Here is a 249,874-nt window from a genome sequence, read left to right as displayed (position 1 = left end):
TGACCCTGAACAAGCTACTGTGATCATTCTGTGCCTCAGAGGTGGTTGTGAGGATTACACACGATAGTTCCTGTTAGGCACATAACAGAGTACTCAGCAGTGCATCGTAAACAATGTTAGCTGCCACTAATAATTGTCGTTATTTCAGTTGGAGGTATAGAGGTTGGAAACTAGGCTAGGTCTGATATTTTTCCCATCTAATGATCTCCCTGGAAGGATAGGCGAGACCACAATAGCTGGGGTCCATCCTCTTTATCTGAAGCATTGAGATTTCCACCTGGGATTGGTGGGTACGGATCAGGTAGGCCAGATTTCTTACCTATGCTTTTACCTGGCACTTCCTCCAGTACTTTAAGATTAAATGCAAAGGGTCACATACTTAGTCACTAGGGAAGGGATTAAGTACCAACTGGAGAGCTCAGGTCATGAGGTCTGTTTCCCAGTCTATTTCAAGACTGTCATGGTGTAGAGGAGCATCCTTGTGCCCTCAATGGTGTCTCTTAAGGCTCTCAGGCCTCCTTACCTACCCAGCTTCAAAACTTCTCTCCCTGGGCAGATGAGCTGCTTCTCAATGTCTCCTCTCCCTCCCTGCTGCCACGCTAGTAGTTCCTACCAGGGTTCACAGATTTCCCTTAGGAGAGTTGAACCCCAGTGATTTGATAGAGGTAGCTTACTTAGAAGAGTAAGCTTAACATGAGCTCTCCCCTCTTAACAAATTTTAAGTGTTCTTAAACAAAAAAAAAGTACACACAAAAAAAGCACAAAGAAACTTTTGGAGGTGATGGATATGTTTATTACCTTGATTATGGTAATGATTTTATGGGCATATGCCTATGTCCAAACTCATTAAGTTGTATAAATTAAATAAGCTCAGTTTTATATATATGAATTATACCTTCATAAAGCTTTTTTTTTTAATTAGTAACCCTTCTAGTTTCAGGTGTCTAAGTGCCGAGACTGGGACCAGGATTAGCTCCTTCAGATGGGCTTCCAACCCAGGAAATGGTCAGTACCAGTCAGAAAAACTCCTACTGGTAAACACTTTCCAACCTTCATTCATTTTAACCAGCAGAGGGCACACAACAGACATGCAATTTCTCTACTGAATTAATCTGTGCCTTGCATCCAGCATGGTCCTCACAGCATAGAGGTGTTTATACTCCGGATTAGTTCTTCAGTTGTCTCTCAGGGTTAAAAGGCACTTGCCTAGTAATTTCAGACAAACAGTGCAAGGACATTTGATATGACTGAAACACTTTCATTTATCTTAAGAAAAGACACTAAAAGGATCCACCTTACCAGGCTGGGTTCCATGAAGCTCTGGCTTGGGAAAAGTAGTTTCTGATTTTAGAGTTCATCAGGAAGCCTGAGGATACCCACTTAGCCACAGAGAAGGAGAGAGAGCCAGAGAGAGGAGGCCTGGAGGCACATGAGAATCAACTATAGACATTTTAAAAATACAAATTCCAGGGTGCCTGGGTGGCTCAGTCAGTTTAGCGTCCAACTCTTGATTTAGGCTCAGATCATGATCTCACAATTCATGGGTTCAAGCCCCGTGTAGCATGGAGCCTACTTGGGATTCTCTCTCTCCCTCTCGGTCCCTGCCCCATGCTCTCTCTCTAAATAAATTAATTAAATAAAACTTTAAAGAAACAACAAATTCCTGAGCCCTGCTCCCAGATGTAGTAGATCAGAGTGGCGTTAGTGTCCCAGGAAATCTGTATTTTAACAGGTTGCCGACAGTTTTCATGCAGTTGTCTACGAGCCAGCATTTGGAAGCCTGTAATCTAGGGAAATTTCTGGGATCCTGGCTCAGTACTACTGCCCCACTGCCAGTCGTTAGGGTCGTGGACAAAACAAGATTTGAAGGCCCCCTGGGTGGCTCAGTCGGTTAAGCATCCAACTCCTGATTTTGGTTCAGGTCATGATCTTGCAGTTAATGAGCTTGAGCCCCATACCAGGCTCTGCACTGACAGTGTGGAGCCTGCTTGGGATTCTCTGTCTCTGCCCCCCCCCCCCCCCGGTCATGTTCACTTGCTCTCTCGCTCTCTCAAAATAAATAAATAAAACTTTAAAAAAAAAAAAAAAAAAAAAAGATTTGAAACCAGTGGAGCCTGGGCCAGCCCTCCAGAGAGCAAGGCCTCTCCCAGTGGGGGGATGAGGGATGGTGAGTGGAGAAGAGCCTCTAGAAGTTAAGGCAGCAACCCTGTCCCCTCAGGGGTTACAAGAGAATGATCGTTGACCTCTTTCTGCATCTGCCATTGTTGCTAGAGAAGCTGAGCCGTGCTATCCAGGGAGCTCTCGGCACACCTCCACGCCCTCCATCCCACCTCGTACTCAGGGTGGTCTGAAGTCAGCTTCACGTGGGGGGTAGGCTTCTCCAGCTCTTCTGGGCTAGGTGTCCCTCCCGGGCACTGCTCTCGGTGGTGTGCTCAGAGCAGGATCTGGTCCTGGGCTGATTGACCGAAGGATCCTGCTGAGAGAGTCCTCTGCCTCATGAACTTGGCCAGAGCCAGTCGTCAGGCTGAATGTGGGGGCCTGAGCAAATGCACAGATGCTGGGGGACGGGTAGTTCTGGGGGGCCCAGTGACAAATCCTGTAGCCCTAAAGCCTGAGCAGCAGAGTCCACCTGGCTGTGTGGTTCTCAGCTTATTGTCTAGGGCAAGGACATCTTAGGGGGTCCTTTGTCCCAGAGCTGACACTTCTGTCAGCCACTTGGGCTTCTTGGAAGAATCTGGCCAGGGACATACCATTCAAGGAGGAATGTCCCAGGCTGGCCACCTGGTTATTGAACGGCCTGCTTGCCAGACCCCTGTGGATCAGGGGGACCGGCTAGAGTGAACCTGAAATCCCTGCAAAGGTTCTGGAGCTTGGAACTACCTGGAATGACAGTATAATATCATAGAAAGAGCCCAGACTTGAAGTGAGACAGATCTTGCCTCACCACTTACTATATTGGACAAGTCACTAAATCAGTACATCTATATTCATATATGTAAAATGGAAATTGTTATCCGCACCTCACGGGGAAGGAGCACTAAATGAACTAGTGAAGGAATGTGGTGTGTTAGCACAGAGCCTGGCATATAATAGGCATTCAACTGTTGGTAGTTATTTCTCTTAGTCCTGTCTCTGTTACACAGGGGAAGACTCAAGGGTGTAGCTCTGAAAAGTGAAGACGATCTGTAGAGGAGACATACTGGCTATCATGGATCATTCCAGAGACATAGTGAGACTGCATGAGAGGCCTGGAAGCACCTCACTTCACTTGATTCTCCCTGCTCCTCACCACCCTCAACAGCAACAAGGATGTCATGATTCTCTGGTCTCCTTAGTCCCCTTCCTCTGGTGGCATTCTGGGATCAGCCCATTCCCAAATCCTTTTGCTCCTTCTGATGGAGGCTTGAGTGCCATTGTGCCACCCTGCTGATGCCAGCAGCAAGCTCTAGGGCTAGGAGACTGGGTGGAGCCTGGAGGTTCTCAGGATTCCCAAGGTCACAGTGGGAAGCCCCAGGACTTCTTGGCTGTTCCCAGGCACCTGAGGGAGAACAATGTCATTACTGCAGGAAAGGACAGGATCACGCAGGTGAGGCTCAGAGGACAGAGGCAGGTAGGATTGGTGAGCACCTTCTATTCAGAGCAAAATTACCAGAGCCTTGGCAGGACCAAAAGATGATAGTCTTGGGGAAGTTCAGAGTCTGATTTTTAAGGTGGGGGGCAGCCAGTATGGAAATGACAGTCCTAACGCCCACATTCAGGAGTCATCCAGGAAAGGTGTCTATTCCTCTCAGAAGAGCTAAGGAAAGTAGAGGCTTTTTGCTCTTGCTGGTCACCAAGCCTGCTGAATCTTACCAAAGGCTATTGAGTCTAGGTAATGATAAAACCTTCCACTCGCTTCCCACTGCACTTAAATAAAACTCCAACCCAACAGACCTGGCCTCACCTACTTCTCAACCTCATCGCCCACATGCTCTCCCTTGCTCCCACTAGCCTCCTTTCTGTTTCTCAAGCACACCAACCTCACTTCTGCCTCAGGGCCTTGGCATTTGCTGTTTCTTCAGCCTGGGGTTCTCGTTCTGACCTCATACCTGGTTGCTCCTCTCCATTCAGGTCTCAGCTCAAATGTTACCTCTTCAAAGATACCTGTTGTGATCACTGTATCTAATATGTTGCCCTTCCCTCACCTCCCTCACTTTCCATCCATTTACCCTGTTTTATGACCCTGAGAGTCCTTATTGCTCTCAAATTCTCTCATTATGTATCTCACTTCTTGTATAGTGTCTATCTCCTTTGTGAAAGCAGGATTTAAATTGTTCGCCTGCATTATCCCCAGGGCTTAGCACAGTGGCTCATAGTAGATGGTCAGTAAATATTTGTTGAATGACTGAAAGGTGTCAGAGGCAATTCCGGTCTAGAAGAGGCAATCCTGATTATAGGACTCAGAATGTTGTTATCTTGACCCTGTTACGGCAGAGAAGGACCCTGAACAAGACAAGCCAAGACCCAGACTGAAATGTAACCATCAGAATGGATAAGTGTACCTGCAGCGACTGAGAGATGGCCCAGCCCTGCAGCCAAGTCAAGAGCCAAAAGACACCACACAACAGCAGGTCGTGTCCTGGGTAAGGACTCAGCATCTGAAGTCTGAGACAAGGCCCAAGGCCCAAGTCAGTTAGGGAGAAGTATAGCAACAGGGGGTTCAGCAAGCAGTTCACCAACAGACAACAGGCTCCTAGCCCCTTGCGTGAGATTCAGGGACAGGGTGTTGGGTGGGGACAACTAGTAAAAAAAAAAAAAAAAAAAAAACCTAGCCCTAACTGGGGTACTAGGCAGGCTTCAAAGACGGATCAAGGCAGAAGCCAAGTAATGAAAACCAAACCGGTGACTGGGACTCAGCCTGAGGCCAGGTGGGGGTGGGATGGGGATAGGGTGGGGAGTTAGCCAGTTCTGGAGGAAGAGGGCTCTAAGGACAACTAGGCAGGACCAGACAGGCTATTTGTTTGGGTGGGAGGTGCTTCTGGAATATATGATCTTTTGCTGGGGTGGGGGTGGGGAGGAGGATAGGGGACAGACCTGGGTTCACCTACCAGAGGAAAGTGCTCAGGGGTTGTCTGCCTGGGACCCTCTCCCCATGGGCTTCTGACAAGAGAGCAGCCTTAAAGAGTACCCCTGAAACACCTGCTTCTGATTCTGTGTCTCCCTCTCTCTCTGCCCCTCCCCCACTCATGCTCTGTCTCTCTCTGTCCCAGAAATAAATAAACATTAAAAAAAAATTGGGGCTCCTGGGTGGCTCAGTCGGTTGAGTGACCGACTTTGGCTCAGGTCATGATCTCACAGTCCATAAGTTCAAGCCCCGCGTCGGGCTCTGTGCTGACAGCTCAGAGCCTGGAGCCTCCTTCTGATTCTGTGTCTCCCTCTCTCTCTCTGCCCCCCCCCCACTCATGGTCTGTCTCTCTCTGTCTCAGAAATAAACATTTAAAAAAAAAGAGTACCCCTGAAATAAATCTTTCTGAGGCTGTTATAGCTATGCCTTTATAGCCACTCTTAATTACTTTAACAATTGGACAAGGGACTTTCACATCCATAGGACCAGACATTTAACAAATACCTACAGGATTCCTGCTAGAAAACCACAAAAACTCCCACTGCCTCAAAGAGCAACAAACTGTCCTGCCTCTTTTTGTATGCCTCCCTATCCTCAGCTCCCCCACTAGGGCTGCTCAGCTTTTGTCTTTTCATTCAACCCCCAAGGTCATTCCTGCCTCCCTACTTTGGCCACTCCCCCCTGCCACCAAACCAGATGGAACACTTTATTCAACATACAAAATAAGTTATTTTTCAGTGGCTCCTCCCTATCATTGAGTACATAATGCTCTCAATTCCGATAGCACAGCCTCAAACTTGGTGATATTGTTTAATTTTTGTTCTCAAGTAGTTTCAGTATGGGCATTGTTTCCACAACCAGATCAGAGCGTCTTTGGAAACAGGGGACAAATCCTCCCCTTGTTATGTTTCCTCCATAGCACCTAGCAAGGATCTGGGGGCATAACAGATATTTGTTAGCTTGAGCCCTGCCCTCTTCAAGAAAGGGTAGGGGGAAAATACCACTCTGGCTGTCACAGACTGCTTGGTAAAAAAAAAAAAAATGGGAGGCAGGATTTAACTACTTTGGAAGCAACTGGGCCCCTTGGGCAACCTATACTTTTTATTTTTAAACTTTGGGAAATGAGGAGAGAGCAGCCTACTCTCAACATCCAGGAAACCTAGGAAATATTTATAAGTTAGCATCTCCTTTCAAGACTTCTCTATACTTCCACATATCTGGTCTATATCCCACCCTCTCTGGGTGTTTCTGCCCACTGATGACACTGAGTGACAGAATGAATTAGTCCTGAAGAAGTGACTCAAATGATTCAGGTGGCAAAGAAGTCTAGTAGGGCGTGTGCCTTGGCAAAGCATTATTGTTCTAGTAGGGCGAGCTGCTTCTTCTACTCCTCACAATCAGAAATGTCTTCTTGGCGGAAAGCAAGACATCAAGGCGTGTGATAATCTATACAAATTTTATTTTAATATCAATTTGTATGGAAACAAGCAGATGTCAGCATTTTTGCAGGCACAGGAAAAAAATGGGAAAGAAAAAACTCCAGTAATAATTGATCTTGTATTTACACCATTTGGTTTCAACAAGGACAGGAAGCTTTGCTGTTAGCTTCCTGTGGGGACTCCAGTTTCTGCACCTTCCCCTGCTGCCTCTCAGCATCACGATAGAGCAGGGATTTCTGAGCCTTTAATCGGCAAGCCAGGCACATGAAAATTGACTCCACGTTCTGGCTCTCTTTGGGGTCCTTGGCTGAAGTCTCAAACAAGAGCATGTTGTGGGCATCGGCAAATTTCAGGGCTAAGTTGGAGGGCACCTGGATCTGTTCCCTCAAGTCACACTTGTTGCCCACAAGCACTTTGGGGACTAGTGGGGGCACAGCATGCCCGTTGCATTCTTGGATCCACATTTTGAGGTTGGTGAAGGATGTCATCTTGGTGACGTCATAGACGAAGACCACTGCATGCACATTGCGGTAGTAATGCTCGACCATGCTTTTGCGGAAGCGTTCCTGACCTGCTGTGTCCCATACTTGAACCTGGAAGATACAAAAACCCATATCTGGAGTCAGAAAAGGAAACATGAATGGATAGGAGAAAATATGGTTCTGTGATCTTATAAAAATGAGGTGAAAAGCCCTGACACAGGAAGGGGTTCTTTGAAAGACTGGCAGAATGGACTTTTCGAAGTATACAGAAAAGTTTCTCTCCAGGTTTTAACATTTTTCTCAAAAATTTGAGTTGAAAATCTTGAGTTGAAAAATATTAAGGCTTTTAGTTGAAAAACTGGGATGTAAATTGGTCAGCTTTTCTGGAGGACTATTTGGCAATATTATCAAGAACCTTGAAAATGTTCAAAACTCTTCAAGCCTATAATATCACTTCCAGAAATCCATACAAAGTAGCAGAGATGCGGTCAAATTTCTGTACAAAGATATTTTTTTAAATTTTTTAAAAGCTTATTTATTTTGAGAGAGAGAGCGTGCACACCCACGAATGGAGTTGGGGCAGAGAGAGAGAGAGAGAGAAAGGGAGAATCTCAAGCAGGCTCTGCACTGTCAATGTGGAGACTGATATGGGGCTCAAACCCACAAACTGCAAGATCATGACCTGAGCTGAAATCAAGAGTTGGATGTTTAACTGACTGAGCCACCCAGGCTCCCCCTGTACAAGGATCTTAATAGCAGTGTTTATACTTTTTTAAAAACAGGAAACAACCTAAATGATCATTAAGAATAGCAGAAGTGTATGTACATATCTATACAGTGGGCTATTATGCAGCCATTAAAAATAATGTTTTCAAAGAATAAATGGTAGAGGAAATTCTCATAAAATATCAGGAAGTGAAAAAAGCAGTATACAAAATTTTTTATATGCTATGGCCTTAATATTTTTAATATTAAAAATAAACATATGCCGGGGTGCCTGGATGGCTCAGTCGGTCAAGGGTCCGACTCTTGATCTCGGTTCAGGTCATGATCTCATGGTTCATGAGTTCGAGCCCTGTGTCGGGCTCTGTGCTGACAGTGTGGGGCCTGTTTGGGATTCCCTCTCTCTCCCTTGCTGTCTGCCCCTCCCCCACTCATGTGCACACACGCGTCCTCCCTCCCTCTCTCTGTCTCTCAAAATAAATAAACTTAAAAAAATAGACATATACCTAGGAGAAACTGGAAGTGTACACACCAGGACATTAATGGTATTTATCTGCAGTGGGACTATAGGTGTTATTTATTTCCTTTTTTTTTTTTTTTTTTTTTGGTATATTCCAAATTTTCTAAACACTTTTTCTTGTATTTTTACCTGACTTTTTTTTTTTATTTTTTTAGACAAATCCTTTTTAAATGTTTGTTTATTATTTTTAAAAGAGAGGGGGACAGGGGATCTGAAGCAGGCTCCGCACTGACAGGAGCGAGCCCAATGCCTGGGTCAAACTCACGAACTGTGAGATCATAACCTGAGCCAAAGTCAGACACTCAACTGACTAAGCCATCCAGGTGCCCTTTGCATGACTTTTTAAATAAAACAAAGTGTTAAAATCTCACCTTTTAGGGGCACCTGGGTGGCTCAGTCGGTTGAGCGTCCAACTTCAGCTCGGGTCATGATCTCATAGATCTTGAGTTCGAGCCCCACATCCAGCTTGCTGCTGTCAGCAGGGGCCCACTTCAGATCCTCTGTCCCCCTCTCTCTCTGCCCCTCCCCTGCTCTCTAGCTCCCTCTCTCTCTCAAAAAAAAAAAAATCTCACCTTTTAGCTCCATTTATTCTAAGTTCACTTCTTTGATGTGAAAAAGGCAATTTAGCTCACTGGATTTTTCTTCTGCATCTCAGCTTTGGGGATAAAGGCCAAATTATGAAGGAAAAAATGCTGATTATCAGTAACACATACAAAGACACAATTCCCAAGGGATACTCTGGAGTAGAAGACACACAATCACCCCATCTATTTCCCTTTATACATCCAAAGTCTTGGACAAGAGAAATTTATTCTCAGAACGATGGCCCAAGGCCCTATGCAATTCTCAGTTATCAAAGAAAATTTGATTATGATCACTAATTGACTACTATGGCTCTTAAAACCAAGTATAGCCTTTATTTGCAGTTAGCAGTCAGTAAGTGTAATCTGGTAAATATAATTGAATCTCTTTGCTGAGTGAAGATCTTACAGGGCCCCAGAGTCATCATCATTCTGAACATCAATTTTCATTGTCTAGGCTCTCCTTCATCTCCTCTATTGACATGACTGCCACGTTCCTTTGGCACAACTGTCAGATTCACTCCTTCTGTTTTGATTTTCATGTCCCTAGGCCAGACCCTCCTTCCTCACTCCTGGACTACAGCAAAGTCTTTTGTATTCTTGATGTCTCCACCCCAGTGCTTCCTGCATGCTGCTTTCAAACTAGGCTTCCTAAATCCCTGCTTGTATCAGCGTGACACCCTCCTCTTTAGGAAATTATGACAGCCCTCTTCTGCATGTAGCCTCAAGTGGGAAAGTGTCTGACATCATTCGGCCCAGCCCAGCCTGGTTTCAAACTACTCAGCTATACCCGGTTCATTCCCTCCTCTGTACCTTTGGTCCTGCTAGTCCGTCCTTCCCCAGCAGAACAGGTCGCCCCCTTGTTGCCCTCTCCAAATCTCACCCATCCTTCAAGGTTCGGCTCATGCCCACATTCTTCCTAAAACTCCATTCTTCTCCACTTTCTCTTCAATTCTCTGTTCTTCTAACTTTCTATTGTACTTTGAGTCTGTACCACACCATTTAGAATATATTATTTGTTGTCTACTTGTTTCATCAGTGCTCTTGACGTTTCTCCAGCCAAACTTGTAAGCAGCCTTTTTCTGCATCAGATCACTTGTCACCATGGTCGTCGTCGTCGTCATCATCATCATCATCATCATCATCATCAAAAGGCAGTATTGAGCCACCAAAACTACAGCCTGGCATCCTACGTATCTCCCAATGCGATTTCAGAAAGAACATTCGACTTTGGTTACACAGAAAAATGTAAGTCCTTGAACACTGATTTGCTTCTGAAAGCAGAGAGAGAAAAGATTTTCACTTCTTCCACCTCTCCAGTGCTCTGAGCAGAAAGAAAGAGCAGGCCAGGAAAGGTATGGAGGTCAATGGGAAGAGAGCAGGTATAGCACAAGAATATCATTACCACTTGGCTCCTGATCCCCACCTCCACCCTCCAGTAGTCCTAACTCTTGCCTCTGAGTAAGGCTGAATCCCTACCAGCCCTCAGGCATGTGGCAGATGCTTTAACACCATGAGCTCAGAACTCTAAAAATACCTGCCACCAGCAGGAACACGGGTGGGAGTGTGTGAGGTGTTTGGGGCTGAGTGGGTTGGCTGTTTGGCTTTTCTTTGCCTTCAGAATTGTATACACCATCCAAACTGCCAGAGCTGCAGGGAGGATCCTTCCTGCTGTAGACCTCCTTGCCTTTCCAGTGCCACGAGGAGCCTTGAAGCTTTTATTTGGAGGCTCAGAATTTAAAGTGTAGCACTGCTCCCATTGCAGCTTTTTATAAACCCCACTCTAAGTTCTTTGCACCCCCGTCAATGGCAAGCGGTGAGTCCGGAAGCAGGCTGCTCATAGCACAAAGTCAGAATGGATGGTGTGGCCTCAGAGCCATCACAAAGGGAGAGCGCAGCAGTCAGTTCACTGCACACAAATGACCTCATTCTGTTTGGGAGTTTGGTGTCCCTGTTCTTAGCATCCTCACAAATCCCTGATCCCTGCCAGACAGCGAAAGCATCTCCTCCCGCTTTCCAGCTGGCACTCCTCTCATCCATTCTTCCCTTCCTGTGGGCACCGCATCCACATGGTAGCCAGGTGTGCTGCCTGCTCCCTAGCCACATACATGCTCCCCAGATCCTCTTTTCTCTCCCAGGGCTAGTGAGGGCATCGTGGAGTCAACCAGCCTGGGTGCAAACCTCAACAGGATCATGTACTAATCAGGTGCTCTTAGGTGAGTTACTTACTCTGTCTTAAGTGTCCTCCCCTGGAAGCTAAAGATAACCTCAGCCATCTCCGTGGGGATGCTGTGAGGATTAGCATTCCTCATGAGTACATGACACAGTGCCTAATACATACTCTCCCTTCCTCCCTGGCCCCAAACTTCCACCATCAAGTCTGGTCCAACAGCTAATTGAGCGGGTGCTATCAGAGATGCAGCAGCAGTAGGCATGGCATTGAGAGACCTGGGTTCCAGCTCCTCTACTTAGTAGCAGAGTAAATGATGAGGCAGATTAACACACGAGAAAGAGCTTTTGCAAAATAGAAGTACTCTGTAAGTGCTGGCTGTTGCCATTATTTCAGAGGGCCCATCGGCTGTCCTGGTAGCTCTGTTCCCTGGATGCACTGGTTCTCCTCCTGGAAAGCACAGAAAGCCTGGCTTCTTGATGATGGCATGGAGCCAAGGCCAAGGCAGTCAGTGGGGAGGGGGAAAGAAAGCAATGCCAGCAACGTGCCACAGGCAGCTGGGGGAAGGCCCAGAGAGACAGGGGTGTTGGAGGAGGCTCCAGGGGCACAGTGTGGAGAGCTGCCGAAGAGAAATCTAGGCTTTTAAACCATTATCCTGGGGCTGCCGCTGCCTGAGCAAGCTTCAGCAAGTCCCCGACCCCTGCACATGCTCCTAGCTCACACGGGTATTTCTTTTCCCTCTGGAACATATCTGGCATCTTTCTATAGATGAGGAGTGAATGTCCTTTTGTTGGAGGCCGGCGGGGGAGGGTAGAAGTAGAAAAAGGGAGACAGATACATCTGTAACCTTTGGAGGATGCCCAAGTGGATGATGGGAAAAGTCGAAAACAAATCTTTTTTCATTTAGCTGGACTGTCCCATCTGAACCTAAGATACACACACAGTCACACACAAGGCTGACACAGAGAATGGCAAAGGAGGACAGAGACAAAGAGAAACTCACACACAGAAAGAGAGGCAGCAAGGCAGGCAGAGAAACACACACTGATGGATAATTAGCCATTAAGTGAACTGGCATAAGATGGAAGTTCAGAAGCCCTAAGGAAGACATGATGTCATTCTGACTGCAGGCAGCTTCTGAGGGAACACTGAGCTCAGCCTCTGTCCCCTCAGTAATATAACACAGGAAGGTGTCTGTCCAAGTGCTCAGCAGAGGAAGAGAGTCCACAGTCCTGGGTGGCACCTGCCCACAGCCGCAGCTGACCTGCAGTTTGCCTGGTCGGGAGGGCTGGGGCAGAGGGGTACCAGCTGTTGGGGGAGCTAAACGAGACAGGAGCAGGGGTGCTTCCATGAGAATTTACAAAGAATGGCTCAAAAATTAGTTCTGAGCCTCTCCTCTCTTACCTCCCCCATCTCACCCCTCACACACTCCTATTTGGCACTTTCCAGTGCTTTTAGACTGAGGCAGGCTTAATATGATTTAGCTAAACCTGTAGGAGATGGACATATCGTGTCATTAAGGAAAGCTCCACCCTTCCTTTAGGATCAAGAAGGCCTCCACACTTCCTAGGCTGATGTCATGAAGGGCCGTCAGCTTTCCCATATGATGCCCCTCTGTATCCCTGTCACAGGTAACTGCGTGGGTTGGGCGCACCATGGGACCAGCCCAAATTGCTAGGGAAGAGCACCCACAAGGGAATTGGGAAACCTGAGTGGAAGGCCTGTCCCTGTGTGATCTTGTCACTTTCCCTCTCCAAGCCTCGGTTTCCTATCTGTTAAATGAGCACATTGGTTTAGAGATTCTTTAAGGTCTCTTCCATCTCTGAACATTCTCGGGTTCTCACATCCAAAGGGAGACAGTCAAGATGCAAAAAGTAAAACCTAGGTACTCAGCTCAGTGTCTGGGGTGCAGTTGAAGGAGACATCTTGCAGGCTCCTAAGTTCCAGGGCTCTAACCCTGGACCCTTGGCCTAGAAGAGACCATAAGGCCAGGTGTCCAGCCTGCCATCTCCCGCTGAGCACACTCCCCACACCCCAGGCTAGAAATTGCCCCCTAGAGCAGAGAGTGGTGTTAAACAGCTTGGGCTTTGAATCCACATTGAAGTTCTGACCCTGTCACAGAGAACGCAGGATAGTGAGAGAGACAAGTGCTTGGGCTCAAGGCTCAAAGACTGAAACTCAGATCCATGCGCCTCTGGGCAAGTTATTTAATCTCTCTAACTTTGGTCTCCTTATCTGTTGAATAGAAATGATAATAATAGTCCAAATTGCATAGGGCTGCTGTGAAGATCAGATAAGATAGTGCCTGTAAAGCACCTAACCCAGGCTCTTGGTCAATATGTAGAAGCTGTTGTTGTTGTTGTTGTTGTTGTTGTTGTTGTTGTTGTTGTTATTGTTGTTGTTATTGCCTACTCATTGGAAGCTTTTCTTGATGTTCATGTGAACCAGGAAACACTGGATTATAAATGTTGTGATGGAGAGGGGGTGGGACACATTGATTGGAAACACCAAATGGGGCTTCGAAGCCCTAGAGATGGCCCTTGTAATTAAGAGAGTAGCCCTAAATTTGAGAACTCAGTCACCCCCCTGCAGGGGTTGATGTATGTACTACCCTGGGACACAGGGAGGCTGCCCAGGAGAGGCCACACCCTACCCCTGGACTGAGAGAAGGGCTTGCAGAGACCTCTCTGCCATCCTCCTGTGAGGGCTGGCATTTGTAGCCTGATGGCCTTCTATTGATGGCTGTGGCCTAGGGCCACTTCAGCCTGTCACATTGGACTTCTCTCCCTCCCCCAAAGGGAGAAGCCTTTGGCAGTCACCTCCTAGCATGGATTTGGCATTTGCTCCTTGAAAAACTCCAGGCCAGCCGGAGTGTGGGGCAAAATCTCCTCCCATCTAGATCATGTGCTAGCTGCCTTGCTCTGCCATCTTCCCACAGACATGCTGGTCTCGCCTGCTGCCTTTGGCCCTGAAGTTGCAGCAGCTCTACAAGAGGCAGAGTCACTATCTCCCCACTCCCACACCCCACCCTGGGCTCCTTCGGAATCTGCACTCAGAGGGCTCCTCTATGAACAGTGTCACAAGGCTTTGCCCTCTCAAAAATATCATCTTCTCAAAAAAGCCTGTATTAAGCACTTATCGGCGCATGGTGTTGTGCTGAGCTCTGTTTCTAGTGAGTCACACTGTCACAGGCTCTGCCCTCTGGGAAAAAGTCTGGAATCTTTGGCAAAGACTGTAAACTCCAGTTTAGCTAAGTACTTGGTTGTTAGGAAGGAAGGAGTCTTTTAAAAATGTCCCCAAGGCCATTGGGCAGTGACCCTCTTCTACTTGTTTTCACCTCCCTTTTCCCACTTCTGGCTTTCTCCTCTCCTCTCCTCCTGTTCTCTCTCCTTCCTCTTGCCCCAAACTCCCAAACACTTTCTTTCTCCTCCATCTGAATTTCAGGTGGACTTATTCTCCCTCTTTTAAATCCAGAGAATTCTTTGGCTCAATGTGACACTTGATTTTAAGCAAGCAATAACATTAAATTTTAAGGTCTTTGAGGGTTTAAGAACACATCCATAAGTATATTTCTACTTTGGATATAAAAAGGCATGTTTCAGGGTGCGCCTGGGTGGCTCAGTCGGTTAAGTGCCTGACTTCAGCTCAGGTCATGATCTCATGGGTTCATGAATTTGAGCCCCACATTGGTATCTGCTGACGGTATGGAGCCTGCTTGGGATTTTCTCTCTCTGCCCCTCCCCCACTTCTCTCTCTCTCTCTCTCCCTCTCTCTCTCTGTATCTCAAAATAAATAAACTTTAAAAAAAATAGGGGTGCCTGTGTGGCTCAGTTGGTTGAGCATCCAACTTCGGCTCAAGTCATGATCTTGCGGTTTGTGGGTGGGTTCGAGCCCCACATCAGGCTCACTGTTGTCACCACATAGCCCACTTCGGATCCTCTGTCCCGCTCTCTCTCTGTCCCTCCCTCTCCCTCTCTCTCAAAAATAAATACACATTTTTTTAAAAAAATGAAAATAATAAATTAAAAAGCCATGTTTCAGAAATTCCAGAATCTTTTTTTTTTAGTTTTTTTAAATGTTTATTTATTTTTGAGAGAGAACTCAAGCAGGAGAGGGGCAAAGAGAGAGAGGGACACAGAATCTGAAGCAGGCTCCAGGCTCTGAGCTGTCAGCACAGAGCCTGACATGGGGCTCGAACCCACGAACTGCAAGATCATGACCTGAACCAAAGTCAGACACCCAACTGATTGAGCCACCCTGGCGCCCAGAAATTCCAGAATCTTACAACCTTACATTAAAGAAGTTAGACACACTAGAGAAAGTCCTAACCAAGCAAACGTCAACATACGAGCCCTAGAAAAAGATACAGACAGCTACTTTGACTTTAAAAAGGAAATGTAGCAATTCCCCCCAAAATGCAAGGGACAAACAAGGTCTCTATTTCAAAACAGTGCCCCATCTTCCTGACCCTGGGGCTCCGTTGCTCTCCAGAGCTCTCCCTTACCAGTACCTAGCTGCCCATCTTCCTGACATCCAGTGCCTCGGCCCAGTTTCCGAAGCCATTTTAAAACACATTCATTTTAATAATCAAGGAATCTGGAGTTGTGCACAGTTTAGTATTTCATCATTCTCCCCCGTTACTCAGCCCTTCTCTCCACATCACTCAGAAGAGGCACCTTGGGGTCATTTGGGCTCCTGACCAGCAAGAGGGAAATTGACCTCCACCCAACAGCCAGCGTCAGACCATAGGCTCAAGGAAAACCCAGCTGTGGATCCAGTAGAGTTGGTATTTAGTGCCCAGGGCCTTTTGAGGTGCATTCCTGCCCATAATCCTGCCCCCTCTGACCCCTGACACATGAAGCTGCCCTTGCCATGTCCTCCCTCTGCACCTAGAAATGTATCTGTCCTGTCGAGTTTCTACCTTTTCTGAACCAGCGTGAACACAAATGGTCAGATGAGAATATCTGTACTTAGCCAATTTGATAAATAAGCTAATGGGGGTGGGGATGGGGGTGGGGGTGGGAAGGAGCAAGACACTTTCCTTGGCCCTCAGATAAGTTGCTCTGCATTTTTACAAGGGCCTGCTGAAGACAATACCAACAGAATGAGTAATGAGGTAGTTCATTCATTAGGTATCCCAGACAAATAAACAAGATACCATTTGAGAGGAGACTGTTCCAAAAGAACAAGTTTGTTAGGAAGGGCTGGCGGGTGACCCTGCCTCAATTGCTTTAAAAGGGCTCATGGCTTTGTGCTGGAACCACCCCTCTTCACCCCTGTTCCACCTCACTCCTGATCCTAACCATAAACTGTAGTTTAAAATAAAGCGGTTTTCATTCACTGTGGATTTTCATGTTTTCCCCTTCTCTAATGCCTCAGGGCTTAGCCAAAGTGGGTTTTTGCAGCCCACCAGCACCCAAGAAGTAGAAGAGACCTCAGGATGTGCAAAGTGCTTTGGGATCCATCCCACAGACTGGGAGCAAGAGATGCCTTAGCCTTATACCTCCCTCTGCCCACAGGTGCCACTGCTCACGGCTCAGGGTCAAGGATGGGATCAAACATGCTTTTCCTATGGCAGGTGGCAGGCATGGGCAAAGGGCAGGAGTGTAACCACTCCCGCCAGCCCTAACAAAACGGGTGAGGTGGGGACCATGCCACTGAGAGAAACGAAAGGGAATGAGGAGGTGCCGAGGGTCTTCGGCTCGGCACGCGGCGACACGGCCACGCGCTGGACGTTTACAACCACTAGAGCGATGCCTCAAGCGAGGCCCCCTTCCAGATCCCTCCCTTCCCGGACCTGACCGTCTGGATCACCTTGATCTTCTCGCCCTCGATTTCCACGGTCTTCTCCCTGAAGTCCACGCCAATGGTGGCCTCAGTCTTGTCCGGGAAGGTCCCCCCGCAGAAGCGGAAGGTCAGGCAGGTCTTGCCCACGTTGGAGTCCCCAATCACGATGATTTTGAAGATGCGAATCTGCACGTACTGGTCCAGCGAAGAGTCGAGCTCCAGGGACGCCAGGCCCGCGGCCGAGGCGGGCTGCAGGCTCCCATGGCCCAGGATGGGCTGCGCCATCTCCCCCGGACCGGACCGGGGCCCCAACCCCGCTCGAGGGCTCCACACAAAGAGAGCGGGCACGTTAGTGCGCTCGAGGCGAGCGAGCTTTGTGCGTGTGTGTGCGTGTCTGTAAGTGTATGTCCGCGCGTGTGTGCGTGCGCCGGCGGCGTGTGCGCGCGCGCGTGAAGGGGGTGCCTCTCACCCCAGGCCCCCCTCCTCCGCCAGCGCACCCTCCTTGCAGCTCCGAGGCACCGGCACAAAAGCCGGCGAGTGCGCGAGAGACGGAAGGGGCCGGCCGCGAGCCTCCTCCTCCTGCCCGTGCCCCGGACCGGACGCTCGCGCGGGCGGCCCCACGGCGCTCCCCAGGCGGCCGCCGCCTAGGCCCTCCCCTGCCTGGACCCCTGGGACACACCGGAGGGCGGAAGCCTGAGGAAAGGGAGGGGATGTGGAGAGCGGCGCACGCCGACCGGGGAAGGTCTTCCGTTCTCCTCGCCCCCATTGATTTTATAGGTTGCGGGCTCCCCACCCCCGCGTTCTCAGAGCGCGCGGGGTCGGTGGGCAGGGGGCACAGCTGGGGAGGACAAAGACAGCTGCACCCTAAGGCTTCTCGGGAGCACTTCAGCCTCGGAGCAATAGTACCCGGAGGGGGGGCGGGGAGGGGCAGAGACACCTCTTTCACCTCCTGAGCACGCTTCCTCGGCTTCCTCCCAAGCCTGGGGATAAAGAGATGCTCTGTCTTTTTGAGTAAGCAGGTGCACTCGCGCGCCCAGAGGAGCCGGGGAGGGTGCTGCCAAGACACGCCTTGGGTTGTGGGGGCCGGCGCAGCTGACAGGAGGGAGCCGGGGGCGCGGGGTGTGCGTGCGTAGGGGGAGTTACTGTTTCTGTCACCGACTTGCCAGATGTGGGGGGGGGGGGGTGGCGCGTGCCAGGCGCCAACCTCCCTTCATCACACCATGAGTACCCATCCTCTGAATGTTCAGGAGAGCGGCTTCCATTGGCTGTCGCGGTCGGTTGTGTTTGGCTGGCCAATGGGGAAGGCCCGCCGCCGGAGAGGGCCATACAGGGTAGGAGAAGGGGGGAAGCTAGTGGTGGCAGCTCCAGCAAAAGGGAACCTTGTTTCTTGGACTAACACTTACAGACCTAGGAGGAGGGATCTTGGGACATAGCATAAACCTTACAGTGTCTTCCATCTGAAATAATGTCCATATAATCATAAGTCCTTCCAGAATGGTGCAGTTTCAAAAGGAATTGGAAACCCCAAGGAGGGTTCACCCCTCTGCAACTGAATGTAGAACAAAGTGGTTGGGTCTACTTTGCCCGAAGTCTAGATTATGCTTGGAAGATGATAAATGAACAGAACTTTCTTACGGTATTAGGGGGCAGCTTCCCAAAGCTTACTAAGCATCACACATCTTGGTGGAGACCTATATTCCGTCTCCCAAGAGTGATTTGCAGGTTCAGAGTTTGCTTGTTTGAAACCAATTTTACTGAGGTACAACTTACATACAATAAAATGCACCCATTTTGTTTGCTTTTAAAACTTTCTCCCTCCTCTCACACATTTCATAGGCTAAGGCAATTTTGACATATGTCGATTGCACCGACATATGAGTTATTCACTAATGCCTTCAAAGTCAGGGATACCAGCAGCACACAAGAGCTGCCATCTTATTTGTGTGTGAGGCTGAGCTGCAGAAGAGACAAACGTGACTAAATCCATTCCCACTATGAGAAGAACAATTCAGTGCATCAGTGATAGATCTATATGCAAATTGGAATGTGATTGCTCAGCCAAATTCAAGTTACTCAAAATGGCTGTGAAAACTTGGGTCTTCTAGTTAATAACCTTTCTTAGATGAGTTAGCAGATATATTTATAGCTAACTCTTCTCATACATATGAGTCACTCACTAAACCCTAGAGTCACTCTAAAATCCTAGATTATACTATTCAATATTAAAACCATTTCGAGAAGGATTTAATCTTAGTTGGCTAATCCAAGGTCATCATTATGAATACCAATTATTATTGTACAGTGTGAATAGCAATCTTCATGTGCAGTATTTTGTTTTTTTGATTGGCTGATATAGAAATAATAGTTTCCTGCATTATTCTCTTCTGCATTTGTAATGCTCTTGGTGAACATTATCTACAGAAGAGTAGCTATAAAACAGGGGGTTAGGGGAGTAAGTATTAATTAGTCATACCCCAGTAGGTAGAGTGGAAAGGAGCTCTGCCAACTCACAGCCAGAATCAGTGCTCACTTTCTGAGGGATATAAAAACGTTACATCCTCCTAAGACTATTTACATGTGTGCTTCCACCAAAAACTTGTCACTATGTCTGAGAGCTTATATATTTGTAAGGTAGAAACATTGATTTCTGGCATTATGGTATCTCAAAATGGGCTCCATACCCTAATAAAGAGCGTTTGTTACCTCTGTGGGGTGAGATTTGGGGGGAAATTCCACTTATGTTTTGGAAGTAAGGTTGTTGTGTGTGTATTGCTTTTGCAAAAAAAAATGATGAAATATAATTTTTCATTAAAGAGATTTTTAAAGTACCTCATTGCATCTATTGCAAAAATAAATGTGCTATACAGCACCTTTTCTTTGTGTTAGTTGTGCATTATTAAATGATTGACTTTCAAATACACCCAGCTGTTTTCATAGGTACCTGATCATCAGTTTGACACTGTTTTCCAAAGCCTCTGTCACCAACAGATATGATTTTGTATTCCATATTTATTATTGTTATTGGCTCTTAGAAATAGCAATAAATATCAATGTTAGGCATTTAATGTATTAAATAAATATAAACAATTTTAACGACCTATTGTGTAATTGGTATTTTCAATATTTATCCCCCAAAGCAGTCCTAGGTAAAAAGTCACCCATTGCCTGCACTTCTGAAAATTATTTTTAATGAATAAGGCAACCCTGGATTATTTTCCCCCAATTAAGCCTGCTTCCTTGGTTAAACTTCCAAAAACGAGGCCTTTGTAATTTCATTCTCTATCCCTATTCCACTAAAAACAATAGGGGCATCTCGATGGTTCAGTTGGTTGAGCATCTGACTCTTGATTTCAGTTCAGATCATGATCCCAGAGTTGTGGGATTGAGCCGTGCATCAGGCTCTGAGCTGAGTGTGGAACCTGCTTAAGATTCTCTCAGGGCGCCTGGATGGCTCAGTTGGTTAAGTGTCAGACTTTGGCTCAGGTCATCATCTCATGGTTTGTGAGTTCGAGCCCTGCACTGGGCTCTGTGCTGACAGCTCTGAGCCTGGAGCCTGCTTCAGATTCTGTGTCTCCCTCTCTCTCCCACTCCTCGCTCATGCTGTCTCTCAAAAATGAATACACATCTTTAAAAAAAAAAATACTCTCTCTCTCTCTCTCTAGGGGCGCCTGGGTGGCTCAGTTGGTTGAAGCATCAGACTCTTGCTTTCAGCTTAGGTCATGATCCTAAGGTTGTGGAATCAAGCGCCCATGTCGGGCTCCACACTGAGCGTGGAGCCTGGTTAAGATTCTCTCTCTTTCTCTCTCTCTCAAATACAAAATAATAATAATAACTTCATCACCTACAAGATTAGCGCCAAACTCTTGCCAGGTCACATCTGGTCCCACCATGTTAGCCTGTCCTTATCTACTTCCTAGTAGGTATTTGAGGCAGTTGTCCCCTGAAAATATGCTGGGGTTTGCTTGTTTTATACCTCTGAGCCTTTTAAACAGCATGGTGCTTCCTTTAAAATACTTTACAAATATTAGTTCATTTAATCTTCAAAACAACAACCCTATGAGATTGGTAGGTGAGGAAAGTGAGGCACAATTAAGTGATTTGCCCAAGTGGTAGAGGCAGGATTCAACCTTTAGGAAGACTGGATCCAAAGTCAAGGAGCGCTTAACCACTAAAATTATTACCTTTGGTCCCAATGTATTAACCCTTTGAAATATCATTCCTCCTCCTCCACTATTTGAATTTTACTACTTATCCTTCCAGACACACTTCAAGAACCACTTGCATTAAGTCCTTCCGTAGCTACTCCATCCCATACAGTTTCTCTTGCTCTGGCTCTGAATTAGTCATTCTTATTACCTAAGTGAGAATTAAATGATAGTATATGTCATCTCCCTAACTAGTGACCACTTTATACTTTTCCACATGCCCCAGAGCCCCTCTGGTAGTACAGTCCAAGTGGCAAGTATTCATTAAATCCTTGCTAAATGAGTAAGTAACCCCAAACCCCGGAAAAGGCACGTTTATATTTTGCATAAAGTCAAATATTATTTCTAATTCAGCTTACATTTGGGAGAGTCAAAACACCTATTTACACTCCACCCCTCACCCTACTATTCCTCCCACAACTCTAAAGTCCTGCTGAGGATTTCTCGGTGAAACACGAACTCTTTTTGCCAGCATCCTTGCTCTCAAGCACAGAAGTCCTAACAGGAAACTATCCGCAGTACCTGGTACAGCATCTAGGACATAAAATTCCACAATATAAAAAAACGATATGGGGAAAGAGAGCACGGAAAGATTACTTGCAGAAAAAGGGACTGGGTGGGAAAGTGCCAGCAATTTGTAAAAGACGGAAGTCCACTCCGAATCTGGGAAGCCAGGTGCTCTGGCTCAGACCTATGGAAAAACTGGAAGTGGAATACAGCCAGAGAATCCGGAAGGCTTAGTACCTAGTAGTTAGCAGCCTAAAACAGAACAAAATGCGGTGCTATGGCCACGGCAGCAGCACAGGCCACAACTGCCAGGCAAAGTGGCTCCACGGCTCCCTCCTTGGACAGTTTTCCAAACTCGATCAGCGGAACACTTTACCACCAACCCGTTGAAACTTGCAAAAACCTCCGGCTGGGGTCTTTGCAATAGTGCGGGCAGCAAGGCGCATGCGCAAATCTCTCACCGTGCGAGCCAATCGCAATGCGACGCTGAGTACTACGCCTGCGCAGTAGGCCGACAGTCGCTCTTTCCCCCCACCCCCCCCCTTCTGCTCTAGCTGGCCTGGGTAACCGTCCAATACTCTCCCGGAGCTGGGAGGAGGAGTCAGCGTGGAGTGCGTGTGAAGGGAGCTGGGGGTAGCGGGCCGGGGCCCACGGTGTTTGACCCGTCGGTCGGTCCGTGAGAAGAAAGGAAAGGAGGAGGTGCAAAGTAGAGGTTGCCGAAATGTTCCGGTGTGGAAGCCTGGCAGCGGGTGCCTTCAAGCAGAAGCTGGCGCCCTTGGTGCGGACAGTGTGCGTCCGAGGCCCGAGGCAGCGGAACCGGCTCCCAGGTGACTGACCCATCCCGGGCAACCCCGACCTCGCAGACCAAGGGCCAGGGTTCCATAAGCTCCCTGTGCCTCGCAGCCCTCCCCCTGCCTTCTCCCCGGGAAAAACTTAACCCACTCACAGCCGCGTGAATTCTGAATGGCGGGATCCAAACCCTGAGTTTCACAAGCCGTGCCGACCTGACCTTCAAGGGCTTTGAACCAAGTAGTCGGGTTGAGGCCTTTTCCTAGGAGGGTTTGCCATTCAGGGATGACAGAACAGCTAGCTGTCTCGTATTGTCCAGTGCCACCTCCCGGCCACCCCTAGTCCGCCTTTTTAGAGCAATGAGGTCAAGTAGACTTTGTCATTTACTGATTGTGAGACTTGAAACAAGACATTTAAGCCCGATGCCTTAGTTCCTTCTGTAAATGAGGATATTACCTGCTCTACTTTCCAAACTCCAGATGAGATCCATAGATTTGAGCGCCCTGTGAAACAGAAGCAGCGCAGTTCAAGTAAGGAGCCGTTCGGTTGTGCGCCAGACACCAGGAGAGTCCTCTCAGAATTAATTTGAGATGTCTGGTCCGTGTAATTTTTGGTGGTCTTTAATTCTTCAAAGAAACAGTTTGCAGGGCACATTGTGTTTGTCCTCCGTGAAGTTGTTTCCCCAAATTTTAGAGCTGGAAGGGATTTTGTGGTAAAGTTCAACCCACTCATTTTATAGATAATAAACCGAGACACAGAAAGGTGAAATTATTTTTCCAAGGTCACATACCTAATTAATAGGTAGAGCAAAGGATAGTTTGCTGGTCTCTAGGCCCCTAATCCACTTGCCACAACTCCACACTGCTTTCTAAATTTGACCTCAAAAGATTAAGAATTCATCTGATTCTCCTTTAGCCCACCTTGCATGAGATATCCATGTACTTATCTGGGCATGTCTTGAGCTTGCTCATTTTCAACCTGCACAACTTAGTGGGGGTAATTAATTATCCACCTGTAAGAGGTGCTGGGTTTTTTAAAATCTGTTTTTGAATGATCACCTGGTGACATTCACATTTGCAATGTAAGGAGTTATCCTCGAGGCCTTTCCAGTGCAGAACCACCTTCTGGGTGCTTTAAAAATAAGATGTGGAAAATATTTCCCTTAGATGGTTAGTCTTTGCAAATGTGCATTTGAAAAGTTTTTCCAGTTGCTATGCCTCAAGAAAACGTTTCCTAATGGGTGTATCTGAGGGCACATCCTAAAACATATTGCTCTTGGAACTTAAAAACCTCTGCTTTAGGTTTTAAACTAATATGCCATCTATGGTGTTATCTGTATGGGTTTTATGCATTGAAACGATAGTGCTCTATGTAAGCTGTACATAAATTTACACAGAAACTTAGGTAAGCTGAAGATTTTCATCCACACTAGCCTTTCAAACTCTGTGTACTTATTTTGTTTAAAACTCACAATTTTTACCAGTACTCTGAAGTCTGACCAAAAGTTCTCATTAAATAAATATGGATTTGTAATGTTAAATTGACTTATTAGATATTTGAAGGTGGTTGGTGATGTTAAAACTACTGAGAAATACAGACGTTTTTCCATTGCATGATTTTGTTTGAAAGCAGTGTGCTGTAGAATATGTTCTGACTTCTTGACATATCCATCCACGTCTTTGTATACACTTATTCTTTGTCCTTTGGCCAAGCACCAGAGTACAACATCATATGCCTTTACAAATGGGTGGGGTGGGGTTACAATTTCAAAAAGAAATCATATAATTTTAGGAATTAACCCTGTTTCGTTAGCTTTATTATTAATTGTTTATAATCTGGTTTCTTTTTCAAGTAGTAGCATCTGCCGTATGTTTTTGCATAGGTGGAGAAGAGGCGCTCTTTATTTATATGCCAATTTCCCTTAGTTTTTTCCTTTTCTCCTCCCACCCCCATTTCTTTGTCAAGATGTTACCAAACTTTAAACCCACCTTGAAAGATCTCATCCACATCTGTCGCCATTGTCAGATTCATTTTCATTATATGTTACCTTTTGCCTTAAAACCATAATTGCTGTTATTTATTTACTTTATTTGGATGCTCTGCCTCTTTCCAGAAATAATTGAAGGCAGTTAATGGTGACTACTTTATGTCTGCATTCAGCACTGAGGAGCAGATAGGTTAGGTAATGGATATTTTCTGTTCTGTAGTATTTTATTAGGTTACCAAACATTGTGTTGCCCATGTGATCAAACTGATCACCAACCCTTGACCTGAGGGTCAAATGTTTGAACCATTTTTCTCTAATCAGAAGAATTCTCACCTCCTTAAGAAGGAAACTGGACTCCTTGTGGGCAAGGATCTAGAATTACTGGGAACTGCCAAATGACACTTTTTTTTTTTTTTTTTTGAAGCCCAGAAGATGAGCCGTTCCCCACTCTTTTCTGCTGAGGCAAAGCTTTCCAGAAGAAAAATTTTGGCAAGTCAGCCTTTTCTGCATCCAGTTAATAAGTTATATTGTCTAGGCATTTTCTAACATTTTAAGGGAGTTACAGCATATTGTAACTTTTTTCTAGATCATGTTTCCAAAAGCTGCCTGGTCTTGTAAATCAAAGAGGGCTGACCCCACGCCTACTGAATGAGAATGTCCTGGAGAAACCCCTGGGGATTTATATTTTAACAGGCCCCTTGATGTAATTCTTACGATCAGGCAAATTTGGGAAATACTGTTTTAAGGTTTAAAGAAAACAGACTGAGCAACTTTGAGTCTCTTGTGATTTGTGTTAATCCCATTTTCTGATACTCAGAATAGTGGCAGCCATTGTCCCTCCTATACTACTGCACTACCTGAGGCCAGGGATTATGTCCTATTTATTTTTGTGTCCTCAGTGCTTTGTACAGTCTCTGGCACGTGGTAAATTCTCAGTGGCAGAGCCCTAGTACTGTGAAGGACTTAACTTTGTAGAACAGAGTTAGATTTCTTTTTTTTGTCCTCTAAATCATTTTTCCTCTGTTGCCTTTCTTCAGAGTGGTTCACACTGCACTGTAGTTATTATTACTATGATTCGTCTAAAATAACAGCAAGGGTTTATGCTAAAGAAAGGGGGGGAGTTGATAAAGGGAAATAGTTGTCGCATTCCTTATAAAGAGATACCTGGCTACAGTGGACAGACCGCGTAGCTTGTCCTGTCTTGTGTTTTATCCATGTCAGAAAAATCAGTTTAACATTCAGAAAATAAGACTCAAGAGCATATAGACCTCTTAATTATTTGAGATTCCAGGTGCCTCAATTATGTGGATGTGTTTCTAGAAAACACTTTCTGGGAGTATGGAAAACGAGATTATAAAATCTACAGAAATGAACTTGCCAATTTAGGTACTATTCTAATGCTAGTCTGTAGTTGTAGTTACTAAGAGCTTACTAATTTATTATTATTATTATTTATTTAAATTAAAGTCAGTAAACATACAGTGTAGTATTGGTTTCAGGAGTAGAACCCAGTTATTCATCACTTACATACAAGACCCAGGGCTCAGGGTCACCTGGGTGGCTCAGTTGGTTAAGCCTATGACTGGTGCATGTCATGATCTCATGGTTCGTGAGTTTGAGCCCCACAACTGGCTCTGTGCTGACAGCTCGGACCCTGGAACCTGCTTCACATTCTGTGTCTCCCTCTCTCTGACTCTTCTCCTCATGTTCGCTCTCTCACTCTCTCTCTCTCTCTCTCTCTCTCTCTCTCAAATAAATAAACATTAAAAAAATTAAAAATAATAAAAATAAAAATTGTTTAAAAAAAAAAGACCCAGTGTTCATCTCAACAAGTGCCCTCCTTAATGCCCATCACCCACTTAGCCAACCCCCCCCCCAGCCACTTCCCCTTCAGCAATCCTCAGTTTGTTCTCTGAATTAAAAGTCTCTCATGGTTTTCCTCCCTCTCTGTTTTTATCTGATTTTTCCTTCCCTTTCCCTATGTTCAGATCTGGCTAAAACTTATTTGCAAAGACTTCTTCAAATTGTTCAGTCATTACCATAGAATTGGAAAGAATTTGTGTTTCCTTCCTTCCTTCATTAATACAACAAATATTTATTGAGCAAACACCTACTATGTGTTAGGCACTAAATACAATTGTAACAACAATTCAAGAATTGGGTCCTTGTTTTTAATATTTATTTTTGAGAGAGAGAGAGAGAGAGAGAGAGAGAGAGAGAATGAGAGGGGGAGGGGCAGAGAGAGGGAGACATCGAATCTGAAGCAGGCTCCAGGCTCTGAGCTGTCAGCACAGAGCCCAACGTGAGACTCGAACTCAGGAACCATGAGATCATGACCTGAGCTGGAGTTGGATTCTTAACCAACTAAACTACCCAGGCGCCCCCAAGAATTGAATCCTTGAACAATATAGTGAATATAGACAACAATATTATAATCAGACTTGCTAAGAGACTAGATCTTAATTATTCCAACCACTAAAAAGAAATGATAATTATGTGATAGAGGTGCTAATTACTGCTACAATGGCAATCATAATATAAATGTATCAAGTAAAAAAATTGAATCCCAAGTATGAGGAAGGAAGTGCTACCTCTCTGTGTGGTCTGATTGCAGAAAATCTCAGACTGGTGTTGTAATGAAAAGGCAAGGAGTAAGTTGGCTTCCCACTTTGGCAGGACAAGTGAAAAGACATGTTTAGTCATGATGTAAAATTTCCTAAAATTTTGAAGCTATGGGGGAGAGGTGTGGGAGTGATTTTGTGGGTAAAAGAAGACTGGGGATGGGAGAATATAAACATCCATCCAATACTTAACACCTCTTACAAAATTAAAATCAGTTGGTAGGTATGTAAAAATGGTTTATTAATAATAGTATATTACATTTATTTTCAGGCAGTAGTTTAAATGTTAACCAATTGACTTTTTAAAAACTCAATTTACTTCTAAGTGTCTTTTTTTTTGGCAAATCAAGGCAAAAACTGCTGAACTTTACCAAATCTACACTCTTAGTTTTATCAGTTTGTGAAAAGCTAGCAAAAACAGAATAAACACTAGTATCATTACCTTAAAACAAACTTGTTATATCTGGATTTAGGATCTTCTAGAGGGATAATCGGAATTTTTTAAAAAGCCACTTATTTTCAATAAATAAACTTATGGTGGAAGTGGGGAACACAACTAAATTCATTGAACTAAACCGTGTGGAACTCTTTCTACCCAGTTTCATTTTCTAAGCTCTGAGAGTTGTCAGTTTCTGCTTCTGGTGCTTAATCATTCTATGGGTTTCTGAAATTCAAAAGCTTGCCCAGATTGAGATAAGCTTCTCCACCCCTGCATGTTTTTATTTTCATGATTTGTTATTTCCAAATATAAACCATTTTATTTCATGTGGCAATGAAGGATTCTAAAGCAGGTAAGAAATAAAAACAGTAAAGAAAAATACATTTTCACTTCTATGGGTGTGGATTTATAGTCTCTTATCTGTAATTCAGAAATCAAAATAGGACTCAAAAAATCAGATTTTTGTAACTCATTTGCCAGTGAAACCTGACCTGAACTGGAGAGAAAGGCTACTTATTAAATCTTTTGTTCATCCCACTCAGTCAGCTTTGTCAGGGAAACATTAATGTGTGTGACTGTGGGTTGCTGCCCCTCACTGTGCTGAGTGTTATTTACGGTATGGTATCTGTATTATATACTTAAAACCAAACAATTCTGAGCTCTGGAATACAGTTTCCCGAGGATTTCAGGTAAGAGACTACAGACTCTGTTTTTACTTTTCTGTGCCCTGAAATTGTGGTAGCAAGGAGGAAAGCTCCATATTTCTACTATGAAATGCTACAACCAATGCCCATTCTGTTTGTCTTTCAAAGCCTGGTCAGACCAGGAATAGATCTATCTGCCTCTAGACCATTGGCTCTCAAAGTGCAGGCCAGCAGCATAAGCATCACCTAAGAACCTGTTAGAAATGCAAATTCTTGAGTCCCCATTCCAGATCTCCAGACTCAGAAACTGGGGGTAGGTCTAGCCATCTGTGTTTTAACAATCCCTCCAATGGATTCTGATGCACGCTCAAGCTTTAGAACCACTGCCCTAGATCAGGATCAGCATCGGCAAATGGCAGCCCACAGGCCAAACCCACATGCTTTTGTAGGTATGCCCCTTGAGCTAAGATTGATTTTTGCATTTTTTAAATAGCTGAAAAAAATTAAAAATATACTATTTGGTGACATACAAAAATTATTTAAAATTCAGATTTTAGTGCCCATAAAGTTTTATTACAAAACAGCCATACCCATTCATTTATATCTTGCCTGTGGCTGCTTTTGTGCAACATCAGCAGAGACTGTATGGCCTGCAAGGCTGAAAATATTTGCTATCTGGTCCTTTACAGAAAAAGTTTCCAAACCCCTGCTCTAGGTCGGTAGTCAACATGAGGAGTATCAGAAGCAGAGAAGGTTCTGACACCTTCCTTCATTTCCGTGTATGAGAGTTGTTATATTCCTCAGGTAATTACATGGATATACAGAGTTTTACATCAACATAATATTTATATTATTTTGGAGGACTAACAGCCAAGTAGTTGATGGATATTTAAAATTTTGTCATTCTAGAAAATATTTTATAATCTGAAATTATTTAGTTCTTTGGAGAAGATAAATCCACTTAATTTTTTTTCTTATTTTGTGCTTTAGCATTTCCATCTTCCAGGACACATTACCTTTCATGAAAGACTGAACTGTGTCCAGGTTCGATTATGTTGTGGGGTTTTCTTATTTTGTGCAGGATTCGAGCCAGCCATTTAGATTATTCCTTAAGTGGTGGTTCCAATGAATGTCCCAGGTAGCCTGTAGTTCACTTTTTGTATCTATTCAGTCACCTCTCTGTGTTTACTTCATTTGTGATGAGGATGTGAAGAGAGTAGTAGTAGTGTTTGATGAACTGCCTGTTGGTTTTTCATTATCTTTTCTGTAAGCTGTAAATTTCTTCCCTGGGCAGCATTCAGTTATACTCCTAAAGTCTCCAATTTAAGTTTGAGGATTCAGTATCTATAGTATTCGTACAGTTTTAATTATTTTTTTCTTGGTCATTGAACAGTAACATCATGCAGCCCAGTGGGCAGTAAGTCTTGACTTCTACAGTGCATTGACCTGTAGTCATAAACGTGTATTAACTATTTTATTTTTGTATGTGTGTGTGTCTTAATGAATTGTGTTCCTCAGGCAACTTGTTCCAGCGATGGCATGTTCCTCTAGAACTCCAGATGACAAGACAAATGGCTAGCTCTGGTGCATCAGGGGGCAAAATCGATAATTCTGTGTTAGTCCTTATGGTGGGCTTATCAACAATAGGAGCTGGTGCATATGTAAGTAGAAAAGCAGCGTGTGTAAAGAAGCTGCCAGACAGCTCCCATTAGTAGACTCAGTACTCCCCTGCTTTAACACTTCTGCAACTAACTCCCCTTTCTCCTTTTGCAAAAATTTCCAAAAAGCCTTCTTTAAAGTGCCTACTATCTAACATCCTGTGAAAGCCAACATGGGAATGACTGAAATTTAATCTCATGTTGATTAGCTTTGCTCTTTTCACTTGTCTTTTTACTCATTACTTGAAAGCCACTGCGTTTTCTTAGATTTGACTAATCCACAAAATTGTACCTTTTCTCTTAGATATGACACACTAACCTGTGAATAGGTCAGAACTCATTGCAGCTCCTTAGCACAATATTTGATTTTGACTCATTTGTCAAATATTCAGTGTTGTCCTCAGCTTTGGATAGACATTAAAAAACAACAACAGCTTTCAATCCAAACTATTAAATGTTCCTAAAAGGAAAACTGTCCCTGAATCTCACCCAAAGACTCAATTATAGAAGTAGGCCTAGTATCTCCACTTTTAGAACGGAATTTGTGTGAGGTGAGAAATATGGTTTTAAATGCTATGTAGTATTAACACAATTCTATCTCCTTAAATGAACTCTGATCAGCTTTGTTGGTCACAGAGGAATTATTCCATAGGTGTTTTTTCTTTTTTTTAACTTGGCAGGGTTTACTGTGACTAAGCAGATCAGTCTAAAGTTGGATCACGTAAGGTTGAGTGAACCAACTTAGATAACACCTACTATCACCCTTGATTGAAGGAAGCTGTTTCACTCCCCAAGAGCAAATTTTGGATGCCATTACGGTGTATGGCACATACATACGGTGTATGGTTCTTTCCACACTGGTAAGACAGTGAAATTATCTTTGTTCCTTGGTCACTAGGTTATAAAAAAGGGGTGTGAAAATTACTTGAAGTTACCTAGATTGACTGACCTGACTCCCAAATGCACCAATAGACCAATAGACAGTTTTTGCAGTTGTGAATTGACTCAGAATAAGAAATAGGTGAACTCTGATAACAGACTTTGAGGAAGGACACATTCTTCTCCAGTCCTGGAGCAGCATGTTTTTTTTTTCTTTTTTAGCACAGGGTTACCAAAAATCCTTCCCTGCCTTTGTGTTGAATGCTTCTTCATTAATACTTAGTGCTTTTTCTATTTCCTTTTGTTTCTTTCTTGGCCCTATCTTTACCTACAGTTGTGCAGTGTCATCACCTAGGATCCCCTTCTAGATCACTAGCGTCTACAGGTGCTCCCGTGAAAGATGGCAGCAGCCTAGTATACTTCTTAATTGTAGGAGCGACAGTCACTGGGGCAGGAGTTTATTATGTAAGATGCTTACACTAAAATATATTTCGGGGTAGGGTGGGTGAGACCATGGCACTAATGAAAACTTGATCCATTAGAATACAGTGAAGTATTCACAGCATGTGCTTTCTAGGTATTCATCAAAGGGACATTGTCAGTCACTAGGGAGCCCTCAGATCTCATCTTTCAAACTGTTGAAGCCCTACCAGATGTATCTAAAGCTATCATACATTTAATTATTATAGATCCTTCTCATTAACCCTTTCTTTGAAACTTTTGCCAAGTTCATAATTCTTTTTTAAGATGCTAAATTATATTGTGCTTCAGTGCTGCAGACCTAACAAGATAGTCTCAAACAGTAAACATTGAATAAGCAAGCAAAAGGAACTTGAATACCATCCATTTTAGATCATTTTAGGTAAAACATAATTTTTGTGTTTTGTCAGAAATGATCAACCTGACTTTTATTGTGAAAAGGCATTTTATTGAATGCTTCTGAGGAGGTCCAGAAAAGCCACAGAATTACAGTATTTGCCCCACCCACCCCCAGCCTCTATTTCAAAGTAAATTCATTTGGCAGTGTCCCTTTTGTAATCTCTAATTTGGTCAAACTAGTGGCTGAAGTGGTACAAGCTAACACATTTGTGTAGACTGTTTTCATAAATGCCTCTCATTCATAATTGAGATACTACCCTCTGAGCCTTACCTTTTCCATTTCCTAGCTCTCAGCATTTGCCATCAGTTCCACCTCATTCATTCAAAACTGGATTTAAAGTGTTTGCATCTGATATGTTTGTAACAACTGAAACCTTATAAGCCTCTGGTTTATGTTGCTGTACCAGAGTTGGATGGCCTTCACAGAGCTGGCCAGGCAAACCTCTTGATGCCAGGCCACAAGACAGGGGCCATTCACTGTTGCTTTCTCTTGCCCTGGAAATATCTATGAAGCACAAGTTCCTCTTAAGCCATTCACTTAAATGCCTCATTGCCCTCTGTGTTTATCCAACACTGGTAATAGTAAAGCTAATTATAGTGCTTTCAGGTTAAATGATAAGCTTTTGTCTACCTGCAACTGTTATTGAACTATTCTGTAAGGTTTTTTTTTTATGTTTTTTTTTTAATTTTTTTTTCAACGTTTTTTATTTATTTTTGGGACAGAGAGAGACAGAGCATGAACGGGGGAGGGGCAGAGAGAGAGGGAGACACAGAATCGGAAACAGGCTCCAGGCTCCGAGCCATCAGCCCAGAGCCTGACGCGGGGCTCAAACTCACGGACCGTGAGATCGTGACCTGGCCGAAGTTGGACGCTTAACCGACTGCGCCACCCAGGCGCCCCTCTGTAAGGTTTTATATTAGGTTTTAAATAATTTAAAATGTGATCTCAGGCAGCTTAGATTTTTATCCTCTGAAACTGGTCTTAGTCTCACAAGAACTGTTAACTTAAAATCGGAATTCAGATTTGATGAGATATAGCTGTAAGTTATTTAGATTTGATGAGATATAGCTATAAGTTATTTAGTGTTTGTATGAGTCTGCTCTGGCTGCTGTAACAAAATAGCACAGAGAGAGAGAGAGAGAGAGAGAGAGCGCATGAGCTCTGGAGTCTCTTATTCTTATAAGGGTACTAGCCCTGTCGGATTAAGGCCCTACCCTTATTTCACCTTTATCACCTCCCAAATGTCTCCTCTCCAAATACCATCACATTGGGAGTTAGGGCTTCAACATAGGAATTTGAGAGGGACACAGACATTCAGTCCACAATGGCGTTCCTTCATAATTTTTTTTCTCGCACATGAGGAAATGTTCCTGATTTAGGTACAGATACTACTTTAGTGACTCCTGAGTTGGGAGCTCTTTCCCTTCCCCCGACTCCAGCCTCCAAAAGTAAGGGAGCAGAAACTTTTCTGAAATGTTTGTTTGGGGTCTGTACTTTAAACCAGTTGTTTTTACATTTTTTACCACGATCCACAGAAAGAAATGTATTTTATCTTGCAACCCATTATGTTACTATACATACATAAAATTCAAACAAAGTTCAAAATAATACCTAGTAGGTGTGATATACTCTGATAGTTTTATTCTCTTCTATTTGTTTCTGTAATGCTGATTAGAACCTTACCGAACTGATTGTACAGCCCACTAATGGGCTGCAACCTCAGTTTGAAAAGTACTGATTTGAACAGTGCTTCCTCGACTTAGATTGCAAATAGGAACTCCTAATGGGCGTGGATGTGGGCATTCCTCCTCCTGCTCTAGTGACTTTGTCTAGGATAACAGGCAGATCTCCTAATCTCAGTCCTGTTACTTATCAGTGAGCAGAGCTAACGTGGCCTTTAGAATATTTAATGAGATTTAGTATTGGGGCCCTTTGCCCAACTTGTTCAACTAGTAAAATCATATTGCCGTAGAAAATGATCTTTTTCCTTTCAAATTTCTTTAAGGAAAATAAACATATTAATCTGTTTAGAAAAGTTGTCTCCAGAGGCGCCTGGGTATTTCAGTCAGTTAAGCATCTGACTTAATTTCGACCCAGGTCATGATCTCGTGGTTTATGGGATCAAGCCCCAAGTTGAGCTCCATAATAACACCATAGAGCCTGCTTGGGATTCTCTCTCTCTCCCTTTATCTCTGCCCCTTCTCCACTCATGCTCGCTCTCTCTCTCTCAAAGTAAGTAAATAAACCTTAAAAAAAAAAAAGTTGTCTCCAGTGATATTTTTCACAAATCTGTAGTTTTTTAAAAATTTTTTAATGTTTATTTATTTTTGAGAGAGAGAGAGACAGAGTGAGTGGGGGAGGGCACAAAGAGAGGGAGACACAGAATCCAAAGCAGGCTCCAGGCTCTGAGCCCTCAGCACAGAGCCCGATGCGGGGCTCGAACTGATGAGCCACGAGATCATGACCTGAGTGGAAGTCGGATGCTCAACCAGCTGAGCCACCCAGGCACCCCAAATCTGTAGTTTTTCTTAACCTGACATGTATTCATGTCGATAATTGCAAATTTGTGCAAACTAGGAATACAGCAGTACTTGGGGGAAAAGTAAATTTTTATTTAGAATGTCTGTACACATTTTTGTATCAGGATATTAAAAGCTAGATCCATAAATATATGTGTACATAAATATATGACAAACCCCACTAAACCTCAAGATATTTCTTGGTCTGCTCTACCCCTCATGTGTGAAACCATTAGGAGGTGTAAGAGAGCCTAGGCTATTTTTGGATGTTCCTCTCTGTCTGAGCATGACGCATTTCTATTCACTCATGTTGACCAGCTTAAGCCATCTTTTTGGTAAAATTCCCTTTCTTAAAAGAAATAACTTTTTAGGTGCGGGTAAGGTAAAAACTTTCTTCCTGAAATTAATGTTAGTTGAATTCAGTGTATTAATTTGATGAATTTAGTGGTAAATTCAAGGACTAGCCATTTTCTTTTAACATACAGTACTTAATTTTCTAACCCATTCATATCATATGTTAGATGTTCCCAGGCTAATGAATGTTAAGCCCAGATCTCAGAGTATAGGTTCCTCATTACAGCCCATTGCCTAATGGGCTGCTCTGTAAAGGGGCTCATAGACATATTCTTAGGACATGTCTTATGACACTTCTTCTTATTGCCCTTACTTTCTCCTCCAATTAATTAATAACCTAGGATTTCAGTTGACATAAATCACTTAAATTTCTGTCTTGTTGAGCCTGTGGAGTACAAAAGAGCAAAAGTGTGTTGTAATTAAAATAAATCATTCTTGCCAATTTAAAAAAAACATCTCCAACAAACTCTGATGCTGTATTAAAAAAAAAATCTAGTCATAATGTTAAGGGACTCTTTTTCAAGTTGAACAGCTAGAAAAGATAGTATATTTGAAATAGGTGATTAAGCAGGGTGTTTCACCCTTGGTAAATATCTGAGTGTCAAAAAAAGGAGAGACCATTGAGGGAAAGATTAGTTACTCTAGAAGACTAGGATACAGGGAGTCATGTTTCAGGGCATTATCTGAGTACCCAGAAAAACTTGGGACATCTACCTGGAAAACTTAATGTCCCAACTTCGTACCCAAAACCGTATAGCTTGGTTTCACAACTAGTATCCAGCATGGTCCAAAACCCCTTTTATAAAGTTTAGCATTTTATTCTTCTAGTATAAAATGATTTTCTTTTTTTCTTTAGCTGTACCTTCAGACTTAAATATAAGGAAAATTCTTTACATAGAGCCTAAGGAAATTTTTTAAAGTTTATTTTGAGAGAGAGAGAGAAAGAATCCCAAGCAGGCTCAACACTGCCAGTGTAGAGCCTGATGTAGGGCTTGAACCCATGAACTGTGAGATCATGACCTGAGCTGAGGTCAAAAGCCAGATGCTCAACGAACTGAGCCACCCAGGCACCCCAGAGCCTAAGGAAATTTGAAAATGTAACATTTTCATCTGCTTACCTGTAGCCTTTCTAGGCCAGTGTGGCTCAGTATTTTTTTTTCTTGAGAAAGTCATTTTGCCTTAATGATTTTAACATAGAAGAACTTACTTCATGTAGACAAAAGCTTCTCATTTAATTGAAAAATACTGATATTACTTACGGTGTGAGCTGACTTTATGATAAAATAAATTTTCTCCATGTTTGGATCTGCAGGCCTACAAGACTATAAAAGATGACCAAAAAAGATATAATGAAAGAATGTCAGGGTTAGGGCTAACACCAGAAGAGAAACAGAAAATGGCCACGTCACCTGGTGAGTATCATTTGAGGCTCAGTATGTGAAGGGCAAGTTAAAAACAGTTTGGGTGTTGTGCTTTGCAGATGTCTTATAGACAGGACGATGCTATGAGTTGGTAAGATTCTAAAAACTATGGAATTACCCCAGACATGGGAGTAATTTATTAAAGTATTTGACTGGAATTTGGGTTTGAGAATAGTTATTAATGATGATTATGTTGGTTGGTTATTTTTCTTTATATTAGACTCTTAAAAGGCAAGCTTTAAATTACAAAGGCAAGCTTGGTGAGGAAAATTTTTGGAAAAGACATGAAAGCCTTTTTTTTTGATGACGAAATTCTTTTGGTCTGTTTTGTTCCCCGTTAGAGTCTTTGGAGTTTTCTATTTGTTAAAAGATACATTTGTTTCCCTATAACATATAGCCCTAGCAATCAGCTGCATCCCCATGACTGGTCTGAGTTTTCAGAGAGGAATGTTTTAATCCTTTAATAAGTCCTACAACTCTGGGTGGGCGATTTACATCACTTTCTTCAGCAACACCTCCTTATTTCTGAACACTGTATAATAATTCCCAACTGGCCTGCTGAGTTTCCCCCCCTTTATTGCTAACAAAAGCTGAAACTGAACTTGATATTTCTTCTTTTTTAAATTTTTTTTACATTTATTTATTTTTGAGAAACACAGACAAAGCGTGCGCGGGGGAGGGGCAGAGAGAGAAGGAGACACAGGATCTGAAGCAGGCTCCAGGCTCTGAGCAAGCGGTCAGCACAGAGCCTGATGAGGGGCTCGAACCCACGAACTGTGAGATCATGACCTGAGCCGAAGTCAGATGCTCAACTGACTGAGCCACCCAGGCGCCCCTGAACTTGATATTTCTTGTTGGTCAGTAGGAAGTGAATGGAAAGAGCAGAAGCTTTCTTTTTTTAAAAATGTTTTAAATGTATTGATTTTTGAGAGACAGAACACGAGCAGGGGCGGGGCAGAGAGAAAGGGAGACACAGAATCCGAAGCAGGCTGCAGGCACTGAGCTGTCAGCACAGCTGACAGTGTGGAGCTTGAACTCACGAGCCATGAGACCATGACCTGAGCCAAAGTCAGACACCCAACCAACGGAGCCATCCAGGTGCCCCAGAAGCTTTCTAACATATTTCCAATAGCTAGACATTAAGCTAGGTTCTAGTTCCGACAGACTTAATGAATGAACAACATTGGCCAAATCAGTCACCTCTTCAGGGGCTATTTTTCACTTATGAAATGAAAGAGATACTTGTTTTTCCTGTCCCATCAGGTGGCTGTGATGTTTGTCAAGATTAACGTAGGTACAGTATTTTGCTAGCCTCACGTAAAGGGTTGAGACAAGTGCAAGCTGATTTTCTTTTTTAATAGTGGCAAGGACTCATCTGAGATTTCCAGAAAATTAACCCTGTCTGGTCTGTTGCCTGCAGCTCCAGAAGGAGAACCAGTTCCTCAAGTCAGGGTACCAAGTCATGTTCCGTTCCTTCTCATCGGAGGAGGCACTGCTGCCTTTGCTGCGGCCAGATCCATCCGGGCTCGGGATCCAGGGGCCAGGGTGAGGCGCACAGTCTTGCTTGGCATGGAGGGTGTGGTCTGCAGGCCCTTAGCCCGTGTGAACACGTTGACATCTGCCTCTTAAATGACCTGGCTCTGATAAGTATTATTATTTTATACCTAAAGGTACTGATTGTGTCTGAAGATCCAGAGCTGCCATACATGCGACCTCCTCTTTCAAAAGAGCTGTGGTTTTCAGACGATCCAAATGTCACAAAGACGCTGCGATTCAGACAGTGGAATGGAAAAGAGAGAAGGTGTGTTCACTTATGTAAAATGGGCCTGACTAGCAACTTCAGCTAAGCATAAGGAATGGGCCAGGATTTTGCACAGAGCCTTGTGCAGCACATAGGAGAGACGACGTGGCTGCACAGCGGAGTCTGATGTGGTACACGCTTGGCACAGCTCAGAGGCAACAGGATACAGTGGCAGGAGGCCTGGATTCTGTCATGAGATCTGCCAACAAGTAAAGCTGTAGTGTTGGCCTCTGAAGTACTACTGCTCCTATCTCCGGGACCTTTCTGTTAGGCTTCTACAGTGAAGATCGGCCTGGCCACTGTTGTCCCTCCTTACATGACACTTCCCTAGGTGTCTCCCAGAAAAGTAAAAGAAAGCCACTGTTCTCTGGCATTTTCTTTGATGCCCTAGCAGGGTTTCAGAACTGTGGGAATGCCGTAAGGAAGAACCTCTTTATTAAAATGTTTGCATGAAAGACTTGGAAATACAGGTCCTGAAGCCTTTTCCTTCTAAGGGACTCCATGGACTTCTTGATTCCAGTACTGCTTTGGGGTTCCAATGTTTTTCTCATTAGTGTTTGTGTTGATACTAGACTAAATTTTACAAATCTACCTACCTCCCTCACCCTCATTATCATGTTCTGTTCTCAAGCAGGATGCGTGCTGTCAGTTATGTTAGCCACCCGTTAATTAATATCTCATAGCTAATGTCTGCTATTTGAGGCAAAATCCTCTCAGGAGCTAGATGTAGCTGTCCATTGACCAGCCGTTCTAGACAACTTATTTGCGTGGATGTGTGAATACCAGCTCCTTGGGTGGTCTTCCTGTTCTAATTTTGAAATGAGCCTAAATCCAGAGCGGGGTTTCTCAGCCTATTGGCTAAGGTCTGGATAATTGGCATTTAGGTCTGGATAATTCTTTGCTGTGGGGGCTGGTGCATTATAAGATGTTTAATAGTATCCCTGGCATCTCCCACTAGATACCAAAAGCATCCCTCCCCCTAAGCTGTTCCAGCCAAAAATGCCTCTAGACATTGCCAAGTGTCCTTGAGGGGGCAGAATTGCACCCAGTTGAGAACTGCTGTCCTAAAATACATCTGTGTACTGGGCGCTTGGGTGGCTCAGTTGGTTAAGCGTCTGACTCTTGATTTTGGCTCAGGTTGTAATCTCATGGTTTGTGAGTTCGAGTCCCGTGTCCAGCTCTGTGCTGACAGCGCAGAGCCTGTTTGGGATTCTCTCTCCCTCTCTCTCTGCTCCTTCCCCGCTCGTGCTGTCTAAATAAATAAACACACAAACAAACTTAAAAAATAAAATATCTCTGTATAAGACACAACTAAGATTTAGTGGTCTTGGAAACTTACTCTGGAAAATGTTCCTGAAAGTTTTTCATGATGAGAACAATTTTACTAAGGCTATGGGGGAAGTTGATAGCGGTTCCGGATGCTTATAACATTTTCTCCCTTCCTCTTTGTACAGCATTTATTTCCAGCCACCTTCTTTCTATGTCTCTGCTCAGGACCTGCCTCACATTGAGAATGGTGGTGTGGCTGTCCTCACTGGGAAGAAGGTGAGCTAACACGCTACTTCCCTTGTCAAGTTCCATGTGGGCGGCAAGTATGGTAACCTGTATTCCCACGACCATTTACGTCTCTCCTGCCATTGTAGTTCATCAAAAAATGATCAAGTCATTTTAGGTTTAATATTGCCAGTCTTCACTGCTTAGTGTTTCTTCCTGGGGAAAACACTAATCTCAAAGCCTAGAGTAGCATCCCAACTAAACATAGAAACTAAACATAGTTTTTCCACACTAACATTTCCTTGGGATTACTGATGACAAGAGACTGACAAATGTATATTATTCAAGATAGTAAGATAATTTAGAGATTACATCCACATGGGAAATATTGTTAGACTTTACAAAGGTGAGTGCCTAAGTAATAGGAGCAGTTATTGGAGGGCATTTGTGGGGTCCAGGGAGGGTTTGGGGGGTTTTTTGTGCTATGTTTCATATTTGTTAATGTGGGGGTACTAGGGTATGTTTGTAAACTAATGACAGTGTTACAGTAGAGAGGAAACGGTTATCAGAAGGAGCAAAGCCCAGAGTAGATGGGATCCAGAGCACAGGTGGTGGCATTGACCTTTGATAGGGATAAGCCCACTTTTCTATAAGGAGCCATAGGCAGCGGAGGTGGAAATAGGTTTATGGATAAGCTATTAACGAGATGTAATGTATGTATTAAGTACCCTGTGTGTGTAAATAACACACAGGCCCTGACCTCCAGGGGCTAACAGTATTTAGGCAGAAACATGAACAGATGATTGTAACACATAGATGTGGACTAAGAAAGATAGGCATAATGTGTTTTGGGAATTACTAGGAAGCATGCCCTGTATAGTGATGGTTTCAGGGAAGGCTTCCTGGAGGAGGAGCTCTTATAGAATGGGAGATTTTATGGAATGAAGAGGGATACACTAGATTAGTGGTAAGTGAAGAGAATTCAAGTAAAACACAGCATAAGCAAAGACACAAGGGTATGAAACAGCACGTTTGGTGCAGTGAAACAAGCAGCCAGCTACTGATAGAGCAGAAAGTATAAGTTAAAGAACAGCAGGAGATGACACTGAGAAGTCACACAGGGGCCCAATCATGGACGGCTCTGTTGTATAAAAACTTGAGCTTTTTCCCGTGGGCATTGGGGGGCTGTTAAGTTTTAGACAAGGGCATAAAACAGATTGAATTTTAAGTAATCACTGTATTGGCTATGAGAAGGATGGATTTCAGAGGGACAAGACTAGAAGTAGAGCATTTTGAAGACTATTGCAATAATCCAGGCAAGAGATGATAGGAACCCAAATTAAGGCAGTAATGGTAGTGATGGTGTAGTGGTGATGATGAAGAAGCAGCAGCAGCAGCAGTAAGCACAATTTTAAAATGCTTTACAGGTATTGTCTCATTTTGTCATAATAATCTTCTCAGGTAGGTAGTATTGTTGGCCATTTTATAGAGAAAGAAATTGAGATTAAAAAGAGGTCAACCAACTTGCCCAAGATCATACAGCTAATAAGTAGTGGATTACAGAATTTGAACCCAGATCAGTCTGACTACAGAGCCCATGCTCTTAATAATACCATTTTAGAGCTTGCCTTTTTTTTTTTTTTTGCTATAGCTTCCTGATAGAGAGGTGATAGGGAGTGGGAGGCAGACTGAGACCTGCTTAGAAGGCAGCCTTGATAGGGCGTGGCGATAGACTGAAGGTGGGCCATGAGGGAGAGGGAAGAGGCAGAGATGACTTTCTGATTTCCAGCTTGTGTGGTAGGTGGTGGTTACCCCCAGCTGAGAGAGATGTTACAAAAGGAAGACCTAGTTTAAGGGGGAAGGAAAATTTAGTTTTGGACTGTTACGGATGAAATGGCGTATAAGTGTAGAGATGTCCATGGGCAGTTGGATATGTGACTGTGACACTCAGAAGAGGGGTCTGGGCTTGGATAGGGATTCGGGTATCATCCACTTATGTGTAGGGGTTGAAACCATGAGAGTGGGTGAGGCCTCCTGTGGAGAACTTTGCAGTCAGAAGGGGAATGCGGCAGGGATGGAACCCTGGGGAATCCAGCTTTGAGGAGGCAGACTGAAGAAGAGCCCCCAAAGGAAAGTAGGAAAGAAGTTAAAGGAGGAGAGCCCAGGACAGGTGCTAAGTGAGACTGGAGAGAGTTTCAAGAAGGAGGATGTGGGGGTGCCTGGGTGGGTCATTCAGTTAAGCATCCAACTCTTTGGATTTTGGCTCAGGTTGTAATCTCACATTTTGTGGGTTCAGGCCCAATATCAGGCTCTTCACTGACAGCATGGAGCCTGCTTGGGATCCTCTCTCTCCGCCCCTCCCCAGCAGGTGCTCTCTAGCTCTCAAATAAATAAACTTTAAAAAAAAGGAGGAGGATGTTATTGACCTTCCTCCTTACAGCAGAGGGATCTGGTAGGAAAAGAACTGTAAGATGAGCCACAGACTCAGTGGTTCAGATGTCATCGTGAAGTTCGAAAAGAGGATACAGTACTCCTTCAAAATGTAAATGAGAAAATGGAGACTGCAGTTGGACAGGCCCTGGAGAAGGACATAGAGTCAGAGGTGGGGCTCTGAGGATGGGACAGACCTAAGCATGTGAATGGGCCAAAGGCCTAAGATGTCAGCAGAGAAGGACAGGAGTACGTGGTAACTAACAGGGGATGGGGGTCAGGCACAGAAACATCTCAGAAAGGACACCTCATCCCAGAAGCTAGAAGGAAGGAAGTAAAGTTTTTATTTGGGGGTTGGGAGGTGAGAAGCCTTATGGGAACCTGAGCAAGATCATATCCTATAGCTTCACTTGTTTTTGCAGTAAACTAGGATACCAGGTGGTTGGTTATCTGAGACTGAGCAGTGTGCCAGTTGAGTCACTGACTTACTGGGGCTGTATTGAAGAGAGAGCTTACCCAAGGACAAACTGGAAGTGTCTAAAGCAGCTACTCACCCAACCAGTCACAGTTTATATCATTGCCTCCAGAAAGCTCGACTGAGGGCATGTGTCACATGTCTCTAGAGCTACCTGTACAACCTTTATCAGAGCATTTCTCACTCTTGAATGTAGTGTTTGTTAAATTGTCTGCCTTGGCTACTGGACTCTGGAGGCAGGGAAGGTAACTTTTTCTCACCATTGTGTCCTGAACACTTAGCATGGTCCCTGACATAGTAGGTGCTTAGTAAATGTGTCTTGAATGAATGGCCTCACAGCTAGTAAGGAGGGGAGCAGAGACTGGGTCTCTAGTCTCTCTGACTACAGATCTCAAGCTCTTCACCATAAGGATTAGGGTGCAAGGAACTTAGACGTGGTAGCAAGAGAACAGTTTGGGTGATCTACCATGAGCCCAGATTAGTTGGAATGGATTAGCCCACTGGGTAAGCAGAGAAAATTAAAAGCATATATAGATGACAGTGGGCCTGAGAAAAAGCTGGAAGAATGGAAATTTGTGACCAAAAAGTAGGATATTCGAGGTAGAAGTAGAGCTTTAAGATATACGATTCTGGATGTGGCTCACAGGAAAAGTATGAGCCAGATTCCAACAACTTCAGTGAATGAGGAGTGACCGGGAGGTGGCTGGATAGCAGTGATTGGTAGGATACAGGCTGGTGCTTCTCAGAGCAGCATGAGGGTACAAGAATCTGGAAGCAGTTGCAGCAGCAGCAGCAGCAGCCAATACCTGCCCTGGGTGTGATGAGGAGTGTGGGTGAATAAGCAGTCTCTACGTGTGAGGTGTCCTTGGTGGGAGAGCTGAGTTTTAGTGAAGGATAGAAGTTAGACAGAGAACCTTGTAAAAATGTTGAGAATGTAGGAGCATTGTTAACGAAGAAGGTTTCCAAAAAGCCAAATAGAAAAGTCTGTCTCTGTTCTCCATTTCCACAAATTGTGCAGGGACTGTGGGGACTGTAAGGATTTGTTTTAATGTTAGTTGCTTAAGACTATGACCACTCGGGGCGCCTGGGTGGTTCAGTCAGTTAAGCATCTGACTTCGATGCAAGTCATGATCTCATGGTCCGTGGGTTCAAGCCCCCGCATTGGGCCCTCTGTTATCAGTGTGTAGCCCACTTTGGATTCTCTCACCCTTTTTCCTCTTTCTCTCTCCCCCAACCCCCGCGTGCACACACACACACAGACACACACTTTCTCTCTCTTAAAAATAAACAGTAAATTAAAAAATCTTAAAAAAAAAAAAAAAGCAACTGTGACCACTTGAAGAGGCTGGGTACCAGAAACCGTGGTGCCAGTGATTACTTAGAAATGGTTTCTTGGGGCACCTGGATGGCTCAGTCGGTTGAGTGTCTGACTTCGGCCCAGGTCATGATCCTGCGCTTTGTGGGTTCGAGTCCCGTGTCGGGCTCTGTGCTTACAGCTCAGAGCCTGGAGCCTGCTTCAGATTCTGTGTCTGTCTCTCTCTATGCCCCTCTCCTGCTCTATCTCCCAAAAATAAATAAACATAAAAAAATTATAAAAATATATAAATGGTTTCTTAAGTATCACCTTAGAACTAATTCTTCTCACTAGACTGATGGCTAAAAGGTACAGGGTTCCTTTTTGGGGTAATGGAAATGAGCTATAATTATAGTGGTGATGGCTGCACAACCTTGTGAATATACTAAAAACCACCGAATTGTACACTTTAAAGTGGTAAATTTTATGTTGTGTGAATTATGTCTCAATAAAAAACTGTTTTAAGCTAATGCATTTCTCTCTCTTTCTGTGTATGTACCAGGTAGTGCAGCTGGATGTGAGAGGCAACATGGTGAAACTTAATGATGGCTCTCAAATAACCTATGAAAAGTGCTTGCTTGCAACAGGTGAGTGTTTCTGGACAGGGAGTTTGTCCCTGGTACAGCTCATTCGCGTTTTAGTCTAGAAGACATGACTTAATCCTAAGAAAACCAAACCCAGTATCTCTGAAGTGGTCCTCTTCTCTTGGTGCAAAGCCCAGCTAACTACAGGCATCTGATCAATAGCCCTTCCAAATTATCCTTGCTGTCACTTCCAGTAAGGGCACAGATGGGTATTTAAGAGAGTGGCCTTTTTTTTCCCCGCTCTCCCTGTTAACCCTTGCCCTCTGCTCTCTGCCCTGTGCCCTGAAAATGATACAGCCTCATGGCCACTACCAATCAGAAATCAAAAGGGGAGATCAAAGCTGTCCCTTAAACAAAGCATGCTTTCTGGTGAACCCCCTAGAAGGGATTGGAGAAGCAAAAACTGAGGCCTTGTGGCCATCACTGGAGAGGGCAGGCCCTTTGTAGAGAGACTCTCAAATTCAAATGGCTTGTCGAAGAAAATTGACAGAAGCCTGCCGGGAGAGAGGTGAGGTGAAGGGAAACAGCCTTCATGCCCTGTGAATGCTGAGGTGGCCCTGGCAGAGAACACCACAGCGCCACCTTTGTGAGGGGATTTTCTGGGCTAGCTCCAGCTTGTTGGGCTAAAGGGTTTTCCTTCTTCTATTTCTAGGAGGCACTCCAAGAAGTCTGTCTGCTATTGATAGGGCTGGAGCAGAGGTGAAGAGTAGAACAACACTTTTCAGAAAGGTAATTGCTGTAGTGCTTTGGTTGTGTTGGTTTTTGAAGAGGTAGCATAAGGTTGTGGTCCCCAAGCAACCATCCAGGAATCAGGGGACGTGAGTTCTATTTATCGCTCTTCTACAGACTTGTTATCTGGCCTTGAACAAGTCACTGCCTCTCTCTGCACCTCAAATACCTCACTCAAGGGTTTTCTACTCCTAGGTGAAGAATACATTTACTGTTTTTGATTACTTGCTATGGTTCCTTCTGATTGCCCTTCCATAGTTTTTTTTTTCCTGATGCACTGGAACTCCTTATAGCCTCTTGGCATTTTGCATTATAAATGCTACCGTGGAGACTTTGAGGAGAAAACTTAAGAATACCTAAGTGAAGGGGCGCCTGGGTGGCTCTGTCGGTTAGGCGTCTGACTTCGGCTCAGGTCATGATCTCATTGTTTGAGAGTTCGAGCCCCGCATCGGGCTCTGTGCTGATAGCTTGGAGCCTGGAGCCTACCTCAGATTCTGTGACTTACTAACTCTCTCTCTCTTTCTGTCTCTCTCTCTCTCTGCCCCTCCCCCGCTCGCACTCTGTCTCTGTCTCTCTCAAAAATAAACAAAACGTTTAAAAAAAAAGAATACCTAAGTGAAAAAGGAAGTGGGGGCTTTTCTTCTTAACACTGCTTTATTCATGAAAACAGCTGAAATTTTCCAGCCACTCTTACGGGTATTTGAAAAGATTTGTATCATCCTTTAAATTCTTGATAGAATAAGGTTAATCAGTCTTTGGCACTATGGACATTTGGGGCTGGATAATTGTTTGTTGTGAGGGGCTGGCCTGTGCCTGTAGGATATGTAGCAGCATCCCTGGCCTCTCCCCACTAGCTGCAAGTAGCACCTCCTCACACCAAGTTTTGACACCCAAAAATGTCTCCAGAAATTTCCAAATGTCCACAGAGGGGGAGAGGGCAAGACTGCCCCCAGTTGAAAACCACTGACACTAGAAGGAATGTTACAATGGAGAAAGAAATTTACATCAATATCAGAGGCTTGGGCCACCTGAGTGGCTCAGTTGGTTAAGAGACTAACTCTTGGGTTTCGGCTCAGGTAATAATCTCACAGTTCGTGTGTTCACGCCCTATGTGGGGCTCAGTGCTGATGGCAAAGAGCCTGCTTGGGATTTTCTCTCTCCTCTGTCTCTGCTCCTCCCCTGCTAATGTGCGTGCATTCTCTAAATAGATAGATAGATAGATAGATAGATAGATAGATAGATAGATAGATAGATAGATAGGGGAAAGAAAGAAATAGATAGATAGGCAAAAGCCTGCTTGGGATTTTCTCTCTCCTCTCTCTCTGCTCCTCCCCCGCTAGCGTGCGTGCGTTCTCTAAATAAACAAACAAACAAAACAAACAAACAAACAAATAACAGAGGTGGGGTGCCTGGGTGGCTCAGTCAGTTAACCATCCAACTTTGGCTCAGATCATGATCTAATGGTTTGTGGGTTCGAGCCTTGCGTCAGGCTCTGTACTGACAGCTCAGAGCCTGGAGCCTGCTTTGGTTTCTGTGTCTCCCTCTCTCTCTGCCCCTCCCCTGCTCGTGTTCTGTCTCTCTCTGTCTCTCAAAAATAAAATAAAACAGTAAAAAAATAAAAATAACAGAGGCTATAATTGAGCCACTTTATACAAGAAGATTTTATATGCAAATTACTATTGTCAAAGATTTAGCAGAAAAATTCTTATCAGTATTATCATCCTATACATCTTTGGAAAATCAGTGGACTAAACTGGTATGATCCTGCAGATTGGAGACTTTAGAACTTTAGAGAAGATTTCCCGGGAAGTCAACTCAATAACAATAATCGGTGGAGGCTTCCTTGGTAGCGAACTAGCCTGCGCTCTTGGCAGAAAGGGTGAGTATTAGGCAGTGACCTCGATTTTCTCTCTCTGGTCTTATATCCTATGATTTTTGGGGCTCTCACACATTCCAGGGATGCATTTGCCAGGATCAGTAGAAAGAGTTTGATTAAGATTTATATGGTAAGGGGCACCTGGCTGCCTTAGTCAGTAGAACATGCACCTCTTGATCTTGGGGTATGAGTTCAAGCCCCATGTTGGGGGTAAGGTTTACTTAAAAAAATGATTTATATGGTGTAAAGCTAAGCACTGAGCTTAGTTCTCATGAGGAATCCCTTAGTGAACAAAAAGCTGTCATTTGAGCAACTGAGCAGAACTGCTTTCCTTCCCTTCCTCTAGCCTCTAAGCCAGGACTCCTTTGAAACAAAATATTAAGGAAAGTGAGTTATTAAGATGGTAAGTGCAATGTAGACTACAGAATCGTATGTATATTTGAACTGCTATTCCCTGTAAAAGTCAGTCTTCAGACACACAATGGTTCCCAGTTGGATAGATCTGTGTGTTCCAGTTTGAATGTTTCATTGCAGCCGTTTTTCTTAATGTTAGTTTTCAGCTCTGTGAAATCAGGGCATCTTCTCAGGAGGGTGCTTACTGTTGAAAGGTCGTAAGGCACCTATGTAAGTCTGAGGTGATGCCTGGGTGTAAGTGCACTTAATTCGCTTATAGATGAATCCAGGGATGGCAGTTCTGGCGCCTGTTATATTTGCCTTGTCAGTGCCCTCGTGCCCCAGTGACCCACAGATAGGAGCTCTGGCCTGGGTCGCAGCATCGCCCGGCATATAGTGAATGGCTACCTGCTGCTCCTTTACTTCTCTTCCAGTCTTTCCAGGATTGGCTTTCACCTCCCACTGTACACTCTGTTTCTTCTTCCCAGCTCGAGCTTTGGGTACAGAAGTAATTCAACTCTTCCCTGAGAAAGGAAACATGGGAAAGATCCTCCCTGAATACCTCAGCAACTGGACCATGGAAAAAGTCAGACGAGGTAGGGAGACTCCTTCCATATGCTGCTACTCTTTCCTTTGAGTTAGGCCTAAAGCAAAGTTCGCTTCTTTGGGAACCCCCTTGACATACGCCATATCACCTGACAGATGAAGTATTTCCACCATTCTCCAGTCATCCAAGTTCACATAGGTGTTCTGAATCTGATGCACCAAATTTCTGGAAGTACTGAAAGTGAACTGTGGGTGTGGGGTCTCCAAGGCTGCCTGCATACTGATGATTACCGGTTTTATGATAGCAGATGCTTTAGTCATCTTCTCTACTTGTCGTGAAGGTGGTACGCTCACAGACTCAGCCTCAGGTCTCATTTGCCTTCACAGAGGGGGTTAAGGTGCTTCCCAATGCTATTGTGCAGTCAGTTGGAGTCAGCGGTGGCAAGTTACTCATCAAGTTGAAAGACGGCAGGAAGGTAAGGAGGGGAAGATGGGCTGCCAGATCTTCCAGCTCTGCCCCCTGCCTTGCCTTATTCTTACTCCTTCATTTGATAGCAGTAGTTTTCGGGGCAGCCACCATTCACCTGTCATAGTTTTCTGAATGAACTTTCCATCCATTAACATAAGAATGATGAGGGATGCCTGGGTGGCTCAGTTCCTTAAGCCTCCCAACTCTTGATCATGGCTCTGCTCATGATGACATACTTTGTGAGTTCAAATCCCATGTTGAGCTCTGTACTGACAATGTGGAGCCTGCTTGGGATTCTGTCTCTCCCTCTCTCTGCCCCTCCCCTGCTTGCATGCACACACAATCTCTCTCAAAATAAATAAATAAACTTTAAAAAAGAGGCCTTTTTAAAAATAAAAAAAGAAATAGGGCGCCTGGGTGGCTCAGTCGGTTAAGCGTCCGACTTCGGCTCAGGTCACGATCTCACGGTCCGTGAGTTGGAGCCCCGCGTCGGGCTCTGTGCTGACTGCTCAGAGCCTGGAGCCTGTTTCAGATTCTGTGTCTCCCTCTCTCTCTGACCCTCCCCAGTTCATGCTCTGTCTCTCTCTGTCTCAAAAATAAATAAATGTTTAAAAAAAATATTTTTAATAAAAAAAATAAAAAATAAATAAGAATGATGAGAGCCAGAGTAGACACCTGTGAGCCATTTTCCTATAGCCCCCTCCTGTCTGTAACAGATTTTTGAGACCTCACAAGGGTGGCAGATTTCTGTTCTGATAATGTGGGGTTTATTTGTGTTTGAGGGAACTTTATGAAGTAGAAGTTTAAATCTATTTACCAGAGTTACCTAAGTTAACCAGTGATTTTTTTTTTAAGTCTCCAGTTCTGAGTAGAACAATGTGCAGTTGCTATGTCCATAGGCATACATGGAAACCGTGGTAATTGGCTGAAGTATTTCTTTTTTTCCTCAGGTAGAAACTGACCACATAGTGGCAGCTGTGGGCCTGGAGCCCAATGTTGAGTTGGCCAAGACTGGTGGACTAGAGATAGACTCTGATTTTGGTGGCTTCCGGGTAAATGCAGAGCTCCAAGCACGCTCTAACATCTGGGTGGTAAGTGTGCTACAGCACGAGCAGGCATGGTTCCTTGTCCCCAGCCTGTGAGCAGGTCTGCCTGGCAGTGTGCAGAAGCTCACCGAACTTCCTTACCTCAACAGAGCCGGGGTGTAAAGCCCAGGGTAAAGAACAGGAATGTAACTACTTGACTTAGGAGATCAGGTATGACCTCACGCCACAAGCCGGTAGAAAAAGAAATGAACAGTGTACATGCCTGCAGAAAGACAGTTCTTCCCATTCTCCAGTTGGCTGCAGCCTCCGGCATTACCCGGATGTGCTCATGCCCAGCTTTCACATTGATCTTCTGTTCCCTTTGCCCCAACGTGAGTCCAGGGAATGGAGGATGAGGCAGTTTTAAAACATTCTGGAAAGGAAAATTACTCCATTTTCATTATCCTTGAGCACTATTTTTAGCTGTCTTAAAAAAATCTGTTATGACACAAACAAGACTATAGTGTGTAGGAACCATGAGGTAATTTCCCCATTGTTAGATCATTACGAGTGTATTGTGTTTGATTATGGACTCTGCAACTAAGGCCATAGGAACTTTGAAGGGTGTTTTTCCCTTAAAGCTTTTTTTTTCTTAAAGATAAAGTGTACTGGATTTTTAAAAACTTGTTATAAAAGCAATCTGCACTCAATATGGAAGACACAGACAAGAAGGGGGAAGGTGGGAAAATCACCTATAGCAAGCACCAGTATTTTGGTGTATTTCCTTCCCTTCGTTTTCTTGTGCATCAGATTTTTTTCCTTTGTTGTAGATGGTCATGGTGAGTGTGCTTTATATGAACACTTGTATTCTCCTCTTTTTCACTTTCCCTTCTAACGTATTTTCCACGTTGCTTCAGAATCTGCAGTCTAATGACTATATAATAGTCCACCAAGTAGATTTCATCATCCACTTCACCATTGCTCACATGTTGGATTTTTAGGTTGCTTTGGGGGAGTCTGAATAGCCACAAAGATGAACAAAGGGTTAGAGCACTCACGTGCCACATGTTGAGTGAAGGTGGCCTTGTTCACTTCCAGCCAGAGGCCCTCTCTCTGCTTGGAACACTGAGCTCACTCAGTCTGTACCTCTCACCTGGCACCACACTCATTTGCACCGTGCTGTGGTGAGGGGTGATGCTGCATCTTCCTCAACTAGGTGACACCCTCCTTGTGAGCAAAGTGTGGCTCGGGTCTGTCTCAGCCACCCAGACAGGATAATGCTTTGTACAGGAATAAGTTCTCCGGAAACATTGGGTGAATGAAGGAACTGAGGCCGCATGACCAAAATAAAATCTTACCTTGGAAAAGATTTCTAGGTAAGAGGCAGTCACACCTAAAAACTGGTTTCCAGGCATAGGAAAGCATATTCTGCAAACCATGGCTATTAAATATTTGGTCTCTGCTAAGGGCAGAATAAGAAAAGAAATCAGTGTGAGCTGGAGCATAGAAGATTTAGGTTAGCTTTGTGGAAGCACAGATTCGTTTTTTGATTCGGTTTTTTTTTGTTTTTTTTTTTAGCCTAGAATACTTTTTTAAAAATGGAATCTCAACTGTTTTTTTTAATAGTGTAGGTGTGATTCTGGCCTATAAATGGAAAACATTAGGTAACAGCACAAGGTTTTATTGAGCCCCCAAAAGTATGTTCTGTCTTCAATTTGCTTTTTTATCGTGTCCTCATGTAATGTATTTGTCTCCAAAGGCAGGAGATGCCGCATGCTTCTACGATATAAAGTTGGGTAGGAGGCGGGTAGAGCACCATGATCATGCTGTTGTGAGTGGAAGATTGGCCGGAGAAAATATGACTGGAGCTGCTAAGCCATACTGGCATCAGTCAATGTTCTGGTAATAGTTTTTTGTACCTTGTGGATTCAACTTATTAGAACACAGAATTACTGAAACCACAGTTACAGTTTGGTTTCCATGTGGGCCAGTTAGCTTAATACAGAGGGGGAAAAATTTCCATCTCATTTCCGTGTATTTTACACCCAAGCAGTGTTCCAGTAAAAGGCCCCACCTGGCATAAGTTAGACTAGGAGAATGAGTGGAGATGGCATCAGCACTTCCGGTAAAATAGGTCAGAGTTTGAGCTCTTAGCTATAGATGGCAGTATATTTTTATTTGTTCTTTGCTGAGCCCAGTGTACTGACAAAAAAGGCAGCCCAGGGGCACCTGGCTGGCTCAGTCAGTGGAACATGCGACTCTTGATCTCGGGGCTGTGAGTTGGAGCCCTACACTGGGTGTAGAGATTACTTTAAGCAAAAAAAAAAAAAAAAGGCAGCCCACTCATATGTAACCCTTAAGATCAGCAATTCAAAGTCAGACATAGGTAGGCAGTTCTCTGGATAGCAAAAAGTTAGCAGTGGACATTCCTGAGTACTGGGACTGGCCTTACTTGGCACAGTCTCATCTTGTTCCTTTGTGAAAGATGGAATACATAAAAAACTTCAAGGTTTCCAGAACCTCTAAACAATTTCTGTTGGGGAAATTCTCAGCTGGTGAGAGTACATTTTAGGACAATCACACACAGTTTTGTGAGTGGGCAGTGAAAACATAACAGATGGATTTCAGGGTCAACACATGTAAGATAATGCAGTTAAGAAAAAAAATAGTCCATAGCTATACAAGTATCAGTTAGGTCTCAGGAACAGAATCCAGGAGGTCATTGTGGACCAATCCCCGAAGACACCAGTTCATTGAGCTTCTATGGTCAGGAAGATGACAACATGGGAATAAAAAGCAGAACAAAGGGAATATAGTCAATGATATTCTAATAGTGTTGTGTGGGGACAGGTATAGCTCTGCTTGTGGTGAGCGTGGCATAATCACTAAGTTGTACACCTGAAACTAACATAACATGGGTGTCAGCTATACTCAAACATTAATTAATTAAATGATGGCAAACTGTAGAGCACCAGAAACAAAACCATGAGTAGCCTCCATGATTTACAAAACCATGGTGTGTCTGTGCCTTAAACACTCTCTGAAGTTCCTGACATACTAAGAGCAGGGTATGATAATGATAGGAAAAGTTTCCAAGAGGAACAATTAAAATGACCCAAGTGGAGGGAGGCATTGCAGCCTTGATAAAATGAAGGCTCAGAGGAAATACTGTGAGTTGATGAAGCTGTAAAATATCTCAGATTCTGAATTCTAGAAATATGGAGTACTCCTTAAAGCTTCAAAAAGGCAGTTTTAGGATGAGTTAAAGGAAGGTAGTGAATAGTAAACTCAAAGAACCCATCACTCGTCAAGTATGGTAAGGGGTAAAAGCATAGATAAATTTAGCAAAGTGTAGATCATTGTATGGATATGTGATATGTATAATGGCTTCCTAAGGGAAATAAAAACTGCTTTGGGATAACCCCAGATGCTCTAGCAAGTGGACAGATCAGTTTGGCGTTTCTCTTGTTGCACCTACCAAGTTCTCTGGTTGGCATGAACCAAAGTGCGGTGTCTTAGAAAAAATACGCCGTTGTGTCATTCTTTGCAGCCCCTTGACAAAATACCCTCTTGTCTCTCTTTCCTTAGGAGTGATTTGGGCCCCGATGTTGGCTACGAAGCTATTGGTCTTGTGGACAGTAGTTTGCCCACAGTTGGTGTGTTTGCAAAAGCAACTGCACAAGACAACCCAAAATCTGCCACAGAGCAGTCAGGTAAGGAAGCCCAACTACTTCTCTTGCAAGAGTGTTGAGCAGCAGTGGTCCAAATTCTACTGAATAAGGGGTTTCTGTATTGACCAGAGGGAACTGTCAGTGGAAGCCTTTCTTCATGTTGTGCTTTAAAATAAACCATACCCATCTCGCGGTCCGTGAGTTCGAGCCCCGCGTTGGGCTCTGGGCTGATGGCTCGGAGCCTGGAGCCTGTTTCCGATTCTGTGTCTCCCTCTCTCTCTGCCCCTCCCCCGTTCATGCTCTGTCGCTCTCTGTCCCAAAAATAAATAAACGTTGATAAAATAAACCACACCCGAAGTTCTCACACTTCTGTGGTCTGAGAGCTGGCAAAATCAGGTCTCCGGGTCAAAGCGTAGACTCATGTTGTGGGTGTCTGTCCTGGACTCTGGACAGTGGCTGGCTCAGCAACTCTTGTTTAGTTTGCCTCTAGGGGATAGGAAGCCCTGTGTGATGAAGAAAACCTGAACTTTTTAAAGATATTATTATTAGTAGTATTATTAGTATTATTATTAGCTTCCTACTAATCCAAAGAACCTTAATTTAGGCCTGAGAACCGTAGTTTAGGACCTACTATCCTCCACGGACCCTGGGTGGTGAAGAACTGGGCTGAGTAATTCTTGAGCTGCCTGTAATTCCATCCGTCAGGACTTACTGCCAGGTTTTCTTTAGATGGGAGGCATCTCTCGTGGAATGAACTTCTCTCCCACACACAACTCTCATTAACTCTTAGACCTATTCTCTCTGCCTTCCATGACCCTGGCTTAAGTTATTTAACCTTTGTGTCCTCTTGTTAGAGGCATTTCAAAAACAGGTTGCTCTTTAAGGAGAGAGCAAGACATCATAGGGACACGTAGGTCCTTTTTCTGTACAATCCAAGTGATAATATCCACCCGCTCCTTCATTCAGCCCTCCAGGGAAGTGAATCCAGGAGAGGGACTCAGGGACTTATAAACTTCAGATCACCACTCTGTGCACTGGGCAGTATTATTTGGAAACTGGTTGTTCTCAGAGGACAACACACCTCCTCCCCAGAAGGAAACACCTCCACTGTGGTTTTTCCATATTAAAGTGTCCTTTCCTGCTTTGGCCAGAGTGCCTCTAGCAGTACTGCCCAATAGACCTTTCTGCTATAATGGCAGTGTTCTATTTCTGCTGTGTCCAGTACATTAGGCACTAGCTGCATGTGGCTATTTAGCACTTGAAATTTGACTAGTGCAAATGAGGAACTCAATTTCACATTTTATTTCATTTTGGTTAGGGGCACCTGGGTGGCTCAGTTGGTTCAGTGTGTGACTTTGGCTCAGGTCATGATCTCCCGGTTCGTGAGTTTGAGCCCCACATTGGGCTCTGTGCTGACAGCTCAGAGCCTGGAGCCTGCTTCAGATTCTGTGTCTCTCCCCCCCCCACCTCGCTCGCTCTCTCTCTCTCAAAAGTAAATAAACATCAAAAAAATAAAATTAATTTTGGTTAAAATAAATTAAGCTTTAATTAACTTTTATTTATTTAATTAATTTTATCTAATTAATTTTAATTAGAATAGCTGTTTGTGGCTAGTGGCTACAATACTGGACCGTGCAGCTCTAGAATGTTTCTCAGAGGACAAGGGCAAGTCTTCTGCAGTGTGAAGAAATCTAGATACCAGGAAATATCCATAGCATAAATTTAAAATGAGATAGTAAGGGATGGAAGTTTGGGGTTAGACTGACCCAGTGCCCTGGAGCTGGCAAGGAAGACCTTTTGTTAGCTTTGTCAATGGAGAGGATCTGGAGAAGTCAGTGTTCACTAAGGGGGCATAGAAAAACAAATCATCTAGAAGCAGCTTGAATGAAGCAGGTATCAAAAGATGCTTGCCTTCTAGAATTTCCTAAGTTCATAACTGACTTTGTTTTATTTTGATTTTGTCTGTCGTGTGGGTTGGCCACAGGGACTGGTATCCGATCGGAGAGTGAGACAGAGTCTGAGGCCTCAGAAATCGCTGTTCCTGCCGGCAGTCCCACAGTCCCCCAGGCCCCAGCTGAAGGGGAGGACTACGGCAAAGGTGTCATCTTCTACCTCAGGGACAAAGTAGTGGTGGGGATCGTGCTGTGGAACATCTTCAACCGAATGCCAATAGCAAGGAAGGTAGGTACCTGTCAGAGCTCCTAGAGGAAGATGGGCAGTGTGGACCAGAAAACGCACTTGGGACTTCATCAAGGTGCCTTGCTGTGCATTGTCCACCTGGGTCAGACTGAGCCTGAGCAGAACAAAGGTGTAGCCTTGCCTCAGGAGCGTTTCTTTTTCACTCAGGACTTGGCTGGGTGGCCTGGGAGCTGTTACCCGCTCATTTGGGGTTAACAGAAAGCTGTTCCCACAGCCCTCTCCCAGTGTGATGTGGGGGCTGGCCTGGGCTGTCCCCATTGTGCGGGCCCACCTGAATGCACATGAAGTGAGTTAGTGACCCATTGTTACTCTCTCCCTCAGATCATTAAGGACGGTGAGCAACACGAAGATCTCAATGAAGTAGCCAAACTGTTCAACATTCATGAAGACTGAAGCCCCCCACAGTGGAATAGGCAAGCAGTTTGCTGTCCCTGACAGCAGTTTGGATGAGCATTTTTTATTCAGCAGACTTCCTCTGTGTGTATGAGTGTGAATGGTAAAATCTTTTGTGAATATTTCAGCCATGTAGACAAATTCTTAATGTTCACATCACTAAATAAAACCTGATTCTTCTAAATTCAATTCTTTTCTCTCTGAAAGGGAGCAGGTGGGTGAGGGGAGGAAAGCTGTGCATATTAGCGAGCAAGCACACTGGAGCTACGACCAAGTGCGTGATTTTCCTCAGCCTCCTGTTCCCTGCTCCACGCTCTCAGCTTTTTTCAGTTCCCTGAATGTCTCTCTTGCCCCATCCATTGTTGAGTGAGCGAACACATAAACATATGGAATAGACTCTGATTTACCCAGAATGATTCCTGTTATCCTGCTCAGAATTGGATTGGTCCTGCAAGGGGCCAGCAAGGTCACTTACTGCAAAAGAAACGGGTTCAGAGACCTGGCGCTTCATGGCTAAACCTGGAGACTGACTCCTTGAGGGATCGTGATCTCTGAACTCCATCTCTCAACTCCTCCGTGCACTGTCCCCCAAACTAGAACTCTGCTCTCTCCTAACCCTTTTTACCTAAAACAGGCTTATAGACAACACCTCACTTTCCTGGGGACATAAGTCAGAGTTTCATAAATCAACTCATTTTTTTACATTTCAAATTAGTTAACTTTTAAAAATCAAATCTTGGGGTGCCTGGCTGGCTCAGTGGGTGAAGCATGTGACTCCTGACCTCGGGATCATGAGTTCAAGCCCTATGTTGGGCATAGAGGTTACTTATAAAAAAAAAAAAAACAAATCTTGGGACGCCTGGGTGGCTCAGTCGGTTGAGCAACCGACTTCAGCTCAGGTCATGATCTCGCAGTTTGTGAGTTCAAGCCCCACGTTGGGCTCTGTGCTGACAGCTCAGAGCCTGGAGCCTGCTTCAGATTCTGTGTCTCCCCCTCTCTCTGCCCCTCCCCTGCTCATGCTCTGTGTCTTTCTCTCAATAATAAATAAACATTAAAAAAAATTTTTTTAATCAAATCTTATTTTTTTTTAATGTTTATTTATTTTTGTAGGAGAGGGAGACAGAGCGTGAGCAAGGGAGGAGCAGAGAGAAAGGGAGACAGAATCCGAAGCAGGCTCAAGGCTCTGAGCTGTCAGCACAGAGCCTGATGCGGGGCTTAAACTCACGAGCCATGAGATCATGACCTGAGCCGAACTCGGACGGCTGAGCCACCCAGGTGCCCCAAATATTATTTTAATTAAGAAGAAATTTTTACTACTTATAAGAGTCCTGTTATGAATATTTTTGTAAAGAGAAAATTATTACCAGCCTGGATTTTTTTCAATATTGGGTTTGCTTAAAGAGATTTGCAGCTACAACAAATTCCTTTCCAAACACTAGAACAGGATGAATGTCCACTTTAAGAATTAGCTGCACTACTGGGGCACCTGGCTGGCTCATTTGGTGGAGTGTGCAACTCTTGATCTCAGGGCTGTGAGTTCGAGCCCCACGTTGGGTGTAGAGATGACTTAAAATCTTTAAAAAAAAATAATTAGCTGCACTAAGACAGGTTCTTACCATATGTATACAGGTTTAGTGAAATACTATCTGATTGATGCATAGCATATCCAAATCCATATGTAGGAAACTTATCTAGCATCCTATGAAATAGGACTTACTATACAGTAATAATTGCTACTACAAAGATGGTGGTAGTTCTAAGATCCTAAAGCATTTCACAAATCATTTTTAAAAGGATCAAATTGTGGGGCTCCTGGGTGGCTCAGTCGGTTGGGCGTCCGACTTCAGCTCAGGTCATGATCTCACAGTCTGTGAGTTCGAGCCCCGCGTCGGGCTCTGTGCTGACAGCTCAGAGCCTAGAGCCTGCTTCAGATTCTGTATCTCCCTGTCTCTTTGCTCCTCCCCTGCTCATGCTCTGTCTCTCTCTGTCTCAAAAATAAATAAAAACATTAAAAAATATTTTTTTAAGATCAAATTGTGATGTATCTTTTTTTAGTGTTCTGTGCGATTTAGTCTTAATTTTTTTTGACAGTTGTTATCCTTATATGGAATGTCATTGTAATTCAGTTAAGTAAAATGAAATGATTTATTCATCTAGCCAGGCAGTAGTTGAGTGCCTACTGTGAGTCAGGTACATGTCAGAATAGGAAGATGGAAAAAACCTGGCTGCTTCAGGAACTCCTGGTGTCAGTGAGGAAGGCAGGCACATGAGCACAGAAGTATAATACGGGGAGATGTGTCCATAGAAAGACACAAAATTATATGGACACACCAAGAAGGGAGGTCACTCAGAGCAACCATCCTTAGTCAACTACTGCTGCTAGATCACTTCCTAAAGCATAACTTGGTCCTCCTAGCCCCACCTCCACCCCCCAGTTGAAGAATAAAATGACTCCTTGTCACTAATCGGATCAAGTCCAAAGTCTTCCATAGTGTTCCTGAAGCTCAGCCCACAGTGCCCCATCCAGCCTCCTCTCCTGCGGCATACACATGTATGCGGGCACACGTACACGTCTGGTTTCTTGCGACCTTTAAACTTTTTTTCATGCTTTTCACATCTGGAATGTCATCCCCATTCCCTTTTACTTATCCAATCCTGCTCACCTCTCAAGGCCCAAATGAAATCGCACCTTGGTAATGTGGTACAAGTTGGATTAGTGCCCATGCATGATTTCATCTCTGAACTCCAATTGCACCTTCTACCTTTGAACTTGATTGTTAAGTCATTCTCTGCATTATTAGTTCATTCCCTGAATTGATAGTAAGCTGTCCCAGAACAGAGACTTTTTTTTTTTTCTCAAAATGAGGACAGCGTGCCCCATCCCTCAAAACCCTGGCAGAGTCTTGAACAAGTTTTTGGTTGCTTAGTTGGATGACACTAGATAACAGGGCTTCCTGCAAAAATGACCCTCTGCCTTGTAACCCCTGTTCTCTGTGATCCAGGTTATCAGACACCCATCACTTCACCTGCTGCCGAGACTTGCCACATAACCCGGGATGCATTTGATCTGTTCAGGCCCCCAAGGATTGAAGAGATCTATTTCTAACCATATAGATGAGCAGTACCAGTGGAGTTCTGGCCCTGGACAGCTGGCCTGTGAGTCGCTGGGCCACAACACCATTTGGTACAGGGCTAGTCATGCCCCACAAAGAAGGGTTGGGGCTCTGCCACAACCCTGGACATTTGGAGCCCATCCTCTTGGCTTCAGTTTCACTTTGCCATTTTGCAATGCTATCTGATGGCACCTCGGCATCACATAGTGGTGGCACTGGCCTTTGCCTGGCCACCTGTAAGGCCCTCAGGAGGTGTCCTCATACTTCAGGTGGAGAGATGGACCTGAGTGAAGGAAGAGCGTCTAACTGGAAAGGGGTCAGAGTAGGCCTCTTGGTGGAGGATGAGGTCAGCATATGTGACTTTTTTGTCGTTCTAATCAGTGGGGTCCGTTTTGGAGACAAGAGGCTTAAAGCAGAAAGGGATGGGTGTGGGAATCCACAGTGACCTACTGCAGGCTGCTTCCTCGAAGGAAAATCAGCAGCTTCTCTAGAGACCCATTTATACAAAAGAACTCTCCCCTCCCTTCCACCACTACCCCCGCTCCTCTAAAGTTTGGCTGCTGCATTATCCCCTCTGTCCCTCCCTGACCCTACCTAAAGCTGGGCACCCTCACTTCCCTGGAGATTGTTGAGACTCAATCCCAGCAACTCGCTCCCTGGGCAGAGGGGAAGTCCTGCTGGGCCCAGAGGTGAAGTAGAACCGCCTCTGGCCTCTTTCCCAACTTATCAGGGAATTTCTGGCGGGCACAGACACATGTACACAAAACCACACACATCGACACACAGCCCAAGCCAGTGATGACGTTCTCTTGCCTGGCTGGTTCTACAGATGGGTGTGACTGGGTCAGAGTACAGGGAGGGTCTAAATATTTAGATACCGGACTGCCAAGCTCTTGTTGGAAAACAGGGATCATCTCAAAATGGACATTTTGAGAAAGAGAAATGCAGCCCCTGACAATCCGGGGCCAGCCTGGGACTGTGCGCTGGGCGGTGTTGTTACAACCTGTTACAACCGGCCTGGCTCTCACCATGAGGCCTCTGTATTCTGTTAAATGTAAATAGATTCACAAGACGTTAGCATCGTACAAGGCCACTCTGAGCATGGTGGATGGAGACAAAACAAGAGCACTTCATAATCATGTGTGAATTCAGACAAAAACATGAACGTTGCCCAAACCACAGAAATGACCAACACCCACCCACCCCCACACTGGCTAATGCGAGTGATTGCTGCTTCCTTGCCAATTACAGCTTTAGCCTCACTCTAGTCTGCCCTCCTATAGGATAAAATTTATTTAGGAGGCGCCTGGGTGGCTCAGTCGGTTAAGTGTCCAACTCTCGATCTCGACTCAGGTCACAATCTCACAGTTGTGAGTTTGAGTCTCACATCAGGCTCTGTGCTGATGGTGCGAAGTCTGCTTGGGATTGTCTGTCCTCCTCTCTGCCCCTTCACCACTTGTGCTCTTTCTCTCTCTCTCTCTCAAAATAAATAAACTTTAAAAAAAAGTATTTGTTGGGGCACATGAGTGGCTCAGTTGAGTGTTTAACTTCGGCTGAGGTCATGATCTCACGGTTTGTGAGTTCGAGCCCCACATCGGGCTCACTGCTGTCAGCGCAAAGCCTGCTTCAGATCCTGTCCCCCTCTCTCTCTGCCCCCCCACTTGTACTTCCTCTCAAAAATAAAAATAAACATTAAAAACATTTTTAAGTATTTGTTTAGGATAAAATTTATTTAGTAAGTTACCTGATCCTCGGGTTAGCCATGCTTCTTGACAGCATCCAATCCAGAGTAAAGCCCTGCTTCTTTCAACCCTCCCCCAAATCACCCAGCCTGGCCCACGTCCTCTAATAAATCCTTTCTAGTACATTTTTCCTGAGATACCCCATGGTTCCCCATGGTATGCATTCCCTGTCACTATAGTGAGCAGTATAAACCCAACTTGCCCAACCACAGGAATGTCTTGGTGGTCTCTGGCTGGTGGGCGTTAGCAATTTGGAGACAAAAAGCCAAAATACGTGCCAGAAGCCCACTACCAGGCAGAGACCCTCATGGATTCTGCCTCATATTGTACCTTCCCCAAGATGTCTCAGTGAAGCCTCCCAAGGTCTCCGTCTCACAGGGGAAAAGCCCACAAGTTGTACCTGATGTCTGTGGACAGAGGTGCCTGGTTCCCACATACTGCAATGCCTTGGCATTTGCCGTGCAGCACAGAGATGCTTCTGGAGGAGCACCGAACATGGGCACTGAATTTATAAATACATAGACTCATAAATGTATTTACTGGTCGGCTAGCAAACTTGTGCTACACAGTTACTGCAGGCCATGGTACGGGTACAATAGGCCCTGGAGATAAGACGATGAGTAATAGTCCCTGCCCTCAATGGCCATATAACCTAGTGGTGGACACAGGTCAACAGGAACGATCTGTGCAACACAAGTGCTGGGAGTACCATGTGGGAGTTCAGATCAGAACTTCATGATTCCTCACGTCGCTTTATTGCTCTGCTTCTATCTTGGTTAAGCCTTTCTTTCACTGACCAAATTATGGTTCTGCCTCCATCCTATGGTTGTATCTTCTCTGTCATGAAACATGAATATGGGGGCACCTGGTTGGTTCAGTCGGTTGAGCATCTGACTTCGGCTCAGGTCATGATCTCACGGTTCATGGGTTCGAGCCCCGCATTGGGCTCTGTGCTGTCAGGATGGAGCCTGCTTTGGATCCTCTGTCCCCCTCTGTCTCTCTGCACCTACCCCCCTCGCACGCTCTCTCTCTCTCCCTCTCTCAAAAATAAATAATAAAACATTTTTAAAAGGATGAATATATTTACTGTGCTTAAATGAATATGTGTAATATACTTCATGCAGAGGACAGAGCTGATGTTCTTCTTGCCCAAAGAGATTACACCTCTTTGTCTCCACTTTCCCTCGGCCCCATCATTTTCCTTCCTTCCTCTCAGAATCTCTGCAGTCTCCCCTGCTTGTTTTCCTTCTCTGTTTCTTCCTCAGCTTCCAGTAAGTGCTCCCTGCCCATGTGTTTTTCTCCCAAAGCAGTGGAGCACAGTGTAAAGAGCACTCCTGGATTTGAGTCTCAGCTCTGCTGTTCACTCCTGGATGACCCAGAGCAGCTACTTACCTAGGTCTCAGTAGGTTCATCTGTAAAGTGGGGAGAACAGACTAGATTATACCTCCACCCTCAGTTCTAACCTCCTGTGTATGGAAAAGTCTCTCAGGTGCTTACACAGGACTTTGTTCACCTTGCCATGGACTCAGTTGCCTTTCGTCTCTAAGATGTAGAGCAGATGCTAATGGGACTCAAATCTCTTGGTAAATGTCTCTCCACATTGCCTCTGCTGTCCCTTTGACTCAACTAGATTTACAGGTTTGGGGGTGGGGTTTTTTCTGGTGGTTTTTTTGTTTATTTTGCTTTATAGTTAATGGCTTGTGATTCTTCTTTGACCTAGCAAGTTACAGCCAGAACCCCCTAGGACCCCTAAAAATTGCAACTTGCCTTATTTACTCTCCATGGAGAGGTTGACAGCCTCAAAACTGGGATCCATGAAAGGTGGCATCCTTCAGCCCCTAAAAAATGTTGACTTCAAGCCCAGAATTTCCCCAGGAAGGCTTTATGGTGAGACTATTCTTAGCTATGCTCCTAGCAGGTACATCCCTACCCAACCATTTAATGGCTCCCAGTCCCCAACAAACACACCCTGCAGAGCTAGCAGGTGGATAGCCACCATAACCCAGGGCGGTCAACTTGATGCTGACATGAGAGCTCACAACACTACCCCCCCCCCATGCAATATAAGAACTGAGCCCCAAGATCAGCCTGTACACCCACTTTGTTCTTGGTCCATGGCCATCTTCACATTGGTTATGGCCTTGGCAAAGCCCTGTCCTGAAGTGCAGTATCAAGTGAGCCAGGAAGCTTGCAAGCTTTACCACCCAGCTTTTACCATAGAGACAGCTGGAAACTACACAGGGAAAGAAAGAAAATCCAGTACCATGATTTGCTGGGTGAACAAGAATGCTTAAGGATCACTGCTCCTCCAGAGGGGAAGTGGAGCTTCAGGTGTTTCAAAGGAGGCCAGCAGAGCCCCTCCAGCTTGAAGCCTACTCCCACCAGGCCCTGAGGCCCTCAGCCACCTTGTTGAGACTAATATCCCAAGCAACAGGTGTAGAATTCTGGTCTTCTACTCCAGTGGGAGACCTAAAACTAGCAGTACAGTGGGGGTAGGGAGAGGAGGGGAGTGCTGCAAACAGGGAATCCTTGGCCTCAAGTCACCCCCTCAACCTGGACTTGGGCCAATACCAAGTCCTAGGAAGAAGGGCCACAGCAACCTTTCAGGTGATCAGCTCAACTTCATGCAGGGGTGGAGGGCAGCTCAAGGTTCAGAGCACTCTACATCTGTCACCTTTGGTGGCGCAAGCCCTGGTGCCGGTCTGTTCATCCGAACAGGATGTCCCAAAGAGACCTCAGCTACTAGGTGAACTCCCGGCCCGACCCCCGACCCGAGGAGGCAAGGAGGTCCCCAGACGCCCTCCTCTCCGCAGGCACGCACTGTATGAGGTGGATAATTGCAAAAGAATACTTCAGTGGGAGTTTTGCCCAAGGTAACAAGCACGCAACTCCCCGAGGGCATTCCATGTGCGCCCCAGAAAAGCGCCGAGTGGCCGGTCTGGGATAGCAGCGCAGAGGCCTCCCGGGGACTCTCGCCCGCCACCCTTTCACAGCTGACCCACTGAGTGCTCCCCGGGAGTCCTCCCGGAGCCGCCCTCGCTCGCCTGACGGGACGGGAGGAAGGGGGGGGGCGGGGAGGGAACAGGAAAGAAGAGATTGAGGGGGAAGTTTCAAGGGGTGTGCCCGGGAGCGGGGAGGATTCTCGTGAGTCAGCCGAGCTGCTCGAGTGTGACTTCATTGCTTCCCGAGAAGAGGCGCCCGGGGCAGGAGGCCGCTCAGAGTGCAACAGCAGGAGTAGAAGGTCGGAGTCCCTGGCCCCCTGCGCGGGGCAGGACACGGGACAGAGCTCGGGGCTGGCCAGGTTGCTTGGGGCTGGGGCGGCGAGGGAGGCCGCGCGCGGGCCAGGAAAGCTCAGGGCAGAGGAGCCGACCTCTCCTCTTTTCTTCCTCCCGCTGGGACGCCAGTTCCCGCCGCCCGAGACGCCGCGCGGCGCGCGTTCCGCCTGCAGGTGGCGCTGCAGAGGCGCCCTGGGCGCACTGCTGGGGGTTGGGGGTGGAGCTCTGCCCCAGCGGAGAATCTGGGGTTTGGAAGGCGCGCGTGCCCAGAAGGGGCGGGGGCGGGGGGAGGTAGCGAGGGAAAGGCGGGAGGGGCCGCCAGAACCTCCGCGCCGCTTCCCGCCCTGCTCTCCCACCCGAGTGGCGGGAGAGGCAGATTTGACCTGCTGCGGTAGCGCCACAGCGTGGGGCTGGCTACTGCGTGCTTCTTAATAATCCCTTGGGCCACTTCCCGGGCCCCGCAGAGCTTCGGGCGGCTCACCTTCAGCAAAGGGATTGTGGTTTACGGGCCGGCTTTCCTCTCCGGGGATGGCGCTCTTGACCCGCGGGCAGTAGAATGGAAACTTTGAGTCGCGTCTCGCGCGTTGGGGGTGGGTTTCCCTGAACAGCCACTCTCTGGCTTGGCTCCCCTGAGACCCAGAATGCTTCGCCTGCACAGGGATAGACCCGGGCTAGGGTTGGGGCACAATCTGGGACCTGGGCTCAGCCTAGGTGAGGGGCAGGAGCTGAGCTTTGGGCTGGATGTAGGGCGACGGTTAGGGATTCTGCGCTCCACAATCCGGTTTTTGGCAGCTGTATAAGAAACAAACAAACAAACAAAAAACTAAGAGGCCCATCTGGGGCTCAAACTTGCAACCTTATTTTCAGGAGATAAAGCCTTGTATTCTACTTTCTTGCAAGGCCCTGAGCTCTAGAAGTCATGATGCTGCTAACCTTCCCATGTTGGTTCATGGTTATGTGGTGGCTCTTTAGTTAACATATTGAGAGTATCAAAGCACAAAAATAACCTGTGGCCAGACACCTTTAGGCTGACAAAAAAAAAAAAAAAAAAAAAAAAAGCTGTTGGGGGATCCAGCCTCATCCTTTCCAGAGGCTCCAGTGGCTATTCCCATGATACAACTTTACATATAACTATATGGCTACATTGTGTCTCCCGTGCGTGAGCATAAAAGCTATGCTCTGGGGGGCTAGTGTTTTGGGGGGGCCTCTTCTCCTCTATCAGTCAGTCCAGCTCCCCTGCTTTCAGGATGTCCAAAGCCATCTGAGAAAGTTATCCTTAGGATTTTCCATAAAGAAGAGGAAAGGGGTTTAAAAGAAAAAAAAAACAAAAACAAAAAACGAAGGATCCTAAACGTTTCACTGTGTTTCACTGTGTGCCAGGAGAAATACCGTCTGTCTCCCGCCCAGACCTCAGAGCCCGGGCCTCCTTCCTACAGGGCGGTGCCCAGCTATTCCTGGAAACCCCCTCCTTTCTACTAACCCCTTCCCCAAGGTGTCTCCTCCCAGAGCACGACCTAGGAAAAGTATCCTACTGTCAAACCTGATGTCTCCGTCCTCTTTCTGTCCCTAACCTGACCTGCCACAGTCCTCAGCCTCCCCTTTTTCCCTTGATGCCCTCGTGATGGCTTCTCCTCCCAGAACAGGGCCCGAGCTGTGACCTCTCCCTCAAGCCTGGCTCTGCGCCCCACTAGGTGACTGGGAGAGGATCTGATATACTAATTAGTGTTAATGTGATAATGGGAGTTAATGGGGTCACGTGGTAACCACAGGCCAATTTCTAGCCCGGCCTCACTGCCTCAACCCCAAGTCGAGGCAGTGGGGATGGGAATTTCAGGCTGACTAATCTCCACAGCCCGCTGGAGGGGGCGGGGGAATGGGAGGAACCGAAGCCCCAGGACGATCCCAGAGTGCTGGTGCCTCGGTTTCAGTTTCATCCTTGGCTGACACTTTCCTCCGACGAGTGGAATTGCTTTGGTTTTCCTCCAGCCCCTCTCCCCTCCCTGGCTACCCCCCTTTTGGATTGCTAGCTTCCCTCGGCCAGCCCTTCACTTCATGAGGGGAGAGATGGGAAGATAATTTGGCAGTGACGAAGAAAAAAATGTACACGTAGACACCCTCAGACGCACAGGCTCACATACCATGCTGCCTTGCAGACACACACACATGCGCGCGCATGCCCTCCACAAACACACTCGCACGCATGAGGGGACTCGCTACTCACATCTGGGAGTCAAGCTCACACGCATGCACACACAAACACACATACACACACACAACCCTCCTCCCCGCCATGGTTACACCCTCACTCACATCTGAGACACCCTCACGGACACACACAAGGCCCTACACAGAGGCCCATCCCACACACAGACCCACACACACACTCTCACACACAAACCAGCAGCAGCAGCCGAGCTGGATGCCTTCCTCAAAAGAGGGCTGGAAAGTTTGTTTGCTGCCAGCAAAGGGGCCTAGACATTCCGTGAAATGACTCATACTGCACCTTTACAGACATTAAATGTTGTATTTTTCTGGATGAAACAACAACCCTCGACCCCTGTTGTGATGGCAGAGTGGGGAAACTGAGTGGCTGCACTCCTTTTGGGTCTCTGTCTAGTGCACATCTCTGGCTTGTCCTTGCCTCCCTGTGGGATGGGGCAATCCTGAAAGAGCAGAATCATCTACCTCCTGACACAGACCTCAGCCCAGCACTGCGCCTTGGCAGGATGTGAAGTGGGTGAAAGTCAGGCTAACAAGCCCCCCTCACAGTCTTTCCCCACTACTCCATCCCCAGACTCGAGGATCTGGAGTCAGGCCTGGTACCCCCAAGCTGGTGACCCAGCCTGAGCCCTTCCTGATCTCTCCTTTCATTCCAGCACCCCTCCGCACCTCTCCTGGGTCTGTCCTTACTGCCACCTCTGAACACAACTCCAGGGTGTGCCATTCACCGTGTAGGTACGTAGCACCCCATGCAATGTGACTGGAGCCTCCTCCACTGCCCTGAGCCTCCTCTCCACCTCTCCACCTGAGAAGGGAACACCTAGCTTGGTGGCTTCATGCTCCCTGTCCCCCAGCACATTCAAGGGGGGCCCCAGAAATCACTTGGCACCTCCTCCAGGAAGACCTCTATATGTTGACATCTCTCTGCCCCCCCATCCCAATCTCTGCCCCCAAACAGCAGCCCCTTGGGCCAAGGCCCCCTTAGACCCACTCGTTTTTTCCTGCAGGCCATGAGGGGAGGTGCCTTTGGGGTGTTGTTGGGCATCTGCGCAGGGCCGCAGGGCACAGCGAGGCTGCCAGCCACACAAGATGACACATCAGAGGTTGAGGAGTTAACTCTAGTTCCACTGGATCGTGGCCTCAACACTCTGCATGCTGCGCTGCCTCTGATAGGTGCCCCAGAGTAGGCGCCTGCCCTTGGCCCTGGTCCCAGGGACTTTTCCATGGCTCCAAGATAGGGGCTAAGGGCCAGTAGGATTAGACTTCAGTGGACTTGCTTTCATTTGCTGAACTCTGCTTGAAGCCACTTCTTCCTTCTTTTTGGCAAATGAACCAAAGGATTGAGTCTCTCCTCCTCCTCCCACCTCAGAAAGCTCCCACCAACCCAGAGGCCTGGCCTGAAGGGCACTAAATCTGTTTCCCAAACACTAGGCCCACTCCCGGCAGTGTATATGGTGGGGACAGCGCCTCCCAGGAGCCACTGCACTGAGTATGGACATAAGGAGCAGTGACTCAAGGCTGTAGCACTTGCTATGTGAGGCTGTCATCTCACTCCACCGGACCCTTGAACTGCTCACCAGCCCTCCAAGAGGTGAAGCCCAGAGGTCCTCTGAAGTTTTGTAGGAGATATTCTGGTGCCCGAGCCTGTCACAGCAAAGGCCTAGAGTGGAACTGTGTAACTCTCCATTTTAATGAGAGCAACTTGGGGTGGGGGGACCAAGTGGCTTTCCAAGATCCCCAGCCAAGGAAGGTGGCTGGCCAGATGAAAGTCATGATCTGAGAAGTTGTTCCCAATGAAATCTTCCCATCTGCATGCCTTTTCTTTGGCCTGGGCACACCCCCCCCCCCCACCCGTAGTCCCCAGTATGGACATGGCCAAGAGACCACCATCTGGGTAAGGAGCACTTTGGTATATAACCTACCTCAAGGAATTCTTATATTGCAGCTACCCAACAATCTTTTTTGAAGTTTATTTATTTATTTTGAGAGACAGACAGACAGAGAGAGAAGGGAGGGAGGGGCAGAGAGAGAGGGAGAGAGAATTCCAAGCAGGTTCCACACTGTCAACGGAGGCTGGATCGCACAAACTGAACTGTGAGACCATGACCTGAGCTGAAACCAAGAGTCAGGTGCTCAACCAACTGAGCCTCTCAGGCGTCCCCTGAATAATCTTTTTATTTAAAATTTTGTTTAAATGTTAGCTTCCTTCTGTTTTTTTTTTTAAAGTTTATTTATTTATTTTGAGAGAGAGAGAATGAGCATGAGTGAGGGGAGGGGCAGAGAGAGAGGGAGAAAGAGAATCCCAAGCAGACTCCACTTGGTCAGCACAGAGCCCAACGTAGGGCTCAATCTGACAAACCTTGGGATCGTGACCTGAGTCAAAACCAGCAGTTGGACACTTAATGGATGGAGCCACCCAAGACCCCCCTCCCACAATCTTTTTAGAATACTCATTATGATGGCCAGCCACAACCTGGGATGTAGAAATTGCTGTCTGTCATTTGGAGCTCTCTAGGGCCTCATCACATAAACCCAATGGAGGCAAATCTGGTGTTATTGAACATATCAACAGAGGAATGATTGCTGGCTGTTCAGAAAGGATTATAGGGGGCTTCTCAGCTTTACAGGTGGGAGGATTTCTTTTAAACTATAACTTCTCTCCTGGCTTTTGAGTATGCTTCTTATTCTGAAAGTCCGATTGATGGGTGACTTTTCTAGCTTGTATCTGTGGTGGAAAGTAAGGGCCATGGATGGCTACAGTAAGTGTGGCACTGTGGTATTTTGTTCTAGCCACAGGTTTGAATAGAATTTGTTGAGGCCAAGGGGTTAAGAGGCGGGGAAGCAACCAGTCACTTTGTCTCTAAAGAACCTGGGCTATTTGCAGGAGAACATAGGCACTGCTTGAAAGAGGGGAGAAAGAGAACCTGAGAAAGTTGCCAAGGTGGGAAGGCAAGTTGAATACTGGAATGGCAAGCTGGCCCTGCACAGGCTGTGGGCAGCCAGAAGGCCCCCCACTCTTGGAAGGATCCATGTTCTGAGGCTCAAGAGGACTGAATTGGAGTTGGAGGGGTGGGGGGGGGGACGGGCTGGAAGGAGAAAGACTGAGAGTGCACACTGGATGGTGCAGTCTGGGCATCCATGGGCAACTCGAGAAGGGGAATTCCTGCCAAGTCAGGGAATGAGCCACTGGCAGAGACAGCATGGCTGTCATCAGGAGTAGTGATCTCAGTCGGCTGGTCCCTCCTGGCTGGGGCTCACCCAATGGGTAAATGGAAGAGTGGGGAGCCAGGTGGGGAAGGGCTGGCAGTCTGGGGAGCAGCAAAGTCATTGGGAAGGGCAGCCTGGTTGACCTGGAGCCATGGAGCCAGGAAAGTCACTCGTGTGGCCCATGGCTTCCCAAGGCGAGGTCAGCACAAGATATTCATCAAGGGGGGGGGTGGGGTTTGCTTTGGCTGCAACTCCCAGATTACGGTGCTGTGGTTAGTTCCGAGTGGCTGAGGAAGGTGGGAACTTACGGGATTCCCACAAATGGGCTCCAGGTCACTGGCAGGTATTAGGACCAGTCACTGTTAGTTGGTTGGCACAGTGCTTGACCTCTTTCCCAGCCCTTCCCAAGAGGAAGACCTCTCCTCTGGCTTTGCCATGCCTTGAAGCTTCAGATTTGGTTTAAACCACAAACATTTATAGGAGGGATCTCACCATTCGTCCTCAGCAGCTTCTGGCCTGGACCGATCAGTCTCTCCTGAGAGCTGGGTTAGAAAAGTGCAGTGAGGATGAGGATGATGCTGAAGGTAGCTAACATTTATTGAGGGGTTACTAGACACCAGGCACTGCCATAGACGTGGGTTATGTTATTCAGTCGTCACTACAGCCTTTTGACGTAGGTTCTTATTATTCCCAACTTAAAAATAAGGAAAGTGAAGCTCAGAGAGTTTAAGTGACTTGCCCAAAGACACATAGCTGATAAATGGTGCAGTTGGAATAGGAACTCAGGACTGTCTGATGTTAGAGACCACTGAACTCTTAGCAAAATGGAAAGGTATGTGTGTTTGTGTCCACTGGTGAGTTTCAAAGTCAAGATAAAGGGGGTTTAGGGATAGGTGGGACCTACCACGACTTTGACCTCGAGAAGGGAGCCTCACAGACCAGAGACCAGCAGACAATGATGTGGTTCCAGGATCCGGAATCCCCCCGGGGAAAGCATGCCCACTTAGAAAAGAAAAAAAGTGGGAATCTGCTCTTGGTGCTTATTTCAGGGACTTGGCTATATAGGTAGCCAAGAGATCTCGAGGGCCAGTGCCCCAGTCCAGTCCCTAGGTTTTTCCCTGGAAACCTGTAATCTGCAGCTGCCTTCACCACCATCATCCACCACCACTCATGTCCCCAAGTCCTGTGCCAGGGACCATCCTTTCCCAAGGCTGGGGAAGCAGGCAGATGCTGGTGGTTGAGCAGGTCCCTGAACTTCAGGCCCTTTGGCCACCCCTGCCCCACAGAAAGCCGTCGTCCTCTGGGGCCCCTTCAGCTTTCCTGCTTTCTGTCAAGGAACTTCAAAGGCTGAGGCTTGTCCTCCAGACCATGTAGAGCCATAAGAAGTGACAATTTCCAGCCATTTCCCTCCTAGAGCCTCTTAGTTGTGGGACCAGATGGGGGGGTGGGGGCTTTTATGGTTGCTGAGGCAGGTCAGAGGAGAGGGTAAGGGGGAGATAGAATGGGAGCCTGGGGTACAAGTGGATGCCTCAAACAGGGCAGCTTGGCTTTGGAGAGAAGGGGAGCCTGAACTTTTCCCCAGCACCCCAGCACTGCCTGCCTTTGCACCTGCTGTGTCAGCCCTACTCTCCCTACTCAGCCCTTCCCCTGATTCATGTCTGCCTGGTCTCCCCCACCAGGAGCCCTAGGCTCGACTTCCTTAAGAAGTCCCCCAAACTCTCCAGTCACCCCAAGCGCACGATGATGCATTTGGCCCGGGATCCTGCGGTGTTTGGCATATAGCTCTCAAATTGTATCCTCTGGGCATCTCCTTGTCTCACCCACGCGCTCCTCCCGCCCTCCCGCCAGGTCCGCACACAGCAGGCGCTCAATAATCTGGAGTGCAAGCGTATGGGCCAAAGGCGTCAAGCGAGCGGTGTGTGCAGGCCGCGAGGGGCCTGAACATAAACACCCGGGGTCCCCTGAGAATAGATTTCTCTCCCGGGCATTGTGTGGGGGCCTCTCACCGGGAAGGGCCCCGACAGGGATAGGAGAGCCCCGCACCCGCCACGCGCTAGCCGACTTAGGGGCACTGGCCAAGGCAGGGGCGGGCAATACGGGCTCTGCAGGGGCCCTGCTCTCGCGGTCCCCGGGGGCGAGCGAGCGAGCCGCTAGGGGAAGGAGAGGCCGAGCGGGCCCCTGGCACGGCTCCCCCTGCCGTGCTGGCGACCGCGGCGGGCCGGGGGTGGAGGGGCGCTGTTTCCACCAAGACGCCTCGTCCCTCCCTCGCTCCCTCACCCACCCCGCCCGCCCGCGGTCCCTCCCGTCGGTCCCTCCCTCCGGCTCTTCCCTCCCTCCCGCCCTGCCTCCTCCGCGCCCGCCCCAGCCGCCGCCTGCGGGGACGTGTGTGTTTCTAGTGCAATTTCCCCTTTCGCTCGGGTGTCTCAGTGCAGGTCTCCGCCGGCTCGCGCCCCCTCCCCGGGCGCCCCCGCTGCCCCCTCCCTTGGCCTGGCCCTCCCGGGCGGCCACCCAGCTACCCCCCGCACTCCACCCCGCCCCCCGGAGTCGTTTTATCAGGGGCGCCGGCGTCTCACCTGGTATTTGCATCTCGCCCTCCAACTTGCCATTGGCGGCGCGACGTGTGGGAGAGCCCTGTGCCTCGCCCGCCCGGACCAGCCTGCCCCGGCGCCGAGGTGAGTCACGGGCGCGGGGCCGCGGGGGCAGGCGGGCAGGGAGGAAAGAGGGAGGGAAGGAGGGAGGGGGACGGTGGCCCCGGCGGCCGCGGGGACCGACCGGGCGCCGCGCTCAACTTCCACTTCTCCTTTCGCCGGCGCCGAAGTCCCGGCGCCACCGGCCCGGCTGGCTTCTGAGAGGAGAAGGCGAGCTGGCGGGGGTGGGGACCCTCCTCTGGGCCCCCGGAGCGGGGAGGGGACCATAGCGACCGATCCCAGCCCGGCGACCGAGCCCACTCGGCCTCAGGTACGTCGATGGCGCCAGTTCTTCGAGCCATCGGGAACCTGGAAAAGTTTGCCCGAGGGGGCGGGATCGGGGGCGCTGGGGCCCCTGCGTGTAGAGTTGGGGGCCCAGGGAATGGTGGGAGAGCCCTGGCGTGTTGAGTCCCGCCCTTGCCTCGCCCCACCGCGTGTGTGTTGGGGAACCCGGGCTTCCGAGCCGGGGTTAGAAACGGAATCGAATTCCCCAGTCAGGGCGGGGGGCCAGTTTTCCCGCGACCCGGGCAGCCCGGGTTCCCTGACAAGGCCGATCGAGACAGAAGCCCCCCAAAAACTCGAGGCTCGAGGGCGGGAGGTCAGACCGCACAGTGGCTAGGCTGCCAGATTGATCGGCAGCCGGCCCCTGGGGCCTCTGGGGCCAGGCGCCTTAGAGTAACACACACACACACACACACACACACACACACACACACACACACACACACACACCTATGACTTGGATAATTGGATCGCCAAAATAGGGACCTCTTGGCAGAGACCAGAGTTTCCGTGTGAGCAAGCCGCCAGCCCTCCCGCTCCCGCGTTCCCGCTCTCCCGGTTTCTCCCGCCTCTCTGTTCCTTCCTCTTCTGCCGGCAAGGGGATTGAGCAGATACACAGCGCGGGGTGCCATACCGGCAAGCGCCTTGCTTTGGGGAACTAATGAGGCGGTAGCCGCTTTATGAATTTCTGGTCCCTCCACCGCACCATAACTCTGCTGCCCTTTCCTCATGACTGCGTGTAGGGACATGGCCTTTCTCACCAGAGTCACCTTCTGACCCCTTGGTACCTCAGCTCAGCCAGGTTCTCCCTGGCTCCCCCCACCCAACACCCCAGCCATGGGATTTGATGGCAATTTGAGTCCTGCCCCTCATCCCTGTACCCCAGATAGAGGCCTGTCTGGTCCTGCAGCTTCTTCTGGTTAATGTTTGACAGTTCATTGTAGCTAATCATTTTAATTAGCTCTTAAAGTGGGGAGGAACAGTTAACCTTGGACTTCTTGATTTTGGCCTGGTGGGGCCTCAAATGGGAGGAGTGCTAGGGAGGTGGGGAGGTAGGAGCGGAAGTGAGGTCACCACCCCAGGGCCTGAGCCACCACTGCTTGGCCCCAGCAGCTGGTGGGCCCGCCCATCGGGCACTCACCCCCTGCAAGCTGACCCCTAGCCTGAGTGCCAGGTTGGACAGGGTTGAAGGGAACAGATCTAGGTCTCCCCTTTGGGGAGACAGGACACTTTGGCACTAAAAAATGCCTAGGGAACACGTATGCCCGGCAAGAATGCAAATCCCTCCACACAGTTACATGGTTATAGCAGTTAGTTACATGGTTATAAGGTGCTTTCTCAACCATTGATTCAGTGGACCCAGAGCAGGAACAGCCTAGTGGGGGAGCTGTCTTGAGTTAAGTGAAGGACTTAACTATCTTGGAGGACTTGTGTGGGGAAGAGGCTGCCTTGCATGTGGGTTGTTTCTGGGGCTGGGTTCAATTCAAAACCTGAGATGTTTGGGGGGGGGGTGGTGTTGAGCAGGCTCCATGTTGCCACCCTCACCCAGCCTCTAGCTGTGAGCCGAAGGAGTGGCTTGTTTGCAACTATGTCTGGCATTCCTCCCACTGCTACACTGTTTGCTCGGTGGTTGCTCAGGAACTGGCGCGCACCCCTGGACAAGCTAGGGGCCTGAAATCCACTCTCCCCCTGCCTAGTGCTAAGTGGTGGCTCAGTGGCTTCTGTCTTCTCTAAATTGGGATCTAAACATGAGGGTGCTGTGGTCTGTCATTCATAGGCCTGATTGATAGAATATCCAATATGTCCCAAGCCTGCAAAATTCAGGGCTTTTGTCTCTGAAGAGGCCCAGCCAGCCAGGCACAGGCTGATGGGATTGCTTTCCCAGGGAAATCCCTGCTCCTAAGCTTGGCCTTGGGCCTTGCCACTCCCCACCCCGCAGCCCCCAACTTTCTCATTTTATCTTCCATCCCTAGAGCCAGACTGTCTGGGTCTAAAACCCAGCTTTGGGGGCGCCTGGGTGGCTCTGTTGGTTAAGTGTCTGACTTTAGCTCAGGTCATGATCTCGTGGTTTTCATGAGTTAAAGCCCTTGTGTTGGGCTCTATTCTGCACTGGTGGTGCGGAGCCTGCTTGGGACTCTCTTTCTCTCTGTCCCTTCCACACTTGCTCTCTCTCTCTCTCTCAAAATAAGTAAATAAATTTAAAATAAATAAATAAATAAATAAATAAATAAATAAATAAATAAAACCAGCTTTGTTATTTACTAGCTACGCAATCCCAATCAATTGTATGCCTCTGTTTCCTCATCTTTCAAATGAGCCCTACTTCATAAGGATGCTCTGAAGATCAAGTACATCAATACACATAAGCTGCTTATTAGAACAGCATATGGCACATAGTGAGCATGAATTAGCATTATGGTGTTTTCTAATACAGTGCCTAAAACTGAGACTCCACTCAGCAAACATTTGCGGAGAGCCAGTCATGGTAGCAGGCATCAATGAAGTGGCAGTGAGGAAAATAATGGAGGTGAAGAAGACACCACCTGCCTTCCAGGATTGTGTATACCTTCTGTTGCAGGCCAGAGTTGGGATGTAGGGTGTGGGGTGTGAGAGGGAGCCAGGGAGAGTGGCTACTCATCTATATAAATACGCATAATCCAAAGCCAGCCTCGAATATCTGAGCTAGTGTGAGGAGCCAGGCGCCCCAGACTTGGAGGCTTCTCCTTGCCAGGGAACCCTGGCTGGGTTCTGGTCTGGATGCATCACCTGAATTGCCTTGGGATTTGGATGAATGATGGGGAAGGGAGACCTGCTTCCTTCATGGGCTGCAGGTGGTGAGCATTCAGTGGCCTGATTTGTTGGGTTCCAGGGCAGGATGGCATTACTTAGGGCCACCCCCAAACACCCCTCTAGCCCCCTGCCATGCACCCCCCAGAGATCTCCTGCTGAACTGGGAAGGGCCTCCGGCAGCCTTCTGTCCTCAAGCTTGGGCCTGACCCCAACCTGGGCTTGGTTATCTCTCCAGGATTTCTAAGCTGCAAAGAGGTTTCTGGCTTCGCTGCCAATTTATTTCCTTTGTGGTTCTCAGACTGAAAACTAGTTCTGCAGGGGAGAAAGGAAACTCATCCGAGGTACCCAGAATCCTATGGGCGCTTTCCTAGAGGTCAGAGGCTTTTCTCATCAACACCAACCCGCCTGCAAATCTCTGGCCGCTGAGCCTCACATGGTCTGTAATAGTGGCCACACCAGTAATGCCCTATAGCTCAGGCCCCGGCGCTGGTTGCCAAGGAACTGCTGGTCGGGGTGCTCGTGAGGGTTCTGACCTCATAGGGGCTGCCGAGTTTCAATTCAACAGCCATTTATTAACACGTACTGTGTGCCCAACCTGTGCTAGGCACTGTGGAGGAGACAGCAGAGGAGGTGGTGGTGTAAAGATGACTAAGACCCTGAAATGATCAGAGGCGAGGACAAGTAGCCTGGACCGCGACTGGTCAGGTGCTAATTGTGCTCCTCAGAGCAGGGGCCAGAGGCGGGCCAGAGCTCTGAGGTCGGCAGTTGGAGGAGGGAGGCAAGGCTTTGTGAGGTCCGAGGCTCAAATCTAGCTAGACCTTGAAGCGGGAGGGGTCGGCGTGGGGGAGATTTGGCTGGGCAGACAAGGGAGAAAAGACGCCTTTCTCTGTCTCCCCTGGCTGCAGGCTGACCTTCGAAGTCTGGATAATTGTTTGGCAAATGCATGTCACATAAAAGACCAGGTCAGGGGGTGTGGGTGGCTCGGAGCAAACCCCTGATCTCCCCTCCAAGGAGAGATAGAAAGTGGCCGACCCAGACTGGGAGCCCAGCGTGTACTGATAAGACACAAAGGGTAGGCAGGCTTCCTCGCCACCCAACCTGAAGGGATTTTGTTTTGAGCTACCCCACCCCCACCAACACACACATACACACACACACACTCACACACACACACACACACACACACACACACACACACACACACACCCTGGGGAAAAGAGGGGAAGAGAGGTAGAAGGCACCAAATGCACGGGAAGATTGACACACCAGTAGTGTTCACAGCAGGCTTGGCCTGGTTGGGTCCCACCTTTCCCAGGAGTTCTGGGATTTCTCTGGAAGCCTGGAGGTTCAGGTGGAAGACAGAGATTTTCATTTCCTCAGCCAGCTTGGGAACCGAAGAGTCTAGAGAGTCCCACAGGTTTCTGCCCAGACCATGCAGACAAGGGCAAGGACTAGCCATATATTTGTTCTGCTGCTTCTGTGTCTCCCATTGCTGAGTGTAGAGAGGAACTTGGCTCTTGTTGGGTTTAACTGGAGAAAAACACCCAGACACACACATCCCCCCTCCCCCGCATCATTTTTTTCTCTCTCACTGCCCTCTTTCCCTGCCCCCTCCCCAGCACATGGCAACACCACAGGGACACACCAGAGTGCCCTGACTTCTTGGCTGGGAAATCATGTTCTAAGGTGAGTTTCTTGGCAGAGACTCCAACCTTCTATCAGAGGAGAAGGAGGCTCAGGGAAAGGTGTTTCATGCAGGAGGGTCTGTAAGGGAAAGTACTGGAACGTTTCTTGAACCAACAAGAAGAAAGAGGCTAAGCAGCCTGCCTGGGTTGAGCAAGCTTTGCCTTAGGTTCCCACCTTCTTGATGGACCATTTTATTGTCCCAGTGCTGGTACTTCCTGCTTCTCAGTTCACCTGCCCTTCCAGAAGCTTCCTTTCTTCTTCCAGGCTAACCCAATATACTTCCAGTGAAGTGTGTTGTCTAGAAGGGGGAAGAGCACAGGCTCTCTGTGTCCATATTCCAGACCTGCCACTTACTGACTGTGTGAGTTTGAGCTAGTCACTTAACCACTCTGGGTCCCGGTTCCCACCTGCCAGGGTTAGAATGTGGATTAAATGAGATAAGGCATGTGAAGCGCTCAGCATGGTGTCTGGCCCATAGTTCCTGCCCAATAGGATAGGTGTTAGCTGCTATTATTCCTGTGGCTGATGCTGTGCTTGTTGTCACTTACCCCTTCACACCCTTGACTCTGCCAACTCCAGGGATCCATCGCTTCTCTGGCAGTACTGGCAGGGCCTGCCATACCCATTCCTAAAACTGAGATGGAGATTTCCCGTATCTTTCTGCTAACCTTTTGTTAGCTCTGCCATCACACTGGAGAAGGAGGGGATACGGAAGAAGACGTGTGTGTGCAACATACAGTCTTTCCATGTGGCAGGCGGTGGTGCTGTGAAGAGCAAAAAGCAAGTCTTTAGTGTCTTTATTCACATTGCCATCTTTATCTCTTTGCCACTTTCATCTTGAGTATCATTGGCTGTGGGAATAAGAGTTAAGTTAGTTCCTCTGAGAGAAGGCCTCATGTTCCATCCCTGGCAAGTATTTAGCAACCATCAGTTTGTTATTATTACCCTGCTGAGTGTTGAATTCTGGGAGCCAACTGGCCAACCGCTGCTCACTTTCTCCCTCCTTTTACTAGAATTAGATTATGCATCCATTCGGGGCTAATGCCCAGAGGCCTTGGGTTGGAGCTGGGGCACTGCCTTTGCCCAGAAGAATTCCCAGGGTGCTGAGTGCCATCTCCATTCCAGAGGCCTCCCAGAAAGTACCTTGGAGGTTCCATCTGCTATTAAGTGCATCGTGTTTGCCCAGGATAAATTAGACCACCCATGGACCACTCCTGAGCCACTTACTCAGCGCCTTTGTCTCCACCCCTCAGGTTTAGAACTGCTAGGCCTTGGGGGATGGGAGAGTGGGCAATTAGTCTTAACCTCCCCAAATTCCTGATGACCTGATAGCAAGGAGGTACTTAGACATAGATTTAGGAGATAATCAGTCTTTTTTCCCATGTTGCCCCCAGAGGATAAAACAGGCTAGTTCAGCTGTGTTGATTCTGTGAGAATCCATGCCCAGAAAACACCTGTCTGTTACATTAGGTGACCAGTTTCTTGGTGCCACTCTGATCCTAAAAAAAAAAAAAACAAACAAACAAAACAAAACAAAAAAACAAAAAACAAACCCGGGGCGCCTGGGTGGCTCAGTGGGTTAAGCGTCTGACTTCAGCTCAGGTCATGATCTCACGGTCGGGCTCTGTGCTGACAGCTCAGAGCCTGGAGCCTGCTTTGGATTCTGTGTCTCCCTCTCTCTCTCTCTCTCTCTCTCTCTCTCTGCCCCTACCCCTGCTCATGCTCTGTCTCTTTCTCTCTCAAAAATAAATAAATGTTAAAAAAAAAATAACCCAACCACAGCAGACCCAGCCCCCTGCTCTGAAGGATCTAAACCCAATTCTAGAACTTTAGTAATACACATGCACTTAGCCCCATAGTGGGCTATTTGCATATTGTAATATGGTTGCCATTGTAATGATAATTAGCACTTCTATCGTTACATCATTACCCTTTTTTTTTTTTTTTTAGTGATTAAAGAGCAATTCAAGACTGTTTAGGAGTAAGAGACTTTAGTCTCCCAGCAAGTTTGATAATTACAATACAATATTGTTACCTATATTCACTATACTGTGCATTAGAGCTCCAGGGCTTATTTATGACTCATTGTAACAGTTTGCATCTTCTAGAGTTCTATATAAATGGAATCATGTAGCATGTTCTCTCCTTTTGTATGGCTTCTTTCAGTCAGCATGTCCATACATAAGTATTTCATTCCTTTTTATTGCTAAATAACGTCACATTGTATGGACATATGATACATCGTTTATCTATTCATTGGTCAACAGACATTTGGTGGCTTCCCTCCCTCCCCACTCCTCGTGTTGGGCTATTACAAACAAAGCTGCTATGAACATCTGTGTACAAATCTTTGTATAGCTATATATATGTCCTTTTCTCTTGGTTGAATACCTAGGACTGGAATGGCTAGATCATGCAATAGTTGTAGGTTCAACTTCTTAAGAAACTAACTGTTTTCCAAAGTGGTTGCACCATTTTATACGCCCACCAGCAGTGTATGAGTTCTGGTTGCTCCGCACCCTCACCAACACTTGGCGAGTCTTTTTAATTGTAGCCATTCTAATAGATGTGCAGTGGTATCTCATTGTGGTTTTAATTTGTATTTCCCTAATGATGGATGAGGTTGAACATCTTTTTATATACTTATGTGTCACCAATATATCTTCTTTGGTGACGTATCTGTTTGAATCTTTTGCCCATTTGAAAATTGATTTGTTTTTCGTGTTAGAGTTTTGACAGTTCTTTATACATTCTAGATACAAGACCTTTATCAGATGATGCATGCTTAGTAAAGATTCCCACCCCACCCCACCCCCCCAGTCCCTGGCTTGCCTTTTCATTCTCTTCACAGCATCTTTTGAAGAGCAGAAGTTTTTTCTTTTTAATTTTTATAAAATCTTTTTAATGTTTATTTACTTTTGAAGGAGAGAGATACAGAGTGTGAGCAGGGAGGGGCAGAGAGAGAGAGAGAGAAGGAGGCACAGAATCCAAAGCAGGCTCCAGGCTCCAAGCTATCAGCACAGAGCCCGACATGGGTCTTGAACTCACAAACTGCAAGATCATGACCTGAGCCGAAGTCGGACGCTTAACCGACTGAGCCACCCACACTCCCCAAGAGCAGAAGGTTTTAATATCGATGAAGTCCTACTAATCAATTTTTATTTTTATGGATCATGCTATTGGTGTTTTATCTAAGAACTCTTCACCTAGCTGTAGGTCACATATTTTGTCTTATGTTTTCTTCTATAAGTTTTAGAGTTTTAGGTTTTACATTTTGGTCTTTCGATCCATTTTGAGTGAATTTTTCTATGTGGCAAGAGGTTTGAATCCAAATTTATTTTTTCTCTTTTTACATATAGATATCCAATCACTCTAGTACCATTTGTTGAAAAAGCTATTGTTAGGCTACTGCAGCTGTCATTATATATGTAGGCTTATTTCTGGACTCTGTATTCTGTTCCACTGATTGATCTATTTATTTATCTTTACACCAATGCCAATTTTTTTATTAATTTAACTTTGTAATCATTTTTGACATCACGTAGTGTTAGCCTTCCAACTTTGTTCTTTTTCAAAGTTGTGTTTGCTTATTTTAATTATTTTGCAATTCCACATGAAGTTTAGAATGAGATTGTCAATATCGTTTTCTTTTAACACTTGAATTTACCCTATTTGCAGTAATTGTTATAACAGATATGTTTGGTTGTGCTTTTGTGATCTTGTTTTATAACCATGGATGACCCTGATGTAACTGTCATTTAGAAGATGCTTAGGGGTGCCTGGGTGGCTCAGTTGGTTAAGTGTACAACTCTTGATTTCGGCTCAGGTCATGATCTCGTGGCTTGTGAGTTCGAGGCCCATGTTGGGCCCTGCACTGACAGTGCAGAGCCTGCTTGGGATTGTCTCTCTCTGCCCCTCCCTCTCTCTCTCCCTGTCTCCCTCTCAAAATAAGTACATAAATTTTAAAAAAAGAAGGTGCTTGATCTTTTCATTGATATTCTTCAACTAAAGAGTTCCAAAGTTCACAAACTTATGTATTTGCAAAATAGGACTATTTATTATTTGCCCTTCATTTACAAACCATTTTTGGTGACTGGGCCCATGATTATCTGCTCCATACATCATTTTGTAAATACCAATCATATCCCTTCTCAACCTTTTCTGTCTGGACAACATAAGGCCTCTTTTAAAAAAAAAACTTGTCTTCGGGGCATGTGGATGGCTCAGTTGGTTAAGCGTCCAACTTCAGCTTAGGTCATGATCTCACAGTTCGTGAGTTCAAGCCCCACATTGGGCTTGCTGCTGTCAGCAAGAGCCTGCTTCAGATCCTCTGTCCCCTTCTCTCTCTGCCCCTCACCACCCTCTCTCTCAAAAATAAATAAACATTTTTTAAGAAAAGCTTGTCTTGGGGCGCCTGGGTGGCTCAGTCAGTTGAGCATCCGACTTTGGCTCCAGTCATGATCTCATGGTTTGTGAGTTTGAGCCCCGCGTCGGGCTGTGTGCTGACAGCTCAGAGCCTGGAGCCTGCTTCGGATTTTGCGTCTCCATCTTTCTCTGCCCCTCCCCTGCTCGCACTCTGTTTCTCTTTCTCTCTCAAAAATAAATAAGCATTAAAAAAATTACAAAAAAAAACCCCTGTTTAAAAAAAACAACACAGAAAAGCTTGTCTTCATATAGTTATCCTCACTCCCTGTTCTTCTGAATCATTTTAGGTCTTAGACCTGATCCAGAATCATGAAATCTTTCCAGAGGGTCCAGTGATCAGATCAGCACCCAATATGCCCAGGGTGGAAACACTGTGGTTTTGTACAAAGAGAGAATGCTTTGGTGATCATCTGATTGATCACCAACCGCCTTCTTGATGAAGCTTGGAATAAATGACTCTAGCTAGCGTGTGTTTCCCTAAACAGACTCATGGAGCAAGAGGGGACAAGTAATGTTTGAGACTGGAGACCTTTGTCCCCCAACTCTGTTCCTAATGCCACCCATAGATCGTGGCTCTCAGATCAGTCAGGACCCGGGATCTCTATTTTAGAGATCTCACTTGAAGAGACTTCACATGAACTTAATTCACGAATGCCCAGGCCTGTGCTAGAATCAGGAGAAGATGAGCTAGGCCTTGGTTCCATGGATTTGACTGCCTATTGGGGAAACAAGATACACACATGAAATAATTAAAGAGTAGTTCAAGCCTATGTGGCGTTAAGAGCTCCTGTGGTCGAATTTGGGCTAGCATCTAGAAAAGGGGGCTCCATAGGTGTGCAGTCTAGTTATCAGGGTATCAACAGCTCCATGTGTTTGGGGAGCTTGGATGGGACCTTGCTGGATGGGCATTATTTGATTAACCAAAACAGAGCAGCAAGGGCATGGCAAGCCTGAGAAACTCCGTGAATGAGCCTGGAATGTTCCCTCAGGGGACCATGAGGAGACCACTGGGCTTGAAGCCCAGGCTTGAGTTGGGAAATCATGGGAAACAAGGCTGAGTAGGTAGGGTGGAGTCAGACTGTGAAGGACCTTTGGAAACCAAGCAGATGAGTTTGGATTGTAAAGCTTTGTGGAGTACAACTGGTATGGCCACAGCCATTGATCTAAATGTGTGCCCTGGAGTAGGAGTTGGTGCTGGCTCAAAGGCTGAGGGAGGAGCTAGGCAGAGGCAGAGCCGTGACTAGGACTTACTCTTCCTCAGTCCCAGTCAAGTGGGCTTTCTGTTGCACCAGGCCTGGTTGTTAGTCTTTCTAAGGCTTTCGCATCCACTCTATAACAGCTTCCTCACATGGACCACAGGTGGGGGGAGTAGATGGTGAAGGCCGGATTGCTCCACGGCTAATGGTGTGAGAGGAGGCAGCACCATCAAGAAATACCTGCCTGGCTCCCCTGCCCCCACTATTGCCCCAGAGCCACTCTTTAGGTTAGGGTAGGGTAACTCCAGATGGCCTTTTAAAGGGAAATGTGTTAAGGAGAGAGGTGACACATTAACCTAATGTCACCCATTAACACATTGACACGAAATAGTTTGTGATTTTTCAGAGTGGTGGGGAAGTCATTCCTGGGGAGATGGGATGGTGGTTTATGGAGTCTTGACTGCTACCATGGTCAGTCAGAAGAGTTCTGGGCAGCATGAGATCTATAGTGCAGAGCAGGGTAGGAGGCCCAAGTCTGTGAGAGCCACATGACTTGACATGCCTGTGGTTACATAGTCCATTAATGGCAAAATTGCCTTAGCAGAGTCTTTCCAAACTTTCCCACCCAAGCGCCCCAAACTATTGAATTCTATCCCAGGGGCCTAGAAGGACACAGTCGCATAAATCTCTTTGAAGTATGGCATTTTATCTTAAGTGAGAATGTTGCAATCTACTGCCTAAATCTATTTTTTTTACTGTTTATTTATTTACTTTTGAGAGAGAGAGAGAGAGAGAGAGCAAATGAGGGAGAGGCAGAGAGAGAGGTAGAGAGAAAATCCCAAGCAGGCTCTGCGCTTAGTGCAGAGCCAGACACGGGGTTCGAACTGATGAACTGTGAGATCATGACCTGAGCCGAAACCAGGAGTCAGACGCTTAACCCACTGAACCACCCAGGTGCCCCTGCCTAAGTATATTTTAATAGATTTATCAGCAAACAACATGAAACTCCTGAAAGATGAGCTGGGTTTGGACTGTTGCTTTGATTCTTACTGTGGGGCTTGGTCAGCTTTACCAAGCAGGCTGTGTCCCTGTGAGACCTGCTTATGGACAGGTCAGAACTTGAACTTTCAGGATCTTAGCCCAAAGTTCTGGAAGGCATATCCATCACCTGCAGCTTGTTCATTTGCCTGCTGTCCCCATCCCTGTCCCCCTCCTTGGTTCAAACTTATTTGATGGAAGAATCTAAGCCCTTATGTTCCCAGGGAAAGCTGTTGGGCTTACTCAGTGCTTAGTTAGCCCTGGCCTTATCTTAGCCTTTAGTGGGTGAGCAGATCCCAGGGTAGGATGGAGACAGTGTGGGCCTTATGAAACTCTGATGTCAGCATGGATTGGCTAAGGCCATACCTACAGATTCCCCAGCCTTCCTTCCTCCACCGGGTTCAGCCTATGACCCCTCATTCTGTCCCACCTTTAGCTTGGAGTGTTTACAGTTCTCCTCAGTTAGAAAAAAGAAAACATGCGGGTACTCTCAGAGCCTGGTGTTGCCCGTGCTCATCTCTTCTTGGTGGAGAACAGAAGAGCCGTCAAGGCCTCCAGGCCAAAGTTGTCCTTCTCAGTGACCCAAGCACCTCATTCCTGTCCCCATAGCCTGCAGATAGAGATGATGACAATATACAAAGAATGCTTGCCCTCCCCCAGCTTGGGCAAGGTGGATAAAGCACTATGAATATTCAGGTTTCACTCTGGCAGGCAGCAAGACTTCATCCACACCCCCTGCCTGCCAGGGATGTAAGGGGGTTCCAGACTCGTGTGCCTGCAATGGCGAAACCACGGGCAGGTAGGGCCCTGGGCAGACTGTCTGGGCTGGGCGGGGCGGGGCAGCCGACTGGGTGAGGCACAGATTCCCCAGGCTGATAAGACAGCCTGTAAACACCCAGCAAGGGGAGGGGGCAGAGGGCAGGCGACCAGATGGCAGGAGAAGGGGGGAACCGGAGCCCAGGCCTAGCTGCAGGAAGTGGGGTTTGATGTGGAAACATCCTGTCCAGCAGGGGCTAGACCATCAGCAATCACTCCCTCCACCAAGGAGGCAAGCTCAGCACAAGGTGGGGCTGCCTGGGCACCAGGCCAAGAACCTGGTGCCTGATATCTCCAAAGGACATGATCATTGGGTCTCTAGGATGGCTTATTCTCCCACCTAACACTGCTGGTGGGGGGGAAATCAGGACCAAGCTACCCACCTCCCATGCAGAAACTCAGCAGTGGAATTGTCTGAGACAATCTGACTCTCACAGGAATGTCTTGGTCATCACTATCAGTGAAGGGCATCACTTGGAACACCTAATTGTGTCCAAGACCTACTGCAGCTCTTGGAGAAGAAGCACATATCTGACACGCCATTCTGTTGCATCTTGCAGTACTTTATAATTAGAACCTCGGAGGGTAACGGGCGCCTGGGTGGCTCAGTCAGTTAAGCGTCCGACTTCAGCTCAGGTCATGATCTCGCGGTCTGTGAGTTCGAGCCCCGCATTGGGCTCTGTGCTGACAGCTCGGAGCCTGGAGCCTGCTTCAGATTCTGTGTCTCCCTCTTCCTGTCCCTCCCCACTTGCACTCTGTCTCCCTCTCTCTCTCTCTCAAAAATAAATAAACATTAAAAAGTTAAATAAAAAAAAAAAGAACCTGAGAGGGTCAGAGCTGGTATAGCCTTTTGCAAGGGACCACCAAACTCATTCACTTCACTTCACAGATGGGGACAGTGGGGTCCAGAGAGCGGCAGGCACTTGGTGATGCTCATGGCAGACCTAAATGAAAGTCCCTGGCCTACAGCATTTTATACTGCCTACCTTATTGCTTAAGGTCCAGCCACCAGCCCTCCTGCATGAGGCTGGCCCAGCTTTGCACAATCACTGAACCTCAGCATTTATCCTTGCTTAGGGTTGTGAGGACTCTGATAGAAGGCAAGAGCCTCAAAATCAGAAATCAGAAGACCTGGAGTCTGGCCTGAGCTGCTCTGGCAACTTGCACATGGTCTTGAGTGAACTGCTGCCACTCTCTGGGCCTCATTTTTGTTTGCTTGTTTGTTTTAAATAACAGTTTAATTTGATTTAGTTCAATGCCATACAGTTCACTCAATTATACACTCAAAGTATATAGTTCGGTGGCTTTTGGTATACTCACAGGGTTGTATCCATCACCACAATCCATTATAGAAGATTTTCATCATAAAGAGACTCTATACCCATTAGCAATCACTTCCCATTTCCTGCCAACCTCTGGGCCTCAGTTATGGAGAGATATTTGTTATAGATGTATTTTTTTTTAATTTTTTTAACGTTTATTTATTTTTGAGACAGAGAGAGACAGAGCATGAACAGGGGAGGGTCAGAGAGAGGGAGACACAGAATCCGAAACCGGCTCCAGGCTCTGAGCTGTCAGCACAGAGCCCGATGCGGGGCTCGAACCCACTGACCGCGAGATCATGACCTGAGCCGAAGTCGGCCGCCCAACCGACTGAGCCACCCAGGCGCCCCTGTTATAGATGTATTTTGGGGAGAAAAACCCAGCAATATTATTTAGGCATATGGGCTAACCCAGCTTACTGGGAACTTAGAGATGAAGAGACGGTACCAGGTGCACCTGGGTGGCTCAGTTGGTGGAGCATCTGACTCTTGATTTCGGCTCAGGGTATGATCCCAGGGTTATGGGATTGAGCCCTGCATCGGGCTCAAGGCTGACGGCCCAGAGCCTGCTTGGGAGTCTCTGTTTCCCTCTCTTTCTCTGCCCCTCCCCTGCTCATGTGTGTGTGTGTGCGCACACACACACACACACACATACACACACAACACACATACTCTCTCTCTCTTTTTCTCTTTCTCTCTCTGTCTCTCTCTCTCTCTCTCAAATAAAATTTAAAAAAATGAACAGACCCTACCATAGAAAAGAATAGGGTGGGCCTGGTGTTAAGTCCCTGGCCATGGGCCTGCCGTCTATGAGGTACTCAGGATTGACTTCCCATAAATGTTTGAATAAACATGTGAATGAATCAACACCCTGAGATAGGAACCCAGACTTACATTATGTGTAAGCTGAGAGCAAGTGTATATTTATGAGGCAGGGACCATGACATGATCACTACAGGTCTGGATCCAGGAACTCTCTGACAACAGTAGGCCCTTTGAGGTACAGGAATAGAGACGGCCTCCTTCATCAACAGAGCTGGAAGCCTCCTATTCCATGTACCCTTCCTCCATATCTGGCCACAGGAGCTCAAGTTGTAACTATTTTGGTGCAGACTTGGCCCAGAAAGTTAGAATTCACTTATTAGATGGAGCTTTGCTTCAGACTGAGACCCTGAGGGGGATGGGTCACAGACCTGGGAAGCTTTTGTTGAAGGGGCATCACAGAGGTTCTGAGCATTCAAAGTTGGGTGTTGTGAGCAAACCTTGGGCTAGGGATCTAAGCAAATGATCACCAGCATGGGACAGTGGGAAAGGCGCAGGCTTTGAGATCAAGGGCACACAGGCCTGGGTTTGAGTTCTGCCTCTCTTCTTCTTTTTTCTTTTTTATTTTTTTTTAACATTTATTCATTTTTGAGAGAGAGAGAGAGACAGAGCATGAGCGGGGGAGGGGCAGAGAGAGAGGGAGACACAGAATCCGAGGCAGGCTCCAGGCTCTGAGCTGTCAGCACAGAGCCCGACGCAGGGCTTGAACTCACGGACTGTGAGATCATGACCTGAGCCGAAGTCAGACGCTTAACCGACTGAGCCACCCAGGCGCCCCTTCTTTTCTTTTCTTTTTTTAATCTGCTTAGGAAAGTCACTTTATTTTGTTTAGAGGTATGAGCAGATATCTAGTCTCAGAATTTCTGGAGTTGCTTTTTGCTGGCAGCCTTGCTGACCTTAAGCATTTGAAGTGCTCAGTCTTACTCAAGGGCTGGCAGCCACCCACTGTGACACTGTTACCAATCTGGAGGTCCCTGAAATGGGATAGGTGTACAGACATGTTCTTGTGGCATTTCTCGAAGCAGTTGTATTTTCAGATGTAGTGGAAGTAGTCTTGGTGGATGACAGTGGTCTTCTGCGTCTTCATCTTGGCCACCACACCAGATACAATCTGCCCTCAGAGACATTACCAGTGAAGGGTAACTTCTTGTCCGTATAGGTGCCCTTAAAGGCCTTGAGCGTCTTGAAACCCAGACCAGTGTGTTTGTCATATTGTGGGAGCTTCTTTTTTCCAGAGTCTCCAAGCAGGACCCTCTTCCTATTTTGAAAGATGGTCAGCTGCTTTTTTGATAGGCACTCTCTGTCTGAATGTCCGCCATCATCCCTGCTGCCTGAAAAAAGGTCTGCCTCCATTTTTGATGGGAAGTGTGACCTTGGTCATGTTACCTAGTCCTTTCTGAGCCTCACTTTTGCTGTTTTTAAAACTGAACTATTAAGGGACACTGGGGTGGCTCAGTGGGTTAAGCGTCTGACTTTGGCTCAGGTCATGGTTCTGCGGTTGGTGAGTTCAGCCCTGTGCTGGGCTCAGAACTGACAATGTGGAGTCTGCTTGGGATTCTCTCTCCCCTGCCCCCACCCCTCTCGCAGCTCCTCCCCCACTTGCACACATGCTCACGCTTTCTCTCTCAAAATAAATTTAAAAAAATAAAATAAAATAAAACTATTAAAATACTATTATTACCAAAAAAGAGTTCACTGAAAACAATGTTAAGAGAGTGTAGTAGTTGGAAGTCAACCTAGGTTCAAACCCCAGCTCTGCCACTGACTAGCTACATTGTAAGGATGTTGTTAAGAATGAAAGGAGATAGGCTATGTAAAGTGCCTGGCACAACACCAACCCTACAGCTCGTACCCAATAAATGTAAATCCCTGCCACCTTCCCTACGCTCCACCCTGTCACCCTGTAAGTTTTACTGTTTGGCCCCTTTCCCCAGATGCAGACGAACAACTTCAAGTGATATCAGAGGGCAAAAAAGAAAATCTTACCCACGTTTAAACAAGTACCACACCCCTCTGCTCCTCCCGCAACGGGCCCATGGTGAGACCACAGTGGCCACACCTGCCATCCCAGCCGGCGATAGTTCAGATCTGTGCCAGCCCCGCAAGCATTTGCCCTGAGTTGGCATTGCTCTCAAGTGCTTCCACCCCCTCCTTCCAGTCTAGATGTGCTTTCCAAACACGTGCCACCAGCTTTGAGTTGGGCTTGTAACCAAGCCCTGGCCCTGGGTTTGCACTGCAGACGTAGGGAGGGGCTGGCAGAAGCCCAGGTGCTCATCCAGATGTTGTCTCCAAGGCTTCCTTAGCGTCCCCCATACCAGCTGTGCAGCTGGGGGTGGAGAAGCAAGTTTGTGTGGGGCCCTATCACTGGGGCACTGGGGCCTATTTGCCCTGGGGTGTGTGGAGGGAGAGGGAAAAGAGAGACTTTGTTCTCTTGACAGGCAGCCTGGCTGGGCAGGGATCTTGGCCAAAGTCGCAAGAGCTGAGAAAAAAATCTCAGAACTGAGAGAGGTGTCAAGACCATCTTCCCATCCATTTTTTGTCAGCTCACCCAGTACCATCACGTGTAGGAGTCCCCTTAACTTCTCTCACCTCGGACCTCATGGGACAATATTAATATGGGGGGACCAAAGTGATTGTATCTATCCACTATGAGCCCCCCATCCCAGGCGTCAAGGCTTCTAGAACCATCATCACGTACTTCTAACCTGTCCCCAGGAGCACTGGCAACTGGGCAGAGGTCCAGGGCCTCAGGCTTCCACTGCTTCTCTGACCCACTGCTTTGGAAGGGCCTGGCAGAGCTGGTCACATGCCTGCAGGATACCTCACAGGCACATCACCCCAGTTCTGGAAGCCCCACCTTGCAAGGGCAACTGGGAGGTATTTACAAGTGGAAGTCACCGCAGCAAATCAGTAGCAGGTATGGGGCGCCTGGGTGGCTCAGTTGGTTTAGCATCCAACTCTTAATTCAGCTCAGGTCATGATCTCACAGATCATGAGATCAAGCCCTGCATCAGGCTCTGTGCTGACAATGCAGAGCCTGCTTGGAATTCTGTCTCTCCCTCTCTCAGCCTCTCTCTCTCTCTCAAAATAAATAAACTTAAAAAAAAGAAAAAAACCAAGTCAGTAGCAGGTATGGAATGTGATAGCTTCCTGTTCTATCACCCAGAAAATGCTGCTACCCTTGGCCCACATGTTACTGTACTTTGCTCTCCATTGTTGTCTCTGTCCACTGGTGCTAGGGACAAAATTATGCAAAGTTGTGAAGTGGCATTGATTTCCCTGTCACCTGCTCCTCCCAATTAACCCCTGTTGTCGGCCTGTTTTCCCCAGGCTCTTGCTTCAGCCCATAGCTCCATCCCAAGCCACCTGGGGCTGAGGATCAGCTCCAGGTGGACATTGACCTGAGCATACAGTCGAGTCTTTTATCCAATCCTCCAAGGCCTGGCTCATTCTGCACCCGCCCCCTCAAGGTGATAGCTAGGTAAAGTGATAAACTCACTTCTACTCATCCACTAACCAGAGAGGGTGTGCAGAGACAGCTCCTACTCCCTCCCAGTCCCCATGCCCCCAGCTCTAGCAGGCTGGCAGTGGAGCTGCTGGGGTGTCCCCTTGTGTAGACAGCTGTCTCCTCAGCCTTCCTGTGAGGGATCCTCCCCCCTCACCCGCAGGGCCCCTCCCTTCTCTGCACTTTCTGACCTGTGTGGGGCAGGGGCGGGGCCGGGAGGGCCCCACAGGCCCTGAAGGGGAAACTGCTCAAACCCCTGGGACAGGAAGTGGCAGAGAGGGGCTGTTTCCTCTGGCAGAGTAAGGGTGCGGTGAGAGCTGGCCCTATCCCCTGCTTCACTGCCTGTCTGCTGTGGGCCCTGAGAGGCTGGGGAGAGCTGAGAGCCCTTCTTTCCCTGCCTCTCCCCCCACAAAAAATGGATACTCCTGGCCCACCGGATTGGAGGGGTGGGGGGCTCTCAGAGGAAGCCATTTCTATTTTGATGGGAGAGGAATTCAGGGAGAAGGGCAGTCAGGTCAGCTAGAAGGGAAGGGTGGGGCGGGGCAGGTGAATATGGGGTGAGGGGGGCCCACAGTGGCAGCGGAAAACCACAGCTGGGCAGGGGAACCTTCTGTAAGCTCTTATTCTGAGAGAAAATGATCAAGACTGCCTGCACAAAACTGCATGAGTTGGAAATGCAACAGATTGCTGACTCTAAATCATAGGGCTAGAAAGGGCTTTGACTTTCCAGTCCAACCCCCTCATTGTGCAGCTGAGGAAACAGTCCCACAAAGCAGAAGTGACTTGCCCAAGGTCACACCATGGGCAGAGACAGGGCCAGGATTTTCTTTCTGATGACAACCTGCCGAGTTTGTATTTGGTGTTCCACACCTCCCTCCTGGTGCCTTCTGAGTGCTCTGTGACATTCTTCTCAGAAATGAACTTAACCTCTTCACACTGAAGGTGAGTGAAGCCTTTAGTCCAGGAGCCAGTAAACTTTTCCTGCAAAGGATAGATAGTAAATATTTTAGGCTTTGTGGCCTATATGAACTCTTGTCACAACTCAACTTACAATGCAAAAGCAGCCACAGACAACACGTAAACGAGTGAGCATAGCTGCATTCCAATAAACCTTTATTTGTGGACACTGAAATTTGACCTTTGTGTAATTCTCACATGGCATGAAATATTATTCTTCTGTTTATTTTTGTCCAAATCATTAAAACATGTAAAAGCCATTCTTAGCTCATGGGCCATACCAAACAGATGATAGGCTGGACTTGGCACATGGGCCATAGTTTGCCAACCCATACTGTGGTCTAAGAAGTCAAGCTCAGGTGTTGAGAGGAGGAAGAGGAGGAGGAGGAGGAGGAGGAGAGAATGTACTTGGTGGGGAGGAAGCAGGTGAGGCTATGAAAAGGAGGTGACATTTGCTTCAGATCTTGAATACTATGTGGGAATTAGGGCTGCAGAAATTGGGGAAGGGCCTATCAAACCCAGGGCACAGTGTGAGCAAAGGCCTGAAGGTGGGGAAGTTGCTGCAAAAGTTAAATGTGTTCTGCACACGTGTGGCCTCATTGTTATTTGCCAGCCCTGGGGCTCTGGCCGCTGTCTGGTCTCACCAGAGGAAAGGGTTGGCTTTACTGAGGATGCTGAGAGACAATGAGGAGGAGAGGAAGAAAGGTCACCTGGGAGTCATAATGACTGGCTGTGTGACCTTGAGCAAGTCATTTCTCTTCCCTCGGGAACTTGTTGTCTCTAGTTGGATGACACGAGGGATAGATGCCATGATCTTTCAGGCCCCTTTTTACTTTGATATCGTGGGACTCTGAGTCATGAAGAGGTTTTGAGTAGTGTAGGTGAGGGGGAAGGAGGAACCCCAGGGTTTCACGGTGACATCAGAACTGAAGCTGCCCTCCCTATTTGCCTGCACCCCAATAGGCTGTCTTTCTACCTCAGCCTTGCACCCTCCCCTCTGTGCAGGCAACACCGGACTTCCCTTTGCTTTTGCTGGCCTGGGAAGTGGCCTGTGGGGGAATGGGGCACTTGAAAGGGACCCCCTCCCCCCGCCAAACAGGCAGCGAACCCAGCCCAGCCCCTCCTGCCTGGGGTAGTCCCAGATCTGAGCAAGGAGCCTCCACTTTAGTTTCTAGGGCACGCGCTGGCAGGGGCTTTGAGAAAGAACATTGTCCCTTCAATAAAAGTTATCTGACTTAATATCCTGTTGGTGCCGAGCCACAGATTGCCCCAGCTTCTAGAAAACCCACTAATAAATTTAATTAGTCTCTGGTCAGTGTTTCTGTTACCCCACCTATGGAAATAAGCAGGCCTTCCTAGGCAGAGGTGGGGTGTGTGCCGTTTGAAGCTGCCTTTCATTCATCGCAGGCCACTTTCTGCAATGGGACTGTGTCTGGCTTGCCAGCCTCACCAGGCCAGGCCTGCTCCTTTGGCCACTGAAGGCCTGTAGCGGTCCCTCCTGCTGATGCTGTGTGTGTGTGTGTGTGTGTGTGTGTGTGTGTGTGCACGCGCGCGCGCAAAATGTCCACGTCCTCTTTTTTTCCATCTGGGTTTTTTTTCAAGATGATCCCAATTTCAAACTGCCCAAGTTGAGTTCATTCTCCTGCCATCTTTCCTGTCCCAATCACTTCATATCTTTTAACATTCTTTACCGCAGGCTCCACATCTTGGGGTCCCCACAACTACTGTCTTACCCCACAATCTGTCATTTTATTCCCTTGGAGTGGCCTTGGGCTTCGCCTCCTGGGTTCCAGCTGCCCCACCAGATCTCCTTCCATCCACTCCACTCCTACACTCATACCAAAGGGACCTACCTAAAGAACTGCTTGCTTTATGCCCTGCCTTGCTCAAGAATCTCCAGGAACTCCCAGTCGCTGTGTATATCAAGTTCAAATCCCAATCCCACCACCTGGTGGATCTTGGGCCTATGCCCTTATCCAACTGATATCCCTGATCCCCCAGCCAACCCCCCTCCCGCACAGTCAAGCTGGTTTCCTCCCTTTCCCATGAGTTTCATGGCTGTGGTTATGTCCTCCCTTGCCTTCATCTCATCCCACCACCTCCATGTCCTGTCTTCCTGTCCATCCAGGCAAAGATATGCCAAATGTTTGATGAGTGACTGTAGCCAAAAAGACACCAATCACACCAGGAAATTGAAAAACACGTTTGGGACATAACAAAGTTTTCACCCACATGAACTCACTGGCCTTGCATAACAACTCTTTGAGCTAGGGACGGTGCCCCCATTTCACAGAGGAGGAAGATCACCTGACTAAACCCCAAGGCAAAGCTGGATCTTCTCCCTTATGATCTGCAGGGACTTCTGGGGTCCCCTCCTAGGCTGTGGCTGGCAGCCCACCGAACTGGGGTTCATTCAGTAGCTGCTCTGGACTCGACTTTGCCTTCTTTCCTGTTGTGTGTTCTCCTTGTCATTGGCCTGTCCCTCATTTCCCAGAAGAGCTTAGTGACTCTCTTGGTGAGGCCCCTGGAGTGGTAGAGATGAGGGTGTGGTGGCCGCAGGCACCTCCAGGGGGTGCTCTTTTGGCTTTCTCAGGCAAGGCCCCTGGGAGTCAGCGCTGCTGGGGAAATAGGTTCCGTCAGTAACCCTTCCCCCTGACCCTGCTCCCCTACTGGGGCTTCTGTAGAGCCTTTCTTGCCACATAACCACAACCGAAAGTGTTGGGGTGGGGTGAAGGCAGCTAGGACAGGGGCCTGGGAGCACTGCTTCAACCAGAGCAACCTGCCCCTGCCTGCGGGGACCCCCAACCCCAGTGAGGGGCCTGCCCCTTCAAGCCAACAACTGGAAGTCTCCAGTTGTCTATGTTCTTGAGCCAATGGGGGACTTCTGGGGCCTTAATGGGGCCCCAAGCCCCATTTGCTCTCTGGGGTTCACCTGAAACTCATCATCTGGATGAGTGTTTTTTAATTTCCAAAGTGCTTTCCCACCACCATCTTCATTCACCCAAGACTCCCTAGTGAGCATCTGCTAAACCTGGATTACCCTTAGCCCTCACCCTCAATAAGGATGACAGAAGCCACAGCCCAGAAAGATGGCTGCCTTTTCTGGGGTCTCAGGTCGGGTTGGGATACAGCCAGATGAGGGCTTCCCTCCTCCTCGGAACCTGGGCGGCACACACCATGGGTGAGCTTATGGGTCTTCTGGAGAAAGAGGGGACCTACCATCTCCTGCAGCCCTAATCGCCCCTCCACTGGGACAGCTCAGGGCCTGGGAAGGTAGAATCAAAAGTAGAGCAGATAAAGGATAAGGGCAGTTGGAGATGAGCTCTGGGCCTCCCTCACCATCGGAGTTGTGGCAAGCCCTATGCTGGAAGCAAGCAGTGACCGTGGGCCAAGGAAGGAAACTGGGTTTCTTGTAAATAAGCAAAGAGAAACCCCAACCAACAGAGCTTGCAAAACCTTTATGTTTTTCCTCCTCTTCCTGATTTCATCTCATAAGGGGTGGTGAAAAGAAAGGAATGGAGGAGAAGGAGCTGACAAAATAGTTGTGGCTGGGGCCCCTTCACTGCGCATTTGCTCAAGGAGGAGGATTTGGCTTGAAGATCAGGGTCAAGGTTGTAGGGGGTATCCCACAGACCGGTTACTTCGGCTCTGTCCAAGGCTACAGACTGGACCCCTGGTTCTGGCCCTCTGTCTCTTAAGTACACACCATTGGTCACATGGTGCAGCATGCAAATTTGCTTCTGGATGACTATTAGCCAGAGGAGGGGCTGTTTTTAAGTAGAGGGTACAGCTGTTCCTGGGTAGTTTCCATTTTGTTTGTGGTTGTGGGGGAGGGGCGCTGAGGGAGTGGGAAATGGCATGAAGGAAATTGTCACTTCCTTTCCAGAGAATTCCAGAAAGGTTTCATGGAGGGCTGGGTATTTCAGGAGTGAGGGCTGGCTCCGAGAGGATGAGGAACTGGAGAAGGAGAACTCTGCTTTGTGGCCTGGCTGACCATCTGGCCCCCATGTTTCCTGGCCTGCGTGAAAATGCCACGGGTGTTACTAGCGATTTTGTGAGAGCCAGTGGCTGAACCGGTGTAGATTTAAACTCACTCCACAGAGACTGTGGATGTGGCTTTTACATAGGGGCTGCTTCCTGTATGCAGAGGAGGCCCAGATGGGTGGGTGCTGGACACTGCTTGACTGCGCTCCAGTGACAGCCCCAGAAAGGGTCTGTACTTCTGAAGGGGGCCCAGCTGTGATGACGCAGGAGCAGCCCAAACCACTTCTATTTTGCTATTTTGGTTTTGAAATGCAGTCAGAACCACAGTGAGCCAGAGGTGTGCATTTGCAGGCTGGGGATGTAGGCGCCCTCGCTTGCTTGCTCCCTCCTGTGGCACAGGCTCACTCACTTCCTCACACACGGTGTCCGGAGCCATATGCTCTCCAGACGCTTTGCTTTCAGTGCAAGTAGGACAAGGTCCTGGGAGCCAAGGATCCTGCAGTGGCCTCCAGGGGAGTGAAGGGAGTGGAGCTCTTGCCACCCTGGGAGCAGACTCTGACTGGAGCCAGCTGTGATCTGTATGATGACAGGGCGGGTGGAAAACTTCCCAGGCCCATCTCTTACTCAAGCTGGGTGTCTGTGCTGCATACCCACCTAGCGCCCCACTCACCCACTCACCGTAAAGGCAGCGTCCAGGGCTCTAGGCCCTGGAAGAGCTGAAAGGACACCAGGGAGGAGAGCCCCCTGGTGTGGGCCTGTCAGGCCTCCCTGGCCTCCAGCCGGGCGGGCCTTCTGTGGTGGTGGTTTTTTTTTTTTTTTTTTTTTGGTTTCAGGTTCCTGGGAGAGGGAGGTTATTTTGAGGGACTGGGGGGGGGGGGTCACTCCTCTGCTGGGGAGAGTGAGTGAGCATGCAAATGAGCTTCTCCCCACCTCTCACTTTCAAATCCTCAAACATCTGATGGGGGAGGGGCAAAGGGCAAAACTTTATGGTGGAGAAGGTTCCATGGTGGGGCTGGGAAGGGAGTTTTCTTAGCCTTGACCAAAAAAGTAGGACAGCTACTTCCTCCCTCCACCCCGCCCACACTCCTTCACCTTACTAGCTTTAGGCTGGAGCTTGGGCAGAACAAGACACCAGGATCAGCCTTGGGTGCTGGGTCCTGCAGCCTTGAAATTCTCACAGTCCTGGGTCAGCAGAACCTGCACCAACCCAGTCCTGAATTTAGATCCTTAGACGTGTGGACACTTAAAGAGTGCACTTACATTAGCCTCTTCTTTCAAACCTCTCTTTGCACAGATGGCTAAGGATCCCATCCAGTACAGTGCGGTGCTGTCTTCCCTCTCCCGCCACCTCCTTAGCACAGTGGACCTTGGTGGACTCACCCCAAGAACCCATGAGCCACATACATATTCTGCTGCTAGCTCTCTTCCTGGGAAGCGGCAGGAGGGAGCAGCGGCGGTGGCCATAGCTCGGTCTGTCATTGTCATTCTGCGAAGGCGGGACTGGAGGAGGAGGGACCCACCACTGAGTTTGTGGCTCTGCCGGTCCACAGAGCGTCTCATGCACACATCCCCATGCTTGGGACATGTGCGCACACCCTGCACACAAGTAAGTCCATGGTGTGCGTGCACACCCACAGTGAGAACTCCCATTGTAAATTACAGTGCACAAACACCCAGATGTAACACAGACCAGAGCACACATCTCTCTCTTACCCCAAAAACAATGGACACACGGATATACTTCTTGCCCAGAAAACACACCTCACTGGTACTGACTGACCAGTATCATTCATTCGTTCGTTGGTTCGTTAATTCATTCATGTGTTTGTTCTGCAAACATAAATTGAGTGTCTGCCACATGCCAAGCACAGTGCAGCTTGGTAACGTTTCACTGATGACCAACACAGTTGCCCCTGCCCTCAAGGAAGCCACTGCCTAATGGGGGAGGTGAGAAAGGTACAGGGAAGGTCTGCAGGCAGCGAGCAACAGTGAACTCGCAAACAAGAAGTGCTGATCTGTCAACAGAGGCCAAAGCAATGAGCAAACCTGAAGGGAAGGGCTGCCGCGGAATGACCTTGTTGCGGGGAGAGGGAGCAGACACCAGAGTTTCGTGTTTAGACAAAGTGGGATTAGGTGAAAGTGATCCCTTTCATTTGATTAGTATGAGAATGCTTCCTGGGGGCAGACAGCCGGCCTGAGGGAGGGCGGGGAGCTGCGGAATGCGAGCCTTGGGGCGCTTTGGCTACAGGAGACAGACCTTCCAAGCATAAATGGCCCTGGGAGGCTTCTCGGGCAGGCCACTGGAGACAGGGTCACAGGCAGGGCCCGGTGGGGGTAGGGTGAGGGCGGGAGGGGTGGAACTGTGTTTTCCCCAGGGCCTCCTCTTCGTCCTCGCAGGGCTGTCTCCTTAGCCAAAGGGAAACTCAGACCTGCCAGGTTGAGTTGAGTGACTTCTGGAAGTTTTTTGTTAAGGGTGGGTGGAAAGGTGCGGGGGTGGGGGGTGGGGTGAGGGCTGGGGTGGAGAGTGGGCGGAGCCAACCCTGTGGGCTAACGGAAAGGAAGTGGGAGAGGCCTGGGTGTCTTCTGTGGGGGAGAGCGGTCATCAGAGAGGTCACCCATGGTCCTCCTCCCTTTCCTCCCCTTTGCCCCTCTCCGAAGTTCCTCATTTCTTTCTGGGCCAGGAGAAGGTTCTGCCACCCCGACACTACCAAAGGTGTGTCCAGGAGGTAGGAGTCAAATGTGTCTCTCGGACTATGGTGCATGGACCCAGTTCTTCAGGCGCTGGTGGTTGAACCGGGCTGTTTGTACACCCATCGCGCGCACGCACACGCAAGGGTACCATTAAAATCAACCCTAAGGGTCAAAGATGTGGTACCTGGAGGTGTAAAAGCCCACGTGCTCGAGAGCAGAGGAGCAGAGCAGGCTGGCAGGAGGGCCATGGCAGCAGGAGCTAGGCTTTGGGAGGTAAGCCTGGGTGCCGCCGCAGACCACACGTAGAAGAGCAGCAAGCATGGCCCTGGGTGGCGTGTGTGCGCCTGAGGTTGCATACTGTGAGCTCCAGAGGCACCGGGCACCCGGGAGAGGAGAGACATGCGGGCTGCAGCAGACAGGTTTCCTGGAAAAGGGGGGGAGGTCCTGAGCCGGCCCTGCAGGATGGGGAAGGTTCTGTGGGCCCCTCCGCAAGCTGGGGCTCTCCTCACAAGTTCCCAGGGTGAGAGTTCAGTCTTGAAACTGAAAGCAAAGCTGAAGCAAGAGCAGGGACACCCCCCACCCCTCCCCGAGGCTCAGAAGCCATCCTCTCCAGTGGGCGGCAGCGGTGTCAGGGCAGCGATAAGTGCACAGGGCATGTGCCCCGCCTGTCTCGGGCCGTCGGGGTGTGGCTGAGACCAAGACTCCCCTCCTGGAGAGCTGCTGGCTCTCACAACACAACCCCCACTGAGAGACATTTCTTCCTCTCTAGACTCTGCCCTTCAGAGCTAAGTGCCCCCACTTTTGAGGTAGACCGAACCAGGCAGAGTCTGAAAGAGCACCTGGTACAGCCATGTGTCGCTTCCCACACCCCTGAACACACGATTCTTTCCAAGTCAAGGGGCTTTTAAGGATTCTTCATGCTGCTGCGCCATCTATAAGGCCAGATGGGGTGCCCTGATTTCCCTTGTGGCCACACCCTGGGGATTAATCTTTGGGGTGGAGAGAGCCCAAAGTCCCTCTATCTGTCACCTTCTCCAGAGGAGGCAGGAGAGAAGGGAGGGAGGCTGTGTGTCTTTAGGGCCAGCTCAGGTGCAGATGCTGGTGACCTAGACTGACACTGAGGCTCAGCCACTTCCCACTGGAGGTAACTCAGTTAACTTCATCTTTTTCCTTCATTTTTTACTTGCCTCCTTTCTTCTTCCCCTTTCTTCTCCCATTGTCCTCCCCTTTTGGCAAGCCTCCTTGGTCCCTCTGGTTCGACTGGCTGTCGGCTGTCCTGTCGTGGGGACAAAGCTCAAGGAAGGTGACCGATTCACTGACCCTGTGATTCCCTTCTCCACAGGTCACTCCTGCGGTTGGCCCAACCCAGCATGCAGCCTTGAACCTGGCTTAGGCCACCACCTACTCCAGCTCTCTACACCCCCTATCTCCCTGTGGTTTGGGCTGTAGGCTCTAAGCTCCAAAGTACCTGAACAGCATCTGTTCGTCAAGAAACCCCCACAGCTCCAGAGGGCCCAGTGAACCCTGCTTTCGGCTCTCTGAGAAGACAGCATGGCTATTACCCTGCAGCCCAGTGACCTGATCTTTGAGTTTGCAAGCAACGGGATGGATGATATTCACCAGGTATGGCCCCAGAGAACAGAGCCTGGTCACCCAGGCGGACGATCAGAGAGACACACACTGGCAGGCAGACGGCAAGTCAGGTAGCCATCCGGCTAGCCAGTCAGCAAATGTTGATCAAGCACCTACTAGGTCCAGGCGACTGGCCCTGCATACCAGCCAGACTGTGCACCAGCTTGTCACTCATACGGCCGTCAGTAGTCATTGGGTGGTCATTTCGTGAGCCAGGTGCCCGTGTGCAGTTCTGGGGCACGTGCAGTCACCAAGTCAGCCATGCGGTCAGCATGGTGTCAGCCAGTCAGCAATGTGGCCTGAATGCACAGGTATACCTGGGCCCTCACGTGCATTCCTGTCCCCTTCCCTTCTCCCGCAGTGTCACAATGAGAAAGCTGCTGGGACAGACACATAGCGAGGGTGAGCACTGCCAGCTGGACCCATGGGCAAAGACCAGCCCCCCACCCCCTTCAGACACCTGTCTCTAGTATAGCCGATGGGCCCTTCCATAATCATCTTTTCAGCCTTAGTCTGAGGATTCAGCTCTGGAAATGGGGCTTTCTGGTGGGGGAAAGTTGAAAACTAGGACAGAATTCTGGCACTTAGGTCCCCACTGCTCCATATCTTGCTCTGTACTGGGGCCAAGGGAGCACTTTTTCCGTGCACTTAGCTGTACTCATTGGAGGGTGTCCTGGCACACCCATTGCTACCTACTCCTCTCCTTCCAGAAACTGGAGAAGAGGCAGCCAGGTACAGTAGAAGGAACAGAAGATTAAGTCAGGGGTCCTGGGTTCCAATCCCAGTTTGGCCACAGTTACACGTGGGCAAGTCCTGTCTTCTACCCTATCTGGCTGCCCTCTCCCCATCTTCACCAAGAGGAGATCCAGTTGGATTATCTCTAAGGGCACCGCAGCCTAATACTGATGCTCTACGCTAAATCCTTGTGAGGACAGAAAACTTTGTCGGACTTCTGGCGGCTTACCAAAGGCTGCCCCCTAGTGGACTTTGAGCACATTGTCCTTTCTGTCCCGCTGGGTCTTAACCTAAAGTTGCTCAGTTTTATGCAACACCTGTGGTGTGCCTAGCCTTGTGGAAGGCATCATGGGAAGAGAAGGGAAGAAAAATCTAACCAAACATGAGTTCTCAATACTACTGGTCATTTTTTTCTTGTTTCTGATCTGCTCAGCAACTGTTACTGTTCTTTTTTAAAATGTTTATTTATTTATTTTGAGAGAGAGAGAGAGCGCGCATGAGCTGGGGAGGGACAGAGAGAGAGAGAGAGAGAGAGAGAGAGAGAGAGAATCCCAAGCAGGCTCCGAACTGTTAGTGCAGAACCTGATGGGGGGCTCGAACTCACGAACTATGAGATCATGACCTGAGCCGAAATGAAGAGCTGGACGCTTAACCAACTGAGTCACCCAATCCAAATCCCACACCTGCACCCTCAGCAGACAGCTTCTCCTCCAATCTACAGAGAAGCTCAAAACCAAGGACACCCTCAGTTTCCCTCCTTTCCCCCTTTTATTAGTAACATCACCATTCTTGTTTCCTTCCTGCTGGCCCAGGAGAAAGAAGTGTCCCTCTTCTTTCCAGGACTATCTCGTACCCATCCTTCATCTCTTCTCTCCTGCCTTCAAGACCTCAAACCATTGGCCACCCTTCTTAGCTCCTTTCTGCTCATTAGTATAGTCTCCACCCTCTGTGCTTTGGTTCTCACCTCCTTTCTTTCCCTCTTGTTAGGAAACAATTTTTATTAAAAATGTATCATTAATACAAAAGAGTACATAAATCATATATATATATATATACACACACACATATATATATGGAATAACTATAAAAAGAACACTCATGAACTCACCACCCATGTGAAGAAATAAAGCATTACTAGTCTCCTAGAAGTCCCTGATACCTAAAACATTTAATGAGAGCCTACTCTACACCAGGCCCTGATGTACATGCTTTATGCACATTGATCTGCTTAAACCACCCAGTGGGGTTGTTTAATATGACCACCCCAATTTTATAAAGTAAGGAAGCTGATGTACAGCAAGATTAGGTACCTTGCCCTAGGTCCCACTGTTACTAAGTAGCTGAGCTTGGTTTCAAACCCAGGAAGTCTGGCTCTAGATCAGGACAATCCAATGGAATTTTTAAAATTTATTTATTTTTGAGAGAGAGACAGAGAGAGCGAGTCAGGGAGGGGCAGAGAGAGAGGGAGAGAGAGAATCCCAAGCAGGCTCCGCACTGTCAGCACAGAGCCTGATGTGGGGCTCGAACTCACAAACCGTGAGATCGTGACCTGAGCCAAAACCAAGAGTCAGACGCTTAACCCACTGAGCCACCCAGGTGCCCCTCCAATGGAATTTTTTGAGGTACTAGAAGTGTTCTGTATTTGCCCTGTCCAGTATGGGGCCACTAATCACATATGGTTATGGAGCACTTGAGCTATGACTAATGCAACTAATGGACTGAACTTTTTTTCAAGGTGATATTCTTTTTTTCTAATGTTTATTTCTTTTTTTGAGAAAGAGACAGAGACAGAGATAGAGACAGAGTGCACACAGGAGAGGAGCAGAGGAAGACAGAGGATTCGAACCGAAGTAGGCTCAGTGCTGACAGCAGAGGGTCCAATGCAGGGCTCAAACTCACGAACCCTGTGAGAGCATGACCTGAGCCAAAGTTGAAGTCGGACACTTAACCAACTGAGCCACCCAGGCGCCCCTGAACTTTTACTTTTGAACACATTTTACATTTACATTTAAATAGTCACCCATGGCTAGTGAGTACCATTATTGGACAGACGGCTCTCAACTCATGGCCTTCATCCTGACACCCAACTGCCTGCCTCAGTCCGTCTTCTCTGAGATCTGTTGTAATGTGCCTTGGGGCCCCAGCACCCCCCTGAGAGTGCTCTAGCCACGGTGACTGCCCAGTGGTGAAACCCAAAGTCGTTTTATCAATTTTTATTTTTCTGGATCCTTCAGGAACATTAGGCATAACTGAGCATTCTCATTCTCTTTTCATGAAGAAAGAATTAAGTCCCATGAAAATTTGGAAAATACAGAAAATTTGAAAGAAAAGGAAAAGAGTCACCCAAAGTCCTACAATAAAAACATAATTATTATAATTATTCTGGTATAATTCCTTCTATACGTAAGTTTTAATGTTTATTTATTTTTGAGACAGAGACAGAGTGTGAGCAGGAAAGGGGCAGAGAGAGAGGGAGACACAGAATCTGAAGCAGGCTCCAGGTTCTGAGCTATCAGCAAAGAGCCTGACGTGGGGCTCGAACTCACAAACTATGAGATCATGACCTAAGCTGAGGTTGGACACTTAATGACTGAGCCACCCAGGCGCCCCTATACATAAATTTTAAAAAGACAGTTGCAATCACACTCCTTTTTCATTTAGCTTTGTTTGATTTTAGAACAACTATGTCCTCCAGTGGTCAAATTCTCATCCTGATGATTATAGCCACTCTAAGGGATTTAGCGACCACTCTTTTGAACCCTTGGTCACATATTTTTCACTCCCTGATAGGTATCTCCATGTTAAATATTTCAAAGTACCATATCCAGACACTATTCCCCTATCTTTCTCCAAAAAACTGTTTCTCCTCCTTCTGGGTCCCCCTTTCAATGAACAGTGTCCTCATGCACCCAACAAATCAAGCTGGAAATTGGAACCTTCTCTCCCACCCTAACAGGGACTGGGCCCTAACCTCCTACCTATATAATGCCTCTGTTCTTCTGTCTTCATTGCCAGAGACTGAGCCCTAAGATGTCCACAGTCTGAGCCACTAATCCTGGATACCCAACCCTATGGGCTGAGTCCCTCACCCTTGCCATTGACTAATGCTTTCCCACTGGCCTGAGAATGAGCCTAACCCTTCTCACAGACCAAGCATAACCCTGGCCAAGGATTAACCCAGAACTACAACCAATTAAAATTGCGTGATCTTGGGGGCTCCTGGGTGGCTCAGTCGGTTGAGTGTCCAACTCTTGATTTCAGCTTAAGTCATGATCTCACAGTTTATGGGATCGAGCCCCGTGTTGGGCTCTACACTGGAAGTGCAGAGCCTGCTTGAGATTCTCTCTCTCTGCTCCTCCCCAGCTCTGTCTCTCTCAAAATAAACATTTAAAAAAATTAAAAAAAAAAACTGTTTGCCCTTGATTGAGTGCAGGTGGTACAGAGCTAACCCATCTCTGTTAATCAAGAATCCACTCAAAGCATCACCTAGTGAGGTTGGACCCAGAACAATGTCATCCTACAAAGGACAGCCCTGAGGGGTCCAAGAATTAGGAATTGCAAGACGGGCCAGATTCTGTTGGCAGGGCTTCCTGGTAGAGGCAGGTGAGCCTTAAACCAGATTCCTATCTTGTCCATAGCTGGAAGACCCCTCGGTGTTCCCAGCTGTGATCGTGGAACAGGTACCCTACCCTGAATTACTGCATCTGTACTCAGGACTGGAACTGGACGACGTTCACAATGGTATCATAACAGACGGGACGTTGTGCATGGCACAGGATCAGATCCTGGAGGGCAGTATTTTGCTGGCAGGTTTGTTTCCTTCCTGGGCAGGGAAGATGTGGAAGAGAAAGTGGTTCTGTCTTCAGGGAATCGTAGCCTACAATGGCTCCTAGTGACCTTACGCAGCAAGGGCAAGGCCCGCAAGAGTTGGAAATTAGATGGGGCGGTTAGGACAAGCAAAAGGTAGTACCACTTCATAGAGGAGGAAACCACCTAAATGGATCCGTGATCTCTCAAGATGGAATGGGACGAGGAAGAGTGGAGACCAGCTGAGGTGAGTGTAGAGAAAAGGTGGAGAGTTACAGTAGGTGGCACACCATCCCCTTCCCGCTATCCCTTGGCCTCTTAGCACCATTCTCTGGGCTGGCCCTGATGACTGCTGTATCCCTGCCCTGTGCCCTGAGGGAACTTTTTTTCTGCCCCATGCCCTCTGTCAACCCCACACCATGGAACCTGGAACCAGATGACAATGAAGCAACCTCACAAACCATGTCAACCACTGAAGTCTTACTCAACGTCGAGTCTCCCAATGACATCCTGGATGAGAAGCAGATCTGTAAGTTTGAACCCTGGTGCCTTAACCCAAGGCGACGAAAAATGCCATCGAAAACTACCACATCCACATACTGGATTGCCAGGCACATGTGCATGCCAGCACACATACCCACAGCCACTGCCACACGTGTAAATGTGCTCTTGAATTGTGGCTGGAACAGAGGGTGCCAGAGGGCACCGTAGGCAAGGAAAAGTTGGCCAAGGTGACTTCCTTTCTCCAATGTTTAAATCATGCTAAAATACTCATAACGTAAAATTGACCACCTTAACCATTTCTCAGCATACAGGTCAGTGGTATGAAGTACATTTGTATTTTGCATTCTCACCACCATCATCTCCAGAACCTCCATCCTGCAAACCTGAAACTCTGTGCCCATTAAACAGTAACTCCTCATTGCCCCTCTCCCCTCAGCCCCTGGCAACCAGTGCTCTACTTTCTGTCACTATGAATTGCATGACTCTAGGGACCTCACATGAGTGTAGTCACACAGTCGTGGTCTTTGAGGACTGGCTTATTTCACTTAACATAATGACCTCAAGGTCTGTCCATGTTATGGCATATGTCAGAATTTCCTTCCTTTTTAAGGGTGACTCTTCGGTCCCCTCTGCTCTCTTGCCCGGCTCCCAGGAAGACTGTGCAGGGTGTGGCTTATTTAGAAATGCGCCAGGCTTGAAATCCCCTCCTCTCTTCCCTGTTCTTGGAGGCTGGCCCCTACCTCCCCAGAAGGCCCCCAAGGTAGGCTCCTCCCCCAGCTCCCCCTCAGGCCTTTGCCTGACTCCTGGACAGGAGGACTCCCAGCCCTAACTGCCCCTTCCCAAGGGGATGCTGAGATCCAGTGGGGGAAAGAATGCCTGAAGGTGTAAGTTAAGAGTACTAGTATTTCTGTTGACCACCCTGTCACTAATATACACTCAGGCTTCAGCAGATAATTACCGAATGCCCACATGTACCAGGCACCAGCTTGCTGTGTGACCTTGGACACATGCCCTGCCATCTCTAGATCTCAGTTTCCTTACCAGGAAAGCAGAGGAGTTGGGCTAATTGATACTTTCCAGTTGTAAAACAAGTGAATGACTAAATCAAGGTGGCCCTTTACCCTGGGTGTTGCCTGGAACTTCCCCACCACCAGCAGTGGCTGCAAATGTGGCAGCCGTGATTGGGACCAGCTCATGCCCACAGCCCTGCAGGTGTTTCCTCTCCTCATGGTGCAAGACACATGAGGCATTTTCAGGTGTATCCTGAATCTGGGGCTGTGGGGAACAGCTCCCACCGCCCTCCCCGGGAGCCCACCATTCTTTTCAGTGCCCTCCCTGCCCCAGGCCACTGGAACTTCAGGCCTCTCTCCTTGCAGTCAGCACCTCCGAAATGCTTCCCGACTCAGACCCTGCTCCAGCTGCCACTCTGCCCAACTACCTGTTTCCTGTCTCTGAGCCTGATGCCCTGAATGGGGCAGGTGACACTGATGACCAGGAGGGACACTGTCTGGAGGAGAAGGTCCCCAGAGAGGAAAGTGCCAAGAAGACTGGAAAATCAAAGAAGAGAAGTAAGAGAGACGGAGGTGGGGGATGGGGAGAAGAAGTGTGTGTGTGTGTTCAAGGGGGCGCAGTAGGCAGGGGGCAGGTCAGGGACACCATAAGGGGTGAGTGGGTCGAGGCTCTTAGACATATTAAGAGGACAGCTCTCATGACAGGGGTGGATGAAACGTCCTCCCTTCTGTAAAACCTGGCCTCATCAGTTGGCCTGACATCTCCCATGCCATTGCTGTCGGCCCAGCATATATGTAAACTCTTCCAGAAATGCCAATGATCCCAGATGGGTTGAACCCTCGTCTTCGTGTTTGGACACCATCCTTGGCCTCCTGGCAAGTCCCTGGCCCTCTGGGGGCCTCTGCCTATAAAAGAGGCCTCATCCAGGGGTGCCTGGGTAGCTCCGTCGGTTGGGCGTCCGACTTCGGCCCAGGTCATGATCTCACAGTTTGTGAGTTCGAGCCCCCGCGTCAGGCTCTGTACTGACAGCTTGGAGCCTGGAGCCTGGTTCGGATTCTGTGTCTCCCTCTCTCTCTCTGCACCTCCCCAGCTCATGCTTGCACTCTGTCTCTGTCAAAAATAAATAAACTTAAAAAAATTTTTTTTTAAATAAATTAAAAAAAAAAAAAAGAGGCCTCATCCTGTGTGCTTATCTTCCTTCTCCAAGCTTGTGGTGCTTGGGCCATATGTGGGAGAGGACTTTGGGCTTTCCCAAGCCCCGGTGTTATTGATTTCCTTAGGTAATGACTGGTTGCCACTGCCTTGTCAGCGAGGGAACCAAAGCCTCAGTGTCACACTTACCTGCACAACAGCTGCCCCATTAGGCTGCCTTCTCTCTCTCTCTCTCTTTTAATGTTTATTTATTTTCAGAGAGAGAGAGAGAGAGAGAGAGAGAGAGAGAGCATGAGCAGGGGAGGGGCAGAGAGAGAGAGAATTACAAGTGCAGATGAGATCATGACCTGATCCGAAAATCAAGAGTCCGACGCTGAACCAACTGAGCCACCCAGGTGCCCCGAGGCTACCTTTCCATTTCAAACATTAGGCTAGGTGGATTGTGTTCTTCTAAAGGGGACTCATTTGTAACCACTACCGCATTGCAGTCGTGTTCTGGTGTACCTTTGGGGCCTGAAAATGAGGGCGGGCCATTGGGCAAGTGCAGGAACCTGAGGGCTGTGGTTGTGGAGGGTGATCGTGGGCCTCTGGTCTTGTTGACCCGGCTCTTCCTTGTCTGCCTTGGCACCCTACTCGAGGAGCTCCGGGGTCCTCCCTCTCGGGAGTCCACCCTGGAGCACTCACTGCTGTCTCGTCTCTGCCTCATCCTCCTCCCTGCTTCCCCTCACAGTCCGGAAGACCAAGGGCAACCGCAGTACCTCACCAGTCACTGACCCCAGCATCCCCATTCGGAAGAAATCTAAGGATGGCAAAGGTGCGGCTGGGAGTCAGGTGAGATGGGAGGGGGACTGGAGGGCCTAGGCAGCCCCTCATCACGTGCCCTTCTGCAGGCAGCACCATCTATCTGTGGGAGTTCCTCCTCGCACTGCTGCAAGACAGGAACACCTGCCCCAAGTACATCAAGTGGACCCAGCGAGAGAAAGGCATCTTCAAGCTGGTGGACTCCAAAGCCGTGTCCAAGCTGTGGGGGAAGCAGAAAAATAAGCCCGACATGAACTATGAGACAATGGGGCGGGCGCTAAGGTAGGAGCTGCTGGGGCACCGAGTCCCTGCCCGGGGGTGGGGGTGGGGGGTTACCGAACTCTTCTCCTTGTCCAAGACGTCCCTCCTGCCTTAGGATCTCCCAGCTCTCCCACGTGCTTGCCCTAAGCCTGTTCCCGGACCCCTGGGAGGAACAGCCCCCTCCCTCGTGTATCTCTGTCCTGGCTTTTTCTCTTTTTATAACAGAAGAGCCCTTAAGGACCCCGCATCCCCAGGAAGGGCCTTCTGCCAGCCAGAGACCCAGGGAGACAGGCCCAAGTTACCCACCATTGACCTTTCAGGCCGGGGGACAGCTGAGCTTCCCAACGTCCATCCCCTCCCATCCTTTACTCACCCCTTGTCCTTAGCCCCAAAGCAGGGCAGGGCTAACATTTAGAACCCCTTTTCGTGGCCCTTTGTGTCCTCAGGGGGAGATCTCAGGAATTTCATAAAAGCCTTCCAAGTCCAAGAGTTGGCCTTGGCTGGGCTCCCTTGCCCTGGGCTCCCATCTGGCTGCCTGGCTGCCACCCTCCTCCTGCCGGACCTGCCCTGGAGGGTGGCGTGTCCCGGCCTAACTCCCCACATCCCTGGCCCTCGTCCCCCAGATACTACTACCAAAGAGGCATCCTTGCCAAAGTGGAAGGGCAGAGGCTGGTGTACCAGTTTAAGGAGATGCCCAAGGACCTGGTGGTGATCGAAGATGAGGATGAGAGAAGTGAAGTCACGGCGGCCTCCCCTCGGGCCTCCACTCCCTGCACCTCCTCCGCCAGCACCACCAGGCGAGCCAGCTCCAGGGTCTCGGCCAGAGCTGCTCCCCAGGGCAAGGCAGGCCCTTCCTGGGAAAAGCCAAAGGTTCAGAGCTTTGGCTTACAGCCGTCTGCAAATCTGGAAGTGGGACTGTGTGCAGATGAGGAGATCCCCACTACCTCCGCCGTGCTCATCCCTCCCCCGGAGAGCCAGGCCAAATTCCCCAAAGCCATGAGGTAAGGGCCCCGGAGTCATTACAGGTCTTCTACTAGGACCGTGTTTGGGGAGAGTGTTCAACTTCTTGTGGAGTTCTGCTGTGTCTCCAGTCTCACGGGACACTCCCAGAATCCCTGGGAAGCCAGTAGGGCACCTGTTGGTCAAGAGGGGAAAAGTGACTTGCCCAAGGTCGCACGCTAAAATAATGGCAATGCCAGCACTTGACCTGGGCAGCTTCTGTCACCAGCTGGGGCTGTTCTGGTTATTTCAGAGTGCTCCCCAAGTAGCCACCAGGTACCTCCACATCTGGGCCCATCTCCCCAAGCCTCCTCCATTCCAGAAAAGAGACAATGGAGGATGGTACAGAGACACCCATTCTGCTTCCCTTAGGCCCTCCAGGGCCACCTGGAAAGCTCTTGCTACTTCTTGTCCATGCTCAGTGCCTCCAAATTTTCCCTGAGAAGGTTGGGCTTTGAGTTATGTGTATGTTACTCTCACTACACTGGCGTGGATAAGGTACTCTCCTGAGGAGGGAAGGCAATAGAGCGGAGTGGTGAGCAACATGAGCTTGGGGGTCAGAAAGCCTAGATGTGGGTCCCTGTGACTGGCTGTGTGGTCTAAGGCAAGTTACATAACCTCTCCGTGCTTCCGTTTCCTCAAGCTGTAAAATCACATTATTAATCTTATTCAATTTGTGGGTTGTTTGGGAGATTGAGTGAAATACCACACGCCAGGCATGTAGAACGGTTCCTGACCTATACTAAGTACTCAGTAGGTGTTGGCTGGTACAACAGCAAAGAAACCACACCTTCAGCTCTGTTCCTCCTGTGCCCTGCTCCCTAGCCAGTTGGGAGATGCCTTCTGCCTTAACCAAATCTGTTTTCTGTTTCTTCTCAGTACTTCTTCAGTGCCCAGCAACATCCACCTAGGAGTGGCCCCTGTGGGGTCAGGCTCGGCCCTGACCCTGCAGACAATCCCACTGACCACAGTGCTGACCAACGGGCCTCCTGCCAGTACTACTGCTTCAACCCAGCTTGTTCTCCAGAGTGTTCCGCCTGCTTCGACCTTCAAGGACACCTTCACTTTGCAGGCCTCCTTCCCCCTGAACACCAGTTTCCAAGAAAGTCAGGTGGCAGCACCAGGGGCTCCGCTGATTCTTAGTGGTCTCCCACAACTTCTGGCTGGGGCCAACCGTCCGACCAATCCAGCGCCATCCTCCGTCACAGGGGCTGGAGCAGCAGGGCCCAGCTCTCAGGCCCCTGGGACTGTCATCGCTGCCTTCATCAGGACTTCGGGTGCCACAGCAGCCCCTGGGGTCAAGGAGGGGCCACTGAGGCCCTCCTCATATGTGCAGGGCATGGTGACTGGGGCCCCCATGGAGGGGCTGCTGGTTCCTGAAGAGACCCTGAGGGAGCTCCTGAGGGATCGGGCTCACCTTCAGCCACTTCCAACCCAGGTGGTTTCAAGGGGTTCCCTTCCGGGGAACCAGACTTTCTCTTCTCCCAGCTGCCCCACTGTTGGGCTGACCCCAGTGGCTGAACTTGAGCTCTCCTCAGGCTCAGGGTCCCTGTTTATGGCTGAGCCTAATGTGACCACATCTGGGAGCCTGCTTGCCAGATCCCCAACCCCAGCCCCCTTCTCCCCATTCAATCCCACTTCGCTTATAAAGATGGAGCCCCATGACATATAAATGAAGGGGGTCGGGGGAGGTGTGTCCCAACAGGTAAAGTTGAACAGCATTTTTATATGGACTTCCTGTAGCAGAGACTGACTGAAACAGCACACCTGCCCTTTTCAGTGGGATGTCAATACACCAGATCCCCTGTCCCCGACCCCTGCCCGGTGTCACCACGGCCAAACCATGCCCAGTTTGAGCATCCGTGGCGTCAGACCGTGGCCTTCAAGAGCACTAGGGGATATGCTCTTGTCAGGGTAATGGGCTGACTTGGTGATGGAGCGAAAACCTCCTGAGAAGTTTGTGGCCAGGGCTGAGGCAGGGGCTCTGGGGGAAAAGTCCTGTCGTGGGGCTATATTTCACCATCTACGTTCCCTCCACAGGGAATTTCCTATCCCATATGTGAATATCTCTGTATGTATTTGTGTGTACTCGTGGGTCTGTATCTCTGTTTCTTTGCGGAGGATGGGCGTGTAGCTGTGAGGTCTTCAAGGGTGTGTGTGTCTTTGCGGGTCAGCTGCAGATGGGGAGTGTTTTTTAAAAGAAAGCATTCTCTAGTGCCCTCTGTACAAACCGAGATTCAGTTGCTCTGAGGCTGTGGGGTACATGCTGGATCCCCCAAATTAAGAGAGATGTCACAGAGCTGGAGCAGGTCCAGGGTACGAGGATTTCAGTGGGCACATGTGCTGGGGAAGATGCGGTTAGAAGGGCCAAGGTGAGACCCAGATAGAAAGTCCCCAGGCAGGGGCTGAAATTGATTGAATGTTTGTGCCGAGGGTGTGGACTCCCTCTTGATGAGTGTCATCCCGATACCTCCCTGCTGTCAGGCATTGCTGGGACAGCTGTGTCGCCGTGCATGCTGGCTCTGCCTCCGTCCTCACCCGTGTGTGCCTGCTGCTCAGCGTGCCTTCTACTCACCTTGTAGGCTTGCCAACCCACTCACCCCCACAATGGCTATCACAGTCCTCGAGTGGACTGTTGACACTCATCGCCAACTTTCAGTTGCACCTGGCCCTGATTCCTCCTGCAGCAAGAAGACAGGAGCCAGCAGATGTGAGCCCCCATCGCACTTCTCCCATCTCTACATGGTTCCTTGCTTCCCTCTTTCTTCTTTCTGAGGAAGTTTCAACTGATCCTCTATTAGGTCAAACCCTTGGCCTAACTCCTCCTTCCCCTTTGAATTAGCTTGCCTCTCTCCTGCGAAAATTGGGGGGCAAGGCTAAGAGTTAAAACACGTTGACAGCCTCAGAAACAATGATATGATCTGGTGAATTTGGTTAATGTGAATCAGTGCCTCAGGACCTTTTCTGTGTCCGCAGTATAAAACCATCCATTAGACCTAACTACCTCCCCAGGTTGTTCTCTCTTTCCTTCTGGTCACTGCCAAGCCTCCTATCATTCTCTCCCACTCTCTTCTTGTGCTTCCCCCTTCTCTCCCTGGAAAGGAAACATATATGGATGTGCAGATGTATTTATTACACATCTCCAACACTCGGCATTAAAATGCCTTTTTCTAATATGATCAGTTTATTATGACAAATTCCCAATGATGGAAAGTGAAACATCCCAAGAAAGAGTCACCTTTCAAACAAAATTTGCACAAAGTCGCTGCATGGATTAGGGGTGGCCCTGCCCCCGCCCCAAATCCATAGAACTCATCATCTGAAGGTCACTGATACCCTCATGGTGACATGAAGTGTCTTCTTCACAGTTCTCAGTCCCTGTGAGCCCTCATGGCTCGTGACACTACTTTCTTCCCCTTCCTGCAGTAGCCGGGTTCTTGGGCTACCCTCTGTACCTGTGCTGGCCCCACATCTGCCACTTTAAATGTGGGTGCCCACCAAGGGTCTCAGCCGCTCTCCTGGCTCTGCCTTGGCTCTTTGGGGATGGGGCTGAAATTGAGAGAGTCAGCCCCCACTTTTCTCCTCAGCTCCTGCTTGCATTTCCAGAAGGCTGCTGGACATTTCCATCCAGATGCCTGTCATGCCTCAAACACAGCCCTTCTATCAAAAATGGATTTGAAAGTCTTCACACACACACACACATACACACACACAACCTTTCCCTCCCCCAAAACAAAAAGCTGTCATGACTTGCCTATTTCTGTGAAAGGTGCCACCATTTTCCTGACCTTCTAAGCTTGACATTTCAGAGCCATCTGACGGCTGCCTTCATTTGACCCTAACCCTCCCCCATCTCTTGAAGTCCAGGCCGTTTGCCATGTCTCCGAAATCTAGCCTTTCTTCCACATTCTCAGAGCCTCCAGCCTAGCTCAGACTTACTCGACTATATCCCTTTCCCGACACACCAACACACCGCAGTGTGACCCGTCCCCCTCTCTGATCTGCCTGCTGGGGCACCAGTCCTGTTCTTTCTCTGCTAAAAAGCCTTCAATGGCTCTTCATTGCCTATAGGTAGGGGTGATACTCAAAATACTTTAGCCTCCCATCTGTTCTGGCAGCCGGGCATTAACTCTTAATTTGCTGAACCACAAAGCAGTCCAGGGGTCCTGGAGGAGAGGGGAGGGAATATTTGAGGAGTCAGGGCAGTAATTCCAAAAGGAAGGTACCAAGTCCTTGGACCTTCTGGCAAAGGCCCTTCACCATCAAGCCCCAACCGACTTCCCTAGTCATCTCTCACATTGCTTCCCTGACCCCCGGGGTCCTGCTCCAAACAGGGATCCCCTGGCCTTTGAGTTTGCCTCTGTTTGAAGTCTCCCACCTCTGCGATTTTGCTTTACTTGGTTCTGCTCAACCAGGATGCTCCTCCCACCCTGTTAGTACCAATTAAATCGTATCCATCCTTTAAGACTCTGTTCATGGAAGCTGCCTCCCTAGACCAGACTACCCCTGAGTTCTTCATTTGAAATTCGCACCAATTGCCACTCTTTTGGCAACTGCTCATGAATAGTGACATCTCCTCTGTTATAATCACAAACTGTTACTTAAATCTTCAATGACCTGGGCCTATTTAGTCTCCCCACTTAGTGTGCCACCTTTCGAGGGGCGGGGGACTGTACCACCCACAGAGCGGGGCAAGCTATGAACCATCTAGTGAGCATCAGTGAACCCATTGAGCTGCTGAGAGATGGGGATGAAAGTCTGAGGCTGGTGACCTCTGACCTCCCCTCTGCACAGGCACTCACCCTAGGTGCTCCACTGCCCAGGGCCGGACCTCTCTGGCTCAGTGCCCTCATGATGCCCCCACTCCCACCCCCAGCCTTATCACCCAAGAGTTGTTACTACTTTGAACACCCCTGCCCCTAAAGAAACTTCCCTGTCCAGTTTCTTTCCTAATTCAAAGTATTAAAGTAGCTAATCTGGTCAACTAACCTGTGCTGATCTAGTTATGGGAGAGGGCCGGAGGAGACCCTCAGGAGACTGGTTCATTTTTGCCAGGGTCATGTGGCAACAACATCCTTGCCTTTGCGAAGACGGCGTAATGGGGTCAGGAGACCCGCTCCTCACCCCCTAGCAGCTGATGTATCCCTCCTTCCTCTGGGCTCCCGCAGCACTTTGTGTATACCTCTTACTGTAGCACTTAGCACATGGTAGCTCCTTAGCTATGTGTTTATGTATGTTGCCCCTCTAATAGACTGTGAGCTCCTCAAGGACAGGGACTGTGTGTTAGTCACTGATGTATCCCCAGCGCCTAGCACAGTGCCTGGCACACAGTAGGTGCTCAATAAATGTTTATTGAAAGAAACAATGAGTCATGTTTCTAATCATGGGGATTTCAGCCATATACTGTAGCAGGCAAAAGGGGGAGGGGAAGGACAACCCATACTTGGGGGCTCTCACAGCTTTTTGGCCCCTCATATGACTGCAGGCAGCTGCTTCCTTGCCCAGGTCTACCTGCCCCCCTCCTAACAGGGTACAGAGGAGCCTGAGGCTGCTTCTAGCTGTGCCTTACTGTCACCAGGAGCCACTGGGGACTCCTGAACTCCCCACCCCTTTGCCCTGCCCTTTTCAACTTCAGCACTGGTTCCTCACCTCTGGCTGGAAAGGAGTGGCAGAAAGGTCAGGACCCATGGAAAGGGCGAGGCAAGAAGTTATTCTTACCATCATAGGTTTTTCTGACTCCATATTTGTTTTTATTTCAGAGAGAAAGAGATACAGAGAGCAGGGGAGGGGCGGGGGGGGGGGAGAGACAGAGAGACAGAGAGAGAGAGAGAGAATCTTAAGAATCCATGCTGAGCATGAAGCCTGGAGCCGGGCTAGATCCCACACCCTGGGATCACGACCTGCCCCAAAATCAAGACTCAGATGCTCAACGGACTGAGCCCCCAGGCGTCCTCAGTAATGTATTTTTATTATTTTATTTTATTTTTAAAGTTTTAAAAATGTTTTTAAATTTATTTTTGACAGAGAGAGAGGGACAGAGACAGAGACAGAGCATGAGCAGGGGAGGGGCAGATAGAGACGGAAACACAGAAGCCGAAGCAGGCTCCAGGCTCTGGACAGTCAGCACAGAGCCCCACGGGGCGGGGCTCGAACTCAGAACCGGGAGATCATGACCTGAGCCGAAGTCGGCCGCTTAACTGAGCCATCCAGGCGCCCCTGTTTTTATTTTTAAAGTTTATTTTGAGAGAGAGAGAAAAAGAGAGAAAAAAGTGCGGGAGGGGCAAGGGGAGAGATAATCACAAGCAGGCTCTGCACTGTCAGTACGGAGCCTGAGGCGGGGCTCGAACCCACGCACCACGAGAGCATGACCTGAGCCACCCAGGCGTTCCCCCCATAACGTATTTTTAAAGAGGTCTCTGCTTCCAAAGCTGCTGGATCCGAGGTGAGTGAGCTCATCTCCCTCCCACCGCTCGCTCCCAGGGCTGAGAAGCCAAGACGATCTCAGCCTTCGAGAGTCTCAGCCCCTGGCGTGCCGGATGTGGGGACCAACGTCCAGTAGGTGGAGCTCTCGAGCTGGCGATGGCGGGCTGAGGACCCGGGAGAGCCCGGGAAGGGGGAGGCGGCCAGGGTGGGGCCGGCGCCCTCCCGTCCCTCTGTCCTGACTCTGAGCCCCCAACTGTCCCTGAGCGGCTCCGGGCCCCACCAAGGCCTTCCATTGCTCAGGAACTTAGAATTCCCCCCTGCACTCCACCCCTCTACTTTCCGGGGAGAATTTAGCGGTGGCCTGAATGCCCTCTCCCCATTGGCCTGTCGCGCCCTGGCCCCGCCCCCCTCGGCCCCCCTCACCCAGCCTCCCGGACCAGCAGGTGAGCATGCGGCGGACCCGGCCCGGCGCGCGGGCCGCCGCTCTTCCCCGGCTTAGGGAGGGAGCCTCCGCCTCCGCTCTTCGCCGCGGGGGCGTCCGGCCTGGCCCGCCTCCCCACCGCGGCCTGCCTATAGCTGCACGTCCACGAGGCGCCGCTTTCCACCTTGAAATGGGAGAGCGATCTAGGCGCCCGCGGCATCCGTTTGCCTGCGGAGGGCCCCGGACCGTCCGCTGTGGTGTGAGCCTGGGCTCCCTCAGGCCGGTGCCGGGCCGGGGAGGCGTCCGCACCCAGCTGCCCGACGCTGCGGTGCGCTCGCTCCCCTCGCGGTGTAAACCCGGAATCTAGGGGAACACGTGGAGTCCTGGGCTGCCCATTGCGGGGTCCAGGAGGCCCGAGCTCGGCACCTCCCCATGGCAGCTAAGCAGGCTGCCCTTGGGGCAGACCCCATTCTCCCTAAAACACACACACACACACACACACACACACACACACACACACACACGTCTTGGCAGGCTGGACACAATAAAACACTCAACAAGCTTCCCTGTTAAAGATTAGAATGTGGAAGGGGCAGTTTACTGCCCAAGTGGCCCCCCTCCGACCCAAATAGGGATGCGCGGATAGCGGATGGCCCTTTCTCTGGAAATACGGAGACTTGAACAGGGCCTCCCTTTAACCCTGCACCCCAAAGAGGAACATTCTGGTAAAACCATCATTAACTGTTGGCCCACGACACATAGGAGGAACTAACTTCAGCTAAACAGCCGTGTTTACTCAGTATGATTCTCTTCCTTCATGGGTAAATTGAGCCCTATTTGGCAGACGGAGCAATGAAGAGTCAGAAAGATTAGGTTCTCACCCAAGGTCAGCCTAGGTGGCAAGTGGTGGAGCTGGCTCCTTCCCCTAGGCAGCACTAGAAGGATTAGATCACCCCAATCTGGAGCAGGGATGCAGGCTTCATATCACAACCCATACCTCCTGCCTTGGTCTTCCCACTCTGGCTGAAGGGCAGTGAGCCCTATCTGGGAAAGGTGTGTGGAAAGGAGCCCAAAGGCAAGAGAACAAGGAACTTTTTGGTTTTGCTTTTAACTTGCCTCCTTTCTGCAGGGAAATAAAGGGGTGTGTGCACCCACACACCCAAACCCAGAAGCGCAGGGATGTCCATGGCTCCCCAAAGGACCCTCACCTATTTATTTGGGGTCATTCTTTTTTTTTTTTTTAATAAAGTTTACTTATTTTGAGAGAGAGAGTGTGTGGCAGGGACAGAGAAAGAGGGAGAGAGACAGAATCCCAAGCAGGTTCTGCACTGTGAGTGCAGAGCCCCCATGTGAGGCTCCAACTCACCAACCATGAGATCATGACCTGAGCTGAAGTCAGACACCATCAGAGCCACCCAGGCACCCTCTCTTTGGAGTCATTCTGACTCTACCCATGGCATCTCCCTCCTGCCTTCAATAGAAATTCTTATAGTACCCTCACCACTCTCCCTTCCTGCTTTCACCTGAATCTCAAGCGATTACCTTTCTTTCTCTGTGGCCCACCTCCAACACATTTTTACCATTAATACGAAAAAAAAAAAACCCTCTATCACTACCCAGTTTAAAGTTTTCCCGTGGTTCCCATCATCTAGGGCGAAAGTCCAAGCCGTGCCCGTTGGCATGCCTGGCAGGGCTCCTGCCCCCTCCTTCCCCATCTGTCCCTTCCAACTGCAGTGACACTGAAGTGGCTTATAGTTTCCTGCACATACTACTCTCATTTGTCTCCAAGCCTTTGCTCGGATTGTCCCCTCAGTTCAGAGATGCTTCCCTGACACCCCTAACTCCTATTTTTCTACTTAAGTGTCAATTGGGCACCCTCTCTCCCAGTAAGTCCTTCCAACCACCCCAGTGCCCTTGCCCTTTGAGCTGAATCCTTGCACTCACCACATAGCTTTTGTGACCTATTGACTTGTCTGATTTCTTCACTCCAAGTTCCAAACAGAGGATTGACCTAAATTCAGTACTGCTATGGGGTTGTTTAGGAACCTGAGAAAGCAAGTAGTCTACAGGCCTCGAGATCAGAAAGTGGGTAAGCAAAGGCCAATGAGGAAGATTAATGCTGTGGCTCCAAGGGATGGATGTTCCTCCACCTGGGCAGAAAGACCCGAGTTGAAGCACGCTCCTGGGGCTGGAGCAAAGAGCAGCTCATAGTTCGCTCCTGGGGGTGGCTAGACTCCAGTTGGCCAGATCCACAGATACCCTCACTTGTACACTGACAGGGTTCTCCAGAGACTTACACAGGGAGACCTCCCAGGCCTGTCAAACATCCACTTCCCCTCAAACAGTAACAGGTACGTTCTGAAGCCAGCAGGCAAAAGGAACTAGGAGCTTCTACCACTGTTTTTCAGAAGTGGGAAGAAAAGGTGTAAAATACAGGACGGGCATCTTGCCTCCATAGTAGCTGGGTCTTAGGAAACCGGAAGTGTGGACTGCCTGCACCATGTGGGCAGCCCAGGGGTGGGAGGCCAGGGGCACAACAGTGAGGGCAGTGATAAGACTGTGCAGTCAGATGTGGATGTGGGTGGCCCAGGGCAAGAGAGCCAGCAGGCAGGTGGTTTCCTTGAGCCGCCTAAGAGAGGGCTCTCCTTCCAGCTCTGCTACTCCTATAGCAAACAAGGTGCACGCACACGCGCGTGCCCACACCCACACCCACACACACCTAAACTGATGCAGATATTCCATTCTCCCCACAGCTCCTGCAGCCCAGGATGTGCCCCTGCCTTGCCTTTTCTTTCCAGATCTTGCCCCAGTGACCCAAATGTTCTCTAGCCCCTCCACCTTGTCCTCACTTGTACCCAAACTGCAAGGCAGGATCAGGGGTTTCCCATTGACTTCATCAGGACACCCATCTGCTTTAACCACAGAAAAACCAATATGGGGAGAAGAGTAAAGACAGGAGACAGAAGCCCTGACGCAGGTTTTCAGTATGCAAGTGTTTTTGACTCCACAGCCAGTTGCTTAAAATGAAACATAAAGGGCAGCCAGAATACACACCCAAATGCAAAAAGGTAAAGGCAAACATAAAATAAACCACACAATACCATGAACCCCCACAAAACCAAAAAATTAAAACCCCAAACCCCTCAACTTTATATATATATATATATATATATATATATATATATATATATATATATATTTTTTTTTTTTTTTTTTTTTTTAAGGGAGAACAACTGTTCAAAACCAACTGGGCAGTATGGTGGGGGTGGGGAGCAGTCCTACAGAAGGGGGCCTTGAACTTCCCCCTGGGAACAAAGAACAAACACAATACAAAGAAAATAACCACCAATCTCCCACATGGGTCAGGAGTCTCCAGAGAACAGATTGTCCCATCCTCAAACTGGCTTTTTTTTTTTTTTTGCCGTTTTTTTTTGTCTTTTTTTTTTTCCATTTTCTTCTTTTGTTGTTGTTGTTTTAGCACCTGTACAATAAAACTGTACCATCTCCAATCAGCTGGCCATAGCCAGGCCCTCCTGCCTTTAGATGGTACATACTCTCTACAAGGATTGTTTGGAAAAAATAGCAATTGGTAGAAAAATAAGAACAAGAGTAGGAAAGACAATGCCACAGAGGGGGGAAGGGACAGGGAAACAGCCCAAGCTCCTCCCCTCTCTCCCTCTCTCTCCTTCAACAAACCCAGTGCTGGAGGCCAGGAGGGAGGCCTGGCAGGGGCCCCACACTCAGCCCCAGGTCCTGAGGCGAGGTGGGAGTGGAGCCCAGCTGGAGCCCAGCCTCCTGCCCTCACCTAGGAAACAGCTGAGGCCTGGATCTCACATCTGGCCATCAATCCCAGAGCCCTCTGCAGATTCCAAAGGAGAATGGGGGGCAGAGGGAGAAGCAGGGAGGAGAGAGAAAGTGGGTGCTGAATCTGGGAAGGGGAGAGGTGATAGGCAAGGGCTGGGAGCTGAGAGGCTCAGCATCCAGAAGGGGCAAAGGCAGAAAGGGGTGGGGTGGATGGAGGTGCGGGGGTGGGCGGAGGAGACGTGGGAACAAGCCCATGCTGTGCACTCTGAGGGGAGCAGTGAAGGAAGTGTGAGGAGGGGTGACCTTAGCTTTCACTCCCATTCTTGACTCTCCCCAAGTAGAGTGACTCACTAGCCCCTTGCCCTCACAATCCACCCCTCCCCAGAAACCTCCCTAATCTCGAGACAGGGCTGCTGTGAAGGGCAGGTGGTAAAACAATTAAAAAATGGGGGGGGGAGCACCAAAGCCTCAGGATTATCCTCAATCCCCCCAGCCCCAGGCCAGCACCAGCCACCTTCATCAGTCACGGGTCCTCGGCCCCCTGCCCCACCTGCCCCCTCCCCAGTGGGGTGAAAACAAACCTGGGAGTAACTGTCAGAGGGAGGGGGCAGCTCCAGAGCTTATCAAGAAAGACAAAGAAAGGAGGTGAAGAAAGTCCCTCAATACAACAAGTTGTCTCAAATCGTCACAGTGATACAGACTTATCAGAAACCAATGAAACAATACAAATTAAATACTAATAAAATAAATACTATGGAAGACAGAAGAACACAGGGGAACGGAGGGGGCGCTCAGAGATTTGGCCTTTTCTCATTTCTCCTCCGGACAGGCTGAGGCCACCCCAAGGGACCCTGGCACCACCTCCCACCATCCCCAGGACCTCTTGCCCTCAGATGTGGAATTCAACTTTCCACCCCCATCACCAACCACAACAACAATGACGATGACAGGGAGATGAGAACTAATTATAACCAGAAAAAAAAAAAATCCAGTCACTAATGCTGGCATTGATAAGGCGGCTTCTTGTTGGTCCGTATTATTGCCTCATTCTGCAGTCTGGTGCTCGGTGGGGGAAAGACATGGGAAGTGGGGAAGGGTGAACTTGGGAGGAGAAAGAAGAAAAGGGAGGGGCTGTTTTCCCGGTCAACTGTTCCACGGCTGGAACTCCACCTCAGACCCCAGGAGCCGAAGTAGCTCTGGCTCATACCGCACCAGCTCCACAGTCTCAGAGGAGCCTGGGGCAGATCTGTCGTCCATGCCTCCGGGCCTCTCGGCTGGGGTCAGAAGCTGACTGGAGGCCACCTGCCGGTAGAACTCGGCCTTGGGCAAGGTGGCAATTTCAAAGTGCGGGAACCGAGCCTGAAAGATCCTGGAGGAAAGCTTCAGCCTCTTCAGGACATCGGTAAAGAGGAACCAGTTGCAGGGCCTGGAAGAGGCAAGAGTAGGAGTTATGGAAGAGGCCTGGGGGGAACCAGTGGGGTGCCAGGAACACTCTGGAAGGCCCAGGAAGGCTGCCAGTTTGGCTACCTGTCCCCCACCCCCAAACTAAACCATGGGCTCCCTGGGTGTCACTGAGGCAAAAATCTCCTGTGCTAGCCTACACTGGCTGAACCAGCTTTCAGCTCAGTTGTGAGCATTCAACCCGTGACTACCTCTTCCTTTTAAAATAGTGGGAGCAGGAAGGAAAGGGACCTTCCAGAACCCAAAACTCTTAGCAGGCATCCCCAGGCCTTCCCCACACCCCGTGACCTGGAATTTACCATCTGCTGGGACCAGTTCTTTCCTCTACTACCCCGTCTGGTTTCCCTTTCCTGTTCTCACTCCTGTTTCCCGTGCCTCTTCGTTCTCCAAGACCTTCCCCAACAGACGGGGAGCCGTGGAGAAAGGCCTAAACTGTGGGTAATCTAAAAGGCATTTCTCTTTGGCTCTGGAATGCATTAGACAAGTTTTTTCTCCAGCGGCAGCACCATCGTTTCTGCAGGGCCAGAGCTCACATTACAGCCAGTCTGACTCTGCTGAGCACACCCGAATGGCCTGGGCGGCAGCCTGGGGACAGCTGGGAGGGGTGCCGGGGAGGCCGATCATGGGCCATGCGCTTGCTTTGACTAAACCAGGAAGAGACACTGCATTCCCCTGATGATGGTCCCGTCTCCAAGGCTGTCCATCCTGGCCATTGCCCTGTCCTACCAGCAGCATTTGTGTCAGCCTCCTAACTGGTCTCCCCCTGGCTAAGAGTCTCCCTGCTGCACCCCCACCTACCCTCACTGCATCCGTTACTACCCCTTTTCTAAAAAAGAAAATCTGGCCTTCTCACTCCCTAAACTGCTTTCCATGGATCCCCAGTACCTCCAGCAAAGAAACCTCCACATTCATTACCATGATATTATGGCAAGACCTTTCAAACATGACCCCATTCAACTCTTCAGCCCAACCTCTCCTAATAACACACACACACTCACACACACAGTGTACCCCCCACCCCACCAAATGCCAGACATTTGCTGAAGGACAAGCCCCACTTTCTGAACTTGTCTGTCTCGTGCCTCTGCTTGTGCCTCGCCCTCCATCTTCCCCTCCTCTCAGGCCCAGCTCAGGCACCATCTCACCTGTGAAATGGGTTGTTCCCATTTCACAAAACTGCCTGTTCATCCCATCTTCCACAGTGGCATGGTGCTTGGTTCATACCCCTTTTATAATACTTAGAACATGACCCATTTCAGAAAGGATACAAAAGAAATGTAAACTGTGGTTTTCTCTGTGACACAGGAATGGGAGCTCAGGGTGGACTAGAACTTTTATTATTCACTTGACACCTTTCTGAACTGCATTAAATTTTTATAATAATAAATCCACTTTAGACATATTGTCTTTTATTAGAACTAATTGTATACTTGTCTGCCTCCTCCTCTAGACTGGAGATTCTTTGAAGGCTGTATTCTGGCCCTCAGGGTTTGACTGGTGTGCCTGCTGAAGACACGTTTATAGAATTGAGTGTTTTCTTTTGGGGCACCTGGGTGGCTTGGTTGGTTGGGTGACTGGCACTTGGTTTTGGCTTTGGTCATGGTCTTGTGGTTCGTGGGTTCAAGCACTGCATCTGGCTCTGTGCTGAGGGTACGGAGCCTGCGTGGGATTCTCTCTCTCTGCCCCTCGCCTGCTCGCTCACACTTTCTCTCTCAAAATAAACTTTAATAAAAAGAACTGAGTGTTCTGCACAACACCTACCACTTCTACCCAGACCCACAGTCCTTCTCCCTAAAATGCAACACTCTTCCCTGTGACACTAACCCCTTTTCTCACACCATCAGGAAATGGAATGCTCTAGGTTCAGAGGAAGGGACTACAGACACCATTCCCTTGAACCATCACTTTCAAAGAATGGAAAAGACCCCTCAGAACATTAACACTTGGTGGTCAGAATTCAGCTTTGCTTTGATGACTCGAAGGCACTTGGGTGGGTCATCATTCTACACCCTTCCTACTTCTTGAAGAACATTCATTTCACAGTGTGCTGCAGTGGTGGGCAAGGGCAGATTCAGAAGAGGCACAGAAGGATGTAATGTCAGGAAAACCAGCTTTGCCCATACCAAGTTCTCAACTGAAAACCTGCCTGCTGCTCGGGTGGCTGAGTGGCACGTGGCTCTCAGTTGCCCTGTGTTCTGTCTACACCTGATGCACACTAGCCTGGTCCTTCTACTGCCTGGAGCCCAAGATCCTGTTTCAGAGAAGGAGGTGCTGAATACTCTGGAGGAATTAATTAACTGTGCAATACTATATCTCAGAGGCCTGGCCCCACCCTCTGGGATCAGCTGATGCCCAGAAGAATAAGGACCAAAAGCCCCTGAAACTTGATCCCAACCAGTGTCATCATATAGGCTATTTTTATTCTTATCAGCCCCTGGGGGAAGGGATGCAAAGAAACCATGGCCGGATGGTGAATGGTTAGAGTAGTCAACTTGAGGGACTCACTTGAAGGGCTCCTAATCCATTGTGCACCCCTCTCTCGACCATGTGCACTTCATGTGCCTTCACTTTTTTAGAAAGACAGGGTCTAATGTTTCCAAAATAGGTATCAAAGAACAAGCACCCTTAAAAGTATCTGCAAACATATTGGAAAAGAGAAAGAAAACACCTAATGGTGGAGGCTGATAATAAAAAGACAATTCATTCTGCATCCTCCTGAGCAGCACTGCCACACACTGCCATCCGTAAGAGCCGAAAAGGACCATGGCCTCCAGGCTGTCCCTTCTGAACCCTCAAATCAAGATTTAACTGGGTTCGGTCTAATGGTAAGCATCAAGTATATTCTAGTCTCCAAAAACAGGTGATGCCTGCTAACAATACACACAGTGATCTGAGATGACAGCACTGAGGCCATCATCTCGCCAACATTAAGGCTACAAGAAAGCAGCCTGCGGATTACTTAAGGACCCCAGCAGCCCCTTAGCTATGGCAAACATATGTCTCTGCTTTTCCAAGAATCTCAATTTCAAATATTCTGTCTGGCTGTTCCCAGAAACCACAGAAATGTTGCAGAGATTCTAATAGTTCATCAGCTCAAACATCTCCCAGATCATCTCTCACACCCAGGAACAGCAGAGCAATTCTTTAGAGAGTGAATCTAGATTCTTTGAATCTAGATTTTGGGTTTGGGAAATACATATAGTCAATATACCTAGAGCTTACAGCCTCTGTTCTGAATGTAACTAATCAGGGCTGGAAAGTCAGGCTGGCCTTGGTCATATGTCAGGTTTCCTAAGCTCCAGCATGTGCTCTTCAGGTCTCTGCTTCCTTCTGGAGAACTCCCCCATTCCCAGGGAGGGAGACTAGGGGTTGCCAGGATCCTGGCACTCAGTCCCTGTAGCTCTTAGACACTTACCCGCGGGACACTGACACTTGGAGGTTGTAGCAAGGGAGAAGAGGCTTGTCTGAGAGCTCAAACATAAAGTCATCCTCTTCCACATCATCTCCTTCTTGATCAGAGTTCCCAGGAGGATTATGGAGGAGGTCACAGGCAAAGCCATCTTTTTCTTCTGTAAGGATAGCACATGGGATATGAGGACTTAGCTACGTGCACAAAACTGAAGAAAAAAAAATGTTTCAACAAGATAAAGAGGCACAGAGGTGGGTGATTAGGACATAAGCAACAAGTTCACAGACCCCCAGTTGGGGCCAAGTTTTGCTGATCCCATGGCTCCCATCCTTGGGAGGGCATGTGAAAGTTCTGTCCCTGGAAGACAGTAGTTTCTGGCCAGAAATTCATTATACTCCACCTTTCAGCTGGAAAACAGCTGGATGCTGTAAAGGACCAGCCGCTCGGCCTTTGGAAATGGAGCCTGATGACACTACCAGCAGTCAAAGGCAAGGTAGAAACACCTGCCATGCAGGTGTTTAGCAACCGGGCTCTCAGGAGCCCGGAGGGGCCACTCAGTCAGTTCCCATCCCCGGCTACGTGTCTGGCTGTGGCATATTTCATTCCATCCCAACCTTCCCCAGCTCCAGCTTCCCCAAAGCTTAGGGGTGGACACCTCCCCCAACCTGCAGCCCCGGCCCCAGGAATGAGTGCTAGCTGACTGCCACAGAGAGAGAGACGCTTCCTAGAGAGAAAAGCTTGGGTTAGAGGCTACGGGCCTGGGAGGCAGCAGCTGTCTCTGAAACTGTGCGTGGTGGGAGTAGGGCAGGGAGAGAATGATCATGGCCAGGCGAGGGGCTGGGTCTCTCTTGAGTGTGAACAATGCTGGAAGAGATGACAGTGCAACACAGGGGCTTGTGGCAGGGTTAGGACGAAGCAAGGGAGGAGAAAGGCACTTGGAAGAGAGAGAATAAAAACAATAGCCAGGGCATAAGTGGTGGAGGGCAAATGAGGGGTGGCTTTGTGGCATCCCTGGTTTAGGCCAATGTATTCTGAGTCTAGGGGGAGCATGGGCTAGTGTTCGGGTTGAAAGGGTGTGTAAGGTTCTGTAAGTTACTAACAGGTGCAGAAAGGCAGCCTCCCTTCTCACCCCCGTCTTTGAGAAGAATCCGTGAAACCCAAAGCAATCCCCCATCTCTGGGCCACAGACAAGCATAGGAGGAACCCGACTCAAAGCTTACCCAACACAGAACTGCTGTAGAAGTCCCAGGACACACCAGGGTCACCCTCTGCCCGGCCCTGAAGATCTGAGAGGTGATCTGATGAAAGAAGAGAAGGCAGTGAGACAAGGAGGGTGGGCTGGAGGAGGGCCTAGAAACAAAGTACATCTATATGGGGCCAGGAGAATGGGAGAAGGGAAGGAAGGAACACAAGAGGGTCTGGGGGCTAACAGGGAGAGATATGTTTCCTGCTGTCAGTCAGAGGTTACCAACCAACATCCAGGACCCAAATCTAGCCCACTGACGACTTGGGGTTTGGCCCAGTGTTTTAAACCAAAAAAAAAAAAAAAAAAAAAAAAGTTGAACATTTTAAAATTTAGAGATTCTACCTAAAAATCTGGATTTCCAACTTTTCTTGAAAAAAAAATATCAGAAAATCTGGCAACACGGCATCCCACATTCCTGCATGTCAACAGTTGGCTGGAGGGAGAGGCGACATGTGCGTTCTCCTGTTCAACAGTCCCCACCCAGCCTGCTCTGCTCTCTTACATGATCAGCCTGAAGGCATTTAGGTCTGGGATCCCTGCTTTTAATGGTATAGGGAATGGACTCTCCCAGAACAATCTCAGACCTGTCCCAAGATTTCAATTCCCTGCAGGTCACGATGTTCATACAGCCAATCAGGATCTCTCCAGTTCAAAGTAAGATAAGGAAGCAGAATTCCTTCATCTTTGAAAAACATGGGGGAGAGGGCCACGTGTACCCTCATAAAAGCCTTTTGCTTCCACTCGTAGGTGTATACCCCCAAAGAATTGAAAACAGGTGTTCAAACAGAAACTTATACACAAAGGAATGTGCATAGCAGGTCTACTCACAATAGCCAAAAAAGTGGAAACAATCCAAATGCTGTTAAGCTGATGAAGGGATAAACAAAACGTGGTCCATCCATATAATGGAACATTATTCAGTTATAAAAAGAAACAAAGTACTGACGTATGCTACAACATGAATGAACCCTAAAGACATTATACTAAATGAAAGAAGCCAGACGCAGAAGGCCATATACTGTATAATTCCATGTATATAAGATATCCAGAACAGGCAAATCTACAGAGACAAAAAGCACATGGGTAGTTGGGAGGGAACAGGAAGTGACTGCCTAATGGGCGTAGCGTTTCCTTTCGGTGTGATGAAGAAGTTCCGAAACTCAGTAGTGGTGATGGTTGCACAACATTCTGAATGCACTCAATGTCACTTCACTGTACACTTTTTAAATGGTTGAAAGAGTAGGGGGCACCTGGGTGGCTCAGTCCGTTAAGCATCTGACTCTTGATTTCAGCTCAGGTCATGATCTCACAGTTTGTGAGATAGAGCCCCAGGTCAGGCTCTGTCCCAACAGTGTGGAGCCTGCTTGTATTCTCTCTCTCCCTCTCTCTCTGCCCCTCCCCCACTTGCTCTCTCGTTCTCAAAATAAAAAATTTTTAAATGGGTTAAGGGGCACCTGGGTGGCTCAGTTGGTTAAACGTCTGACTTCAACTCAGGTATGATCTCACAGTTTGGGAGTTCGAGCCCTGTGTCCAGCTCTGTGCTGACAGTGTGGAGCCTGGATCCTGCTTTCAGATTCTGTGTCTCCTTCTCTCTCTGCCCCTCCCTCACTCGCTGTCTCTCTCTCTCAAAAATAAATATTATAAAATAAAATAAAATAAAAACAAGACAATTAAAAGGTTAAAATAGTAAATTTTATGCTGTAAGTATTTTGCCACAATAAAAAAAAATTTAGGGGCACCTGGGTGGCTCAGTCGGTTAAGCAGCTGACTTAGGCTCAGGTCATGATCTCGCGGTCCATGAGTTCGAGCCCCGCATCAGACTCTGTGCTGACCGCTCAGAGCCTGGAGCCTGTTTCAGATTCTGTGTCTCCCTCTCTCTCTGACCCTCCCCCGTTCATGCTCTGTCTCTCTCTGTCTCAAAAATAAACGTTAAAAAAAAATTAAAAAAAAAATTTAAACCGCCTTTTGCTTATTTGATAGGAGGCTAGACATCAGGTCACCCCTCTCCCTCCTTGTCTCCTAGCTAAGCATCACCTAGTAGAACTGCTTCACCTCTTAGCCGCACATGTACAAAAGGAGATTTTCATGACAAATTCAACTGTGGCATCTGTGGGCACATGGCCCAGCACAGTTGGCAAGCTGATTTAGCTCTATAATGGTTGCTACCAGCGCTTAGGTGACACCCAGGCAAAAGTACAGGAGAGAGTCCAAAGGGCACAGGTGATGTGAGGGAGCCCTCTGGAAACCAAATCCCAGGAGGAAGCTAGCGGCCACTCCTAAAGGCACGAAGCCAATCCCCCCTGATGAAATGCACCACTGCACTCCAATATACTTTCCTTTTGGGTAGTACAGTCTATCAGCAAAAATGCCTATTAGCTGTTGTGAGCTACTGAAAGAAGTAACTTTTTAGCAACCTTCTACGAGATGAAGGGTTTCTTCTGGTAGGAAAAGGCAGCCAGAGAGAGCTTTCAAAATAATGGCTGAGCAGCTACAGTGGAAAACCTTTAGTCACGCACATTAGATCTTCTTTATGTACTCCACAAAAAAACTCTTGAGGTCATGACTGCCAGTTTCTGTGCTCTTCTGGGCCCCTGCCCCCTGAGAGTTGGAAGGAGTTTCTTCAGAAAGCATCTGTCAGTTAGGTAGGTGCCTATTCTGTGCCTGGCCTTGTGCTAGGTGTCCTGGGAGATGGAGGCATGAGATCATAAGTCTCCAAGAGGCAGGGAATATATATGTCTGTCTTGTTCATCATTGTCTCCCCATGGCCTGAGACCAGGTGCCTGGCACATAGTAAGAGCAAATAAATATATGGAGAAGACAGGGAGGGAAGGAGGAATTACTACAAGGCAAGACCTAAAGCCTGCTTAACTGGCATGCTGAAACACCTGTGCTCCAAGGACTGTCGTCTCCCCAGGAGATCACATGAGGATTCCATCAAAGCCCTAGTTCACCACATTCTTGGGGCTCCTCTCTAGGGACTGCCTTCAGAGCCCCCAGAACATTCCACTAATTCTCCTCACTGACAGCAAATCTTTGTCATTCTCAGGTGAATATGCCCTTCTGAGGCAGCCCAGTGTGCATTGGCACGAGCAAAGGTACAATCGTCTGGGCAGGCCCATGAGCTGCACGCCAGAAGAAGCTCCCACGGTTGCTTGATGGTGTGCCTTCTGGTCATGTTTCCTCATAGGCCTTAACGTACAATTGGGACAGAGAGGGACATTTCTCTCCCTTGACTGTCCCCCGCCCCTCCTATAACTTTCAGTCCTTTACTCTTCTCCTTTCCACCAAAAAGTGCCCTCAGCCCTGCAATCCTGCCCCTGGGTATATATCCACAAGAACTGAAGACTGGTACTCAAGCAGATGCCTGTACACACGTGTTCATAGCAGCACTGGTCACAACGGCCAAAAGGTGGACACAACCCAAATGGCCCATGAACCAATGAAGGCATAAGGAAAATGGGGTAGATCCATACAATGGCATACCCTTTAGCCTCAAAAAGGAAGGAAGTACAGGGTGCCGGGGTGGCTCAGCTGGTTAAGCTTCTGACTCTTGATTTAAGCTCAGGTCATGATCTCATGGTTCATGGGTTCAAGCCCTGCATCGGGCTTCGTGCTGACAACGTGGAGCCTGTTTGGGATTCTCCCTCTCTCCCTCCCTCCCTCTCTGCCTGCCCTGCGCGGGTACACACACACACACTCTCTCTCTCTCAAGTTAAATAAATTAACTTTAAGAAAAAGGAAGAAAGTACTGAAACATAGTACCACATGGATGGACCTTGAAAAACACAATGCCATGTGAGAAAAGTCAGACACAAGAGGCCCCATGCTGTATCATTCCATTTATATGTAATATCCAGAATGGGCAGGGCCATGGAGACAGAAAGTACATGGGTGTTTGCCAGGGGCTGGGGGAAGGGGGGAAATAGAGAGCAAATGCTTAATGGATTTGGGGTTTCATTTTGGGGGTGATGAAAAGGTTTTGGAACTAGACAGAGGCAGTGGTTGTACAACATTGTGACTACACTAAACGCCACTGAATTGTTCCCTTCTAAATGGCTGGTTTTATGTTATGTGAATTTTGCCTCAATAAAAGAAAAATTTTAAGTACCCAAGGTGAGCGGTCACCCTGGCAATCAGAGTTTCTCTCTTTCTCAGGGTCCTGTCATACCACTCCCCATGTCCTCCAACCAAGTCACTAGCCGAGGGACATGAAAGGAGAGGAAAAAAAACAACAAGTGGTCTTCGACATGGGGTCATATGGCAGAGGTCTCAGGCAGGAAAAACAAAAACCTGTGATTCAGTGACCTCTCGGGTGGTAAACTGCTAACCCTTTCATCAGTGGAAGAAAAAGCAGTCCTGATCCTTCCTCGGATGCCCCAAAACCAAACTGCAGCAACTCCCCTCGGCCCCCACATACTTTCTGACAGATGAAAACGAATCTGTTTTCCCTTGACTAGCCTGGGTATTATTCTTTTCTTCAAAGGGTCAAAGGCAAATCAGTCACATGCCTGCCTGTAATTTGGTCCAAGGAGGAGGTCTTCCAAAGGCTTCTTGGACAGTTGCATGGCTTGGTGCCCCAAGCCCAAGGACAAGGGAGAAAAGGTTTGCGTTTTGACCTCCAGTACCCAGCACTGTACCTGAAACCTAACAGGGCTCAATAAATGCATGGATGGATGAATGGAAGAAGGGGTGCTGCTGTATCCTTCATGATCTCTGGAGAAACGGGCCTCACTTTAAGCCAACTCAATATAGAAAAATCCACATTTACAACCCAGATGAATTACCAGCATCTTCTGCATTGCAAAAGGATTCACTACAGGATATTTGTAAATAGTGACATTCCTTTGTATATTTAAAAGAGGGTTTGGTTCCCAGACTTTTCCAGAACAGGAGAAGGAAGCTCCACACCAGGAGCAACAGTGAGGCTCTCGCTCATCGTTTCCACCTGCAGAAAATGGAGCCCTTTGCACCCTACAGGGATTCGCCTTCATTTTCTGCCCAGTGGGATATCCACCAGGGGAGGGAGAAGACAATTAATCTACAGAGAGTCTGGTCAGGCAAATGTTTGGGGATGAAAAGCAAAAATCTTTTTAAATACTTCTGCCCGACAGGCAAAGTTAAAAAAAAATACATCTAGGGGCGCCTGGGTGGTGCAGTCGGTTAAGCGTCCGACTTCAGCCAGGTCACGATCTCGCGGTCCGTGAGTTCGAGCCCCACATCGGGCTCTGGGCTGATGGCTCAGAGCCTGGAGCCTGTTTCCGATTCTGTGTCTCCCTCTCTCTGCCCCTCGCCCGTTCATGCTCTGTCTCTCTCTGTCCCAAAAATAAATAAACGCTGAAAAACAAATTTTTTTTAAAAATTAAAAAAAAAATACATCTAGAAGTCCACCCAAACGCATCCAGATTTAGGGGCTGGGGCGGTGGGCAGTGAGGGAAATGCTTCCCACACTTCTCAGCCCATGGCGCTTCCTCCAGCCACTAGACCACCCTGTCCAGTGCTTCTGTGACATCTGGTGTGGGTGGGGGGGATGGCTGGGATTAATACAGAAAAGAAATACTCAGTTCAAGGAATTAAGCCCCTGATGATAGTTACATAATATTGTCAATATGCTAAGTGCCACTGAATCATTCACTTCCAAATGGTTATATTAGGTGATTTTCACCTCAATTAAAAAAAACAAAACTGAGTATTGTCTTCTCATCTCCCCAAAACAACCTCTGGGCCCAAGTTCCCTCTCTCAGGAGCCTGCTGACTCCTGCCAGTGTCTGCCTCCCTGGGGCTAGGGCCAGGTGCTGCTAGCACTTTCTCAAACAGCCAGAAAGAGATCTGCGTCTGAGCATCACTTGGTATTTGCATGGAAAAGAGGTGGCCCTGTTCTAACACTCCGTTCAGTTCAGTTCTGGCCCCCATGATGAAACTGTAGCTCTGTGCCTAAGGGGTTGAGAAACAATGTCAAGATCTGCATGAAGGTGTTTGGCTTGGACATGCTATCAAGTGTCAGAATTAAGAGAAGTCTTCTCTTGGGGTGCCTGGCTGTCCCAGTTGGTGGAGCATGCGACTATTGATCTCAGGTTTGTGAGTTTGAGCCCCATGTTGGTTGTAGCAATTACTTAAAAATAAAATCTTTATTAAAAAAAAGTAAAGTCTTCTCTTGACTCTGCAACATGAGCTGGCATTCAGGTTAGTTTAAGGAGGCATCAAAAGGCTGGCTAGTAGGGGCCCCTGAGTGGCTCAGTTGGTTAAGCGTCCGACTTAGGCTCAGGTCATAATCTCACAGTTTATGAGTTCAAGCCCCACATCAGGCTCTGTGCTGTCAGTTCAGAGCCTGGAGCTTGCTTCAGATTCTGTGTCTCCCTCTTGCTCTCTGCCCCTCCCCCACTCATGCTCTGTCTCTCAAAAAATGAATAAATGTTAAAAAATTTTAAAAAGAGGCTGGCTAGTAGCTGGGATTAGCTAACAGAAATGGGAAGAGATAAAAATGGGTTTGTTTCTAAATTTTTAGTTACTGAAAATGGTCTCAACATTCGAATTCCTTTGGGATTTTGGAGAAAGGGTCGGGGAAGAAAGGAGTTTGTCCGCTTATTGAGGTGGTCAGAGATGGCTTTATTTGGATCCAGAGGGTCCCAAGACCCGCCGGAGGGCAGTCTCTAGCACAGAGAGGCCCTGGATTAAACCTGTTGGTCAGAGACAGAGCTTCATGCAGTGCTTTTATCATGTTGAGAAGTTCTGGATATTCATCTGTGCCAGCTTCCCCTGGGAATCAGCTGGAGTGCAGACAGCATGTGTGTGTGTATCTAAGACAGTGCATGTGGTACATGATATGTGAGAAGGGGCCCTGAGCCCCCAAGATGGTGCAGCCAAAGTGAACAAGAGTCATCACTGGCCCGGGACAAATGACTGAATGAGCAACCCCAAACTGCTCTGCCCTTTACAGACAGTGGCCTGGGACAGCCCCAGAGCTGGGGGGACGGAAAAGGCAGTCCTGCCACCTGGCTAGAGGGGGCTGGGTCCCGCTGGGGGGCCTGAAGCCTGTACACAGTGACCAATGACTGCAGGGTTTGGCGGCTTTACTGGGGGCCCAATGAAGGATGGCTGAGCAGGAAGGAGTCAAGGCCTCCCTCCACGGCTTTCCATCACTTCTCCCTCAGCTTTTATTTGTATCAAGGTGGTGCTTCCCACCTAGTCCTCCTTCCATTGGGACCTTTAGTTCACATTCCTTTGTTTCTTCCTCCATCATCAGCTACCTAGTTAACCTTTGTTCAATAAATAAATGATCTCCTGGTTGGGAGCCCAGAACTGTATTTGGGGAGGTGGGGATTCAGGACTATCTAGGGCCACAGCCCGGGTGAGAGTCAGTGGCCTTGAGCAAACCCTTTGTCCCATAGGATCCCAGTCTGAAAGAGGTTCAAGCACAAACAATGAAGCCTCCACAGAGGGTCAGTGAGACACTGCCAGCGGCTCCTTCTGTTGGGCACTCTGGCAGTGTGAAGAAGAAACTGCTAGAGCAAGGGCCGAGCTGTGATGTCACCAAGGAGGCGGAGTTCCTTCATCCAGAGGTCAAGTCTGAGGAGATTCCCAGTGAGCATGCCCACACTAGACGTACCCACTTCTGTCCTCCCCACTGCCCAACTTGGTAGAGCTACCTAATTGCAGACAAACCATAGCTGTCCACTAATGAGAACATAAATGCATGTTGGCTTGTGGCCCTTGTCATGGGCCTGAATACCAGACACTCTTCCAGAGGGGTCAGGTGACAGAGGAAGAAAAAGGTACAGGGGGGTACAGAGGGAACATCAGTTACCACAGGCAGGGGCTGTGAGAAATACAGCATTAGGAGGAGTCTTGAAGGTTCCACTGTGATCACCAACAAGGAGAAAGTGCAAGAACAAAAGCAAAATGCTAAGTGTCATTTCTTAGTAACTAACACCCTGTTCAAAACATGGGTCAACACACTTTGCCCCCAGTGGAGCTGCTGCCTCACAAGGAGGCCTACCTCACATGCCTAGATAGGAAGCGGGTCCCTGTGGACTACCACGGTCCTGAAGAGGATGCATGCGATATGGACACTCATAGTACCGGAACAAGAGGAAGTGGACCTTTAGGCTTTTTCAAGTGCATAGAGATTTCAGAGACACTTCAAGGAAAGCCTGCAGAGGGCTGACACCTCTCATGGGAGTTGAGATGGAGAGAGATAAAGAATACCTCCTCAGGAGTTTAGGAATTGGAGGCTAGCCCCAAGGATGATGGCTTCAAGACTGGGCTGTGCTTACCGCTGAGAAAACGCTTCATGGTGTCGCTGCTGGCCAGCTTCATGGCTGTCTGTCCCGAGTAGGTGGCCAGTGTGGGGTCGGCCCCATAAGACAGCAAGAGCCAGATGGTCTCCAGGTTGTCATTGACCACTGCATCATGAACTGGCCTGCAGAAATGACACAGGGTGAGGACAACAGGGCCCAAGTGGGAGCCTGGGTGTCTAGGCCTCAGACTACTTCATCAGGGGAAAATAAAGTAAGATGACCCTAGGATAATGTGGACAAGACTTAGGGCAGAGGAACCACCTCTAGCCTGCACCCCTCATCATATCTCCCTATGTCCTTCTCCTCTCTCTGTGCCTCTTTCTCCCCACCCCCCATTTTTCTCTCCAAGGTTCCCCCTACATTTTGGGACAGTCCCTAGGGTACCAAGTAGCTTCACTGGTAGCTGTTGAGTTTGGGAGAGAACAGGAAACCGACCAAGGATAATCTTAAAGCAGATGCTGAGGGTATGAACAGAAAGATCTGGATGACCACCCTGGAGCAGGAATGAGTAGAGTGGCTCCACGCACCAGGTAGTGGCCAATCAGAGCCTGCATCCTCTGACCCAAGTCTCCCTACTTGATATGTAGCTCATGTCTCGATGTTGCCTAGGAAGTAGGCCCTCTGATAGAGGGGAATGGGTGCAATTTCTTTAAGACCCAGCAGGTATCTTTTTTTTTTCAAGTGTACAGACATCAAGTCAAGAGTCAAGAATCAAATCTGGGATGTCACCCTAAGGTCAGCCTCCCAGTTCCTAGAGCCCAAGATGCTGCCTGAGATAGATGCGCCACCAGGAGGATTTGAGGGATGCCCGAGTGGTGTTCCTGGTAAAGCTGCACTTGATGGGATGATCCCTAGATGACCCCAACCTGCCCTTAGTCACCAACGTGGATGGGCCAGCCAGGAACTCATCCACTCCTGCCCTAGTGGGCACTCCTGCCCCTCTGCAGTCTGCAGCCTTCTTCCCAAAACACCTCCTAACAAGGCCTCTCTGCTACGTATAGCCTGGTGTAGCCTGCTGTGAAAGTCCAGGCTGTAGCAAGCTCTTCTGAGGGAGGGGCTGAGCTGGGGGTGGAGGTGGGGGGCGGGGAACGGCCTTCTTGCCTCGTGCCATCCTGCGCACTGCAGTTCACATTAGCCCCGTGCTCCAACAGGATGTTCAGGATGTCCGTCCAGCCCCTGGAGCAGGCCTCATGCAGGGCCGTGTAGCCAGCGTTGTCGCGGTGATTCACGTCCTCACTGTCTTTCTGGAGGCAGTAGAGAACAACGTCCTGTGGGGACAGGGAGAGCTCCATGAGCAAAGAGAAGCCTAATTCTTGACATCACTCCAGTTAGCTTCAAAGCTCTCCAAATGTCCGGAGAGTAAGTCTTATTCCGGGGACTAACAGACAAGTCTCAAAATCGTTTGTCACCCAAGTCAGTCCTGAGGTCCATTTCCACGGCCTCAGCTCTGGGCTATTTTCTCAGCAGCGGGGAGACATTTCTTATGACCAATGATACTCACTCATCTGGGTGTGGGTTGTTGGGGTGAGGTCCTGAGAAAGGCTCACTGCCCACCATGAGGTCGAACTCTCAGGCCTCAAGTCCCTGAGCACTGGTTCCCTAGTTTGGGGCTTTGCAAGACAGCACCAGACCACAGAAATGAGACATGTGGTGGCAAGCACAGCCTCTGGTAGTGATTCGAGAACAAGGAAGAAGAATTGGTTTAAATACTATCTCTGGATGCTGGCTTTAATTGTTTTAAGTACTAGCCCTGGATGTTTATGCTGGGGCACTCAGTTCTACCCTCCCCTCAAATCAGGATTGCTCCGAGTATAATCCTGCGTAGTCATTTATTCACGTAGTAATGAGCAGCGTCCCTGGGCTACACGACAGGACCAGAGGCGGGACTCCAGGACTGGAAGCATCCCAGCTAGTCTGGGATGAATCTGGTGAATACGCTGAGGGGGAGGGGAGAGGCAACCCTTCTTCTGAGGGGAAGAGTGGCTACCAGTGGCCTATCATCAGCCCTCTGGCAGGTCCTGGCAACAGGGTCCACCCAGGCATCCCGACTGACAGCTAGCTTGCAGGCTGGCTGACTAGAAGTGAGTGAGTAAGCGAGCGAATGTGAGTGACCGTGTGCCTGTGTTGGAGGTGCTGTCCCTTGGATATAGGAACTATCAGGCTGGCCATACCCAGAAGAGCACAAGGCCCCATACCCTCCTCACCAGCGCAGACGTTCACCTCTTCTCTCAGGCCTCAGACTCCTCCTCCCTCCCTCCCACAACAGGCTGCCCAGCCTGCTCCTGCCCTGGTCAGTTCTCCCATGGTTTCCTATTTGCTAGTTTGGCCCCAGGTACAAGGTTAAACTTGAGGACAGGAGTTGGTCATCTTTTTTTCCTTAGATCTCCCTTAGCACCTATCCCAGCCCCCACACTAGGTACTCAAGAAAGATGGGCACTCTCAAGGCAGTTCCCCTGTGCTGACCAGCCTGGCTGGGAGTGCAGCTGTCTTTAAATGTGTCAGTTGTAGGTATTGGAAGCCTTAAAAAAAATCAGGGTCTACTCTATAACCCAGCAGCTCCACCCTTAAGAACAAATCCTGAGGAAACAATTGGTGTGGTGGGCAAAGATACATGGTCAAGAAGTTCATATCAACAAAAACGTCCAACAAAATTTAATTATGGTCACTGAGTCAGGCTTCCACCCTACCCTGGTACTTGGGCATAAAAAAGACCTTGGTGAGAATTCAGGCTCATATATATGAAGTAGTAAGGGACACATCATTTCGCATTGCTAAGCCTTGATGTTCTCACGTGTAGAATGGGGCTAATAAAACCTACCTCCATAGGTTAACAGTGAGATGAAATGATATGAAGAAATCAGAGCTGTTAATAGGACAAAAGTGGTGCTCAATAAATGCCAGCTTCCTTTCCAACCCATAGGGAAGTAGTGTATGGTAGGGAAACCCAGCCCTGCCCCCCCCCCCATACACTACTGCCTTCTCCACTACTGGGAGCCAAAGTGGGGGCCGAGGGAGAATATGAAGAGTGAGCAATGATCACCCCTGTTTCTCTCTGAGTGGGGGAGCCAGCACAAAGGGAAATTCAAGACATCAAAATCCCGTTTCCGGCCTAGGAATGTGTTGGATTATCAATATTGTGTTACCATTTCAATTATTTTCATTCCCAATTGATATTCAAATGAGCTTTCATTCCCACACACCTTGCTAGCTGGCCCCAGAGGCCATCTGGGCAGTAGAAGGAGTCCAGTCAAAGTTGAAACCCCAAACAAAGCCCTGCCCAGGCCACAGAAGAGCCAATGGGGAGAAGTTTCTTCACAGATGCTCGGGCAGTGGCATCCTGCTGCCAGGGAGCTCCCTACCTTATAGCCAAGACGTGCTGCCCGCTGCAGGAGGGTCTCGCCTGCATTCTTGTTCACTATGAGCCGACGTGCCTCTGGGGGGATCTGCCGGGCTGTAGGTGACTCGGAGGCCTCCTCTGGGCCGGCACTTCGGGACTTAGAGGGTGTGCATGGTTCGGTGGGTTTCACTGGGGTGGGAGATTTGGGAGATCGCGTCTTCTGCTGGCTCCAACGACCTTTGCCCTGGAAACCAGAGATGCAGTTCCGGATCAGCACAGGCTCCCACCAGTTCCTACCCAGTGTGCAGATGCTGAGGGGCTCAAATACTCAACCACATAAACCAATGATTGACCAAGGGCTCAGAAATCAGAAATTGAGGGGATATATCCCAGCTTCCATCAAGCACTCTGCATGCCCTCTTCACCTGCCTCAAGCCCCCTTTGTTGAGGTTTTTACAAGTCCTACTTCTAAATAAGCATAAGCAAACTGAGAGTAAAGAAAAGTGGAGACTTCTTTGACTGAGGAAGCACAATGGCCAAGGCCTTCACTCTTATTGCAAAAACCTGCCTTCAAACCTTCCCCAGCCTCTTTCCACCTTCCTCCATACCAAGTCCCAAGATCACATTCATGCTCAGCCTGGGTGGTGGAAAGCACTCGGGCTTAAGAGTGAAACAGACCTGGGTTTTGGCTCTGCCACCTACTAGTGCCAAGACCTGCATGAAGGCCCAACCTCTCTGAGCCTCCCTTTCTCCCTTGTGGGGTCTTCACATGGGGAGGAAATGTGTTCAAGGAACTGTACTCAGGAACCAGACCCATGGAGCCTCATTTGCACCTGAACCTAAGTTGGATGATGAGATTCTAAACTGGGAGCTGATGCTGGGATGCCTGGGTGGCTAGTCGGTTCAGCGTCTGGCTCTTGATCTCAGCTCAGGTCATGATCTCACAGTTCATGAGATTGAGCCCCACATTGGGCTCTTTGCTGACCACGTGGAACCTGCTCAGAATTGTCTCTCTCTGTCTCCCTGCCCCTCCCCTGCTCTCTATCTCTCAAAATAAATAAATTTTAAAAACACTTTAACTGGGAACTGATGTCATATTTGGACAAGACTTTGGGGGGCTTTGGGAGACATGGGTACACCTTGCATGTGGGAAGGATATGACTCACTGGGCGACCAAAGGGCAAACTTTGCCCTCATCAGATTCTAAGATGGCCCCTGATGATCCCTCCTGATGTTTGTGCTCATACGTAGCCCCCTCCTGCATTGGACAGGGCTGTTCTACGTAGCCACTAGGAGACTGCAGATGATGGTGTGTAACTTCCAAGGCTACTTCCTAAAAGACAATGTGGCTTCAGCCTTGCTCTCTTTTGGATCACTTGTTCTGGGGGAAAGCAGCCACCGTGTCATGAGGACACTCAAGCAGTCCTTTGGATAAGCCCATGGGGCAAGGAAAGGAGGCCTTCTGCCAACAACCAGCATCAATTTGTCAGCTGTGTGAGGGGATGACCCTGGAAGTAGACCCTCCAGCCCCAGTCAAGCCTTCAGGGTAATGGACCCTTGGCTGACACCTTGACTACAACCTTGTGGGAGACTCCAAGCCAGGCCCAGCTAAGCTGCTCATGAATTCCTGACCCCCAGAAGCTGTAGGACATTTATTGTTGTGTTGAGCTGCAAAGTTTTAGGGTAATCTGTTACACCACCAGAGATAACTAATACATACCACTTAGCCAAATCCCTCAGAGCATTATCAAGGTCTCACTGAAATCCTATGTCTTCTAAAACATTCTACATTACTCTAGCTTTCTTTCTCTGCACACCCAGAACACCTAGCCTGAAACAAATAATCTGGTGCCTAATGTTTGACTGTTAACCTCCTTCCACTGTTTCATGGACAAGTCTGGCCTCCCTTGCTAGGTTTTAAGTTGCTTGGTGGCAGGGTTCATATTGTCATCTTCTCTTTTGTTCCTTACAGCACTTAAGTCAGGGCTGGACACATCATCACAACAGACATTTGTTGAGTAGATTCAAACCAGCTATGTGCAGGGCCCTGGGCACACAGAAAAGTTGCCTAGAAAATCCTGAAGCCAGGAAAGGAATGGCAGCAGGGAAAAGACCAGAGCCCAGGGCATTTGTTTCCTCCGATAAATCCTGAGACAACCAGAGCTGCTATCCATCCTTATCCTAAAAGGGCAGAGAGGTACAGTCACTAGCAGGAAGGCACTGGCTATGAGTGGAGAGTGTTGCTCTACGGCCACGAGGGTAGAGGTATGTAATAGCAATACTGGAGGATTCTGGGTAAAGTGCCTAGGTTTTTGCTAAGCCAAGCCAGGAGCCAAAGGGTGACTCTCCTTCTGGGGGCAAGAGCTGCCAGAGACCAGGGAGGCTGCCTGAGCGGGGGGGGGGGGAGCAAGAACAAATGGGGGCCCCCTCCCCCTCCCTGGCTTGGAGCTCCTGTGTGAAGAAGCCTTTGGCCAATACCCCAGCTTTAGTGTTGCAGGCGCATCCTCCGCCCTCCCTCTGCCTTGCTTCTCACTACAAAGCACCATGCCATGGGGGTAATCAGAGCAGGTAGTGGTGACTGGGAGAGAAAGAAAGGCGGGAGGGAGAAAGGGAGGCCCTGTGAAGGGGCAAAAACCTCTCTGGGAGGGACACTGCTGCAGACACTGCCAGGCAGAATAACCAGGCACAAGTATCAGCATGTGCTGCTGACCGGCAGGCGGCTGGTCACCTTTGTGTGGGACAGGGCCATCTGAGTGTCTGGGGAGGAGCAGGGAAGAGGAGGGGGATGCCCACTTTTCACCAGAGCTGCTCAGGGTTGCAGTGTGTCCCTGCCTGGCCACCCCCTCCCCCGGTGTCTCCTGGGTACAGACTGAAGCCACCCATTCACAGGGTGGAGGCATATGGAAAGAGCCGCAGCAGTCAGGCCTGCTTCACATCCCAACTTTGTCACTCATGACCACTGAGTAACCTCCTGGAAGGCCTTTAACCTTCCTGAGCCTTAGTGTCCTCACCATAAGATGAAGACAACAGTGCCTACCTCTAATAGCCGCTGTGGGAATTAAGGACGACCACGTGAATAGCACTCAGCACAGACCAGACTTCTTTATTCCTTCCCCTACCCCGCCCCCTCTGGGGGTCTGAGGGAATGGTCACTGCTACCTTGCCAATCTGTGCCTCTGTCCTCTTATCCCTGCCTCGACCTGAAGCTTGAGGATGTATACCGACCTCAAAGAGCACTTTACAGTTATCAAAGCCTTTTACATCAGTTGCCTCCTTTGTTCCCCCAAGCACCCTTGTGAGATGGAAAGGACATGGAGTATCATCTCCAATTTAAAGATGAGGAAATAGGCTTGAGTACCTTGTCTGAGCTGGAACCAGATTCCAGGAGAGGGAGAGGGAAGGGGAAAGGAGGGGAAGATGAGACCCTGGGTCTCCCGCCTTCTGTCAGTGCCACTCAGGGATCCCTGAATGAAGCTGGAAAGAGCTGTTAAAGTCACAACCACCAAACAAGCCCAATATAACCCTTTTTTTGGTTGCCAATGACAAATACATATTATGGGTATACATTTGAACCTGGACCTTCACTTCTCTCAAATGTAAAGCTCACCGAGGACCGAGGACCATGTGATTTTTTTTTGAATGGTACAGTGTGGAACTCAAAACCAATGCTGTGAACATCAGACCAAAAAAAAATGTCAACTATGAACAGGGGTTCTAGAATGCTGGCCCGGCTACTGATTGGTGAGTGCCCAAGAAGCAAACAAAATGGGGAGTTGGGTGTGGGGAAGGGCAGCTAGAGCTCCTTCAGCCCGACCCTCAAACAACCTTTGTCTAGATATCAACATCCTTGCTTCTACAAGTTGTTTTCTACCTTGATTGATTCAGAAAGCTCTCTGATTGGTTTCAAGTGAGTTAAGCCCAGACAAAAGCTTCTTGATTGGATATTAACAAGCTATTCAGGCTAACATCCTGCCATATTCTTCAACTCTTCCTTAACTCAAAGGAGATCCAAGGATTGTTGAAGAAAAGCCATCATGAGCCAAACCTGAGAGTTTGCAGTCTCTTATTGTTAGCTATAACTTTAGTTCCCATTTTTCTTTTTTCTAATGTTTATTTATTTTAGAGAGAGAGAGAGAGAGACAGAGAGAGAGAGACAGAGACAGGGGGAGACACAGAATCCGAAGCAGGCTCCAGGCTCTGAGCCGACAGCACGGAGCCCGACGCGGGGCTCAAACCCACCAACAGTGAGATCATGACCTGAAGTTGGACACTTAACCAACTGAGCCCCTAGTTCCCATTTTTCAAATGCAACCCCCAATTCTTCTAGGACTAGTTCAAAATACTGGAATAAATATGGGTTAATTTGGTCCTTTCCATCCACTCACTCAGTCAGAGGACCATTCATCAAGGAGCCTGTGGAAAGTCTGCCGCCTTAGCCTGCTCCTCTCACCCCAACTCCCCTTGCTGCCAACGCACCTTTGCCTCTTCTGAGACATTCGCCATGTGCTTGGTTTTGCACTTTCGTTTTCCTGATGGCTTTTCTGAATTCTCAAGGCAGGCTGGCTCCTCCAGGTTATTCGGGAGGAAACCATTTGGTGAATCCGAGATCCCCTGGGCTTTGCTGGGCAAGAGAAGGTTCCTGTTTCTGAGGCGGTGCTCCGAACTTTGGGAGGAAGTCTTCTGCTTACGGGCCTTTAAATCTAAAGGCAAGAAACAGGAAAGAATGGATGTCAGGGAAATGGAACACATAAAAGCAATGCCTTCCTCTAAGATGAATCAGAGGCTTTGGGGGTTAGAATCTCAGTGCAAAGTTGTATAACTATCAGCTACCAGTATCTGATAGTGTGGTGCTGATGATTCCACTAAATGCTTCTCAAATGGACACCATACTTCAACATCGGAGTCTCCCCTCTCCAAGCAGGTGACGACTCCTAGCCCTGCCAGTAGGGGGCGGCCCATCTGGCTGTACTCACTATGAGGGTAATTTTAAAAGGATTTCCCCCATAGCCCAGAGCAAATTACAACTTTCTTTTCAGCTTCTCCCCCATCCTCTTTGTCTCCTTCTCCATTCCAGTATGAAAGCAAATTTAGCAGCTCTGCTTAAGCTACTATGAAGCACACCCAGGTAGGGAGTAAATGGAGCCGTCTCCCTTCATAGCTTCAGCTCATCCACCTGATGGCCTGATTGGTCACCCTCTGAGGACACAAAGATCAAAGCCACAGAAACTCCCTGAAACCAGAAGGTTCCATAGGCCTACTTAGTTGGTGGGCAGTCGCAGAAACCTGCTGTCTTCCCTGGCTGGAAATCAAGTCACTGGAATACCCTGGGCGGCATCTCTAATTCTAGCCACAGCTCACTAAATAAAGTACTTTCTAGCTTCAAAAAGTGTTGTGGGGCACCTGGGTGGCTCAGTCAGTCAAGCATCTGACTTCTGCTCAGGCCATAATCTTGCGGTTCATGAGTTCGAGCCCCACATCAAGCTTTCTGGTCTCAGCGCAGAGCCCGCTTCAGATCCTCTGTCTCTCTCTCTCTCTGACCCTCCCCCACTCAGCCTTTTTCCCTCTCTTTCAAAGATGAATAAACATTTTTAAAAAAAGTGTGGGGCACCTGGGTGGCTCAGTCAGTTGGGCATTCGACTTAAGCTCAGGTCATGATCTCACAGTTTGTGAGTTCAAGCCCTGCATCGGGTTCTGTGCTGACAGCTCAGAGCTTGGAGCCTGCTTCAGATTCTGTGTCTCCCTCTCTCTCTGCCCCATCCCTGCTCATACTCTGTATCTCACTCTGCCTCTCAAAAAAATGAATAAATGTTAAAAAAAATTTTTAAAGTGTGGTTGTGATTTTGACAGCTCTTTCCAGATCCAGAGCACCGATCCCTGAGAGGCACTGGGAACTTCATTGACAACAGCCTCACTCTATAGGTCTGTCCTAATGCCCATGTATAGGGGGTATAGATTGGGTCTACCCTTACCTCTTAACTAATATTAGTGTTATGTGGCTTGACCACTAGCTGTGTAATTGGCTGGAGGCAAGTCACAACCTCCCAGAGCCTCAGCTTCTATGTCCATAAAATAGAGAAAATATATTCCACATCAGAGGGCTGGTGGGAGAATTAAATGAAGTAACATAGGCAAAACCCCTTTAAAAGGCATTATAAAGAGTGAGACGTCCTTATCATATTATTTCAATGCAAGCTCTTTAGGGAGGGCCATGCCCATGTGTTCTTTATTTCCCCCACAGGACTGACCGCCATGCCCAGTACATGACAAAAGATCAGTACGTCTGGGAAATGAATAGCTGCAGCCTCAGTTTCTCCAGTTTGTGAAACAAGGGGGTTGAGCAAGATCCAAGAGTTCTTAACTCATCGCCCTTGACCCTGGCATGTGCTCTCACATGTGACATTACCAAGGGCAAATCCAGATGTGGGAGCCATCACTAGAGCATGAGGAATTGCTCATATAGATGATGCACGGCTCTTAGAAGGCCAGCTATCATACTACCCCTTTCTCCCAACTAGCCCCGAGCCACCAGTGGGTCCCCACACCTGTCCAAGAACTGTGGTGTTAGATGGCTTCTAATGGCAATTCCAATCAGAACATTCTAAACCAGGGCTTTTGATGCCACAAGCCCGGGCTGAGGCAAAAGAGGAAGGAAAAGAATGGTGCCTGATGAGGGAGGACCTCAAAAAACATGGGGAAGCCATATTATAGCATTTACTGCCACAGGAAAAGCAGCAGCCCCTTAACCCATTTACCCAGGGCAGGGAGGGCTCTGGAGTTTATTCAGTTGTAGTGGGGCAAGAAACTCACAGTAGCAGGAAAGAAACGGAGAATGGAAGTAGCAGGTGTGTGAGTGGAAGGGGCTCTTCCTATCCCCTCTGAAGGTCAAGATGAGATACCCAAGTCCAGAACAAAAGGGAAGGTCATGAGACTCAGACAAAAGTAAGGGGACCTGTCTAGTTTGGCCTCTGCCTGACTCTCTGATGTCAACCTGAAAGGTAGTAATAGGAGGAATCAGAGCTTTCCAGAGAAGAGAGACATTTGCCAGGCAATCCCTTCCTAAAGAGGTCACCATTGGATCTGGAGGAAGGTAACCAAACCATATGCCAAAGCCAAGAGCCTCAATTCAACACCCTTAGACACATGCATGGAGGGAGAATGACCTACTTTCCAACAACTAAAGCTGCCCCCAAATCAAATAAGATGCATTGCTAAGTGGTGTTCTTCATACTCCCAGAGGTGTTTAAGTAAGGGCTATTGTCAACAGTGCTAGAGAGATCTCTGCTTTGAGTGGAAAATGGGACCAGATCACCTCAAAGGTCCTTCTGATTCCAAAGCCAGTAGGTTCCATAAGAAGCACCCAATCTGGGGCGCCTGGGTGGCGCAGTCGGTTGGGTGTCCGACTTCAGCCAGGTCACGATCTCGCGGTCCGTGAGTTCGAGCCCCGCGTCGGGCTCTAGGCTGATGGCTCAGAGCCTGGAGCCTGTTTCAGATTCTGTGTCTCCCTCTCTCTCTGCCCCTCCCCCGTTCATGGCTCTGTCTCTCTCTGTCCCAAAAATAAATAAACGTTGAAAAAAAAAAATTAAAAAAAAAAAAAAAAAAAGAAGCACCCAATCTTCTAGGAAACCAGCTCTGAGAAGACTGGGTGATACAAAAGCTCTTCTTCATCCTAACACAAGTGGCTGAGACCAACGGTTTGACACCTCTTTCTTGACCAATTCCTTACGGCTCCAGCAAGAAAAGGGGAAAATTATCACCACTCTCTCACATAGTTGAGGAAAATTAGCTCAATTGCTCTCTGAAGTGTAGGGATGGTACCGTATATATCTCTCCTTAAACAGAGCCGGAAATGACTGCTGGCCTCCTTTGCATTACAGTAAACCCAGAATCTACTGCCCGTCACAATGCAGGTATTCAGTGTTCACTAACAGGGAGACTGTAGATGTTTCCCAGCGGCTCAGGACAAATACCTTATCAGAGACAATCAGTTGTTGCTTCAAGGGCAGAAGTCAGAGAAAGACAGTGAGAGACAGACATGTTCTTATGGAACCCAGAGATATGCTTCTTGCTCATCTGGAAATCCACTACAGAAATGGGCCCACCCCCCACCCCCACCCATAACCCCTGCAAAAAAAAAAAAAAAAAAAAGAAAAAAGAAATAGGCCGGAACAGTACTTAGCAGAACATACTGATATTAGCCTTGGTGACAGTCCATGATTACATATTATAGCATGTGACGTAGCCAACAAGAGCCTGGTTTTCTCCTTGGGCTGCCTGCTTTTCCAACTCAGGTCCAACAAAAATGATGCCACCTCAGGTCACCTCAAAGCTTCACTCTGCCTCTTAATAACCTTTGTAGCTTTAATTGAGAAAGCAATGTCGTGCCCGCTTCTACTTGAAGTTCTTCTGTTAAGTTGAGGAAACTTTGTACTTCTTTTTAGTGAAGGGGCTGAAGGTATCCCAGGAAAGGCAGCCAATGAATGCCTCTTTCTTCTTGAACCCAGGATTCTAGGAGGGAGAACCCAGCCTCCCAAGACCCAGCTCCCTCAAGCCAATCGGGAACTCCCTGGTTCAACTTGTCCCATGCCAAGGATGCCACTGTGGCCTTGCCCACAGGTTCAGACTTTTACACGAAATTGGAGGGCCCAGGCCTTCATGCCCTCTGCTCACCTGCAGGTCAGTCCAAACTCATTCAATCTTAACTCCAAGCCAAAACCTGGGGACTGGAGTTGAGTGACCCCCTCTGGCAGCTGGAGCTCATAGCACCAGGTTTCTAGGGGTGCAGAGGCTTTTGGCTGGCGAAGAGAATGCAGATGTGGGAACACCCAGGATGCCCGAGGGTCCCCAGAAGCCAAAGTCACTGTGGTTTGGGGACGAGTGACAGCAGCTCACTGGGGCAGCAGCCCCCAGCCAGCCTTACCTGCTCTCCCTTTTCGCCGCTGCTCTTCTTCTTGCTCCGTCAGGTACTCTCCAGTCTGATATTTTCGGCTCTTCTGTCGTCTCCGCTTCTTCCTCTTCACCAGGCCTTCCTCCTCATCTTCCTCCTCCTCCTCATTGGTGTCCCACATTTGCCGGGCAGCCTCTGTCCTCCAGGGCATTTCTCGGGCTCGCCACAGGTGCCGGCGGCCCTGGCTCAGGAGAGTCTTGTCCTGGGCATGGTGGCTGCGATACTGGGTGTCCCGTTGGGTCTTTCTCACCTTTCGACGCTTAGCTGGGGTGGGGGTCACATCTTCTTCCTCCTCTGTGGGGAAGACCTCCTGGCTTCCCATGTCACTGTCTGCCATACCAGCAAAGGAGCTACAGATGCTTCCTGTGGACGGGATGTACAGAGGACGGTCAGGTACCTCTTCAAAGGACAAAGAGTATGGTGTCGAAGCAAGTGCCCTGGATTAGAAGCTTGAAGGTCTGGGTTCAAGTTCAGTCTCTGCCAGTTATTAGCTGTGTGCTCTGGGAAAGTTCATTCACTTCTGTTTCCTTCTCTATAAAACGGGGACACTGTTCTTTGCCTTACTGGCCTCAAAGGACTGTTTTGAGGCTCAAATGAGATAATTCACCCATAAGCACTTTACAGAGTCCAACATACCACACAAATATCGAGTATCCAAAACACATGCCCTTCCTCATCCATGTTGCTGTGACTTTAATTCATTGCACAAACTCTTACTTCGTGCTTACAAGGCACCAAGCATTAGGTGAGGAGCAGGAGGGGGCCACAGGTTCCTGCCCTTTGGGAAATTAGGGTTCAGTGACGGGTAAGGGAGGGCAGATTGGCATGGCACCCCCGCCCCTGCCCGCTATGTGACCACCAATCTCTCTGACAGAGTCACCCTGGATAAGCAGAATCATCACAAAAGAAGAGTCTCAGGAAAAGCAAAGCAAGGAGTTCCTTTCCTGTGACACAGCCTGGGTTAGTCCCGCCCAGATACTCCTCAGCCAGGCCCTCTTCCCTTACATTGACCCCACCTCCTATTGAGTGGCCAAGAGTCCAGGGGTGGAGCTCTCTCCATGCCCACCCCCCTCCCCACTGCAGCTGTTCCTCACCACTGAGCAGGTTCATCCCTGACCACCCCAGCATGAGGGTACCTTTCCTGCCCTCCCCCACCCCACCCCCTTGGTGAGAGACCATTTTCATCCCCACTCCTTCCTTCAACTTTACTAACAACAAAAGTATAACCCTAAATTGGCCTGGTTTTAGCACAACAGCAGATCTGACGATCTTCTTCAGAAACAGCTGAGACACCATCATCTTTCTCCCAAAGACTCGCTATTAACTCGACAATCCCCAAACACAAGCGAGGTGAGCAGAAGAAAGAAATGGTTTGAGGCAAAGAAAGCAGCCCTTAACCAAAGCTTCAAGTCAGGCAGACCGCTCAAAGACAGCAAATATCCAGCAAACTTTCCATATACAGACCAGGCAGGGAACGAAGTGTTCTGGTTAATCTAATATTCTGGTTAATACAGAATCACCATAGAGATCACACAGAGATCACCAATTTCCAAAGAATCAAATACAGTACAATGTGTTTAACAGTAAAACGGGACTGGGCATAATGTAATCACTCTTTGATGATTCAGAAGACACTTCAGGATTTTGCGAGGCCTCCAGGCCGTCATTATGAGCCCCAATTATCACTGCGTTCTCCATGTGCTGAGTGCCAGTTAATAGAATGTCAGATAGATGAGTTTACACTGTGCCCTGCTTTCCCATTCTATCCACTTTGCATGGAAATATGGGTGAACCGGGGCAACCACTTCCAGGGCTACGAACCAATATGGAGGCTAGCAGACAACAGTGGTAGTTAGAAACAGCTATCTTCTTTTAGACACTGAATACAAATTCAGGGACCAAATGTGATTCTACCGGCCCTGATAACTCAATGACCATTTCCAATTTTGTTGACGCCTGTCGCATAGGGCAATAAGCCCAAAGGTTCTATGTCCGTGCCTGAGACTGGCTCCACTAATCATGAGAGGCCCAAGCGTGGAGTGGGTCAGTCTTCCTGAGCAACACAGGCCTTTCCTCTTTCCATCATCGGCTGCCAACAGAGATGTCAAATCCCATTTGGAAAAGCTAAGCAAACGGTCCTAAAATCGTGGGCAATGCTCCCCCTCCCCACCCTGGGCTTTCTTGTCCCTGCAAGGAGCAGGGCATCTTAGCACAGTGAACCAAATTCCCAACTCTCCACCTGGGCCAGTGGTGAAATCACTCCACCAGATTTCTACCTCTTTTTTCAGAGAAATGCCAATATGGGCCACGGCTTCAGACTCACTCACCAGACTGACTGCGCGTCCGTGTGCTCAGAACAACGGGGATGAAGTCACGGAAACTGCTCTTTGCTTTCTTCTCCAAGGAACCTGGAGTGATGTGTGGTTTCAGGGGAGAAGGCAGAAATATCACAATCAGAGTCAAAGTACTGAAAGCACCCCTGAGGGGCTCAGATGAAAAATCAAGGTGGGGGGGTCGTGTGTTTTTCCTGGTCACATTTGTTAGCTCCCCTTATGCTATCACCTATGTACATCTCTTAGAGAAGGAGCACTTCCCAGTGGTGTCTGAAAACTGGGAGTTGGGTCATTTTTGCTGACACCAAAAAAGGCTGTGTACAGAATTGATTTGCCAGCATGCCAGAAAGTTGAAGGTCTGCCTGCCTGCATGACTACGGGGCTGCTATACCTCCACGAAGTTATAGTGAGCTGGAGCAGGTGCCACAGAAGGGCAACCTCAATGGATCTTAGAGGACTGAGCGAGGCAGGAAGATGGGAGCAGGGAACAGTGGACAAAGGAACACTCCTATAGAAGAACAGACTATGAAGAGGCAGTCATGTCAGACAGGCAAGGCCATGGAAACATGCTACTGCCCATGGCACTAGTTGGGCAGCTCTCTCTCATGAGGGCACCAAGAAACTAGAAGTGGCAGAGCGTACAAGTCAAGTACCTGCTTCCATACTCCAAACATCCTGTGTGTCCCTAAGTAAAGGGTTTAGGATTTCCATAAACCCTTCTGGCTAGCTAGCTAGGTATTAATTTTAAAATTTGTATAATGGGAGTTTTCAAATATGCCAAAGGTAGAGAAAAAGGTGTAATGAACCTCCCTCCAGCTGTTTCGGTCTCAATCTTCATGAACCCCATTTCTTCTCTAAGCCTAGACCTGTTGCAGAGTAATGGGTTGGCTACTCTATTGTATGACTGACTTTTGTCTGTTTGAAAACCAACTTCTTTGGTCCTCAGAGTGTACCTTATTCTAGTCACCAGGGGGAATAGAATAAGCCCCTTTTCCCTTCGCCCTTGCCTCTGATTTCAGAGGCGTAAATTACATCACCCTTCCATAGCAAGGGAGTCTTTCCCTGCACTTTCCCGGGCAGTCCAGAGCCATCCGCCACCCCCACCACCACCACCACCGACCTGCCCCAGGGAGCCCTCTGCAGCTCAGCCCAGGGGGCCAGGACCTGTGGAGCCTACCTTCCTCATGGCCATCGGCTCGTTTTCCTGGAGACTGGGAATCCGGCTTTGTTGGCTTCCGGTGCTTGTGCTTTACCCTGACTCTATTGTGCTCTTTTCCTGAATCTGAAGCCCCCCTGGGGCTCTTCTTGGTGGGTTCCTGGGGGTCACTAGGTGGCTTCCGGCACTGTGGAAAGGCAGAGAGAGTCAGGTCTGAGGTCAGTTTCGCTTCTTAAGAAAGCTTTCCCAATGGGAAGTCCTGTGCCCTGTTGGACACATGGACATGAGCTGCCCAGGTGGGGGCCAGGGGAAGGGGCCGCTTGCTGCCTTCCACAGTGGGCTACAGAGGCTTTTCTGGACTGAATCCAGTGCCCTAGCTAATCCCCATAGATATCCACACCCCATCGTATTTACAGGTCTACAGAGTCTGCATTCATAAGCAGGATTAACACCTGAAGTCAGTTTGAAAGGTGCAAAAAAGTGAGGTCCATCCAAACTGCAATAGAGACGGGCAGAAAACAAAAATGCCTCTTCGGCAAGATGGGTGACTGACTACATTGGTCAAATAACTTCAATGCGAATGGTACTATTACCAACAACTGAAAACAATTTCTTAGCCCAGGCCGACTCAAGAAAAATGGTCTATTTCCATGTGTAAATTAATACCAGAAAATAGACTCAACGAAGACAAGAAGAAAGGCATGACACAGGAGCAATTCAAATCTCCCCATACTTATGGAAGACAATGAAAAGGCCGAGGCAGTATTAATAATGCCACTTTACACTCTGCAGCACTTTCAAAATCTCAAAATGTTCTCTTCTGTGTTATTTGATCTGATTTTCCTGACAACCCCAAACTGAGAAGCTAATATCATCCCCATTGAACAGACAAGGAAACTGAGGCTCCAAGACAAGACGTTACACGAATTTGTCCAGGGCAACACACAGACCCAGGTGTGACTGCCACTTAGCAGGCAAATCTACAAATTACCTCATTTGTGCCTGCAGTGAGAAAGTGGTGGAACTGGGACTGGGGCCTAGGGCTCTTGGCTCCCACCTGGGCCTCTCCACAGCAGCTCTTGCTCTTCTCCCTCCCTGCTCATGTCCTCCACTCTTTCTGCTCAGCCCACTCTCTCCGATAGGCACAATGGCCGTGCTTACACAGCGCAAGGACTCTCTCAGCCTAACAGAGCCACATATCCTCATAAGCTTTGAGGTCTCTCCATGCCACCAAACAAGAAATAGGGCAAGGTAGGGATTTCCAGTATTCTAGCATCCAGGGAGTGCGGAATAAGCAAAACGTTTTAACAACGAAAGCAGGCCCTAGGAAGAAAGGAAGGGTTGTTTTCCCCCAAGCCGACTCACATGCCACCTTCTAGAAGGTTATTACTGTATAGCTCCAGCTACGGGGATGGCAGATGTCTTATCAATAGAACATTTTCTGCGGTGTTGGGGGGTGTCTCAATTCTCCAGCATCAGGGAGTCACCATTCCCCATCAAATTCCAGGGACTCCTACTACCCAGTGAACTACTCCTGCTTCTTACTCAGCAGAGGGCTGAGCTAAAAAGTCAAGTCTCAGTTTCCCCCTTTTGCTTGCTGCTAGTTCCTACAAACCAATGTGCTAGGACAAAAAAAGAACTGGGGAGGAAAGAGAAAGATGGGGAACTGTTGGCTTAAAATCTCACCTTTAGGAATGGCCAGAGAAAGATCACTTTAAGTCAGGGGGAATAAAGTTAAATGCACATAAATCTGAACATGTCCTATTTATTTCTGAATATCATCTTTAGCTGGCTATTTCAAGTGCAGACCATTAACTTTTATTTCCTAAGACAGACAAAAACAAGTAAAACAGAACATCTAGAAAGGATTTCTGTCTGTAAGTTCTGCAAGGGCAGCACTGAGAGTAAAAACACACTGCATGCTCCAACTTAGGCAAAAAATTGGGTGGATGGGAAGACCGTGTAAGAGGAATGTTCTGGTTAACAGAGTTTTGAAAGGTTTTCCAAAGAATTTTCCAAAGGATGAGAAAACAATAAAATACACCCAGCACCAGATGAAGCAGAACTCTTCCTTTGCTGATGATTCAGCCAGCCCTTCAGAATTCCATGAGGCCCTAGGGCAGGTGGTATAGAAGACAGGACACTATTCTAATTCTCAGCCATACCCTGACAGGGGCTGTTTTGAATTAAGCCCTGATCTTACTTTGCTTATCAACAGTTTCTTTTTCAGGAAAATGGAAGACAAGAAAATAAAGATCTGAGTTATTTACTCTCCCCTCAAAGTGGAAGTTTCCTAAATCATTATAGGAAGCTGCTAAGGGCTGCTACAAGGCCCCGGATCTTGTAACTTTATTCTCTGTCCTGGGTATCTGTCAGTGGGCCCAATGAACTATTCATCTAATATAGTCAGGGGCAGTGCCAGCCTGTCATCAGGTCTCTTGCAAGACATAAGCTCCATGAGAGCAGGAGCCGTATCTATTTTGTTGGTAACACTAACAATAACAATAGCATCCACAAACACTTACCGAACACTTACGTACTATGTGCTAGGCACTGTTCTAAGCATTCAAATATGTCACCTCATTTACTCTTTTTTTTTTTAACAACAACATTATTGACAGGTAATTTATTCAGATATATCATACAATTCATTTGATTAAGTTTACAATTCAATGGTTTTTAGTAGTCACAGAGTCATGTAACCATCACCTAGTTCCAGAACTTTTTCATTACCCCATATGGAAACCCCATACCCATTTCCCCATATCCTCCAACCTTAGACAACCACTATTCTACTTTCTGTCCCTATAAATTTGCCTATTCTGGATATTTCAGAACATCACCTCATTTAATCTTTACACAGCCCTATGAGGACATACTATTATTGTCTCATTGTACAGATGAAGAAACTGAGGGCCAGAGAAATTAAGTCATTTGACTGAAACCACATAGTTAGGGAAAAGTAGGACCAAGACTTAAACTCGGGCACTGTGCCTGGTTCCAGAAACGATACTCCTCACCAAAAGCCTGCACCACCTTCCTGAAGATGTAGCTCAGTGCCTGGGAGGGACTGGCATGTAGCAATCACTCAACAAACACTTGCCAATGGTTAGTGAAACAGTTACACATAAGGAGAGAAGATAGTGTGGCAGAGCTGAACATGAACATGAACTTTGGAGCCAATGACTGGAGTTGGGGTTCTAGCTCTACCAATTAGTAGCTGTGTCACTTTGGGTAACTTACCCACTCAGTCTGTTTCCTTCATGTTCCTATCTGTAAATTGGGTATAGCATTCACCTCATAGGGTTATTGTAAGGACTAAGTTAGATGACATCTGTAGAAAGCATTTGGTATGTTGTGTATAGTACATATAATGACAAGAATTACTGTTCTTTTTTTAATAACATTTTAAAATATTTTAATGTTTATTTATTTTTGAGAGAGAGAGAGAGAGAGAGAGAGAGAGAGAGAGAGAAAGGGGCAGAGAGAGAAAGAGAGACACAGAACCTGAAGCAGACTCCAGGTTCTTGAGCTGTCAGCACAGAGCCAGACGTGGGGCTGGAACTCACAAGCTGTGAGATCATGACCTGAGCTGAAGTCCAGACATTTAACCAACTAAGCCACCCAGGTACCCCTAATGTTCTTTTTTAAACTTTTATTTATTTACTTTGAGAGAGAGAGAGAGAGAAAGAAAGAAAGAGAGCGAGCGAGCACACACACATGAGCAGGGGAGGGGCACAGAGAAAGGGAGAGGAAGAATCCCAAGCGGGATCTGCGCTCTCAGTGTGGAGTCTGACATAGGTCTCGATCTCACCAACTGTGAGATCATGACCTGAGCCAAAATCAAGAGTTGGACACTTAACCGACTAAGCTACCCAGGTGTCCCTAAATTCTTCTTCTTATTACTACCAAGGGCAAATCACAGCTACCTGAGTAAATGCTATACATATGCTCTACTATGTCATGACCTGTGCTCCTACTTGGCATGTTTGCCACACAGAAGTGGTTGTGAAGTCACTGAGAAAACCCACCTAAGCTCTATCCCTGGGGTTCTTAATTTAGAGCCCATGGGCTGGCTTTGTGGAGGGGATGGGTCCAAGAACTTGAAATTACTGGCAAAATTCCGAGGTCATTTTCTGTGAACAGGGTCTTAGCAGCTTCTCAAAATGCTTTATGGTCCAAAAAAGACTAAGAGCTTCTGCCACAAACCCAAATTAATGGCACTCTGGCTAGAAATCTGTTCATTAGTGTGTATCAACATTCAGTTTGAAGGCTTCTTAACATAACTTGAAATCACTCCATATTTTTTTAAAAGTTTATTTATTTATTTAAATAATCTGTACATCCAACGTGGAGCTCGAACTCCTGATCCTGAAATCGAGAGTCACATGGTCTTCTGACTGAGCCAGCCAGGCACCCTTAAATTGCTCCATATTTTTGAGAAGCCTTATCTTCAAGTGCTTCAAGAATTTCCCTGGATCACCAGAAGCCTTTGGATCCCCTCTGGAGTACCACTGGATTGAAATGGAATCGTCTTGACCCATCTTTTTGCCTAGAACCCTGCCACCATGAAGAATCCAGAAGCAGACACCCACCTGCCTTGCAAACCACATTCCCGATGGGTTGAAACCTGAAGCTGCCTCTCCCACCAAGCACTGGGCAGGTAGGAAACTGGCAGATGAGCCCAGAAGCTGAATTGGAATTGGCTCCGGCGCCACAAAACTCCCAGCCTAATCCTAAGCAGGCACCCCCAGCGGTGCAGAGAACAACTCTGTCCAAGGCCCCTTCCCTCCCCTTGAGAATCTCTAGTTCTCAAGGCCAGCAGTCATCTCAGAAAAGGAAAAGGAAGAATGGTTATGTGTGGAAGAGCCTGTTATCAATTGATTTCCCTCATCAATCCGTTCTCCTGCTCTCCAACCTCATGTGGGACAATGGCTTCCCTGGCCTCGGGGACCAAATCATTTCCCACATCCTACAAAATACAAGCCAGCCCCTCCTGACACTAAAACACCATATATGGAAAGTGTGACTTAGAAAGGGGACAGCAGGTCATTATTCACTTTACACAAGCCTTCCAAGCCTTTACACAAGCCTTCAGTTCACAGAGCTTCTCAAGAACACTGCCATGGGAGGCTGACATCTGCAGGACAAAGCAGACCTCTGGTGTCCCGGCCCTGCCCTCAACCTCAGCCCAGAACTCACCTTGGGTCCATGGGAACTCCGGACTATGACCTTGGTTTGTGGCTGCTGCTCCTCAGCATCCTTCTCTTTGCCAAACTTCATCTTCTTGGGCGGCAGAGATTCGGTCACCCCATCGGTCACCACTGAGTCTGGCTGCCACTTGTTCTTGCAGGCAAAGACACCCACGCTTTCCTGTTTCACTCGAGCCTGCCCAGCCTTATTCCGAACTTCAGCTTGGCCCCTCTGGGGAGCTGCTGGGAGGCCATCGGTGCGGAAGCAGGTGGCTAAATTGAAGACGACATCACCATCCACCTTCTCCATTTTCACCCGCCCCAGGTCCACCTGACTTCCAAGCTGTGAAAGCTCTGTGCCGGAGCCCCTCTTGCTGCTCGGGACCACATCCATGATGAGCTCCTTGGGGCGGCTGTCATGAGGTAGCAAAGGCAGCTCGGGCATCTTGTGCAGGTTCTGGGGGGTGGCCAGGACCAGCTCGTGGGACATGTAGGTGGCCAGCACTTGGTTTTTAGGCTTCGTATCTCCTGCCAGCTTCAGACCACAAGCCCCCTGGGGACCTTCCATCTTAGGAGTGCTGTCAGGACAGAGGTGGCTCTCGGATTCCTCAGGCCCCTGATTCACTTTTATGTCCCCACTGCTAGGCTGGACAGACAGTGCCAAGGTCCCTGTCTGAGGGCTGAGAGTCAGGAGGACAGGGTTGACTTGTTCTTCGTAAGGCTTGGCAGCAATCCGGCAAGTTTTGTTCTTTGTGCCAGTGTCCTGCTCTGGAGCAAAGGGGCCTCCAGGCCGTGGCTGCCCCTCTGGAAGTCCATGCACAGCTTCACTGGGGCTGAGAGGTGACACACCAGAAAACTCAGAAACAACGCTGGTGGGCCTGATGGGCACCCCCTGACTGGGCGTCAGCTGCCCGGCACTGGAAATGCCAATGGAAAGCAGAGACGTTTGGTGGTATGGTGACCAGCCAACAGGCAGGACCTGGGTGCTGGTGGGTTTCCCATTAACTGAACACCGCGGGTAAATATTTGCTGGCCCCGTGGGCTTCCACAGAGAGAGCTCCTTGGTTTGGCACCCCGGCAGCCCGGGGGCAATGCGGGCTGGCGTGTAACGTTTGACTGTGCTTGACTGTCCCTCAGTCCCAGCCTGGCTGCCCTTCTTGCCACAGGGGGCACCAGTGCTCTTGGGTTCTCCTTGATCAATGATGGAGATGGGCTCCTGCTTGGGGAGATGGCGGGGGTCTCGGTTGAGGCCCAAGTTAGGGTCTTTGTTCAGCAGCAGGGATGCAGGCACTGGGTTGGCCACTCCCACATAGGTGCCAGGAATGGTGCTGATCAGCGCAGTCGAGTTCTTCACCCAGGTGCTTGGGTCCCCGTTCCTCACAATGTCGGGAAAGATGACAAAGGGCGAGGAAGTAGAGCCCAGGCAGGAGGTGACATTGCTACCGGCAGCCTGGGTTGTGCGCTGAGACCTAGACAAAACTGTGGAGAGGAGGGCCTTGCTGCTGGTGTGCACAGGGGTCAATACGGGCATGGGAGGTGTCTTGCGTTGGTTGGGCAATGGAAGCTTCTGGCGGTTGGACTTGGAGGAGAGGTCGAGGGGCATCTCACTGCACTCAGGTGGAGATGCCATCTCTCGCTCCAGCTGTGGAGGTGACTTGAGGGGAGAGAAGGTGACGGAAGTCCCTTCTGTTTGCTGCTCGGCACCACCTGTCATCTTGGCAGGGTGTGGCGGGGCTGAGCTCACGCTGGGGGCTGGCAGCAAAGGCTGTGGGGTTGGAAGCACCTTGGCAGAAGCAGTAGAGAGGGAAGTATCTGCCAAAGGCCCGGGGACCCCATCGGGTGCAGACTGGGTGCTGGTGCTGCTGGATGGGGAAGCACAGGGAAGCCTGTTCACCTCCAGAGAGACCAGCTTGGAATCTGAAGTCAGAGGCCGGGCAACAGAAAATGCATATGGGTAAGACCGTAGCTCTGGGGAGGCCAGCACACCAGGGAGACACCTGTCCTGAAGGTATGAAGGCAGGACAGGGAGTGTGAGAGTGGAGGAGACTCCCAGAGTGGTTGGCAGCGTGGCCATACTGAGCGGCTGCCCACAGCTCGGAGGTGGGATATATACCAGCGGCTGGCTCGGGGTCAGTACTGTCCCTGGCTGAAAGGACAGGGGTACTTTTTGCATAGCTGGTGCCTGAGCTGCAGGAAAACATACTCGGCTCAAACTAAAGGAGGCTGGGATTGGTGCAGAGGTGGGAATGGCAGCCGGTGTGGCGGCCGGCATGGGCGTGGGGGCTGGAGTGAATATTGGGGCTGGGGTGGGCGCAGGCACTGGCGTGGGAGCAAAGGCAGGAATGAGGGTGGGGGTGGAGGGTGGGCCAGAAGATGGGGTTGGGGTGGGCATCGGCACCGACGGAGGGGCGGGAGCTGCCGGAGGTGTGGACGCCGGCATGGGGGCCAGAACTGGAGTGGGGACAGGCGTGAGGACCAGGGTTGGAGCTGATGGGGGCACAGGGGCCTGGATCAGAGCCAAGGGAGGAGCCGAAACTGGGACCGAGAGGGGGTTAGGGGCTGGAGCCGACAGGGGGACCGGACCTGAGGGGGGAGCAGAAGCTGGCACAGGCACCAAGACAGAGGCTGAAACCGAAAGGGGGTTTGAATCAGAGATGAGTGTGGGCACCGATGGCGGCGCTGGAGCCAGAGCTGGGACTGGTGCTAAGGGAGGGGACGGGGCTGGAACTGAGGTGGCGACCTGGACGGGAACAAGCCCAGAGTGGGGCACCGGGGTGGGGACGGAGAGGGGAACCTGGAATGGATCTGGAACAGATGGGGGGACGGAAGCTGAACTGGGAGCGGGGGGGCAGATGGGGGCTGGCAGCGGACTAAAGTTAGTGGGGACCAGAGGCAGGGTTCCCTCCACAGGGACTCCAGTCCCCAGAGTTGCCAGAATGAAAGTATTCTTCTCCCCAACACCGTGCCGAGAGTCCAAAGCCTTCACCCCAGCTGCTGAGCAGTCTGTTTGTTTGCTCATTTGGGTGCCGAGGGGAGCCCAGGAGCAGTCAGCCCTGCTGTTGGCAGCGTCGGCACTGTCGGGAGTGGTAAGCTTGAGCCCGTCTCCGGGGCTGCTCAGTGGCACCAATAGGCCCTCAGCCTCCGCCACGCTCCCAGCATAGTCCATTTTTGGCTGGGGGTCGTCAGGCTTGTCTTCTGACTTGTGCCCAAGTTTTTCTGCTGCATTGCCATCTGGGTCTGCCCCCCGGGCATTGCTGCCACTTCCAACTGCTGTGAGCTCCACCTGCAACGACAGAGCAGCGTGCCCGTCTTAGCTAGCTCTCTGCGGATGGCGCAAGTGTCCCGAGGCCCGGGAGAAAGCGACTGCTGGTCCTCTTTGCAACTCGACCAACCGGGTCTCGGCAGAGGCAAAGAGCAGCTGGCCAATTTCTGTCTCACATACGGCAAGTCCTGGGAAATACCCTGTTCCTTCCTGCCCCCCTTCTTGGGATGGCAGACTGGGCACATTGCCCGGGGCAGTTTGGCTCCGCCCTTTGGCGGGCGACATGTGGCTTCACATGGCCCCTTACCTTGGAAAAACTGCTGCTGACACAAAACTCCTGAGATCCAAACCGCTGGCAGTCACCTGTCGTGGACTCCTCATCAGAAAGAGGTGCTCTTCTAGCATGGGAGACACAACCAGAGAAGAGCCATGAGGCCTAGCCTTTGGGCCAACACCACCTTCGGCAGAACACCTCCTGCCTGCCTGGGTTCCCATAAAACCTTCCTGTCCTACTTCTCTTGGTGGCTGGGAGGACATTACAAGCAACTGGAGGGGTTGAAGTCACAAGCCGGAGCCTGCATGCCCAGCTTTGCAAATTCTTGTAAAGGAGCCCAATCTGACTAGACTCCCCTCTTTGGGCTATGTATCCTTTTTTTCTGGGGCTCTCACCAGGAATGTCGAGGACAGCCCAGCACCTTTGCTTTGTCCCCAGAGCTTACCCATCAAGGTGATCGTCCGGCACGTATTGGGCATTGCAAAAAGGGGAGAGATGAATCACAGAAGATCTCAAAAGGCATGCAAACCAGTTTTCTCTTAAGTACACTCTTATTTTAAGTCTATAAGGGAAGTTGGCTGCTGGTATCATAAGGGTAATCCTTTTCTAAAACAAATAACCACCTCCATTGTGTGTCATGTTCTAAATTTGAATCATCACCTATTCACCCGATGGGGTTGCCTAGAGCAGATACACATTTATTAGGGCGCGTAATGATACTGATTCAAGGCCACCAGGTCACTGGGTGCTGAGGGGCATTTCAAGGGCATGACTTCTTTCCCTCTGGGGCACCTCTTCCCCTTTTCTAAAGCACCACCAAACTCCAGCCAGCACCTGCCCTCCTACATTTCTATCCTTGCCTGCACGCCATGCCTGCCAGCTCCCCACTCCTCCTTCATCCACTCTCATCCCAAAGGGTGGCCTGCAAGGCCACAGACTCCAAATTCAAGTTGGTATATTGCAAAGGAAAGGGCTGAACACCAGAGAGCTCAGTCCCAAAGGAGAAAAACCTAACTGAACTCCAATCTACTCAAAAAGTCTTCTGTAGATTTTGAGTAAGAATCTTAGAAAATAGGGGCACGTGGGTGGCTCAGTCAGTTAAGCATCTGACTCTTGGTTTCGGCTCGGATCATGATGTCATGGTTCATGAGATCGAGCCCCACAGTGGGCTCTGAGCTGACAGCAAGAAGCCTGATTGGGCTTCTCTTTCTCTCTTAAAATAAACTTAAGACTACAAGGTGAAGCTCAAGACAGGACAAATACCCACTAGAAATTTAGTTTTTTGAGGAGAGTCACTCTCTGCCCTAGGGAAGACACTAATGGGGCAAGAGCCCAGGTGAGTGGCTGAGTGGAAGGTCTGGGTGCAAGAATAAAGCTCCAACAGAAGTGCTATGGCACAGCTCCAATGGGGAAAAGCACAGGAACGCTCTGTGTGCCTCTGGGGAGGTGGGCCACCTTGCGTCTTTGCCCTCAGCTCTCCAACAGCCTAGGAAGAAGCCAGCATCTGCCTCACCAGCCACCCTAACCTAGGACAGTCAGGGAGCCTGTAGCCAACCCCCACAAAAATGGGGAGGGTCCTGCTAACTCCCTCCCTCTCACTGGAACAGGGCACTGGTGATGGACTCCAAAATTGTACCTGGGACAAGAGAAGCTAAAAAGGCAAGGGAGATCACCACAGTCCTCTTCCCATTGTTTCAGGGCTCCAGAAGGGGCTAACCAGGGGGAAATGTCTGTCTGGTCCCATTAAAACGTAACTAGGCTGGCAGAAGTGGGAGGGTTCCACTGCTGGCAATGACTGCTGGTGACAAACAGAAATGAGTGTAAGGACAGGCAAGGGCTGGAGATGCAGTCAGGGGTCTCGAGGAAGGGGAGGAAGGGGGCCCTGGGGGAAAGGGAAAACATACTTTGACATCAGCTCCTGGGAGACCAGAAAAGGAAGGCCTATACTCCCAGCCTTGGGCCAGGGAGAAGCATATTCCAACTGGACTGGCCAGTGATGGTTTTGGAAGGAGGACGGTGGCAAAGGGAAACAAGCAGCATTGCCCTCCCCCTTGCCAACCCCACCTGAGGGACTGCAGACCCCACCTGCAGGGGCTCCCAACCAAACAAAGGGGATCTAGCTGCATATCAACCCCCTGCCCTTGCTGGACTCCCACCCCCGAATAAAATCACCTTGAATGCAGGAACCCCGCCCTCAAAGAGCCACCAGAAACAGCAGATCCAGCCTGCAAGCCCAGAGACTCTGGGGGTGGCAGCGGCAGTGGAAGCAGCAGTCCTGGCCACTCCAGCCATACCCATGCCTGAGTACCAGTCCCTGAGGCTCTGGGAAAATGTTGTGTGGCCACGTTTCAAATCCTCAGAGGAGAGGGGTGTGCAAAGCTAAGCAAACATTAAATCGCTCCATGGAGAGAAGAGCCTGGGACAGGAATAGCTTGCAGGGGAGGGGTGCACAAAGAGAAGTGGGTCAACCAGGCAAGGTTAGGAGAGTGCAGGCAGCAGGGAGGAGGGGGCAGGGGTCAAAGCAGGCTTCAATCAGGACTGAAAATCAATCCCACCATTTCTTCCCAACAGAGATGTCCCTGGGCGATTGTGCTTAAGGCTCTGTTGAACTTAAACCAGAAGTGGCCATAACCTTTCAGGGCTGTTTTCCTAAGTATTAAGGGCTAGCACCACTGTCCAACCAGATCTTTTTCAGTTCCCACTGGGCCCTGACCACACCATACACATCAGGCCCCTTAGATTCTATCCCCTGCAGACTTTCCCTGCCTGAGTCCCAGCACACCCCAAGACCACCTGCATTCCAGCCAGGGTCTTCCTGAAACACACCATGTGGGAAATATCAACCCTCACCTCAAACTCCTACTCAACCCTCAAGCCCCCTGCCCAGATGTCACTGCCTCTGGGAAGCCCTCCCTTATTCCCCCAGGAAGTCTGCCATTCTTGCATCTAGACTCCCACAGGACCTGTACATGCCTCTCTATAGCACTCACCATCAGTGTCCCATGACTGTTGGTTTGCTCTTGCTGGATTTAATAAATGTTTGTTGAATGAAGGAATGAATGGATACAAGACAGAAAGCAAGCGAGCAAGAAAACAGAGAGTCAGCCAGAGGTTTTACTAGAGTCAGCCGTCTGGGGCTCCCAGAAGGGCCCTGCCCCTGTTCTCACAGTCCTCAACTGCATCTGATGAAGCTGGTCAGGTTTCTCAAACAATTTTAAGAGTTAGCCCCCACGTGCAGCTTTACACCCAAAATTTCTAAGTTCTACCACTTGTAAAGGGCTGAGGAAGATGATTTTTAAATAAGGTGGGATACCATTTTGGAAATCAGCTGTAGCATGGCCTAGACTGTAGAGGAAGGTGACAGTAAAGGGTAGATGAGATCAGAAGTGACAATGCTTAAAAGGTCATCTTAACCACTAGGCATATTTGGTAATGCAACATCCCAAGAAAGGTCCATAAAGAGGGAAAGTCAGGTTTGGGACTCACTTCCTGTTCCTTTCTCAGCAGGGATTTAGCATGGACAGTGAAGCAAGGTAACTTGTCCACTGATTTTTTAAAGGCTCTAGTCCAAATCTCTGCCTCCAAGGCTCAACTACTTATAACGAGTTGCCAGTGAATGCTTATACAAATCGATACCACCACCCTCCTTCCCCCAGTTCATCTCTTAGTAAGTATCTAAGGACATACTTCACACCCAAAGGAAAATATCTTTCTAATGCAGATCTAAGAGGGATTTTGTCTTATTTTCCTTAGTCCTGACTTATATTCTAAAATTAAATTCCTTTTAAGTCCATCTCTAACTTGTTCCTCAGCATAGAGAACATTAAACTATTAGGCACTAATGGCTTTAAAAAAAAATAAAAAGGTCTATTCTCCTAACCTGAACCTAAGACAAGTATATAGTTCTGTTAAGAGCAGAAAAAAAAAGAAGATACACACAAAGACGTCCATTCCTTTACCCTTCGAAATTACCAACATTCCCCCACATGCACACACACCCATTGCACACACTCCCAAGATTTACCCAAGGAGACGCCAGATTTGAATCCTAGGAAAAGCCATATTGTTCTTTATTCTAGGGGATTGATCTGATGTATTTGGATTTATTTATTTTTTTAATGTTTATTTATTTTTGAGACAGAGAGAGACAGAGCATGAACGAGGGAGGGTCAGAGAGAGAGGGAGACACAGAATCTGAAGCAGGCTCTAGGCTCTGAGCTGTCAGCACAGAGCCCGACGTGGGGCTCGAACTCACAGACCGTGAGATCATGACCTGAGCCGAAGTCAGTCGCTTAACCGACTGAGCCACCCAGGAGCCCCTGATGTATTTGGATTTAAACAGTTGATGGATTGAAACAACAGCTAAACACCAGCAAGCCTGGCTTTTCTAAAAATGAGAGAGGCACTGCAACTATCACACATCTCTGTCTTTGTCCCAGGGTCACGAAAGTCAAATATAAAATCTGAAGGCCATTTTGAGTGTCCTTCCTATGGAGAGTGATCAGTAAAGGGCATAGTTTGGTCAACCAAACATTTTGGTGAACAGAAAATTTAAGACAAACACGTATCACCAATTCTCAATTTCGTATGACAACTACATTAAGCCGTTTGATCTTCCTGAGATACTTCATAAGGATCTCACTGCGAATCATCATTAGCCTCATGAGGCAGGAAAGCGCTGATCACCAGAATACCCACTAACAGTTCCCAGTATACAGCTGAATAATAAAACTGTCTTTCTTCCAGGCTTAGATCAAGGACCAAAAATATCTTATGCATATCCTTGAGCACCGAACATGGATGCAGCAAATAAAAATTGCAATCGTCTGAGCTTCCCCTCACTCCACAATCTGACAGTTCTTAATGAGTAGACAAATGTTAGTTGGACAAAGGTCATCTGCTGGCCTCCTCACCTTCATCTGAACAGGAACGTCATGGCAAGGCAGGCCACTGACACAGTCCCAGCCCCATCCCATCTCAGGAAAATTAGCAACCAAAGCCTCTTCCCCAGGGTCCCTCCCAGGGAGTGCTGCAGCTGTCCCTCTGGTGAGTAGGTACCGCTCACTGGAAGCCAGCAACAGCTACCTTCCCAGCCTCCTCACCTCTCCTCGTTGATGCCACACATGCGAATCCGGTCAGAACTGGTCCAGTTGTGCACGCCGCTGTAGAGTGGTGCTGTCGAGATCATGACAGCCACTCACCACCAGATAGGACCTGCTGTGGCCGCTCCCCCTGGGAAAAAAGAACTCCGAAAAATCAAAACTCGTAACAGGGACAGCTGCTTTAACCACCTTTAACAAGGAAACATTTAAATAAAGGCAATTATGGTACCAAAACATTAAAGCAGTCTTTCCCACAAGGCAGCCTGCTAAGGAAAATTAAGGTCCAAATGGGGATGAGGGTGCACCAGCTTTCCAGGAATCCATAGGTTTCAGGATGGAGACGAGGATGCTGTTAATCACCTAGAGTGATTTTTAAATTATCTTAAAGACAGATATGCCTGAGTGTTCAAGGAAATTCAATCTATTCCAGACAAACGAGATGACAGTATATTTTTTCACACACATTTAGCCCAACCAACTGCAATTAGAGGGTTGTTCCCATATATGAACAATGCGTTGAAAGACTACTGGGGATCTTTTTCTCAAACCTCTCTAAATCCACGGGTACTGAAGTATTTGAGTGATGTACCAATTTAAGTTCTCCAGAGGAAGCACACGCTTTCTTTATAAGCCCTTCAAAAATACTCTATTCTGATTTCAACTTGGGAGTTATACAGATATAACACGTATATCTAAGCTGGTTTAAAGTTCCCTAAAAATCAGATGCAATACCCCTTGTACTCTGGCCACAAACAAGTGAACAAACAAAAAACAATGGTCTGTGAAAAAACCACACATTTCTGTCCTTGTCCCTTTCTATAGGTCTTATCATCCCCATGACCTACCACCCCCTTCAGCAGCTAACGTCCAGCTGTCGCTGTTGACAACCACTGCACAGCCAATTCACCCTTCTAGAGAAAATGAGGCATCAAGAAAAAGAGGTTTATGTTTACCCAATGAGCTTGTCTTAAGACCCTTAAACTCTTGAATTAACTTATTAGATAAAGTCTTCTTCATCAAAGCTCAACTGAACAGAACCCTCCAGTGATCAGAATTTTCTGTTCTCCACTTTGCCAAGAAGTAAATCACTAAAATACAGTCACATCAGGGGTTTGTTTCATTAATTCTTTATATAATTTTCAGAGACTGTCCACATTCAACACAATAGCACTTATCCATTCAACAAATATTTACTGAGCTCCTACTGTATGCCAGCACTGTCCTCGGTACTGGGGATTCAACAATTACCTAACAACACCGAAATCACTGCCTTCATGAAATGTGTATTCTAGTGGGATGAAATGGACAATACACATGTGAAATGATTCCTGTTATAGTATAAGGTGGTATATAACACAAGCTAAGGGCCATGGTGACAGAGGTGGGGCGGGGGGGGGGGGCGCGCAGAATGGGCTACACTCTGTAAGTGGGTAATCAGCATATGTCTTGCTGAGGAGACATTTAAACATCCTGAAGGAAGCAAAGGGGTGAGCCATGTGGATATCTGGGGGAAGAGCATTCCAGGCAGAGGGAACAATCTATGCAAAGGTCCTAGGGCAGGAGGCTACATGATAAGATCAAGAAAGAGCCAGGAGGCCAGGTGGCTGGTACAGCAGAGTCTCCAAGCAAGGGAGACAGGCAGTACAAGGACAGCAGAGCCACAGCCTCCCATTCTCATCTTGGTCCTCACCCTCCCCATGTCTGTGGCGCAGGATACTTCTGCCCTTGCTTTCTTTGTACTTGCCCCACTCTTGGCTTTCCTGACCCAGTGCCTGATGGCTTCTCCAGGCTCTTCTCTCTCTCTACCCACCCCAGAAACCCAGCCCTCATCTTGCCTGGTCTCTCCTCACCCCTGTGAGCCCCCATCTCTTCCCCTTCCTTCCCTCTCTCTCTCCCTACCCCCTTCTCTCTCTCTCTTCTCCATTCCCTGTCAATTTCTCTTTCCTATTCCCCTCTATTACTCATCCTCACCTCCCTCTTCCCACTGTTATTCTCCCATCTGTCTCTCTCTTTACCTCTTCCCTGCTTCTCTTTCCCCTTTCCAATCTCTCTTGGCACAATCTGCACTCCTCCACCTTCCTCCTTGCTCCCCTCATCCTCATTTCTCCCTTGGGATCCCCTCTCTTCTCCCTCTCCTCCTCCTTCCCTTCCTCCCTCCCCCTGCATCCCCCTCCCTTCTACTCTTTGTCCTCACCTCAGCCTTCAGTCCCCCCCCATCTGTCTCCCTCTATCTCTCTTATGTCTCTTTCTGTCTCTCTAGCTCAGTCTGGCTCTCCTTGGTTCTCCCCCACTCCACCTGTGTGTGTGTGTGTGTGTGTGTGTGTGTGTGTGTGTGTGTGTACCCTGCTCCTTCTCCTCTCTAGCTCCTGAGCTCCCCCAGTTGCAATTCTCCCCTTCCTGCACCAAAGACTCCCAAATCTGTATCTCTATCCCTGACCTCTCTCCTTAGACCCAGACCAGAATTTCCAGCTGCCAGCAACTTGCTGTTAATTGGATGTCCACCGAGCCCCTCAAACTCAATGTGTCTCAAACTCAATGTGTCTCATTATCTGTTCCCATAAACCTGCTCCCCACCCCCCACGCCCAGCGTGTTTCCTATCTTAGTTAATGGCACCACTATCCCCCAGCCTGGAAATTTCAGCAGTGTCGTCTTCAACTCCTCTCCCCCCCCCCCCCACCGGCTGCCCACAGCCAATCAGGAGTCAAGCCTTAATAATGCCATCTCCATCCTCTCCTGCCCCTCTTGCCACCACCCTGATGCAGGCCCTCTATCATCTCTCACCCAGAATATTACAATAGCCCCTTAACTGGTCCCTCTGCCTCCAATTTCTTGATTCTACAATCAATTCATCTTCTGAAGCACCAGTTCGATCATGTTGCCCCCGCCCTCCTCAAAAGCTTTCAATAGCTTTCCTGTCTTCAGAATCAAGCCCAAATTTCTTAGCACAGCATTCCGGGCCCTCCAAGACCTGGCCTCAAACCTCCTCTGGTCTCCTCTTTGGCCACATCCTGCTGTTTCCCTGCCGCCTCACTGTCCCAGCTCCTGACCCTTCCCTGAACAGACCATCCAGTTTCAGGACTTTGCTGCTTCCTCACCCTGCAATGGCCTCTCCTGTGCCCCTCCTCCTCTCTGTGTCACCCCTCAAAGCCTGGCTTAAATGTCATCATGTCATCTCCCAAGCCCCAGCCCCTGATCAGTTAACCCTTCCCTCTCTGGTTCTCCTCAAACGTTGTATTCCTACCTCTCCCACAGCACTGATTCTTACTCTTCTCTGCAGTGTGGTTATTTGGGGGTATGGCATGTCTGTCTCCCCCACCAATCAAGCTACTTAAGGTAAGAAATATCCTCTTTTCTGTCTCTGGTTCCTCTGCAATGTCTTACATATGGTAAGTACTTCAGTAAATGAGTGTTATATGGAAGTGAATCCTGGAGGAGAATTGAGGTGATGACCTTGAGAAATTACAAGGAAAATCAACCCCCCCAAAAGTGTCCCTTGTGCTTAGTTACTATAGGAAAGAAGGCTGGACTTCAGTGAAAACACTATGCGTTACCTATAGCACGTCGTTTGCAGCAGCATGATTCCAGCATAGTCCATTGTCTTTGAGTTGTTTTGCCCCTCTGTAAATTGCAGGTAACTGATGGATATGCAAACTCTGTATTGTCCCATAGAGTTTGGAGTGACTTCCCTCCCCATTGTGGAAAAACCAGTTTTGCCTCCATTTGCAATTCAATTCCTTTACTCCATATAAATTTGTGCTTTTGGACTTTTTCTCTGAACCAGCTAGAACATCTGTCTGGTTCCCTGGCTGATTAATGAGTAAAATAAAATCTTTAACACATGTTCATTTTTACATCTATATAAGACTCATGATTTTACCTTTTTCTAAAAACTATCCTTAACATTCCTAAGACAGCTATGTGGGTTAACGCATGATTTTAGAAAGATTTCAACAAGGGGTAAGACAAATGGATGGACTGTCTGCTTCATATCAGTTCACCAGGATCCCATCCCATCCCTGAACATCCTGGTCAATCAAGTTGTGACTTTTTCTTAGACTAACTTGGAATATCCCAGTTTAAGAAACAACAGCTCAGCCCGTTGACTGACACACCAGGTACTTTTTAAAAATCTTTTCTCCCTATGAAGCATTAGAATAAATCAGGCAATGAAAGGGGTTACACTTGCCACAAGATGAATTTTAACACAAAGTCTGAGTTTAGTGCCTATCTGAATATCTGTAGGCAGCAGATATAAGTCAAGTCACCACTGCTTTTTCACTCTTGGGTTTATTTTTGTTCTATTTAGAGGGGATTAGTAGTTTGTAGTGCCTGGGACAGAAATCAGAGGGGAGAATGAGGCCTGGCATTTGAAAACACAACACATAAAATATCATCACCTAGATAAAGGAGTTTTTAGACCCCTCAAAGCAAAAATAACAACAACAAGAAAACCAAGAAAAAAACAAAATAATTACCAGATAATATCACACATTTTAGGACTACCTGAAGGCACCCCTATTTTCATGAGATCCAGAAGATAGAATATTTGCTTAACTCTTGGCTTCCCACTCTTCTGTTATGAATTCCTCAGCCCCTCTTCCTATGTATGGCCTACGGCTGCTATTAACTGTAGCCTTTGCGGAGGAGGGGAGGGGAGAGGCAGAAAGCAAGGGCAAGAGGGCAGTGAGCTAAGTGGTCTACACAAGAAGGCAAAATTGGTCCTCCGGAGCCAGAGAGTAAGCAAAGGGAACTTCCAAAGAGGCACTGATGGCGTCAATGTCCACAGGACCGGAGGAGTCCAGATGGCCAACGTACACCAATGTTTCCCAAGTCAGAATCACCAAAGAGCTTGTTCAAAATACAGATTCATTAGTCTCAGCCCTGGAGATTCTGATCTGGTAGGCCCAGGGTGTCGTTTCATCATTACCATGTCCAATCAAATTAGTAACCACTCCACCGTACACTGCTTTTCAAGAGAGGTGAGCAAAACAGAAAAACCTTACACACACCACCCTTGGTAGGTTCCGCTGGCATACACACTTGTGTACTGACTTGCTTTTGCTTACAAAGCCTGCATTCATGTGTGGTGTGCATTCTCAATCTGTGTGTCTTGCTCTCTGTGATGGGAACCATCACATCAAAGGCAAAAGGCAAAGTTCCTAAAAGGAACTTGGAAGAAACCTGGTAATCCCGATGTGACCCGGGAAGCACAGGCACAAGGATATGAAATACCTCAAAGGATTTTCCCAGATACCGCAACCATGTAATTGTTAAGAAATGAACAGCTGCATGGCCCCAGAATCAAATGCCGGTCACTGCCTGCAAGGCAGTGGGACCACAGTGAGCAATCCCTACTTTGGGGGGGAAAACTCAAAAGACACATCCAATTCAGAGTGAGAACAAAGAAGAGCACATGCTCTGCCAACCCAAAGTGATAGTGGGGCTGAAAAAATAAATAAATACAATGTTTTGATTAAGCAGGCATACCGATGCACACTTAAGGAGGGCTGACCAAGATCCAAGGGCATGAATCCAGCAAGTGGACAGCAGAGAGGAGGCAGTCAGACATAATCACTACATTACAAAACAGGGGAAACCAAAGAGAAAATGGACTAATAGGAGAACAATAACTTTAAAATGGTGAAAATAGCAGCTAAGCTGAGGGCAAGCAGGTAGTAGAAGACAAACCATAATGAGGCAGAGAGCTTTCCCCCCACCAAAAATTCAAAAGAAAAACATAACCGCCAGAAGACAAGGGCAGGTGTGAAAGGCATAACAGAGAGGCCCACAGAATAAAACAACCAAAAGAAAAAATGAAATAGGGGAACCTGAAATATTTCACCATCATGGGCCAAACTGAAACACTGTGGGGAAGCACTTAACATAGACATTTTAAAAAGTTTAGAGAGAATATGTTATCAAAAGGGGAAGAACATCAAATTATAATCCAAGTCAGGGTTAGGGGGAGCTGGTAACGGGGGATAGGCAGCACTAAAATCTCAAAGAAGATTTTACAGATTGGGTAGACATTTTCTGTTCTGTTTTGAAATGAAGATGCCAAAACAAGCAGATTTCACAACAACTACAAGCAAAAGTATGGTCATTGTGCATATGAGGAAGAGAAGGACACGAAAGGAGGTAATACAGCATCTATCTGACAAAATGTCTTTTACCTTGGTAAAACATTAACCTTGAAAATGGCCAGACAGGGTGTTTGTCCACTGAACAAGTTCCTCAGAATCATGTAGCTTCCTTTGTGGCCAAAGACCCCTTATGTGCAGAACAACATACAGGATACAACCAGGCCCTTTACACATAGCATGAAACCTTTCCCATTTGTTCATGGTTGGACTCTTACTATCTAGCCAATAAATTAGAAGTTCAAGATTAAGAAGGTCTCACTTAAACTAAATCTGGTAGTACTCTCCCAGGCTTCTTTTGGTTCACATTGTCTGGTGACCTGGAAGCAATTATGATTTTAAGAAATGAAAGAGCCGGAAAATATTCTTCTTGAAGCCTGGCCCTGAATCTGTCCTCAAGAGGATAGGCGTGGCCAGTAGACAGTTTAAGAAGGAGGGTTGAGCCAGTGATGACTAATGTGTAAAGAAAACCAACTTTGGGACCTACTGCTCCAACAGAAATCTAGAGTTCTGGGTAAAGCTCCCATAAGTCAGAGATATTCACATTCAAACTTCATGGAATCAAAGGAGAGGCCAGCCCATTACCCCACTTTGGGAAAAGCAGCACCTAAAACAACCCCAAGGATTTCCAAGAGACATCCAATGGGCCAAGGGGAAGAGGCCAGGACTCCCACCTAACCACTGAAATGCCTTCAGAAAGAGGTCAAAAGGTCTCAAAATCAGTGTTTTTTTTTTTTTAATGTTTATTTATTTTTGAGAGAGATAGAGAGCATGTGAGCAGGGGAGGGGGCAGAGAAAGAGAGAGACAGAAGATCCAAAGCAGGCTCTGCACGGGATAAGCAGACAGCCTGATGCGGGGCTTGAACTCACAGACCATGAGATCATGACCTAAGCCAAAGTCAGACACTTAACCGACTGAGCCACCAGGCACCCCACAAAATCATTTTTCAGTAGGAAAGTGTACACATACTCAACAAAGATAACTTTACCTGGTTTTTAGATATGGAGCCCCTACCACAGATCTTACCTTCCTTGTTGCTCTCTGCCTTCTTCCACATGCCTTCTACTCAGTCCTCCCCTCCACTCAGCCCTCTGGGGAGACCACTGAGCCCTTAGAGGTTCAGCCCCTGTTGCCTCCAGGGACCTAACCTTAACCCTAGCCAGGGCCCTGGCCCTAAGGGGCCCCACCATTGAGGTCTAGAAAAAGACAGATTTGGGGCCAGTGACCAGCGTGGAATATTTCAGCATGGAAGCCAGAATTTTGCCATGACATTTCCAGGGCCAGGATGGAGCTGCAAAAGGGATCATGAGATCTTACCTAACCCTGGCCCACACAACCTTCTAGCTCCAGAATCCAAACCCTAGGCCTGAGCCGCACCTGACCATGCACCCTCAACTCATATATCCCCATCTAATCATATATCCCAAACCTCACCCCCTAATGAGGAAGTTCTCCCAGTGCAAATTGTCCTAATCTAAGGATTTCCCATATAAAGGTATTCTAATATTCTCCACAGGCTTTCCCTCTAATATCCATATCCCCTCACCTTCTGTACCATTAACCAAATATCCCCTTCCCTGAAACTCAAGAGTCCCTTATACAAGCCCCAATCACTTTACTTTGCTTCCCTTCATGCAAACAGGCTCCTCTATCACTACATGCTACCACACACCCACACCCCCCCCACACACACACACGCAAAATCAACTGGAAATAATCTGCTGGGCAACTGAAAGGAGGAAGGGGCCCTTTGTACTGTTCATCCCAGCCTTCTGCCTGACTAATCCATTGTAGCACTCTCTAGTTACCCTGAGGGTTTTTTCTACCCAAATATTTCTACTGGTTGTACCCCAAGGGATAAGTCTTATAGGAGACATTGCATCGTGTTCTCAGATACATTAATTCCTGTATTTAGCGAGAAGACTAAGTAGTTGCCTGCACATGGCTATAGCATGGACACCTTCATAGACACCTTGGTACCTCCACATTTAAAACCCTGGCCTATAAACATTTATGAGACTGGATACAAAAGAATTTTAACTACCTGTTAAACACATGAGAGCTTACTCATTCAAATGAATGTAGTTACCTACAAAGCAATCACCTTGGTAGGCTAGACCTTTGGATGGAGTGACCAGGGCTTGCAATCTCCCTGGGGCTCTTCAGTGAATATTACCACCCAAACCCTTTCCAATCCAAACCATACCATTCTTAATCTCCCCACTAGTGCTGGATCTACACTCAGTCAGAAACTTGATGTTTAAAAACTGCCAAAATCCATTCAGAGTCATCTATTCACACAGCAGCAACACCCTTGAAGAGTGATATAGTCTAGTATCTACAGCCTAAATTGGCGGGGGTGTATTTGGGAGAGCATTTTCAGCCCCTATTTGTTAGCCATCTCAGGTACCTCATTAGGTACACTTATTATGCCATCTTCAAAATAGAAATAAAGGAGTCCCTACTTAAAACTGAGAACAGGAGGTGCCTGGCTGGCTCAGTTGGTAGAGCGTACGACTCTGGATCTCAGGGTCATGAGTTCAAGCCCCATGTTGGGTGTGGAGCTTACTTAAAAAAATAACAATAAAATAAAATTGAGAATAGCACAAAAGCACTTAACAGGACCAAAGGTAATCAATTCCAACAATGAAGGAGGCAAAAGCAAAAGTTTTAATCTCTCACATTTTCATACCACCAGTCCATTTAGCTTTTCTATCCACTACCATACTTTTTTCCTGTTATTCAAATAGTAGTTGCATCTCCTGCTGCAGGAAAATAATTTTACTCCATTTAAGGAAAACACCTCATCATAGCTTTATACTAAACCTAGGATCTAGTCACAAGATTTTATACAACTTCTAAATGTCACCAATATCTAGAAAGCCTAAGCGATCATCATGAAATTAATCAGTCTTTTTCAAAATGCAGAGCCACCTCAAAATGGCATGGTAAGTAACTAGGGTCTTTTTTTTTAAAAGCACTTATTTCCTCTAGATCAAAAAAAAAATAAGAGTTGACTTTCCTCCGTCTTGGTCTTCAGCAGAACCATGTGAATATTTGGTGTGTCTTTCACACTCCAAAGTTGAATCATTGTAATCTGAGATCTGAATCCCTTTCATGATGCTTCTGTGTCTTCCATGCTATGGACTGTGAGAGTGGATCTTGGGTGTCTCCATTTCGGTGTACTGCATTCATGATACGGAATTTTTCATCTAAAGAGGTTTCCTCCTCACTAAACTTGTGCCTTTTTTTTAAGTGTCTTGGACCTCTCACACAAATATTTGGAAAGGCCATTACCACACTATTTTTTCTATTCTCTCATTCCAGACTAGGGGCTCAACTCATTTTACATAAATTACTCATTCAGGGCCCCTGGGTGGCTCAGTCAGTTGAATGCCTGACTCTTGCGCTTCAGCTCAGATCATGATCTCACAGTTCATGAGTTTGAGCCTGGCATTGGGCTACATAATGGCAGTGCGGAGCCTGCTTAGGATTCTCTCTCTCTCCCTCTCTCTCTGCCCCTCCCTGCTCGTGCTCTCTCTCTCTTAAATAAACTTAAAAAAATAATAAAATAAATTAGTCGTTCAAAGGTATACATATAGAGTATACACATGTATATCTATATACACATATATATACATTACTCATTCAAAGGTACACATATAGAGTGTATATATGCTATCGGCTCCCCAAGGCTAGAAAGGATATTTTCTACTTCTTTTAACATCTACTCCCAATAGTGTCGAGCATGATACAAGGCATACAATATGTGCTCAGTAAATAAACTACTGGGAAAAACTAAAATCCTCTCTAGGTCATATGGAAACCAAGAATCCTGCATAAAAAGCACTGGGTCTGTGGATGCCTTTTACTTCCTTTGGTCTCTTACAAAGGAAGACTCTATCTACCCAGGCTCTATCTACCAGCCTTTCTCTTCTGTCATTTCTTTACTTCCACAATAAAGACAATCAGAAATAAAATGGGGCCAGGGCAAAACACCAAAGTCAACTTCCAATTATTTGAGTGTAGTTTAGCCACAGCTAATTTTTAAACCTAGCCAACTTATGGACTGCCTACTGCTACTTACAGTATGTGTGTACTCAGGGAACAACTCCTTTTAATATCTGCTGAAGCAAAATATAAATAGGACGGTAAATCTGCTGGGGGGCGGGGGCAGGTAGAGATTAATAATACATTTCCAAGCCAAAAAAGAAATTATTAATTTGTTAACTGATCTACTGTTTTAAATTGGCCAGCTATTACTCTCTCCTTATATTGGCATAGCTGACTGTTGGCATCAAAGTCCACTCTGGCTGCAGAGAGGATCTCTATTTTACAGCCCCCCCCCTTTTTTTTGGTGTTCAGAAGTTTGGTCTGGTGATACCTGAAGTATTTGAGACATGCTTTCTCCCATCCAATTGCTGATGAACATCCTTGTCATAGAGCCATGCAAGACCCAGGCTCTATCTACCAGCCTTTATAGAACTTCCAGATGTTAGAGACATCTGGAAAGCCCAACCAGTTGTAATTAAACACAGCAGCCCTTTTCAGAAAGCAATCGTTTTTTAAAATGTCACCCTAGTAAACTAGGTTTGGGTCGTGGCCCAAAATGTCCCCTGAAGTTTCAACTAGATATAGACTCTTCAGTTTCTGCCCTAAAATCCTGAGTGAGCAGTGTTACAGCACAGCTGTTGGAGAAACTGCCACCTTCCACCTCAAAGGTGGATGCAATAATGCAGTGGTGAGCCAAGTTATTCCTTCCTACCACATTGTAAATGCTAAACATGTACTAATACAACAGGAATATGGAGAAAGAGCACAGAGAATCAAGATACGTGGGAGTGCTCAGGAGCTGTGGATAGTTTTTATTTTGCCACCATGTGGCATAGAGAAATATAAAAGGTCATAGGACTCCATTGAACAAGCAAAACTAGATCATAATGTAATAATGGATGCCATTTACTGGACTCCTGCTATGGAGCTGGTCTGCCATGTATATATCATCTTGTGCAATCCTCATAGCCCTGTGAGACTGGGATTATCATCTCCATTTTATAGATGAAAACACTGAGGCTCAAGAAAGTTCAGTAGTTTGCTTCTACCACACAGCCAGGAAGTAGAAGAGCAAGGACTCTAACTTAAGGCAGTATGTCTCCAAAGCCCTCCAGCTAATTCTGAGACACACCAAAGTTTGAGAACCACTGCAAGATACTAACCTACACAAGGTGCGATCAAGTTAAACTGAGTAAAGACCTGTCATCATGAGACACCTAATCATCTCATGGATCAGGTATAGAGTGCATTGACTCATCCTGGGGATCAGAGTCACGTACAGTGCACTTTTCCATAGAACTTGGAAAAACGCAAGTCTGCTTGTTTTTCTTGTCCCCAGACACCAACATTATAACAAAACTTGACTATACCCTTAAATGGCACTAACACTAAGATTTCTAGACATACCTTAGCAATGAGGTAACCAAATTTTGTTTCTTAGCTGACAGTCGGTAAAGAAGCCTGAAACACAAAGCTTTGCTGCCCCTCAGTACTCTCAATTCTTCACAGACGCTAAACTTAAGATCTTCTTAAAATCCAAATGAAGACGTATCCTGCCTCACATACTCTCCATGAGTAAATCTGAAAATTATCACATTTTACAAATAATAAATCATCACTCTTCAAATTCATCACAATTCACTGACCAGGGAAACTATGACCTTGACGTGCAGCCTGCAGCCACTTTACAAACAATTATCCATGTTTTAATGTTTTATGGGGAAAGGGTGGCTTCTGCTTAAAAAAGAAAAAGAGGGAAACAGAACAGCACATTTGAATTATGGGAATAGAAACAGAGTTAAATTTTACTCTTGACCAGATTTCAACTTCAGTTCACCAAAGAAAGTTTTCATCATAAAATACTGCTTTCAAGTTATGAACAGTGGAAAGGGTACAATTTAGAAAAAGAACAGTTTCTACATTACTTTAAAGATAACCATTCCAAAACTGACATTAATAAAGCCTAGTTAGTATGTGAGACTACATAAAATACTGTACTAGCATCCTAGTGGCCAAGAGGTAGGTTACTTCTTATTACCCCCCTCTTTGGCCATCCTGATGCTAAACCCTCTGCCAAGCATAGACTCACACCTAACTGGAGCTCCGGCATTAAGAAATTTCCTTTCCTTTTGAAAACTCAAAGGTCTAGGGTCTTCCTTCCCCACTTATGTAATTCTCAGTGGCTTCTCCCCTTTCCCGTCTGTTTTACCCCAACAATCTCCACTTTCCCCAGCCCTCTCTCTGTTAGTGTTCACTTTCCCACCCAACTTAACCATGAACTCCTCCTCTCTCAATCCCAGATGCTGGCTAACGCTGGAAAACAGCTCTCTACCCCACTGTGGCCATTCTATTCCATCTCAAATGGAGCTCTCAGCCTAGAATCAATGAACCAGTCCAGATGTCCAACCCATGATTAGTGTCTCTCCTCCATGCCCCCACCCCACCCTCCAATTCTGGCCCAAGGCTCTAAGGCCACTGTTCTTTATCCTGTTTCACTCTGGAATTTCCATAATTCACCTCCCTATATCTAGGATTCCTCCCACTTGCAGACTGGAAAAACTGGTGTATTCCCACTTTCTCCTTCTTTCAAGGCCATTCTACTTAGGTCTGTGAATTCCTTCCCCCATTCAGTATCTTTATTTTAGCCTTAATTTTACAACTAATGCTTAGACTTGTAAGCCCTGGATCTCAGCTAACCTCTGCTTCCTGGGCCCTCCCAGGGCAATGGCTATCAAAGGCAATTTTTTACCTTCTCTGACCCTAGTTCCAGATGACATCTGAGTAAACACCTTCCTCCTTTGCCTCGTTATTCCACCCTCTTTCACATCCTGCATTTTTTTACCCTATATACTATCTCTAAATTCTCTATTTCCCTATGGGTAAATATGTGTATTTTCTTCCTACATGCCAGTTTCTCTCTAACCCTATTTTTACTCAAGATGGTCCTATCTCTTGCACCAAACCTAGTGATTCTAGTATGGAAGTGTAAAGAGTCTTAAAGGTTCTTCAAACTTTACTTTGGAAAACATTAGCCTGGAGATTTCAAGGTTCCACTTTTTCCTTAGTTGACCCTGACCTGAAACCAGCAATGATCATTTTTTCCCCCCTCCACTGCCTAAACAACCCTCTTCCTGACTTTTGTTTTTGCCTTCCTTCTTTCTGGTATTCAAGTCTTTTTCTCCCATAATTCTGCTCCCCTAAAAGAAGCCCCTCTCTGAAACCCATAATCCAGACTCATCATGTGAGATTCTCTGCCACCTGTGCTAAACATTTTTTTCCTATGTAGTGAACTGCAGCAGGAATAAGGCAAACAGACCCCTGGAGGAAACCCTTTGCTTCCCAAAAAAGTCTAGGCCACTGAGAGTCGGATGTCCTACCAGCTCTCAGTAATCAAAACAGCCAGATCTCCAAGTGCCCTTGGTGCAGCCACCATTTCCTCTGGAACTCCCCTCCACCCTGCCCAATCCAGACTCCAACCACAGAACTTTCCAGGGACTTAGCTTTCCTCTGCCCTATCCCAATAATTTGCTGTCTTTTCCTTATGGTCTATTCTAAAGAAACAGTCCTCCTTAACCCCTTCCTCCATCAATGATTCTCAGAGCCAGAACATAAAGAATCCTACCCTTGCTGCATAGCTAGTAACAGGGCCAGCCGTCTCCAAGTCAATTTGAGTAAGGCTCTGTGTCCCATGGCCTGTGCCTCTTGTCCTCCCCATCTATCCCAAAGGCAGCCGCTCCAGTTGCCTTATCAAAAGATGAGCCTGCCTATCAACAGCACGTGGCTTAGTCAAAACAACCATGTCCCTCCTAAACTCTGCCAACCTTCAGATTCTCTGAACTTGAGTCATCAAGCCCCCTGCTCCTCCTAGCTCCCCCAGTCCTTCCTACTAACTTTGCTACTCCATCAAAATTTTACATGTTGCTCTTCCAACCTTTTGCTTCTATTTGAAGCTTCTGGGTGATTTGGGGGATTGAGTTATCCCATTTAATCCCCAGTGGAGTCCTCCAAATTTCTTTCCTGTGTACTGTCCTCTTCAGTACCACCTGGTGACATCACCATTCAATTTGAGTACCCCTAAACTCTGCTCCATCTCCCCCAAAACAAAGTTCCCCCTATCCTAACATTCAAGGACAGGTCAGGTAAACAGAGAATGAGATGACCTTTAAAGTCCCTTCCAACCTTGGGATTTTATTATCAACCTAATCCACTTCCGACACCAAATGCGTCCCCTGTTCATCTCCCCAACGTTGGGCAGTGTGACTTTGAGAAATAGCCTTCTAAGTTGAACAGACCATGCGGCCAACCAGGGTAACGCTAACCTACAACTGCACCCCCAGAAGTCTCACCAAAGATTTTTGCAATTACATTCCACTTCTACGCTATGAGAACGACCTCCAAACTGCCCTGAGTATTCAGCTGTCGCACGAAGTTGTCAGGCCCTCTTCCCACTCCTGCGTAAACAGCCCCTAAACCCTGGGCTAAGACGTGTCCTCGCCAAGTGACGCCTGTCCTTACTATCTACTCTAGAAGACACCAAGAATGAATAAGTATCACCACCACATCGACAGCTTCCTACAGCCAACACTGAAAATTTCAAAACAATAAAACAAAAACAGTGCTTCCACTGGGGGAGGGGGTAGGTGCAGGCGGAATAGAAGGGCACCTCCATGGCCTGGGCTGTTGGCCTCCCGGGTTTGCAGTGTGCTTCCCTCTTCCTTTCCCCTCTACCACATCTTTCCCTACAACAATCTCCCGCCCCTCCATAACACGAAATCCCCAGCCGAGGTGCGGTCGGCTCCTCCCAGACTTACCCCGGACGTCCCTCTGGCCCAGCCTTCCCCTCGGCGGGACCCCGGCGAGGAGGGCCCCCTCCACCGTCCAATTCACCTCCCTGTCCCTACCCGGGCCTCTGAGCGCCCCTGCAGGACTCTGTCCCGAAGCAGAACCTCGAGGAGCCAAGCCCACGAGGCCCGTCGCGGGACCCACCCCCCCTTCCTTCTCCCAGCACCTCGTCCTCCATGCACCCGGCCCCCGGGGCTCTTCGTCGTCGTCGTCCGGGCTCGTACCGCCCCCCGTCGGGGACTCCACCCCCCGCCTGCCCCCGCCCCCAGGACGGCCCCCTCCCCACCACGCACCGCCTGCGCCCTCTGCCCCTGCACGGGACTCCCTTTGGCCTCTGTTCCCCGCCCAGAAGCGGCGGCGGCGGCGGCAGCAACGGCTGCGGCCGCCCCAGCAGAAGCAGCGGCGGCGGCGGCAGCGGCGGCGGCGGCAGCAGCGCCGCCCCGGCCCCGCCCCGCCGCCCGCCGGAGCCCCACGCCCCGCCCGCCCGCCCCGCCGCCGGACTGCTCCCCCCGAAGCCCACCACTAAGCCCCCCCCACTCCCCAGCCGCGATCCGCTCGAATCCAGCTCCGCTGGGCCTGCTGTCTGTTCCTCACGCCCCTTAGGACTCGGGGTGGGGGAGCCCTGAGGTTCGCAGCCATCCCTCTCCCTCCTTCAAGGGCTGGGGGATTGCCCCTGATCCCGAAACCCGGCCCCGTAACCGGAGCCTCCCTCCTTCCACCCCTCGGCTTCGCTCTCAGACCCCTTGCCTCCAGGCCTGGCGCGAAGCGGGTGTAGAGCTTGCACGCCGGATCTCCCCATGGCTTGCCGGGGCTAGTATGAATTGCCCCCATCTCATCCACCTTCAATTTAAGCCCCCTCCCCGCCGCGCCCGGCCCGGCGGCCCCCGCCCCTAGAGCGAGGGCAGCGGAGCCAGGGCGCTCCGAAGTCATCCCCCGCCTTTTTTCCAGGGACTCGGATAATTGCCCCTGCCCCCATCACAGCACTCCCACTCCCGAACCCAGGCCCCGCCGCCACCTAGGGGGTACCCCTTACCCTATGGTTCCCGCACCCCAACACCGGGGAGAAAGCAGCCCTGAAGAGCAACCGTCGCACCTCCCCTCTGAGGTTGGAGGGTATTTTCTCCAGGTCTGTTCAAGACTTCATCACGGACAGCCACCCCCCCCCCCCCAAAACAAGCCCTTTCTCGCCCTGCCCTCCTGGCCAGCCTCCCTTGGAATCATTGGATCCTTGAATTGGAGGGGGGGTGGTTAGGGCCAGGTAGTTAACAAGACGGTAGCCTCCACCTCCCTTTCCGAGGAGTGGGGTAATTCCAATGGTCCCCCCCCCAGGATCAACCCGACCCCCGTTTCCATGGAGACCCCCGCCCAGCCAGGAAGAAGACTCTCAGATCGTGGCGAACAAGTCTCACCTGGCTAAGGGAGAAGGGGGTGAGGAGGGGGTAGGGTAGGGCAGCGATGGGGTACGAAGGTGGGAAGTGGAGGGGAGCTGTCCCGAAGGGAGGGGCGAGGACAGAGCGAGCTCCAGGGAGCGCTACGTCCGGGGACACGAAGAGGACGGCGCCCCCGGGGGGCAAGCAGAACGGCCGCGGGGCGATGAAGGGACAGGGTTGGGAAAACGCTTAGGATAGAAAGAAGCGGGTGGGGGGATACGAGAAAGCCGGGGAGTCAAAAGGGGTGGAGGGGTTGGGGGAGAGAAAAAAAAGACGCACCTGTTCCCGGGTCGGCTCCGCGGGGAGGCTCAGGCCGCCACCCGGGCTCCCTCTTACCCACTCTGAGCCGCCACCCGCCTAATACTGCCCCGATCTGGTGCCCCCCCTCCGCCCCTTATTGCCACCGACCTCCTTCTCCTCTCTTTCCGCGGCGGCGGCGGTCGGACTCTAGGAACTGAGAGGAAGAAGGGAGGGCTCGGCAAAGCGGAGGAGAGACAGAGCCACACACTGGCAGCAGCCGCGGCGAGCGAAAGAGTGAGGGGGAGAGCGGTGTGTGTGTGTGTCTGTGTGTGCGAGCGAAGCCTGGTGGAGTGGGTGCCGGTCGCAGGGCTCGACGGGAAGTGGAGTCCGGCGGGGTTCGCGGGCGGCGCTAGCCGCCGCTCCACAGGACTACAACTCCCAGAATGCCACCCGCCGGGGGGAGGAATGGGGAGGTGGAGGCGAAGGGAGGGAGCGAGCAAGAGAGGGAGGGACGAAAGCAGGGAGCAAGCGGCGGCGAAGGGGGCAGAGCCAAGCAGCCCCGGTGACACTGGGAGGGGAGGGGAGGAGGAGGGGATCGCTCCGAGGACCAAGCGGATTCCGGAGAGGGAGGCAGCAGCAGTGGCTGCAGCAAGCCGGGCAAAAAGCTAGACTCCCAGGAGAGGCGGAGGCGCTCAATCCTAGGGGCTGCAAGAGCCCCACGCTCCCCCCCCCCCCGCCCTCAACGCCCCTCAAATGGGAAGGTTGAGGAAGGGAAAAGATCAGGGCGCCAAAGCCAGGGGTTTCTGTCTCTTTCCCCCAACGCTCTCCACCATATGCCCCGACCTGACTTTCTCAGGCCACTGGTGCCGGATCCAGTGTGCAAATCCAGAGACCCCAGACCTCCCCTGCTGGGCATCACAGAACGGATACATTCAGTCCCCTTCTCCCAGGGGCCTGAGGGAGGCTCCCCTTGCTAGCAGGGCGTGACTCCCCCCTTCTTCCCGCCCCCCCCGTCGTCGCCACCCCCCCATCTCCCTCCCCAGAGCCCCTCCCCTGAAGCCCGAGCTCGCTTCTCCCTACCTTACTAGAAATGGAGTCCCTCCGGGGGCGACTACCCAGCCCCCTCCCTTATACTGGGTCCCTGCCCACCAGTATCTCCTTAGCGTTGCCCCCTTCACCGAAGTAATAGTGGGGACGACCCGAGTTGGACTGGTGGCTACTTTCCCTCAGAGACTAGCCGTCCTTGGCCACGCCGACCCTGTGTAGAGACAGAGAAGCACGTTAATACCGCCCCCCAAAGTTCGGATCCCCGTGGAAATGGCTTACAAGGAAAGAGGGGTTGGGAGTGGAAGTGAGCTGGGGGTGAATCTCAATCCTCAAACCTCGTCCTAGGCGTGGAAATCCAGGGATTCCTCCCTTTCCTTAAAAGCCATCAAATCGCTTGGGGTGGAAGAATGGAGTTAGATTATCTAAACCCCAATGTCCACATGACTCGAAGCAACGCTACATGTAAGAATAAGATACGAACTAGGCTTCTGCCGTGGGAGGGAGAGTATACCGCCGCCCCCCTCACCGTCCTCCAGCCCCCAAACACATACCCCTAGGAGAGTCAGATGGCCTAGGAAGGGGGGGAGGCGGTGGGAGTGCTGGAGAGTGAAAGAGTTGTGGCAGGGAGGGTCCGCGGCCCCCTGAGAGCAAAATCCAGATGCTAAGAGGTGGGTGGGGGGTGCGGCATAATTGCAGACGGTGCCTTTCCTAGCTTTTCCCGGAATCGCCGCCGAACACCGTCTAACACTCGCAGTTGCTTACCAGTCCGTCCCCTAGCCCCATTTGTGCGCGTGAGGCGGCCGGAGCCCGGGAAGCCGGGGCACAAACTCCGCGGAAGCTGGCCTTCGCCGCCGCCGCGCTGCCGCGGCCTCCCTCCCTCCGCTGGCGGCCCCGCCGATCTACCTTCGCCCCCGGCCGAGGCCAGACCCCGCTCGCAACTCCACGCCCCTACTCCACCCCCGGTTCCCCCCCTCACCCTCTCCCCGCGGGTCCGGCCCAGCCCCTAGCGCCGCCCCGCCCTACCGCTCGGTCCCGAGCCCAGCAAGTGCCCCGAACTCGCCCCCCGCCCCCACGCCCAGGCCAGTCCGGCGGGGCCTGGTTTCCCCCTCCTGCCGCGCCCCGCCCCCGAATCCACGTCCTACTTCGCCACACAACTCGGCCCGGTCCGGGTTCGGCCCGCGCCCAGGCCACCAGAGTCTCCGGTTCGGTCCGGTGTACAGCCACCCACCCCGCCCTTGCCTGGGTGCCGGCCTGGCCCGCTGCCTGCGCCCGCCGAGCCGGCCCAGGCGTGAGGTCCGGGTCTGGGTCCCGGTGCCGGCCTCGGTCCCAGCGGTGTTGCCGCGTCTCGCCACGAGGGCTCGGTCCACGCAAGATCCGAACCCGCGCGGGGTGGGGGCCGCGGAAAGCAAGTTTCTTTATCTTCCCTCCGCCCCCGCCGCAGGGCCGCGCCATCCCCCACCCCCCGCGGCGCCCCCTTCACCTGGGCAGAGCCCCTCGGCCGCTGTCGCAACTTTGCTCTTCTCCACGCCGCCGGGGAAGCTGGCGAAGCAAGAGGAGGAGGGAGGTGGCGGGGGGGGGGGGGGGGGGTGCTGGGATCAGGCCGCTGGGCTCCGGGAGGACACGTGGGGGAGGAGGGGAAGGAGGAGGAGGAAGGGGGGGCGGGCCTGCAGTTCTCGGGGCTCCCCCTGCCAGCCCCGGGGAAGCCGGAACCTCTCCCGGCAGCCGCAGACCCCGCACTGGCCACGGGGGAAGAACGGAGCCACCTTCCCCGGCCAGCCCCCGGCTCCAGGAAGGGGGGGCGAGCAACGCCGCTCGGGGTCGGAGAGTGAGCGTTTTCACTCGTGCTTTATGTATGACTCTCTCTCTCCGTTTAGCCTCCGTGTTGGGAGGGGGGCGTGGGGTCTTACATGCGGGGGGGGGACGCCCTCGCCAAACGCCCCGCCCCTTCCCCGGCCCCCCACTTTCCTAACCCAGGCGACCTCGGTGCAAGGCTCTGACGCTCGGGCACCGAGGCCGCCCGCGGGCGCAGCCCCAGCCCCAGCCCTAGCCCTAGCCCAGGCGCCCAAATGGGACAGGTGCTGGGAAGGGAAAATGCCGGGGCTTGCAGCCTCGCCTCGCGTCTCCTGGGCGGCCCACCCTTCGTGGCCACCGCCGGTGCTGCACATCCCCGAGACCACCCTCAAAAGGCAGCCCTTAGCCCGGGAGTGGAGGCATCCTGGGGCGGGGGTGGGGGGTACAAGGAGCGAGAGGCCCTAGGGAGGAAGGAGGAGAGGGACGAAAGATCTGTAAAGAGGGAAGCCTGCACAACTTGGGGCTGAAAACCTGGCTCGAGGAAAACTCCGTTTCTGCCCGCCCCCGCCCCCCCCCCCCACTTCCCGGGGCCCCTCAGTCACCAAACCGAATCCCCTTGACCCTTACCCTTTACCCTAACGACTCCCCGCCTGGCCAAAGGAATAAGTCCTCGTATGTGTTTACATCCCAGGCCATCCCCAGAACTGAAGGGCTGAGAAGCCTGCGGTCCACATTGGAACTCTGATGACTTTACATTAACTCCGAGGAGAGCAGCTTGCGAAGAAGCTGAAGCTGCCGGCAGACTTGCTTTCGTCTTAGGGTGTTTCTTAGCAGCTCCAACCCTGAGCCCGCGGTTGGGACTTCAAAGGCATCGCCTCAGCCTAAAGGGTATTAGGGGAGGTGCCCAGCAGTTCCTGGAGGGTTCAGGGCTTTGTAAACACGGAATGTGAAATGAATAGCAGGAATTTGAAAAAAAAATCTTTATGTTCAGAAGTATTGATATTATTTATTATATATTTATCCATACTAAGGAAGCCAGAGAGTCATTTGAACTAGAAGGAAGCCCTGAGGGATTAATGTCTTCCTCCTCCCTGCCCCCCTTCTTTGTCCCAGGCCCAGAGGTTCCATCTCTAAGCTATGGGGTGTCTTCTCTCCAGTGGAAAGACTTTAGAGATGGCAGGTGAGACTTGCCTGGTATGTCTCCCTCACCTGGTTTAAAGGAGGACTATTGCGGAGGAGGACAAGCAACTAAGGTAGCAGTGGCTTTGCTGTTGTCTGAGGCCTGGTGTTCTATGACCCCTCCTGCTTGTCCTCACCGACCTCAAAACCTACTGCCAGCAGTGTGGACATAACACTTGCCATTTTACTTTGCTTTGGGAACTTCTTCACTAGCTGTTTTATTTGGCCATTCCCATCCTCCTGTGCATCCCCCCCCCCCCCGCAAACACACATTTTAAAAAGTGTTTGGCCGAAGTTGCACCAAGGGAAAGTGAAAATTTGGAAATGATTTCTTTAAACTAATCAACCTATGAATTCAAAAGGCTTTATTAAGTTGTGGGGGATCACCTCTATTGGGCCTGATAAAGCAGGCTCCACCAATTCTGCTTTGATTTAAATTGGCTGTCTTCACTGATTTTAATTTATCTGGTAATTACTAAATTTCCACTTCTATTAAGGGCCTTAGGGCCTTGGGGCTACTTTGCTCTTTGGTCAGAGGCTGAAATGGATTCTGGACACCTCTGTTCCCACTCGTCTGTATCTTACCATTTGGCTGCATCATTTATCTGGTGAAATGAAGGTTGGGGCAAGATGGTTATTTCCTGGCTGCACCTCTAGCTTCTCTGAGCCCTTTCCTGTTGGGGGCCACGCTTCCTGCCCTACAGGAGGTGATGGGAAATCAAGGAGCAGGGTAGAGAGAGCTGTGGGAAACCTTGTAAAGAATGTAGAGATTAATGATTATTTTATATGAGGCTAGAACCACAACATAATCATAATAATAATACCTTTGTACAATGTCAGAGTGTCTACCAAGGCCTTTCACTTGTGTTATTTCATTTGTTTCTCACTACAACCCTCGATTTTGTAATTGAGGAAACTGAGTCTATGGGCATCTATGAGTGACTTGCTCAAGGTCACATGGCTAGTGAATTCCTAAACCAGGACTCAACTCCAGTAATCCTGACTCCACATCCAGAGTTCTTTTCAATATAGTATATAGCACCTCCCTTTAATGCCAAAATGTTCCTTTTCAGGCAGAGTTTTAAATAATTGTTTCTTCCATCAATAACAGCTCCTGGCCTAGGCCTGGACTCTCAGAGAGCCAGCTTGGTGTATTGGAAAGAGGATTGTTTGGAGAGTTCTAAGAACCAGATCCTAGTTCTGTCTTGTTGATGGCTAGCAGGGGGATCTCAGGAGAGCCCTAACATTCAAGTAGTGCCAGCCCAATTCCAGGTACTGTGTTTTGGGTCTTCCTTCCAACTCCAAGCTATAGAAATCAGTGCACCTGTCTTACTCTCTCACAAGCACACCCCAGATTATCAAATGAGATGATGAATGGGAAAGAATTTTGTGCACCATAAACTACTGGACTCAGGCAAGTGTTACTATCATCAGTGTCAGCATCACCAGCCTCCCAAGCACAGAGACCTAGGGGTGACATCTGCCTGGGCTCTGCCCTCCTGAAGCTGACCGGACAAAATAGGGCATTTGGGGCTCCCCAGCTAATTGAAGCCTTAAACCAACCTCTGACTTAATTCAGAGGATAATTGCTTCAATTTTCTTCTTTTTTCCAAAATCAGAGGCCTTCCTTATCTCTCTGGTAAAACAGCCCACTCTTGTGACAACAAAGACTACGACAGCAATGACAACAACAAGGACAACCATTTCAGTGCTTTAGATCTTCAGAGTGTCAGAGTGAAGCAAATTTGAGGCTTCCGGTCCTCCCTCCATCCCCTGACCCCCAGTCAGTTGAAGGTGAAGCCAGGTTTGGAAGTCAGAATCTCAGGACTGCCAAAGCGTTCATTTTAAGCCACCTCAGTTGAAAGCAGACTAGGAGAGAGAAGGGTACCGAAAGAGCCTTGCAAATTTGGGAAAGAGTGAGGCTGGTACTAAGGCTGACAGGGCTGACATGAGTTACATACACTATGTGCTCTACAATGTTTCCCTTTACATTCTGGGAGGGGCCGTGGGGGAGAATTCATTGCTCCTGTTTGTTCTTCATATATCTCAAGCACACAAAACCTATTACAGCAGGTTACTGCTGGAGATGCATTCCCACAGCCCACTGCATGCTGAGGAAGGCCTGTTCTCTGCCCTCTAAGAGCCCTGGGTCTACTTGGGGAGACAGTGTGTCTGGTTAAACTTAACTCTGTAAACAACTAACAGCCTTTCTGGATTTTATAGCCAAAGGGGCAAAATGAGGAAGGGGGCTAAAATCACCCCAGAGGCCTTTCGAGGTCAAGCCTCCTTGCTTCCCTAAGACCCCCAGGCACTTAACAGGGTTCTTAATCATACAGACAGTGTTAGAGGTGGAAGAAACTCTAAGAAATCATCTGCCCTCCTGAAAAACTGGCTGTCGCGGTCCACTGCCAACAAAATCAAGTGTATAAGCCTTCACCTAGCTTCCAGGGTCCTCCATGAACTGGTTCCAGCCTCCTTCCCTTCCAGGCCCCTCACAAAGCCTCTGTTCTCACCAAACCAGACCTCTACCATTCTTGGGACAAGACAAGCGCTTCCTCCACTGCTCCTTCAGCATTTTCTAGGCCCTTCTGGGCTTGTTGAAATCCCACTCAACCATTACTCAAGCTGGCTCTTTCATGCCACTTTCCCTGAACCCCCACTCCCTCCCCATTGAAGTTAACAGCTCCTCAGAGGTTTCCCCCACCACACTGAGCTTGGCCCTTTGTTTAGCACTTCCACACCCTGCCTGTCTCTCCAACTGGATGTCCACTTCCTTGGATGAAGGAACCCAGTATTTCTCAACTGTGTATTACAGCCTCCTTTCTCTCTGTGCCCCCCCCCCCCCGCCAGCAATATCCCCTACCATGGCATGGAGTAGGCTTTCTACAAGTATTTGGGGTTTTTTTATGTTTATTTATTTTTGAGAGAGAGAAAGAGATCGACCAAGCAGGGGAGGGGTAGAGGGAGAAGGAGAGAGAGAATTCCAAGTAGGCTCCACACTGTCAGCACAGAGCCCCATATGGAGCTCGATCCCACAATCCTATGAACCCTGAGATCATGACCTGAGCCAAAATCAAGAGTCAGATGCTTAACCAACTGAACCACCCAGATTCCCCTCTACAAGTATTTGTTAAGTAAATGAATGAATGGATGATCTAATAATCTAATCCCTTTATCTCATAGTGGGGAAATTGAAGCCCATACCTGGCTTCCCTTCCTGCCAATTAAAGACTTGGTTTTAAATTTTAGCCTCCTTTAGTCTTTGTCTTCCCGCTTAGTGGATGGATATACACTGTCTCTAAAGTTATACAGACATGGTTTCAATCCTGGCTCCTTCACTTACTAGCAATATCAACTTAGATCCTTGATTTTTGTCTGAGCCTCACTTTTCTCCTTTGTAAAATGGAGACTAATAAATACTTCCTGAAAATGTTACAAACATCAATGGAGTTCTTGTATGTTAAGCACTTAGAACAGTGCCTGGCACCTAGTAGATGCCCCATAGTAGTTGCTGGGTTTTTTTTTTTTTAATGTTTATTTATTTTTGAGAGAGAGAGACAGAGCACAAGCAGGGGAGGGGCAGAGAGAGACAGAGGGAGACACAGAATCCGAAGCAGGCTCCAGGTTCTGAGCTGTCAGCACAGAGCCCAACGCGGGGCTAGAACCCATAAACTGTGAGATCATGACCCTAACCCACTGAACTACTCAGGTGCCCCATTGCTGGTTTTTTTTGTTGTTGTTTTTGTTTTTGTTTTTGTTTTTTTTTTAGCGTGAGGAGTTTTTAGAGTTCATAACTTGGGAACACCTGCTTAATTCAAGCATGGGAATAAAAGCACAACTCAAACATAATGAAAAGAAAGGTGTATTTTTGGCAAGGGGAAAAGAATAAAATTTAGCAAGACCTTTAAGCAAAACTGTTATCTCTTCCCCCAAAGAGGCTAAAGAGTATTGAGAATGGTGCCCAGTTCAGTGGCCCACATTCAGTGGGTGCTCACCCAATTTCGCATCCTCTGGCTGTGGTGGTACCTCTGTGTAGGCTTAAAGATGTTGGCATGGGACTGAGATGCCCTACCTAATTTACACATCACTATGCTCCCTCTCTCCATGAGCTTACACCTGAGTCCTGTTCCACCTGCTAAAGCCTTCAAGCCCTGCTCCACAAAGCTTTCTATGAATACTTTGCCTGTGAATTCTTGGCCCCGCAGGTAAGTACTGCTTAGCACTTAGTGATTTTCTGTGCTCTGTGACTTAGTACCTCCCCATCTGAGGGCAGGCACTTTGCCATAGAAAGCAGCATCTCCCACAATGCCTGGCAGTGTGAAAACAGACAGCACTCCATGAAGACTTTGGGATTGATTGACAGTAGGCGTTCAATGGGGGCATGAATCCCCTCAAGTACTGCCCAGCATTCAGCTTCCCAATCCCCCAGTTCCCACATACTCACCACTTCTCAGACCCACCACTCACATGATGCCCCAGCCTTTTGAGGAACCATCTTGTCTCTTAGAATTCGTCAGCATCTGGAAGGCAAGGGCCACATTTTACTGTGTCCTCCACACAGCCCAGCATAGCACTTCCAACATAGTTTTGCTGATATAGATAACTTGGTAAAGATACATTGTTATTGTGTGTTTATATGTATCCTTGTGTGTCTGTTCTTGCTCATTAAAGTGCAAGGGGCTCTAGGGGAAGAATTGTCCATCTTGGGAAGAAAGTCACAAGATGATTTAAAAATAAGTAGAGACATGGGATTTAGATTTTTAAAAAATCCAGGGAACAGTGTTCCACCTTCCATACCCATTCAGCCTAACCTCTCACACCAAATTTTCTCAAAGTTTAATATACATAAGAATCACTGGGGGGAGCTTGTTTAAAATTCAAATTTCAAAGCACCCTCCCACCCAGGGTCTTAATGAATAGGTCTGGGGTGGTGCCTCATACTCTGAATTTCTAACAATATCTACTGAGAATTAGAAACTAGAGGGCTCTTGGGCTACACCTTGAAATACATTGAGCACTTTTCCATTTTCATCTTCACCAGAGATCCCCAAACTTTTTGCTACCAAGGGTTTTATTATTTCTTTCCCCTCATGGACCCCATTAAACATAGTTATACATTAAACATAGTTATACATTGTACCAGACATTGTTCTGAGGATTTTACAAATAGTAACTCATGTAATACTCATAACAATATCATAAGGTAATGACTATTATTTTCCCCTTTCACAGATGAAGAAATTGAGGTACAGAGACGTTCAGTGACTTGCCCAAAGTTGCCCAGCAACTAAGTTTCTTTAATTGAGGTCAGGTTCAGGTAATATAAATTAAGCATTTTAAAGTATAAACTTCACTCTCATTTAGTACATTCAAAGCTGGGTGCAAACACCACCTCTACCTGGTTCTAAAACATTTTCATCACCCCAAAATGAAACTCCATACCTGTTAAGCAGCTGCTCCTCTTTCCTCCCTACCCAGCCTCTTGCCAGAGATAATTCCTATCTGCCTTCTGTTTCTATGGATTCACCTATTCCAGACATTTCATTTAAGTGAAATCATATGATCTGTAGCTTTTTGTTTCTGGCTTCTTTCACTTAGCACAATGTTTTTGTTTGTTTGTTTGTTTGTTTGTTTTTAAGTAGGCTCCACACCCAACACAGAGCTTCAACTCATAACCCTGAGAACAAGAGTCGCATGCTGTACTTCCTTGAGTCAGCCAGGCACCCCGACATAATGTTTTTGAGGTTCATCCACATTATAACATGTATCAGTAGTTCATTCCTTTTTATGGCTGAATAATATTCCATCATGTGGATATACCACAATTTGTTTATACATTCTTAGCTAATAATTTTTGAAGTTAGTATCTGAATCCAGGCAGTCTGGTTCCAGAGTTGGTGCTCTTAACCCTCTGTGTTCAAAACACTTATCTGCTTAAACAAGATGTATTTTCAAGTAATAATTTGTCATTTGAAAATATATCAGATATGGGGTGCCTGGCTGGCTCAGTCGGAAGGGCATGCAACTCTTGATCTCAGGATCATGAGTTCTAGCCCCATGTTAGGTGTAGAGATTACTTAAATTAATAAACTTTAAAAATTAAAAATGTATCAGAGACAAATAAAACTTTGCCAGAACTTCTGATCAGCCCGAGATAGTCATACTGAAGTCATTCAATTCCAGCTAAAGCCAAAAACACTTCATGTTGTAGTTAACCTCTGCAGCTTTGTGATATATGTTTCACTTAACTTTATGAAATGCAGACACAATTCATAGACTCTCTCCCAGGCTTTTATGGGTTTGGAGACCCTGCTTTGGGATCCATTGATGATAAATCCTTGCAAGGTGCCCCAGTCAACAGAGAGATTCCATCAGGTTGCTCAGAGGACTCTACTGACAATCTAGAAAGCGGGCTCAAGCATGTTAGAAAGTTTTTCCACACCAACAAGCTACATAAGAAAGGAGCTGGAGCTTAACCTTTCAGTAAACTAGAAAATTCCAAAATCCAGGAAGTCATTCTACTTGAATGTACTAGTTAACTAACCAGGGTTTTCCCAGCAAGGATACATAGGGCCAGGCCATATACCGAGGACAAGTAAGACAGCCCTATAGCAGAGCGCCTGGGTGGCTCAGCCGGTTGAGCGTCCGACTTCGGCTCAGGTCATGATCTCACGGTTTGAGGGTTTGAGCTCCGCGTAGGGCTCTGTGCTGACAGCTCAGAGCCTGGAGCCTGCTTCGGATTCTGTGTCTCCCTCTCCTCTCTGCCCCTCCCCCACTCTGTCTCTCTGTCTCTCTCTCAGAAACAAACATTAAAAACACAGACAACCCTTTAGCTTCCCCCTGCAAAGTGACAGCATAAGTTGGACTTGCCAGGGAGGCCTTCTAGATCCAAAGCATCTGCTCTGACAGAACCTGAGGTAAGAATGCTATTCCCACACAAGTCTGATTGCAGGATTTTTCTCCTGACTTTTTGAGTGTGTGTGTGTGGGGGGTGCGATTAGGTTCGTGTCTTTTCTGGAGTTTGTGACACCTTTGCTCCATGTCTGAGAGCCTCATTTGATGTCCTGAGCACCTCCCCCTCTAAAGGGGTCCTTCATTAACCCATCAGAGACTAAACAACCAGACTAGATTCAAAACCATTAGCCCTGATTTCTCTCGGCAGAGTAAAATGAACATCAAGGAGAACCTTGAAGGGAAAAAGATTCCACAAAACATGTTGCTAGAGAGGTGAGAGAGGAATGGTGAGAGATGAAGGCTTCTTCATTTTTGTAGCCCCAGGGCCTAGCAGAAGGCCTGGCACAGATGAGAAAGCACTCAAAACATGTTTGTTGAGTGAATGACTGAAAGAGAACCTTCTTGTTGGTCTGGAGGTCATTATGGAGGCATTGTAGAGCTGCTGTGTGTGGGGACAGAGAATGGAGCGAGGTTGGCATGTGTCTGGAGCGGCCTGCCAGAACCTACACAGACCGTGTTTTTCTCTGCCTGAAAATTTCTCTCAGGCAAAGTTCTCAGAGCCTGCAAGTCTCAAAAGTAGATTCCTCTGAGCTCACTGTGTGCTTTATTCTACTGAACTCAAGTCAGAGGAACTTAACAGTGGCATAGTGTTGTAGGGAGAATCTGATGAGAACACCTATATAAAAGCATATTGAAAAAGATAGAGAGCCAGAAAATTCTTATTAACTTAGCCATACTGGCTTCACATGATCTAAATGACCCTTTGTGCCATTTGGCCAGGTAGCTTTCTACCTATGAGTCTTATCACTTAACACGAACATGTGCAGATACCCCCACCCCCAATACACACTTTTTATAATGCAGCAAACTCTGTTTGCCAGAATCCAAATAACCACAACCATCAGAGAATCAGAATGTTCTTTTTGCAATACAGTGCAATAATCCCTTACATTCATGTGGGGCTTTGCAGGTCACAAAGTGCCTCCCCATCCACGACCCCATTTGTTTGTTGATTGATGTTCAGAATAGTCCTGAGGCTTTGCAAGAGTCTGGGAGGCCTTGTGAAGAAGCAAATAGCAATGACACATGTGGTGCGAGTGGCCTTGGCTGTGTGCTGGGTCTCTGAACACCAGCCCACAACACTCTGTTGTTGTGGCAGAGACATCAGGGTTACAGTGACTTGCTGCTACAGACTTGCAAGGATTTACCAGCACTTAGGCGACAGGGCTGGTGGGATGGGACTCCTGCGGCTGAAAGAAGCTGAGATGCATTTGCACGTGGTTGGCACTGTCGTGGCAGCAAAGGAGGCAGAAGGTTTGGATCACCCCTCCCTCATTTCCTTCCATCAGTCATTAGATGAGCAGATGTTGGATGCTTGAGCTCCTTCCCCCCCCACCTTGTTCTGAGTATTGAGGGTACAGAAACAAACAAGACTTGTCTCCTAGACCTCTCTGGCCATATGATTCATGAGGACTCCCCTTCCAGTCTCTTCTTGTTCATTATAGCCAGGGGACAAATGTTGAGGGAAGGGGTTCCACCTAATCACTCCTGTCTATTTCCCTTTCTCTCTCTCTCTCTCTCTCTCTCTCTCTCTCTCTCTCTCACACACACACACACACACACACACACACACACACACGATGCTTTACTCAGGGCCTCAAAAGCTCCAAGGTTAACCGGTCTGTGTCACATACCTCTATTAAGGAGAGTATTGAATAAACCAGATCCGCGAGAGCAAAATAAAAATTTGTAATACATAGTAATAATAATGGTATATCCCATAGTAATAATAATGGTAATCACATCTGTATAAAACTTAATAGTTTACAAAACACTTCCATCCCTATTCCTTGATTTGATCCTATGTCCTGTCATCATCTCATATCCAAAGACCATCTTCTGATTGTGATCACCAGCTGTGAGTGAAACAAGACAAAGGCAGGGCTAAGAGTCCTGCCCCCTGGTTTGTTTTTTGCACCTTTTTTCTTTTTCTCTTCCCTCTTTCTCTTGCTGTGCTGTCTGTGGAGCCTGAAGTTGCCTATGACTCAGCTTCCCAGACTCCTGAGAACCTGGAAACCCAGGGAAAAGGGCTACCGATCAGTAGTCTCCCAAGCCTTTGACTTCTTCCAGAATTGGTGCCCTGAGGAGAGAAGACTTTCCTCTTTGGGCAACCCCAAAGTGAGCACCAACCCACCTCAGCAGATTGGGCAGGCCCCGCAGAAGGGGGGACTTTTCATAGAATAGGGAAAGGAGTGGAGCTTTTAGTACGATGTGAAATGGGGCTTTGAAGCAGGGGAGGCAACTGCTAAGTACGGACTTTGCAGAGTGCAGACATACCAAAGGAACCTGGTGCTTGCGGGAGAAGATCCTAGTGAAGGGCAAGAGGAGCCCACTGGGTCGTATCCACTGGGTCTGTAGGCCTTTTTTTTTTTTTAACCTAGCTACTTCACTCATCCCCATTACCCTCTGTACCTCCATATACTCTTCATTCCTCCAGCCTATTCGCTGAACCCCCATCTACCCCATTCCTCTAGTGTAGCCCCAATTTTCTGAGCTAAAGATGCTTTCCGTGAAAGGCCACCCCAGAGATTCTCAAGCCACCCCAGCCTAACATTCTCAAACTCCCCTATCCCTTTTTCTACTAGGTACTTCCTCCATAGCGATGGCCACACCAGTCACACCCTCCGCCTGGCCCAGTGCTGGCCCCAGATGAGAGCGCCTGAGAAACTCAGGAGTAATAGTGGGTATAAAGCCACTGTGTTCTGGTGGTTTGCAGCAGTACATCAAAGCCTGTCCTCTTTGGTAGGAGGGGTCAGGGCTGTCTGTCCTGGCAATCTTGAGCAGGGGCTGAGGGGAGGCAAACAGCAGGTAAAAGCTGCTTTTAGCTAGTGGCCAGGTTAAAAGGGGATGGTGGTGCTGAGTGGCTGCCATGCTGGGCTGGGGATGAAGACCCACGACCCCCTCCTCCCTGTATCCCTGGTTGTGACCGCAGACAGTTGAATCTTCCAGCTTTGTCCAGCCTTGGAAACCTCTTTGCATCAGGAAAGGAGCTTCATTCCAGCCCAGGAGCCCCTGGCTGAGCCCTCTTCCAGCCCTTACACTGACATTTGGGGCAAGTCGAATTAGCACTGTCGCTCAGGCAGTGGCAGCCAGTGCGGGGTCGGGAGTATGTAATTGCAACCACTTCCTGCCCCAGCTTGCCCTAGGGCCGGCCACGCCCCTTGAGGACAGTAGGGGCGGGGCCCAGGTACAGTGAGGGAGTCCGATTGGTGGGGGGGGGGGGGTTGCGGAGCAGGGCGGCTCTCAAGGGAAATCAGCTGAGACTCATAAAGGAAGGGGGGTGCCTTCAGTTCGAGCCAGCCAGCCCGAAAGGGCTGGGGCCTCAGGGCATTCTATTGGCACAGTGCGTCCCTGCAAAGGAGGATCCAGAGAACAGTCCCTCTCTGACTGTTATATGACTAGTTCCAATATTAGCTTTATTCATGAGATCTGAACACTCCCAAGCCCCAAAGGAGAGGGGGAGGGGAGAGTTGGGGTCTACACCCATAGGGACGATCTCCTCTTTTGGCTTGGCACTGCTCTCTCTGAGCAAGTTAGGACTGAGAGAAGACATTAGGGGTGGGAGCTGCTGAAAAGACTCTGGTGGTACACAACACCAGAATTTGTAAATGCCTCTCCCTTCCTGGAGATCCCAAGATTTGCTGTTTGTATCATTGGTCTGTCTACCCAGGTCTTGGAGTGCCCATTGTGTACAGAGCCAGTCCTCCAGCAGGTAGAATGGAGGTACAAAACAAGCAGACAGGTGGCTCCCTCCCTTTGGCGAGTCAGACATCAACTGGGCGAGTCAAAGTGTGCACTCTGTAGTCAAAGATGGAGATTGTGGTATTAGCTGTGTGACCTTGGGCAGTTTGTTTATCTTCTCTGAGCTTCAGTCTCCTGGTGTGTAAAATGAAGCTACTAATACTTGACTTACAAGGTTGTGGTAAAGGTAAAGTAAGACACATATGGGAGAGCGCTTTGAAAGCTATGAAACACTCTATGAAGGCAAGGGAGGGATGATGCTCTTATTAAGTGGGGTGGAGGTGGGAGGGAGGACCCTGATGGGTGAAAAACGAGTAGGCACCAATGATTAGGGTGCAAACTCTCCAGGAGAGTGTTAAAGTAGCATGCTGTAATGAGGCTATCAGAGGCAGGTGGGGGGTTAAGTCTGCCTCGGCTTCTAGTTAGAGGTGGGTCTGAGAGGAGAGTCCCTGGGGAAAGGCGGCCAGGCGAGGTGGAGAAAAAGCCATAATTTCTCTCCTTTTGAGAAGAGCTTGAACGGTCCCGGTTGCCTTAATCATGCCCATGTGAAGAGAGGCCAGCGGTGGGTAACGAGTTTTGTTTGGGGGGAGGGGGTTGCCTGTCAGCCCTCGAAGTGTAAGGCAGCAGCTGGAAGCGAGCCGCTTACTCACATACCACGCCTGCAGCGTGCACACGGCTCGCTGGAATGAGCCCGGAATGTCTCCTCTCCTCGCCCTCTGCAGACGGAGGAGAGCCGAGGGGAGCTGGGAGAGTTGAGTACGTTAAATGACAGCTGCAAACCTGTAGGCTTCTCCATCCCTTTCCTGCTCTGGCAAGGGCTGCCCAGGCCCAGGGTGACCCCTGCCCTCCCTTCCCAGACCGGCAGCCTCATGGGGGGGGGGGGGGCATCCGCATTTGCTAGGTGAATGTTGGGGGAGGGTGTGCCCGGGTATAGTTTCGTGGCACATGCACCCACGTCTATGCATGTCAGCAGCCACTTGTGCAGATCCAGGCAGTTGTCTGCATACAAACATGTGTCATACATGTGCATGCTCCAAGTGGCGAGAATGCGGGACTGACATTTTTGCTCCTGTGTGACATTGGACCTTCTCATCTGTAAAATGAAGAGCGTTGTACCAGAGCATCTTGGAGGGCCCTCTCAGCCCGAGTGTTCACTGTTTCTACAGAGTGAGGCAGGTGGGGGGTTTCTACAGAGTGAGGCAGGGTTGTGGCCGCCTAAAAAGTCAGGGCAGTGAAAAAAAATCAGCCAAACCAGTTGTGACGTTGGCTGTCGACACTTCAGATGTTTAGGTTTGGAGATTCAATTTTCAAAAGGCCAGTTACTTGGCATCATGTAACATCTGTTCGCTTTCCAAGGAGTGGTCTTACACTGACACTGGGACTGTGGTATGATGGTGTTTGTCTGCTTGCTCTGTGTGTGTGTTTACACATGTGCAAGTGCATCTATGGGTGCATGTTTAAATTGCATCACAGAATATTAGAGCTGAACAAGATCCTGGAGGTCATCTAATTGAATCTCTTCCATTTCTAGTTCATTTATTCAACAGCCCTTTTGTGAGCTAGGATCTGTGCAGGGAGCTGCAGAGATAAATAAGGCATAGTTTCTGCCCTCCAGGAGCTCACCATCTAGCAAGGGGGAGAAACATGTAAACAAGTAATTACAATGCAATGTGATAATAGAGGTATGAATTGTACTGTGCCGTGGGAGAGTAGAAGAAAGGCCAATTAATTCTGCCTGGGGGTAAAACTGTCTGGGACAGTTGCACGCTCCACAGCTTGTGAGCTTTCCCCTTCACCTTCCTAGTTCCAAAATATTCAGCCTGTTCTCCTCTACCCCTTTCTCTCAGGAAATCTAGGAAGATGTCTGCACAACCTGACATACTAAGATCCACATGGCCCACTGGAATCCACCCTGACCTATACCCTTATCAGCTATAGGCCAAGAGAGGCTTGATTGGGCTAGCTGAGGTTGCCTGTGGCACGGGTTTAGCTCCTGTTGGGGTGGGGATGGACAGTAAGAGGGAGGCCAAGAGAACTGAGAATTCAGTCCTTCCTACCTGGCCAAAGGGGAGAAAGGAAGGAGATCACCTTCTGCAGGGCATGCCCTTTGCGTTTTCTGCCCCAGGCAGGGGCTGCATTACACACTCGCTCTCCCTTGCCAGGCGCCCCTGGTGAACAGCAGTGCCCGGTAATGAGAGGGTTGCTGAGGATAATGGGGTAGCCTTAGTCAGTGTGGAGAGCAGATTAGAGCGGAGGGCAGTTCTAGCAGAGGCAGGGGAGACAATAACCCCGGGCTGGGCACCAGGTTCTCCCTCTGCCCTACCTGCCCAAGAGATGGCCGGGGGTGTCTAACCTCCAGACCTCCACCTCTACCCAATCTAGCGTCTTTCTCCCTCTCCATGGGCAGAAGGCGAACCAGCCTCGGGGCCTACCACCCCACCAGGGCGGGAGCACTCCCTCCGTCCCACCCCTGTATCCATAAAGCCCGGAGATGCTACAGCGAAGGGAACCCTGGGAGTGTGCCTTGAATGACCCCCAAACACATCTGGATTTTTGGAGTTCAGGCCAGCCCCCGAAACGGACCCCAGGGAAGTGCGCCAGAGGGAGGGGCGGGGGAAGGGAGAGGCTGCGCGGAGTTAAGGGCCTGCCGTTTAGGACTCCCGGCCCCACGACTAGGACCGTCCCAAACTTCCTGTTTCTTCCGGCCGCTCTGACCCCGGGGCTGCAGCTCCGAGATAGCTCGGGGCCTGGAAGTGCATGCTGGGTAAGCGCAGACGGACGGAGTAGGCGAGAGCTGTTCGCTGTCGCCGCGGCGGCGCAGGGCCAGTGTGGGCGCGCGCTCGGCTTCCTTCCCCGGCGGTCACGCTTTGCATGTGGGATGGGCAGCGGGCAGGTGGCAGGGAGGCCCCCACGCCGAGGGCTCGGGGCGGAGCCTTCGCCGGGGCGGGGGCGGCGGGGGAAGAGGGAGGAGGCGGCCCGAGGGGCGGGGGTGTGGGCCGGGAGTTTCTGCATTTTCAAGGGAAGCGGAGTTGCCTTCGTCGGAGGCCGAAGTTATAGCCGACCTCGCGGCGCAGAGTGCAGGAAGTCCTGGAGGGGCAGCGCAGCCGGCGCGGCCCCGGCCGGCCCCGAGCTCTCGCGCCCTCCTGAAGCTCTAAGGGAGTCTTTTAGGATGAGTTAGAAGGAAGCCCTTCTTCACTCAGCGGGGAGAAAACTTAACGAAACTGGTGACCTCCACCGCAAAGGTGGGCCACGTTGAGGATTGAAAAAAAAAAAAAAAAAAAGTGCGGGCAAATGCTCGACTCCAGAGAGAAACTAAGGCGATCCCAGTCCCTGAGGGGTGGAGATCGGGACGGACAACGGGTCCCTCAGTGCCTCCGTCCTCAAGATGGACTACATGGGGCGGGGGGGGGAGGGGGCGAGCAGGTGACACCTGACTCCGATTCCTGAGGTGCCTTCTCCCCAACAGCCCGCTTTCCTCCCCCAGTGCTGTTCCCACTTCAAGACGGCAGGGGAGAGGAGCGGGTGTGGAAAGACGGTTGGATAAATAAAGATGGTTACCTCAGAATAGAAGGTCAACCCCCACCTCTACCCGCATCTTCCATTGGGGCCTCATCCCCTTTACACAACCGCATCTCCCATTCCCACCACCTCTCAATATTCCCCACTCTTCCCGGCTCTGCCACAAGTTTTCATGCGTCTTGAGGAGACAGTTATGTCCTCACTCTGGGGTTGATGTTTGATATAGGACCAAGCAAGGTGGATAGTAGGGCACACAGGACACACAGGGGCTGGCTTCACATTATGGCTCCCATTTTGAAGATGAAGAAACCGAGGCAGCCCAGAGAGCTTAAACATTTGCTGAGCTCACACATGGAGTTAGTAATAGAGGTTAAAACACAGCTTGGAGATGGCGGTGGTGGTTGGTGGTAGGATTGATGCTTAAAACTCTGATTAAGCACTCACACCCCCCACCAAGTCCCTGCAGACTCCCTTCCCACTGCTAGCTGAGTGCTACCTTAGCAGTCTTCTCTTATCCTCCCTCTGATGGCACACCAAACCAGGCTGTTTATATTTCTGTCACCCATGCTAGACTATGAGTACGTCAATGATGGAGACAGGGTCTTAATACATGTTATCTCAGTGCCTAGTAAAGTGCCTGGCACATAGGAGACACTCAATAAGGTGTGTGTGTGTGTGTGTGTGTGTGTGTTTACTGAATAATAAAAATCAGGAGTCCACACTCTGGCCCTTTTCAAGTCAAAATTTCCCTTATCCACCCATCCACTTAGTTAGACGCCTGGCTTAGACATACCCCTTTGGGGCAAGATCTTTCTATTGCTACATACCACTGGTGCTGGATTCTGCAGTTAGAGGGGCTTTCAAAAGTGGGCACAGAAGGTGAAGGGCCATCCTGGGCTGGCTTGTTAGCTCACCTAGCCAGGGCAGGCTCAAGCGGCTCAGTTACAAAGCTGTTATGTATGTGATGTTCTGTGCCCTGGTGCCCTTCTCCTGAACCAAAATATAGCAGGCAGTGCAAACATTTATGCAAATGAGCCAAGAGCCCTGCTGCTTTCAAAAATAAATGATGGAGCCGTATCAGTAGTTGCAGTGTGTCTTGGCAGGGTTTGGAAGGGGCCCTGCCCGCCCCTTGCTAGTTCTCTTGGGAAGCCTAGCACAGTGAGAAGCAGTGTCCCCTACCCCTGTCATTTCCCCCTCCCTTCCCAAACTACAAACAGCCACAAACCACATGGCCCACAAGCAACAGAGATTTGTGGCCTTTGGAACCTCCCAGGGCAGGGGTCAGTCAGGAGGTCAACGGGGGTGTAGGCATCACACAGTCCAGAGTCATTACTCTAATGCCCTCTGGGAGAGTTTCGAATCAATGGGCCTATTTGTCCTCCCTCCAGGGAGGACTGGGGGTAGGGCAGTGGGAGTCCATTATCAAGCCCACCCCCACCCCACATAACACTGCCTCCAAGAAGATCACTCTTAGCCTGGCATCCTGCAAATCTCACCACTACCCAGGAAAGACAGAAACCGGAAGTGGGAGGATTTCTGTGGGGATGGGCAGATAGGACAGGTTCTTGGGATTCTCTGATAGAAATCTAGGATATAGACTTGTATTTGGGAGGCTGTGGCATTTACAATTCCAGCAGGATGACTTTGGACCCCTGTTGACCTGCATTTTGGCAAATAGTGAATTTCAGTGAGATTGTGCCCTGGCCACTAATTGTCCTTGTCCCTTTTGGGAGAGTTTGAGAATCACTCCTTCTGGGAAAGAGGTGGGACAATCTAGTGGTTAAGGGCCTCGACTTGAGCATCGGCCAGACCTGGATTCCAAACTCAACTCTGCCACTAACCAAGTGTGTGATCTCTTCAAGTTACCTTCTCTGATCCATAGTTTCCTTATCTGTTAAACTGGGATAATTATACTGTCTACCACATGAGACTGTTATTGGGATTAAATATGATGCCTACCATGTACTTGGCACTTTGTAAGTGCTCAATAAATTGTAGCTGTGGTGACCATTCTTAGTAGGTTTTATTGCAAGCAAGTACCATTCTGCTTGGTACCAATCAAGCCTGGGGCATTTCTCAGCTCAAGTCTGTCCCTAAAATCCTGGAAAGATAGAATTCCTTCTGGCACCCATCCTCTCCCAGCATTTGGGTAATTTGTTATTGGGATTGACTTAGGATATGCCTAAAGTGCAGCAAGTGGGGCTCTGCCCACAGGCAATATCCCCAAGGGGATTTAGTTTTATTGACTAAACTGGTTTTAAGAGGTCAACTGGGAGGCTCAGGACAACTATCCCTCCAGAGGGTCTAAAATGCACACTCATGGTATTTAGGGCCAGGCTAGTACCATGGCTCAAGCCGCTAGCTAAGTGTGCATTTACAGTGACACAGCTTTGAAAATGTTTTGTCTGATTTACTAGATAACTTCCATGTTAAATGGCCTTTGTTTAAATTTTTATCCTGGTGTGGGATGAGAGAGAGTTCGCTTTTAAATCCAAATTTTGGCAGTGGGGGTTGGTAGGATGGGGAGCAACAGTGCTGGGCTAAGTGCTAAGTGCTAAATGCTGAACAAGATGGGCAGGGAAACACGATGTAGTTCGCCAGAAGTTCACGGAGATGACGGTCCAGCCCTGCTCTTGCATGGCATTTTTGTCACACTTTTAGATTCGTCCTTTTTTATTGAGTTTATACTGCGAAGAGTTTGTCTCTTCCGTGAAACTCAAGCTCCCTTAGGTTGGGAGACCTCAGCATCCTCACAGGCCAGGAACCTGCCAACGGCGGGGCCCGAGTCTCCCCGCTCAGGCTGCCCGTTCCCCAGCCTGGGAACCGAGAGAGCTGCCTCCGTCCTTTGAGCGTCTCCCCAATCCGCGACCGGCGCATTCCTTGGTATCCGAGGCGCCCGGAGGCTCAGCACCCGCGGCCGAGAGATTGGCGCGAACCAGGCCTGGAAAGGATGGTGCGGGGCGGGCGTGGGGGGGGGGGGGGTTGCGAACTCCCCGACCTCTGGTTGGAGAGGGGAAGGGGGAGATGCACCCGTCCCCGGAGGGAGGGGGCCACGTGGTGGGGAGCTGCAGTAGGGTGCCCCCAAGTCCGTCTGGGCCCTTTTGTCTGTCCCCCGCGCCGAAGCCCCCTCCCCAAAGAGGGCTGGCAGTGGGGGAGGAGGGAGGCCCCGCGCGGGGCGGGGGGGGGGGGGGAGGGACAGGGAGCGAGCACTGTGGGGGCTGGGAGAGGCTGGAGGGGTGGAGGGGTGGAGGGCCAGAGGCCGAGCCAAGAGGAGCGGCCGGAGCTGCCTGAGAAGGCGAGGAGGAAAAAGCGGAGGAAGGAAACCCATCCTGCCCCCAACACCCGAGTGTCTCCTGTTACCAACCGAAAGGTGCAGCCTCAGGAAGAGGTGATCGGAGCCGTTGAGAACAGGCGGTCACGTGAACCGAGGAGAGAGAGCGAGAGAGCGAGAGCGAGAGCGAGAGAGAGCGCTCCGGAGAGCCAGCGCTAGTGAAAGCTGACAGACAGACCGACCGACAGACAAAGAGCCTGAGAGGGAGGCTGGTGGGGAAGGCGAGAGAAAGGAGGAGCGGGAGGGAGGAGGGCGGTGCGGCCCAGCCCCCCCCCCCCCTTTCCCCTCTCCTCCCCAGCCTCAACTCTCTGGTCACACACTTGGGGGCCCAGTGACTGAATAGGGACCAGAGACCCTGTGCCCCAGCCAAAGGGGCCCCTTGTTGCTGCGCTCACTCTACCCATGCAGCTAGGTTTGACGCTAACCCACTCCTGGAACGACAAAACCAGCTATAATTAGGCCTGGTGCACACTCCTTTCTAGCTTACAAAATAAGGACAACTCCCTGTTAGCTGCAGGGGCTCCCTAGGGCCCTGGGAATCCGGATTCTCCCAGACCTTAGAGTTGCCCCAACCCCCAAGTCGGTGAGTCCATTCCATTGGATAGGAACAAATGTGGCAAAGGCTAGGAGCCCACTGTGCCAGACACTGTGCTAGGTCCAGGGGGCTGCTGAGATGGACAGCACATCTGAAAGCTTCTGTTCTGGAGGGAGAGAAGGTCACAGACAGAAAAGGCTGTGAAAGGGGCTATATCCAGTGCTAGGAAAGTGCTAGAGGGAGTATGGAGGAAAGAGAAATGACTGAAGAACTCCAAGGCCTCTTGGAGGAAGTAGGATTTGAACAAGGCCTGGAGGGCTGAGGAGAGCTCTTGATTCTGGGGGATAGAGGTGTAGGTGGAGGCATTATTCTGAGCAGAAGGGCTGGAACACAGGCCAGTCAGTGCCTTCTAGCAGGAACGTGCACTGGTTCATAATTATAAAGGTAAATCTGTTGTTTTAAAACAAATTGAATTGTAAACATTGCTATTTTTCTTTATCTAGTTGCAGGCTCTACTGCTGGCCCCTTGTTGGTGCTGATTACTGGGAATTGGCTATAATTTTCCAAAGTGCTACCAGTTCAATGAAAACTTTCCTCACTACACTTTTTCCACTGGGGAAGCTCAGGCCAGGAGGAAATGAAGTCATTATCCTGTTCTCTGTCCCCCTGCCCCACAGGGATAGGAGATGGCCATCGACTTGGTGAGTATAAAACAGGGGCACCCAGAGATTTGCCTTAGTCCTACCCTTCCCTCTCATCATGTGCTAGGCCTCACCATTGGTGTCACTGAGCAGGGATTCTGAATCCAGATTCAGATGGCTTCCCCGGAAGCCCATCAGGTGTTTGGCCATCCTGGTCCTTTCTTATTGGCATATTAATCATGCGAATTCCTTTGTCTGTTATCCTTTTTAGCTTGCAAAACACAGTCAACTCTCTGTTATCTACAAGGGTTACCAGGGTGCTCTAAGATTCCAGGATCTCCCTGACCTTAAATCTCTCTCCCCTCCAGCCTGCTAGGAGTTGGGGCCCCGCAAACAAAGGAGTATTTTAGTGTGGGGAGGGACATGATAGCAATAAGCCTTGGATGGCAGGCACAGTATGTGGAGTCCCCAAGGCTAGGGATATCACTTGAGATATGGCTGGCTGGGCTTCTCAAGGCAAGGGGACCCAAGCCTCATAAGAAGACTGTAGACATAATGACACCCTCCTTAACATTCTAGTGAAAAGGCTGAACCCTCCCCAGGCACCCTGTATATACAAGGCATTAACATCATCACAATTAACTTGTTTGTGACTGTTACGCATTTACTTCTTTATTCAGTCTTTTATTCCACAAATATCTATTCGGCACGACCAGGTGCCCCTCCCAACTCAGGGCTGGGGACTGAGACCCTCCCCACCAGGAGCTCCTGCTCTACTGAGAAAGAGATCACAAATTCTGAGGAGCAGGAGAGAATGCTACCTTTTATTCCTGCTCTAAGAAGGATTAATTAAATGAAGAAAGGGACAGTTGGGAAAAGGTAGAAAGCAAATGTTCATTGTCAAAACTTTGGAAAACAGAGAAGACCAGAAACATAATTTTTAATCAATAATTTTTAATTATGCGACTTCTGACCTGTGTGGATTTTAGCTAGTTAGCCTCTGGGAGCCTCACTTTTCTACCCTGTAAAGTGGAAGGAGTTGCTACACAGGGTTCTTGTGCAGAGGTGTGTGATAATTTAAGTAAGTAAAATGCCAAGACAGAAGCTGGTACATAATAGGCTCTTAATATTTTGCTGGTATCTAGTAGTGTTACATAACTACCATCTAAAACAATCAAATACTGGGGCACCTGGGTGGCTCAGTCAGTTAAGCATCTAAATCTTGATTTTGGCTCAGGTCATGATCTCACGGTTTGTGGGATCAAGCCCCACGTCGGGCTCAGCACTGATAGTACTGATCCTGCTTGGGATTCTCTCTCTGCCCCTCTCCTGCTCATGCGCTCGCTCTCTCTCTCTCTCTCTCTCTCTCTCAAAATAAATAAATAAACTTTAAAAAACACAATCAAATGCTGCTAACACTTTGGGTGCATTTCCCTCCGGGTTTTTTTAAACGCATATTTTTTTCCATGCAGTTTGCAATTCAACTCAGTATATACCATTTTATACCTTGGCTTTGCAGTTTTACTTAAAATTATAACAAGAATTTTCTCATATTATTAAAAAAGTTCCCTGAAAATGTCATTTTAGTGGTCACATAATAGTTCTTTGTGTAGATTCCTGCTCCTTTCTAAAAGCTCCCAGGTTGTCAGTTGTGTCTCGGTAAAGCTGGACAACAAATAAAGAACCAGAGCTTTCCAGCCTACTGTCTCCTTTATTCTTTACATATCACCACCCTCGAAATACTAGGTATTTACTGAATATAATTAATCATGGAACCACACGTTTCCCATCCCCCTCCCATTCAGATCCACTCCCATTCAGATCCAGTTATTTCCTGAGACATTGATTGGCCTTGGTCCTTTCACTTGGGCGTTTGTGCCCTACCATACACTCATTGGCAGCCAAGACGTTCTCAGACCTTGTGGTAGGTACCCTGTTGTAATGACACAGCCACTGCCTCAGAGGACTCCTCCTCTCTCCCTTCAGCATCTTTGCCTCTCCCTACTCCCTACCCTGCCCCCTAAGCCTGGGCTGGAGGTTCCTCAAGGACTCTCCGGATGCCAGTCCCGTTTCTACCTTTCAGGCCAGAGGTGGCACCGCCACTGCCCTGCAAATTCAGTTTTGATGTCACAAAGAAAGTAGGCTAGAAGGCAAGCACTGTAGCCACTGCAGGGCCTCCGGAGGGCTAGATCAAGCTCCAGTGTCTGGAGGAGGGTTGATAGGTCCCCTTCTTGCCTCAGTCTTGCTGCAGGTGTGAATAATTACAGAACAGTGAGCCAGGGAGGGGGGGTTGGGGGAGAATGGGTGTTTGTCTTGGGCCATTTTTTTTTCATTAGGGAAATCCCTCTAACCAAATCTGAGTTTCTCCAAATCTGAGCCAAACTTGTCAAATACATGGCTTGCTGTGGGGAGACCTAAAGTCAGCAACCATGTTTCCAAACACAGCCCTCCAGCTTCAAGACAGGGAGATCTTTATGTGTCCAGAGGGTTCAGTATCAAGCAGGCAGTCTGGGGTTCTAGAACATAACACTTTTCTTGGGGAGAAAAGAATAGAAAACCCTTTGGGGTTCTAGGAGAGGTGTGGATTCTAGTTAATAGGACAGTCCTGAGGGCAAGAGCTCATTCAATAGAAAATATCACCCCTCTCAAATCAGTGGGGAAAGAAGGGGTTATTTAATGAATGATTTGTGGATAGCTGATTATTTGGGGGAAAAGTTAGCACCTCATGCCATCTGCCAAAGTAAATTCCAGAGCTAAATCCTAGTAACCTAATCAGGTTCTTGGTTGCAAACCATAGAATCCAATTGCAACTGAAGCAGAAAAGGACTTTGTTGGAAGGCTATTGGAGATTTCACTGTGAATGGAAGTGTAAAGAACCAGCCTCAGGAAAATGGTAGGAACCAAGGGAAGCAGGCACAGTCAGGATCATGCCACAGGACTGCCTTGCTCAGGATGCTGAAAGTGTGTGGTCCCCTCCAGAGACCTGACACTGCTCTTCTGGAGGCCTGGCTGCTGAGACCTTCAGGAATCATTGCTGCTCTCCCCTGCAGTGCTATAATGCTGAAGTACCAAAATGCAAAGGGAGTGACAGCATCTGACAGGCCACGTCCCCACTACCTTGGCCGCCAGCAGATAGGGAGAGGGAATATCTATCTACCTTCTGTGTCTCTGGAGATTTGCTTCAAATCATCAGGCTGTTTGGATACTGAGCAACCCAAACCAAAAATGTCCAATTACAGTTGCTAATGTTTCTTGAATACTAGCTATGTGCTAGATGTTGGGCCAACTGTTTTGCATACATTATTTCATTTAATCCTGAAAACAATGCTGCAAGTTGGAAACTATTATTTGTCTCCACTTTATAGAGAAGGAATCTGAAGATGCCCTTGGTCACACAGCTAGTAAATAAGGGGTAGAGCTGAGATGTGGTCCCAGGGTGGGAACTTGGTTTATCCACTATGCTCCAGAGTGGTCAAGAATGACAAACAGTAAGACCATAAGCAACCTACAAGAAAATAAGTGAATATTTCTGTGATCTTGAGAGCAGGGAAAGTCTTTCTAGGCATAAAGATAAATCAAGAAACAGAGGTGCCTCAGGGGCTCAGTTGGTTAAGCATCTGACTCTTGATTTCAGCCCAGATCATGATCTCATGGTTCGGTTTGTGAGATTGAGCCCCGAGCCCCACATCAGGCTCAGTGCTGACAGCCTGGAGCCTGCTTGGGATTCTCTCTCTTTGTCCCTACCCGGCTTTTGCAGGCACATGCGTGCCTGCTCTCTCTTTCTCAAAATAAATAAATAAACATTAAAAAAATAAACAATAAAGGACACAAAAATATAGATTTGGCTATGTAAAAGTGTAAAACTTCTGCATTTTAATCCCTTTCACTCATTTTTCCTACCCCTGACTCCCCACCTCTGGCACCCACTGATCTTGGTATCTACAAGCCTGTTTTGTTTTGTTTTTAGATTCCACATATAAGAGAGATCATATGATATTTGTCTTTCCCTATTTGGCTTAAGAAAGAAACACTTCTATTTTTTTTAAGTTTTTAAAAATTTTTTAGATATTTATTTATTTTTGAGAGAAAGAGAGACAGAGTGCCAGTGGGGGGGGGGGGGCAGAGAGAGAGGGAGACAGAATCTGAAGCAGGCTCCAGGCTCTGAGCTGTCAGCACAGAGCCCAACGTGGGGCTCAAACCCACAAACTGCGAGATCATGAGCCAAAGTCAGATGCTTAACCGACTGAGTCACCCAAGTGCTCCTAAACTTCTGTTTATTAAAAAAAAAAACCCTAAGGAAAATTACAAGGACTAATGACAAGGAGTATTTGCAATATATGACAAAATTGTAGTAGCTTTGATATACAAAGAAGTCTTACAAATCCACAAGGTAAAGAACAAAATCTCATTAGAAAACTAGGCAATGGACAGAAATTGGCAATTCACAAAACAAGAAATACTAATGGCCATTGAACTAGGAAAAATATTCAATATCACTAAAGAAGCACAAATCAAATATTGAGATACCAAGATACAATTTTTTAAATAATCTCTATACCCCATGTAGGGCTCAAACTCCCAACCGCAAGATCAAGAGTCACATGCTCTACTGACTGAGTCAGCCAAGTGCCCTCAACATGTACTTTTTTTACTCATCAAGGTGGCAAATATATGCATACATTTTTATTTATTTTAATAATATTTATTTATTTATTTATTTATTTCAGCAATATTCTGTCAGTTTAGGGAACCAGCTTTATTGAGGGATAATTAGCCACATTCATTTAAATGGTACAATTTAATGAGTTTTGATATATAAATCCTGCCATGAAACCACTGCCACAATTAAGATATAGAACATATCCATCACCCCCAAAACTATGCTCATTCTCTTGTATAGTCCATCTCTTCTTCCACCTTTGTCCCCAGGTAACCATTGATCTGCTTTCTGTCATTATGGTTTCATTTGTATCTTCTAGACGTTAATATAATACGGCTATACACTATGTAGTATTTTGGTCTGCTTTCTCTCACTTAGCATCACGTTTTTGAGATTTATCCATATTGTTGCGTGTATCAGTAGTTTGTTCCTTTCCACAACTGGGGGGTGTTCTGTTGTAATAAATATACCATATTTAAAAATTCATTCACCTGGTGATAATCATTTGGGTTGTTTCCAGTGTGTGGTGACTGGTATATTATGGATAAAGCTGGTGTGAATACTCTGGTTGGAGTGCAGACTAGTAAAATCTTTTAATAGGTCAGGGGCGCCTGGGTGGCTCAGTCGGTTAAGCATCCGACTTTGGGTCAGGTCATGATCTCATGGTTCGTGGGTTTGAGCCCCGTGACAGGCTCTGTGCTGACAGCTCAGAGCCTGGAGCCTGCTTTGGATTCTGTGTCTCCCTCTCTCTTTGCCCCTTGCATGCGCTCACACACACATACTCTCTCTCTCTCTTAAAAATAAATAAACATTAAAAAAGATTTTAATAAGTCAATTTGCACTATGTCAAAATATTTAAAATACATATACTAAAATTACATGATGTCCAGGATTTGCTTCAAAAATAATCCATTGGTATGAAGAAATGGGTAAGGGTGTATGTGAAACAAGATTAGCCATTAGTTGATAATTATTGAAACTAAGAAATGGGTATATGGGAGTCTGTTATACTATTCTATTTTTGTGTATGTTTAAAAGTTTCCATCATAAAATTTTAATATGCATACATCTTGATCCAGTTATCCTAAAATCAGATTTTCACAAAGGGTGTTCACAAGGAATTACATTTATACATTCATAATAACAGAAAAAGGGTAAACAATCTAAATACCCAACAAATGATAGGGCAATAAATTATGGCACATTCGTTGAATGGAATAATAGTATGGAGTCTCTAAAAATCATGGTTTTTTAAAGTTTTTATTTATTTATTTTGGGGGAGGGGAGGAGCAGAGAGAGAGAGAGAGAGAGAGAGAGAGGGAAAGAGAATCCCAAGCAGGCTCCACACTGACAGCACAGAGCCCATCATGGGGCTCAATCCCATGAACCGAACCTGAAGATCACGACCTGAACCAAAATCAAGAGTTAGTCACAGGGCTACTGGTTGGCTCAGTCGGTTAAGCATCTGACTTCAGCTCAGGTCATAATCTCACGGTTTGTGAGTTCGAGCCCCGTGATGGGCTCTGTGCTGACAGCTCAGAGCCTGGAGCCTGCTTCTAATTCTAGGTCTCCCTCTTTCTCTGCGCCTCCCTACCTCTCACTTTCTCTCTCTCTCTCTCTCTCTCTCTCTCTCCCTCTCTCTCCCCCTCTCAAAAATAGATAAACACTAAACAAAAAAAATTCAGCCGCTCAACTGACTGAGCCACCCAGGTGCTCCCAAAAAATCATGTTTTCAAAGATATTTACTGACATTTAAAAATGCAATATACATGTTATTTGGAAAATGCAATTTACAGATCAGTTATATACAGTATACTTCCATTCTTATTTAAAATATATAATAAATACAAATAAAAGACTGGAATGTTAATGATGGTAAATTATGTGATGGGATTACAAATGATTTTTATGATCTTTATAGTTTTCTGTATTTTTAAAATTTCTACAATGAGCATGTGATACTTTGATATTTTTAATGGAGAAAAAGTAGTATTTCATTTCTTTTTGTACTTTGCATGTTTTCACTTTCCTTTCCTTTACATTGTCTTATTTTTAACACTACAAGACCAACAGAACAACTTTTTAAATATTCCCACAGACCCAGAGTAGTACATTCTCAGAAGTAGATGGAACCTTGGAGATTAAAACTGATTGAGGATCAAAGAGGGGAAGTGACTTGCTTGACACCACGCCAACTCTAGGGACCTTTCACTGCCTCTTAGAACAAGGGATCCCAGTTAAATCCAGCTCCTGACAAGGACTGGACATTCTTGAAAAGGATGCCTCAAAGATGAGACAACTGCCCTGACTTCTAATCCTGGTTCTCACCCTGGCCACAGGCTGAACCCTCTCGGGTTAATCCAACACACTCCTTAACTCCACACACAGTCCAGAGCATGAATTCTCATCTGTGTTGTACAATGAGCCTTTCCCCCACCTTACCCCTCCATCCTCGATCATACAAATCTGTATGTTCCAAAGGGGGACATATGCAGAATATATGTGAATCAGTACAAGCTCCTCCCCCGAAGGGTCAAGGGAGGCACTTTCTTATAGGCAGGCAGGTAGGCACCTTTCAACTAGAAGGGCAAGGGCAAGTCCGTGGCTCCAAGGGAGGATGCTTAGAGCTTGCATTCTAACTTGAGGAGAGACTGGCTTCTCTCGAGAATAGCTCTCTCACTAGTCCATGTGGCTATTTGGGGCTCTCAACAGGCTGGATCAGAAGGGCAAAGCCCAGAGGCCTTTCGCTGGGTCCTCAACTTAGCCGAGGGAGGGAGTGGCCTTGTACTGGGCGGTTCTTGAAAGGCCTTTGGGAAACGGGCGGGGGCGCAGGGGCGGGGCGTGTTGAGAGCCGTGGAGGAGCGCCAGAAAAGATCGAGGGAAAAGAAGATGCGACCCAGGACGCCCGGTTAAAGGAACTGGAGTGACAGAAAGGAATGGACCATCCCTCTTCACCTCCATTCCGGGAAGCTCTGTCATAACTCCTCAGTGCTAGGAACCCTAGCGGAGGTGACAGAGACTCCCCCAGGGATAAAGAGGTCAGCAAAGCTAGAAAGGAATTTCCCTTCCTGCGAGATAATTGGACCAGTCATGTCTCTCCCTCAGTGCCTCAGCCCCCTCCCCCCCCGCATCTGTACAATGGGGCAGCATGAGTTTGGGATATATGAGAATGCACAAGACAGAATTGAGCACAGTGTTCCTGCAGCATCTCTGGTTCCAGGCTCAGCTGGGAGGGAAGCAGAGGTAACTATAAGAGAGTTACAGTAAGTTTTGGTGACTTTACTGACAGGCACTGGAGGGCTGGGCATTTAGCCTAGACCTTTTTTTAAAATTTTTTTTTCAACGTTTTATTTATTTTTGGGACAGAGAGAGACAGAGCATGAACGGGGGAGGGGCAGAGAGAGAGGGAGACACAGAATCGGAAACAGGCTCCAGGCTCCCAGCCATCAGCCCAGAGCCTGACGCGGGGCTCGAACTCACAGACCGCGAGATCGTGACCTGGCTGAAGTCGGACGCTTAACCGACTGCGCCACCCAGGCGCCCTGGCCTAGACCTTTTTAAGGGCCAGGACACTGCTCAGCCCCCCGCTTAAATTGGGGGGGGGACGAAGGGGGCTCAATCCTTGCCTCTCAATCCTCCCTGGCCTGGTAGGAGAGCCTATCCCAACAGTCACTGCTCAAAGATTGAGGTGACCCCTCAGTGCCCAGCAATTTGCTAAGTGGAAGCATTCCTTTGGTGGCATGAGGTGGCCCCATCTCAGAGCCTGTAGAACGTTGTCCTCCAATACCTCCATGCGCTGTTCTCCTAAAATCTGGAAAGTGTGCTGTCTCTTTCTAGCTGTAATAGTGTCTGTGTGGTGGAGGTTGTTTTTGTTTTGTTTTGTCTGTGGTTTTTTGTATTTTTGTTTTTGTTTTTGCAGGAAGGGGGTAAGGAAATGGAGACAGGGGAAGGTGAAGTAGATATAGAGGAGGGAAGTGGGAGATAGTGTTGCAGGCATTAACATGCCCAATAGATTTTGTTTTCCCTCCCACAAATGCTTAGAAAAAAAGACCTGCAAACTTAGTAGCTTCAGGGTGAATTTTCTGTGGCTTAAGGCTTTTCAGGCCCCAGTTAGCCCTCTGCCCACCTGAGCAAATGAAAGACAAGAATGAAAAAATAAAAAGGAAAGATCAGGGTAAACATCTGAATCTCCTTTTTACCTCATTATCTTTGTAGAAGAGATGCCAGTGGCAGCAAAGTGGGAAACCCAAGCAACAACATGGAGGAAGCAAGAGGACCATGGGAAGAAAAAGGAAGCTGACCACATGTCTTTCTTGAAAGACTTTTTCTGTAGCTGAAACTGTGAGCTTAGAGGGCTTACAGTGTGGTCAAGGAAACAGCTGACAAGAAACAACTAGAGAACAAGGCTGGAGCGCAGAACTTCAAGATTCAGGTAAAAAAATCAGATCAGATGAAAAAGTTGATGAGAGGTGGTTGGAATCAGCGAAGGCTTCTAGGAGGAGGTGAGTATTGAATCTTGACTTGGAGAATTTAGGTTTGGAGAGTGGTGGGGAGGGTAGCCCAGGCTGGAGGAACACTGTGAAGCCATCCGTGTGGGGTGAGGGGTTGTGCAAAAGAACAAAGGCTGCAAAGAGCAATGTTTGTTGAGGGAGGCAGCATGGGTGAAGAGGAGGGTGCTGGTTGCAAGGTCATTGTGGAGATCTGAAGAGAATGTACTGTACTGGTGGGAGAGAGGAAAGAGACTTTGTTTCCCTTTTCAGAATGATATGGCCCCAGGAGACTGAGACTGTGGGGGAGGTTTTCCCAATTCCCTCAGCCCCTGGGCCAAACACACACACACACACACACACACACACACACACACACACACACACACACGCACATGCACGCGCGCACGGCTCAGCCCTCTGCCCCCTCCCACTTCCCCCTCCATACTTGCAGGGCTAAGGGGTAACTTCTAAAATGAGCAGACTGATCTCACAGATAAAACTCAGTGTGTTATTTTATTTTACAATGTTACTGTGAGCATGCCCGCTGCGTGGGTTTGCGTGCGTGTGTGCACGCACACTACTCTGTAAGGGCACACACAAAGCATGTCTTGTACTCTGTAAAACTGAAGCAGAGCAGGTGGCAGCCCATTTGGCACTCTTTGAGGCAGACTGCATGGCACAGTGAGGATGGCACAGGACTTGGATTCAAATCCCAGCTCTGTCACTGCGCATCTGGGGGGCCCCTTCACCTCTTTGAGCCTCCTTTCCTCATCTGTAAAATGGGGATAGCAGTACCTACCCCATAAGGTTGTGGAGAGGGTGAAATGAGATAAACTGTAGAGCGCCTGGCTCATTACGGGTACTGGAGCATGGACAGCTTTTTAATTTCGTTGCCCTCTCCCCCAGCCCATGTCATCCCCAGGAGCCTGCCCTGCAAGCCTCAATCTCCATCTCCACACAAGTCCCAGCTCCTTTGTTGAAAGTCCTGTTCAAGGCAGTGCTAGGCACTGTTCGGATGGGAGGGGGACACAGACATGAAGCAGAAACAAATGTGGCAAAAGCTTGACAGCTGTGGAATCCAGGTGATGAGGGTTCATTGGAGGACCCATTTCTTAGTGTAGGTCTGAAATCCAAACTATAAAAGGTAACAGAAGTACTTCTTGTCCATGAGAAGGTTGCATTTATCTCATAGGAGAGAAGCAAGCCAGCACCTAATTTTTAGGTCAGGCAGAATGTGCAAGGAGGCCCTCAAAGAGGACTATGAAGTACAGTAAACCCAGGCTGGAGGGCAAGGTGACCTCACCTGCAGCATTTTGGGCCACTTCCTGGCGGCAGGGGCAGTGCAGTCGGTCCTCTGAGAGAGAGAATTGGATTTGCTGAGAACAGGGTGGGGGGCCTGGTTACAGTGGCCCAGGCTCAGAGAACAGTTGCCAATAGCACAGACTCTGGAACAGAACGTGACTGGTGTGCGTTGAGAAATGGGGTCCGGTTGGGTGTGGCAGGAGGGAGAACACATTTAACTCCTTAGCACTCAATTAGCAATCGTGGAGAGGGCTTAACTGATCAAGTTAATCTGCTCCTTGCTAGTTAAGTGCACAGCAGGGAAGGGGCCTCGTTTAGGCCTCAGCTGGGAGATGTGGATGATGGAGAATGGAGCTGGAGAACTAACCGTGTTGCTGGGGTTGGGTGGGGGGTGCTCCAGGTGTAGAACTGGGGAGAAAAGTGCCTGGTGGGGTCTGGTTAGTCTGCTTGGTGGCCTGAGTTCAAGGTAGAACATAACAAGCAGGCGGGGGGCGGGGGTCAGTCAGCTAAGTGTCAGACTTGATTTCTGCTCATCATAATCACAAAGGTTTGTGGGTTCAAGCCCCACATCAGGCTCTCCGATGACAGTGCAGAGCCTGCTTGGGATTCTCTGTCTCCCTCTTTGTCTGCCCCTCCCTCGCTCAGCTGAGTGCTCTCTCAAAAATAAATAAACTTAAAAAATTAAAATTAAAATTACAAAAAATCTTAAAAAAAAAAAAAAGACCATACAAGCAGGCAAAACAGCATAATGGACAATGAAGGGTGAAAGCTTTCTCCTTCCCATGCCACCTCAGCCTGTCTAAGGCCTAGAAATCCCCTGTGATCTGTTTTCATTTTTTTCTAGGCACCTTGAGGACTTTTTTTTTTTTTAAGTTAAAGAGGGCGCTATGTAACTAGAGGACCTGGGGAGGAGGTGGTATGTTAAGTCACTGTTAGCTTAACTCTCTACCTGTGTAGAGAGAATTACCTAAACTAGTACTTACCAATCTTTCAGATGGAGAGCAAGACTCTCCAAAAGAAACTAAGGGAGGAGGGGAGAGGAGAGCATCAGTGAAGAGGAAAACTCCATTTGGCTGAGGACAGACCTTCTTGGCTGGTGACAGGGAAGACAATGGGCTTCAAAAGGAGAGGGTGGGGCAAGGAAGCAAAGACCAACATCTTTGTCTAGGTCACAGTTATTTTTCTTGGGGGCCTTGTGTACCCCTGTCTGCCCTCCTTCCTCCTCACTATGGCCCCGCTCAATACTGTGAATTGCACCTGTCGCCACACACAACAGGACAGAGACAAGCAAGAATGATCTAGAATACTCTTTACAGGACAGGTCTGTCTGGCTGGGGAAGGATGCCCCGGATGCTGTCAGGCTGGTCTTCACCTGCAAGGGCCAGCCTAACCCAGGCTTCTTTGGCAGATGTCAGGAGAGAAGTCCCCAGAATTCAGCAAACCTGGGAGAGGACAGTGATCTTTAAGGCTGGGTCTATTCCCAGGTTAAAGGGATGGCCTTGAAAGTTGGAATTAACCAACCAAAAGTATCCCTTTGCCAGTTATATTTGGGAGAGTGTGGGGACAGACACCAGGGTTCCCACTGGGGGTCCTCGTTCACCTTTTATGGCTAATATCTAGCAACCATAAGTGATTTCTTTTTCATCTTTATTGCCGACATTTTTTTAAATGTCTACCATTTGCTAGGTGCTTTATTATTATCAATAATAGCTAACAGGTATTGGACACTTACAATGTGGCAGGCTTAGTACCAAGAACTTAGATTGTTAGTATCTCAGTTCATCCCCCCAACAGCCCTATGATGTAGGTATTGCTATTGTCCCCACTGTACAGAGTAAGAAACAGAAGGCCACACAGCTAACAAGTGGTGGAGGTAGGATTCAAACTCAGGTCTCATTGGCTCTAAAAGCCGCATACTGTGTGTTTCAGCTGCCTACTCCACAGTCTCCAGCATGCTTTGCTGCCTCACTCCTCACTAGCTCACAATTAGTAGATTAGTCATGTGTTGACACTTCTAGGCTCAGTCTAATGGCTTGTTTATTTAACTGATGGATGCTGCTCCCCATTTGAGGCCATTAGCATTTAAACAAAACAAAACAAAACAAAACTGTTAAGCCTGGCAAAGTGACACTGTGTTTACTGGGTTTTTTTCCCAGTGTTAATTGTGAGCATTTTCCAAATATGTATTTTGATGTGCTAACGGTCCCTAAAGAGAGCCACGGAGATTTTAGTAATCTTCTCCGGCAGCTCTAGTCCCACTCCCCTTAATCTCCTTGGTGAGGGGGACAAATGGCCCAGGGAGCCAGCCTTGACTAGGATGAGGAACAGCAATGGTGACAGTCCTATTCTGAATAATTAGGAGGCAGAGAGGCTGGGCTGGGGCAGTCAACTCTGTTCTTGGGGACTAAACCCTGGAGCACCCCCCCCCCCTTTCCACGCTTGGGGAGGGAATTTCCTATTCCCTTCCAGGACAATAAGAACATCTGTGCCAAGGCAGAGGAGGAGGCCGGGCGCTCAGAGGCATCTCTGCCCGAGTCTCTTGACACTGTCCAATTGTTACTGTTTCAGTTTCTGCTTGGATTACTGACCATGTCCATTCAGAGCAGGCTGGCTTGGGTGAAGACAGTGTAGGGCCGAGGAAAGAGAGGACCTGTCTGTCTGGGGACAGGGTGTGAGGCGGGCAGGGAGCTGCACTGAATGAAGTGACCAGGTTGCAAATGAGTCACTGGAAAGTACAGGCTGGATCTTGCATCCACAAACGGGAGGAAGGAGCACTTCCACTGTCCTTCCTCCCCTGCAGCGAAATGCTGTTGATCGTGTCCAGTTGTTTGCAGCCTTCTTCCTCTGGCAGATTGGGGTTCAGCTTGACCTTGCGGTAAATGGATGAAGAGCTACAGGTTTGATCCTTATATGAGACAGCTAGCTTCACACTGAGAAAAAACGCGCTACTTTCTTCCTCCCAGATCCAGTTGCAAACTGATGGGGGTTAAAGTGGAGACTTCATGGCTCCCTGAAAACTCATTCCTAAGTACTGGAAAGTCACATCACCTAGTGTGTTCTGATGGTGAGTGCAACCGGATCTGGCCCCAGCAAATCAGTCTCAGATTGGGAATGAGCTAAGGAAGCTCCTTAGTTTCTTCCCTGCTCAGGACATCCAGCTCTGGAACCGGAGTTCTGGGGACCAGGAGGAGGTAAGCATCTGCCTCCCGCATAATTAACTCCATCAGTCAAAAAACATTCATGGCCCATCTCTTTGGGCATCATGCTGTGCCTGGCACGAGCTAGTAATCCCTACCCGGTTCAGGCCCTCCCAAGTTTACAACCTTAAGGCGCACAATAATGACACAGATCCCAAAGGCGGGCGGGTTAACAAATACATACACTTGTCCGCCCATCACAAGGGATCCATTGATTGAGCCCCAGCCACTAACAGGGCCCCCTTCAAAGAGCTTCTAGTCTGGTGGGTAAATAGCTAAGAGTAAGTGAGGGCTGGGGAGAAGAGGCTCAGGCGAGGAAACATGGTCAAGTAGGACATCATCGAACAGACATTTTTTAAAAGTGCCTATCGGCATATGGCTGGGTTTTCTGTGCACGTGAGCCGTGTCCCCAACCCCGTATTGAGGGTTTATTCCAGTCGTCCACGCACAGGTCAGTACAAAGGGCCAGAGGCAACGTCGCTCTGTGCGTCGTGGTGGGGAGACGCGGGCCAGGAGGCGAGGGCCGAGGCGCCCTTTCTGCCTGGGTGGCCTGGCGTGTCACTGGCCCTTGCCTCGCCGAGCCTCACAGCCCGCAGCTTGGGTGCCTCGTGGAATTTTCGGGGTGGCTCCCCCACCCCCGTCCCTCTAGCTTCGAGTCCCAGGTGCGCGTGCGGCGCGTGGATGACACAGGTTTAGGGAGGAGGGAGCCGGGAACAGGCTCGGGTAAGGCCATCCCGGGCGGTCCGGTCGTGGTGTCTCCCCTGGCGCTCCAGCCAGGCCTGGGCTGCAGGAGGCGCCGCGGCCCGCCCGTCGCCCAAACACTTCCGACGGGCGCCTGCGTCCCTGGCGGCTTCCGAGGGCCGGTTTGGGCAGGGGCGACCCGGCCCGGGTCCGTACTCCCGGGTCATGCGCCTCCCCGTGAGGTGCCAGTGGCCCCGGAGCGCCGAGGCTCCCCCGAGGGCGGGCTGCGTGCAGCTCCGGGCCGGGGCCGCTGCACGGCCTGGGCGGGCGAGCGAGCGAGCGAGGCGGGGCGGGGCGGAGGGAGCGCGTGTGCGGGAGGAGGGTAGCGCGCGGGAGCGCGAGCCGCCGGCCCGGGAAGGGTGGGTCGGGGAGCGGCGGTGGCGGGAGGAGCGAGCCGGGAACCCGGGAGGTCGGCCGGGCTGGCGGGCCAGAGCCGCGGGGGGGAGGGCGGAGCGCGGAGGGCAGAGATGGGGCCGCGGGAGGGAGGGGGCCGGCGGGGCGCGGCCAGGGGGCGGGGCGCTGGGACCTGGGGAAGATAAGAGCGTGCTCGCGGGGAGCGAGGGCGGGAGTGAGGGAGGGGCGGGGGACTTAGAGACCAAAGAGGAGACAAAAGGACAGGGAGGGTGGGAGGGGCATAGACAAGCGGGGATAGGGGAGGGGCGCCGGGGGACGCCTCGCAGGGAGGGGTACGACTGTGGGGTGGGCATGGTGTGGGAGGGACTTAGAGGGGGACGTGAAGGGACAACATAAGAAGGGAGTGCGGGGGTACGGAGAAAGGGGGGTGGGCTGGGAGTGCTCCACCACGCTGGCCACGAAGGGGAGGGGAGGCCACGAAGGGGAGGCCGTTGGGAGGAACGGCCACACACAGGGAGGGGGATCCTGGGGATGGACAGTCCTCGAGGAAGGGGGGCCGTGTCTTCGGCAGGCTCAGGAGGGGAAGGGTGAGCAGACGCAGGGAAAGGGAGTGCTGCGAGAACCCGAGGGTGGAGGCGGATGGGCGTGTGTGGAGCGCGGAGGGCAGGGATTTAACGCTGCAGATAGGGATGACCAAAAGACCACGGTGGGGGACCCGCACAGACGGGACGGGGCTCCCAAGGCAGGACGAAAACTGCCCAGGGGAAAGTGGGACGTACGAGGGCAGGAGAAGGGTGGCGGGGGCGGCCTCGGGCTCGGCAGGAAGGCGCCACCACCGCCCTCTGCCCGTCCCCAGCGTGCCCCGCCCCGTCCGGGGGCCCTAAGGGCAGCGGCCTGGGCCGTGGGGGAGCCGAGCCAGGGCGGTACCATTCGGAACGGAGAGGGGGGCTTGGGGGGGGAAAGGGAGGAGCCAGGGGTCAGAACCCTGTTGGGGGCGGGGGGGGGGGCGCCACACCCTGGGAAAAAGGCTTGGGCACATCCAGAATGGACCAATCAGCGAACAAGGCCAGGGTGGCGTCAAGGGGCAGCTTTGGCCAATGGGAAGGGAGAACACTTCGGAGGTTCGGAGGAAGAAAAGAAAAAAAAAGCCCCACGAAACAACAATCGAATCCGGTTGGGGGCTTGAAAGGCTGGGAGTGGGCGTCGTTTATAGCACGTTCCAGCGCCCGCCGTCCCCTTTCAACGATGGGGTCGCTTGCATCACTCCCGGGCCGCGGGCCGTACACGGAGCTGAGGAGGGTCCCGGGAAAGTAGATGAGGATTGGCCGTTTACTGGGGGGCACTTGATTGGGCGCTTCAATTTGGGGGGTGGCTGGGACAGAGGTGGTAGCTTTGTGTGCCAAAGAGTGAACGTAGGGTTATGGTCTCGTAAACGGAGGCAGGAGTGGGCACAGGTCCCTCATGCCCCCACTGGCTACTTAAGCGTCAACCAGCAAGTGGATCACAGATAATCTCAAACCAATGGATAATTTAAAAATATCCCCCTGGGCTCTAAACCCGATCGACGTATTCATTTCCCTTCTCAGCCCCAGGCTGGCCCTTGAGGGGATAAGCAATGGAAGTGACGGCCCACAGCTACCCCTGGACATTTCATAGAAATTTATGGTGTGGCTTTTGGCTTCTAAGTTAGCCTAGGTTCCTACTGCCTACTCAGTCATTAATGTGAAACACCGGATACTCTGCATTCTTTCACACTATAAAATAAAGGCACTGGGATTAGTTACCTTTGAGGTCTAAACATTTTGGAACTGATCTGGAGAGTTGTGTGCTTGGACGACAGGGTCGTGCCGGTTTGGGGGAGGATTGTAAAACCGGTGGAGTTGCAGAACTATTAGCCCAGGGATTCCAAATGTCTGTAAAGTTCCTCAAACTGTATGTAAAATGGTATACATGTGTGTGCATTTTTCTGAGGTGAGTTCATAACTCCCATCAAATTCTCGGAGGGGTCTGTAGACATGCAAAAATTCACCCCCATCTTGCTCTAAAAGGGCAGGGGAGACCCACATCCAAGCTGGGAGGTGTAGCACAGTAGTGGTTATGTCCTTTTGGAATCAGAGAAAGTTTCTCCAATTCCTTGTTAGCAATCTTGTTTGCAGGGACTCTTGCCATGTATGTATTTGTCAACTAAAGACAGGCAGCCTCCTCAGACTTGAGAAGCCCGTGTGAATTGCCATATAGCAGTTGCAGTGAGAGGTTGGTCTTAGGAAGTAAAGGAATAGAGCTTTACTTCTGGAAGCTCTTCTACCTCATCTGTAGGGTAAGGTAAAAACTCACCATCTTAAGAATGGGAAAAGTGCCAACTACTCTAGACGCAACCCCTGCAAGCCTGGAGGCTCTTTCATGGAAAGAAACAATAGTAGTGACTAAAGTTGAAGCCAGCTTCAGCACCACCCTAGGGCCAGTGCAGGACACAATCCCATCGGACGGTTTGTGCATGCTGTATTTAGGTTCAGAGGTTAAGAGTATACAGTATTTACTATCCCTGAGTCTTCCAATTGGTTATTTATAGTGGATTGTATCTGATAATATATTTAAGATCATAGGCTATGGTAACTTCTCTCCACTTTGTTTTAGGACTAACTATATAATCCTTGGTGAGAAAATGAGGCTTCCCTAACAAGTGTGGCTGGAAAAATGCAATGGGGAGCACCCAAAGGTGTCTTGTCTGATGTGTGACAACACAGAATACACTCCAGTTAAATAGATAAAAATGCATTTATTTCTAAAATACAGCTCAACTACACTCACAGTGTGCTAAGCCAGTCTTGGAATTGATCCTGCAGCTTGGAGTAAAACTGGGATAATGGAGGAGCAGTTGGGGCTCCTAGTTCTGGGCACCAAGACATCATTCCTCCAGGAACTCAATCTATAGAGTTTTTCTTCAGCTGTTTTTTGTGACGTACAGTGAGTTGTTTTGGATTTCTCTGTACAACAGAGAGGTCCGACCTTGAGGAAGACCGGTAGCCCACATCCTCTGCTTTTATAGGCTTAATGATGTGCCCTGGCTTGGTGACAACTTTGGGCATAGTAAGCTTTTGGAAGGCCCTCTGGGTGTTCCATGTAGATCCTATAGGGGTCTGGATGGTCCTTTCAAATTGCTGATGGTGGGTAAATGGATATGGAAGCACCCGCACCTGGAAAGGAAGGCAGAGTGACTTGTCACAAGCCAGACCTGGGGTGCAGTTGGTAAACTCTAATGGCAGGTAGTTTGGGGCACAGGCCACAGGTATACATGGCTTCAGTGAGTGAAGCAACTGAGAGGCCAAGGCATCCCAATGCGCCCAATCTAACCTTAGAAGTCCCAATCTGCTTGAGGACATCTGGGAGTGGAGGGGACTAATTGGGACTAGACAGCCCCCAAGGCTTACCCAACGATCTAGGAACTGAAAAACCACCCTGACCCCATTCCTGTAGTGTAGGAACGCTACACTAGCTCCAGGGCTGCTGTTCCTAAGTGGGTCTTCTTATACAATGCTGTGACTGCAAGAAGCATCTGGACATTTGTGGGTCCCTGGGAATGTTGTGGCCCTCCTACCCTCTTCAAGCTCTCAATCTCTTCTCCTTGATAAACAGGATTTATGTTTTAAGGTTTGCCATGAATCCTGAACTATACCAGGCTGTGATGCTCAGTTAGCTTCATCCTCTTTTGGCATCACAGAACGTCAGAGATGGAAGGGCCTAGATAATGGCAAAGGTCATCTTCCTTGGTCCCAGAATTTGGCTTAGAGAGGGGAAGTGATGTATGCAAGTAAATTGCGTAAAATGAGCAGTGAATGAGAACAGAACCCAGGGTTCCTTTCCTTGCCTAGTACTATTCTCCATTCCAAACCTGCTACTTTAGTAGCTTCCAAATGTGCTACTTTAGACATTTAAATAATCCTTAAACACTACCTCTGAGGGCTAGAGAAGAGGGAAAAAAACATGAGAAAAATCAGGAAGTTACGAACAGTAGTCTCTGGAGATATTCAGTGAAACACTCAAGAGAAGCTGAGTACTGCCCGGGGGTCCTGATGGTGGTGAAGGACACAGATGGTCTCTAGGTTGAGGGAATGTCTTATTGGGGTAGATGGCTAGATCTGTGCATGTCATGTAAATCAAGAGAAAAAAAACACGTGGGCAAAATATTCAGTCTTGGGAGGCTTTTCTTTTTTCCTTCAGCTTCAAGCACACTGTATTCTATTGCATGCTGGGACCTGAAGTCTATAGCTTATTAAAAAGATGAGGAAAATCAGGGAGATTCTTGGAAAACTGTCAGTTTCCTGTGACTGTATTTTTTTTTTTTTAAGGCAAGGCTCCTAGCGGGGAGGGGTGATTTTACTGAGGTCCATGCTGCCCTTCCTGGCCTGGTGAAGCATGCTTTTTCTCTCTCATTTATCCCATAATTGCCTGTTCATTGCCTATTTTCTGGTTATAGATCTTCAAGTGGGATTACAGTGGTTACGATTCCATTTCTGCAGGGATTGGTTCGCAAAATAAGATCAGTAGAGTATTGCTGAAACGATAATTTCTTACCTCTCTTTTGTACTTATTAAACAGTTCCCCCTCTTTCTCAGAAGAAAAACTACAACTCATTTCAAGATTGTACTGGCTGGGGACAGATCTCAGGGTCACAGACTTTCAGAAGGAAACATAAAAGTCATGGAGTTCAATCTCATTCCTGAGTCCCCTCTACACATGTTCCCATTCTCCCTCTGGACTGGCAGAAAGCTTTTTCCTTTTTTTTTTTTTTTTTTAAAGTAGGCTCCTTGCCCAACATGGGGCTCAAACTCATGACCCCGACATCAAAACCTGCATGCTCTACCGACTGAGCCAGCCAGGCGCCCCACAAAGTTTCTCCTTGAACTGAATGCATTGCTTTTCCTCTAACTGCTACCTTATGTGACTGCACTCCACATGATGGCCTTCAACGTACTTGCAGACCATGATCATGCTCAAATTTGCTTCTCTTTGGTAAATATCCCTGGTTTGTCATAACACACAATTTTAATTCCATTCGCTGTCCTGAATGAGTACCGGTTTGTCTTCTTTTTCTTAAGATGCAGCTCAAACCTATAGCCTCTCAACATTATCCTGACTATAAAGACAAGTGTGAAGAACAGTAATTCTTAGTTTGGTGAGATCCAATTGCATCAGAATTATCTGGGGTACTAGCTGAAAAACCTGATTTGGGGGCCTCACCACTGCTGCAAAGATTACTGTTTAAGCCTCAACCTCTTGCCAGTCAGAAATTAAAACAGCAGAAATCAATCTGGAATTATTCATCTCAGAGCCAGTCCATGAAAAAGAGAACAGCTTTGATTCTGTGGTCAAGATCACACATCGCTCTTTACCACAGAGTGCTAGAATATTCCTCCCAAGCAAGAGAGTGAGGCAGCAAAGAATTTCTCTCTCCCTCACCTGATGAGCTGCTGCATGAACATTTCGCTTCTCATTGATAATCACATTTGGCAAATTCTTGTCTTTTCTTGGAGGACCCTCAGGGGTTTTAATGAGAAACCTGGAAAGCAGAACAGTGGGATGTCTGACTAAGAGCATTAAAGACTTAGTCAAAAGGGCAGGGAGGACGCAGGAGGGTGAAGTGGGAGAACCTGGTGCACTTCTGACAGGCTTTCTTCCCTGTTCTTACCGGCGTCTTTTCTTGGCACTGGGCTTCAGGCCCACACCACCCCACTCGCCCCAGCCAGGCAGAGTCAGGTCCACGTCCTTTGGCTTACTCGCCTCCACAGCTTCCCTCTTCTCTTTTAAGAAGTCTCTGATGACATCATCTCCAGCAAAAGCTTCCTTTATCATCCGCTTTTGATCTCTCTCCTCTTCATCTTCCTGGGAAGAAATAAGAGTGAGAGCTACAGCTTGCCTGAAGAGCTATGATTCCTGGCAAGAAACGTTTAAATTTTGGGTCGTGACATTCTAGCGCCCCCTAGGGGAAAAGCGCTGAACAATGATGGTCTTGCAGTATAAGTGAATTGGTTAGCCAATCACACTTTGATTTTCTTCTCTCTAGGGTAAATCTCCCTAACTCATTGTCATAGACATAATTTTAAGCTTACAGTAAGGAAGCTGCAGTGTGGAGGAAGGAATGACCTGCGTTAGGAGGAGGAGCTCCAAGTGGCCTGGCTAGAACGTGGGTGTCCTCCGGCTCACATCCCTGAAAAGACGGGCACCAGGCACCAGGGCTCCTCACTGAAGCAGTTTCAATTAGTTAACCAGGGAGTCTTGGACCATTTCAGATCCCAGTGAATAAGAGCAAAACCTTGGCAATAGCTCAACAACTATACCTTTGAGTCATCCTGCCTGGGATCTGAGCAGAGCTTTGAGTGCCTCCCTCTTTCCTCTGAGGGCAGTTTTACAGTCACCCCACGGAGGGTTTGGTGGCTCAGGATTTAAGATGTGGGAATCTCAGCAGCACTCACATATTTGCATCTATTAAACTGTCACTGGGACTGGCCCGGCCCCATATTATTCTGGACCTTTCCACTACTGAAATGTGCCCCCAGCACAACACAACTTCACTGATTCTACTCCTTGTGCAAGGACACTTCCTGCCCCAGTGGTGATCCCCCACAATAGCCCATGCCCCTGGCTCTGCTCACCAGCTCCTCTATTGTCATGGGCACTGCCAAAGACTTCACAGAAGGAGATTTCGTGGTTAGGAGGTTCTGTAGATCAATCATTTGCTCCTTCTTTTTCTTTTCCTTGGGAGCACCAGGATGATTATTTGGGTTCCTCTCCAGCTGCTGCCCTTCTAACACAGACCTGGGAACCTCCTTATTTTGAAAACACCCCTCTTTGCCCAGCTCTTCTAGATTTTCCACAGTCTGTGCTCTCTCCGGCCTGTGCAGCAACAGGGGCTCCTCTTCTTCCTCAGTAGGGTCCTTTCTCTGGACTACCCGAACTGTCCTCGCTGAACTCACTTTCTGCTTCCCAGACTGGTTTTCCTTGTTGAGTTTCTGAGACAGTGCCCTCAATTCGGACAGCACCTCCTGGCTGCTAGAATCTGAGGGAAGAAATGAAACCTGTCAGAAAAGGAGGCTGGAAGTTGCCTTGTCAATGAGCATTTACTGAGCACACTTAACAATGAGCATTTAGGTGCTCCCATTCACAGGGCTACGCATGATGGGGAAGAGACGATTCCATTCACTAGATCTCTTGGAGAGTTCACTAATCATTGCCTGTTAAGTAGCAGGCAATAGAGTTTAGTAGTTAAAGGTGGCACGTTTGGAAGCAGATGTCCTGGGTCCTATTCCCAGCTATGCCAGTGATTCACTGCATAACTGGAACTGTGGCTTCATTGCTGCACACAGTAAACCCTGCTTGGAGAGACGGCCCCAAGTTCAAAATTTTAAAAAAGTCATTTTAACAGGTAGTCTCGGAATGCAACTTCATTGCAATTTATAAAAATGTGATGATTTACTATTTGTAATTTACACTGTCATTTCCTATTTGTAAAAACCAAATCCAGCTTTTTTTTTATCTTTATTTTGTTTTTTACTTTAGAGAGAGAAAAAGAGAGTGAGCACAGGAGTGGGGGAAAGGGGCAGAGGGACAGAGAGAATCCCAAGCAAGCTCCACACTCAGTGCAGAGCCCAATGTGGGGCTCAATCTTACAACTGTGAGATCATGACCTGAGCCAAAAGTGAATCAGACCCTTAACTGACTAAGCCACCCAGGCACCCCCAGCACTGTTTATCTTAAAGCAGCATTTCACACTCTGCTGTGGCCAAGTCAAGTCACTTGGCATTTTCCAGTCACAAGCAACATGTGAGCAATACCACTAGCTTCTGAGAGCCTGGAGGGAAATATGGCAGCGACACACTTCTAAACTCTTTTTTGCACTGACTCGAGTCACCTCCATTCCCAAGTTCATCCTGCTCTCTAGCTTTGGCTTAAAGCCACTCTAAGAAGCTACTTAAATATGGCCTTTGGATACACGTATGTTTATTCCTCAAGGAGCAAGTGTCCTTGCTCATTTTATTTGGGGTCTACAACTTCCTACTATTTTAGGACATGGTTTCCCTGAACCTAAAGGTTTGGGAATGTTCTATTTATCTGTCATCCAAGGAAATCCAAATCCACCTTTCATACCACAAACAAGTGCTCAATACATTTAGCTAGATGACCATCTTTTGAGGCTTAGGACAATACAGCTGCTGTTCTGTGGTCCTATAAGGACTGCCACACAATCTCAGCCTGCAGTGCGGCTTTCCAAAGTCCTCTTGGAAGTGACTGCTTATAACCATTAATCCCAGAACTCTCTGAGAACCCAAAGTAAAGGGCCTGCAACACATTCTAAATGACAGCTCTTTAGAAACAATTTTTTTTTTCATGGAAAAACAGATTCTTGCCATCATCTGAATGCATTATTCTTACAGGAAATAAAATCAGACGCAAGAATTTGTCCAGAAAGCCAAGTGATTTCTGAATGCAGTTTCCTAAGCGGAGTTTCTTGCCAAGACGGGAGCTTTCTGACCTGTCTCAAGGGTGTTAAGGTTGTTAATATAAAATCTCCTTAAGATAACACAAAATATAATATACAAACTGAATCTGAGCATTGGGTGACAATTCTAATTTACCATGTAGTTTGTGGAGTCATTCGTTCCTGTCAAGAAAGTCTCACCCCATATCGGCACATACCAACCAACATTATGAAGTGCTAAAAATGCCACTCCTACTTTACAAACAACAGAAAACTTGGCAGTAATTTGAAGAAATTTCATAATGCCTCAAAATCCACCTGTGTCTGTGGGAATGAACGGCCTCTCAGACTTGCCATCCTACCACAGGCAGTTCTCTTGGGTTTGTTAACTCCTGCCCTTCAAGGATGGGGCAGTTTTTTCTGACAACTATAGGCTCTCAAGAGCAGAAAACATGTCCGAACACACATTGTACAGCCATGCAAATGACTGTGTGTTAAATGCCTTTGAAGAAAAAGAGTTACTATGTATCAATCTTCTCTTCAGGGACCCATGGCATTCTGTGGAAGGTACCCAGGGCCTAATCACTGTGCAGCACGTGTGCGTGGACACTTTTCCTCTCGCAGCCCGCCCACGGCACTAGCCCTGGGCAGTTCTCCATTTTAGTCCACCATAACTCACCTTTTGGCTCTTGTCTGCTCCCCGGCTCGGTGTCCTGGTTGAGCTCAGCCTTTTTCCTACGTGATCGCCTTTCCTCAAATTCGTTCAGCAAAATTTCTTCCTCTGCCCCTGGTCTTTCCTCTTCCTCACTTTCAGGAGTCTCATGGGCCACAGGCTCTGGAAGTTGCTCAGGGTCCTGGATTCTGGCCTCTTTTGTGCCGCTGGAGTGATTCCTGAGCATCCAGGGGTTCGGTCCATCTGCATCCATCTGGATCTCATTCACTGCATCAGGGACAAGGAGTTCACCCTCTTCCTCCACATCTCCCTCCTCTTCCTCACTCTCAGAGGCTGCCTGGAGTTTCTGCGTCAGTTCTTTGTTCCTGGCCAATTGTTCCTGCATAGCCTGGCGAGCCTGGAGGAAGGAGTCACAACACGAGTACCTTGTCATTAAGTGACTGCAACAACACCTCTCCTGGTCCATTTCTTAAAGCTGCCTCCTCTCAATTTGACTTAAGTGTTTCTTACCGATGCCTCTTTAAACTGCACCTATACCACTGTGTTAATGGCTATGGAATCAAATGGGAGACAAAGTCTTTGTCCTCAAGGAAATCAACATATAAAACAAGGTAAAAAAACAAAACAAAACAAAACCACAATGCTCCTCTACCCTTTAACTGGACTTGCCTTCAATGCTGTTTCCCTTTCATCTCTCCTTTTCCACCTTATTTCTGGTTCTTTTCCTCTCTGCCTTAGAGATTTTCTGATGCCTTTTCAGAATCCTGCTTTTCCATTCTTCCTCAGGGCTCTTCCCCAACTCTGCTTCTGCTAGCATCCTTATGGACTGATTTTCCTTTCTGTCCTCCAATTCCATTTCTTCTCTCACCCTGACGGTCTCTTACCTCCAGGTCGTATTTGGCCATAATTGCCTTTGACTTTGCCCATTTCCCACTGTTCTGGTGCTTAAGGCTCATTCGCTCCTGGAAAGAAAGGGTACAGTGAGATCCTTACCACTTTTGGGGGAAAGCCGGTTCAAGGGGTAGGGGCAAGAGGCAGCCTCACCATCATTCTGGCCTTTTCGATTTTTTCCAATTCTTCCAGTGCTGCAGTAGGATTCTCCTTCTGCAGCTTCTCAAACTCTTTTAGGGCTTTCTTGGCCTTTCCTTTCTTCAGAACCTTATGATACCTACAGGGTAAGAGGGCAGAGACTCAGCTGAAACACTGATGCCACACACAGAAGTGTTCCCGCTCCCCAAGGAGTTTCCCTGTGCAGGGGCTAGAATGGACATCACAGATCTGGCTGACTATAGGGAACCAGTTTGGGACCTGAGAGGACTGGCAAGCCTCTCAGTCCCTGCAGCCCCCAGGGGCACACCTCTGCAGAGCAAAGAGTCCCCTCTGCTTCTAGAGCACAAGGCAAGAGTAGAAGAAGTTCCAAAGAGGCAAAAAGGCAGGAAAGAAGCCCTACTGGCCTCAACAGCTGTAGAATTCAGAGCTCATTCTGCAGAACCACTCCGTGATGTCCTGGAAGGGAGAGAAAGTAATTGAACAGTCCTCTTTTTAGCAAGACCAAGACTGAAAGGCAAAGCCAGAGGAGAGGGCACTACCAAAGCAGGCAAAACTATGAGGTTCAACTGAGAAGAAAAAAAAAAAAAAAACCCCAGTCATTCCTATTTGGGACCTCTTCTATATGACCCCAGTTACTAGGTCAAAGGTTCTTTCCTAAGGACCCATGATTAGCCGCTTTACTTTCTTTCAGGGAATCCACGGCGAGTTCAATAGGGGCCTCCTTACTTTTTGCTCTTGATTTTCTTTTCTCTTCGAGCCCTGGCCTCATAGTAGGACTGCAGGGCCCGGGCCCTCTGAAGCTCTGCTCGGCGCATCTTAGCCTATAATGAATGACATTTACAGTGACTCCTGGGCTTGAGGGCAAATGCTGGAAGGAACAGAACAAGTCTGGGCGTATAATAGGGCCTATTACACTTACCTCTTCCAGGCTCATGGCTTTGAGAGAGGCCTTTTCCACAGGAGTCAGTAAAGGATCTGTCACTGGCTGCTTGTTCTTATGGAGGAGGTTAAAAACTTCCTGCTCCAGGGGAGTCCTTGCCTTAAGGAGGTAACATAACATTCGCAGTCTTAAACCATGCTCCTAGTCTCTCTGTTTACAATCCTACGACCATCCTACAACCCAACACATTAATATAATGCGAATCACTAACTGGAAAGGATTGGCTGTTACAGCAAGAGAAGGGGTTCCAGTCTCACTGTTCAGCTGTGTAGGATAAAGCCTTATTTTCTTCCAATTTAAGACAACGTCAGCAACTGGATTCTGAGCCTACTCTTTAATATTACTGAAGGGATCACTCTGTTCAGATTACCAAAATATGTAAAACAGAATACCATCCATTTAAGCATCAAAGCAGGATGCCTTTAAGGTAAATGCTGGTAGGACAGAAGAACAGCAGTACCAAATTGTCAGTTTTGATAGTGGCAAAACAAAATGGTCCCTGTATATTTGAAGCATGTGTGCGTATTACTGTATAGTTAGGAATCTAAGACTCCTATAAGCCTCCCTTAAAGAATATTTCTAGAAGAAAGGGGAGGTTAGGTCTTAGCTCCCTGACAGTTCAAATTTAACTCTAGCCATTTTCTAACTTTGGCTCCAATTCCTTAGTTTACAGTTAACTTTGCATTCTAGGTAGTCTCTACATATGAATGAATGGACTCTAAACCAGTTACTCCATATGTCAACAAAAGATGCTGTTTACTGCTTGACTGATACTGTGTAGGTGGCTAAAATAATCAGGCCAATTGTGCCACGGTCCACTTTGGCAAGGCACAAAGACAGCCGTAGGCAACAGAGCCAGTTTCTAACCTTGTGCATATATTATATGTGGTTTTCTTCAACAGCCATATACATCATGGTCGGCATTAAACTTACAAATTTCTGGACAAATGCATAAACACACATCATCACACGTTACACGGTGCTATTGATTTAACCATAAACCTATTCTACTGAATAGTAAAGGTGCATGTTCTTTCATTTTTAGTATTTGCCAGTAGTGATCAATCACAGGCTACAAAGTGATTTATAATACAATGTTGTAATCTCCTTCCAATTCAATTTTGCAAACATTTATTGATTGGAGCTACATTCCGGGCACTTGTGCAGGGCACTAGGAATACACAAATAAGATCATTCCTGTCCTCATAGAGCTCACAGCCTTTCGGAGGGAAGAGACGCATGTACCATTAGCAATGTAATCGGTTACATGGTAGTTATATGATAGGAGTAATCAAAAAAGGAAGTGAAGAATTTATTTTGATTAGGAGGTGGGTTGGGCTTGGGGAAGGACTTTTTGAATTAGGCTTTGAGGCATTAAGTACAACTCTGTAAAGGTAGGGGGATCAAATGGAGATGAGGGTAAATAAAAACATATCTATGGAAAAGAGAGATATGCAAGGGAAAATGTGTAGTCCAGGGTAACCAAGACGCTAGGTCCTTCTGTCTTGTTCTATAAATAGAGAGCCTTTTGAAGGACTTTAAGTGGGAGAGTGACACTAAGTTTTGTTTTGGAAAGAAAATTCTGGTGACTGTGTAAGGGGTTATGTGTGAAGTGCCCAATGATGGGCGAAAATGAAAATCAGAGGAGGAACCAGGGGTCTGAGAGCCACTGCGGACAGAGTTTACAGGAGCAGCACACCACTGTGGGCTGGGAAGGGGCAGCAGTAAAAGGGAGGAAGAGGAAGAGGAATCAAATGGCTCAGGTTTCCAACCCGAGGGACTGGGGTAGGGAGTTATGCCAATGACTGACTTACAGAATGAAGGTCGCAGCTCAGGGTTTGGGAGTCTGGGGAAGGAAAATGCCAAGATGACTTTGTTTTGTGTGAAGTTTAAGGTGCATATGGGAGACCCAGGTGAGGCCTACTGGCCACATGGAATATGGGACTGGAGCTCAGAAGGTGTTGAGAGTGACCTGAAGCATACACAGGTGACAGCCAAAAGCCATGGAATTTATAGAGCAATAATAAGAACTAACAGTCGGATACATAAAAAATAATCAGGAGTATGTCACCACAGGAGCCAAAGGAGGAGAGCTTTTTTTCTTTTTTTTTTTTTTTAACCAATGTGATGTGTCAACAGTGTCAAATAGGCTGAAGACTCAAAGGGCTTGGGATCTGGCGATTCAGAGGCCTCTCACTAATGCCCTCGAGAAGAGTCAGTGGGGTAGTCGGGAAAAAGGTGGGAGAACGCAGGAAGCAGTGGAGACCAGCTCTTCCCAAAGCATGTGCCTCACCAGCTAACAAGATTTATTTTTTTAAGGTGCAAAATGAAACTTACTTGATTTTTGTTTGTACACTCTGGACTAGAGTAGGTCAGAGGGGTTTCTTTAGTGTCTTCTCATAACCTTTAAAAGGCTAGTATATATCATGAGCTGCTAATCTCCAGCAGGGGCACGCAACATTTTCTAGCAATGGAACCCTACCTTTTTGAGGGCATACTGAAAAACTAAACTTTTGAGAACACTTTGGGTAATGCTAGTGTAGGCTGCTAGAGGGTGGAAGTTACCTTACATCATTTCTAGCACTTCGCAGTTTACAAATGCTTTCTCATGCATTATCCCATTTAAATCTTCTTGGAGTGAAATGGAATTTTAGGAAGCTGGGCCAAATGATAGTGTAGACTTTTTGGATCCTTAATCTCCAGAGTCCTTGGTACTTTGCACTCTCTAAGCTGTAAGAAGACAGCACAGCTGCTAGCCAGAAAGCAACCTCTGACCAAGCGTTTCCTTATTGCTGTGTGCCATTCTGGCCTAATTTCTTCAAAACGAATCTTCCAATAAATGGTACAGTAGATTCATGTACAGCATGTGGGGGCACTCCACTCAGTCTTGCACAGGGAGTTTCTGGAAAGCAGAGGCTGTGCCATTCTTAGTGCAAGCTACTCCTCCACCATCTCATGTTTAATAACCAGCCAGGCATTTTCCAGCTATCTCTAAGATCACACTGTCATTGTCATTTGCAGAACAATGCATAGTAGTGCACTACTTTTGTGATTAAAAAAAAAACAACAAAAAAAAAACCAAGGTGGGGCGCCTGGGTGGCTCAGTTGGTTAAGTGTCCAACTCTTGATTTCAACTTGATTTCAGGTCATGATCTCGCAGTTTTGGGTTCGAGCCCTGCATCAGGCTCTTCTCTGACAGCGTGGACCTGCTTGGGATCCTCTCTCTCTGCCCCTCTCTGCTTGTGCATGCACGTGCACTCTCTCTCAAAATAGACACTGAAAAACGTGTGTGTGTGTATAAATATATATATATATATACATATATAAATTTAAAAAACAAGGTAAACACGAATATAGCAAACTCTTAGGTTAACAACAAAAAACTTATAAAATGGTTACTTCTAAGTGAGTACAGGGGTAAAAACCATGGATGGGGGATAGGGGTAGGGTCCGACTTTTCACTCTGTATCTTCTATACTTTTTATTTTTGAATCCTGCAAATTGTTATTACCTCTTATTTTTTTCCTAAAGTCTCCCTTCTATCCCGCAGCCACACTTTAAACCTGATCTCTTTTTCATGTGGAAAAGGAAGCATCCTAGAAAGAGAATGGTAGTGACTTCAACAACAATATGAGAAACAGAGCTTATCCCCGTAATAAGCAACAACTTGCTCAATGTTTAGCTATGGCAGCAAGCCATGTTTACTTTGATTAGCTTTAATTAGCTCAACTTCCCGACACATAGAACACTATTATTTCTGGATTCTTAGAAAGCAGAGAAGAAAACATAAACAGGGCATCTATCCACGTTTTGGGCACTGCTGTTTTTGACTATTCCTACTTAAAACAAAATGCCCCATTATAGACTCCATAACCAACAGTGTATTGGAAAAGAAAGTAATTGTACCGAAATTGTTCACAGAATAAAAGTTGAGACTTTGGGGACCAACATAGGATTACCAACGAGGCCATAACTACTGTTCCACCCCCAGTCCCATCATTTACTACTGCTATCATTTCATAAAGAAAAGCTATTTCAACACTATTAAAATGGAAAGGATAACTTCATAATAAAGAAGAGCTGCTAAACTTACATCTGCTACTCTCACCATTATTCTTTTGCTTCAGACGCATAAAAAATTTGCCAAAGATCAGTGTTTGGACAACCCAGCTCTAAGATATCTTTTTTATTTTCTGCAGCTTGATCATAATGAGTTATTTGCTAAGATTCTTGTCATTATTCACAATACGTTACATTTTATTGTGGGATTCCTTTACAAGCAAACTTTGGTTCTACTGCTCATACATAGTCCTACCAAGGCTCATTAATGCTGCTGAGCTCCTGATTTCCTGATTTTCCCCAGGTCAGAATGTGGCTTTAAAAGCTTTCTAGAGGCACCTGGGTGGCTCAGTTGGTTAAACGTCTGACTCTTGATCTTGGCTCAGGTCATGCTTTCACGGCTCATGAGTTCAAGCCCCGCATCAGGCTCTGCACTGACAATGTGGAACCTGCTTGGGATTCTCTCTCTCCGCCCGTCACCCTGCACATGTGCTTGCTCTCACTCTCTGTCTCTCAAAATAAATAAATAAACTTAAAAAAATTTAAAAAAAAAAAACCTTTTTTAAAACTGGGGTGTGAAAAAGAAAACATCATGTTCCCTTGCTACCGGCAATCACGTTTTCACACAAAAACATGAAAATAACCACATGCTGTGTGCTACAAATGGCTGAAGGGTGACTACAGAGCTATTCTGACTATTCTGTGACTGACAATGAGTCCTACTACCCCCCTCCCCTTTCCTTGCCTGTGACACGAAGAGACCGCAGCTGGGATTTTGGCCTATGAGGCCCCAGTCACATGGATGGCAGGCAGTGCACCCTCACCCGCCCAGGTGCAGCTCCTTGTGTGCGCTCACCTTCCAGCTGCTGAGCACATGTTCGATGGGAGCGAAGGCTGACTGCTCTTTCTTCAGGGGAAAAACCAGCTGCTCTGCTTGCCGGTTCTTCACAATGATGGGATCCCATTTGGAGAGGGCTTGTGAGGTTTTATTGAATGCCACTTCTCTGTGGATCTGAAGCAAAGTACACAAAAGGAAAGAGCCATGAAATTAAGCGTTGAACTCAAAGGACCAGCAGAGAATTAGGAGCCAATGTTTCTTAGCCTAAGAAACAGTCAGCATGCTAGAGACTAGCTCTTGCTTACTCCTCAGGATGCATTTTCCCCGAGATTTGTTTTAATCTTTTCTGTGGCAATCACGATTTGCCCTCCCCCCATTTGTCAGGCTTTTCCCCTCCTTCCCTTCTTACCCTATTTTTCCTTGTCAGTCCAATTTCTTCCCCTTAATGGACCACTTTCTCTATAACTCACCCGCTCAACCTCTTCTTTGTTAAGAGGTAACTCCACAGTCTTCTTTGATTTGACTCTATTCAGTTGCTTTTTCACAGCAGCCAATGAGGATGAAGTTTTAACAGGCCCAAGTAGATCTGAAAGGACTAGCTTTTCTCCTGATCCTGCAGAAAGGCCAAACTTTCTGGTCAGACCGAGAAAGGAGGCAAAAATCTCAATATACCATAGGGAGATGCCTCCATAGAAAATGCTGGTAGGCAGGCAGATGTGCAGGGAAGCAGGAAGAATTCTCTTTAACTGCCAGCCATAGTGACACCATCATTCTACATTCCCATATGTGTTAGAGGATGGAAGAGAGGAGAAAATGATTTATTTTAAAGTCATTTGCTTTTCTCTTGGTCATTCTGCTTCCACTTCTGCCTCACTGCCCTTCATTCTTCACACAGCAGCCAGTTAGATTTTCAAACTGTAAATCACGGCAGGTCAGGATTCTGCTGAAAATCCTCCAGTGGCTCCCTTTGATATTTGGAATTACATCATTCTAAAGGACACGGCCCAGCCAAACTGAAGCAGCCAGTCAGTCACTTCACCGTCTCCCCAGTTGCTCTCCCCCTAGCATGGTAAACCCCAGGAAGCGGGTCTCCTGTCTTATTCTTCATAGTAGCCCCAGTATCTACACTGCCTTGAAACTAATACATAGTAGAAACATATTAAGTATTTGTTGAATGAATAAGATTGAAGAATACATTGTTATTTGTTCTGAGGGGTTACATTAGTGGTTACTAGAAGCACAGAACTCATTAGAGCTGCCTAAACTGTGGATATGGTGATAAGGCATCTAGACTTGGTATCAGGTTAAAATCCCAACTCTGCAATTTACCAGATGACTCATTCACATTAGGGGAGGTATTACTTGCCCACCCAAGGGATGAAAATTGGTTCTGGAGGCAGGAGAGTGGTGAAAAAAAAATCTTAGATATTTTCAAGTTTTGTGTTCCTCTAAAGCTCAAGCCTATTCACCAAAATCTTATTCCTTAGTATTTGATTTCCTTGTTGTGGGAGTGGGGATGGGAGTGGGGAGGGAGGGAGGGAGGCAATCAAAAACAAATGTCCAAAAAAAGGTTTCTCAGGGAACAATAAAGGAAATGGGTTGAGAAACACTATAGTAGGTGAAGGCCCTTGAGTAAGTAACTTGATTTCTCTGAACTCTGGCAGATTATCTGCCTGTCCCAACTCAAAGTACTGTAAGAACTGAAATAAAAATGAAACCATGAAGCATCTGTCTTCATTCATGTCCCTATACCCTAGAGGTAGCTCATCAGTGGGAGACCTTGACTGTAGCCTTTAGGGCTTTCTTCTAGAATTGGAAGAAACTGAAGGGGATCTGACTACCTATATTCACCCACTCACAGGTAAGTATTTATGGTATGATCCATTAACCACATCAAAAACAGTTCCAGGCGGTGGGGGTGAAGCGACCATGATGCTTTTGTAACTCAACAAGCTCCATATACTGATTACTTCCTTTGTTAACTTACCTTCAGAAGTGACATTGAACTCTGAAACCTTCAGACTAGCCTCAGATCTCTCAGCCAATTTCCACCTGAAATTAGGCAAAGCAGAATATAGTAGGAATGAACACATTTTTCTGGAGAACAAACACTTCTCTCTTCAAAGAAGGCTTTGGTTTCATGTATTTCTGTTTTAGAATCAGGTTTTGTCACAAAGAAACCAGGAAATCTGTTCCTATCCTGGACTACGTAGTCTAACCATCTCTTTTTTGTTTTTTAACGTTTTATTTATTTTTGAGACAGGGAGAGACAGAGCATGAACAGGGGAGGGTCAGAGAGAGGGAGACACAGAATCTGAAACAGGCTCCAGGCTCTGAGCTGTCAGCACAGAGCCCGACGTGGGGCTCGAACTCACGCACCGTGAGATCATGACCTGAGCCGAAGTTGGCCGCTTAACCGACTGAGCCATCCAGGCGCCCCACCATCTCTTTTTTTAAGTAGGTTCCACGATCAATGTGGGACTTGAACTCATGACCCTGGAATCAAAAATCAGATGCCCTACCAACTGAGCCAGCCAGGTGCCCCTAACCATCTCTTAGTGTAGACTCAGCCCTTCAAAAACACAAGGCAATATTACATAGGCATAATGGAAAAGGTACTGGGACTTGGATTCAAACACACCTGGATCTGAATCCTGGACCTGTCACTTATGAGGAAAGTGACTTTGGGGCAAGTCAATTACCTTCTCTAATGGCAATAAGTAGTGCCTAGTCAATGCTTCAAAAGACTGTAAGTTTGGATTAAGAATTAAAATGCGCAAAGGCCTAACACAATAACCACTAATAATTACATCACAGTTACTGTATGCTGGGCATTGGCTTAAGATCTTTACATTTATTAACTCATTTAAATGTCATGATGGCCCTCTGATGTAGGTAATATTATTAATCTTATTTTCTATTTGAAGAGTTGAGGTGTAGAGAGGATAAAAATTTGCCTACACGGTCTGTCTTCAAAGTATGTGCTCTTAATAATGATGCTGACACTTGTGTCTTCATTGTCTTAGGCACTCAATAAATTTTTTTTTTTTTTACTTTTTATGTAATCTCTACACCCAACATGGGGCTCAAACCTACAACCTTGAGATCAAGATTCACATGCTCTACTGACTGAGCCAGCCAGGCGCCCCAGTACTCAGTAAATGTTAGCTGCAGATCTGTCTCATGGAAGCAGCTAATTATAGCCTGTCCAAACAGATGGGAATGTTACCTATTGTTTCCATCAAGGGAACTGATTGCTTCCAGAAGCTTTTGATGCTTTCTCTCTCCATCAATGTCCTCCTAGAGACAGTAAAGGAAAAACCATCAGAACAATAATGAAAAGGAAAAGACAGCATGGAAATTGAGGCCCATATAAAATTTTTTGCTATTTTGGTCAGTGGAGAACTGGGGAATCAGGTGAGGTCTAGTGTGCAGGCATTCAAGCTGAAACAAAGAAGTGCTTCAAAAGCCAGACTCCCTCATTATGAGGACCACAGTGCCTAGTGATCTGTAGCTAATGTCATGCTTCTGTCTTAATCAGTCTTGAGAAGAAAAGTGCTATGAGAATGTTTCTGTATGGAATATATAGTATGATCTGACACAGAAACATTAATGTCAAAAACCCCCACAATGTAAGTAGTTTTGTCAAGAGAATAGACAGAATTCCTATAGAATCTGTTGGAGAGTCAGCTTAACTATGCGTATTTTAGTCAGACACAGTCTGTTACGTATGATGGTTTGACATGATTTTTTGACGTTATGATGGCGAGAAAGTGACACACATTCAGTAGAAACTGTATTTCAAATTTAAATTTTGATCTTTTCCAGGCTAGCAATATGTGATATGATTCTTGGGATGCTGGCTGGTGGCAGCGAGCTGCACCTCCTGGTCAACCACATGATCATAGGGGTAAATAACTAATACGCTTAGAACCATTCTGTACCCATACAACCATTCTACTTTTTATTTTCAGTAGTCAAGGAATTACATAAGATATTCCACACATTTATTATAAAACAGACTTTGTGTTAGAGGATTTTGCCCAATTGTAGATTAATGTAAGTGTTCAGAGCAAATTTAAGGTAGATTAAACTAAGCTATGATGTTCAGTAGTTAGGTGCATTGAATGTATTTTCCACTTATGATATTTTCAATCTATGATGGGTTTATCAGGATGTAATCCCATCTTAAGTGGAGGAAGATTCGTAATTACATAACTCTATAAAAATGCAAACTTGGGAAATACGGAACTCATATAATGAAGATCATGTGTTTTGTTCTTATACACTCAACTATACTTAGGCAACTTGGAAACAGTGTATCTTATAGTCTTTCAATTTCCATAGCACTTAATACAGTAACTTATACATGAGATACTATATTACTTTGTAACTTATTTGCAACACCATAACAAATATAAACAATGTTGCCATAATTTTTCTTTCCAGGAAAGTGCTGTATATCCTAATTGCCAGGCAGAAGGGGTACCAGAGAAGGCAGTATAGTAGTTGCCACCCACCTCATCTTCACTGGGGCTCAAGGGATAGTCTTTGGGCAAATCCTCTAATTCTTCCTGTTGGCTTAAAGCCAGAAGGCTGTTAAAGGAGACAAAAGAGAAATATTATCAATTGAAATAACTTCTATTAAAACAATCTCAAGAACATAACTTCAGTTTTTAAGCACAGAACAGCCCTGTTCCCTGGAAGAGGCACAAACCAAACAGCATGGGCATCTTTGGAAATTTGTCAAGACATTAAATTTAGCCTGAAGTCAGGCATCAACCCCAAGGGGTGAGCACTGGGTGGTGATACCCCTATAGAAGTGCATGAAATGAAAAAGAGGTAACCCTCTTCAGTGATTGGTATTGCATTTTCCACGGGCATCCGGGAGGCTGTAAAAATGTCAGACTCTAGGTAAGGTGACAGAAGACACTGTTTCTGACCCTTGAGGCAAGGCAGTTTCACCATTAATATTCCTAAGCATCCTCCACACGGAAGACACCTTTATAGGTGCAACTTACTCAAAAGTGACAAGTTGATCACTTGTTCCCAGAAATGGGGAAAGAGGGAATTGGACGAAAGCAGCCAAGTAAGCTATTTTCCCTGGGGCTTCCTCGGCAAAGTAGACGCTTAACTAAGGAGACTGGTACCCTGAACCAAATTACAGACTCTATTAGTACCTAACAGTATATATCAATCTTTACAAGGCAACCTTTACTAAACGGATTATATTTAGTGACACTATGGGGGGGAATGAAGCATCAGAGGAGAAAATGACTCCTATCAGCAAAGGTTCCCAGAATAAGGGGTATTTATAACGCAGGCACTCCCCGTGCCCCAGCGGTAGCAGCAGAAAAAGGAGTCACGTGACGAGTAAAGTACAACAAATTAGCTGGACAGGGACAGGCCACATCAGGACCAACAGGGATGAGGCTAAAAAGCTGCGGAGCGGAGGGAGCGAATTAAATGAAATTAAAAGGACTTTTCACGGATGCTATCGCGAAAATCGTAATGAATGGTGAGGTCTTGGAAGAGGAACAACTGTTGTCTGTTAAAAGCTCCCACTTAGCAGAAGCCGGGGAACCTGACCCCCAACGACACCCACAACCCCCGCTCCAGTCTTCACCCCTCACCTTTCCGCAACCCCGGCCGCGCTCATCTCGGTACCCTGTCTCTCTCTCACATGGACCAGGAGCGGAAGCCGAAAGAAAAGCAATTTCCGTGCCGGCCGCAAAGCAATTTCTGCTTCCGCCAATCACGCGCTGCGCGTCGCGTCACTTCCGCTCCACCCCAAGGCGTGCGGGGAACCGGAGACGCCTGGGGGGGGGCCTGCGGGAAACGGGGAGGCTGGAGAGGAAAGCCTGTCACCGGGCGGAGCTTTGCCTCCTGTCCCGTCCCCCGCCCGCCGTCCTCTCCGGCGACCGCCGGTGTCCGCGCTCGGGTTCCTGCTTCCCGCACGGTCCAAGGTGGATGAGCTTAGGGCGAGGGCGCTGCGCTGCCTGGGACCGGCTGAGCCTTGGTTGTCGCCACCTGATCCGAAAGGAAAGGCTCCATCGCCCACCCGTGTTCCGCAGCGTCCTGCGAGCCCGCCGCCGGGCAGCTCGAGGCTTTATCGAGGGCCCGTGAGGTTTCCAGTATGTGCTAGGTCCCGGAGATTGAGCGGTGGACGGAGCAAGTTTCCTCCCCTGCTAAGGAAACGCCCTTTCGTCTCGTGCCCCCTTGTAATTGCAGCTCCAGGTTCCTCCTTCCCTGCGTAACGAAGGTTCCTCCAAGAATCGGCTGGACCGGTGGCTGCAACTTCCTCACCTCCTGTCAACTATTAAGAATTTTTTAAATAAAAAAGTAGAAAAGTCGTATGCGAAAACATTCTTGCTGTCTATTTTAAGCCACTTCCATTTTGCTTTCACCCCACTAGTACACTGAAACCGCTCTGAACAAGATTGTCACACCCTAGGTTGCTAAATAAAATGGTGACTTCTCAGTCTTTGTCTTCCCAGAACGTTGTGTGGTATTTGATACTGTTGGTTTCTTTTCTTACTCATATTCAGTTCATGTTTTTGACCATTTACCATGTGCCAGGCCTCTAGGCTCGAGGGTACATTGGTGCACAAAACAGACATGTTCCATGGCTTCACAGGACTGACTTTCTAGTGGCATTTAAGATAAATTTGTCGTTGTTGAAATTCCTTCCTGGGCTTGCATGACACGGCTCTCTCCTAGCATCTTAGCTTTGTGGCCACCTCTGTCAGTCTTCTCTGCTGGATACTTTTTCTGTACTTATTCCCTAAATGATGATGGCTCTGCTCTCCCCAGGCTCTGCTCTCAGCCTGTCTATTCTACATGCTCTCCTTAAGCCTTTAACACTTCTATCAGAACTCTAAAATCTCTATCTCTAGCTCAGATTTCATTCTTGCTCCAGTCTAGCTCCAGACTACTATCTCTGATTGCCTCCTGGCAGTCCTTTTGTCCCAAAGACACATCAAACATGAGGTGTCCAATAATTTCTATCTTTTCCACCAGAGTTCCATATTTGGCACCATCCCTTACTAGTTGGTCAAGTCAGAAGTCAGAGTCATCTTTGATTCCTCTCTATGCTTCATAGCTGCTCCTCACATTGGATTTACATTCCCAATCTCCCTCTTGAACCTTTCCATCATCATCCATTACACCCTTGCAATTTCAAGCCTGTGGTACTGCCATAAACTGCTAAAGGGGAACATTATAGCATATTGATGAAGAGCATGAGCTATGAACTGGACTCTCTGGGTTTTCTTTAACTTTATTTGTTTGAGAGATATGCAGCATGCGTGGGGGAGGGGCAGAGAGAGAGTGAGAGCCAGAGACTCCCAAGCAGAATCCCAAGCAGATTCTGTGCTGCCTGTACAGAGCCCGATCCCAGGAACCTCAAGATCATGACCTGAGCCAGAATGAACTGCTGGACGCCTAACTGGCTGAGCCACCTAGGCGCCCCTGGACTCTCTGGGTTTTAATCTTATCTCTACCACTTACTACCTTTGTAATTCTTGAATGAGTCACTTCTCTGTGCCTTTGTTTCCTCATCTTTAAAGTGGGTATGACAGTACACTGGGTAGTTGCAAGGACTAAGTGAATTAATATACATAAAGCACTAAAATGGAAAGCCCTTAGAATAATACCTGTCACACATTAAATGTTCAATAAATGTTAGCTATAATAATTATTTTGTACTGACTTTTCAGTCTTTAGTTTCTCTTCATCTAATCCTGTAAGTCTGATCATGTCACACCCCTACTGAAAAGATGCAGATAGACCCTCATCACCTTCAAGATAAAATTTTAAAAATCTCTAGTCCTTGTCTACCTCTCCAACCTCTTTGGAATTGTTTGCTGCTTCCCCCAAGGCACTCCAGATTATAAATATATAAATTATAAATATAAAAATATAAATGTATACATATATTTAATGTTTATTTTGAGAGAGAGAGAGAGAGAGAGAGAGAGAGAGCAAGTGGGAAGCAGCAGAGGGCGAGAGGGAGACACAAAATCTGAAGCAGGCTCCAGGTTCTGAGCTGTCAGTACAGAGCCCAATGCAGGGCTTGAACTCACAAACTGAGATCATGACCTGAGCCAAAGTCAGACACTTAACTGACTGAGCCACCCAGGCACCCCTCCAAATTGTATTTTTATGGACAGATGATGTTCTCTTAATCTTATAGGAAGTACAAATAAAAGCATTTTAAGAAAACATTGACTTTTTTATTGATCTATACTTAATCTAAGTAAAGACAGTGTGTTTGCTATGCAAATGCAGCCTTGAGGCAAGTTCCCTAGGTACTCCCCTTCTCCAGCTCTAACCAGACTGCTGCCCCCTTTCCCTCTTATGTAGAATTATGGAACAACAATACAATGTTTCAGCTGTGAAGAAGAAAGAGGCAGGGCTTCCTTCCAGGAAACTGGGAAGAGTATTCTGATCAATGGAAACAATGTATACTCAGGCCCTCTGGGCTGGGAAAAGCTTGTTACATTTTAGCAACTGAAAGGCCAGCGTGGCTGAGTGGTGGTGAACAAGAAGGTGAAATATAACAGAGAAGGATGGAAAGATGGACAGGATTCAGGTCTTGTAGGGTCTCATAGGCCATGGTAGAATTCAGATTTTACTCTACATAAAATGGGCCACGATGTATTTGTTGTGTAGGGGTTATGTAGGAGAGTGACATAATGCAAATTTTACTAAAATCATTTTGTCCATTGTGCAGAGAATGGATTGGCGGGGTTGGGGAGTGGGCACAAGAGGAAGCAGAGGGATCAGTAGGGAAACTATTGTGTAGTACAGTCGGAGATGGTGATAACTTGCAATAGGGTGGTGGCTTTGGAGATAGAGTCATTGATGGACTCACCAGAGAAATGTGGGAGGCAAGGGAAAGAGAAAGATTATGCTTATATTACTGGCTTGAACAAGTACGGTAGATTATTTATTATGATATAGAAGAAATGGAAATGCAAGCTGGTGCAGCCACTAGAAAAACAGTATGGAGGTTCCTCAAAAAACTAAAAATAGAAGTACCCTACGACCCAGCAATTGCACTACTAGGCATTTATCCATGGGATACAGGTGTGCTGTTTCGAAGGGACACATGCACCCCCATGCTTATAGCAGCACTATCAACAATAGCCAAAGTATGGAAACAGCCCAAATGCCCATCGATGGATGAATGGATAAAGAAGTTGTGGTATATATATACAATGGAGTATTACTGGGCAATCAAAAAGAATGAAATCTTGCCATTTGTAACTATGTGGCTGGAACTGGAGGGTATTATGCATGAAATTAGTCAGAGAAAGACAAAAATCATATGACTTCACTCATATAAGGACTTTAAGAGACAAAACAGATGAACATAAGGGAAGGGAAACAAAAATAGTATAAACAGGGAGGGGGACAAAACATAAGAGACTCATAAATATGGACAACAAACAGGGTTACTGGAGGGGTTGTGGGAGGGGAAATGGGCTAAATGGGTGATGGGCACTAAGGAATCTGCTCCTAAAATCATTGTTGAACTATATGCTAACTAATTTGGATGTAAATTAAAAAAAAAAATAAAACAAGTTAAAAAAAATAAAAAAATATTGGTGAAAAAAAAAAAAGATGTAGAAGATTAATAATGGAGGGAACAGATTTGGGGAGTGAGACCAAAAGTTCAGTTTAGTACTTTTGAGGTTTGAAAGCAAGGTACCTAAGTGGAGATATCAAGTATGTAGTTGGCTATAGGAGTTGTGAAAGATAATTAGTTAAGAGCCTTTGGTCTCAGTCACAGCTGTTAGTGATTATCAGTAAATAAAAATATGTTTTCTCCCTACAAGTATATTTATCAACTGACTTACATTTCACAAAAAATACCCAGGCTCAGGCAAAACTTGCAACATGGCAACAATTGTGATGTTACCATAAATTCATGATGTTGTATGCCCTGTAGCATCTAACCTAGTCCTTGAACAATAATAAGTGACTCACTAAGTATTTTTTGAATTAATGGTTGAATAAAGCCACAATATTTCCATGCTATTCATTCTCATAAAAGATGCTTGTTAATAATTATTTGTGCAGGCAGAAATATTACAGGTTCAGTTCCTGACCATTGCAGTAAGGTGAATATTGCAATAAAGTGAGTCAAATTAATTTTTTTGGTTTCTCAGTGCATATAAAAGTTAAGTTTACCCTATACTGTAGTCTATTAAGTGTCCAAATAGAATTATGTCTAAAAATGTAAATACCTTAATTAAAAAACACTTTCTGCTGAAACATGCTAACCATCATCTGAGCTTCCAGCGGGTCATAATCTTTTCGCTGGTGGAGGGTCTTGCCTCACCATTGAGGGCTGCTGACGGATCAGGTTGGTGGTTGGGGTGGCTGTGGCAGTTTCTCAGAATAAGACAGCAATGAGGTTTGCTGCATGGACTATTTCACAAATGACTTCTGTAGCATTTGATGCTGTTTGATAGCATTTTATCCACAGCAGAACTTTCAAAATTGGAGTCCATCCTCTCAAACCCTGCCCCTACTTTATCAACTAAGTTGATGTGATGTTCTAAATCCTTTGTTGTCATATCAACACTCTTCACAGCATCTCCACCAGGAACAGTTTCCAGCACAAGAAACTGTTGATCACTGACACCATAACAAATATAATAAAAATTAAAAAGTTTTCAATATTGCAAGAATTACCAAAATGTGACACAGAGATACCAAGTGAGCAAATGCTATTGGAAAAATACCGCGAATGGACTTGCTCAACACAGGGATGCCTTAACCTTTCAATTCGCGAAAAACACAGTATCTGCCAAGCGCAATAAAGTGAAGCACAATGAAACAAAGTATGCCTGCGCCTATTTTTAGAATTTGCAGGGTGCTTGCTACCGTTTGAATTCATATGTTGAAATTCTAATCCCCATGGTGGTGGTATTAGGAGGTGGGGCATTTGGAGGTAATTAGGTCGTGAGGGTGGAGCTTTCATGAATGAGATTAGCGTCTTTAGAAAAGAGACCTCAGAGAGTTCTCTTGCCCCTTAGGCAACCTGAGGACATGGGGAGAAGGCACCTGTTGCGCATCAGGAAGTGGGCTCTCTCATTCAGCCAGTCTGGCATCTCCATCTTGGACTCAGCCTCCAGAACTGTGAGAAATAAAATTTCTGTTGTTTATAAGCCATCCAGTCTGTGGTATTTTGTTACAGCGGCCTGAACGGACTAAGAGCTTTGACACCCACTGTGCATTTTATTTAAACATTTTATTAAATTTTTATTTTGAGATAATTGTAGATTCACATACAGACTGTAAGAAAAAATACAGTGATGCTGTAGATCTTTTACCTAGTTTACCCGAATGGTAACATCTTGCAAAACTCTAATCCAATATTACAACCAGGATATTGACTTTTTTATTAAAAAATTTATTTGATGTTTATTTATTTTTGAAAAAGGGGGAAGAGAGAGGGAGACAGCAGAAAGCCTGATTTGGGGCTTGAACTCAGGAACCACCAGGTTATGACCTGAGCTGAGGTTGGACGCCCAACCGACTGAGCCACCCAGTCGCCCCCAGGATATTGATATTGAGATATAGTCAAGATACAGAAAAATTGCAACAGGGTATCAGGGTAGCAGGGTATCAGTCATGTTGCCCTTTTATAGTGCACCCACTCCCCACCAGTGTGCCCTTAACTCCTGGAAACAACAAATCTCTCCATTTCCATAATTCTGTTATTTCAAGAATGTTCTATAAATAGAATCATACAGAATGCAACTTCTTGGGATTGGATTTTCTCACTGGAGATTCATTCAGACTATTGTGTATATCAATAGTTTCTTCTTTTTTGTTTTTTAAGTGTATAATTGATTTCAGTATATTCACACAGTTGTGCCACCACCACAATAAATTTTAGAAGGTCATCACCCCAAGAACAAACCGTGTACCCTCTTTAGTCATCATCCCTTGTGATATAATAGGAAATATATTTAGTCTTTGTCCCTGCGTCCCAGCAAAAAGCTCCCAATACCCTTGGAATTTTCTGAGTGATTGGAGTGTCTTTCATCATTCTTAAGGAGCCCTTTTCATCACACCTGAGTTTATATTAATGAGGTGACTTCTTGAAAGCCTCTAACTACCCTAACGGTGGGGGCTAGTTGCCAGGGAACCAACCATGATTAATGGGTTGGAAGTCTCAGGCCCCTGGCCCCACCTCTAGGGAGGAGAGAGGGGCTGGAGATCTGAATTCATTGATTGGAAATCTTCTTTTCTAATAGGGACATTTAGTGCTATAAATCCCCTTCAAGTGCTGCTTTCTCAACATCTCACAAATTTTCATATACTGTTTTAAAATTTTCTTTCAGTTAAAACATTTTAAATAATTTTCCATTTGATTTCTTCTTTGATTTCATGGGTTATTTAGCAATGTGTTATTTGGTTTCCAAATAGTCTTTCTGTTATTGACTTCTAATTTAATTGTATTAGAGAACATACTTTTTATAATTAAATCCTTTACAGTACATTGATTTTGTTTTATGGCTCAAAATATGGTATATACAGGTAAATGTTCTATGTGTGTTTGAAATATATGTATATTCTGCCATTGTTGGTTGGGGTGTTCTATAAATGTCAATTTAGTTTAGTTGGTTGATAGGTCAAATTGGTATGGCCCTCAGTCATACAGCAACAAGGAAATAATCCCAAAGTCACAAAGACTTTTTTCTGTGTTTACTTCTGAAAATTTTTATAATTTTGGCTTTTACTTCAGCTCTGATCCATTTTGAGTTCATGTTTTAAAATTATTTATTTATTTATTTGTTTGCTTGTTTATTTATTTGAGAGAGAGAGCTTGAGCAGAAGAGAGGGACAGAGGGAGAGGGAGAGGGAGAGAGAGAGAGAGAGAGAGAGAGAGAGAGAGAGAGAATCTTAAGCAGGCTCCATGCTCAGCGTGGAGCTTGACATGGGGCTCTATCCCACAACACTGGGATCATGACCTGAGCCCAAATCAAGAGTCAGACACTCAACTGACTGAGCCAGGTGCCCCTCAAGTTCATTTTTTGTGTATGGTGTGAGATAAAGGTCTAAATTTATTTTTTTTCGCTTATGGATATCCAATTGCCCTAGCACTACTTATTGAAAGAACTGTCATCTCTACATTGAGTTGCCTTGGAACCTTGTCAGAAATCCATTGACCCTAATATAAGGTTTCATTTTGGACTCTCCATTCTGTTCCATTGATCTATATTTCTATCTTCTTGTTAATATCACACTGTCTCAATAACTGACTTTATAGTAAGCTTTGAAATATGGAAGCAAAAACTCTATCGACTCTCTTTCAAAATCATGTTTGTTATTCTGGGTCATTTGCATTTCCGTATATATTTAGGATCAGTTTGTTAATTTCTGCAAAAAAAAAACCTGCTGGAATTTTTATAAGGATTTCATTTAATTTATGGATCAATTTGGTGAGAATTGCCATCTTAACAATACCGAGTCTTTCAATTCATGATATGGACTTTCTCTCATTTATGTAGATCTTTAATTTCCCTCACAATGTTTTATAGTTTTTGTGTGTATTTTACACTTTTTTGCTAAATTTATCTTTAAGTATTTTATTCTCTTTGATGCTATTGTGAATAGAATTATCTTAATTTCATTTTCACATTTTTTCATTGCTAGTATATAGAAATACAATTTATTTTCCTATTTATCTTTTATCTCACATTCTTGCTCAACTCATTTATTAGTCTAGTAGCTTTTTTGTGGGTTTCATTTGACTCTTTATATTGACAATTGTCATCTGTCACAAAAACCCCTTTTACTTCCTCCTTTCCAATCTGGATGCTTTTTATTTCTTTTCCTTTCCTGATTGCACTGGCTTAGTAATCTCCAGTACGGTGTTTAGTTCAAGTGATAAGAGTGGACATCGTTGACCTGTTCCCAGTCAAAGTGGGAGAGCTTCACTCTTTCACCACTGATACTATGATGATGTGAGCTAGAGACTCTTCTCATGTCTGTTATCAGTTTGAGAAATTTACCTTTTATTCTGACTTTGCTTAAAATTTTTTTTAATTGTAGTAAAATATACATAACATATAATTTACCATCTTAGCCACTTTTAAGTTTACATTTCAGTGGCGTAAACTACATTTAAATTGTTCGGGGCGCCTGGGTGGCTCAGTCGGTTGAGCGTCCGACTTCGGCTCAGGTCATGATCTTTCAGTCAGTGAGTTCGGGTCCTGTATTGGGCTCTGTGCTGACAGCTCAGAGCCTGGAGCCTGCCTCAGATTCTGTGTCTCCCTCTCTCTCTCTGCCCCTCCCCCACTCACACTCTGTCTCTCTCTCTGTCTCTCAAAGATAACTAAATGTTAAAAAAAATTAAAAAAATAAATTGTTGTTCAATCATTACCACCATCTATCTCCAGAGCCTTTTCATCTTCCCAAACTGAAACTCTGTACCCATTAAGCAGTAATCCCTTCTTTCCTTCCTCCCAAGCACTGACAAACACTATTGTAGTTGCTGTCTCTATGATTTTTACTCCTCTAGGTACCTCATATAAGTGGAGCCATATATTTGTCCGTTCATGACTGGCTTGTTTCCACTTAGCATAATGTCTTCAAGGTTATTCCATATTGTGCATGTGTCAGAATTTTCTTCTTTATAAGATTGAATAATGTTCATATTGTGGCATGTGTCAGAATTTCCTTCTTTATAAGACTGAATAATGTTCCATTGTGTGTGTGTGTATAATACACACACACACACACACACACATATATATATATATATATATATATATATATATATATATATATAATATTTTGTTTATCCATTCATCTGTCATTGGACTCTTGGGTTGCCTGCCACTTGTCTTAGTCCATTTGGGCTACCACAGACTAGGTAGCCTATAAACAGCAGAAATTTATTTCTTACATTTCTACAGGTTAGAAATCGAAAATCAAGATGCCAGTATGGTCAAATGAAAACCTTCTTCCTGGTTCATAATGAGTGCCTTTTCTCTGTTCTCACAGGGTGGAAGGGGTTAGGGAGCACTATGGGATCTCTTTTATAAAAACACTGATCCCATTCATGAGGGCTCCACCTTCATAAACTAATCTCCCAAAGACCCCACCTACTAACAGATAGGTGGGGCGTATCACCTTTGGGAATTTGGATTTCCACATATGGATTTTGGGGGGCATAAACATTCAGACCATGGCACCACCTTTTGGTTATTGTGAATAATGGTGCCGCAAAAAAAAAAAAAATTGCTGCCGTGAACATGGCTGTACAAGTAAATATCTGTTGAAGTCTCTGCTTTCAATTCTTTTTGGCCTATACACAGAAGTGGAATTACTGGCTTATACAGTAATTCTGTGTTTAATTTTTAATATTGTCAGGAATTGTCATATCATTTTCTTTTTTACAATGTTTGTTTTTTTGAGAAAGGGCGAGAGCACGTGAGCAAGGGAGGGACAGAGAGAGAGGGAGACAGAGGATCCTAAGTGGACTCTGTGCTGACAGCAGAGAGCCTGATGCAGGGCTCGAACTCATGAACCATGAGATCATGACCTGAGTCAAAGTTGAATGCTCATCCAACTGAGCCACCCAGGTGCCCCAGTATCATTTTCTACAGTAGCTGCACCAGCTTACATTCTCATCAGAATGCATTCCAATTTCTTCACATCTTTTCTAATACTCCTTGTTCTTTCTTTCTTTCTATCTTACAATAGCCATCCTAATGTGTATGAAGTTTTTCTGTCTCTGGGTCTTAATTTATAAAGGTGACTGAGTGGCAATATGGAGAGATCAATGCCATTGAAAGAAAAGTTTAATATTATTTACAGCTCCTCCAGAAACAAGAGGCAATATTCCTCTGCCTTAATCATCCCAGGGCCAGGTACCAGGCAACTAGAGAACGCCCTTGTAGTTTAGAGCCTGCCAAAAGTTTTCAAACTAGCTAATCCTAAACTGTTTACCCTGTCCCGTCTCGCCTTTCTGACAGAAATCCCAATTAAGGCAATGGCCTAAACCTATCCTTCCTTTATCACACAGATACTTTTATAAATTAACACCTGGGCATACAATAATTGGCATAGTGACCCTGGTGACTCAGTGTTTAATGGAGGGGGCTTGCTGCTAGACTGCTCTTGGCTTACTGATTGGCTTTACCAAACAGCGAGTGTTACCGGGGAAGGGATAGCTGGCTGTTAGCATGCTGGCTTTCTGGATGCCACTGCTTCATGATGTCTCTGCTGAATACTACCATGGTTTTCCAACTAAATCAAGGAGAACCTCAAAGGCATGAGCCTCCATGGCACTCCTCATTTAGTCTCAGGTGCTAAAGTCTTGCTTGGAGGTTGACACAATTCACTAGTTATCAACTTACCTTGGACAGCTTCGTCCACTGAGCCAAACTTGACTTCCCTGGTTTGATGCACCTAGGTTCTTAAAAAAAAGTGGGGGGGGGGGGAGGGAGATTACTTACCTAGAAATACAGACCATTTTAAAAGAAAAAAAAAAGCTTAATGGGGACAGGGATGAGAGGTTGCTTAGAGGCATGCAGTCCCTTTTCTCTCCCCTCTTTCCTTCTTAGCTGGAGACAAAAACTAAAGATTGTGGCTTCAGGTGGCTATGAGCCTAAAACAAAGGGAAAAAAAAGAAAAAAAAAAAAGACTGCTGTTTTAGGCAGGTACAAGCCCAATGGGAAACAAAGGGATTTTTAAACTTTATGTACTGAGCAAATGCCAGGTGTAACAAACATAATCCTAGCCCTAAATTACTTATTGATTTTAAAACAAATTTCTAGATACAGGGAGAGAAAATAAAACATAATTAAGTAGTTATGTATACATATATAACATTTTAATATAAATATATAATAGATGAATTGTATATATATGCATATATGTGTGATATATATAAATTAAAACAAAACCACAAATTTGATACAGTTAGAAATCCAAAATTTATATACTAAAGAATTATATAATTAAATGATAAAAATACTACTGATTGGCTATTATGCCTCTACAACCTTTGTTCTAAATTAACTTTAACATTTGCTGAAATACATTAATTAATAAGACCTTTATGGGCTTAATCAAGATGGGGTTCAAATTATAGT

At 47.9% G+C, this 249,874-nt stretch overlaps 5 protein-coding genes, 1 long non-coding RNA gene, 1 other non-coding gene and 1 pseudogene across 20 annotated transcripts; 4 read left to right on the top strand and 4 right to left on the bottom strand.

The window, feature by feature from the left end:
- Positions 1–6,543: 6,543 nt before the first annotated feature.
- RAB33A (RAB33A, member RAS oncogene family) lies at positions 6,544–17,817 on the bottom strand. 2 transcript variants are annotated; one of them, XM_015079743.3, is made up of 2 exons: positions 16,822–17,817; positions 6,544–7,136 (listed from the first exon to the last, which is right to left on the bottom strand). In XM_015079743.3, exons 1-2 carry the CDS (start codon positions 17,089–17,091, stop codon positions 6,681–6,683), a joined length of 726 nt encoding a protein of 241 aa, XP_014935229.1. In that variant the 5' UTR covers positions 17,092–17,817; the 3' UTR covers positions 6,544–6,680. The 2 variants fall into 2 exon arrangements, with proteins under 2 accessions (XP_014935229.1, XP_014935230.1); XM_015079744.3 differs by having other exon boundaries at positions 16,834–17,798.
- Positions 9,979–16,944, top strand: LOC128311455 (uncharacterized). Its single transcript, XR_008289859.1, has 3 exons — positions 9,979–10,097; positions 10,988–11,065; positions 12,563–16,944. It is a non-coding gene; the product is annotated as an uncharacterized LOC128311455 (long non-coding RNA).
- Positions 17,818–22,075: 4,258 nt separating the features above from the next.
- Positions 22,076–55,332, top strand: AIFM1 (apoptosis inducing factor mitochondria associated 1). Of its 2 annotated transcripts, none has more exons than XM_027054233.2 (16): positions 22,076–22,345; positions 30,870–31,000; positions 35,601–35,700; positions 37,130–37,254; positions 37,380–37,510; positions 38,965–39,055; positions 43,766–43,850; positions 44,500–44,576; positions 46,347–46,455; positions 47,334–47,441; positions 47,779–47,867; positions 48,811–48,951; positions 50,645–50,787; positions 52,474–52,598; positions 54,541–54,737; positions 55,077–55,332. In XM_027054233.2, exons 1-16 carry the CDS (start codon positions 22,240–22,242, stop codon positions 55,146–55,148), a joined length of 1,830 nt encoding a protein of 609 aa, XP_026910034.1. In that variant the 5' UTR covers positions 22,076–22,239; the 3' UTR covers positions 55,149–55,332. The 2 variants fall into 2 exon arrangements, with proteins under 2 accessions (XP_026910034.1, XP_026910033.1); XM_027054232.2 differs by lacking the exon at positions 30,870–31,000 and adding an exon at positions 29,517–29,659 and having other exon boundaries at positions 22,079–22,345.
- Positions 55,333–63,110: 7,778 nt separating this feature from the next.
- ELF4 (E74 like ETS transcription factor 4) lies at positions 63,111–113,173 on the top strand. Of its 4 annotated transcripts, none has more exons than XM_027054395.2 (9): positions 63,111–63,244; positions 98,249–98,529; positions 102,912–103,083; positions 103,517–103,609; positions 104,961–105,152; positions 106,478–106,561; positions 106,638–106,830; positions 107,433–107,810; positions 108,688–113,173. In XM_027054395.2, the coding sequence occupies exons 2-9, from the start codon at positions 98,458–98,460 to the stop codon at positions 109,478–109,480; spliced, it is 1,977 nt and encodes a 658-aa protein (XP_026910196.1). In that variant the 5' UTR covers positions 63,111–63,244; positions 98,249–98,457; the 3' UTR covers positions 109,481–113,173. The 4 variants fall into 4 exon arrangements, with proteins under 4 accessions (XP_026910196.1, XP_053057660.1, XP_026910194.1 ...); XM_027054393.2 differs by lacking the exon at positions 63,111–63,244 and adding an exon at positions 70,191–71,377; XM_027054394.2 differs by lacking the exon at positions 63,111–63,244 and adding an exon at positions 71,442–71,663.
- LOC106981583 (40S ribosomal protein S11-like) lies at positions 86,624–87,103 on the bottom strand (annotated as a pseudogene).
- Positions 113,174–117,618: 4,445 nt separating the features above from the next.
- Positions 117,619–181,791, bottom strand: BCORL1 (BCL6 corepressor like 1). 9 transcript variants are annotated; one of them, XM_027054386.2, is made up of 15 exons: positions 180,983–181,141; positions 180,254–180,431; positions 162,467–162,596; positions 157,398–157,488; positions 153,839–157,111; positions 148,658–148,823; positions 147,475–147,555; positions 145,121–145,510; positions 140,680–140,903; positions 136,226–136,447; positions 133,968–134,134; positions 132,843–132,988; positions 124,547–124,624; positions 123,333–123,486; positions 117,619–119,882 (listed from the first exon to the last, which is right to left on the bottom strand). In XM_027054386.2, exons 3-15 carry the CDS (start codon positions 162,550–162,552, stop codon positions 119,600–119,602), a joined length of 5,361 nt encoding a protein of 1,786 aa, XP_026910187.1. In that variant the 5' UTR covers positions 162,553–162,596; positions 180,254–180,431; positions 180,983–181,141; the 3' UTR covers positions 117,619–119,599. The 9 variants fall into 9 exon arrangements, with proteins under 9 accessions (XP_026910187.1, XP_026910189.1, XP_053057659.1 ...); XM_027054388.2 differs by lacking the exons at positions 180,254–180,431; positions 180,983–181,141 and adding an exon at positions 181,701–181,791; XM_053201684.1 differs by lacking the exon at positions 145,121–145,510 and having other exon boundaries at positions 180,983–181,143.
- On the top strand, positions 171,095–171,167 carry TRNAQ-CUG (transfer RNA glutamine (anticodon CUG)). The gene has a single exon. It is a non-coding gene; the product is annotated as a tRNA-Gln (tRNA).
- Positions 181,792–219,471: 37,680 nt separating the features above from the next.
- Positions 219,472–238,906, bottom strand: UTP14A (UTP14A small subunit processome component). Its single transcript, XM_015079737.3, has 15 exons — positions 238,382–238,906; positions 237,269–237,344; positions 235,978–236,048; positions 234,736–234,800; positions 233,219–233,361; positions 232,767–232,922; positions 227,831–227,950; positions 227,638–227,732; positions 226,906–227,029; positions 226,746–226,823; positions 225,868–226,258; positions 223,366–223,769; positions 222,402–222,595; positions 222,173–222,272; positions 219,472–219,909 (listed from the first exon to the last, which is right to left on the bottom strand). Exons 1-15 carry the CDS (start codon positions 238,405–238,407, stop codon positions 219,637–219,639), a joined length of 2,316 nt encoding a protein of 771 aa, XP_014935223.2. The 5' UTR covers positions 238,408–238,906; the 3' UTR covers positions 219,472–219,636.
- Positions 238,907–249,874: the final 10,968 nt, after the last annotated feature.

This window comes from Acinonyx jubatus, chromosome X (assembly GCF_027475565.1).
Source record: "Acinonyx jubatus isolate Ajub_Pintada_27869175 chromosome X, VMU_Ajub_asm_v1.0, whole genome shotgun sequence".
NCBI classification, from domain to species: Eukaryota; Metazoa; Chordata; class Mammalia; order Carnivora; family Felidae; genus Acinonyx; species Acinonyx jubatus.
The sequence above is the reverse complement of the archived record's forward strand: the minus strand, read 5'-3'. Positions and strand labels throughout refer to the sequence as shown.

Coding starts and splice junctions, on each gene's coding strand:
- RAB33A (XM_015079743.3), bottom strand. CDS start 17,091: ATGGCGCAGCCCATCCTGGGCCATGGGAGCCTGCAGCCCGCCTCGGCC. Junction 7,137..16,821: donor AGATCAAGGTGATCCAGACG/GTCAGGTCCGGG, acceptor TGTATCTTCCAG/GTTCAAGTATGGGACACAGC.
- AIFM1 (XM_027054232.2), top strand. CDS start 22,240: ATGTTCCGGTGTGGAAGCCTGGCAGCGGGTGCCTTCAAGCAGAAGCTG. Junction 47,442..47,778: donor CATGGAAAAAGTCAGACGAG/GTAGGGAGACTC, acceptor TTGCCTTCACAG/AGGGGGTTAAGGTGCTTCCC. Junction 47,868..48,810: donor AGTTGAAAGACGGCAGGAAG/GTAAGGAGGGGA, acceptor TTTTTTCCTCAG/GTAGAAACTGACCACATAGT.
- ELF4 (XM_027054395.2), top strand. CDS start 98,458: ATGGCTATTACCCTGCAGCCCAGTGACCTGATCTTTGAGTTTGCAAGC. Junction 103,084..103,516: donor GGGCAGTATTTTGCTGGCAG/GTTTGTTTCCTT, acceptor ACCTGGAACCAG/ATGACAATGAAGCAACCTCA. Junction 106,562..106,637: donor GAAATCTAAGGATGGCAAAG/GTGCGGCTGGGA, acceptor GCCCTTCTGCAG/GCAGCACCATCTATCTGTGG.
- BCORL1 (XM_027054388.2), bottom strand. CDS start 162,552: ATGATCTCGACAGCACCACTCTACAGCGGCGTGCACAACTGGACCAGT. Junction 157,112..157,397: donor TCAGCAGCAGTTTTTCCAAG/GTAAGGGGCCAT, acceptor CTGTCGTTGCAG/GTGGAGCTCACAGCAGTTGG. Junction 132,989..133,967: donor AGTGCGCAGGATGGCACGAG/GCAAGAAGGCCG, acceptor TCATTTCTGCAG/GCCAGTTCATGATGCAGTGG.
- UTP14A (XM_015079737.3), bottom strand. CDS start 238,407: ATGAGCGCGGCCGGGGTTGCGGAAAG. Junction 226,259..226,745: donor TGGCCAAATACGACCTGGAG/GTAAGAGACCGT, acceptor TCCTTCCTCCAG/GCTCGCCAGGCTATGCAGGA. Junction 222,273..222,401: donor AGTGCCAAGAAAAGACGCCG/GTAAGAACAGGG, acceptor TCTGCTTTCCAG/GTTTCTCATTAAAACCCCTG.